The following is a 288,358-nucleotide window of genomic DNA, read 5'->3' as shown; positions in this document are numbered from 1 at the left end:
AGGTGCAGCACCCTGCATTTGTCTACGTTGAACCCCATCCTATTCTCATCTGCCCGCTTTTGTAGTCTGTCTAAATCTAGTTGCAGCCTCTCTCTCCCTTCAAGTGTATCCACCTTGCCCCACATCTTAATGTCATCAGCAAACTTAGACAGCATGCTTTTCACCTCCTCGTCCAAGTCGCTGATGAAGATGTTAATCAGTGCGGGCCCGAGGACTGAGCCCTGGGGTACCCCACTGTTCACATCTCACCAGGTTGAGTACAACCCATCCACCACTACTCTCTGGGTGCGCCCCATCAGCCAATTTTTTACCCATCCAACTGTGCAGGCATCAATGCCACAGTCACTTAATTTATTGATGAGGATGGGGTGAGAGACAGTGTCAAAGGCCTTCTTAAAGTCTAGAAAGACTATGTCCACAGTGACACCATCATCCAAGGATTTAGTTACTTGGTTGTAAAAGGCAATCAAGTTGGTCTGGCAGGACCTGCCTTTGGTGAACCCATGCTGATTGCCCCTGAGCATGATCTCCCCTGCAGGCCCCCCACAGATGTGCTCCTTGATGATTCTCTCCAAGATCTTCCCGAGCACAGAGGTGAGGCTTACAGGCCTATAATTACTTGGGTTCTCCTTCCTCCCCTTCTTAAAAATAGGGACCACATTAGCCAGTTTCCAATCCCCTGGCACCTGGCCAGATGACCACGAATGCTCATACAGCCAGGTCAAGGGCTCCATGATGACCCGTGTGTCACAGAGCACCTAGGTGCCCTGCTCCTAAAGAGGAAAAAACTGCTAGGGAAGGACCCCTAGCAGTGAGGGATGAGCCCAGCTGTTGGTTGCTAGCTGACCAGAAGGGGCAGGGCCTGGCTCCTTTATAAACCCTAGGGGCTGGGGCCAGAGGGAGTTCCTTGCTGACAGCCAAGGAGGAAGGAGCTCTCTGTCAGGGAAGAGAGGAGAAGCCTGATGAAGGAGCAGCGTCTGACATGGCTGCGAGATGAAGAATCCCCAGGTAGGCTTGAATGTTGTTATGGCCAAGCGGCTTCCATTTAAGTTATAGCCAGAGGGCTTGTGTTTGTGTTGCTATTTGTTACACCGGTGGTTTGGGTGAGGCTATTAGGGGTTGGAGGAGGCCTCATAGGGGACTCTCCATGGTGTGGGGACCCCAGCGCCAGTGAGGGTGCAGCATTCAGGGTGCGCAGACCCCAGCCCCAGAGAGGGGCAGTGGAGAAGCCCCAGAGAAGGGGGTGTTGCTGAGAAGCCCCACTGCGGGCGTGGTGAGCCCTGGAGAGAGGGCGGCATTACTGAGAAAGCCCCGAGAGAGGGCGGCATTACTGAGAAGGCCCGGAGAAGGGGGCAGTTGCTGAGAAGCCCCAGTGCGGGCGTGGTGAGCCCCGGAGAAGGGGGCAGCATTGGGGTGAGCCCCAGGAAAGAGGGCAGCGCATGAGAAGGCCCGGAGAGAGGGTGGCATTGTGAAGAAGGCCCAGAGAAAGGGGCAGTTGCTGAGAAGCCCCAGTGCAGGCGGTGAGCCCCAGAGAGGGGGCAGCATTACTGAGAATGCCCAGGGAAGGGACAGCATTACTGAGGAGCCCCAGAGAGGGGGAAGCATTGTTGACAAGGCCCCAGAGAAAAGGGCACATAGTGAGATAGGGCCAAGGAGAGCCGGAGAGGGCACGTATCAAAGGAAGGAAGGCCAGAGAGGACAAAAAGGGCCAGATTGTAATAAGGCTAGGACATAACGTCTATTCCATTGGCGAGCCGTGGGCTGCGGTGTAGGGGAGGTAACGGAGCCGTAGATAGCACCCCCTGGCAGCGGGGCACTACAAGGGCAGCCTCCCGCTAATTAACATCAATTAATCAATTAACAGCAAGGCATGGCAGATGAGAAGGCGGGCGGTTGCCTCAGGAACAGGTGTGCGGGCCTCGTTTAGATCGGCCCAGAGCGGATACCTGTTACACCCTTGAGATCCCTCAACACCCTTGGATGGAGGGTATCTGGACCAGCAGATTTAAAAATGTCTAGCCCTTCCAGAAGATCCCTAACTACATCTGCGCTGACTGAAGGCCTGACAGAGCTATCCCCAAGACTGTCCCTACCTCTGGTAGGTGGGATATCCTAGTCCCTGTTCCGAAAAACAGAGGCAAAGAAACTGTTAAAAATATCAGCTTTCTTGTCTGGCGTGGCCACCAGATTACCGTTTGTGTCTTGCAGGGGCCCTACATTGCCTGGTGCCCTCTTCTTGCTCCTAATGTACTTGAAACAGGACTTTTTGTTGTCCTTAATCCTGGATGCTAGCATGAGTTCCATCTCTGCCTTGGCCTTCCTAATAGTCCTCCTATGCTCCCAGACCGAGGAGGAGTAAACATATCTTTTGATCCTGCCTCAGTGCAGGGGGATGAGCTCAAGAACCCCTGAGATCCCTTCTGGCCATACAGTTGCATGATTTCTATGACTCATAAGTTTTGGGGATATGTTTTATAATGTCAAGTCAGATAAGTTGATGTGAGAGTTTAATGTTGCTTAATATTTCTAGGGCACCTTCTAGAACAGTTGTTTTCACCTTTTTTTTTTTTTTCATTTGCAAACCCGTTTGGAAATTTTGAATGGAAGTGTGGACCGCTTGGAATTGTAAGTGTGGGTATTCATATACTTTGATCATAATAATCTTTTGTGGATGTCTTAGACATAGTCTGTGGGCCCCCAGAGGTCCATGGGCCACAGGTTGAAAACCACTGTTCTAGAACCTTAAGCATATGTTTGAACCTTAAGAATCCTCTTTTCTCTTCATGTGCCGCCAAGCCAAAATCCATTCTGATTGGTATTGCTCACTTTGCACTGGTATCAGTAATGATGACACACGGTACAGGGCAAACTCATAGTAACGAACAGCTTGAGCCTTATATCACTTGAGAGCTGAAGCCAAAGCATGGAGAGTTTAAGAACTAAACATTTGAAGGTAGCCTGTGATGTGGAGTTCTCAACTTTACACTCTGCAGGCTTGGTTCCCTGAGTTGTTAGTGCCTAGGGCAATGGGAATGGAAAGTTTGTGAATGGGAAGTTAGAGTGAAAAACTTTGTTACATTTGGGTTGAATGCAATGATTTCTTTCCTTGGTATACCTACACACAGAGTAAATGTGAAGGGTTTAAGTTAGCAGTTGAACTGGAGGGCTCCAGTGGAAGTGATCAGATGTTTCTTTGGTGTTATAGTGGGGTTCTGTTAAATAGTCTAAACTTAAGCTACAGAATCACTTAAAAGAGCAGCTGGCAAAGTTTTGGAGCTACTGGCAGGAACAACCTGACTTGGGTCAGAGGCAGGCCGCTGTTCTGACCTAGCTGCTGTTGTTACCAGTGCTGCTGCTTCTCTCCATTCCCTGGATGCCTTAGTGAATGCAGCTCCTTACTGCCCCATCCGAGCACAGCCCCCTAGTGCTGGAACCCCCCTGAAACTCCCTGCCACCAGCACGACATTGATGCCCCCTGGCTCTGTGGGCCAGATGCTGCCAAACATTCACAGGACAACAGTAGGCTCCTTCAAAATACGCTACAGTGACGCCTGATCTATACTTAATTTTTCCAATCAATCTGTGCTAGTCAGAGGTGTGATCTGCCTCTCCCCTACTTTCTCTTGACTACCACTGCTACTCTGGGAAAATCCCTACTTGGTTGTAGGAAAAAGTCCTTTTGGCCGCATGACTTATTCTGTTCATGGAACTGGTTTAAAATGTGTGCACAGGCAAAGGTTCTCCTTTGTTGGTAAAAGCTAGTATAGTTATACTGGCATAAGGTTTTAAGCACAGACAAGGTCTTGGACCACAGTTAGTAAACGATATGGAACTTGTTTTCTTATTTAAAGTGTAGGAGTAATGTAGTAGCTGTGATGGTCCAGAAATTCTGGGAGGTGCAAGGATTTCTTAGGGTGGTATCTTTTATTGGACCAACTGTGTAGTTGGGATAGAGTTAGACAAGCTTTCATTCTCCAAAGAATGTATTACATTTGAATTCTTTCTTATTGAAGTCACTACTTCAACTTTGTTCTTTTAACACATCATTAACTATGCACACATGTGTATATAACACTCTCTACCCAAAGGCTGGTGGGACAAACTCAGTCCAGTCCACCATACTTCCATGTGACTGTGTACCAACATGAAATCTGCAGTCACTACAAAGGACAAGTTCCATCTCTGAACAAGGAACAACCTCCACTGTTGCTTAGCCTAGGAGGCTTGTAAAGCAACAAATGCTGGTCTGCTTTTTCCTAGCATAGCAAAGCAAAAGCAAAAATCCATTTACAGCAACAGAAACTCCTGTCTGAATTGGCTCCTGGTGTTTAAATGCCTCCTTTTTGACGATTTTAAGCAGATAAATGAGTGCATTTATTTTAATATTAGGGGAACTGTCACATTTTAGTTAGAAAGTGTTCTTATAAAAATAAAGTGTTTTTTTTTTTTTTCTTCTAACTACGTGGCTCTGCGGTAAATCTATTTTTATCACTTGGGCTGCATTTCTTTCTTATCATGCTGAAGTTTCTCAGGAACTAGATGTTGCTCCCAATTAAATTAAAGATGTTTAAACATGTCAAACCAACTTCTTCCCCATATGTTAATAATCATCCTTGCCATTTCCTCTGCTGTACAACATATACTACACAATGGTACATGCAGTCAAACAATTTAAATAGATATCATTGCAAACATTTCTGTAATGTCAAAAAACACCTTTTCTTCATTCCTTTAGTTGATGTAAGAATAATAGATCATATTAGAGTTGTGGCATCCTTGGCCTTTATGGTATATTTTTTCCCTTTACAGTTTCTGAGCCACCATCTCAGATAGCTAAAAGAAGCAAGTCCAAGTGGCTGTCGAGACTGATTCTTATGAAAGGATGAACATGAAACCTACCTTAATTACTAATTCTTTCTTGTTTACATTTTCATGCATATTTTTGAGGACTCAGTCAAGTGTATAACATAGCACTAATTAGCTACATTTTTTCATGAATTGTTTTTTTGATTTGCGCTAATAAATCAGATTTTTTGCATCTATTGGAATGTTTATTTAACAGCTCTCTGGGCATATTTAAGTTGCATATATTTGCACATGTGCATTGGTATAATAGCCATCTGGAAGAATGGAAGACAGTCACCTAAAACAAGGAACAACAGTCTTTCATCAATACTGGGCTGAATGAACACGGCTGTCTCCTAAAGCAGTGGGCCAGAGACATCATCCACGCACTTTTCCAGTCTGGATCCCTTCTGGACAGAGCAGAGTCAGGTAGAGAAGCATCTACAGCAGCATTTGGAGCAGGGAGCCAGGGTTGGGGGGATTACCTCCAGCCCTCCTTGCACTTCCACCAATGGGTTCGTTTGTACAGTTCTGAGCCAACTGACCACCTGGCCACTGACAGCTGGCTGTTGCCCTTCCTCTTGCTCCTCTCCAGACAGTCATCACATGGCTGTAGACTACCTTCTTGAACCATGTGATTTGGCAAGCCTGCTGTCAACCACCAAGGTGCATGCTCTTTTTTCTCCACCACTTTCCCCCTTCCCCAAATGGATGGGGTTGGTATGTGGTTGGCAGCAGATGTACGACAGTATCAGGGCAGGCTTGGGGGAGTTGCTGCTGCCACTGCCAGTGTTTTTAGTAACTTGTAGGATGGCTGGTGAGAGAACAGGGATAGTGGAAGCTGAAGCAGTGGGACCAGGATTGCAGTCTCCTTCTTCACCTGTGCCACCTCCCTTATTTATTTAGCTCTTGAAGGAAGGAAATTTTTAAACCCAGGCTTCATCACCACTGCCCTGGGACAGCTAAACGTGCCAATATCATTTCTGGTGTGCTTGACAAGCTGGATAATATGGGCCAGATCTACCTGTGGGCCATAAAGTATCCTGACCTGAAGTATCCGAACTTAGTTATTAATTTATCCAACAATGGCTAGCTACCAGCTGTTACTCCTGCAGCAGCAGACAAGCTATCAATTATCTCACAATATAACCATATCTTGCACTCTAATGCGTAGTTAACAGAAGGGATTACTATGGTTGTGAGGACTGTATTTGCACTCAAATTAATTTTTAAACAGCGACTTATTTCTATCCCATCAGGAAGGTTAAACATCTGTCTGCAGAAATTTGCAAGCCAATAAATAATGTATCCACAGACTATTCCAAACTGTGAAAGGACATATTAGGTGCATCAATCTGTTTATCAGATTCAGTTTTCTGTTCAAAGGAAGTAGGATTACTTGGGTTCAAGGGCTTCTAGCAGAAGTGCTGGTTTTACAGATCTGTGAATTAAAATAATAGCTTCAGAAAGCTTAGTGGTGGGATTGGAACTGTTTTTTCCCCATAGAGGTAACACCAGAGAGTCTAATCTGTGGATACAGAAACAAAATAATGGTGATGAAGAGTTTAACACTGTAATGTTCTAAAATTATCAAAGGTTTTATGAACCCGTGACTAAAATGCAAATACATATTTTCATACAATCATAGAAGTAGGGTCAGAAGGGACCTTGTAGATCTTCAAGTCTGACCCCCTGCCTGGGCAGGAAGAAAACTGGGCTCAAATGACCCCAGCCAGGTAGGCATCAAGCCGCTTCTTAAAGACCCCCAGGGTAGGAGCCAGCACCACTTCCCTTGGAAGTTGGTTCCAGATCCTAGCCGCCCTAACTGTGAAGTAGTTCCTACGGATGTCTAATCTGAACCTACTTTCCAACAACTTGTGGCTAAACCTTTCTGGTCCCCCCTAGTGAGTTTATAGATGGTCACCAGGTCCCCCCTCAGCCTTCTCTTGTGAAGGCTGAACAGGTTCAGGTCCCGTAGCCTCTCATTGTAGGGTCTGCCCTGCTGTCCCCAGATCATGCGGGTGGCCCTCCTCTGGACCCTCTCAATGCTGTCCACATCCCTCTTGAAGTGGGGGGTCCAGAATTGGACACAGTACTCCAGCTGTGGCCTGACCAGTGTCACACAGAGGGGGAGGATCACCTCCTTGGCGCTACTTGAGATGCACCTGTGGATGCACGATAAGGTCTGGTTAGCCCTGCCAACCGTGACCTCGCATTGCCGGCCCATGTTCATCTTGGAATCAATGATGACTCCAAGATCCCTTTCTGCCTCCGTCCTCTCAAGAAGAGAGTTTCCCATCTTATAAGTGTGCTGCTGGTTACTACTGCCCAAGTGCAGCACCCTGCACTTGTCCGTATTGAAATGCATCCTGTTTTTGTTAGCCCACCCCTGCAACCTATCCAAGTCTTTCTGCAGTCTTTCCCTCCCTGCTAATGTGCCCACCTCACCCCAAATTTTGGTATCATCAGCAAATTTGAACAGGTTGCTTTTCACCCTGTTGTCCAAATCGCTGATAAAGAAATTGAACAGCGCGGGCCCAAGGACCGAGCCCTGGGGGACTCTGCTGCCCACTTCCCCTCAGGTCGAATATGACCCATCCACCACCACCCTCAGAGTACGACCCTTCAGCCAATTTGCAATCCATCTGACCGTGTAGGCATCGATGACACAGTCACCTAGTTTTTTAATGAGGAAGGGATGGTCGACAGTGTCAAAGGCCTTGCTGAAGCCCAGAAAGACTACATCCATGCTGACACCTGCATCCAATGCTTTTGTGACCTGATCGTAAAAGGCAATCAGGTTGGTCTGACATAACCTGCCCCTAATGAAACCGTGCTGGTTGCCCTTGAGCATCATCCCTGATGCCAGCCCGTCATAGATGTGCTCCTTGATGATCTTCTCAAAGAGTTTCCCCAGAATTGAGGTAAGACTGATGGGCCTATAGTTGCCCGGGTCCTCCCTCCTCCCTTTTTTAAAGATGGGGACCACATTGGCTATCTTCCAATCATCTGGCACCTGGCCCGAGCACCACGAGCGCTCGTAAAGCCGTGCCAAGGGCCCTGCAATAACCCCTGCTAGCTCCCTCAACACCCTGGGGTGGAGAGCATCTGGACCTGCTGATTTGAACACGTCCAGCCCCCCCAGAAGCACTCTAACCTGGTCCTCCTCAACCTTAGGTCTGGAGGCATTCCCCTCGAGTCCGTCTTGAATCCCGCTGGGGGAGTCCCGGACCCTGCACAAGAAAACGGAGATGAAGAATTTGTTAAAGAGGTCTGCCTTCTCCTCTGGCGCAACCACTAGATTGCCCAGTGTATCTTGCAGGCCCCCCACATTTCCCGGCGCCTTCTTCATCCTCCCTATATATTTGAAAAAGGACTTTTTATTATCTTTGATCTTGGACGCTAGTCCTAGCTCTATGTTCGGCTTAGCTTTCCTAACAGCCCCCCTACAGGCCTGAGCAGTGGAGGTATACTCCTCTTTGGAAATCGCCCCCCCCCTTCCACCGGGTGTACGCCGCTTTTTTGGCAACCAGGCATTCCCAGATGTCCTTGGTGAGCCAGGGAGGCTTTTGGGCACTCTTGCCCCCCTTGCTTCTTGTTGGGATCGTCACCCCTTGGGCCCTGAGTATCGTCTCCTTAAGGAACGACCGCTCATCTTGGGCACTGAGTTCCCCTGCCCTTGAGAACCCCAGCGCCTCTCCCACCAATCTGCTCAACTCCTTGAAGTTGGCCCTTCTGAAGTCTAGGGCTACCAAATTGCTGCAAGCCCTTGTCACCCTGTGCTGGATGATGAATTCCAGCAAGCGATGATTGCTATCACCCAGGTGGTTAAGGACCTGGAGCCCCCTTACCAGATCATCGTCTGTGGCCAGGACCAGGTCCAACAGGGTATTCCCTCTGGTGGGACTGTGAACCTCTTGGGCTAAGTGAAGGTCCTGTATCTTGGCCAGGAGATTTTTTGTTTTGATTGGGATAATCACTAAAAAGGTAATACATTGTTCTACAACTGACCTTGGGCAAATGAGGTAGCCCTAGTACAGAAGTAACATCTGAGGCGCTTTTATTTCTGGGCAAAAGTACTTGCACCAGGGCAAGGATAGACCTATTTTTATACTGTAATGAATTAGAAATCCATCTACATTGAAGGAATAAATAGTGTCTGTTTTTCACTCCCAATGGTCCCCATTTCTCTCTTCTCCTCTGCAGCTGTTTTATGATAAACTTATTCATAGATTGTAGAGTTGGAAGGGACAATGGATCATCATGTCCGACCCCCTGCCCCTGGCAGGAAAGAGGACCGAGGTCAGATGACCCCAGCCAGGTGATTATCTAGCCTCTTCCTGAAGACCTCCAAGCTAGGTGATAGCACCACCTCTCTTGGAAGCCCATTCCAGATCCTGGCCACCCTTACTGTGAAAAATTTCTTCCTAATATCTAACCTAAATCCACTCTCAACTAGTTTACACCCATTATTCCTAGTCACTCCCTGGGGCACCCTAGTAAACAGCACATCCCCTATTCCCCGTTGACCTCCCCTAATAAATTTATAGGTGGTCACAAGATCTCCCCTCAGCCGTCTCTTGTGAAGGCTAAAGAGAATGAACTCTCTCAACCTCCTCCCATAGTGCCTCCACCATATGACTGGGAGCACTTCAGTAATATCTGCAGTGGACTTGAACACATTGCTTTCCTTCCTTTTTTTGTTTTTCCAGTTTGTTTCTGCATACTAGAGTCCTGTTGACTGGAGCAGGGAATGCACAAATGGCCATGCCCCCTATCAGTAAAGATAATGCGCAAGTATGCTCTAACGAACACATTCAAAATGCATACGATGCACAGGACAAGTCCAGTGAATAATTTTAATAGTTGTGTACTGGGCTCATCTTTCAGGGGTCAAAAGCACAGACACAGGTATTCCTAGTCTTAAAAGAGAAACCATGACACAGCTGCCTACAAATTACATATGTGCGGTGCTTCACGCTCATAATAGCAAGGCAGACCTGGAGTAACGAAGCCAATATGGGCTCACAGTGCAGTCATAAATTCTAGGAATGCTTTTAAGGCAAGTTAAAACAAATTAGTAAAATCATCACGACTGACAGGTACTTTTCTGCCACCAATGGGGAGCTTGTTGACATGTTCTAAGAATCTCCTCACTGAGGAGCTATTACTCTTCCGGATGATACTGCTATAATTCACCACCAGAATGCAAAATGGTTTCTTCTTCACTTTAATTCCTAGACAATCTTCAGATTTTGCCTCTTTCTTGGAAGGGAAGGAGGACAAAAATGTTGTTTGCTATTTGTATTATGGTAATGTAATGAGTCCAGCCAAAATCGAGGCTCTGCTGCTTTAGATTCTTTACTGAGCTGTTTTTCAGGTAAACCTGCAGTTACCTTTTGCCTCCCAAATTGAAATGACACTGCATTTCTTTTGGTGCTGCCTTTTTTAGGGTCTAAAAGTACCTTGCTACAACTAATGGGGCTAGGCCTCTCAGTTATCTCAAGAGTACTATTTGTTTTACAGGTACAACTACATATAAAGAAGTGCTGACATGCTGATGGACAGGAAGATGCATTTTCATAAAACAGTTGGGAACTGGTCCCCTGGCTAGGAGGTTAGTTGGGCGGCAGAGAGCTGGATATAGAAATGGAACCTCTTCTTGTGAGCAAGGAAATGCACCAAAACAATAGTAGCAGCAGCAGCAACTGAAGCTGGAAAGAATTTCGGGTGAGTGAGGGTGGACCTGCTGCAGATTTCCCCTCTGTGGAGCTCCAGTAGACATGTTTGTTGGCAGCAGGGGGACAAAGGACAGCTGCATTAACCCCTGCACTGCTACTTGCACTGCTACCACTGTCACTCACCTTGCCACCATTCCCAAGTCCAGATCTGATTCTGGAGGCTCCTTTTGTTCCAGATCTGGCATGAGAGAAGTCCTGCAATGCAGATCCAGGCCAGGGGCACTAGTGAGTTTGACACTGTGGTTTACAGGAATGGCACAGGTTTGAGTCAGCTCTATTGCCTACATCAGTGATTCTCAAGCCGAGTGCTGGGGCACCCTGCAGTGCCATGAATTCATTTGAAGGTTGCCACAAAGTGTAAGGTGAAAAGTGTAGCCTCAGGATTGCCCTTGCCTGACAGCTCCTTGACCCCCACTGCAAAAGGGTAAGCACTGTAATAAATTTAGTTTTTTGAAATGGGGTGCTGCTCAATCACAAAAATTATGGAAGGGTCCTGAGTCAATTGAGAGGTGCCTTATGTCTAACAAGTCTGAGAACCACTGTCTTACAGCATAAAGCCCTTAGACTTTATTAAATTTTTAAGGAAAGTGTTAAGTTTTTCAGATGTACCTAAGCAGGGAGAAGGAGTTTCTTTCTTGTCAGGATACTAATACACTCAAGTGTGTTTCCATTGAGTGTTTTGTTTGTTTGTTTTACAGCTTGTTGCACAGCTTCTCCATCCATTCTGATGCTCTAGATTTGCAGGGAAGAACTGTCACCTACCAGACAGCACATTATCCCTTAATAAAAGGCCTTGGGTGAAAGTAAATGATTACATAGATCCTAGGAGACCTTGAATTCCTGCTTCTGATCTCTTTTCAGGACTCTGAATTGAAACTCAACTCCCATCACAAACTTCCTAAACAACTTCTTCTCTATTCATGTCAGATGGTGATTGGTGCCAATGCTTCCTTCCCAGAGTCCCAGAGCAGTCTTGCATCCAGTCAGGGTTTAGTTCAATTCAGATCTTTTATTTTGATAGGTCTAGACTTTGAGGCTCGGAGGAGAGCTTTGTTTTAAGCAGATTGCTACATAAAGTTCACCTTGAAGTAGGCTACCAAAATAGCTGTCTTCATCGTAGCATATCACACTCACGCGGACAGCTTCATACAAGAATGCTGGACGTGAAGACAAAAGTAGCCTCTGGCACATTTGGAGGAAGAGTCACTATCTGGAGGATGTCTCTGATGTATGTTTTAAGCAGCAGCCATCCCCATGCAAAGGAAATAGGCACATTAAAACTGTGTTACAGTTTTGGGGATTGTAACACAGAGAATTCCTTTCCTGTGAGTCGGCATGATCTCACCTAAGAAATGCATTAAAGAGACTTCATTCTTTAGTAGTCAGTTATGCTACTTTTTGTTCCATAAGGATGTCTGGTCATTCCTCTGTGGCGACTTTGTTTATTTGTGATAGTCTTTCATTTTGTACAAAATAAACTCTCTGCTCTGGAGTTTTGAAAGGAAACAAATGAGGACAAAGTTGCTACTGCTCCAAAATGTAGCAAGCAGTGGTTCTTGGGTTGTACTTAGTTGCAATGCTGTAGGAAGAAAACTCCAGCTTGGCAGCAATCCTGATATTCGTTTGTCAAATGGAAATGGTGTGGATGGCAGCATGTATTCTGCACCAGCTCCCAGGAGTTAGCTAAAGAGCTGTATTACAGTCCTTAAAGTCACCATCAGCCTTTTCTGTACCTCAGTATAGCTGCTTATGCATGAAATTAAATGAGAAGGTAGGGCATATTACTAGCTTGCATAAATTGACTAATGATTTAATGTTTGAGGAAGGGAAGAGCCCACAGAAAGTCTGGCATCTCTTATTGTAGCACGACTGGTGGAGTGATTCCTTAGGGTCTTCCTGTACCCCCCTTAATTACAAGGTTGCCAACATAAGAATTTTTTTTTTTACTGACAGTATGTAAAATTTTTGCTGACAAACTTTTTTTTACTGACGTAACATACATGTAACCCTTCTGTCATGCCCTGGGCTGGAGTAACAAGGGTCAGGTTCAAATGTAGAGATTTAGGACTAGCTTATTAAATCTGGCTTGAGCTCCACTCAGGATAAAATCTTACTTGGCTGCAGCAATGGTTTTATACCATAGTGCTCCCACCACACAGGTTTTCAGTTCAAGCCTATATCCTGGTACTCCTGAACACATCTGACACTGGGCTGCTGGACCTGAAATCACCCCCCAAAATTATCCCTGCTGGCCTCACTTCCCCCGTCCTGGCACAGACCTTGCCCACTGCCTCTTTCCTCCTTCTAGCCCCATGGTTCTGTCCTGGCCACACTGCCCCCTCTCTATCTCATCCCAAGCTTCTGACTGACTAGGGATCAGTGGTCCTGCCTGCCCTCCAGGCAAGCAGCCATTACAAGCAGATAATGGCTGTGATGCAGTGGTAGCATGTGGCTGGGGTTGAGAGGGGGAATAGCTACAAAGGGTCCTATGGGCCACAAAGTCCTGGCAGCTCCCTGTAGGGTACTGAGCTGCCTCCTATCCAGACACAAGGTGGTGCAGCTCTGCTCTGGCTGTCTGTTCCTTAGAATTACTTGACCCTAAAATAGTGTCTTGACCCTATATTTAAAAAGAATCTTCTATCAGAAATGTTGGCATAAACATATCCAGTTGAGGGCTGCCTTCTGCTGCTATTAATGTCAATCAGAGCCTCACTTTCAGCAGCAGAGAGGCTGATGGGATAGCAATTTAAAGGAATGAGTGCATTTCAGCCGAGCATATAAGCTTTGTCCCTGCTTTTAGGAGGCAGTCTTTGTGACAGATGGAGAGAAAGAAAAATACATTTCTGTGCAAAAGACCCCCCCCTCCCCCCCAAATGAAATGTAAGATTTTCAATGTTCATCAAGGTCTGCTCTGAGACAGTGGAGGAAGGAGGGAGGTGCAGGAAACTGGTTTTGGGCTCCTTACAGATATTTGTAACATGGTGGGATGGGAAAGGAAAGAAACAGGAGGGGAGGATTCACACAGCTTGTCTTTAGGATTGGGGTGAGGTCTTTGGGATCACATACAGACTGAGAGAGACCAGACGAACCGAGCACAGGCAGGTGCAAGTGACAAGGATTTTGGGGTGACCGTGTCCATGCGTACGGGAGACACCCAGTAGGAGTCAGGACTGCCCAGTGAGAGTCCGGGGGCAGGGCTGGGCAGGCCGGGTGGTTTACATGCGCCTCCTGCTGTAATATATTAGGAAAGACATTACAGGGGATAAATTGGTATTTGACTCCCCCTACTGAAATCTGCGGAGAATGACACACAAGGCTTAACTCGCTCAAAAGTACCACTTGTGCAAACACGAATGCCATGTTGTGCAAACAAAAATGCACTGCACCAAAAAAAATCTGTGTTAAAATTTTCAGGCACTCTACATAAATGCTTGTGTCATCTACATGTGCCCCTTGAGCCCACACCACCTGGCACTGGAATAAGTTACAGCTGCTAACTTACGTCAGTTCTGCCTTACAGCATAAGCATAAGGTCTCTTGGATCAGGAAAGGATTGGTTGTAGCTCTCCTATAGAGGACACTTTCCCTTTATGTAAGGAATAGGGAGGGTGCCTGGTACAAAACCCAACTCCTCTACCAGAGGAGACTCCCCCTGCATAGGGGGGAATTCTCTGGTTTCCAATCCAAGGTAGTTAAATCTACTCTGTGCAATTTAGGTCATAGAACTGAGGCCTGAAAAACTCTGTAGTATTGAAAATAATGCTGATGTTTTTACAAACACATGCAAACACCCCCCCCCACACACACACACCCACACCCACCCACCCACACACACACACACACACACACTCCATTCCCCTTCTAGAGGAAATCATACCAGTGCTGAGAGGTACTGTTAAAAAACTCTAAGGCTAGGGACAGAAATAACTCATAAACCAGTATAAGTGACTGGAAACTGGTTCAAATCTGTAACACAACAGAACTTCAGTGCATATAAACCACCATGAAAATGGCTGAAATCAGTTTAAAATAAACCTGGATGGATGTAGTATTACACTTAACTGATTTAGGTTAAATTGGTTTATTGAACTTCTGGCCTAGATCCCCTCCAGATTCAAGTTAACTCACAGTCCTCCAGCATCCCAGCATCCCAGAATGCTTTGCACCTCCCCCATAAATCTCTCCTTGCAGGATGAGTGGGCTAGCTTTGGCCTAAACTGTCTGCTTCAGCCAAGCAGGGAGGCATGTTCTAGCACCCCCTGGCTTCTGACTAGGGCCACTGAGGGCATGTGGCTGCATTTCTGGAATCAAAAGTGAATCTCTCTTCACTTGCTTATCAGTTCAATGTACACAGCTCAGACTAACCTATGAAGATTGAATCAATTCAGCTTCAGACTTTTTAACTCTCTGTACTTAGCCTATAACTTTTCTGATTTCATTGCACCCCAACTGAAAATCAATGAGATTAGATCTAAATTCAGAAAGAGATATTGAGGGGGTCTTGAGGCTAAAAAAGCAGATAATTGCTAATCACTTAAGGGTGAGGGACAGGACCTCGCCCTGCTCTTTCCACTGTCTGTTCCCTCCCAACCCCTGGTTTGAATCTCAGAGGGCAAGAGCAGCCCCTCTTGCTGAGGCTGCTCTTACAGGGTCTCACATGCCCATGATCACCACTGTGACCCCTACGGCTTTCCAGGGAGCATGGAAGGAGTGGGGGGGATTAGCAGGGCTGAAAAATGCAGCTCTCTGTGTCTTTCCTTACTGGTCTGTGGTGGCTGTTTTCAATTCCCCACTCCAAAAAAAGCAACTTTCTGTGGCCTATTCACGTGATTAGTTTTAATTACAATCTCTGCCCAAATGTGTGTCTTTATAATTGAAATTAATATCTTTAAAAGCTACAGTTTTCACTTAATGATTATTATCCTTGATAATTGCAATCCTGACCTTTCCTACAGCTTCATTTTCAGTTGCACATGTGTATCTATGCTATAAGAAATGCCTCAGCTGTCTACAGCAAACCCAGTTTTTAAAAATGAAGGTAGGGTTCATTCCAAATGACAGCTACAAGCTGAAATACCGTATTTTTTACATACAACATGTACATTAAAAAAAGCTGCTGGAAGTTGGGATGCTCACTATATGTGAGGAAACATGGTAGCAGCCATTTCTGCCACTTACCAGGTGAAAATGAAGTAAAGTCTGCGTGACATCCAAAGGGAAAAGAACAAATAGCAGGCTTGGCTTGCTAGCGGTTGGTATACTTACTACAAGGAAAGAACTTTTTTTCTTCATTCTGCTTTTCAAAAACAAGATGTATATTTTCTTCTAGGGTGAACTGCATGGAAGAAAAGATTTGCAACTAGTCAAGTAGTGGTTTTCTCTTATTTGATTTACAGTCTCAACTTACAAATCTTAATTTATAAGTAATCCTTTTCAGATACGTTATGCTAAATTCTCATAGAATCATAGGATCTTAGAAAAGTAGGACTGGAAGGGGCCTCTGGAGGTCCTTTAGTTCAACCCCCTGCCTGAGGCAGGATCATCCCTATCCACACTGTAGCAGGGCACTAAGGTGCCTGCTACTTGCAGAGCTGGGATAACTCCTCAGGTGCTGGTTGCTGAGGCAACTAGAGGGAACTAATGATCCACACCTGTCTAGCCAGCTGACAAGAAGGGGCAGGGCCGGGCTCCTATATAACTCACAAGCAGGAGGCAGTTCCCTACCAGCAGCCAAGGAGGAAGGAGCTCTTGGTCATGGAAGAGAGGAGAAGCCGGATGCAGAAGTGATGTCTGACACTGCTGTGAGATGAAGAACCCCTGGTAGGCTTGAGCGTGTTTATAGCCAGGTGTCTTCTGTTTGTGTTGTAGCCCAGGGGCTTGCGTTTATGTTGCTTTTTGTGACCGGTGGTTTGGGTGAGGCTATTAGGGGTTGGAGGAGGCCTCATAGGGGACTCACAGCAGTGTGGGGACCCCAGTGCCAGTGAGGGTGCAGCATTTGGAGTGCACAGACCCCAACCCCAGAGAGGGGCAGTTGAGAAGGCCCTGGAGAGAGGGCGGCATTACGGAGAAGGCCCCGGAGAGAGAATGCAGAGAGAGAGAGAGAGAGCCTGAGCGCCAGAGAGGTCGCGGGGAGAGAGTGACCTAACAATGTCAGTCACATCTGCGAGGCTTGGGGTGTGGTACAAGGGTGGTTGGAGCCATGCATAGCCCATAAGGCTGGCGTGTACAGGAACACTCCCTATCATAAAAGAACTAGAAATAACAGGAGAACCGTGGACTAGAAGATGAAGGGCAGCCTCCCTATAAAATATATACGAGATCAAAGTCGTGGTGGGCGAGAATTGGAGGGTGCCAGTAGGCAGCTTGACACGGTAAAGGAGGCGGCAGGGGACAGCACGGTGACCCTGACCACCCTCCTGTTACACACACCATTCCAAACAAATCCTTGTATAAACTATGCCTAAAGCTACCAGGTTACCTACAGGCAACCCTGTCATATAGCCACAAACTATAGCACCCTAACCTACCAAAAGTAAAGCAGGGGAACAACAGTGGCCAATGTCCTATTGCTGCAAGGTTGTTAAAATATCTTTGAGAGATCCAAAGAAGAAGGCCATGTCCCCCACTGCAGAAGAAGGCAAACATCCACTGCCTCACCTAGTCGATACCCATCTGACCATAGGATAAAATCCGTTCCTGACCCCAAATGGGGTGATTGGTTCATTATCAAGTGTTAAACCAGGAGAAGAGGTTAAACAACTTGTATATGCACTGTTTATGCCACATACTCAACATCAAATGGCAAGATAAAGTTACCAACACAGAGGTTCTTCAAAGGGCAAGTTTACCAAATGTGACAGCTCTACTCAGACAGAGATAACTGCACTGGCTAGGCCATCTAAGCAGATTGGAAGGACAAGCTGTACGGGGAACTATCAGAGGGAACAAGAACAACAGGACACCCCAAGCTTCATTATAAAGACACATGCAAGTGAGATATAAAGGCATTTGGAAGTGATCCAGTGGGAAACCCGGGCAAGTGATTGGAACAAATAGTGTCATAGTTTCCACCAGGGCATTAAAGGCCATGACAAGAATGGGCTCCAACAGCTTGAAGAGAAAAGAGTCTCTAGGAAGCAAGCAGCTCCTGAACCACCCAACTGTAACACATACTTGTAACCACTGCCACAGATCATGCAAGTCTCAGATTGGACTCTTCAGACACATGAGACACTATAAACCATCTATGTCATAGGCTGCAATATTCAGTCTCTCGCAGATGCAAGGATGCCAAGGTCTAAACCTGAGTGGAGGGGCAAAACCCTCTAGCTAGGAACCCCTCAGTTTTACTCCCATCAGGAGCACTGGCACATCCCAGTCATAATCCCCAGTCTTGGCTGCAGCCAACTCCCAATCCTGTTGAAGAAGGTGGAAAAAAAAATCAAATTTATATATAAACTATACCAGATTTAGAATTTAAGGGGATTGATGCAACTGTGGTCAATAACTGCTTCATGACCTTCATTGTATCTATTCACACATTGCAGCAATGTAACTTCATTAGATAACCTAGTGTTTGCAGATAATGAGCCTTAAGACCTAAACATGCTTAATTCTTACTCTTCTAATTCTTCTTGCCAGAGTAATAGTTTCACATACATTATCAGATGTAATAATAATCTATTTATTATTAATAAAGTATAATTAAAATACATGACCACTAAAAGCCCTTAGACAGACTTCTGGGAAAGTGGCAGCTCAAATCAGAAATGCGGAGAGGATTTACTTGTGAGGCTATTATTAACAGTGAAGAATTTGATTTTTATGGACTCTTCATTACAAAATTTAATGTCAGAAGAATCTGGTCTAGCATTTTCGGGTATCAGTCACTTGCCAGGTTTGGCTGATACTTTACTTCTCTGACTATTCAGAACTATTCAATCTGATAGATTAAGGTTTATTGAGGAAACCCTACCCCACATGAAATATATAAACAAAAACATTTGAAAAAAGGAGTTTGAACAGCTTGCTTTACTGCTTCTGCAAAGACTTTGTGTTGCTTATGGGGACAAAATCCTGCCTTCAAAGTTGATGGGATTTTATTAGTGCCAAGTTTTCATCCTACAAGTGCTGGGTATCTGTGGCCCCTTTATGGATTCTTTCCCTCCGATGCCACATTAGCAAGGCTCAGTGCAGTGTCCTCAAATAGGTGTTAAACCATTTTCAGTTTATCAGAGGAAGCCATCCTGAAAAGGTCATCAGAACTACAGCTCTTGTTGGCTCACAATTATGAGATGCCACACAGCATGCAGTTCTGATAAAACAGTTAGGGACACAGGAATCTAGGGCATAGAACTAGAAGGGACCTTTTGTCATTCAATCCAGCTTTGTGCTGTTGTAGGAAACAATGTCATATAATGTGATTAATACATTTATCAAGTTCTGAGTTAGTGCTATTTGGTTATTTGCATACCCCAATTGGAAAACTGTTCCATGACCACACTTCTCTGATGACTAGAAACCTTCTCATTTCCAGCCTCAGTGTTTGTAGCCAGTCTATATCCATTTGTACCTGTGCTAACACTATTTAGTTGGAATAGCTCTTCTCCTTCACTGGTGCCTACCCGGCAAAGTATATAAATAGAGAAATCTACAACTCTGTTCTGTTACTTAAGGTCATCCATTTTTTTTTTTTTTTTTTTCCTGTGTGAGATTCTGACCCTCCTCTAGTGGAAATGCCTCCGTGACTCATATTATCAGCATATTCCATTAGCACATCTATTCTTTCTTTCTTTCTTTCTTTCTTTCTTTCAAGATGGCCACTGACAGCTGAAGCCCTTCTAAGCTCCTCCAGCTCAGGTGCTTTCAGCTCGTTGCCTCGCACTCCCTGCCTCCCTTTTCCTGTCCCCCCCCCCCCCAAACAACCCTTGCCTCTCCCCACCCTGTCCCTGGGGACCCCCCGCCTGCCCCTTCCCCCCACTTTCTGAGCCTTTTTCCCCTGGGCTCTGGCAGCCTCGTTTGCCTCTGCCCCTCCCCCACCCCTGCCTGAGTTCTCCCTTTGATTTCTGCTGCCTCCCTCCCCCAGGGCCCCTTCCCTTGGTCCCTGCCATCTGCCCCTGCCTTGGGGCTTGCCCTGAGCCCCTGCGGGGTTGCTCTGCCCCCCCTCAGGCCGATTTGGGGGTGTTTTCAGCCCCCTCCCAGTCCCAGTCCCCGGGTCAGCCTGAGGCTTTTTTTTTTGCTGCGCTTGGCAGTTTAACCCTGTCCTGGCGAGGAATGGCGGCTCCTACGCCTGGCAGCTGGCATGAGGATGTCTCTCAGGACCTCCCACTGTCTCATGGCCTAAGGGTTCATGCCCCTCTCCATGTGGGGCTCGAGGCTTGCGTGGAGGCTCTGGCCGCCCTCCTGGGATGGCGTACCATCCGCTACGCGGGGCGCGTGAACACGGTCCCGATGATCTATTTGAGCAAGCCCGCCTTGGTTGACAGGGTGTGTGCAGAGGGCCTGGACATTGCGGGCATCCACTACCCTGTCACGCCCCTAGAGACTCAGGCAGTGAGGGTGGTGATTTCCAACGTCCCACCGCACGTTTCCAATCGGGAGCTGGCCAGGGGACTCGAGGCCTATGGGGTTCCTGCGAGTCCTTTTCGCCGCCTGCCGATGGGAAACAAGAACCCTCAGGGCAAGCACGTCCTGTCCTTTCGGAGGCAGGTCTTCATGCTCCTCAAGGAGGGCCCCCAGTCGCTGCCTCGCTCCCTGAGCCTCACGCTCGAGGGGCGGCGGTTTATTATCTATCTATCTGTGGGAGAGACCACGTGCTTCAAGTGCGGGGGCTCCTCCCACCTGGCTGCGCAGTGCCCTCAGGGCAAGGCGGCCGGACCATTGCCGCCTGCGGCAGCGCCGAGAGACGGCGCGTCGACCTCTGGGGCACGCGGCAGGCCCAGGGAGGCTGGGAGCTCTTCCTCCCGACCTCCTTCCCCCCCCCATTCCATCTCAGGGGACCAGGGTCTCCAGCGGGAAGCCATTGTCCAGCCGAGGGGCTGGTGCTACTACCATGGCCCCACCGCCCCCTCCCCCGTCTGTGGCGCCCCCTGCCCTCGGTGCGGCAGCCCCACCAGGTGGAGAGGCGGATGCCTCCCCTTGCCCCCTGCCTGCCCCGGCCGAAGTGGCTGGGGTGGCCGGGGACTGCGGTGCTGGAGCCTCATCGCATGATGGGGCTCGGGCATCCTCCCTACCACCCGAAAAAGAGAGGGAGATGAGGGGGGCCTCTCAGGACACCCCATCCCTGACAGACCCCTCCTCGGCCAGTGCCGAGGACCCCCCCACTACAGAGCCGGACCCCGTTCCGGCTGCCACACCACCCGCCCCGTCGGATGTAGCCACCGACGAGGCAGACTTAGCGGGTGGGGGGGAGGGGCCTTCAGGGGTCCCCCTCCCCTCGCCTGTCCCCCAGCCTCCGGAGTCAGGCGGCAGCAGGGATAGTGGCGAATGTCTCTCTTCCGGTGGCCTGGCCCCGGGGGTGGCGGGAGAGCCCGCTGCCCCTTTGGTCACGCCCCAGCCTACCGGAGCAGATGGGGAAGTTAGCGAGATGGAGATCCAGCTCTCGGAGTCTCGCAAGAGACGTTGTGAGCGGGATGGCCCCTCCCCCCCCAAGAAGACAGGGAATGTCCTCGCGGAGCCGGTCCTCGACTCGGACGACGAGAGGCGGCTGATGTGCCTGGACATCGAGGGGGTCGACGCTGCAGTTGCGGGCGAGCTCCCGCCGGGGGTGCGGCCTCGCCGCTCTTCCGTAGGCAACATCCACCCCAAGCTGGCGGAGCCCCCCTGGGTCTCTCCTGACTATGGGGGACTCCTGTCCTTGCTGAAGCTAACCAAGGGGCAGAAAAATGTAGCGGGGCACATCACCCAGTGGTGTGCGGACCCCAAAGTGTTTGTCAAGGCTGCCAGGGCGGCAGTCAAGCTCATGAAGCAAGATCGGGGCACACGTCAGATGGCCTACCGTCTGGACAAGCTTGCCCAGAGGGTGAGAGTGGAGTTGGGGCCTGGGCGGGTCCCTCGACTAGAGTAGGGCACGGTAGGCCTTCCCTGACCTGTCTGTATTGCCTTGCTCTGCTCTTGGGTGCTCGCTCTTCCACCCGCACTCTGCTTTGCTCCTCCTCTCCCACACCCACCCCCATGGCAGCCACAACCATTGGCACCTTCAACGTCAACGGCTGTCGAGACGCGGTGAAGCGCGAGGCCGTCCTGGAGCTCCTGCGGCAGAAGAGGCTGGCCATCGCCTTCCTACAAGAGACCCACTCTGACAGGTTCAACCAGGCGGCCTGGCGGGCTGCCTGGCGAGGACAGGTGTTCCTGAGCCACGGCACCAACCTCCGCGCGGGGGTCGCGACACTCTTATCACCGCAGCTGCAGCTTGACGCGGCGGTGCCGCGGGAGGTCGTCCCCGGCCGCCTGCTGACCGTCCGCGTCACCCTCGCGCAACACCGTCTGCTGCTCGTCAACATCTACGCGCCCTCCGATGGCCAGGAGAGGGTCGCTTTCTTTGAGAGCTTGGCTGCCCTCCTGCGCGACGCTAGCGAGGATGATGACCTGCTCCTCCTCGGGGGCGATTTCAATTGCACCACTGCCCCGCGCCTCGACCGCACAGGGCCTGAGCCCCACCTGCCCTCCGCTCGCAAGCTGCAAGCTGCCCTGGAGGGGGCAGACCTCGTGGACGTCTGGCGAGCCCTGCATCCCGATGCGCGCCAGTACACCTGGGCCAAGACGAGTGCCGGCGGTCTCACCATGGCTCGCCTCGACCGCCTTTATATCACCAGGCACCACCTGCCACTCCTGCGCAGCAGCCGCATCGCTCCCTCGGGTCTATCAGATCATGGCCTGGCCTTCAGCGAACTGAGCCTGCCGGGGAGAGCCTGTGCACGGGCACCGTATTGGTGTTTGAACATTAGTCTGCTCCAGGACTCTTATTTCCGGGACTGCTTTGCCCACTTTTGGCGGAGGTGGGAGGCTGCGAGACCGAGCCACTCCTCCTGGAAGCTGTGGTGGGACGTGGGCAAGGTCCAGACCCGAGCCTTCTGCCAGCAGTACACCCAGCTGGCCGCGAACGAGACGCGCCGCCGTATCCGGGAGTTGGAGGAGGACGTGGCGGAGCTCGAGGCTGCTCTGCTGGCCGCTGGCAGCGATGCGGCACTGAGCGAGAGCCTCCGGCTCCGCAGGAAATGCCTGCGCGACTTGGCGGAGAGCGCGGCCCGCGGCGCGAGGATCCGCGCCCGCTGCCAGGAGCTGGTGGAAACCGACGCCCCGACCCGCTTCTTTTTCGACCTGGAGCGGCGGCGGGCAGCGAGCAAAGTCTTGGACCATCTCAAGACTCCTGAGGGCCGGGTCATTACAGAGCCGGGCGAAGTCCGCGAACGTGCCGTCGCCTTCTATCGCGACCTGTTCGCGGCTGAGCCGTCGTGCCCCGAGGCCACGCGGGAACTCCACGAGGGCCTACCGCGTCTCGATGCCCTGGAGGCCGGCGAGCTGGAGCGGGACTTGTCCCTGGAAGAGCTGGCGGCCGCCACGGCCGGCCTCGCCTCCGGCAAAGCCCCGGGCCTCGACGGGCTGCCTGCCGAGTTCTACAAGACCTTCTGGCCTTTCCTCGGCCCCAGCCTCCTGCGCGTTTTCCAGGAGAGCCTCGCCGACAAGGTCTTGCCGATCAGCTGCCGCCGAGCGGTGCTGACCCTGCTGCCCAAGAAGGGAGACCTGGGCTACATGAAGAACTGGCGGCCGGTCTCCCTGCTGTGCGTGGACTACAAGATTCTGGCCAAAGCGCTGGCCACCCGCCTCCGCGCGGTCATGGCCTCTCTCACCGGGCCCGAGCAGAGCTACTGCGTGCCAGGCAGGACCATACAAGACAACCTGTTCCTGCTGCGGGACCTGCTCACGGCTAGCGAGCTCTTTGGCCTCGACGTCGGCCTCCTCTCTCTCGACCAGGAGAAGGCCTTTGACCGCGTGGGCCACGCCTACCTCTTCCGCACGCTGGAGGCCTTTGGCTTTGGGCCCCTCTTCACCGGGGCCCTCCGGCTCTTGTACCGGGACATTTCCAGCCTGCTCAAGGTGAACGGGGTGCTTTGCGCTCCGTTCCCCGCGCGCAGGGGCATTCGCCAGGGCTGTCCGCTGTCGGGCATGCTCTACGCCCTGGCCATCGAGCCGCTGTTACACGCGCTGCGCCGCCGCCTGAGTGGGGTGGCCCTGCCATCGGCCACGGGCCCGTCCGCTGGCCCTCGTCTCCGGCTGTCGGCCTATGCGGACGACGTCACCGTCTTCCTCGCCACCCGGGAAGACGTGCGGGCTCTGGCAGATTGCCAGCGGGCCTACGAGCGCGCCTCCTCCGCCCGCATCAACTGGGGCAAGAGTGACACTCTGCTGCTTGGCGCATGGACTGGCAGGCCTCCGCCGGACTTGCCGGGGGGCCTCGCCTGGCGCCGCGAGGGCCTCAAGGTCTTGGGCGTGTTCCTGGGGCTGACGACCTTCATGGCGCGCAACTGGGACGGCCTCGAGGAGGGAGTGGAGGCCCGCCTGCAGCGGTGGCGCTGGCGCCTGCCCAGCCTTTCCTACCGGGGGCGCGTCCTCGTCATCAATAACCTGGCAGCGGCCACCCTGTGGCACCGCTGCGCGGTGCTGGACCCTCCGCCGGAGCTACTGGAGAGACTGCAGCGGCTCCTGGTCGATTTCCTGTGGGACGGACGCCACTGGCTCCCACGAGCTGCCCTCTACCTGCCCACCGGCGAGGGGGGCCAGGGCCTGATCGATCTGGCCAGCAGGGTGGCCGCCTATCGGCTGCAGGCCCTCCAGCGGCTCCTGTACACCGAGGGCCACCTCCCGTGGCGACAGCTGGCGTGCCGATTCCTGCGGCGAGTGGGGGGCCTCGGCTTTGACCGGGAGCTGTTTCAACTGGACCTCACCTTCCTGAACGGGGCGGTCCTTCCCCCGTTCTACCGCAGCGTGGTGCGGGCCTGGCGGGCGGCCTTCCATCTCTGTCCCCAGGCCAGGCACCTGCGGTTCCCGCAGCTCCTTCGAGAGCCCTTGGTCCACAACCCGGCCCTGCACCGTGTCGTGCCGAGCCTGGCCTCCGCCAGCCTCACGGCAGCTCTCGTCGAGGCGCGCTCCACCCGCCTGGAGCACCTCCTGGACCCCGCTCGGTCGGACTGGCTGTCACCCGAGGCCCTGGCTGCCCGGCTGGCGATGCGCTCCGTCCGCACCGCGGGGCGGCTTCTGCGGGCCGTTAGGGCCGCCCTCCCGACGGAGGCAGCGACCGCCCTGGAAGCCCATCTCCAGACTCGCCGGCCCCTCCCCACCGCAGACGCCGCAGAAGACGCCTTCCCACCGCTACCCGTCATCCCAGCGGTACCCGGCGAGCTGGCCGAGCGGCCCAACACGCTGCTCAGGCTCCCGGTGCCCCCCAGCAGCAATACGGGCTGCCCTTTTGGCACCCTGCCCCGCAAGGGCCTCTACATGTGGGTGGTGCGCACCCAGCACGCCCAGGTGCTCGCTGGCCGCCCTGACACCGCGTGGCGGCGGCGCCTGGCACGGCCCGGGACCCCGGCGTGGCGCACACTGTATAAGGCGCCCATCGCCAAGAAGACCGGCGACCTGCAGTGGCGACTTGTGCACGGCATCCTGGCCACTGGCACCTTTGTGCGTCACTTGGAGCCAGCGGCCTCGGCGGCCTGCCCCTTCTGCCCGGGGGTGCTGGACGAGGACATTTTCCACGCCTTCCTCGACTGCCCCCGGCTGCAGCCTCTCTTTGCCGCCCTGGGCGCACTGCTTCGGGTACTGGGTCGTGACCTCTCCGAAGACGCTTACGTCCACTCCTTTCCATACCGGGCGGCCGAGCGGGCCACGGTCAGCCTGGCCAACTTCCTGCTGGGCCAGGCCAAGATGGCCACCCTGAAGAGCCGGCGAAACCAGCTCAGCGGCACCGGGATGGTCGACGCCCTGCAGCTCTTCCGCCTGCTGGTGCGGGCCCGCCTCTCGCTCGAGTTTGAGCACGCTGTCCTCCGGCGGACGGTGCCCGCCTTTGAGGAGCGCTGGGCCCTCGAGGGGGTGCTGTGCCGGGTCGAGGCGGGACGCCTGATCCTCGCTCTGTGATGCCACCGGCTGCTCAAGCCGCAGAGACGCGTCAAGCGGGCCGAGGCCCTGGACTTTTGCTCGTGCGGGTCGACCCCGGAGGCCTCCATGGGTGTCCCTGCTGGCAGAACTGTAAATACTGTAAATAGTCCTTATGTTTGTTGTGTTGGTTGGTTTTTTTTTTGTCTAGCGTGTACGGGCAGGCCTTGCAGGCCACGAGCCCAGGCCTTGTCCATGAGGCCCAGAGCTTCAGGCATCCTTGTACATGCTTTTGACTGGCTCCGAGTCATCACCCTCCGGGGAATAAAGGTCTCTTAAAAGTTAAAGTCTTTCTGTCTTTCTTTCTGTCTTTCTTTCTGTCTTTCTTTCTGTCTTTCTTCACTGAGGTTGTTAAATAATGTATTAAATAAGATTGGTATCAAGATAAGTCCTTGAGGAATTCCACAGAGAGTCTCACTCCAGCTTGATACTTCTCTTTTCAGCATAGCTCAGTGTCATTTCCTCTTTTGCCAGTTCCTTATCCACCTTAGAGTTCGTGCATTAATCCTCACTTGCTCTGGCTTAAATAATAACTTTCAACGTGGTACTGTATCAAATGATTTATTGAAGTCCAGATGGATGAGATCTACTGCATTTACCTTATGCAAAGAAGTCAGTCATCTTATCAAAGATAAATGACAAGTTAGCTTGTCAGACCTACCTGTGCTAATCCTTGGCTGTCTTTTTATTTCATTTTCCTGTTACTTCTGTGTTTTAACAGTTTCCTTCATAATTTGTTCTAAAACCATGCATACGATAGAAATCTGAATAATGGTGTGTACTTGCTCAGGCTTTTTTTCTCCTTCCTTAAATATAGATACTGTGTTTGCTATTCTCTGGTCATGCAGGGCCACCCCACCTTTGATAGTTTCATTAAAAATCCTTGCCAGTGGACTTCCAGGGTCAGGTGCCAGTTCTTTTAGTAACCTGGCCTAGAGATGACCCAGAGACAACTATGTGGCCAGGCACCTGGGGCAGATGCCACACACAAGGGCAGTGGCGACTTCTGGTTGCTGCCACTGCTACTAGGGCAATTGTGTGGCTGCAGTAACCTCAAAATCAGTGCCCAAGGTGAATGCCTTGATCATCCTGCTCTAGTTACTCCACTGAGATGGCTTGTCTCTGAGTCCCTACTTGAGTGAATTCAGTTCTCGCCTACTTTGGTTATGGTAATTCTTGTGTCTGTCACAGGCTAGCTGGGCTCTGTCAGTGTATCAATTTTATCACCAGCCAACTGGGCTGTTTGATTCAGTTTTGGATTGAGGAAGCAAAGTTGGGAGTGAAATAAAGGCAAATTTATTATAGGACACCCCCCCCCCCCCCCCCCAGTTAACAGGAAGATAAATACAATAAGCAGATAATGCATTATTAAAGAGCTAATAGTAAATAATAATAACGGATAGATCAATTCTGTTGCAGGCCAGCTGGGCACTGCAAGGGTATTAGCCACTGGGCTGTTCAAAACAACAGATAGACAGACATGGTTTGGCAACTTATCAATAGTCCCTCAATGCCAGGTGCGCGCCAAGTGATTCCAGCGAAGTCGGGTGTCCCCAATTGATGCTGTTAGAGGGATTACCAGGGAAGATCCCTTGATCAGGATCCGATCCTCCTCACATCGGGAGTCCGGGATCCAGGTGTGGAACAGAAATGACCATTCTGTTCCCTCCTTCCTGCTGGTTACCTGATGCACGTGCTTTTTATACCTAGTCTTATGCTAATCTGTTGGCTACAGAGCTATTCATGATGTTGCCCTATAGCTGTTACCCTATGGGATTGAAAGGTGTTAAATATTATCATAAAAGGTTACTACTCAGACTTGGGTTTATCCAATAAGCAAATTATGAGGCAGCACCTTTAGGTTTGAAATTGACATTGCCCCGCCTAAGTTCCAACCCCTTTTTGGCTTCATTTGAATATGCTTTCTTGGGATGTGCCTTCCTGGAATGTGTCAGGTGTGCCAGGCAGTTAGATCCAGTTTTATCATCAAGGCTGAACCCTGAGCAAAAAACCATTAGGTCTCCTACTCTTATAGCTACAGCTTTGCCTATGGGGCCCAGTCAGTTCCACAAACAGTTAATATATCATTTTGGTTAAACTTATGACAGACAAGTTACATTTGCAGTTTCCAAACTTACAAGTTTATATTAACTAATATTACCTGTTTAGGCAAAATACCAAATGCCTCCAAGAAGCACACATTTATTGCTTATTAATCTCTCTGGTTCTGGCTGTCACAGTCTATACTCTCATTCCACTTTTAGCCATTCTGCTTTTTCCCCCAGGTTCAACATGGGTAAAACATTCAATTAGTTTTGGACCATCTCTAATCTCTACCCCATCCTCATGCATAGTGTTCCCACTTCTTTTCTTGTTTCCTTTTTCATGTCTGGCTAATGAATTTCTAATGATGTGTTCTGATTTCCTTTGAAAACTATAACTAACCTTTTCCTGGCAATTCTTTCTTTGTTCCAACAATTCAACTTCCAAGGTGCAGTTTTCTGTGCAGCCTATTTGCTTGCTCATTCAGTTAGGTCTAATACACCTTCCCTAAGAGGTTTCTCCATTCCATGGGATGCAAATTTCAGACAGTTTTGTACCTTTTGACCTAAACAAATACCCAAACTCCTCCCTATTACAATTCCTGAGCTTTTCAATCCAGGCAACTTCATCAACTAGTTCCCCTAATTTCTAACTTTACCTTTTGGAAGAAATTAAAAAAATACCTACTGACTTATTTTTATCTTTTTTTTTTTTTTTTTTTTCCTTTTAATGTAAACAGAATCAACAAGTACTCGCATGATGAAAGGTTATATTCTGTGAACAGCTGTTCTATAATATACATACCAAACAAAGTCTAAAATAGCAGCACCTGCTGTTGGTTCAGAGATTATTTGTCAGTGGTCATGTCAGGCAACGACTAGACTCTGCCAGTATTAGCATTTGTTCTTTGATCTATATTTGAGAACTTTTAAAATCTCCCATAATGACACAATTCCCAATGATAGTTTTTTGTTTGTTTTTTTTTTATCCATATCTAAACCTAATCCCAGGAGTCTGTGGATGACTTTTAAAACTATCCCTGTAGAACCTCTTGTACTATCCTTTCCTTTCCCAGAGTGATATTGACCCAAATGGATTCAGTTTTATTCTTTCTATTACTTCTTACTTGTATACAATTTATTGCATTGTTGATTTCAACAATACCCTGACAGTTCTCACTGTTCTGTGAATAACACATCCTTTTCAATGCCAGTATTCCAGTCACAGGACTGCATTTCTGCTGTATTTCTGTTATTCCTATTGGCTAAGTATGCTTCTAAAGCAAAACCAGGGATGTCATCCTCCTGCTTTACTCAGCCCTGATGAGACCACAGCTGGAGTACTGGGTCCAGTATTGGGCCCCCCACTTCAGGAAGGATATGAAGAAACTTGAGAGAGTCCAGAGGAGAGCCACTCATATGATCCAAGGCCTGGAGGGCAGGCCATATGAGAAGAGGCTGAGGGACTCTTCAGTCTGGAGAAGAGAAGGCTCAAGGGGGATTTGGTGGCAGCCTACAATTACATAAGAAGGGTGCACCAGGACCTGGGAGAACAGCTGTTTACCAAAGCTCCCCAAAGGATAACAAGGTCTAATGGCCATAAACTCCAGGAAGGCTGACTTAGACTAGACATAAGAAAAAAGATTTTATGGTGCAAGTGTCCAGGGTCTGGAACAAACTCTCCCCAGAGGTGGTGCAAACACTTCAAAAAACAGGTGGATATATTTCTTGCTGGGGTCACTTGATCCCAGCTGACTTCCTGCCTATGGTGGGGGGGGGGCTGGCCGCAATGATCTCATGGGGTCCCTTCCAGCCCCTAATATCTATGAAAGTACATATAGCCAAAAAGCCTGAGGCTGAATCAATTCAATCATCGCAGATTAGCCTAAAATGCATAGATTGAACTGATAAGCAAGTAAACAGACTTTGATTTTGGAAATGTAGCCACCTGCCTGCAGTGGCCCAGGTTGGAAACTGTGAGGGGCGCTAAAGCATGCCTTCCTGCTCTGATGGAGCAGATAGCTTGGGCCAAGACTACTCGGGGTGGGGGGGGTAGCAGTTGCTGGGGAGGTGCAAAGCATCCTGGGATGCTGCGGGACTGTGAGCTAACTTGAATCTGGAGGGAATCTAGGACAGAAGTTCAATAAGCCAATTTAACTTAAGTATGATACTACATCCATCCAGGTTTATCTTAAACTGGTTTTGGCCATTTTGAAAACAGTTGCATTAGATTTGAATGAGGTTTTTGATCACTTATACCAGTTTATATGTAATTTTAGTCTCTTTGGTCACAATAGCTAGGGACAAAGTGGGCTGAGTTCTAGCCAGCTGTTCTTGTCGGGGACACTTGGGGGGGGGGGGGGGGGTTAAGGTGAGCATGTCTTTTCTGTAAATAGTTGCTGTAAGTAGGTTCAGAAATAGAACATCTTGATGCCTTTTTCATCCCAGGAGTAGGTAGCAATAGGCCACAGAGGCTGGTCCTTGATTAGCTCTCCATAACATTACACTTCATTTCATTGGGTGAGTGTTAGTTAGTTTCTGGGTTACTATTATAGTTTTGTACCAGTTTTGTTCCAAGTCTGGGTGACTGCCTGAGGAAAAAGTGAGGCTCAGAGAATGAGGGAGAAAAAGGGTAGCTCCAAGAAGACAGAGTGGAGGGAGAAAGGAGTAGTCCCAGGGAGCACAGAGTGGAATCAAGGAAAAGACAGAGGGACCTGCAGTGGCCCAATAAAGACTGGTTGGAGCTGAGTACTCCGCTGTGCTGTTTGGGATGTTGGCACTCTGACCCCCACCTCCCTTTGAAGCAAACACCCCCTTTCTCAGCAGCTGACCAAAAAGAAGGAGCTTTCAGAGGTGGGGGTGCAGGACTGGCCCACAATTTTGGGGGTCCCCTACAAGATATAGTTTTGGGGCCTCCTGATGTGAAGAAGCCATCATTGGTGAGGTGGGGTGGTGGTGAGTGGCCGGATGTGAAGGCAGCGGCGGTGGGGGGTGGTGGCAAGTGGCTGGATGTGAAGCTGGCGGCATTGGTGGTGGGGGGTGGTGAGCGGCTGGATGTGAAGCCAGTGTTGGCGGCATCAGTGGTGGGGGGGGCAGGGGAGTGGATGGCGAGTGGCTGGATGCAGGGGGCCCCTTGGCTGTGGGGCCTCCTGCGGCTGCAGGTTTCGCAGGATAGGACGGGCCCGTCCTGTGGGGGTGCTATGAATCGCTGTGGAAGCCAGGGACAAAGAAGAGGCAGGGTCGCAAGCCAGAGGCTTGCCCATTGTGGAGCCATGCCAGGGCTGGCTTCAGGGGGTTCCTTCAGGAGAGGAAAACCAAATAAGGCTTCTTGCAGAGTCCTGAAGCAGAGTTTCCCCTGAAAGGAGTGTGATCTGTGACACCTATACTATCCAGTTTTACATCTGGGATCTCTATTTTGTGTTCTTCATTTTGATGTCGAGGCACCTCGAAGCAGTGTACAAACATCCCAGTATATCCCTGATCTCACTTAATTTCCTTATTAAAAGATTATGCCTGATTTAGCTAATTGTCACCGTCTATCTGACTACTGCTACAATTGTCCAAGCTCCTACCTTTTGGTGTTCCTTTATTCCTTATATCCTTCTTTACCTGGATTTCCTCCCTCTGTATAATCAGAGTACCTGACTTGAATAAACAAAATTGCTCCATGCCTTCTCTTTCCATTTCCTAATTTAAAGAACATAATGTTATCAGTCATGCTAATTTCTGACTGAAAAAGTTAGTGTCCCAAACACTTATATGGAGTCCAGCTGTCCAGAGGAGTTCTTTCCATGAATACCTCCCAGATTGGAGCCTGCCAAAACATAATTCACCTTTCTCCAGAGTACCAATCCTTGAATCACCTCCGTTATCTTGCCACACACGTGTCCTCTTGTTTGCAACTAGAAATTCTATTGACGATCACCCAAGCCTCCACTCTGAGATCTTCTAAACCAGGCATTTTTCCTGGATCCATTTCAGCAGGTTGTTGGAGTGGATTTTACTTGTTTGTCCAGAGACTCCCCACACCTAAGTCTTTGGTTTCAGCTGGAACTGGTGAAAACCCAGAATTTTTTTTGTCCTGGGAAATTTTGACATTTTGAAAGTTGGTTTTTGTGTTTTTTCCCCCCCCCCCCCCAAAATAGACTAGAAATATATTCAAAAAGTGTAATAAAATGGAATTTCTAAAAACTTTCTTCTGGAACAATTCTGAGCTTGAATTTTTGGAGCTTACTTTATGGGGTTTTCATTTATGTTTGTTGTTTTGTGTGTGTGTGTGTGATATATTGTAATGGTATGTGCATTGCTACTACTGATGCATCATAATATCAAATAAGACAAATAGAGTTCTTAAAGGTTTCTTCATTTTTAATATAATTAAAGATAGCTGCAAATTATTGCCAACTGAAACTTCCTTTATCTTTTTTTTTTTCCAGATCAAAGTGTCTTTTGTTTATCTTGTAATGGAATAGTTTAACATTTTGATACAGCTCACCAGATAAGTCTTGCAACTATCACTGTTACAGCTAAGGCTTACCCTATCTGGCTTCATGCCTGCAGTTTGCCTCTTTCCTTTCTCAGCCATCATTTATGCTTCCAGGATGTGTATCCAGGGGTTCTCAACCTTTTTCTTCCTGAGGCCCCCCCAGCATGCTATAAAAACTCCACAGTCCACTTGTACCACAACAACTTCCTGTCTCCCCAGCCCCTCCTGCATGGCCCTGGGTACAGCAGGCAGCTTGGCATTGGGAAGCCCTGGTGCCCCACTCACCCGAGCAGCAGCACCACAGAACCTCACTCACCTGCCTGCAAGACGGAGGCTGTAAGGCTGGGTGGCGCGGGTTCACCCTTGCCCCTTCCTTGGTTCTCACTTCAGCTCTACAGGGCTGAGGTGGCTCCTCCCCACACCAGACCAGGCTGGGCAGACCCTCTGAAACATTCTTGTGGCCCCCCCAGGGGGCTATGGACCCTCAGTTGAGAACCGCTGGTGTATGCCACTGAGGTGACTGGCCTGCTGCCTAAAGGCATGGACAGATGAATGCATGTCCTGATTTTAATTTGCTTAGTACTGAATACAATGTAAATTATAGAGATGCACCAGTACATTGGTCTGATATTGGATTGGCACCGATCTAACGAAAATTTACTATATTGGAAATCAGCCACATCAGGCCAATAATTTGGCTGATAAATGGCCTGTGTATGTGTGCAGCCACAGCACGGTTCAGGCAGCAAGGAGCACAGCCCCACAGCTTGGATAGCTGCCTCTAGCTGGTAAGTCTGGTGTGGTAGAAGGGGAGGGGGGAGGGAAGGGGCGTGGGCTGACAGATCAAGGCCCCCATGGTGATGGAGGGAAAAGGGCTATGGCAAATTTTATGGCTGCAGCCCCTTCCCAGCCCACCTCCCTCACTGCTGGGAAGAGCTTGGTGTAGCCCTGGCTCAAGCCCGCCCTGCGCAGATCTGGGGGCACCCCCCCCCATGCCCTCCCAGACAAGCAGAGGGAGCAGCAGTGGGAGCCACCGGTTGAGGGCCGGATGAACTGCTGGACCAGCGGCTCCCAGCCAAGTGGTGCACAGTGGCAGGAGCCACCTCCCACGTCCCCTGGACAAACTACAGCTCCATGCCATGCCCACCCCATCCCAGTTGGGCAGTGCTTGCCCCAGCCCCCGCCTCAGCCCCACACCCTCTCTCACCCTGGGGGCCTTGATCTGCCCCACCCATGTCCCTTCCCTCTCCCCTCCCCTTCCACCCCACCAGACTTATCAGCTGGAGGCAACTCTCCAAGCTGCAGGGCTGTGCTCCTTGCCCCCTGTTCTGCACTTAAGCTGCGCGCATGCACAGGCCATTTATCGGCCTTATATGGCCGATTTCCGATATAGTAAATTTTCTTTATTGGTGCTGATCCGATATCATACTGATGTATCGGTACATCTCTAGTTTTTATTATCAAATCAAACTCCTGAAAGGAGCAAGATGTATGCTTAAGACAGCCCGAGCTTCCCCTAAAACTTTTAGATCCATTTGAACCACCAATGGTGACCAGGGCAGCTGGTCTGGATGTCAGCAGTGGCAGCAACCAAGAAGTCCTGTGTGTAGCAGCTGTCCCAGGCACCTAGCCACGTTGTTACACCTCCACCTACTATGAATGCTTTACCAGGTTGTAGATGGGAATCTCTGCAGAACAGGGACTGTCTCTTACTGCATGTTTTTACAGCACTGGCATGAGCTGTGTTCAGTCTCAGTTTCCAGAGGATCCAGGGTGCCCAGACTTGATGCAGTATTAATTCAGAGGGAAGCAAGCAGAGTATAGGGGAACTGGGAAAAAATCAAAGAAGTCACTAGCAATGGGATAGGGTGAGAAGAGGATGCAGGAAGGAGGAGTGATTAGAAGATGGGTGTACTAGAAGAAAGAGCTTGCAAAGGTGGATCTGACCTTTTGGTGTGGACCTAGGGTGAAACAGCCACATTTATTCCTGCTCATAATGCTGATTTGATAGTGGGCCAGGAAACACAATGAAATTGCTTTTGTTTTTTCCAGAAACTGTCCTTTGCTTGCTGTTACTTCCCAGCTGTATAAGACTCTTCTTACATTAGTAATCTAGTATGGATGTTTGAGTTGTTAAAATCACCTTGTGTCCCAGCATGCAGTTTGTGTACAGTTGTAGGCCACACCCACTGCCAGCCACACCCCTAAATTATGGTGGCCAAGAATATGGCAGGATTGTCTCTGAACAGATTGCTGAGATGACATTATAATGAACTAGGATTTTTCTCACTGCCAGTCTTTTAATATGCTATAGAAATCCAGTCCTTGTAGCCATGATCACTGTAATGTTTTACTAGTGTAGGAATTCATTTTTAATGTTGGCTCTTAAGAGAGGACAGAGAACTCCTGCTGACTTGAGGATAAATATATTGTGTATGCAATACATTAAGCCCCAGGGAAGCCATTGGCAAAATACCTATTTGAGCTTTAATGTCAGAGCATAAAGGTCTTTTTGTCTGAATCCTTTACTTTACAGCAAGGCAAGAAACAGAAGCTGATATTATACATGAGAGGCAGGAGATTGTAGTGGATGAGGAAAAGGAAAAGAAGCCAAGAATTTATATCTAGAAGCAATTCTGCTGTTTACTCTGAGCGACCTTTGAGCAAATCACTCAGGTGACAGATCCACGACTTTCCAGTAGTCCATTGATTCTATTTCTATAGAAATACCAGCTCTTCTGCATGAGAAGACATGAAGGCGGCAGGGCAAAGGGTCCTTATTGCAATGTGCATGCCTGCACACACATGTGCAAGCTAACTCCAGTGCTGGCTGGCACAGAGATGTCTGCAGACTGTGCTCCTTAATCATTACCAACTTATTGGTGACAATGTGGAATATGACTATTTCAAATTATGTTCTGCCTAGTACTTTACTAGATGAGTAACATGTGACAGGAAATGCTGCTGGCAATTCTGTGGAAGGTACTTTCCCATAAGATTCTGTATAAGATATACTGCCCACAGTAGCTCTATCAATTGTATAAAATAGGTGTATTTGCAGATTGTTCCAACGTGCTGCGTAATTCTGCTATTTACTTAAACAGCCACTGCCTTCCTTTCCATAGAAAAATGGCCCTCAGGGGTAGACCACATGATTCCTTCATATAATGGACCTGCCTCTGCTCCTGTCAACATCAATGCCAAAGACTCGTCTTAGTTGCCATATATGAAGAGTTGTTCCCCCAGTGTACACAGTGTTTTGGTTTACTTGGAGCAGAGACCAAGAGGATTGTAAATATTTTGAGGGAGGCTTAAAAACACCCTGACACATGTAGCAGATGGGAGGGGCAGGGGCAACCAGCAGAGCCCAGAAGTATGGGAAATACCCATAGTAGAGCATAGGCATAGCTACACCACCCTAGATTATCCCTGACCCCAGTGGCTGTTCAACCTCTTCTTGAACACTTCCGGTGATGGAGGCAATGCTTTGTATCCCTGTCTGGCAAGTCTCTCAAAGTTGCACAAAGTGAAGCACAACGGAAGCAGCTACTTTTGGCACATCTCCCAAGTGTGGAGGAAGAGAATTTTTTCATCGAGCCATTGACATGAGAAGAATTAAAGAGAGAATTCAGGAGTTTTCTGGCAGTCTAAGGGCATTTAGACTCTTACTTTTCTGTCCTGCGATGCGCCAGAAATCTGCTGCTTCCAAGCAGACGTGATGAATCCCCGTGTGCAGTTGTATAAGCGGCAAAATATGCATCAGCACACAGAAAATGGCAGCGGTGCTCTTTTGAACTAAAGCACCTCTAATGTGTTTTAGTTCAAAAGTGTGTCGCTGCCATTTTCTCAGTGCTGACGTGCATTTCCCCACTTATACAACTGCAAGCATTGCAGCATCCAGCGCTGCAGTGCTTGCATGTATAAAAATGCCCTAAGAGCAGCTCTGGAATGGCTCCAGTGTGGAAACGGTGCTTTCCTGTTCGCCCCCTGCCAGCTCATTCTGTGCCAGCTACACACAAAGCCTTTGAGTAAGTCTTGGATTCCTTAAACTCTAGTTATGGCTTCCTAAATGTGTCTGTGTGAGCATCTAGTAAAGACTGTGCATCTTATAACACTTGTGGCAACCCTGCACACCATGGGCAGCTGGTGCCTCCTGAGTCTGCGAGGGCACCTGCAGGCAATGCTGTCAGTGGTGGAGCTGGCAAATTCCCACTGGCAACACCAGTGGTGATGGCAGCCTTATCGGGGGGGGGGCGGGGCGCACATGCCCCCCTGTGCTTGTTATGCATCGCCTATGCTGCACACTGGATGTGCTGATGTTAGCAGTAGACATTCTGTAATACACTCAGTAGTTTGCATGTCTGTTTTTTGTCTGCACACAGTATTCCTAATGAAAGCATTTAGGGAGCTATGCAAGAAATGTTATGACACTTATTTTGGCTAGAACTGTTTGTGCCAGAAGTTGCTCTATGCTACAAACTTTTGATGCTATTGTGTTTACCAACTAACAATAGGATGATGATGTCAGAATAATCCCTTTACCTACTAGATTCTTACACAGTGGAGAAAAGGTTTTCCCTTTTTTCCACTGGTTTAGATCCAATGCAAAACAATGGCAGCTGATCTTTGATCATTCGTCTGTTGCTAATTTGATGGAAAGTTTCATAGATTTTTCATAGGCATTAGGGCTGGAAGGGACCTTGGAAGATCGAGTCCAGCCCCCTGCCCAAAGGGCAAGAAGTCAGCTGGGGTCATAGGATCCCAGCAAGATAAGCATCCAGTTTGCTCTTGAAGGTGTTCAATGTAGGCGCTTGAACCATCCCTGGTGGCAGGCTGTTCCAGACCTTGGGGGCTCGGACAGTAAAGAAATTCTTCCTTATGTCCAGCCTGAAACGGTCTTGTTGTAGTTTATGACCATTCGAACTAGTCATCATCCCTTGGGGTGCTCTGGTGAACAAACATTCCCCCAGATACTGGTGGTCACCCCAGATAAACTTATAGGTGGCCATCGGATCACCCCTGAGCCTGCGCTTTTCCAGGCTAAAGAGCCCCAGGGCTCTCAGCCTGTCATCGTAAACATCAGTTACATCAGTTTGTCAACTATTCTAGAACCATTGTGATTCTAAGCTTAGCTTTAGTAATCTTTGACTGAGTAAAGTATATATACTGTGAAATCTCATGTATTCAGACTAGTGGGAAGGCCTTATTGGTATGTATGCAAATACTGTAGTTACTGTTTAACAAATTCATAAGATGAATTTTATTGTTGCCATCATGGATTTCCTAATGGACTGATCCACAGGCCAACTAGGCATTTGAAATTAAAAGACCCCCCCCAAATATTTTATCATTCACTGGGAGACCTTCAAGAAGCCACTCATTTGAGGACTGAACCCCTGATGGCAGCCAAATTAAAAAAAAAAAAAAAAAAAAAAAGACTATGGGGCGTTGTCTTTGTCAGGATGGCTATGATTCAGCAAGTTCTGCAAGACACTTGCAACAGGTTAGGAGAGTCCAGTCCATGCATATGTTGGATCTTGCAAGCTAAGGTATTAATCTGGATTAAGCCTTGATGAAAGCTCTATAAGGCCCTGCAGATGGAGATCTGGGTGCCTTCTGGGTCTGAACTGAACCAAATTCAAATGTATAAATATAAACCTTAATTTAAGAGGCTTATATTTTACTTAGATTCTGTTCAGCATAAGTCATTTTATAGAATGCAGCAGTTGGGTGGATTTATTCTGCTTTTGTTCATATGAGAAATGCTCATAATATTGTTAATATTGGTGCAACCATGGAAAAATGTGCCAAGAATTCAGCAGACACAACATACTTAATATACGGCTGAATCACCAGTCAGAGGGTTTTCTTTCTGCGTAGCCTTTGGTCCAAATGTTCTTCCTGAAGCACAATGTACACTTTGGGGAAACTGGAAAGTTTGACAGTTCACAAAATTCGGTGTTTATTTTAGGCTCTAAACTTATTACAGCCAGTTAACAATGTACAAATGGGAGTCATATTTTGGACAGCTTACATCTGGAGCCAAGTGTTTGTCTTTGGCTGTATTTTTGGCACGGTGCAGATGGCAGTCACAGATGGAGAGACAGAGGGGGCAGGCCAGTCACAAGACATCCAAAGAGCTGACAAAAGGTTGGTGACTCCTTAAGTATGAAAGCAGCTGCTTACTGCTTACTGATCTCTACTATTACAAAATTCCTTTGTAATAGTAGAATACGTAGAATTCCTTTGTAATAATTAGAGCCTATAAAATGCTTGAGAATGATGTAATTCAAACTTATTACTTACATGCCCTTATTTCTCACCAGTTTTGAAGACTTAGCTGTCTCCCTAGTTACCGCAATTATTTAAACTACAGTAAAAGCTGCGTTAACCGGCACTTCATTAGCTGGAAAACTCTATTAACCGGCATCTTAGTGACACGGCAAAAGCGAAACCGGAAGTACCACTTCCAGGGGACTTCTCGTTTCGCCGCCGCAAGCTGAGTTTTTCTTCACCACTTTTTCGGCCCACAGCCCAGGGCAAAGCAGCCTGTGCAGGGGGGAAAAAGCAGTCTGCGTGGGGCCCCCCTCCCTGTCCCCCAGCACACTGACAGTGCACCAGACAGTGCACATTTGATTAACTGGATTATTTGATTAACTGGCATACCCCATTCCTGGGGGATGCTGGATAACAGAGCTTTTACTGTACAATAGTGCCTAGAGGCTGCAACCATGGGCTTGTCTTCACTACAGTATTTCTTCAAGATGTAACTTGTGTGTTGCCCTAACCTGGCTTCTGCCCATATATAACTTTAGCTAAGTGGTGTTTAGGCATGTGCTGACTGGCCTTTCAGTGAGTCTAGAATGAAGGTTGAGGCCTCCTAACATTCAAGCTATAAAGCTAGTAAAAAGGTAACTGCAGCAGCAGTCTCCAATCCTCACTAGCCCATGGGCAGCAATTCTAATTGAGTAACATACTTGATGTTACACATCACTCGACCTGTCAACCTGAAGGAACATGTATCTGTGAAAAACAAAACTGTCCATGTCTGTGAGCAACATCAGAAAGTCTTGCAGGCATGCTGCTTGTGAGCTATGGGCTAGGGACAAGCTACAGCCTGGGTTAGAATGATTCATCAGCTGTTAATCCAGTCTCTAATGTTATTGAAAACACACTGCATAGAATGGGTGTGATTTGGCAGAACAGCTACTTTCATTCTAGCTAAGCTGGGCTACTTGGGGTGGAATAACTTAAGTGTACTGAATTGAGCCAAGCAGTGCCCTGGAGATAAGCCCCGAGATGAGGACCTCACATAGCTATAAATGCACAGCAAGAGTCAGCTTCTGTCTCAAAAGATTTACAAACCAAAGAGAGAAGTGGCACAGAGACACAGAGGTGAAATAATTTCCACAGTAGGTCAGTGGAAAAGCAAGGAGCAGAACATAGATCTCCCTAATAACAAGCCAGCAGCCTGTCCACCAGGTAACACTGTTTTTGGATGTGGGCTTTTTCCCTACCAAAAAAAAAAAAAAAAGAGTTAAGAAATCAAGTTCGTTTGTTTGTTTTTTACCAGCTGGCAATTGCTGAAATCTCCCTGAAAACTTTGGGTGTATGTAGACAAAACAGGGGCCCTAAATTGAAGTGGTGGGTTTTTAAAAACACCACTTCAATTTAGGGCGAAGTAAACCCTCGTGTCATGTACACCCATGTCTTACCTAACTCTCCTGTGGCGGGGAGGGGAGGGCGAGTTGCCAGCAGGTGGAGTGGTCCTTGGGCTGTGCAGGGGGAGAGGGGCTGGTGCTTCCTTCTGCGGCAGCAGCAGCTCCCCCCAGGTGGCACCTGCCCGTAGGCATCCGGCTCGGCATCGCAGCCACAGAGGGAAGGACTGGGTCCCCGTGTAGCTCATGCAGGCAGGCAGGCAGGCTCCGGGGGGTGGGGAAGAGCTTGCTACCTTTTTTTTTTTTTTTTTTTTCCTTTGGTGGAGCCTGCCTTCCCAGGCTGCTGCCAGGCTGCCTGCGTGGGCTTTCTGCACAGTCCCTGAGCCACATGGAGCCCGGTGCTTTGCTCTGCGGCTGTAGGGCAGCACACTAAAACTCCTTGGAGGTGTTTTAGTTTGCTGAGCCCCAAAGTCATTTAAGGTGCATTACACCACCGAATGTGCTATAGTGGCTGGAATTAATGTGCAATATGCCACTGATGAGTGAAAACACCATTAAAGTGGTGCAAAAGTATTTAACCCGCTTTAAAGTGCCATGCATACATGCCCTTCATTTCGTCTACACACAGCGTAGAAGTCCATGGAGAAACTATGGTCTTTCAGCTGGGCAAATCAGTGAACTAACAGTAGCGCTGGGTTCCTCTGGAAGCTTGACCATGTGAGCTAGCCTTGGACAGCTGGCTTGCTTTCTCCCCACAATGCCCTTTCCTTGCATATTGGTAGGTTCCTTCCAGTGTTAAAAACAACACATAAACAAACTACAAACATGTTGCTCAAAAGCAATCCTCAGTGTTTATAGTCAATCTGTCATGCAAACTCAATGGTAAGATGAATGTATGAATGTGGTTGAATGGGAACCTGTTGATTGACAGCATTTTCTCTTAGCATCAGCTTGCCCTAAATGAAAGTATGTTATGCTTGTGAGTGCATGCCTCATGAAGTATTCTCAGATGCCCTTGTGCAGCAGAGCACAATATGCTGTGTTTTCTGACTGCTACAGGCAGAGGGAGCTGTTTTTAATTGCTTCATCTTAGGGCAAGCTTCATTTTAAGTGAAGAAGCAACAAAATAGACCCATTTGGAAGAGTCCATCTGGCATTTACTAATAGTAAATGAAACTTTGCTCTTTCTGACAAGCATTTAAATGTCCCCTTTTATTTCACTTTGCTAACTATAGTCTCAAATGGATGAATAATCAATTACCTCCTCAGCTTGCAATTCACTTCACACCAGAAACAGAGTAGCAGAGGCTTAACAGTGTAGCTGGGTGCCCGGGGCAACCAACACACATGCAGGGCCCATCTAGATGTGCAGGTAAAGGCATGATGGTATCTGATGCATGATCCACACAGTCACTCTTTCTGCCATTCCACATCTTCATGGGAAGAGGTGGGATTGCACATCAGATCCCATCACACGTTTACTTGCATGCCTAGATGGGCTCCCTCTCCACTGGCAAGTAGAAAATTCCTGCAGCTAGGAGGTCCCTGAGCTGATGAGGCTCCCAGCTGCAGGAGTGCACAGTGTGCCCCCACAAGTGGCAGCCTCATCAGCTGACGGGTCACGCTTGGTCACACATTCAGATAGTGGCATAATAGGAACCAGCCACAAAGTTATCAGACATTTTTTTTGTGCAATAGGTTTGTGGCTTATTTCTTGTTTAATCATGCCATTCATAGATTGAATGTCTGGCTGGGTCAAAACTTAATATGTGATTAGCTGGTTAATCATGTTTTAAGTGTAATGTGTGGCAGGGACTGCAGGGGCAGCAGTGATTTGTGGCTGCCACCGACATGATTCTGTGACTGCAGTGGCAGCCATTTTTTTTTTTTTTTTTTTTTTTTTTTTTTTTTTTTTTGTGTCCTCCAAACTCAGTTAAGGACCAAGTCTCCATGAACAGTCAAACTGGCAGAATTGGAGGTCTCTGAAGAGTGATTCAAAGAACTCAAGTTATATCTAGAAGGTTCCTAGAGCTTGCTAATAGGAAACACTAGTTAGAGGGGTACAGGGGCAGATCTAGAAGAGGTGCAGTGGCATGGCTGCACCCTGCTTTCTGACCATGCGGCAGGAGTAGCACCCATGGACTTTAAGTCCCTGAAGAAGGTAAGAATTTCTCCCCTCCCTTTCATCCCTGATGAGAGGCACTTCTTCTCTTCTCCACTGTCTCCCATCCCCTCCTTCTCCTTCCTTCCTTTTCCCATCTGTTACTGCCCCCCACTGTCCTGGGTGTGAGAGGAGCTTTTGTCCCACTCCAGCCAGCCTGCATGGAGGCTGGGCTTAGTTTGGGACTGAAGGCAGCAGTGGAGGCAGTGGGCAAGTTCTCCCTCCTTGTCTATTCCCCCAAGGTGTTCCCTAGCAGTCTGGGAACAGGCACAGGAAGGGCAAAACTCCCCAACTATAACAGCCACTGTCCTATGCTGAGCCTGGCCGCCACGCAGCCCAGCTGGAGTGAATCTGAATCTCTCCTCATCCCTGGGGCACTGAGGACAGTGGCAGCGACAGGTGGGGATGCTAAGGGACGTGCCTCTGAGCAGGGAGGGGAAGGTGGGAAATTCTTACCTGCTTTGAGGACTTAAAAAATTCCTGGCTGCTGCTTCCCTGACATGGTCCACTGGCACCAGTGGGAGAAGGGGGAGGAGGCTGGGAGCGAGGAGTGCATAAACTCCTGCTGTGTCAATCACTGCTCCTGTACCCGCTTTGTAGAATTCTGGATCTGCTTCTGGAAGGGTACATCTGAACTCCTACCCTTCTCAGGAACTTGGGGTTTGGACTTGGGGCTGCACAGTAGGTGTTTCCATCCACTTCTCATCAAGAGAGCCCTGTCTTCTTCTGAAGGTATGTCCCAAAGTAAAAAGGGATAGCTCTTAAGACTGGTGGTCATGGTGCCCACCTTATATATAGTAGTCTATAGGTTAGACTACTTGCCAAGGAAGTGGCAGGGTTCTAGGCCCTCCTCAGTCTGAAGAGATTCAAACCCACATGTCCTACTTCCCTGGAGAGTGCCCTAATCACCAGGCTATAGGATAGATTAGATAGGTATTTCTTCCAGCCCTTCCTTTGAAGCCGAGTCACTGGGCAGCCCAGAAGAATCATGGGTCCAGGATCATGAGCAAGAAGGGGTGTAGATTTTAGCTTATCACCTGGGGCACTCGGTGGGGTAGGGGAGTCTGGGATTCCAGTTTCTGCTCTCAGGATTATTTCTAGTATTTATCCAATTACTAATTGGGTGTGTCTACACGAGACACTTTACTGTGCATTAGACTAATCTAATGTTCAGTAAAGTGTCACCGCCTACACATACGCTGCAATTACTGTGCGTTAGATTAGGCTAATGTGCCATTTTCTAGCGCCTATAAATACAGGGACTAGAAGCTGGTGCATTAAACGAATACACCGAAGTGCACTTGTAGATGCTGACCAGGAGCGAGTTGCTCCCAGGCAGCCTATGCAGTGGGGGGCCACAAGGGGTGGGGAGAATTGTCCTGGCTTGTTGAGATGTTGTCTGCCAGGTGCAGATTGGGGCCCATCCCGATCTCCATGTGGCTGGGAAAGGTATCCCAACTTCTGGACATCTACCTACCAACTACAGGAAGCTTGGGACCTGTCCCAACTACCCAGGCAGCTGCCTGCCAGCCCATGGAGATTGGAACATCTCTCCCCTACCCCACGGAGATCAGGGCCAGTTCCCGTGCCCTCTCCAAGCCTGGGGCTGGCATCTGGGGGAGCCTGGAGCTCCCCCTGGCTGCTGCAGGAGGGAAAAGCAGGGCAGGAACAGCCCTAGACTGAACTGCTCCCACTGAGAGCAAATTTGCTCTTGATGGGCACACTTTTCAGATGTGTGCGGGGTTGCAGTTTCTGCGCAGAAAATTCAGGCACATTAATTGCACATGTAGATACGCCCTCTGTATAAAATGCACAGCACTAACTTGCTAGCAGGTTAGATCATGAATGGTAGAAATAGAGTCTGGACAGTTTGGACATGTCCCAATGAGCACACATGTGCAGTTTGTGGTGCCTCAAACCCATTTGAGGAGCCATAAACTGCATGCAGTGCACATGCATTTGCCACACTGCTAATTTGCAGTGTGGTGGTTTTTTGTGATACCAGGAGATCCTGGTGTCAAAAAATCTGCCACTGAAAAAAGTGGTTCAGGCATGTGGTAGCAGCTGTGCCACCAGAAAGGGAGCCTGGCTGGCCACATTCTAGCTGCTGGCCAGACTCTGAGCACCCAGTTCAGTGCCACTGCTGCCCCAGGAGGCCAGGCACAGGTGCTGGTCCTGGTCTACCCAGGTCACACTGCTGTGCACTGGACTGCACATGCAGGTGTGTGCCCAGGGACAAATAACATGACTATGTGCTGCTGCTATTTGTCCTGTGAGAAACACGTGCCCCTGCACATGCATGCTCAATGGGATGTGCCCTTTGGGTTTTGTCAAGTGCTGTTGCAATGAATGGTACAATGGAAGGAAAATATACAAATAAGCATCAGATAGTTTTAGAAGAGTCCATTTTACATTATGCAGCAGTGTGTGTGCCACAGTCCTTTATCCAGAAGGTGGCATCATTGTGCCACTGGCAGCCCTCATTCACTGTTTTTCCCAAATATGGGAAGAGAGTGAGTAGGTGCATGAGAGAGAAGAATTGTTATGATAACATCTGTTTGTGGACATATAATGGTGAAAAACTGATCACCTGAGTTTTTACAGATTAACAAGCAAAGAGCAACAGCTCTGTAGAGATTCTAGTATGTTTCTAAAATCTAGGTTTCTTTCCTTATAAATAATGGATGTGAGTTGTCCTTCTTCAGCTCACATAGTTGCTCTGTATAACTTTTCTAAATCTCTGAAGTCCATGTTGACTGAAAGCTCATTTGGCTACACTGAATGTAAAGACCATGTACATTTACCACATCAGCTTTGGAAGACAGAGCTCTCCAGAGAATGCACATCTATTTCCAAGTTGTATGTACACTCTTATGACCAACAGTATATGTGTAAGACTTATTGTGATATTTTTTTCAGAAATAATGGGTTTGATCTCAGGAGGAAAACCTGTGAAGGGCTGCCTGTGCCTGCTGTTGTTACTAGGAGCTTCCCCATAAAAAAACACCCAAAGGCAAGTAGTTTTAATTCCAACAAATGGGGTCATTGCAGCAAACAGCCAGCTCAGTAAAGGTGAAATTAATTTCTGTGTAGAGGGCAGGGGGTCCAGACAAAGGACTGCAGGTTTAAGGGGGATTTTAATGATGCCTGTACCTTGTGCTGACCTTTTGACAGTTGAATTTTATCCTATTGGAAATCTCTATTCTCTCATTTCCACAGAATGGTTGCCAAAGGGCTTTCTGCTCTAAAAGCAACGTAGCCTGTGGAGGATTAGGAATAGAGTTGTAACTTGAAATTTTCTACTGATTTGCCATGTAGCCTCTGGTCAGTCATTTTGGACTTCTGCCTCAGTTTCCCTGTCTTTAAAATGCAGATTGTAATAGCACTTGCTTTACAAGGATGCTGTGGAGAGTAACTGATCCATGACTGCACAGTATTTTGAGTGGATATGGCTACTATCTGAAACTTGCCCATTTTGTATTCTTTGTTGGAGACGATACAGCAGAACAGACCAAGAAATGAAGGCATGTACTAAATGTTGGAAGAGCAGCAAGGGCAGGCCACAAATTCTCTTCCTGTGCTAGGAAAATGAACTATTCCTGATCCAAACAGAAGTCAGGCATGCCCCCAATTTCTGTTCAAGGAGAGAAGCCCTATCAACACCAGAGCCCCCTATGGGCCAGGAGGAGGAGCTGCAACATAAAACACATGATTTAAATATCTGCAGAGCAGAGACTGAAATGAGGGGAATTTTTGTACTCTTGTGTGCTTTAGATGAAGGATTGTGAGAGAGAAAGTGATTGCTTGAAGTGACTGAAGTTAAATATTCTGCTAAAAAATCAGTGAGGAAAGCAATATAACCTTAGGGGAAAAGAAAACAGCATGAATAGCATCATAGTGTGTAGTACCCTGCCTCAACTAATAATAGCACAGACACAGCCAGGCCCTACCAAATGCTGTGAAACTCTCATGACTCTGTTTGATGCTTTATAAATGCCGCAACAGAGACTTGAGGTCTATGCCCTCCTTACAGTTTGGCAACTCTTCAGCAATATGTCATGCTGGTCCCATGTTATGATTGAATTGTTGTGTGATCTACTCCAAAAAGCCTTCTACTTAGAGTTGGTTGAACTTTTGTGACTACATTTTTGTTTTAATTGAAAAATGCGGCTTCACATAAAAGTTTCACGAAAAGATCCAAAACAAACAAAAACAAAAAAAACCCCTGGCCACCAATTAATTCAACGTGTTTCCTGGAATAAAATTGGCTTTTTTAGCACTTTTACCTACAACCTTTCCTACTACTTAAGTGCTTTCTGACTATGAAAGAGCAGAGAAGTATATCCGTTTTGCTCTGAGTATGAGTTCATTTTACTCTTAGCTTTTCCTTTTCTGGGCAGAGTTCACTTTCCCATGATTGCCTTACCTTTTTGACTCCTGGCCTGACCCTGCTGGGTGCTGACCACCTCCTGAGAGGTACTGAGAGGTCTCAATTCCCACTGAATTTAATGGGAATTCAGGACACTGTGCCTCGTAGGAGGTGCTCAGCACATTTCAAGACTGAGTGTGTAGCTTGTTGCGGGTTTAAGAAGACAAGTAAAACAAACGAGGCTTAAATAGTGTGCAGGAGCCGCCCCTTCTGCAGATCTAAAGGGCAAGTGCCACAGAGTGCAAGAATTAACTAGTATGAACTGGTCTTATACATCACAACTGCATTGATGGGGCAGAAGGTGTTTGGCCACAGAAAGAGCTTAGTCAGGGGTGTGACTGCAAGGTCTGTGACAGTCGTGAGCAACTGTTTCTGATGTTAGAAGTCCCAATCCCTGCAGTGTCTGGACAGATGTAATCAAAGTTTATTTTAAATGAATTTTGGATACTTTTATGGAGCAGATGTTTGCCTTCTGTTAGGTTTTGTGGAGGGTGAAGCTGTCTCTTTACTAGGGATGCGTAAAAGCTGTTGAAGAACTGCTTCAGAAACAGGAAGGAGATTTTGCTCAGGGTACAGACAACTCGCCACAGGCTAAAGAAGCTTTTGAAAAAATAAGCTGGTGGCCAATGCCCTGTTTTATTTAGTAGTAGCTTAACGTGCTGAAGCTAAAGGAAATCTAAAGCCTGAAACATTCTTGTCCAGAGTTACAATTTCTTTATATGTTATTCTGGTGCTCAGGTGAGAGAGAGGCTCTTGGGCAGGTCTTGTACCCACCATCATTTTTTCTCAGATTGAGCCACTTAACCTTCTCTGGAATAAATGATGCTTGCATTGAAGCCACTCCCTTATTAGAGGAATTTCTGGTGTTAAAAAATCACACTGAGAACTTCTAAGGGCAACAGAGGCTGCCGCAGAGGCAGCACAAAGCTCTTCATTGCAGGGGATATGATTTTAGGACAAAAGTCTCTTGCAAGCACCCATGCATATGAATAAGTTCTGTTGACTTCAACAGGTCTACTCGTGTGCATAAATCTGCTTGCAAAAGCCTTGACAGGATCAGAACATAAGCTGGGTCCATTGCTTCAAGAAATGGCCGAGGAGGGGAGAGCTCTTGCTTCAAAAACTCCAGTAGGACTGCCACAGAAACTAACATTTGTTTGTGCTTTTCTACATAGATATAATTGTATAGAAAATAGCACCCACATGCTGTAGTACAGTTGTGAGCAAGAGCTTTTGTGTATTGGGAGGATGGAGGCAAAGGGCATCTAAGAACTGTGTCTAGTCTAGGTGAAATCTCTGAGCTTACCCACTTAGGAAATGGGGTTATATATTGTCTGCTATCTTGATACAATGTATATAAATTGATATACTTTATATTTTAATTATAATTTGTTATAACTTATTATTTTTATTATGTCTATACATTTAATAAATAATTATTCTATATAAATATCATATGTTATACATTTCATACATATTTTTCAAATGTGAAAATATTTTTAAAAATATTTTCTATTTGATCACTGGAGTGCTTGAAAATGTTGTAAGAATACTGAGAGGGTAAGCAAAGGAGGCTTAATGATGGCAAACCCACCATAGTGTGTGTGTTCTTTTGGCAAGAAACCTGCACTTAGCTGTTGAAAATACTAGGTCCAGTCATTGTATACTATTAAAGTATTCATAGAATCATAGAAAATAAGAGTTGGAAGGGACCTCAGGAGGTCATCTAGTCCAACTGCTCAAAGCAGTTGCCACGTTTCACTCTAGAGGTGGCTGATTTTCAGCACAGGGTAAAATGTTTTTTTTTAATTTGGGGCCACCTCTCCTCCATTGAAATCCAGGAGAGAAGGAGCAGGACCTAGCCCTTCATTTGCTAAGTATGTTTGATCCATAAAGGTAAAAAGAGATGATATAAAATATTAACAGATTGAAACAGGGTGGAGAGTTCTTGTCACACCTACCAAGGGGGAGAGGAGTTGTGGGGCACTGCATAGTCAAGCTTCACTACATGAAAGGGAGGTGTGCTTGTCTTCACTCCCCCTTACTTTTAAGTCCTGACTATTAGATTTTAGAACAGACCTGCTGCGTAGCAACGCTTATCCTTAAACTGAGCCAGAGCCCTTCTCTCTTGGAAATAGATAAAGCTTGGCTCAAAGCTACTATACTGGATGGGCTTTATTCAGGGTTTGAAATTATTATTATTATTATTATTATTATTATTATTATTATTATTATTATTTTATTTTTTTTTTTCATAGAAGTGGGGTCGGAAGGGACCTTTGTAGATCTTCAAGTCCGACCCCCTGCCTGGGCAGGAGGAAAACTGGGCTCAAATGACCCCAGCCAGGTAGGCATCGAGCCTCTTCTTAAAGACCCCCAGGGTAGGAGCCAGCACTACTTCCCTTGAAAGTTGGTTCCAGCTCCTAGCCACCCTGACAGTGAAGTAGTTCCTACGGATGTCTAATCTGAACCTACTCTCCAACAACTTGTGGCCATTATTCCTTGTTTCCCCTAGCGACCCCTGGGATAACAAGGTCTCCCCCCAAACCCTTCTGGTCCCCCCTCCCCCCCTACTGAGTTTATAGATGGTCACCTGGTCCCCACTCAGCCTTCTCTTGAAAAGGCTGAACAGGTTCAGGTCCCATAGCCTCTCATTGTAGGGTCTGCCCTGCTGTCTCCAGATCATGCGGGTGGGCCCTCCTCTGGACCCTCTCAATGTTGTCCACATCCCTCTTGAAGTGGGGTGCCCAGAACTGGACACAGTACTCCAGCTGTGGCCTGACCAGTGTCGTGTAGAGAGGGAGGAAGACCTCCTTGGCCCTACTTGAGACGCACCTGTGGATGCACGATAAAGTCTGGTTAGCCCTGCCAACCGTGACCTCGCATTGTCGGCTCATGTTCATCTTGGAGTCAGTAATGACTGACAGGCCTATAGTTGCCTGGGTCCTCCCTCCTCCCTTTTTTAAAGATGGGGACCACACTGGCTATCTTCCAATCATCTGGCACCTGGCCCGAGCACCACGAGAGCTCGTAAAGCTGTGCCAAGGGCCCTGCAATAACCCCTGCTAGCTCCCTCTCCACCCTGGGGTGGAGAGCATCTGGACCTGCTGATTTGAACACATCCAGCCCCCCCAGAAGCACTCTAACCTGGTCCTCCTCAACCTTAGGTCTGGAGGCATTCCCCTCAAGTCCATCTTGAATCCCTGTGTGGGAGTCCTGGACCCTGCACAAGAAAGCAGAGGTGAAGGATTTGTTAAAGCAGTCTGCTTTCTCCTCTGGCACAACCACCAGATTGCCCAACATGTCTTGCAGGGGCCCCATGTTTCCTGGTGCCGCCTTCATCCTCCCTATATATTTGAAAAAGGACTTTTTATTATCTTTGATCTTAGACGCTAGTCCTAGCTCTATGTCTGCCTTAGCTTTCCTAACAGCCCCCCTACAGGCCCGAGCAGTGGAGGTATACTCCTCTTTGGAGATAACTCCCGCTTCCACCGGGTGTACACTGCCTTTTTGACAACCAGGCATTCCCGGACGTCCTTCGTGAGCCAGGGGGGTTTTGGGCACTGTTGCCCCCCTTGCTTCTTGTTGGCATCGTCACCCCTTGGGCCCTGAGTACTGTCTCCTTAAGGAACGGCCACTCATCTTGGGTACTGAGTTCCCCTGCCCTCGAGAACCCCAGCACCTCTCCCACTAATCTCAACTTGTTGAAGTTGGCCTTCTTGAGGTCTAGGGCTACCACCTTGCTGCAGGCCCTTGACACCCTGCGCTGGATGGTAAATTCCAGCAAGCGATGATTGCTATCCCCCAGGTGGTCAAGGACCTGGAGCCCCCTTACCAGATCATTGCCTGTGGCCAGGACCAGGTCCAACAGGGCATTTCCTTTTGGTGGGACTGTGCACCTCCTGGGTTAAGTGGAGGTCCTGTATCTCGGCCAGGAACCTCCTGGAATGGTCCGACCTGGCCAACTGCTCCCAGCAGATGTCACGGGTGATGTAAATTACCCAGACAACTACATCCCTTGTGTTTAAGTGCCTCTGCAAGCTGGCCCCAAAATTCCTGGTCTAGCTCCTCCCCTTGGTTGGGGGTTCTGTAGTAGACCCCCACCATTAGAAGGGGGACGTGGGGAGAGGGATTTATCTTTCATAGATTCATAGATGCTAGGGTCGGAAGGGACCTCAATAGATCATCAAGTCCGACCCCCTGCATAGGCAGGAAAGAGTGCTGGGTCTAGATGACCCCAGCTAGATGCCTATCTAACCTCCTCTTGAAGACCCCCAGGGTAGGGGAGAGCACCGCCTCCCTTGGGAGCCCATTCCAGACCTTGGCCACTCGAACTGTGAAGAAGTTCTTCCTAATGTCCAATCTAAATCTGCTCTCTGCTGACCCAGAGCACTTCAGCTTGCCCCTCCCCTGACCCCATTTTGCTGGCAGAGGATGTGAATTGCTCTTTGACATAAAGCGCCACACCCACTCCCTTCCTTCCTTCTCTATCCTGCCTGTAGAGCCTATAGCCCCTAATGCTAACTGCCCAGTCATGGGATGAATCCCACCATGTTTCTGTAAGCCCTACTATGTCTGGGTTTGAACTGGCTATTCTGAGGGCGAATTCCTCCTGTTTGTTCCCCATACTACAAGCATTGGTATACAGGCATTTAAGGCCTTGCATAGCTGCACGTGCCACCCCCCAATTAGGAAGACTATCTGGACCCCTGTTTCTTACCTGGGCACTCCTTGCATGTGTCACCTGTCTTGCTCGGGTGGTGTCTCCACATCTTTCTGCGGCCCCCTCCCCCGGCGAGGCTAGTTTAAAGCTTGCTGTACGAGATCAGCCAACCTGGAAGAGAAGACATGCTTGCCTTTAGGAGGCAATTACACTTTGACTCTTGCAGGGTAGTCTGCAAAAAAAAAATTGGGCTGCCCATCATGATGCTGTAATAAAATCAGCATCGCCCCCCCCCCAGGTTATGATTTCAAATCCTACAGGGGGCTCTCATCTCTTATCAGGGGCTCAGCCCCTCCCCTCCAAGCTGTCCCCCACCCCCCAGGCTGCCCCATAATTTGAACCCTGGCTTTATTTAACACCCAAAATGTACATATACATTGAGGAACTGGAGAGAAACATAGCCATAAATGGTTTCCATAACTCCTCTTTAGCTTTTTTCTGTGGTGTTATTGTGAGGCATAGTCCAGACTGAAGTCATTAAGAAAAGTAAAAAGGATACTTAACAGGAACCAGTGTTATGCAGGGTGGGTGGTGCTAATACTTTTCTATAGGTCATGCTTTATTTTTGGTTGTTCCTAGCCCATTCTTAGAAAATGTAAGTAACGTCTTCCCTGTGCATTTTAATAGCGCATCCTTCCACTTAACCACATGGATATATCATTATTGTGGGCTAAGTAAATAATAACAGCAGCAACAATAATGTACCCCTTTGCATCCATAGATTTCAAGCTCTTTAAAAAGAAGATCAGTACCATTATCCTCCTTGCAGATGAAGACACTGTGGAAGAGAAAGGAAGTATGTTACTCCTAGGCCTCTTCACTAGGCCACGCTAGTCTGTGCTTGTAAAATCTCTCCTTGATGGACGTGGGCCTCGTCATACATTGGAGCATTTAATTTTTTTCCTCCAATTAAGAGATCCCTATTCTATCCCGAGTTTTCTCCCCTCTGTGGAAACATGGTGTAGGTCAAACATGTGTCTAGGCTTTGAAGTCAATGGAATTACAGTAGTACAGAGCAGGTGCTTTGTGCAGGGGTGCTGGACCTCCAGCTGGGTGCCATACTAGTCCCACCCCTCCTCATTGGGGACCTAACCTACCTGCTCCTGTCCTGGCTCATGCCACCCTACACTGGACAGCTGGAACCCTGCCAGGCCTACTTCAACCAGTGCCTGGGCCAGACCCAAGCACTGGTGGAGCGCACCTTTGGCTGCTTCAAGGGATGCTGGCACATATTCACCACCTGCCTGGAGTTCACCAAGGAGAACATCCCCTGGGTCACTGTTGCAGTCCACATAACATCTGTGAGGCCTACTCCCCACTGTAGTCCACCCAGACAGCTGCCCATGGACACTTACTGTGGACAGTTCTCAGAAAAACACTTTATTACCCTCATAACAAACAGACCCCTCACCTTCTCCCTCCTCAACACCACAGCCTGTTCCCCCTCCTTCCCAAACAACAAAACATCTCCACCACCTTCCATCCACCAACAATAAAACAGCCTCTTCCCCCGTGCAAGCTATTTACAATGTGGTGTGTCTGTGTGCCTCCTGGGTGGGTGGCTGTGAGGTGGGGGCACCTAGGGAGCAGAACCCGGGGACAGGTGGCCAGCACCCCAGCCTCTGGCCATTCCCACATGTGTGCACATGTCACAGTGAGTCTGGTGGGTGAGGGGCTCACCCAGGGGCTACAGTGGCTACTGGTCCCCTGGTGCGGGTGGCTCCCCCTCCAGCAGCCAGTGGCCAGGGCCAGCAGCATTGGTGTATGGTCCTGGCCTTGCTGCAGGCAGCTCTAGCTACACACCTGCTTGGAACCAGGGCAAGTGGTAGGGCTGGACCCAGGTAGGGGGGCTGGGTGGTGGGGGACCTGGGCTGGAGGCCAGGGCAGCGGCTTCTGGCTAGTGGAAGAAGTGCTGGATCTCCATCTAGGCCCATGATAAGGCCTGCTACTGGGTGGCGGGCAACTGATAGAAGGCAGGTGGGGCTATGGTCAGAGGAAGGGCAGCGGGCAGCATGAAGGTGACCTTCAGGGCCAGGATGGTGTCCAGCACCCAGCAGTCCTCCTCTGTCACCTGCACTGCCCTGGCCATGACTGCGCTCTGCTTCCATAGGACCTCCATGAGCTTGCATTCCAGTGCCAGGAGCTGTGCCCTGAACTCCTGTTTCACCCAGTCCTGTGCTTCTTGTGCTGATCTTGTGCATTCTCATGGGTCATGTTCTCCACCCACCACCTGTTCTGCCAGGCAACTTCCTCCACCCACTGCATCTGCCTGCCATCCTAAGAGGAGGGTCTTATCCTGGGTCCTCTTCTGGAGGCACTGGTGCATCTCCAGGGCCCTGGCTGTAGGCAGTGGTGACCCTGAGGTCACATCCCAGTTGCCAACAGTAGCCTCTCCCCTGTGTGCAGCTCCAGGGCCTGCAGAGCCATGAGAAAGAAACTGTTTGTGAGAATTTGCAACATTTCTGAGATAAGATGTTCTGTACCAGGTGCCATGTGGCTCCTGGTCTCAGATTGGGGTTGGGCGTGCATGGGTGCCCAGGGACCATGGTAAGTCAGCCAGGCAGGCCTGGGCCCAGGTAGCCACTGGCCAAATCCTCCATTCCTGCTTGCTCCCTTGGGGCTGGCATGCCACTGGGTGCTGGCTGTGGGCAGCCTGCCTCTCTCATCCCCTTCCCAGGCTGGGACAGGCCATGATCCTGGCACCACCTGGTGCCATAGCTCCAGACCCCATTGCCCCCTCTTCTCCTTCTGCAGGCTCACCAGTCTCCTGTGCTGCCACTAAGCCCATGGCATCTGGATTCAGGGGATGCAGGGCTCCCAGACAACTGGGACAAGGGGTTGCCTGTGCCCCCACACTCCCCCCAGAGGACCTCTCTGGGGAGGCACACCAAGGCCAGCCTCCCCCCAACCCATGTTGGCTCTGTGCCCTGAGCTTGCCCCTGCTATGCATCCTGGGCACTGCGTGAGGAACTGTTTGTGCAGACTCAGGGGTTTTTGACCCACTGTGGCCTGCTGCTGCTGATTGCCTGCATGGCATGGGACCCTTCAATGGCATGCAACCTGTGCCACCACCTGGAGGGCTACCTGTGCCTGTGATACACATCTCTGCCCCCTGCAGCTAAGAAGGACATTGCTGCCAGCACTGATGCATTCCACAGTGTGAGAGGCCCATACCCACCTGGCTGTGGGGGCATAGGCTGCTCAAGAAACATTTCCACTGTCTCCTGCTTCCCTGCCTCGTATGTGTGGGGGGGAAACCAGGGACCAGGGGAGCGTGGCTAGCCCTGGTGGGGAAGGGGGCAGAGAGAGGAGGGGTGGATGAAGATTCTACAGCCTCTCTGCATAGCCTATTCCAGTGTGTTACTACCCTAGTGAGAGCCACTCTTATTGCCATGAGCTGCCCAGACTGCATATTATCACCAAAAGACATGGGGTGGCCAAATTGCCAATAAACATCTTGCAACAAAAACTTACCGCTATGTGCGAATAAAAGGTATCTTGCTTAATCAGGTCTTTGGACATCATATACTCCTTTTCATCCTTTTTAAATTCATCCCAACTGACAGGTGTGCTAGAAATGATAAAGCAAGAATTGCATCATTAAAAGGCCCTAATCTTGCAATGCAATTATCTGTACTGAGTGCCACTGAACTCAGTGGGGCTTAATCAAAGGGTAGAGTCATGGTTCTCAACATTTTTAGACTCAAGGCACCTTTCAAAATATGCCAGCTCTTACCTTTCACTTGCTTTTTCACTACAAAAAGTAGTATGGCAATTCTTCTGTTGCAAAGAACTCAGCCTACAGCTGGTCAGAATGTTTTTGACACTATCAATTCCTTTTTGAAATGTCTGGGTTTATCTTGTGAATTATGGGCGTGTTTACACAAGACACTGACTGCACAGTAGCCCAATACTACTGCACAGTAGTGTTATGTGGCAAAAACCATGCCAAGATGCTTCTGGCTAGTAGTACTAAGCTACTGTACAGTAGCATCACTTAAAAGGTGTTCACTGGTGCTGCTGTGCAGTAACTCCAGTTACTATCCATTTATTTAGTTCTTGCTTATACAAGCATTAAACAAATGCTCAGGAACCACTGCACAGTAGCATCTCATGTAGATGTGCCCCATGTGTAGATGTTTGCACACCTAACAGTGCTAATATTGCAGGGCACATTTAAAAGGATCTCATAGCATGGGGATCCAGGATCCAGAGTGCTGGCTAGCTACAGTGATTGCAAATGGTGGTCTTATTTCTCTCCCCCTGTTTTGAATTTTACTGAGGTATTTGTCGCTGTAACCTGAAGCTCAGAGTTTCATGGCTTAACAGGTTATAGCAAGTAGGATATATAAAAAGGATCAGAATCCCATACAGGAAGAACTAGATTACCTTGCCGACTGACACAATAGAAATGGATTGGAAAGAAACAGAGCAAAGTTCAAGGACATGAACTTGGAGATGAATAAAAAGAATTTCTGATATAAGCTTGGATTACATGCATTGGGAAGGCGAGAAGAAAAAGCAGATCCAAATATATTATTTAACTATGAGCCGTCAATGCAATATGACTGTTGAAAAGACAAATACAGTTCTAGGTTGCATCAGGCCAGGTATTTCCAGTTATGATAGGGAAGTATTAATGCCATGGCAGGAGGTGCTGATGACAACTCCTCTGGAATATTGTGCGTCCTTCTCTTTACCCACATTCAAGAAAGTTTAATTCAAACCAGAATAAGTGCAAAGAAGGGCTGCAAGTAGGATCAGAGGCAAAAAGAGTTTGTTTTACAAGAGGGAATGTCTTTGTAGCTCTGCAAAACAAACGCTGAGAGGGGTTATGATTGTCCCCTGTACATACTTCTGCTTGACAAACATCAGGTAGAAGGAAAAGCTATTTAAGTTAGAAGATGAAGTTGGCACAGGAACAAATGGAAGGCATTTTTGTCCACCAATAAATGAAGGCTGGAGATCAGGTTTTTAAAAGGCAGAGAACTGAGGTCTGAAACAGCCTTCCTGTGGGAGAACTGGGGGGCAAGCAACCTAGTTAATTTTAAAATGGAGCTTGATAAGTTTAAGGAAGGGAGGATCCAGTGTGATTTCCTACAGTGGCAGGGGACTGAATTGCCAGGAAGTACCTATCGGTCCTACGTTTGTTTGTTGGTAGCTATCATAGGTGACTGGTGCCTCCTGAGCCAGGGGGCTACATGCCCCCCCAGCGGCCAGTCAGCGACCAGGGGGTTTCCCTCTGCGGCCAATCACGCCGTTCCGCCCCATGGCCGATTGTGCTGCCTGGGAAGGGGGTGGGGCAGGCGGATGGGGGGTCCCCCACAGCCGATCGCGCTGACCCGGAAGTGCCAGTGGCACGCCCTAGCTCTAATGGCAAATCACAGCAGTGCATGGAGGGGGCAGTCAGAGAAGGTTTTTAGCTTTAATGTGTGACTGCTGTAAACTCGAGCTAACACTAACACTGATCAACATTTGAACAGCTCAGAGTGCAACATCTAACAAAGACCTTACTTCCGTAGACCATTTTCTCCCGGTCCTGGCATTACTGTTTTCTCAGTAGTTCCAGGTGAATGTGACAATTCTGTTGACTCTGCCATAGTCACTTGCACTGTTTCTGCCAACCAGCCACACCTAAGTAAGCACACAGCCCGATGGGGCAGCTACTCTGAAATGAAAGATGAAATGTAAACAAAGACATTTGCCTCGGGGAGACTGGCTCAGATTGAATAGAGGATGTTCACAGGTACATTTCAGTCCTGCTTAGCTCTCAAGGCTTAATAACTATACAACCTGAACTGATGCACTCGACACACACTGTTTGCTTAGATGTATTTATTAACTTTGGTTTCTAAGGCAGGAGGTGGTCCTTGTATTGGTCATCATATTACCACATGGAAAATGTCTGGTTTATTATTTAGATGACCACTCGCAATGTTTTGTTATGTCTGCCAGCTACTCTACTCTTAAGGGTGACTGACACTTTCCCCTCGTGAACTGCTTTTTTCCATTGCTTATAACTTATGAAACTTGAGCCTTTCAGGTTGAAATTTTCTATGCTAGTTGCTTGCTCCAGCTGTTATATATTGTTGTTAAAAATGTCAGTGACAGTGGTTCAGCTGTTTCCAAGAATGAAGAGATGTTGTTCCTGAATATTTTCTTTAAAAAGCTCTAGCACCTCTAGGATTTAGGAGAGACTTGTTAATTGGTATATCCATGTGTGTTCAGGTTGCTCACCCCATTTACCATCCTAAGGAAAATCTGCTCACATTTGTTCAAGCTATAAGAATGTGAAAATTTCAGGCAAAATAATATTTCTCCTATCTTAATTTTGGTAAACAGCTGAAATCTTGTGGCTGAAATTAAAAAAACCCACAAAACCAACAACAAAAAGCAAACCGCTTGAGGCTGACATGCACCATAGAAGTTTTCAGCCCAAGGAGCTGAAGTTTTTTGCAAAGCTAAAAGTAAACAAAAATGACATCTTGTAAGTGCTGATCTTTTTTTTTTGTAGTAGGCAATGTTCCACCTTAATATCAGCAAATCATCTACTCACACATTCATAGATGTAATTATTTTTCAAATATGTTAGGACAACCAGTAATTCTGTTAACTAAGAGAGGAATTTTCTACTGAATCAAGCTTGTTTTATATTCATTAATTTTGTACCTTTGAAATTTTAGCTTTTGGAAAGTTGCCTAGATAGAAAAGGAATGAAAGGTGTAAAGATTTGTCTGGAGTATCAGCAGTGACCAGACTTCCTTTCCTGCTTCCCGACTTGCTTGGAGTGGGTAGGGAAGCTCAGAAAAGGAAGAAGTGCAGATCTTATGCTAGAGTCTTTATTATTTACATTCTTCAGGGCAAAGATTGGTAACTTCAGTTACCTGTTTCTTCCCAGCACATATTAGAGGCTTTTGCCCATGGGTACATGCCAATGAACTGTAATGTATTTCCTTTCATTGTTACTGGCAGTCTTCAGGCTGATTCCCCAAGACCTTTATATAGACAGCAGGGAATATTTACAAATAGTCTCTCTCTCGCTCGCTCTCTGTCGTACACTTGTTGTGCATGTTTCATATAGTGTAAGAGGCTTTCAGTTTTATATTTGTGCCTCTTTACATATTTTATTATAACCAAGGGGCAATTTAGATTCCTTCTAAGCACGGTGTATAGTTCTCAAGCCAACAGATGACATCATACTGCAGCAGCATCTCGGGGACCTTCTGTTTTCAAAGACAAAGGGAGCTGTTCACTTTTTTGTCCTCCTCCCTTTCCCTTCAGCTTCTCTCGGATCAGGCAGTTAGTATTTTGCCTCTAGCAATGTCTAGCACCAGATTTGTGGAGGAAGGTGCAAGAAACCACAGAGCATGTAAGTATGGAGTAACTTTTCAATTGCAGGCAATTTCTTCCTACCCCCCATAAGCACTGGCTGGCTTACAGCACAAAGCATAAAGGTTTGTATGTTGTCATGTATCCAGGGTAGGAATTATGGTCTAGTAAATAGGACACTGAACTAGTATTTAACTAACACAACTTAATTTCCCAAATCAACCACTGACTTCTTTTGTGACCTTGGGGGAATCAATTAAGTGATGGGATGCCTCAGTTTCCCATCTGTAAAATGGGCAAGAAACTCCTCCCTCACAGGGACACTGTAAAAATAAAATCCATCAGTGACAATGAGCTATTCATACACTATGGAGGAGGGCCATGGACACACATAATAACTGAAATACTTCCAGATGTCACTAATGGGAACCAGTTCACAATTGTGTGAAGTGCTGTGGCTCTGACATCAGAGATAGGAGTGAGCACCTAGCTGAACATGCCTCATAGTGGGCATAAGGGAGGAGTACTTGCTTTGGGAGTTCAGGGGGTGCGTGACCTGGGGCTGGGGGTGTTTTCATTTTTCTTTTTTCCCTTTTCTCCTAAACATGAATTTAGTAAACTTCAGTAGACTGCCCATGACTGAAGTCTTCAGTGTGCTTATCTGACCTGTAGGGAGTTCCTGGAGGACTGACCAGACCTATGTCACAGAACACTTGGTATCTGTATACAACTCTAAACTGGTTCACAGTGAACTGGTTCAAAATAATACTTGAGTTTCTAAGTACACTTTTGAACAGCTTTAGGCAGATTTAAAGGAGTTTAGCAGGCTTGTATGTCTCTGCTTCCAGTTTAAACTGCATTTAAATAATTCAAAGTGTTAGGTGTGTCCATAGCTCTAGATAGTTATCATGGTGCCAAGGGGAAATGCCACAATGTCGTGTTATCATGTTGTGACTGACTCTGATGGCATCAGAAATTCAGATCTGTCTTAATTGTATTTTAGGAATGTCACATCTTGGAATTATAACTCTATCAGTATTGGCTTGGGTGGCAATTTTAACCATTGCATTGCATCAACATGCTTCACTTGTAACTGGAGAAGGCTTTTCAAGGGTCAAGAGAAAGAAAATGTTTCCTTTTGTCCATTGGATTCTTGGACTCTTGGCCAGTTCTGCCAGTTAGGGTATAGAGAGGTAGTTAGCCATGTTAGTCTGAACTCAGCCAGAACGCAGGGCAAATTTGCACCTTATAGACTAACTGAATCAGTGATGAATAGCATAAGTTTTTGTGGGCCTGAGCTCACTCACCAGATGCATGTGCAGTGAGACTGACTGTACCTCAGGTAATCTTCAGTCGCAGATCCATGAGGAGGTAAAGAATGAGCAGGTGCTGTGAGCAAGGACAGAGTCTAATGGTCCTCAGGTGACAGGAACTTTCATCCTGAAAAGGGATGGAAAGATAAATCTCTGTAATGATGACAGAGGATGATACTGCTGCTTCACCTGATGTGTTCCATGTCTTGGGTGGACAGTTTACTGGATGCAGAATAGGAGTACTGGAAAACCTGATTGGGTGAGGAGGCCAGAAGGAAGTGTGTTTTCATAGTGGACTTGGGACCATGTGAGTCGGAGAGCTTGGGCTCCCAAAAGCTCTGATTTAGTTAGTCTATAAGGTGCAACTCTACCCTGACTTCCACTTAGGATATAGGGCATTGGCAATGTTTTTGGTGTGGCTTCTGCGATATGTGCAACTACCCCCACAAGAAGACCTCAAAGACTCAACTTTACTTCAGACAGGCTGCCAGATGTGATGGTTTTGGTCACTACTGAACTGGTGACCTTGAGTTAACAGAGTATATATTCCATTACCAAGGCCTTGAACTGTCCTCTAGATAATGTTTATTGGGAGTATTTGTCTCACTCAGTCTATAAGTAGCAAATTTGTTTAGTTAACTAACCACCAGATATTCCCTACATTTTCCATGGTCTGATTAAGGCAAAATATGACCTTAGAAGCATCAGTAAATACTGCAGCTTTCATGTAAACACATCAGATATACATCTTCCATCTGTTTGCTCTTCACTGCTCATAAATGAGCTGCAGAAGAAAAGGCATGTGTACACATTCCACAACGTGGTCTCTTCCTGTCTTTCGAGCAAGATTCTCTTCATAAACAGAAGTTGAATTTACTCTTACAAGGCCCTCCAAAGAGAAACATATTTATATTTATATAGAAAGATATGTATTCATAAAGAAGAAATATGGCCCAGTGGATATGGGACTGGACTGAGATTTTGAAAAGCTGGGTTTTATTCTCAATTTAGACAGTGCTCTGCTAGTTGACTGTGGGTGAATAACCTTACCTGTCAACTTCTGATTTCTCTCTCATGTCTGTCCTTTCTTTAGAAGAGACTCTTTCAAACTGTGTGTACAGCACACAGGGTAATGTTTCCTCAATTTCAGTTACTACTTACACTTTTGTTCTAAGGATCATTTGGGAGAAGGTGCTTTTTCCATGGGGTTTTTAATGTCATCTAATAAAATAACCTAAGCAGAGTTGAATCTGAGCAGGACTGACTAAAATGTCCATGCAGAAGCCAGAATAGTTCAGGAAAAGAAGCTAAGGTTTCACTAAGAGGTGCTTTGCGTTCTAGCTGTCTTTATGCTACAAATTTGCAGTGCAAGCAAATATTAAAATTATGAGCCTGGCTCACACAAACCATTTCATTGTTTCTACACACAAACCTAATGGACACTATGGCACATGTACTTATCTCAGAGTGTGCCTTATATAAGTGCAGAGGCTGCTCCAACAGGCTAGAATTCTAGCACATTGTAGCAGACTCAATTAAATAATTGAATCTGCTGGAGCGTGGCAATTACTGTGCTCCAGCAGCCTCCTGCATCTCATGTATCAGTGTCCCCCCACTTAAAAATGTTGGAGCGGGTGCTTGAACTAACGCATGCCTAATGAGCTTTAGCTCAAATGCCCCCACCTCCATTTTTAAGCACAGGGATGCTGATACATGAGACGTGGCACCGCTTTAATTAGAGCAGCTCTCAGAGCTGCTCTAATTAAAGCATCACCCTCCCAACCCCATAGCACATGTAAAAGTGCCCAGAGTTCCCAGGAGATGTCCCTGAAGCAATGATTTCTGGGAATAACAATCCATAACCACAAAATTTCTTGGCCCCATGCCATTCAACATCTGTCTAATGATGTAGATGAGGATGTGGAAAGCACATTAGCTAAGTTTGTGGACTATACTGTTATGCAGAAAAACAGTCACACTAGGGGATAGGATGCGAATCCAAGCAGACCTGAAGAAGCTGGACAAGTGGGCAGAGCAGAACTGAATGCAGTTCAATAAGGATAAATGCAGCATGCTTCATCTGGGGAGAAGTAACCAGTGACATGAATATAGTTTAGGAGATGTCCTGACCAGCACAATGCTTGAAAGGGACCTCATGGTTATGGCTGATCACAGGATGAACATGAGCCACCAGTGCGATACTGTTGTCAACAGAGCTAATATCATACTTGGATGCATTAGCCGATGTGTCACAAGCAGGGCTAAGGAAGTGTATAAGCAGGGCTAAGGAGCTGATACTTCCTTTCTAGTCTGTGCTGGTGAGACCCCAGCTGGAGTACTGTGTCCAGTTCTGGGTGCCACACTTCAAAAAAGACTTGGAGAATCTTGAAAGGGTCCAGAGAAGGGCCACAAGAATGATTAAGGGCCTGGAGGACAAACCTTATAAGGAAAGACTAAGGGATCTGGGATTGTTCAGCATGGGGAAGAGAAGACTGAGGGGGGACTTGGTGGCCATCTATAAGTATGTAAGGGGTGAATATTGGGAGCTGGGAGAAAAACCATTTACTAGGGCACCCCAAGGGAGGACAAGGAGCAATGACCATAAACTGTTAGAGAATGGTTTCAGGTTGGATGTAAGAAAGAACTTCTTTATGGTAAGGGTGACCAGAATCTGGAATAGACTTCCCAAGGAGATGTTGCAGTCCCCAACCTTGGAAGTCTTCAAGAAGAGACTGGAGAGACACCTTACTAGGCTCATTTGATCTCAGCAGTATTCCTTCCCAGAGCAGGGGGGTTGGACTTGATCTTTTGAGGTCCCTTCCAGCCCTTAATTCCTATGACTCTATGATTCTATGGTAAGTGTTCTATGATTTTTGCTTAAGTGTGAACTATGTGTATTAGCCTTCACCTGTATCAAGTAGAACACTTGTGCATATGCACTTGTGCATGAAAAAGCATTTGTGCATAAAACAATGGAAACTGAAGCAGATCAGGAGACTTTGCTCTGTGGGGGTCACTAGGATTTGCAGGTGTCGCTGGCTGGGGGGACTCACACATGGAGCCCCAACGGTACAGGACAGTGTGTGCCTAAACCCAACCCTTGTGTGGCAAATTAGCCTGGGAGAGGATGCTGACAGGGAGATCTTATCTGTAGGTCCCAAAGTGGAGAGGCAAGAGTGGTGCTTGCTGCTGGCACAACTGTTCAAGAGCACGTGCTCCCTGCACATTGGAGGGCATGCAGGGAGTGACGTGGAAAAAACATGCCTGGAGCCAGACTGAGCCTGGGCGCTTGAAGCGGCAGAAAGCTGCTGGGAGTTGGAGCAGGGCAGAGGCTGCTGCAAGAGCCCCTGCAGTCTGGCTCTGACCTGAGCCCCGGCTGCTGAGCTGGGCAGGAGCTGCAGGTGAGGTCTTGAGCCACACAGAGACAACAAATAGAGGCTCCGAAGTTTGGCCAAAAAGGACTTGTCAGAGGAAGTCTCAGAGGAGTCCTAAACCTCGCAGGAGGCATCCAGTGAAAGGAGTCTGGACAACTGGAGATTCACAGATGAGTGGAAGACCATCAAGATGAGGCACGTGAGTTTGAATCTTACAAAACACCAAATACAAGGTGATGTGAGATTATGAGTTCAATTGCCTTTAGTATAATTTTCTGTTTTTTCCTTGAGTGTACTGAAAGGCCCAGCAGCTGGGCAAGGCATGGATATATGCTAACAATTTTGGTTCCATTTATTTGAGTCAGTATGGACCCCAGACTAAGAAGGCAAATGCTTAGTCTTTATTATTTATTATCTGGGCTGACACGCCTACCTTTGCCCTAATACAGAGAGTGCCAGGTCGCATCACTAAATACTGTTCAGATGAATATCATTTGATTTACATCATGGTTGGAGTATGGAAGAGGTGTAGAGGAGGTGAAGCCTCAAGAAATATGCCAAAAGGGAGAACCCCATCTTTAAAGGGACTGAAATTACCCATTATTGGAGCCTCTGTTTGTGTACATTTTTTTTGCGTGTGTCATCAAGTCGTGGCTGGCAAACAGAGAGGGACTTTGTTTCCTCCCTTTTGGTAAGACCCTAGGAGGGTCATAGCAGGGACATTTTGGGATCAGGTTGGAAGTGCAGCTGTAGCACTGAAGAGTAACTGGATGTAGCTGGTTAGCTACAGTGATTAGCTTTGATCCATGCAATATTAATATACAGTGGCTGTGTCTACATGTGCAATTAATGTGAAACAATAAACTCCAGAGCAGTTTGAGCTGGAGTAAACTATTCCTGGGTGCAGCATCTACCCGTGTACCTGGGACAGCAGCAATTTGTGCTGGGGCTGACAAGGAGCATGGGGGTCATCCCCAGGCTCCAGGTGGTGGCATTGAGTGGTGGAGGGGCTGGCTGGGGCATGAGGATGCTGAAAGTGCTGAGCCATGTGGCTAGGCAGGAGTCTGACCCTGGCTAGCTGGGCTGACTGGGTGTAGTTTACACTTGTGGTCAGTATCTACATATGTATTTAATCACAGTAAATTATCCTGGCATAAGAAGATAGTACTGTCCCCAACAGTACTATTTTACACCAGTGTAAATTAGGTCACTGTGGCTTAATACCATTGCATGTGCAGACGGTGATGCTTTACTCTGCAGCTAATTAGTCTACTCCACAATAAAGTGCATGTGTAGATGCAGCCAGTGGTACTAACGACACTTATCTATCACTGCAAGCACTTTAAAGACAGGACAGGTTACAGGCATGGCAAGTATTTGAATGGTCTTGGGTAAATAAGGCTTCAGGGTCATTACTACAGCACTTGAAGTTTGGTGTTAGAGTGTGATGCTGCTAGAGCTGTGTTTGAATCTTCTGTGGCATCATGTGTAAAGAGTTGCAGATAGAAGGAGAAGAGTATAGGTGGCCTGGTCATATTCTAATGTAGGTAGTTACATTTTACCTATGAGACTCCTGCTAAATATTGAATGAAATTATTTTACCTTATCCTCCTAATAACCTGTAACGGCTGTTCTTTTTATGTGTTTAATTTTAGTAGGCCTTCCTTACTGTACTTGAAGACTTCGAATAACAAAATTTCTTTTGTTATTAGTATGTATATTAATTAATACTATATCTCAGAGTAGTAAAAACTTGTATTTTAAGCATTGTATGTAGGAGCAATTGTAAAGTGAACTTTGATTTTAATACCTGAATCTTAAATAATATATTTTTATCAACTATATAAAGGTAATGTAGCACAGCATTAGTTACTTTAAATATTTTTTATTTTAGAACTAACTGTATGGGAGAGTGGGACAGGGCTCTGATACAGGCAGTTTTGGTAGAGTTCAACATGAACACCGCTGGAAATGTCTAAAGAGAACATTCCATCTATCCTAAGGACAGTTACAGTCCTACTTACCCGGAAATCACCCAGTCAACATAATTGAAGTTCTGAAACCTGCATAAGATAATGTCCTTAATTCAGTCATAAAGGTGCTTCAAAATTCAAAAACTTCTGAACTGTGTCTAAATTATGCAATTAAGAATTCCTTAAAGAGAAAGAAATGCTATGAAAACATTTCTTGCGATTTCCCAGTTGGTCTAATAAAAGGTATCATTTTGGAACCAAGAATTCTAGTTTTTTGTATGTCTTATTTACACGGCTGCATATAGGATTTCAATCCTATAATTTCTGAGGACTCTTTGTTCACCTGTTGCTTTAGTAACTTCTGTTTTATTAAAGGCTACAGGTGACCTATATAAAGGAACATTTAACTTCGCCTTGGACTAAAAATTATGTCTGTGTTACTCTTACTACACAACCTTCACATATTATAACATATCTTTGTGCCCCAGATAATATGGCTTTGTTTCTAAAAGGGGTGGCACAGAAATAATGCTACTTTATTTCACTGGTTAAAACTACTTGAGTTAGTTGTCTGGGCCTCAGAACAAATAAGAAATATATACTTCCAACTTGGATCAACATACTTGTATATCTGAACGCTACAATAGAAAATATACTTGATATCAACAGCAGTGAAATAGTTGAGAGAGATCAGCATTTGATGCTGTTTTTTCCCCAGAAGCAATAACACAAGAATGTAGTACCTTAATCTGAATATTAGAGAAACATGCTGATCCCTGAATTGGGGAAAATGTAGCCCAACACCTTAAACTAATAGAAACAGCAAGAGGTGGAAAATTAAACAGCACATCTGAGTCCTGGGGTAATCATTTAATTCTGAATGACACTGAATAAACAGATGTTCTACAGAACAATCCTGTAATTGGTACTGATAGTGGAATATTAGCCAAAGGCTTGTACATTTTTGGAGGGAGCAGGGCTAAAATTCCATGCCAAGACATCCTCAGATCTTTGGAGTTCTGCCTCAAAATAACAATTAGTTTTTCAGCTTCTGATGAGTTGGGAATTCAGCCTCAGTAATTTCATTTGTGATCTGTAATCATACTACTGATGCTAAGGAGCTATCTGCAATAGTCATTTAGGCATGGATTTTCAGATGCCTCTTTCTGCTCACTAAAACAAACAGAAGTTAGGTGTCTTTGAGGATTTGGGTCTTAGTTCACAGTCAAGCAGCCAGTGGGAAAGCACCAGAGAGATATATGGCAAAAATACTAGCAGTGAAATGTGCATCCAATGTGAAACTCAAACAACCTCTTGACCCACAATCTACTCACAATTCAATCCAGTCCACTAAATCAGACAGAAACTGCTTCCAACTATTCAAATAGTCCATCCTACCTGTCTTGTTGACCTCATTAGTCTAGTGAGTAAACAGAAGAACTAAGTCAAACACAGGGCTGAATTTTCCTTCCTGATGCTAGATCTGGCCAGGCTGCTGGGTTGTTACTGGTTTCAGAAGAGACTGGGCAGTGGATGAAAGGTCCAGCACTGCGGGGGAGGTGGGGGGGAGGGTGAATAGGGGGGAAGGACCATGGTGTAGGACAATTACAAACATGCTGAAAATTAGGGCTCTGTTTAAATGAATAATATTAGGATAATATTCAATATATGCCATGTATTCCTTGATTTTGTGTGCATGTTGTGAGCCAAATAGGACACTAGCTTCCACTGCCCACTGGGGGTTTTGGGGGTTTTTTTTTGTTTTGAATAATTTTAGGCACCAGGTGATATTAAAAAAAAATATTAAGAAAACAGAGCATTCTGCTACTTGGACAGACAGGCCCAAGCAAGCAAGGCATATGATCTTTCTATGTTATGGAGCCAGAGGATGAAGTTTTCCAAGTATTTTAACAAGCGTGTTTTAGACATCGTTGTAAATTTTTATGCCTTTTACTTTTGGCATTTCTAGCTACACCAAAATTGGGCCCCACTCCAGTGCCTTTTCAGACATACACACACACACACACACGTGATCTAAGAATTCCTCAGAGCAATGTAAGGGGGCAGGTTTGGCTTATAAAACCCCAAGCAGTATAAAGCCTGGCAGAAGATGTCTCATCCCATATGCAGGGCTGCTACAATCAAGTAAAGCAGAAATGTGTGAGCTGGAGCTGCACTGATATAAGTGAGAAGGGGCTACTTACCAAGTATTGACAACAATGGTCCCAAGCCTTTTCCATTTAAGTACCACAGCTTTGATCTACAACACTATAGCTCTGCTAACTTTCAGGGCATCCTGCAGTCTCCTTTTCTGTGGGCATTTGAGAAGAGGGAATGGTAAGAAGGGAAATTCTTGGAGAGGGACAGAGCTGCTGAGTCAGTATCAGGGGACAATGTAGTGGCATGGTCATACCTCCCTTTTAGACATGAGAGGAAGAACCAGCAGCATACCTACAGGCTGGGGAACTCCCTTCTTGTCAGTGCAGAGGCAGAAAAGGATCTTGGAATCATTATTGATGCCAAAATGAACATGGGCCGACACTGTAGGGACGCAGTCAGGAAGGCTAACCACACCTTGTCATGCATCCACAGATGCATCTTGAGCAGGTCCAAGGAGGTGATCCTCCCCTTTTATGTGGCACTGGTCAGGCCATAGTTGGAGTACTGTGTCCAGTTCTGGGCGCTGAACTTCAGGAAAGATGTGGACAGCATTGAGAGGGTTCAGAGGAGGGTCACCCGCATGATCAGGGGGCAGCAGGGCAGGCCCTATGAGGAGAGGTTGAGGGACCTGAACCTGTTCAGCCTCCACAAGAGAAGGCTGGGGGGGGATCTAGCGGCTGTTTACAAACTAGTCAGAGGGGACCAGCAGGCATTGGGGGAGTCCCTGTTCCCCTGAGCACTATCAGGAGTGACTAGAAATAACGGTCACAAGCTGGCAGAGGGTAGATTCAGGCTAGACATCAGGAGGCGCTACTTCACAGTCAGGGTGGCTAGGATCTGGAACCAACTTCCAAGCAAAGTGGTGCTGGCTCCTATCCTGGGGGTCTTTAAGAGGAGGTTAGATGAACACCTCACTGGGGTCGTTTGACCCCAGTACTTTTTCCTGCCATGGCAGGGGGTCGGACTTTATGATCTGCTCAGTTCCCTTCCGACCCTACCAACTATGAAACTATGACATGCTACAGGTGCAGTACCTGGAGACCTTTTTACATTCCTGAATCAGATAAAAATTCCCCACTTCAATTCCCATCTGTGCTCAGTGGCCACCCCCACCCCCATCTCATTCTCCCATTTCCCCACCTGTTGCTGCCATTGTCCAGCTATCTCTGCCTACTTTGGGGGGAGGAGGAGTTCCAGAGTCTCTTCTGCCCCAATCCACCCAGGCTGTGCAGGGATCCAGGCTCATAGGGCTGCCAACTCTCAGCAAATTTACTGTCCATAAAAAATCAGGCTAAGAATGGCTGTTAGTAAAAAAAAAAAATTTAGCCATCAGTAAAAACACTAAGCAGCCTCAGCTTGTTTGAAGCTCTGATAGACAGAGTGCAGCACTGCCACCTGGTGTCCAGGCAGGGGTGTAGAACCCTGCAGGTACTGTTACCGAAGCTGTACATTGCTGCTGCTGCATCCCAGGCTGCCTCTCATACTGCTGGGTTGCAGATAGGCTTCTTTGGGGGTTTGTGCTTGGACAGGGGAAGTGGGGCTGGCAGGGGTACGGCTGGAGAGTGAGCTGTGGGAGCAGCATGGTACAGTGAGGGGTATCAGGACGTGGGGATGAGTAGGAGGTCCCTGGCTGGGGAGGCACAGGATAGCGTAAAACCATTGCTATAATAGAGCAGTGTTGCCAAAACCAAGAACATTGTTTTAACTGCAATTATTTTTACTGGAAACTAAACACTTTTACTTTTTTTACTGTGGTTGAGGTTAACCCCCTAAATTTGAACCCAGCCTTGCTAACTTAGTCCTGGCAGAAGAATTTTATTTGCCTTGTATAAAATGTATATCAGTAAAGACATGTGTCAGTAAAAAAGGATCTCTCTCAGAAGCTTTCAGATGGTCAGTATTTTTTTTGTATTGGCAACCCTGAGGGCTCAGTCCAGGGCCAGAAGCAGTGAGTGGGTTCCTCCTCCCTGCCTGATCCCCTTGGGTGTTCCCTGACAGCCCAGCAGCAGGCTCAGGGAGGGAAAATGTATTTGCTGCAGCTGCCACCACTGCCCCTGGTTGAGTCTAGCTCCCCATGCAGGAGCTCAGCTCCTAAAATAACTCTTCAGCTGTAGTTTGAAAATGCCCCAAAACACTTACGCTCTGTGCAGGTATTCTGTGCTCTGTCAGGATGGACTGTGAATAGCCCACTAACAATATGGGAGTGGGTTGGGATAAAGCTGCAAGAAAGGACCAGGTAGAATCCTAGCCCTGGGTCTTCTTTAGCAGGAGGATTGTGCCAGATGAGGGTCTTTGCCATAGTCCCTCTTCTTCCTCATGGGGCAGAGGGCTGAACCAAGATGGGAGAGGGCATCCTATAACTCAGGAGTAGTCAACCTGGGCCACAGGTGGCCTGGGCAACCTCTGTGTGTGCCATGGGGCAGACTGGGGAGTGAACAGGGAGACCAGTGGCAGATACTATGCGGAACAGAAAGCAGAGCAGAAGATCAGGCAAGGAGCACATGGCAGGAAGCAGAAACCAGAGTGGCAGATCAGGCGGGGAAAGGGGCTTGCAGTGACACACTGGTAGGCTGTGGGGCTAATTTGAGGAGGAGCCTGTAATAGGATCAGTGTTCCAGGGGCATTGGTGATACCCTCTATTGGCCACTCAGCTCCTGCCCTGCTCTGGCTCTAGGTACCCTCCCTTCACTCCTGGCTGTCAAGCCTTGATGTTCGTAGTACATTTTGGAAAAGGAGGCTGCCCCCAGGGCCCTGGAGCAAGTTCCATGCTGGTCTCCTGCCACAGGATCCCCTCAGATCCTGCTGGACTCACTCCAGTCCTCACATTTAGTTGTCCTTCCAGGCCTGTACATGCCCCAGGGAACCTGTTGCTTTATGGGCTAATCACAGCCTCTGACCACCCCTTATAACTGTGCCCATGCCTTGCAGGTGTCACTGGTTAATCAATTGAGTGAGCCCTCGGTCTCCAATCTCATTCCATGCTTCACTGGGCCTCCATACCCTTGTCAGTCAGTATGAGAAATTTGCTCCCACTCTTCTGTATGTTGTATTAAGTGAATATTTTCCCTAAGATTTCCCCAGTCAGCCCTCTACAAATTATTTTAACAAGCACTTCCAATTAAGACAAGCCAGTCTGGATCTACACAAGTCCTGTGAAGCATCAGCTATTTTGCCGAGTCTAAGTAATTTCAAATCAGGACAAGACTCTTAACAAATCTGATCAATCCCTCAGCTCTGCTTTCAGCCTTATATTAATTAGAGGCTCGTGATGATGCCAGACCCCCTGATTTCCTGCAATTTCTTTTTTCTTCTGGCACTAAGCCCTTGGGTAAAACTGCTAGGTTTCCACAGGATTCTTTGCAGCAGCACAGACATTTTCTCAGGAGTCTACCAGAAACACCTCTCAGCTTAGACATTCAAGCTTTCCAAAGGGTACATGGATAGTTACTTAAATATCTGTGCAGATGGGAAGGAATCTGAGCTCCTTTTTCAGGCAAAATCAGTCAGCTGGAGTTTGTACTGTGAGATGACTGCATACTTTCTAATTTCCGTTTTTTCATAATGGAATACACAGCACAGTGCTAAGAAATCTAGCTTCAGCAAAGTGACCAGTCCTGCCAGGGTGCACACCAACAGGCTTTTGGTGCGTGTTTTAGATGCACTGTGAGGCAGTTTCTCATGCTAGGCTGTAATATAACTGGACTAAGAGCTTGCCTACACTCAAAGTCCTTCTGTTTCAATAACAACAGTGTAGGTAAAGTGGTAAAACACCTCTTCTTTTGGCCACAGTTCTACTGGCATAAAGTTGATTATACTAGTACAATATATTTGTCCACGTGAAAAGTGGATAAGCTATGCTGATATGACACCCTTTCATTTGAATATGGTAATTTAATCAACTCTAGAAGTAGTACCAGTAACAAACGGTTACAGATATTCATACAGGTGTCCTGGTCATGTTCTAATTTAGGTAGCTACATACTGGAACAAAATCTTTGTGTAGACTGGGCACAAGTAATAGTTTTCACAATAATCTAGCTAATAACCCTGCTCTCTTTGAATTGTTATGGGTAGGTGAGTTACTTCTCTAGATTCTTGTTGGCTGTTTCAGATTAACCAAGTAACATTGGAAAAATCTTTATAGGAAAGGTTCTCATTAGTTGCAAGCTGTCTGGGGAGAACACTGGCATTAGCTTTAAGTTATCCTGCAGCTGATGACTAGGTTAATAAGTATCTCTCTAGGTGAATCTTAGACATTAAAGATGTTAATATTAAAATTTCCCTCTGTGTTTAAACGTTTTCAACCACAAGGCCTCATTCTGCCACTAGAGCGTTTCTAGAGACCCTGGGGTTCCTTTGGATTACAGTGATGTAACTGACAGGAGGGCATGGCCCACTCCACTGGCATCTTTCACTTTCTATGCTAGTTGTAGGGTATTTTTGCAGGGTTTAGACATAAAGACAACTTGTTGCCTGGTTAAAGAGTGTTAGGATATGCCTCATGTCAGCTACTACATAGTAGCTCCTATACCTTGGCAAATGAAGCTAAGTTTTTGGACCTGCCACCTCAGGGTAACAGTATGCAGCTGGGAAGCTCAGAGAACTCGCTGTGCATAAGGAGCTCTGGCGGGAATAACACTGATCAGGTGGTGAGCTCAGCATGTGGAGATCCAGCACGAACTGCACTTACTGTGCAGCCAAAGGAGGATACAAGTGTACTACATACACCCTGCCCAGATCTGCCCATGTATAGTCCCTCTGTTCTAGCACCCTGAGCTTCACTCATCTTCTAGGTGTGAATTCTCCCCAGGAGCAGGATTGGTCCCAGGTGCCCCACACCCAACCAGGATTGTTGGTGAAATTCTAGTCCCTCCTCTGAAGAGGCTGAAGGCTCTGCGTCTCAGGTTTCTTTTAATTTCTTGGTCCTTCACTAGGGCCTATTTTATTGATTTGTTTTGTCCTGCTACATTAATCTATTTGAAGACCTTTCTGGTTGCACTTACAAGTCTGATATTGTCTAATACTGGGTATGAAACTCATCTGGCTCTGTGGACCTGATTCAGCACAGGTGGCACTCACCTGGGCTAGTCCAGGATGTTGGCCCTGGCAGACCATGCAGCCTGGGACCCAGCCCTGGCAGGTGGCATAGATAATGCAGCCTGTGACCAGCCATAGTGGGTGGCTCAGCCCAAGACTGGGCCCCAGAGGGCTACCCCATTGGGGTCAGTCCTGGGCTGCACCTCCCATCCTGCTCACTGGGGCCATATCCCAGGCTGCACCAGCCATGACATTAGCACCACCTTCATTGGACCAGACATGGTGTGTGAATGCCCAACTCTCGACTCCCAAAATGAGTGCTCTACTCCCAGCTTAGTAACAGCCTGAGAACTTGTGGTGGCCAGAGGAAATGTGACAAAGATGCATTGAAGCCACACCTCAAGAAAACAGATGCTGACGTCAAGAGCTAAGAGGAGCTGGCTGCCAACCAACTCCAATAGCACTGCAACCTCAATCAAGTGACTGCCCATTTCGAGGTAAAGAGTCTCACCCTTGAAGCAGAGGAGAGAATGGTGATCTTCAAATGAGAGAAATCCTGGCCTATGGCCTACTCTCCCCTGCAGAAAAACCTGCAACTTCTGCAGATGGGTCTGTGGACCAAGAATTGGACTTTTAAATCATTTCAAGACCCATCAATCTCTCTCTCTTTCATATTCAGACATGGTTCTTGGGGTGAATTTGATATCTTTTATTAGACCAACTTAAATAGTTGGAAAACAATTATTAAGCAAGCTTTCGGGTTCAAAAACCCTTCATCAGGCTAAGGAAGTTTCAACAGTTGGTGTGTGCTCTTCCTGGATGGAATGACAAGTAAAGAAGCCAGAGGCTGGGCTGGTCTGCATGCAAGACAGGTAGTCAGTGAAAATGTAGATTGAGGAGTCAATGGGTGAGAGACAGGCTGGGGAGGGGGGGAAGAGAGAAGGGGGATGAAAGTGGAGAGATACCTGGGGAGTCAGATGTCAGGCAGGTTATAATGTGTCATAAATCCAATGTCTGTATTTAGTCCATGATTTTTAGTATCCAGGAGGCTGATGAAATGGAGTTCATAGGCTCGTCTCTGGGAAGTGTTTTGTAAGTTTCCTTTGAGGATCAGGACTGAGAGATTGGAGAGAGAGTGGTTTTCTTGTGAAAAATGTGCCCCCACCGGTAATTGGGTATTCCTGTCTTTGATAGATTTCCGGTGTGCGTTCATTCTGGTGCGCAGTGGTTGTTTGGTCTCTCCTACGTATTTTCCATCAGGGCATTTGGTGCATTGGATAAGATATATTACATTTCTGGAGGTGCAGCTGTAAGATCCTGGGATGCTGATGGCTCTGTTGTGGGGTGTAGTAATAGTGGGGGTGGTGGAGATGCGTTGGCAGGTTTTGCATTTCTGGTCATGGCACAGTCTGGATCCTTTTGGTGTGTTCTGGGCTTGAGGAAGTTTGCTTCTGGTGATGAGGTTGGCGAGGTTCAGTGCTTGTTTGAAGGCTAGGATGGGTGGCTCTGGGAAGATCTTTTTAAGAATAGGGTCTCTTTCTAGTATGGGTTGCAATTGTTTCAGGATTTTCCATTTAGGTTCAAGGGAGGGGTGATATGTCATAACCAGCGGTGTGCGATTTGTGGGGGGTGGGGGTCTGTACTGCAGCAGTTCTTCACGTGGTATCCGGGTGGCTCTTTCAAACATGCAATCTATCTCTCTGGAGGAGTGTCCTTGTTGGGTGGAAGCCTTTTTAAGATTGGTGAGGTGGCAATCCCGGGTGTTCTCTTCAGTGCAAATTCGGTGGTATCTGAGGGCTCGGTGGTATCACAGCTTTTTTGGTGTGTTTAGGGTGATTGCTGGTTCTGTGCAGATATGTATGTTGTTCTGTGGGTTTCTTGTATAATGTGGTCTGTATTTTATCATCCTGGATATTGATCATCATGTCTAAAAAGGAGATGTTGGTGCTGGAGTATTCTAGAGAAAGTTGGATGGAGGGATGGTGATTGCTGAATTTCTGATGGAACTCAATCAGAGGTTGTAGGTTTTCAGTCCAAATGATGAAGATATCATTGATATATCTTAAGTATAGCAAGGGTTTGATGGTGCAGTTCTTGAGGAAGTCTTCTTCCAGGTGGCTCACAAAAAGGTTGGCACATTGTGGGGCCATTTTGGTGCCCATAACTGTTCCCATCATCTGGAGGAAGTGTTGATTATTAAAAGTGAAATTGTTGTGTGTGAGGATGAAGTGTATAAGCTCAGTAATATCTTTGGGTCTGTATTCTGGGTTGTAATCTTGTTCCTGTAGATATGTAAGGCAGGCTTGGATGCCATCCTGGTGTGGGATGTTGGTGTATAGGCTGGTAACATCCAGGGTGGCTAGGAGGGTGTTGCTGGGAAGGTGGTCTATGTTTTTAAGTTTCCGTAGAAAGTCTGTAGTGTCTTGTACAAAACTTGCTCTGTGGGTGACGAGCGGTTTTAGGATTGATTCAATGAAACCTGATATTTCCTCAGTTAGGGTCCCATGGTTGGATATGATAGGTCTGCCAGGGTTCCCTTGTTTGTAGATTTTAGGGAGCATGTAAAAAGTCCCCGGGTTAGGTAGCGGGGGGATCAAGGTCTGTAGTTTTTCTTGTAGTCTTGATGGAAATGATTTGATGGTATTGTTGAGTTTCTTGGTGAAAAGGGGAGTAGGATCTTCTTGTAGTTCTTTATAGTAGGTGGTGTCAGAGAGCTGTCTGTTGGCTTCCTTTACGTAGTCTTCACGGTTTAGGATGACTATGGCTCCTCCTTTATCTGCTGGTTTTATTACTATTTGGTGGTTAGATCTTAGAGATTCTATGGCCTTTTTCTCTTGTAGAGACCCCTGTCTCTTTCATATGACATTTTAGGATTACAACATTGATAGATTAATATCTAAATTTGATAACAATTTGACTGCCTCAGGGACAGCTGCATGGATTGATTTTTAGATCACCATTAAATGAACTAATTGGACAATCATGCACAATGTGTTGCACCATCTGAAAAATTGCACCACAATTGCAACTCAGACTCTCTTTGATTTTCCATTTATGGAGTAGGTGTTCACATTTTCCATGAAGTGTCCAGCTGCAATTCAGGGAGGACAAAATATTTCTTGATAGGTCAAATCCTGTCTGGGAAATTATAGGGTTGCTGATGATATATTTCTGTGGCAGTTTGGTATTTCCATTGTTCTTTGTAACTCTTGTTATCATCATAGAGCTTCTTGGCACATTTCCAGAAGGGTTTCCTAGATTTGAGCCTATCTGCTGGTGGCATGGTGATATCCTTGTTGACTGGGAGGTTTGGGTTACCAGTGGCCTTATTGTATTCCCTCACATGCGGCATTGCGGTGGAGCTATGGGGAAGCAAAGTTTTCTAGGACTGGAAGCAATGTCAATGGTGTGATTTTTAGTATTCCTGATATGATCCACATAGCTGCATTTAACTGCGTATCAACAATCTTTGTGTGCACACTTTTATTCCAGACTGGGGAGCAATATTTTGCTGAAGAAAAAACAAGTGCTAGAGTGGCCATTTGAAGCGTGGTTGCATTTGCTCCTCACGTTGTTCCGGCCAGTTTATGCACAAGGTTAACTCATGCTTTTGTTTTTTTAGCAACATTCTGTAAAAGTTCATGAAAGGTGAGGCTCTGATCGAGAGTTATGCAGAGGTATTTTGGGAACTTCTCATGCTTAACCTCTTCTCCACAGAAGGTGATGGCAAGTTTCTGGTTGGCATGGGCATTGTTTAGAAGAAATAATGTGATGACACTTTTCCTTGGATTTCAGTGAAGTCTCCAATACATATAATATTCTTCAAGTAACTTGAGGTCTTCACAAAGATTTATCTGGACTCCAGCCTGAGTCTTTCTTTGAGTAGCAAGCAAGCACCAGGTTATTGGCATAGCCAAATTTTCAGTTGGTGGTGACAGGAAGATCACTTTGAGAAGTGCTGGTGCAAGTACTGATCCTTGTGGGAGACCATTATTTAGTAGATGGGTTCTGCTGACAGTGTTCCCGAGATGGACACAATATCACCAGTTAGAGAGTGTCCCAGAGGGACAAAGGAAAAGGGGCAGGAAACCCCTTCCACAGTGGGGCTTGAGGTAGAAACAATCTGCCACTACAACAAAAAGAAAAGCCCTGAAGGCAGGGCAAACTTAGCTTTTTCAGAAGCAGTGGGGCTGGATGAGCTATGGCGAGACAAAACACCTGTGTGGTTCGTCAGCCACTCTTATTTGCAGCTGAAACCAGAGCAGGGAGATGATGCCATCCATGAATGCCGCCCGGCAGAGATAAAAGCTGGTGGTGGGAAAGCAGCTGGGGGGACACGGCAGAGAGCAGGGTGTGGAGCTATCCCCTGAACTGGGCAAGGACTGCATGGCCAGGAGTGAGAGAGGCCAAGGGGGGACCCATCAGAAGGGTCCAACAGTAATTAAGGGGACATAACCCCAGACGGCAGGGAAGCCAGATCGGGGAGGTAGGCATTGAGGGATGAGAGAGCCTGCAGACAGGGGGAGTATGAGTGGGGTGGGCTGAGACCCTCCCCCAGAGTTTCAGTTTATTGTTTCTTTTCTTACTCTTTCCCTGAGTCCCAGGCTGGCAGAAGGGGTCGCAGGCACCGCTCGATGGGCAGAGTGGACCGGGGTTGCGTCGGGGATCTTGGCACAGAGAATAGGATCCGGCACACCATCAAGGACAGCCCAGCATCCTGAGGGCACCTGGGCAGAGTAAAGAAGACCGGGAACACTATAGATGGAGAGGTTGCAGGAGGCAACAATGGAGGGTGAGCTGATTGACCATTGTTTGGTTACCCTAAGAGGCTGGCACATGGTTGGGGTGTAGAGGAGGTGAAGCCCCAAGAGCACCCGCTAGGAGTAACACCTGACCCATGGAGAATGATTGGAGGGAGCCCCACAACTGAACAGAAGGTCCAAGTCATGGCAGGAGAGTGTTGGGGCTTCCCTTGAGGAGAATGCAACCCGATATCAAGACCATAGGAACAGTCTCCACAGCAGACCCCAGGCATACACTCCAAGGCAGCCAGGGAGCATCTATATGAGGCCAGGTGGGTGCAGACAGGAGTGTTGATAAGAGGCAGAGGGTCTGCTAGCACCTGATGACCCTTGATACTTTTAGCAGGAGACCATCTCACCATACAGTATCATAGGCTGCTGAAATCAATGAAAGCGGCTCCTATGATCTCTTTGCATTGGTACCTGGCTTCAATATATGTAATGAGTGCCAGCACATGGTTACAAGTGCTGTGTTGAGGGTGAAAGCCAGCCTGTTCAACTGGTATAACCTTCTTGAAGATGGGAGACATGTAAGGCAGTAGCATTTTTTTGGAGAAATGTATATGTCATACAAAGCAGGGATATAGGGCAGAAGATTTTGGGTCTGTGGTTGATTTTCCAGGTTTTGGAATAGCAATGTCCTTTGCTTGTTTCCATATCTAGGGAATTTTGCTTGTGGCCATTATGTCAGAGAAAAGTCTGGCCAACTAATGGTGTCCTTTTTGGCCAAGATGTTTCAAGAACTCAGGATAGCTGTCATCTAATCCTGCAGCTTTCCCTGATCTGGTAGCTCTTAGGGCTTCAATGACTCTTCTTCAATGAAGGGAGATGGCAGGGCTGTTTCCTGTGTACATTTTGTCATTGATTGATGGAGTTGAACTGGTACTCACTGTCTAGTCTGGCAGTCTGTATGGGTCTTTCCATCCAGCAACACTTTTGAGGAGATTGCATTTATAGATATATTGATCGTCGTCTTTGTTTATAGTAGTGGTGTTGCTCCTAGATGTCTCAGGAGGCTTTGAGATTTATGGCTTGAGTGTGTAAAGTCTAATGACTCCATTGCTTTGATCCATCTTTGTCTTCTGGATTCATTTAGTGAGTTCAAGAGAGCTTTACCAAATTTCGGGGTTCCTGAGGCTAAGAATTCCTGGAACAGAAATTCACTTTGTTCACTCCAACATGAAGTGTATTCCACCTGGTAGCCCCTGGAGATGTGTGATCAGGCCACTTTGAGCACAAGCTTGGTGAAGCGCTCAAAAATTTCTGGTTTTGGTGGAATCTGAAAAACAGTGTGTTCAATATCATCAGTAAAAGGTTCCCAATTAGCCTTTCTAAAGTTATATTGTGGCATGGGAAAGGACATTATTGTTAGAATTTCAATCCCTATGTGTATCAGGATGGGCCTATGCTGGCTGTTTTGGAAATCATTTCTCCATCATGTGGAGTGGAAGGTGCTTCGATCTTTAGCATCAAACAGAAGGAACCGGTGTTTCATCATTACCCAGTCAATGACGATTCTCCACAGTTTTTATCAGCTGTGTAGCCCCAAGCTGTGTGATGGCTGTTAAAATTGCTGGTGAAAACCACTGGATGGTTAAGGGTAGGCAGCATGCTTGGAATCCATATGTCATTTGGAGGTGTATATATAGTAAAAGCCCTGTTATCCAGCATTTTACTAACTGGCATTTCTATTAACTGGAATTTCCGGCCAGCCAGCCGTGGGTGGGGGGAGGAAGGGAAGCTTGCATGTGATGGCCACTGCTGCCACCCAGCACCCTGCACTGCTGCCATTCTCTGTGCAGCTCTCTCCCCCCCCCCCCCCCCCCCCAAATGTCCAGCTGGAAACCCGTACCTCAGAAAACCAACCAACATTTTTATATTACCAGCACCCCCCATTCCCCACTCATGCTGGAAAACAGAGCTTTTACTGTATTTATCATGGATACATCCTTAAATTTTAATAGCTATAGGTGTATTGTTTTCTAGATTTATTGTGGTGGCATCTTTAAGACAGGATTTCACATATGTTGCTAGTCCTTGTTTGGGATGATGGTGGTTAGCAGAAATCCTGGAATCCTCATTTTTGAGGCTCTTTCATTGTTAGTTATATGGGTTTCTGAAGCAGTAGCACATCAGTCTTATGGAATTTGGGTCACTGTCCCAAGAAATCACACTTGGGCCCTGATAGGCCCTCCACTTTAAGTGTCACAAACATAGTGATGGTCCCACTTTGCAATACATTTGGCCCTGAAAAGGGTCTTTGGCATTGTAACCCTGATTGGGAAGCACTTTATGGACTTTCGATTGAGTTGGTGACATTGGTTGTGCTTTAGCACATAACAGGGAAGACCATAAGAAAGTTGTCATCTTCCCTAGACCTGTTAATGAGTCATGGTAGAGATCATCCTCGAATCAAGGGACTGATGATGATGATGGAGCCAGGGATCAGCAGCGAGTGGTGTGGGTGGTGCAGCCTGGGATTGCCTCCAGCAAATGCCATGGGCTGTGCACATCCTGGGTACCGCATGGGGAGCAGAGGGGGGCAGTGGGGGTGAGAGAGCAGCCTGGACCAACAAAAGGGGCAGCATGAGGGGCCAAATTATAGGACTCTGCAGGCCAGATCCAGCTCATGTGTCCACCTCTGGCCTAATAGGACTGTCTTCCATTGACTTCCTCAATCTCATATGATCACAGAAAATGAAGGCTGCACAACCTGTAGGAACATGTAACAGTCCTGTCTGGCTCAGTGACCACATGAATAGTCAGTGTTAACAGCATACGTGCCCCTTGGTGAACATGGTCTGGAAGTGGTAAGCCTCTTAGTATTTCCTAGGTTGATGCATACGTTTGTATAGATGCCTCTTAAATGTCTTGCCCACATTCACAATGCAAGATGTACCAGATACATTCAGTAAAAGTGTTCTGTGAAGACCCAGAAGTGGTAAACTGAGGAGTTACTGAGCAAGGACCACTATTTCCCCCATCTATGAAAGTATAATGGGGTTTCACCTTTGCTACTAGGGAGAGACCATGGGACAGAGTTGCAGGGCTAGGTCCCTTTAAGGCAGGAGCAGGCAATTATATCATTGAGTTTTGGCAAGCTGTCAAGGTCCACAAGGGTAGCCCCGCCCCTTGGTCACCATCTTGGGACCAGAAGTACCGCCCCTTAACCCCTGGCCTTTGCCACCAAAAGTCCCTCCCCTTGTCCCTGGACGTACTCCTTTCAGCAAGGGGGTTTGCCATCTCAGAACCAGAAAAATACCAAATTATATTCTAAAAATCAAACACAACATTCATGAATTTGATTTTAAAAAATATTTTTGTCCTGATTTACTTGTGTATGCATAGGGTACATAGAGGTGATTGTATAATAGCTCAAAATGAAGCCTTACTGTTGTATATTATGGGTGGGGTGGGGTGGGGGGTATGGGTGCATAAGTATAGGTTTGTGGGGCACTGTGGGTATGTGGGGTATGGGAGAGGCTGGGTATGGGGGGGTTGTGAGGGGATGGATAGGTGTGGGTGTGTATGGGGTTGTGTGTGTGTGTGTTTGTGTGTGTATGTGGGGTGGGGGAGCATATGGGTGTGGATATGTGGGGTGTGGGTGGGTATGGGGTTTGTGGGGGATGTGAGTGAGTGGCGGGAGTGTGTCTGGGGATGGTTGTGGCTTGTGTGGAGGGGAAGGGTGGCTGGGGTATGTGAGGGGATATGGGGTGTGCATGTATGGCAGTCTCTCTCTTTCTCTCCTGCTGCTCCTGGCCCTGAGGCACTGGTGCAGGCCCCATACTCCTGCTCACCACCACTTTCCCCCCCATGTCTGCCACCACTGACCTTCTCTTGCTGCTTCCCTGCCCCCCCCCACTCGCCACTCCAGCACCATGTCTTAGTTGCAGGGCTGAAACCACAGGATGCAGCAGGAGCCACTGCACGGAGCCAGCTGAGAATCCTGGGGGCTCCTGCTGAGTCCTGTAGTCTGGTGATGCAGCCAGGAATCATGTGGTGCTGGAGTGGCTGTCTGGCCAGCTGGCAGACAGGCAGACAGGCAGCAGGGGGCGGTGCGGAGAAGTGGCAGCAGTGGGAAGAAAATCAGGGAAATGGCAGTGGCAGGCGGTGGGGAAAGTGGCAGTGAGCAGGTGCACGGGAGTGTAGTGACAGCTGAGCAGGAGCATGGGGCCTGTGCCAGTGCCCTGAGGTCAGAGCCAGTGGAGGCCTATGGCTGGGTGGCAGGAGCATGAGGCCCAGGCTAGCAGTGGCTCTCTGGAGCTGAGCTGGCTCCCCCCTCTCCCTGCTGGTGCAACCCATACTGGCTCCAGAGAGCCCCTGCAAGCCCAGGCTACATGCTCCAGCTGCCCCATCCTGAGCCCCTGCTGGCCCTCGCCCCGGGACACTGTTGCGGGCCCTGCGCTCCCACCCACCTGTCACTGCACTTCTGCATGCCCACCCACTCACTGCCACTCACCCCTCTGCCTGTCGCTGCCATTTCCCCAACCCCCTGCCTGCACGCCCACCTAGCCGCCATCCACTCTGGCCCTGTGTGGCTCCTGGCTGCATTGCCAGACCACAGGACTCAGTAGGAGCCAGTGCAACCCAGCCCCAAGGACTGGGATGGTTGCCCGTGGTCCTCCCCTTACACCATCCACTTCCCCTTGCCTCACATTCTTATCTGAATTTTCCTCTAGGGCAGAGGGAGGTAGGAGCAGCCCCAGGGTTCCAGGCCAGAGGGGAGGCTGAGGGTGGAGGTGGTTGGTGCTGGAGGTGGGTGTGGGGTCTGTGGACCTTGCTGCTGTGGCTGTTGGGTCCTGTCACTGGCTCCCCCTGGGTCCTACTACTGCTGGTGCCTGTCATCTTTGACAGGCAGCCAGATGCAGATAAATATTAATCTGGATCCAGCCCATGGGCCATATTTTGCCTGCCCCTGCTTAAGGTGAGGACCTTTAGAGCCAGAAGGGGTAAAGAGATGCAGCTGGGGACAAGCTGCAGACCTGCTTGTCCTGGAGACTGCTTGTCCTGGTGACCTCCTGTGCAGGCCTGACTGGGCAGGGGCAGGTGACCAGAAGAGGGGAAGGGCCCCAAGACATAAAAGCTGGTTCCTAGCTACCAATGGAGAGAAAAGAACCAGGGCCGATTACTCTTGAGGGGGAGAGGGAGACACCCCAGCAGAGGCTAGTGGTGCCCCAGGGTATGTGGGGTGAACCTGAAGATTGTGGATTTTGGTGGCTGTAAACTGCATGGGTTTTTTTATTTGTTATCTTTTTGAGCCCAAGGAAGTGAAGTTTTATGTTTGGGACTTTTAAAGCATCCCAGAGTGGCAGGACAGTTTGTTAAAAATCTTGGTTGATAACAACCGGTGAATTGGGCATTTCTATAAGGGGAGATGTGGAGGCCACATCTGGAAGAGTCCTGACATGGAACTGCAGTAATTGACCCTAGAGGGTTGTGAGTATCTGCTTTGAAACCTAGGATCTACCAGGGCAGTGAAAGTAGGGAGCCCTCAGGTCTGGATCAGGGGACAATCCCTCAGCCAGCAGAGTTGGGGGCCCTGGATTCATAGACCCAGTAGAGACAGAACTGGGACTATTAGCCAAGCAAAGAGAAACTTTGTGAGCAGAAAGGCTGGGCCCCTGAAAGGGGCTGGAGCTGAGCTATTTGATGGCAGGGACATAGACAAGAAAAAAGCAGTGGCATTTGCTTCTAAGCCTATACTACCGCCTTCTCTCTGGGATGAGGCAGAGGTGAGGGTCATCCTAGTCTCTGTTAGCTACCCCTTGGTCAAACTACACACATTTACACTTCTTAGAATAGTTCCTTACATGAAAAATTAATCCATCCAGCTCTGTACACACATGAGTTGGTGTTACCCTAGGTTCCTGTAATCTCTTTTCAACATCTCTGGCATTAAAGGGCCTGGAACTGAACAAAGTATTGAGTTGGTACCTTTTAAGAGAGATCACTCTTTCCTACTACATGATATGGTACCTCTGGATATACAATTCAAGAAGATATTAGTTGTGGTGGCTGCTGTAGTTCAGGCTCACATCTGAACTGCAACCCCCCCCCCCCCCTCCCGAGGTCTCTTTGAGCATAACAGCTTTCTAAGTATGTGCCTTCTATTTAATAGCTAAGACTTAGATTTTGGCTGGATCTAATCTCATTTCCTCTCCTTTTCTTTAACATTCATAAGCTGCTCTGTGTTCTCTTTGTTCTCACTGATGTTTTTAAAAGTCTCCCCAGTGGTTGAATTTCTTGTTTTTCCTTTTTTCAGGTTATTATAAAATATTCTAAATTTTAGACCTAGAACTGATCTCTGAGCCATCCCACAGATATTTTTGACCAAAGCTTGCGGTAAACTGAAGAGTCCTATAATACTAACTCATTTTCTTACCAAATGCAGTTTAGGAACCAGTCTTCTCAGTAATAGATCGTAAGCTGCTTTTCTCTACAACTTTTACCCAAGAATAGTTAATTCAGGCCAGAACACTACAGGCGGTCCTTAGACTTACGACAAAATTGGTTCCTGAAAAACGTGTCTTAAGTCAAAACATTGTAACTCGGAAGCGATTTTCCCATAGGAAACAATGTTAGAAATGGGGGATTGATTCCTGAACCAAGGCCTGATACCCAATTTTCACCAAAAATAATCCAGAATGTTGTACTCAATTAATTATAGGTGAGTAATATAGCTACATTAATGTATTTATATAATAAATAGCAATCATATTGATTTGGAAGGACTTCTTTGAGGTGACTTTTCTGGACTTTTTGAAGGGTTCTTGGCTGGAGTCTTCTCAGGAGTCTTGGCTGCAAGTTTTTCTGGAGTCTTGTCTGCTTTCTTAAAGAAAGTGTCCCAGAAAGTTTGGACAGATGTTCTCCCGGGAAATGGGCGACGCAGTGAACTTCTTCACTGATGTGGCGTTGCATTGGATCAAGCATTGTAAAGTCGAAACTGATGTCAGAAAGTTGACACAGGGTGTCAGTTTATAAACATTGTAAATGTGAAACATTGTAATGCGAACTGTTGCAAGTCAAGAACTGCCTGTATTTGCAAAGGTGTCTTGATTGTTCCAGAAGATTTCTTGACAATAAAAGAAAGTAACCTACACCGATTCCAGCTTAATTTATACCAAATCCATTATTGTCCCTTTGGTTATTATTTTACTGCACAAAGCACATGTAGCAGAGCTAATGCCTATCTTGTTCTTTAGCTCAGTTTTCTTTCCTGTCTTTATGACAGCATTTGCTTTGGTTCCTATTTGAATTAATATTTAAAGTAGAATATTGTGAGGGTAAGTTGGTAGGATTTCTGATCAGAAACAAAACACAAAAGTCAAATCTATTTAGTAGGAGAGAACCTATAAATACAAACTACAGTAAGGTCACATGAGCAGAAGGAGTCATAAACCAAAATTTCCCAGCCAGGAATGAACCCTTCCCTCAGAGCCTAGGTAGAAAACTCTGCCTTTCCGGGGCATGTTCTCTTTCTCTCTCCTCATCAGACCTTCTCATAGCCCTTCCCTTTGTGTGGCATATAGCAAAAGAAGCTAGCATTCACTCCTTATGTTCCATGCCCTGAACTTTGTCCCATCAAGGCACATGTTTAAGAAGCAGAAATCAAGATTGTGTGTGTTGCTTTTATTTTCCTTTAACATTTTGTAATTAAGTTCTCTACTTACCTGTTTTTAAATAAAATCACCCTTAACACAGTGCCAAATGTCTCCCACCAAACGGAAGCACAAAAATCTTGCTCTGTCAGTCCCTAATGGGAAACAAACTGAAAGTGGTTGGGTTTCTTTCTTTTCATTAAAAAAAGTGATTTGTTGATGCTGTTTAATTGCTCTGTCATAGCCTTACAAAGATCTGCTGGCTGAACACTCACCATCCTGTTGTTTTTGAATCCCAGCATACTAGGTCTATATGCCCTTGGTCTACCTTTACCTCTCTCTTTTCCTAACTTCAATGGCACACTATCTGGACACTGGCTCCATTTCTGTTACTCTACAAAAGTGGGACCACACAGCCCAGATGTCCTATGGCCCCAAAACTAATGTGGATCTCCTCAGGCTTCCCAATACCTCCTTAAGCACGTTTTCTTAAAGCTCCAACTTTGTAGGCACATTGGATTTAGAGTCAGGTCTTCAGTGGGTGCATCTACACATGCACTTTAATGTGCAGTAGACTATTCTATTGCGCATTAAATTGTTATGTAAAAACTGTGACATTATGGTAATACACAGTAAAATTATCTACTGTGCATTAAGCATCACTTAAAAAGCATGCAAATGCACTACTGTGCATTAGCACAGCCTAATGCACATTTATTTAGTACCTCACATTGGAGGTACTACATTTAATGTTCATTAGAAAAAGCACATTAATGCACATGTAGACACACCCAGTGACATATCTGTGGAAGCAAACAGATCTATGGGCTATGTAAAGCTTCTAAAACCATCGGTCTATTTTAGGTAGGATATGAAAACCTATACAGATCTAGACAAAATAATAAAATTCTTATACGCCTTTCCCCTCCTCAGTTTTCTCACCACCTGCAATCATTCTTTGGGTTTAGGTAAGGACTCCATATTCCCACTTCTGCACATGGCCTCTCCTCTGCATCAGTCTCTCTCTCCTCTGCAGAGAATTTTCTTTCTCCTTATTTGGTCCCACAGTTAGAAAGGACTTATCTGCTAAGAAATTTTGCCTCTCTCTTCCTTTCTCTTGCCCACCTACATATGGCTTGGTTTTCTAAAATAGCTGGTGTGGGTGGGGGGAGGATGTGTATGTGAGAGAAAGAGAGAGAAAGAGAGAGACTTTAATAATTTTTAGACCTTTGTGTCAGATGGCCCTCTACTCAACCTCCCCAGGTGGCTAAATCTCCCATAAGGTGATGTAACACTGAGTTATTACTTTTGCTGGGGCTCAGACTTAAAACACTGATTTGGCCTGGCCACTAACCATCTTTTTGTCCATTTGTGCTCCGTTTGAACATCTGATCAAAGTTCAACACTTAGCATAAAGTTAAACAGCAGGGTAAGGCAAAATTTTACCTGACTCCCTGTGGGTTTTTAACTGAAAACAGGCAAAAGACCAGAGGAAAAGCAGGCAAAATGGAGTCTATGATTTGACACAGGTGCATATAGAAAGTCCCCAATATCAATGAGGGTTCATGAACTCCCCAAGAGATTTCCCAAATAATCACATCCTTGTAGTTATATTTTTTCTCTTGACTTCCAGTTTTATTTCTCATTATTTGCTGCATTTGCTGCAAGGATTAAAATTATAAGAACAATCTTGGGAATTATTTTCTCATAATGTCTCTTTTTGAATTTTGCTCACATCACCTTTATGTCCTGTCCACTATGATTTCCTTTATTTTCCACGTTCCAAACATAGTTTCCAATCCAGTCCTTTCAACATACATTTATTTCACAAGTTGCATGTTTCCAATATACTATTTGCTACTTTTCTATCCTGCAGATAATAACCTTGGTGAATTTTAGTAAGCTAGTAAAGTTAGCTGGTTTATGTTATGCTTTTCTAAGTTTTTCCTCAATATGATCCTTTAGAGTCTTATGACTCTCCAGCACTGGATTTCAAATTGACTAGACCATAGCATTAATATGCCCTTAGGCTGCTTTTCTCCAGCATTAGCATTCTGCTACACTTTCCAGTCCTTAGGGATTTCTTTGAACATATGAAAAGGTTTGCTAAAGCGTCTCTAATTTCTTTTCTAGTTTCCTTCAGCATGTTTGGATATGGGCTTTTTGTTTGAACAATTTGAAGTATCTCAAGCTTTTTATTAACTATTTCTGATCTTATCATCTGATTTTCTAATTTCTCATCATCCATTCCCAGTAAGGAGATTTCTGATTAGGAAAATATCTGTTTACTTGTACACATAGATGTAAGGTATCTGTTTAATATTTTCTTTCCCCTTATCGTATCCCTTCAATTACCTTTTAACATTCTTACCAAAGAAGCTTTTTCTACTCTTCACCTTTTACACACTGCTAATTGTTGGTGTTCATTTAAATGATCCAGGTTGACCTAAACATAGCTGTTCCTCAAACTGTATTTTGTACTTACTGTTTACACTTTGAAAGGACATTTACTGAGCCTGGCTGCATTGTTAAATTATTTTAATTTATTTTTTTTGGATGCTACCTTACCCACTGACTGAATTATAGTCTACATCTGTTGTCTTTCCATTTGTTATTGTGAAAACAGAAGCTCATGACCCCACTATGCATGAGTCCTATACCTCCTACTGAAATCAGTGGTTAGTTCATGCATAGAGAGCACGAAGAATTGTCTTTTCTCTTTTGGCAAATAGTAAATTTTGCTGCAACGTAAAAGCTGATTTTTATGGTCAGCATTGGATATGGCTGGTGTTCTCTTTTGTACATCAATATTTGTCAGTTTAGTTCACTTCACAGCTGATCAGAATGAATGGGAAAAGCACTGCTGCATACTAGTACATAAACAAAGTAGTTTGATTCGGGGTTTGGCAACTGGTTTTCTCTGTTTCATTCCTTATTCTCCTGCACTGATTTGTGTGTGTTCTTTAAATTGTCACTTTATGCATACTTCAGATTGAATGCATTGATGCTTATTTGATTTTATGCAGTAATCATTAATATGACAAATTACCAGAAGTAAATCCAAAACATTTTAGCCAGGAATTTGACGTACTGTTCCCTGAAAGGATGCTGTTTTTGTTCAGGGACATTTATCATTTTTATTCTAGATGGTATCAGAATCCTTTAACTCTCACATAACAAGTATGCTAGGAATTTTATGGGACTTCTTAATTTTGCACGTCCTGATGTTCCTAGCTCTTGAGTGCTAAGGAGCTCACATTAGATTGGGGTGGGCAATTATTTTGGGTGGAGAGCCGCTTACTGAGTTTTGGCAAGCCATCAAGGGCTGCATGACAGGCAGCCAGGGGCAGATAAGTATTAATTTTCTAAATTTTTTAGGGGCCCCGCAGGCCAGATAGAATGGCCTGGCAGGTCGCATCCAGCCCGCAGGCCGCGTTTTGCCCACCCCTGCTTTAGATAATGATCTAGCCATCCAGTCCTCTTGTTTTCATTTTGGTCTATGCTGTTCTCTGCTGTGGTAATTCATAGGTTTATTTTATTTTCTCAGAAATATAGCCCTGGCAAAAACGTAATGTCACTACTGTAGTGATAAGGGTTAGACTTTGGAGATAGTCCCTTACAAGGGAATGTCTTATCAAGTGAGGAATTTGAGCATGATCCCTGGGGAGCAAGGGGAAATCAAAATAGAGGCATCCACATGGTCTGTGCTGGAGGAAGCCTCTGCTGTGCTGTCATTAAAGGTCTGTTCTTTTCCTCATTCACAGTTGTTATTCACTGCGGGACCTAAATCATTACAACTACCACATACTGGCTGTGTCTACATGAGACACTGACTGCTCAGTCATTACTGTGCAGTCATTTAGTACTTGTCTGCACAAGTACTAAATGACTATGCAGTAACCAGAGTCATCCAACGGCTTTTAAGTGACATTGACTGTGCAGTAACTCGTTATTGCTGCGCGGTAGCATCATGTCACATTTCATGCCATGCAATGCTACTGCGCAATGCTCAGTTGTAGTGTGCTACTGTGCAGTCAGAGTCTTGTCTCCCTCTTCAACCTGGTCTGCCTGTTAAGAGAAGAGGTGACAAGAGTAATAGAAGTTTGCTGATAAGTTCAAGTTGCAGCCTTTCCCTGCTGACCATATTTAATTGAAAACGTGTTTTTATGCTAATAACTTTTCTTGGCTTCTTCCCTTCAAAGTTAGTTTACAGAGCACTTGCCATTATTACACTCTCTGCAAAGCTCTGCGGCTTCCACCATCCTCTATCTGTCCTCCCGTCCCTATGTAGAGTTGTACCCAGACTGTCCATACATGTACACCTGATACCACTTCACTTCTAAATTAAAAGGGCCATCTGCACATGTCACTATCCCCCCTTATCTAAGAGGAATTGAAATGTGAGATCTCTCATTACAGTTGCTTTCCTCCCCAAAACATGTGATACCAAATTGTTTTATTTATTTTTAATAATAAAATGATATGTTTCCTTAATTTAAGGGACTTTGGAAAATGGAAAGACTTGGGACAATGGTTCTCAATCTTGTTGGACTCAAGGCACCCCATGGAAAGTGCCAGCTCTTAGCTTTCACTTGTCTTTTGACAACAGAAAAGTAATAGAGCAGGTCTCCTATTGCAAAAAAACTCAGAACAACCACAACAGGTCAGCATGTTTTGATGCTAGGGATTCCTGTTTGAAACCTCTGAGTTCATCTTGTGAATCATATATAGGTATTTGAACACCTAATGGTGCTAATATTGTGCAACGCCCCATAGCAACCTTAAAAGGATTTCATGGCACTCCAGGTTCCCATGATACCCTAAGAATGATTGACTGAAAGCTTGGACCCACAAAACAAGTTACTGTAGGGCAAAAGGGATTAGGGTCTTACCGTTTGTCAGCTGTCTATGGCCACTGTGTGCCCTCTTAGGCCTCTTTCATTGAAGAATAAATTTACACAGATTAGCTTCCATTTATCATGGATCATGTATATGGGCACAGAGGTGGATCCATGGCAGGGGGTGGGGGGTGTACTGGTGCACTTATACTCCCCTTTGATTCCTGCTCTACCCAAAATTTAAAATCAACTGCCTGGAACTGGCAGTAGCATGTCTAGTCAGGCAGTGCTAAGGAAATCCATTGATTTCATTTCTCATGATAATCTACTACCTGATACTTTCTAAACTCCTCATTCTGCAGGTGTTAATGACCCTCTCTCCTTTTTACTTGTCTTGCTCTTCCACTCCTTAAGCTGTCTTTTCTTCTTCCACTCTGCTGTCTCCTGGCTGTATGTGAGATGAATAGGCCAGCAAAAAACTGAGACTTTTATTTTTTTTCTTCTAGATACCAGAGATGATAGCCTTTCCACAGCAAGTCTCAACTCTGCTTCAAAGCATGGCAGCATGACCAGAAAAACTTCTCAAATAAAAAGTTGTCAGAATTTTGAAAAAAGACAAAACTGAAGCAGACATTCAGCATATAAAAATTCAGCCCAAACAGTTAAAGACCGGCGAACTCATAAACAACTGAAATTTGCATGTTATAATTAGAATTTTCAGGCAGAAGGCAGGGTGGGTTTTCACCTTTATAGACTAGCTAAATCAAAGACCTACATATAGCATCAGCTTTTGTGAGCCCAAGCTCACTTCATCAGATGCTCTGAAAGGACATGCACAGAGCAGTGTGTCAAGCAAAGAGAGTGACTTGAATACAAAAGGCAGGAAGGCAGGGAGAGAAAAGAGAAGGAAGGTGGGGAACAGTGCTGGGAGACGCAAATGGGCAAGCAATAAAGCCAAAGAAACAAAGGAGTCAAATAATCCAGGTAATGGGATAAGAAGCTGTAGTCTCTGTTTAAACCATACTTAACAGTCTAGCGTGTGGCTGATTTCTTGTATCACAAGTTCCTGTTCACATCGATTTTTATAGTTTTGCTGCATAAGAAGAGCTACTCTCAGGTCAGCAATGGACTGTCCAGGGAGGTTAAAATGTTTTGCTGTTGGCCTTTGTGCCTTTCAGGAGCTGATGTCAGTTTGGTGTTAATTCATTCTGACACAGGGATTGTTCTGTCTGTCCAATATAGACAGCAGAGGGCCACTGTAAGCAGGTAATGGCATATATGACATTGGTATAGTTGTAGATGAACGAACCTTGAAAGTTAGAACCAGCTGTGCTGCTAGCTCTGTCCTTATTCCTTGGCATTATGTCCTTGGCATTGTCAAACTTGATAGGTAGCTCTCTGGCCTCTCCTTCTTTACTGCTTTCAGGGAGGAGATACATGTGAAAAATCAATTGCATGATATGGCCTTGAGTTTTCCTTACACTCAACATCTCTCAGCATAAGGAAGTGGCCTTTAGTGCATCGAGACAAGCGGTCAGGAGCACCATGCTGCAACAGGCAAAACCTCAGCATGCATAATGAGGGGTGAAGAAAATTTGACAAATAGAGCAGCTTGTAAGTTACAATGCCTAAGGAGGTTAAGCAATTATTTTGAGCATTAAGCAATCAAATATATGTATTTACTGTGGGAGCTTCAGACCATGATATAGGACTATTGAGAAGTTTCCTCGTATATACCAGCTCATAATGTGAATTCTGTACTGCTTGCTGTGTTTACTGTAGAGACGGAAGGGCAGCTGACTCGTGTCATCAGCTTTCAGCCAGAAAATATTTCTATCAGGAGATTCTGATACAAACTGTGATGTTACACAACCCTCCTGAATCTGTGCTTATGCCCAGGTCTTAGCATAGGTAGTTCCAGCATAAGAGGAGCTTCACTTTGACTTAGATATGCAGACATTACAATTAGACCAGTTTAAGTGAACGTAGATCAATCTAAACCCACAACCATACAGAAGTTCAGTGCATATAGACTGGTCGAAAAACAGTGCAAGTGGTCTAAGATAGATCCAGTGTGAGGTACACTCAATTCAAAGGTCCAGGGCCAAGAGGCAGAGCATCTCTTTCTGTGAGGGGCTGCCCCACTTCCTTGCCATAGACAGGGCTATCGCTACCCTGTACACATAAGGCACTACTGGGGGAAGGGAGGCTGGGATTCACTGGCAGGGATCCCACTACAGGAGGAGATGCAGGAAAGCCCAGGGATGATTGGACAATTGGGTGCCCAGGAGCAGGTCCCCAGGGGCCACAGGCCATAAGCTATACTGATGATGTGGTCCCCAAGGACTCTAGCCTGATGGTACTTGTTTCCAGATCATCACAGGACCTGGGATCATAGTTGCAGCTGCAGCTGAACCTGAGCTCCCTTGCTATCTCCTTGGGTGTTGTGGAGAGCAGGGAGCATGGTGTGCAGGAGCAAGGGGAAAACTCTGATGCCATGGAAATTGAGACCCAGGACCTGGAGCCTGAGGCTATGCTCCCCCTCCCCCCCGTCCCAGTCCTCAACCTTGTGGGCTGCAGCCAAACATATGGCCCCTAGGACATAATTTCTGATACAGCTGCTGTGAGTGCTCTGCTCCCACTCCAACACCTCCTTGTTGCCCCCTTTCCAGATGTGCAGAGCACCCTCCAAGCGCCCTCCTCCCCCCTCCCCCCCCCACCAGCACAGGAGCCACTGCTGCAGCACAACCCATAGCATCTATGGACAGTCCTCCCTCTCACTTCTGGTGAAGACTACAGCACCAACTGAGGATGCCATTCTGCCCAGGATGGTATGGCTCTATCCCACTTCATGCAGCTGTGGTGGGGACCCAGGCACCAGGGGAAATGCAAAGACTCTGGTGTGAAAGGAGGTGGGGGAAGGGGATTGGGCAGGCCATGCCCACAGCCAGTGGGGTGGGCACATAGTGGTGCAATTGTTAGCACCACTCTTCCAGATAGTGCTACGGGATCGTCAAAACACAATTAACCCTTAAATGGAATGTGAAATACAAATGCAGACAACTCTGTGTCCTAAAATCAAAGTCTCACTTAAATGCAGACTACTATGTGTCTTAAAATCAAAGTCTTGGACAATTCAGTATCCTAAAATCAAAGTCTAACTTTATAAGTACAACAAATATTATCTTAGCATTTTTATATTCATAGAGAGAAAAACTTTCAGTACAATAATATCACCCAAGTCCAGATGTTACTTTGCTCAACAGAAAAGACAGCCACTTGGTTCCTGGAAACAAGGGTATGTCATGGTCTGGGACAGGCCAGGCTGGATTCATGATGATGACTATGAGTAACTTTCTTGCCCCCCCACTTTTATGCTTTTCTTCAACTTTACTCCTTTGATGACTCTTTGCTTTTAGATTGGTTGCTCTGCAGTCAGCATATTGTCCATCTTTTATCCCATCAGCATATTCCTTTATCTAGCAACTCATCACAAGCACAACTCTTAATTTGGCTTTTTTACGGTGTCGTACTTTGGGCATTGTCCAATGGTCTCCCTTATCACCTTTCATTAATATATCCAATCCTTTCATCCCTCTGATTCAGCTGGTTAGTGTCAAGTTCAGTTAACTGGAGCTAGTAACAAGGCCATTGCTATGTAATGTTAAAATAACTTCTCACAGTAATAAAAAAGAAAAGATATAACAAGCACCTATGTGCTCTACAAAAATAACTCAAAGCCAACTAATAAAGAAAAAAAGTTAATAAGGGCACAACTTAAGCAATAATAAAATAAGGCAATCACTGGAGTCAACCTGCTGGCCTTTCCCTCCCCCCTCTCTTCAGCCTCTGGGGTACCAGTGGCTGCTACAGACCATCCCCATGCTCACAGCCCTTTCCCTGGCCAAGATGGAAAGGGGGTCCTATTGCATGGACGGAGGGTCGTGGGGCAATGGTGAATCACTCTGTCCTGACTGCTCAAAGCACAAGCTGCTCATTGATCCAGAGATTTCTGTCTTTCAGCATGGGCAGACGGGTCTCTCCCTCCTCTTCCCTCCTGACTCCAGCTGAGGTACTAGCCTCCTCCTCCCCCAGCCTTGGGCAGTTAGTAGCCCATCTCCTATTCTGTGGCAACATAATCTGCCTCATTCACACCTCCCTGCCCTATCTCTCAGGGCCTTGCTCAATTACTGGGAAAAACTGAGCCTCCTCTCAGCTGCCTGGAGCACTGGTGCTGAAACAGCCCCTATCTTTCATTTGCACTCATGGAAAGGCCCTAAAAACAGTTTATTGAGCTCTGTAGGAAAGTGTACAAAACTGGTACAAATGTTGGCAACCTGCACCCCATCCCAGTTGGCAGTGACATGGGGCCATGTGTCAAAGAGGACACTGAGGTCAGGGACAGGAGATAACACTCAGCTATCTATGAAAACCACTGACGTAGCTGTACAGCAGGAACAAGAAAAAATCCCCCTTGCCAAACAACTCCTCTCCCTTCTTCTCCGCCAGCCCAAGAACGGCACAAATGTGATGGCCGGAGTTCCACCTGGGAACCGCTATCTCAGCTGATCCGGTCCCACTGCTTGGGTGACTCCCAGGTCATGCATCTGAAAGGCGTGCAGGTGGCACTCCAGCACCTTTGCCCCCAAACCCCATCTGATCTGACCCCTGGGGAAGTCTGTAGGTGCCAGGTGACTCTGAGTCTCACAGTGCAGGCAGCCACTGTACCAACCCCTCAAGTAACCCATAATGCCTTCCCACAATTGTAGCCCCATCTTGGTCCTGTTCAGTGCCCTTACTCCTTCCTGAGGTATTCAAGGCAGAAGAACAATGCTGGAAAGCCAAGGGCAGTGCATGGCAGGACTCTTAGGCAGGTGGGGTATGGGAAACCTATCTGGGTCAGGTCACGGGTTCAGCATCGTGTCAATAGTTGTGGCAATTGTGAACTCATCCATAGGCATCACCTTATCATAGTGGAACCACAGGCAGCATGTAAGCTGCACTCTCACACTGAATGGCAATCTGGCTTCCCCTGTGTGCCTTTAAAGCAGACAACCCCCACCCCCCCACCCTTCCAGCTGTTGAACACCTCCCAGGGGACCATGTCCTGCAGCAGGAGCAGGGTGCATTGGCTGGCATTCCCCCATGAATAATGGTAAAGCTCTTCCCTCCTGGTCTAGCCAACTCTCACTAGGAAAATGTCAGGAGCAAAGTATAGTTCCTGAATGGGCAATGCTGAAATGTCTCTCCTATCAGAGAGCAGAAGGGGGCAGTGTAAGAGCTCCACCAGCATTCCCCAGTGGTCAGTCCCTGCCTGCTTGGGGATTGTCTGGCTCCCATGGGACCTCACATTCCTGGACTGTCTGAGGGAGCAGAGCAGGTGCCTGCCACAATTTCTGCAGAAGGACACAGCCCCTCCCTCCCTGGTAACTCATCCCAGCACTGCTTCAGGGCCTGCTGCCCACCCTCAGCACAGCTGGGACCCCTGTCTCTTCTGTGCTTGGTGGAGAGCAGCAGTATGGCTCTCAGCCCTGAGGGGTGGGGAGGAAAGGGCCAAGACCAAGGACTTAACATAGCTATCTTGCTGTCTCTGCATGAGTGCCCAGGTGAGTGCTGGGAGCATCCAAGTTGCCTGCCCTTATACTTTTTATCAGCAAAAATTGCAACTTCACACAAAGGCTCAGTGTTTCCCCTGTCAAACTCCAGAAACACCACCTGTGTGAGGGAGGACAGTGCAAGGCCAGGGGGCCATGCGGTTGCAGATCACAGGAAGGATGTCCAGAAGAGGTGTCAAAGAAGCAAGGAGGAGATACTGCAGTACTTGGTCAATACTTCTGAGTGCCAGGCACACACAGTTGACTCCTGGAGCTGCAGAAGTGGGATTAGAAGAGACTTCAGATGTGGAGTGGGGCACCCTCAGACTGAGGGATGCCTACATCCAGAATGCTGAGGTGCAGGAATGGTGGCTCGAGATGGCCACCCACTGTTTTGAGGCAACCTGGCTGAGTCCCCATGTCAGGAGAGGGAGTTAATGGACAGGGTCCTGGATTGCTTTGTGGCCATTTATGACACCCCTGACTGGTGCAAGTGCTGCCTCCTGAAGACAGCCCATAGCATGCTGAGCGATGGGTGGAGCAAGAGGCTTTTGCCCATCCCCCGATAACATGCAATGTCCTGCTCCAGGAAGTCTTCCTAGGGGTGACAGGAATAGGGGTCCCACAGGAGGGACCCTGGATCTGAGGTTGGGGGGAGTAGTCTCCACTGTGCCGTGACTGAGAGCTACAGGAGTGGGAGGTAGACATGGGACAGGAGGAGTGGCACGAGGGAGCCAGCAACCCATGATCCAAGAAAGCAGAAGGGCCCCGGCAGGGCCCACTCTAGCAGGCAGTGGTGGGAGTGGATCAGGGTGCCTGGGCCCCAAGCCCAGGGACCTCTGTGACACTGCCCTCCTCTCTGAGATGATTTGCACTCCCCCAGCCCTGGATGTCTCCCTGTGTACAGAGCCTCCCCCCGAGTGGTTCCAGGCGATTCCTGGTGGGGCACAAAAGCACTTGGAACTGGGGGGAAAGCAGAGCCCACCAGCCTGTTAGGCCAGGCTGTCTCTGGGACAGTGGTTGGCACTGTCGCAGCTTGTCCACCTGCCAGGCAGGGGAGCTTTTCCACTCCCCATGGCCCCTCTTCTGGCCTGGGTTCAGGGGAGAGCCGCAGCCATGGCAGGGAGGGGAAGTCTTACTGCATGAAATGGGCCTCAGGTATGGCCAAGGGTTCTGGGGCCAGGTCCTTGCAGGGAAAATTGGGCCCCAGAAGTTGGGGTGAGAGTCCCATGAGGGAGTGCCAGGAGTCCACAGCCCCTGCTGCTTTGATGCCTCCCACTGTGCAGCTGCCTCCCCACCACTCCCATAGCTGCCTCCTGCCCTGGCCCTGCAGCCACCTCCTGCCCTCACCCCACAGCTCTCTCAAGTGGACTGTGGGTCTGTGACCTGTCTAGCTCCTACATGAAGAAGTCCCTGGTCTTCACTCCCAAGTGTGGGAATTTGTGTGCCAGGTCAAAAGTCCTCTTCTCCATGCCTCCCCTCCGAATTTCTGTGTTGAGTTCTGCCCCTGAAGCATTCCCTCTGACCTCAGCCCCCTCCCTGTTCCCTTTCCTAACCATCCCTCTGGTTATTTTGCTCCTTTCACAAACCTCCCCTGCCCCCACCTCCCTCCAAAGGTTTGCTGGTTGGCATCAATGGGAAGAGGGACCAAGTTGTGACACAAGCAACTTTCAACAGGTTTTCTTTATTAAAAACAAGAAAAGTTTGACAATTGCAATATTGTAAACTGAGGCCCATGTCTTATAGTGCATTTCTCCACATCCTGGTGTGTGGCCCGCAGGGGAATGTGGGAGTGGAGGGAACAGTATTAAAACAGCAAAGGTTGTATGTGGCACTGGCTGGGATGTAGGGCCAGAGGAGAGTGAGGCAAGAGATCCATCACCCAGTGCCAGAGCACAGGCACTACGGGACTCAAAGCCCTCTGGTCCTACTCATTTGGGAAGCATTCCTGGTCCCCAAGAGCCAGGATATAGTTGGCTAGGGTTTTAGGGTCATAAACTCCCTGCTGCTGTGCAGCACCAGTACCTCCAACATCAGCGGGGGGGACTTGCTTTCTCCATTCTCCGTGTCATGGGCTACTGGTGCCACCTTGGGGGGGGGCATGTGCCCCCCCAGCAGCCAGTCAGTGACTGGAGAGGGTCCCCTGTGGCTGATCCCACCAATTGGGGGGGGTCTGGCGGGGCCAATTACAAGATGCAAGAAGTGGCTGTGGCCACTTCTGGGAGTGCCATGGCACTCCACTCCCCAGCCAGCGCTTGCAGGGAAGGCACTGGCACTCCCACCTGCCCCCCCCCCCCCCCCGCCCATCACCTAAGTGGCAAGTGCAGCTGGTCAGGGGGTGCACTGGCTTTCTCAGGGGGTGAACATGCACCCCTGTGCATCATCACTGCTCCCTGTGCTGCACATGCATGGCACACTGTATCTGGTCTACACACTGTGACTCCTCTGCCCAGGCTTTGTGGAGGACTTCCCTGCTAGTCTTGCAGATGTTGTGGAGGATGCATACAGCCATGATGGAGCATGGCAAGTTCTCATTCTCCTCCACCTCGAGGTGCATGCCTTGAGGCAGCTGAAGGCACACTCTAGTCATGTGGTACCTGCTCAGGCAGTAGTTGAAGTGCTCCTTGCAACAGTCTAGCTGCCCCATGTAGGGCTTCGTATGTCAGGGCTTAAGGGGTTAAACTGAGTCCCTGATGATAAGAGGAGGGATGATGATGGCAACAATGATGAAACTGGAGACTTCTGGAGTGTAGCGCCTGCTCTCCTTCATCTAAGGAAGTAGGGAGTTGCAGAAGATGCAGGCATCATGGGCACTGCTCAGACAGTGAAGAGTTGGGTGAAGCAGCCGTGGTGGTCAACAACACCCTACAGGATGATGGAGAAGTAGCCTTTGCAATTGATGAATGCCTAGGTCCCTTGAAGTAGTCAGAAAATGGATGTGGGTGCTGTCCACAGCCCTTACATAGTTAGGGAAGCCCCTGCAGACTAACAAGATGGACAAAGTGGTTGGCCAAGACATTCTGGATGACCAGGTGTGCCTCCCAGATGGCTTCTTGGGACTTGGACTTGCCCATGCTGAACTGGTTGGTGATATAGCAGGGGCTACCAGGTGGGGTCAGCTTCATGATGGTGATAGCTACCTGCTTCTCCAGAATGAGGGGTGCCTGTATGCTGACATCCTGGTGCACAATGTGGAGGCCACCTGGGCAACAATGTCCATGAAGGTATGAAGGTGACCTGGTGCATGCGGAAGGTCTGAACCCACTGTTCAGCATCCCAGGTGTCTAGAATGATCTGTTCCCACCAATTACTGCTGGTGGGGAGCAGTGGTGGTGGCAGCATCCCAGTGCCAGCCTGTCTGCCCACCCATCTCTTCCCCAAACTGGATCATTCTGTCCCACCACTTGGAAAGGTTTCTGACTGCTGGTTAAGACTATTAGCTTAGGGTATTCAGGACAGCCTACTCCCAAACTGTAACACAATTTTAAAGGGGATTTTCAGGTTTAGGTTGGATTTTGCTTAAAGGTATGAGAATGGTGGTACTGAAATGTTACTGAATAATGAATAATAAAACGGATGCAGGACATACTGGAGGAATTTTATACTGATCTGAAATGAGCAGAAAAAGTGAGAGGTAAGGATTTTTTTGTGATGTATTTTATTGGATGAACTGCATGTTTGGGATAAAGTTAGACAAGTTTTTTAATGCAGTGCATTCTTCCTCAGATCACATTGGTAGAAGATCACCTGAGGAAGAATGTCTTGCATTCAAAAGCTTGTTTAACCCTATCCCAACTGTGCAGTTGGTTCAATAAAAACCATCACCCAAAAAATTCCTGTCTTACATAATTTCTGGACCATCATAGCTACAACATCACTCTAACACTGCCAGAGAAAGTGAGGAAGCTGTTAAGGCTTGTCCTAAACATACAAAATACAGGCCAAGTCAAGCTAAAGACCTGATATTTGTGGCACAGGAAAATGCATCTCCTGAAGCAATTTAAGTTTAGATTTGTTTATACTTGAGGGGAAAAAGTCTATGTATTCAACTATTAATTTCACTCCCATAAGACTATCTAATTAGAAAGTAATTGAGCTAAATATGTGATTATGCAAATCAGATTCATTTTCCCTACATGTGATACACTTGATGTAGTAATGGTGACAATGAGCTACATTTTAGTGGACATACTTTAAGCAGTTATCCCCACAGTGGGTTTTATCTCTGGTGAATAAGGAGATATTGTAGAGGGACTTATCCCTTAATGGAGATAATTGGTATAAAACAGTGTGAAATAATACAGTACTGACTGAAAAGGATGCAGACTCTGATCTGTATGTGTCACTGTTAAATTACAGAATGGCAGCAGTGAAGTATGGGTTATCACGTGCTGACACTTTGTTCAATGGAAAACTGAAAACAAAAATGCCTGAGTACTTATGTCAGTCAGTAGTGACTGGCAGATTTGCATAAGAAACCAGATAAGGCAGAACAAAATAGTGTGATTTAGAGTCCCAGTAGCTACTATTGCTTCATAAAAATGATGATGCCTCTCCAATGGGAAATAATAGCTACAACTACCCATAGCACTGATGTCACAAAGGGTAGCCCATGATCACATTATGCTATTACTCTGGATAAACAAATGTTGAAAAGAAACCAATGACAACTCTTCAAAATCCCAGAAAGAGTGGGGATTGGGGACACTCAGTCGGTTGTTTTGCTCAAAACAGTCTCAGACATAAAGTGAGCACTACAGGATAAAACAACTGAGTCTTAAGATATGGTGCAACCAGGGCTAATGTACAGGCAACCCCTGCTTAGTGCTCTTAATTGGCTCCTGAAAAACCGAGCGTTAAGCGAAACAAGTGTTAAGCAAAACCTAAAGTATTTGACAACCCAAGACAGTGACCACAATTGTTTTTAATGACCCAAGATAGCAACCACAAGCGTTATTAGAAAACCCGCTGAGCACTAAGTAAAATCAGACATCAATTTCAAATGAGCACTATAGCAAAATGATGCTAAGTGATACAGCCTTAAGCAGGGGTTGACTGTATTTAGCTTTTCCTGACATTGGTGTAGTTGAAATCTCAAGGGACACCACAGATCTGTGTGGCAGCACAAGATGCCTTAGACACCCGGCGTCCGGAAGCATGGCCACCTCCCCTTGTGAGGTCTGCTCCCCTTTGGGGTCTCTAGCATGCCAGTTGGAGGAGCTCCAGTCTGCAGTCCAGAGACTGCATACCATCAGGGATGGTAAGCGGGAGATAGACTCCTACTGCCAGGCCCTTCACCCCCTGGAAGCGGAGGGTAGACTAAGGTCACCTCCCAGGACAAGGGAGGACTCGGGGACCTCCCATTCTGTCCAGCCAAAGGGTTGGACCAAGGTGATCAAGGGCCCCAAGGCTCACCACACCAAGGTACCCACCCCGCTGCAGCTTTGCAACAGGTATGAACCTCTTGCAGCCTCAGCAGAGCCTGCTAAGCTGCCAGCTCCTGCAGGCAACACAGGCTCAACTGTAGCTACCACCCCCGCTCTCCCCAGGACAAAATGCAAAGTATTTGTCTTGGGAGACTCCATCCTGAGGGGGACTGAGGTGGCAATCTGCCGCCCCGGCCCCTTATCCCGGGAAGTCTGCTGCTTCCCGAGAGCCCGTATCTGAGACATTGTGGAGAAGATCCCTGAGCTCCTCTAGCCCACTGACCACTACCCTATGCTCCTTATCCATGTGAGCATGAATGACATGGCTTGGAGCAATCCCAGCCGGGTCATGAAGTGCTACAGGGATTTGGGAATGGGGCTTAAGGGGTTGGGGGTGCAGATGGAGTTCTCGTTGATTCTCTCAGTCTTGGGCTATGGGCTGAGGAGGAGAGAAGGATCGAGGTAGAGAACCAAAGACTGCAGTGCTGGTGTCATTGGAAAGGCTTCAGCTTACATGACCACAGTCCGCTCTTTGGAACTACAGGCCTATCAGCCTGACCTCTATCCTGGGGAAGATCCTAGAAAAGATTGTAGCAAAACCCCCAGTTCTTTGTTTGTTTGTTTTTTCTTTTAAAATGTATTCCCTCCCCTTCCCCAGCCATTTTTGACTCCCCCCCCCCCCCATTCCCTATAGATAAGTATAAGTGAGCTAAGACATAGGATAAGCTTCAGCATTTTATTTTGGTAGCAAGTTGTATTTGTTTTGTTTTTTCTTCTTCTTTATATTGTATAATTATTATGTTTATATTGATTTTTACTGTTCTATATTACTGGTTTACTGATATTATATGATTTAGGCTTACATATGTAAGTTAGCATAAATCATGTCAAGTTTCCATTTTGTTTGTCCAGTCTACATCTTGTTTCCCATGCCCCATTGTGTAACCCATGACTCACACCTACCCCTCCTATAACTTGGTTTCTGAATGAATGGGGATGATGAATGAGGGTGTTTGGGAGATGTGACAGGTATCTGCTCTGGGCTGACCTTAATGTGGCCCACACACCTGTTCCTGGGGCAACCTCCCGCCTACTCACCTGCCATGCCTTGTTGATAATTGATTAATCAGTGTTAATTAGCAGGAGGCTGCCCTTGTACTGCCCCGCTGCTAGGGGGCGCTATCTGCGGCTCTGTTTCCTTCCCTACACCGCAGTCCACACCTCGCCAATGGAATAGTCGTTGACTCAGGTCTATCACTGTTTGGCCCCTTCCTGTTCTCTCTGGGCCTTCCTTCCTTAGATGCACACTCCCTCCAGTGCTAGGGCTCTCCCTGGCCCTATCTCACTCTGTGATGCTATGCCCCCTCTCTGGGGCTCTCCGTGCCCACACTGGGGCTTCTCCGTAAGGCTGCCCCCCTCTCTGGGGCTCTCCGGAAACTGCCCCTTCTCTGGGGCTGGGGTCTATGCACCCCGAATGCTGCACCCTCACTGGCGATGGGGTCCTCCCACTCTGCTGTGAGTCCTCTATGAGGCCTCCTCCAACCCCTAATAGCCTCTCCCAAACCACCGGTTTTGTAACAACAACAAAACACAAGCCCCTGGGCTGTAACATAAATTGAAGCCGCCTGGCTAAAACATCAGTCCGGACTACTGGGGAACACTCCTTCCCTCAGCAGTGTCAAAACGCTGCTCCTGTAGTCAGGCCTCACCCTTCTTCCCTGAGAGATTTCCTTCCCCTGGGCCACTGGCAGGGAACTGACTCTGGCCCCAGCCTCTAGGGTTTATAAGGGAGCCAGGCTCTGCCCCCTCTGGTCAGCTGACCTTCTTTGGTTGCCCTGGCAACCCACAGCTGGGCTCCTTAGTCACTGCTAGGGCTCCCTCCCTAGCAGTTTCCCCTCTTCAGGAGCAGGGCACCTCAGTGCTCTGTGACAGGAGACAATGGCAGTAGGTCTAAAAATAGCTCCCTCTGAATGACCAAACCATCAACACCAATACCTGGACCAACGACCCAGCCCTTGGAACCACCCTCAGCATTCAAGAAAGAAAAGATGAGGCAACCCACCATTGTGCCAAGGCTGCACATGCTCAGTAAGAACACCTGGAGCCCTCTAGGACAGGACTGACATTGCCTGGACAGGACCTCCCCATAGGAGATCAGAGGTAGTCTGCCCCATAAAAAGGGGTAGTGAAGACTGACTCCTTGGGACGCCCTCTTCATCTGGACCAGCACCATGCCGCACCACCTATCCACCCAGAGGCCCTGCCGGCAACCCCCCTCTGGACAACACCTACTGGACAAGGACTCCTTTCCAGCCTGGATAGGTAGCTATCACCCCCACTCCCTCTTCAACCAAGGACTTGGACTCTGCTTTTCTTCCCTACCTGGACTCCAACCCTTCCACTGAGTCTCTTTCTCCTGCTGCCAGTGTGTGTGTGTGTGTGTGTGTATGTGTGTGTGTGAACCAATAACTTCATGGGGCTGTGTAGTGTGTCTGTTTAATAAAACTGTTATTTGGACCCCAGGGTTGGTTTTGCTTTACTATGGTTCCGGCCCTGCTCCAATCTCTGCTCCTCTAACTTCTGTCTCATTTCTCCCTCTCCTGCTTTTGGCTCACCACCACCTCCAACACCTGTCCTGAGCTCCTCTCTGTCTGCAAACCCCCTGTTTCTTTCCCACTGTCTTATCCCTACTGCCTTTTCCCTGGATCTCTGCCACTGTTATTGCCTTGTCCCCACTGCCTTTTCCCCTGAGCTCCCAGGTTTCTGCTTCTCTCTCTTTCCTGGCTGTCTCCTCCTTGCCACTGGGCTTTTTCCCTTGTGCCAGTGACCTCAAGTAACCCTGGAGCCACTTGATCTTAAGTAAACCCAAGCCTCAGTTCCTCAGCCAGCTTCTCACTAGTCTATCAATTCTAATCCTGGTTCTGGCAACTTTCACTCCCTACATATTAACTCTCTGTCTCCCCTTAACCTTCCCCCAGGTACCCCAAGCACACACACATACCATACCATCCAAATTAGGAACTTACTGTTGTGAGTGTGTGCATATGTCATTGTGTGAATGATATATGAATTAGTAATCTGTGTATGTGTACTGAGTGTATGGGTATTGACAACTGATTGTTGTCTAATTTTTGGTATGTATGTGCTTGAATTGGTGATAGGTATGCATGTGCCTAGGCTGGTTTGGATGTGTATGTGCCTGAGTTGGTAGTGTGTGTGTGTGTATGCACTTAATTGATTTGTGTGTTTTTATATGTGCAATTGTGTCACACCCTCCTGTCTAACAACGCAATGTTGAGATCTTAAGAATTGGCCTGACCCCACAGGGCAACAAGATTATCAAAGAGACCATTCTTTACAGACTGGCTGACGGCAAAATCCTGAGGGATAGCCAGCACAAGTTTCTCATGGGTAGGTCTTGCTTGACTGATCTTATTTCCTTTTACAACCAGGTGACCTATCACCTGGACAAGGGGGAAGAGATTGATGTTATATATCTTGACTTTAAAAAAGCCTTCAATCTGGTATCCCATGATCACCTCTTAGCAAAACTGGCCAACTGTAGCTTTGGCTTCACCACAATCTGCTGGCTGGGGAATTAGCTCCATGGTTGGACCCAGAGGGTAGTGGTTGAAGGAAGTCAATTGTCATAGTGCACTGTGACCAGCAGGGTCCCTCAAGGCTCTGTCCTTGGTCCTATACTATTCAACATCTTCATTAATGATGTGGACATCGGCGTGAGAAGCAGACTGGCCAAGTTCACCAACAACACCAAATTTGGGGGTAAAGCGTCCACACTTGTGGACAGGAAGGCGATCCAGGCTGACCTTGATAGGTTCAGGAAATGGGTGGATGAGACCCTGATGGTGTTTAACACTGAAAAATGCAAGATTTTCCACCTTGGGAAGAAAAACATGAAGCATGCTTATAGGCTTATAGGCTTGGCAGCGCTACTTTGGCTAGCACTATGGTTGAAAGGGACTTGGGGGTCATGATTGACCACAAGGTGAACATGAGCCTTCAATGTTATGCTGCAGCTAGTAAAGTGAGCAAAACACTGGCTTGCATCCATAGATGCTTCTCAAGCAAATCCCAGGACGTCATTCTCACATTGTACTCGGCCTTGGTGAGGCCACAGCTGGAGTACTGTATCCAGTTTTGGGCTCCACAATTCAAAAAGGATGTGAAGAAGCTTGAGAGAGGAGAGCCACACGCATGCTCACAGGTCAGGAAAACAGACCATATGATGAGAAGCTGAGAGCTATGGGACTCTTCAGCCTGGAAAAGTGCAGGCTCAGGGGTGATCTGGTGGCCACCTATAAGTTTATCGGGGTGCTCACCAGGATCTGGGGGACCATCTGTTTACCAGAGCATCCCAAGGGATGACAAAATCAAATAGTCACAAACTCCTCCATGACCATTTCAGGCTGGACATAAGGAAGAACTTCTTTACTGTCCGAGCCCCCAAGGTCTGGAATAGACTGCTACCGGAGGTGGTTCAAGCACCTACTTTGAACGCCTTCAAGAGACATTTGGACATTTATCTTGCTGGGATCCTATGACCCTTGCTGACTTCCTGCCCCTGGGGCAGAGGGCTGAACTCAAAGATCTTCCAAGTTCCCTTCCAGCCCCAATGTCTATGAAATCTATTCAATCTATAAATGAACTTTGATAGCAGGTTTGTTATCCATATCTGAAATTTTACATAGTGTTAATATTGATTATTAACTGTTGTTATGTTTGGTGTGGGAAGAAAAATGTTGGGAACTGTACCATTAAAAGGCTTGGGAGTGAGTTTTTGGGACTGGTTGCAGAAGCTCATGTTAAACAATGTTGATTAATTAGAATTGAGCTAAGGCAGATCTCATTCTCAAAAATGCCTTCCTTTTTCATTCAATTATTCAATAGTTAGAAAGTTTACCCATAACATTGGCATTCCTGCTTTACTTGAAGGGTTTTAAACCAGCATCTTTTGTCTTGCACATGACTGCTCTAACCATTTGGCTATCAAAGAGAAAGGAAGGAGAAATCATCCATGCAGCCCTCCTAATTCCCAAGTAAGTACTTGAAGCATCAGGCTAAAGAGACTTGCTGTCTGTGTCTCAGTATCTAAGAATAATGAAGTATTTTATGGGATATGTGACAGAAATTGGAATAGATATTCTTGTAGATCCTTTTGGACAAATGGTGGCCTGCAGACATAAAGGACTGGATTCAGTGGTTTGGGAAACCTTTTTTCTAGTGTTGCTTCCTCTGGCTATCTTTTGCCTGGAAAAGCCTATCTTAGATGGCTAACACAAAAAGATATCAGAAGGTAGGGCAGAGCGGCACCTTAGACTAACTCTATCAGAGAGGCTTGAGCTTTTGTAACTATAGCCTACTCTATTGGGTGCTATGAATCAACTTCCAGAGAACAGGGGAACTAAATAGAAAGATAAAATGTCATTTAAACACAAAGGATAGAGAAAGGGGAAGGAAGGAGGCGGCACTGCTGAGAGATGTGAAGGTGGGTTGAAGAGGTTTCTTCCTCCAGACCACTCTGGATCTTTGCAGAAGCCTACTGAACTTTGGGCGTCTCTCTCAAAATCGAGACGACTAAAGTCCTCTACCATCCTGCCTAAGGTCATAAATTTGACTCCCCCCCCCCCCCCCCCCTTCCCCGCCAAATTACCAGTAGGAAAAGACCATGAATGTAGTCGAACACTTCCCTTATTTTGGTAGCCACCTCTCTCAGAGAGTGAACATTGATGAGGAGATCCAGCACAGGATCTAGTGCACAAGTGCCTGCTTCAGTGTTTTTTTTATTGTTTGCTATCTTCAGAAAGATACCAAGATCCAGGTCTGCCATGCAGTCATCTTCCCTACTGTCTATGGATGTGAAACATAGGTGACCTATTATCATCATCCCAAGAGCCTGGAGAGGTATCACCAATGATGCCTCCAGAAAATCATTCACATCAAATGCAAAGATTGCCACACAAATGCATTATTCTTGCTGAAGCCAGTGTACCCACATTGAGTCAGTGATCCTCAAGCACAAACTTTGCTGGATCAGACATTGCGTGTGAATGCCTGACTCAAATCCCCAAACAAGTGCTCTACTCTCAGGTTAGCAGTAGCCTAAAGATCTCATGGTGGCCAGAGGAAGCGCTACAAGGACAAATTGAAAATGGACACTGATATCAAGAGCTGGGAGGAGCTGACTGCTAACCATCTCCAGTGGCATCACAACTTCAACCAAGCAGCAGCCTGCAACAAGGTAAAGTATCTTGCCCTTGAAGCTGAGAGGAAAGAGTAGAGGAAGGAAAAGGAGAGAAATCCCAGCCTCCAGCTTAGTCTTCCCTGCAGAAGGACCTGCAACTTCTGCAGACTGATCTGTGGCACAGGAATTGGACTCTTAAGTCACCTCAAGACTTATCAATGAGCTGTGTTAGAGATTATCCTCAAATTGAAGGATTGTTAATGATGATGGATTGAAGAGATAAACAGGGATACATAAAGCAGTTAACTCATTAACATAGGGGTTATGAAAAGCTAGTCCAGGTGATAGGATAAGAATCTAGAGTCTCTGCTGAGGACCATACTTAACACAATCCATTCTGTGCAGGATTTTTTGTTTGGCAAGTTCACATTCATGTTGATTTTTAAATTTTTGTTGTTTAAGAGCAGCTGCTCTGATGTCAGTAATGGAATGTCTGGGGAGATTAAAGATGGCTTAGGTTTCTGAATTTTGAGATATGGCAACCACCTAAGTTCCTGAGAGGAGCAAGGTAGAGGACCCCTCCCCAGTGTTACCTACTAGCTGCTTGGGTGGCACCCTATTCAGGGTGCTGGCTTGTGGAAAACTCCCTGTGCATTGCATATGCAACATAAATACCTAAATCAAGGTTGTGTTAACTTGCAAAGCACAGAAGTGTTGTATGGTGAGCAGTAGATGATATTTGTGGATATAGCCTCTAGCTCGATGTGAAAGATGCCAGTGGAAAGTTTGTTGAAAATAAAATAAAATACTGGGAGCTGTGTGAAAGGTTTTAGAGGGTTTTTAAATAGTATTCTTAGAGGAATTTTTTATGATGTATGTAGCTGCAAGGTAGATAAAGATACAGCTGTAGATCATGTCTGATCATTTCTGATTATGGCTCAATCACAGCTGAAGTTTGTTGGAACATTTTCTTCCAATGGCTCTTACATTTCTTGGATAATATGAGTTGGAACAGAACAGTACCTACATTCTGCTCTCTTGCTAGCTCAGCCTTGTGAGACTGTTGCTGTATATAAAATACATGAGAAGTCCACTATATGTTTTCTAAATTGAGACTGTTTCTAACTTAAAGATTTGTCACCTTTTCACCTTGGGCTATTGATTCCTTAGAGGGCTGTGCTGATAAAACCTGCTGCTAGAAGACCTAGCTACTCCTCCTCTCCTTTCTAGTAGGAATAAACATGTTCCACCTATTATTCTAATGCTCATGTTCCCCTAGAAATAATTTAAAACTTCAGTTTTATTTCAAATCTATTCCCAATGACTGTTTAAATACTAAATATAAATTATAACAGTTCATTGCATATTATTTATTTACGTGGAAGTATGAGACTTGAATGTATAGGATCCAGTCCTGATTGCAGTGACAGTAAGCCTGGGCTCACAGTTTAGCATTACATTGTAATGAACTGATTAGTCCTGCCTTCCACAGGATGGGATCAGCACCCTTGAATTCAATTACAAACTCCAGCAGAGTTTCCAAGGAGCCTGTGCTTTTGTGCAGGAGGATTTGAGTTTCTATACCTGCTGTTGTAACAAAGTTCCCTGCAGCTGCTGTGAGCAGCCTAATAAGTATTTTTAAGCCTCAGGTGGCTACAGATTTGTTGTGCTAATTATAAAGGTGTACATATTTTGGGTCAGTCAAGCTTCATCATTTTGTACCAGCTGTGTATCTGGCCTAACAGTTCTAATGAGCAGTTTTAGGAAAAGTATTTATTCCCTGGATTCCAGGTATCACAAAACTAGCGTTTGATGCCTATATTTTTCATAAGGTTAGAGGGTGTGAAGCTGGTGATAGATTTTTATACTTCTACATTCTTCTTATATACTTGAAAATAAAACTAGAAACTGACACTAAATGTAAAAAAATCATAAAAATACAATTAATTATATTGATATGTATATAAAACTATATCCCAATCTGCTGACTACATGATTGGAAATAAGAGAAAGGAGAGTTAAAGATATTTGTTAAAGAAAGGTCTAATTTAAACCTAACCCATTAGAAAATATTCTACATTTAATCAAGCATTTGTTAACCTCTAGAAAATGAAGGAAAAGTTAGTACTGACAAATAGGAAAGTATTCACAATGCAAAAAACCCCAAACCAATCTACACAAAAACAGCATTAGAAAAAACAAACTGCTCTTTACATCCTGTAGGCTGAGGAAACATCTGATTCATATCTTATTAGCTATATAAATATGCTGGTATTAGATGCCTCTCTGTTTTGTGTCAGACAATAGTTTTGCCTTGGGGGGGAAAGGGCTGAATTTTCACTTAAACACCCTTACTGCTTCATTCAGCGTTTTTTTTCAGACAGGAGCCCAAGGTTTAAGAGGATTTTTTTAGTAGACATTTTAAATGTGGGTTAGTAAGTTCTACAACTCATTGTTTCTATCACTCAATTTACCAAATAAGATTCTGAAGATGGGAGTGTGAATGCATGATGGGAGAGAGATAACAAGAAAGGTATTTCAGTGTTGACATCCTATCTGAGCATGTAAACTCCAGTTGATTTTAAATTGATAGTAACTGATGAGATTTTAGGCATTTAATTACCTTTGTGGATCTGGCCCCTAGTTACCAGCTTCATACTTACTTAAATACATGGCAATTTTGATAATATTGGAAAGACTCTTTTATGGTCTTTGTGCTATTAGCTTTGCCTAGTTCCTAGTAGATTGGTGTCAATGTAACAAGAATTACAATTGCAAATGGCAATCTCAGCAGAGTTACTGAGGCTTAAAATGAAGACCATAGAAATAGTCCATATAGAACAAGGCTGTGGGGTGGTATAGAAAGACTTACACTATTCTTTTGTCTGAGGAGAAGACTACTCTTCTGTGTGATCAAAATTCTGTGAAAGGTACTAGATGTATTGAAAATTATATTCTGAAGAAACTGCTTTACAGAAATACAAATAGATATTCTAAGAGGATATTAATATAAATCAAAGACTAGATGCTTGTCCGTGAAAATTGCCCTCTACACATCCTGTATGCTGCTGTGCTTTTTGTATTGATTGCTGTGCTATTTGAACTTCTGGAGGGAGATTGATTGGTCTTTTTGTTAAACTTCTGCCTTGACTTGTTTTAGTCATTGTGGGATACATGCTTTAGCATGTTACACGATTCCTCAGGCTACCTAGGAAGTTTAAATTTGTACTTTTGAAATAACTATGAGACAGCTAGTTAGTAAACACTTCATGTGATTTCTGAAGGGATGCCCATATTCCATATCATAAGTACTGTGATAATTTTGTTAAAACCCTTGATAAGTTTGACAAAAGACCTGAATGATCTTACTATTATATTACTTTGTTTTTATCTGTATTAAAATCCTGAAGATATCAAACCTCCTTCCTGAAGAGGTCCTGTCAAATTCATATATAAATATTTACAAAGATTCCACCTTTTCCTGCCAAAGCCTTCATTTGGGGCAGCCTATCTTACTGGGCAAAGAGAGCTGGTAGATGTGTCTTCTGGCCGTGTTAATGGAGGAGATAGGATATTTTGTGTTCTGCCAAGAAATCTATCCAAATTATTTTCCTATGTTCATTTCCTTTTGCTGTTGCTCTTTGGCACCACCGAGGTCTGTTTTTCTATGAGATAGCTCTGTGAGGTAGATCATACATGTATCACAGTGTTTTTAAGCCTTCCTCAGAGGCATAGAGTGTTGGCCACAGCCAAGCTGGGGGATTTTGACTGTAGTGTGCCAATGCTTTTGCTGGGACTTAAAGCCAGTGGTTTCTGGCTAGAAGGTCTTACCCCTCCACTCAGGTTTCAGACCGATCGCCATATTTGGGGTAAGGAAGGAATTTAAACCCCTGATCAGATTGGTATGGAGTGTGGTGGTTTTTCACCTTCCTTTGTAGTAGGGGGCATGGCCCTCTACCAGGGATCTATTGAGCATAAATTAGCAATCTCTTATAGAAGCGGGATGTTGGCTGTCATGGTTTCCCTGCTTTATTTGTGGCAGGTTAAGGTGGTAGGTCTTGTGTTGTGTCAGGGTTAATGGTACTTTTGCAAAAAATTAGAATATGGATTTGTAGAGGATGGTTTAGCTAGGGATTATCCTGCCTTACGCAGGGGGTTGTACTAGACCATTGGAGGTCGCTTTCAGACCTACTTGTCTATGATTCTATGATAGGGGCCAAACACAGCTCCCCAGAGGCAGGGACAATACCACCATTAAACATTTTATTATTAGTTTAATGTATCTAACTGATTTTTTTTTAAATAATTTCCCATGAATTATTCAAATGAATTATTTTGGCTTTTAATATGATAGTCCAGGTGAGAATAATGATTTACTTCAATATCTTTAGAAAAAGGGCATTAGATATTTCTTTTATAAAGAAATATAAGTATATGTTTTTGAGAAATTCTTTGAAAATTTCTGAGATATGGGACCCTCCATTTGAGGATCTCAAAGAGGCATCAGTGAATTAAGCCATCCAATATGCCTGCTTAGGCAGTAAATTGGTATAATCATCTTGATTTTATAGAGCAAGAACCTGGGGTACAAGGAAGAAAATGACTCTATCAGTGCCATTTTTTCTGGGAATAAACTTTTTTCCTGAAGGGAAAGAAAGGAGCCTCTGTCCTGAGGTTTCTTTATAATGTTTATTAGTATTGTATTTGAGCATCTGTCTTGCATGGACCAGATCCAAAATCAATCAGAAGCATTTTTGCTGCATTGAATAAGCTATAGATGAGACAAAAAGGGCCTCACCCAGCACTCATTGTAAGATTCCCATTGAATTCAGAGGGCATTGAATCAGTAGTAGCCCAATGCCTATTTGAGAAGTAGCACAGGTGATGGCTCCAAAGGTTCTAGGATGGAGAAATCCTATTTCAGAGGTGAGGAGAAGACACCAGTTATGACCAGAATTGTAGATGCACTTGGGCGGGGTGATTTGGTGTTTCATTTTTGCATGCTAAATATATGGTATGAGCTTGTGATGATTCATGTGACTTGATTCTGAATCTTCATTTTAAGGATTTGGATTTTAAGGGTAGATTTCTGCATCCATACAAAATGAACTCAGATATACTGAAACATCATTTACTGTATGGGTATGTGAAATGGGCCATATTCAATTTGGATTTGGCCCGAATTGGGGACAGTGATTTAGTTCGTTGATTTGGATCACTGTCCCCGATTTAATTTGGCCGAATCCGAATCTGAAGATTCGATGCCAATTCAGAGAATCAGTGTCTTGGCTATAGATACAGCTTTAAATGTTTTTTCTACATACCTCAAGGTACCAGGCATGGCTCGTGAATGCTGCGATGCTGGGGCAGATAGAGCATCCCACAGGAGCATGGGGGACCTCCCACGCGCTCGGCAGTGAACCCAGAAGTGGACTGGAAGTGCTTCTGGTCCACTTCTGGGTCTGCTGCTGAGTGCACTGGGGAGCACCCGCACTTCTGTGGGATGTTCCATCTGCCCCAGCATAACAACATGAATGAGCCTCCTGGTACTTTGAGGTATGTAGAAAAAACATTTAAAGCTGTGTCTATGCCCGAATCGCCGAATCTTTCCAAATCTCTCTGAATCGATTAGGAGAGTTCTGATTTGATTCAGAGAAATTAAAGGGTCTCCTGATATGATTTGGATTTGGAGATTCAGCCTCTGAATTGGGCCAAATCTCTGCCAAATCGAATCGGGGACCGAAGCTTTGCACAGTCCTAATTTACAGTAAAGTACAATGGAGTTCCCAAATAGACAATTGTTTCCAGCAAATTATTTTACAGAACACTGTGATGGAGCTCTGGTTGGTGCCTGTGTATGAGGAAGAGTAATTCTTGGAGGACTTTCTTTTTACCATTGGCGACGCATAGGGGGTGCACGCAGGTGCATGTGCACCCTCTGAGATGGGTCCCTGCCAACACTGCTGGCGGTATCTGTGGGCAGTTGCCGCTCGCCCCCCGCCCAGGAGATTGGTGCCAGCAGTCACCAATCACCACTTGGTGCTCACCACCTGCTCCTCCCCCCACTGCCAACACCACTGCAGCCGCCTGCGGGTGGTCCCCGCTCACCACTGCTCTCCCGCCACCACTGCTGCCTGTGGGCAGTCACTGTGCGCCCCCAGCCTCAGGACACATGAAGCATTTGTTCTTTTTACATTGGTCAAAGCTATGCTGCTGACCTATGTAAACAGCAGGACAAGATGAGAATTACTGCTGCCAGTCAGCAGATATTTGTCTTTGAGACTGACAAATGGAGGGAGAGCAATAATATGTCCTGTAAAGGAAAGCTTGGGACAAGCCATCTTAAGATGATGCTCAGACCAAATGTACATTGAGGAGGTTTTGAAGCATGTTTTTGCCCTGGGGCTCTGTTTGAATAAACTCAAAGTAAAAATTGTAAAACAATGACCGTGGAATAGGGATGGAGTTGAATAAGAACCTTCCATGATATGCTGCTTGTTTAGATGCATGGACTCCTGCCTGATCATTGTTCTACTAGATTCCCAAAAGCTTGGGCTTGACGAATTCAAAATGTGTCATTAGCTTCAACAGGGTCCTACTTACCTACATTTCTTACCCTACATATTGCTTAAGAAGTTATCCAATTTCAGCAATTCTTCTGTGCATGAATCTAGATTAAAAGTTCAGTACTTTTCCATCAGAAGCAAAGAAATCTATCCAGATATGAAGGCTGAGTTCTACTCTCCAAAGAAAGCTTCTTATTGCTGACAGAGTCGCAGTCTAACAATACTCCATTTGCCATGTTCCAACCAGTCTTGGTTTGAGCCAAGAAGTATTGTGTGCCAGTACCTAATAATCACTCATGGCAACATACCATTTTGCTTCTTAAGTATAGACAATGTCACTGGTCTTTAAATTCTCTCTCAAAGGCTTTCTTCTTTGTTTTGCCAGCTTGCTGCTAATAGACAATTAGGCCTGTGTGTGAGACATCTCATTTTTAGGATTAAAAATACTTAACAGCTGCAGAAATTTCAGTAGATTTTTGTGGTATCACACACAAAAGTACCAAAGAAAAATATTATTAAGATTGCAAAATCAAATACTCAAAATTGGGGAAATACCAGGCAGTCGTCTGTGCAACTTTATTTCATGAAAGCTATCACTGTGTCACTGAAGCTATTGCAAGAAACTATATAATCTGATCCCATTTATACACTGAATAAACTCCATTTTAAAACCAGCTAGATTTCTTGCCTCTGTACTCTTTCCTGGAAAGCTGTTTCAGATTCTCACTGTTCTGATGGTTAGAAACCTCCCCATAATTTCCTTTCTAAATTTATTCATGGTCTGTTTATACTCATTTGTTCTTGGGCCAAAATGATCATTTGGCATAAACTGTACTTTCTGTACTTTTCTTTCCCTTTTGCATACACCCTGATATATTTATAGGAAGTAATTTGATCCTCTCAGTATTCATTTTATCAGGCTAAACTAACTGCTCCTTTAGCCTGTTGTCTAACATAGGCACCCTGTTCCCCTGATCATCCTCACAGCTTTAAGGACTGAGGGCTTGTGATGAGTCTAATGCCTGCCAATAGCTGCCTGATTGCTATCTTGGTCTGACAGTATCTAACTGCCTACATAAGCCAAGCTCCCAAGATACAAACCCACTGTTCTCAGTTGCATTTTGGCCATGCATGGCTTCACAAGCCTGTATCTGTGCCTGGTTTTGGTCTTATTCTCCTGTTTCTCCCCTGGTTCCTGGTCTTGACTAGCACTCGGCCTCTATCCCATGGTTCTTAATGATGTATTCTAACCCCAGCCTGGTCTTCTGGTTTCTCTTTTTGGCTCTGTACCTGTCATATCTCAGCAGTTGGTTGCTGCCTCTGGCTTGCTTCCCTTGCCCTCAACTTCTTGGCTTCTGATTCTAGCACTTTATTGATTACAGACTTGATTATGATCTGGCCCCAGATTTCTGGCTCAGTGCCTCCAGCTGCCTCTTAGCTCTTCTTCCAGGGCTATCATCTGGCCCAAACCCAAGCCCCAATTATTAACAACAACCCTTCTCTGCACCTGTTCCTGTTTCAATTTGCTTTGTTAAAATGGGTGATCAGAACCCAGTACTGTACTTCAGATGAGGCCTCAGTAGCACCTTGTACACTGGCATTGGTCCTTCCTTCTCTTTTTTTGGAAATACCTTGCCTGATACATCATAAGATTGTTTTTGTTGTTTTCATTGCTGTGCATGATCCAGGATTGCAGTGAGGAGGGTGCAATTGCATACCCCCCTTTGGCAGTGTGGCAAGTGCCATGCATGAGCTCAAGGGGTGAGTGCCTCCACTGTTTACTCTTCCTTTCTCCCTACCCCAACACTGAAATCAGCAGCAGGGGAAAAGAAGGGATGAGCAGTGGTGGTGGCACTCAGCACCTGCTTTCGGGCAACTCCAGCACTTAGCGCTGGGTGTTGCTACCTACCACTTGTCTGCTCTTTTCCCCTGCTGCTGAATTCAGTGTGTGTGTGTGTGTGTGTGTGTGTGTGTGTGTGTGTGTGTGTGTCCGGGGGGGGGGGGAGGGGCAGTAGGGGGGGGAAGCAGGAAGAAGGGAGGGTGAACAATGGCAACATTCACCATTTGGGCTCCAGAGCTGTATGCTCAGCTGATGAGCTGGTGCCAACCAGATCAGCTGGTGAGTTCAGTGCTTGCGGCATGTGCAGAGCTCTGGTTGGAGCTGTGCTGATATGTCGGTGAGCTCAGAGCACCAACTGCACATACAGGGATACAGGGAGATAGAACATGAAATCAAAGGAAGAGCATCCACTGCGCATGCACTGCATTGCCAAATGGCAGGGTGTGGTTATGCTGCTGCACCCCTCTCCACCAGAATCCACCCTTGTTGCTGTGTCATGTTGGTGGCTCTCTGTTATCCCATGATTGATGACTACACCCAGGTCTTTTTCCTGTCATTTTCAAATGATGAGGTCCTAGTTCATAACAGAAATTCTTATGATCAGTCTCCAAGCATATGACCATACACTTACAATTCTTACACTTAACCTCATTTCTGTTACTCCTCAGTCAGCCATTTCTTCCTTCAGTATTTCAGTTCTTCTTGTATTGATGATGCCTCCTATCTTTGAGTCATTAGTAGACTTTGCTAGCACACTCCTGCTCTTTGTACCAGGGTCATTAATGCACATATTTAACAAGCCTTAGACTTAAGAACTCCACGAGTAACCTCCCTCCAGCCTGATAGTTTCTGCTAAACTCATTCTTATCTCATCATTAGCCACTTCCTTACCGAACTTGCCTTTCTTTCTTAATTTTGGGATGGAAATTATCTGGTCCCCCAGACATGAGCACATTTAGCAATTGGTGTGTTTTGTCCACCTTAGATGTAACACTTCTCAGTTGTGTAACCTCATTTCCATTAGGAAGCCTGCCTTTTGACTTTGTGTTCTACGTCAGCCTTATTGAAAACTGACACAAAATATACATACAGATTTGGTGCCAACTTCAATTCTTTATATTCTCTACCTACGCACTGCGCAGCAGCCCCATTCTTCTTTCTTTGTTCTCTTTTTATTTATAACTGAAGAACATTTTGTAAGGTCTAACTCAGTTTGACTATTGGCAATTCCCTCTTCACTCCTGCAGTTCTTGAATTCTAACACATAACATTCTCTGAATAAGTTAGTCTCTATGGTGTCACCCTGCTCCACCTTCTACATGACTTTCTATGTTGATTAGTCCTATTGTCTGTTCCTTTTGGGCGCAGACAGAAGTGACAATTTTTGAGTGATCTGGCCCCTGAAAACACTCTATAGCCATGACTTAACATATGTGCTTGGCTGCAGAGCGGTTTCAAAATGGCTTGATCATACGAAAAATTAACCCTGGTTACATTGGGTATTGCATTAAGGTGCTCAAAAATAGACCACCTTGGGGAACCTGTGTTCCCTCCAGGGTTAATTTTTCACATGCTGGGCTGGTGCTTGGGCTGTCACAGGGAAGGAGAGGGAGCTGTTGATTGCTGATTGGCCAGAGCTTGGGGGGGAGGAGAGGGAAATAGAAACCCCTTGCCTCAGGCCCCCCTCAGATACCCCAGCTGGGGTATGGGGGGGAGCTGGGTTGGGCCTCTGGGCTGAGGGGGCTCCATTTTCCCCCCTCTCCCCTAATCTCAGGACATTCAGCAACTGGTAGCTCCATGCTGGCTGCTTCCAGCTGCTGAATGGCTAGAGCTGAGGTGGTGAATGGAGCCCCCTCACCTTGGGGGCCTAACTCAGCTCCCCCAATACCCCAGTCAGGGTGGCTGGGATGGGGCTGTGAGGTGAGGGAACCCCATTCCCTGCCCCCTGCCCCCAGCTCTGGCCATTCTGCAGCTGGAAGCTCTGACAGCCCCAAGGCTGGGGGAGTGGGGATCGGGCTCGGGGGGGCATTTGGCAGACTCCTGAGAGGCTGCTGGAGCACCCCCGCCTACTGGCCTGGGCTGGTACAGGCTCCCTCCAGGCCCCCCTCTCCCCAACCCAACAGGTGAACCTCTGTTGGCCTTGGGGGGCAGGGGGACTCTCTAACTCATGGCACTTTATGTAAAGAGCCATGAGCTAGAGCAGGGCCCTAACATCTGTCTGCACCCTTTAGCTCTCTCTTTCTTCTCAGTATCTTTGTTGAGCTAGTTCCTCATTTGTTTAAAACTAGAACTCTTAACTATATTTTTGCCCCTTTTTTTGGAGTACCTTTCATTTAATTTCTGTACTTTTAATATGAAGGCATCCCAAGCTCCTCCATATTCAAGTCCTTGAGATTTCAGTGCAACTGATTTCTTATCTGGTTTTCCTAGGTTCTTCTTATCTGGTTGTCCTAGGAAATCGAGAATTTTAGTTGCAGGTCTTTATCATTCCATAAAAACTTGAACTGAATCTGTGTTGTTCACTGGATCAAAATATATTTCCCAAGACCAGCTCTTTCATAATGTCTTAACTATTTAGCAAAGCTCAGTCTCAAATAGTATCACCTGCTTTTGGTTGAAGAAAGTGGTTAGCTACCACTTCTAGGAGTAGTTGGGGTCTACTGTCATTAGTACTAGAGCTGGCCTTAGAGGTGGGCAACATGGGTGATTGCCCAGAATGCCATAATTAAGGGGTCGCCAAATGCATACGCACGCGCGCGCGTGCACACACGCACGTTAGCAGCCTGCACTCGTAGCAATGCTCTCCTTCTACTCTGTCTCACCCTGCCCTACCCCACCCCAGGCAGGAGAAGCAGTGCCTTGCCTTGCCTAGCCAGCTCCCTGCCTCCAGCTGCTTTTCAGGAGGAGCCAGGAAGAGCATGTGCAGATAGGGAAGCACCTGCTCCAATCCGCCCACCTTGCTCTCAACTTCAGAAGTGCCACTGACTTGGGGGTGGGGGGAACCAAAATACAAATTTGCCCAAGGTGTCTTTTCCCTAAGGCCAGCTCTGATTAGTAGCATTGGTTCTCCAATTTATATCTGGAAAGTTAAAGTCTCCTGATAGAATTTAGACCTCTGATGACACTGCAGATATTTCTATATTGCTACTCTAAGCTCACTCTTGGGAACAACTGAACAGTTCTGGTTGATATTTTTCTGAAATAATTCGGCCTGATGCACACACTCGCCATGGAAATCTTTGGCCTGTTTATGAACAACTGGTATCCAGGTCTTATAATGGAAGTGTCATGCAACATAAAAAATGTGATATCAGCTCTGCATATAATACATGGCATGATTTGTATTAAATGAACCATCAAAACATGGTTTATTCCTTCTCACCTGGTAAAGAAAGGCTTACATATATGCAAGGGTGGTGTTCAGAATGGTTAGTTATGTCCAGGGATCCTGGTTTTCTCTGGTTTAAAAAAAAATATCCCCAATTTTCAGATTGAAAGAGTAATCCAAAATCCACAGTTTTCTGTGCATTTATAAAGCAACTTTATAAAGTGGCATTTCATTGCAATCACATAAAACTGTGGATTTTAGGTTACTTTTTAAATCTGAAAACTGGGGATTTTTTTCATCAGAGAAAACCAGGATCCCTGGTTATGTCTTTGTGCTTGGAAGATGAAGAGCATTGCAGTTGTTCGGTATTGCTACATTCAGGCATTACATTCAGCTAATATCCACAAGGATGTAAAATAAAGAAAACTCTTAAAGGTAGCAGCTGACCCTGCAGATTCAGTTATGATTCATAGTACCTTCATGTATTTAGTGACTTGATACTATGGAGACAAGAACCCTATAAACACTTAATAAAGACAGAACAAAGAATGGTCACATGTATATTACTTCTCCTTTTCTTGATTCTGACACCTGTGAATAGTTTGTGGTCGTGAATTCCTCTGCTCTCGCCCTTCTCAAACATTGCTTTCCCTGGAGCCCACTTCACTGAGGCTCTATTTAGTGAATTCTTCATAAGCAGTTTCCAGTAAATAAAAAGAAAAGGAGACCTTAAAATGTTATTCTCTAGACTCCTTGTATAACACCAAATTGCTTCCTGAAGCTCTTCTTCAGAATCCTGCTAACAGGTATAGTCCCACCATCAAATGTTTAAGGAGATGTTGGTTGCAAGTTTCTATCACTTGTAAAAATGGTGGACAGTCTAATAAGCGTGAAGTCCTTCCAACCAGTGAACAGGCTTACTAAGAATGACAAGTCTCCATGACATGCATCAGGTCTGTGGAATTAATGTTGCCTTCTTCCCCTTGTATCTGTTCATTCATCTCTTCCTGGGCACGTATCTCTAAAACTGATTATGTTAAGCTGAATCCTGAAGGGTTAGGTATATTGGCTGTTTTTTCAGTATTTCAAATTCTTCTGAATCCTCTCACTGAATGTTTACAAAATTTTTAGGTCAGGTATATTTAAGACAATTATATGGTATAAGATAGCAGCAATATTGTGAACCATATTGTACCCAGAGATGCGGATTTTTTTTTCCAAATTGTAACAGCCAGTTTCGGACAGCAGTGGGACTTATTGGCACAGGGATGGGGTTTTTAATTAATGTTATTGCACCATATAATTTAATTATTACACCATATAATAATGCAATAATGGCACATTAAGTTTAGTACCTATACTGTCCTGTTAATGTACCATAATCAGTGCTACTGCACATTAGTGTAAACGAATGGTCTTTTTGTGATGTTAATGCACAGTAGAGTAAATCTACTGTGCAATAGCACATTAGTGCATGAGCATGGATTTTGCCCACCACATTAATGTGCAGTAGAAAGTGTCTACTGCGCTTGAAGCGTCTCATGTAGATGTGCCCTCTGTGTTCCCAGTGAAATAATTAGCATTTTTCATTTGTCTATTTCAGGGCTTTACAAAGAGCTCACTTCACAGACAGAAATGACACAGAAAGGTAAAGAGCCTGGTCCAGGATAACACAATGATTGTTCAATTATCAGGTATGAGAGAGAAAAAATCTAAATGTATGAGTTTATTCATTAAATGAAAAAGCATTACCTGAAAACTGATTGAAACTTCCTATTTGTAAAACTGTATGGTAGAATGCAGTGTGGTGTAGAGAGCTGTAGAAGCATCAAACATTTTCAGAATACCTTCAAAATGTCCAAGAGTCTGTATAATTTATACAAAACCAATTTTTTCAGCCTCTCTTACTCTGGGGATTTAACTACATGGGTAGTTTGATGTAAAACTCTGCCTAGATTATCATTAAGACTTGGAGCTGGGTGACTTTTTTCTTTCAAGGTCATATTTCTCTTTCAGAATATGTTGATTATTCTTGCCACTGGTGAACAAAGTCTAAAGAAAACTCTTCAGCCCGGTTCTTCTAGCAGTCTGCTCAGCCTTACCTGCAACCCGTAATTGCTGCTAGGAGATAAACTGAGGAAACCACAGAGCAAGGCTTTGCTCAGGCAGCCTCTACATTGCAACCCCTTCACTTTTGCCCTTTCTAACACACTTGGCATTTTACTTGTACCTAGTTTACCACTTCTTGCTGTTTCTGAACAACAATCAAACAGTCCCATCTCCAGTTGAATGGAAAAGAGAAGAGAAGACCTGGCGTTCGGCAGGCTTTTCCTTTGTCTTTTCTGCCACTATATTAGTTGCTTCTTGACTTTGCAAATCACTAACATCTTCCAGGCAGGGCTAAACCCAGCCCTTTTGTGCCCTGCAGTCATGACTGTGTCTTTAAGAGAAAACTGACTCTCTGGAATGCTGTGCGTGCACATACCTATCCCAGTTCTACAGCCCACACCTGCTGAACAGGTAAACCAAATCCTTTGAGCTGGGCCTCAGCAGCTACATTCCAGCTAGGCAAGCTATTACTCTCTAATTGTTACCTGTCAAACAGGTAAACTAAGCTCTTGGGCCAAGTCCAAACAAGCATATATTCCCACGAAATCCTAAACCTGCAAACCTTTGACCTTTTTGCCGTCCTACAGATGATTTTAACCAGGACTGATTTAAAACATGATTAGATCTTTGACTGACAGCAAAAAGGTAGCATTTTCAGCCATTTTTGGACTGACATAGAGCTTTCCTATACATGTTAATACCTGCAGTAATGCACGGGGTTACCCAAACATGACAGAGGCACAGTCAACCTTATAAATGCAACAGTAATGAATGTCTCTGAAACTGCATCTCATTATCTGTGGGGTAGCTTCCCAGTGATCTCAGCAATCAGATGTTGATCCCACGGGCAGTTTGATGATTTGGTAGTATTAACGTGTAGAAAATTTCCTGAGGCTGAAGAAACTTGTGTAAAAGGCAGCTCAGAGCCATTTTGAAGAGCTGGGATGGGCACTTCCTCTTCATTTCTTCCCGTTCAGACTTGCTCTGCAGAACATAACAGGCTCAACTTACTTACAACAAGAGGCTCTCCATACACAGGTTTGTGCAGCCTTCAGTCAAAGTTGTCCAGCTAGTCTGTAGCAGTTATCACCATTGTTCCCCTCTGCATTTTTATTTAAAAAAAAAAGCTAGGAAATGTCACCTAGGGAAAATGGCTAGGGCTCAATTTCACCACAAAATAAACTAACATATTTTTCTGGCTAATTTCACAAGGCAGCCATTTTCATCAGCTCTTCTGTAAGCAACCATACAAAGAAAGTCTGCTGTAGCTATAATATCCTTAAGGGCTCTCATCAAAATAGGCTACACTAAGAAAAATAAATTAGATGTCACTTTTATAACAGAGAGACTTTATTAGTTGCACAAAATAGTTAAAACACCACAACAATGACAGGTACCAACAAAAGCACAAAAGACTACTTTGCTTGTTTTTAAGTTTATTTCCACGGGTCAGACAGAAAACTGTTCATATATATGCCTTGGGCACATCTATACATGCTATCAGAAGCAATAAACTCCGATGCAGTTTGTGTTCGAGTTTATTGCTCCCAGGCACAGTGTTTGCACATGTGCCCAGGACTGGAGTATGTTGAGCCAGGGTGGCACAGCCCCAGCTGGCAGGGGACCCAGGGGCTCAGCTTGCCAGTCCAGGGCTGCTCTGCCCTGGCTCAACGTGCTGCAGAGGGGCTGGCTAGGGCCCAAGAATGCTACAGTGCAGGGCTAGCTAGCAGGCAGACACGCACTGTAGCACCCTTATGCCCCAGCCAGTCTCAGTCACCATCTACACGTGTGTTGCAGCACACTAAATAATGCCGCTGTAGGATAGTACTTGTGTGAGGCAGTACTATCCTATGGCAGCATTTATTAGTTTACTCTATTTTAATAGCACTGCATGTGTAGATGGTGATGCCTTACTGTGGAGCTGATTAGTTGGCTCCATGGTAAAGTGTCTTGTGTAGATGTGCCCTTTGATACTTTGTTCCATGCTACCCAATGTGCACAGAATCCTCTTCTAGAAGTTACCCATCAGGTTGCTACCCTGTTATCCTTGATGCCCCTTCCCCTCACCTACTTCTTTAGGGAATCAGCCATGCTGTTCCTACTGAAGGGCAGTAGGGGAAAGTCAATGTTGTTAATACAGCTAAAATAAATAATCCTAAAACTAGCGATTGTGTATACATATAGTCTGTGCATATTTGATTCCTACCTGGCAAGCCTTAACATGTTCCTTGGCTTCTGAGATTGTAACCTCTTTGGGGCAACAACTATAACTACCTACAATGGCTCAATTGTGCCTAACACAATGTGAAGCCAATTTTGACTAAATAACAATACTTGTAGATACAGCTTCATCTTGTGTTCCATTTAGAAACACCCAGCTGTCAGATCACCCAAAAAAGGGGAGGGGAAGGTGAAGTAATGTAAAACAGATTACTGATGATTATTATGAGATACTTGAACTTGATGGTAATTTCTTTCTACAAAAGCTGTAACTCACTTCCGATTCATAATCTTGATTTGACCCTCAGTGATTAAGCCATTGCCCTGTGGATTATCCATTCAAATTTTATTTTGAAAGTGAACTCATTTGGACAAGCCATTTGTTATAGATGATGGTTTCAAATGTGAATGCTTTTTTACTTTACTTCAAGTACTATATTTTCTTAAATAAAGTTCTTATTTGGATATTATTTGTTGTCTTTGGCAAAGACTTGGGTCTTAGTTGGTTCTTAGGCAGTTTTTTTCTCTTTTTCTTTAAATTTTTTTAAGTGGATGATTTGATTTTATTGTTTATATCAGGGGTTTTCAACCTTTTTGGATCAGTGTACCCCCGGTGGCTGGATGCAGAGCAGCATACCCCTGGTGGCCACATGCGGAGCGGGGGGTGGAGGGGGTGGGGCATGGCTGAATGTGGAGCAGCAGCAGCTGCTGTGTGAGCTTCCCCTGCCCCCCACGTCCAGCTGGGTGGGCAGCACCTACGCAGCAGCGTGGGATGGTGTGTGGCGGCACTTTGTCTCTGTCCGCCCACGTGTACCCCCTAGGGCCTTCTCAAGTACGTGTTTCATAGTTTCATAGTTGGTAGGGTCGGAAGGGACCTGAGCAGATCATCAAGTCCGACCCCCTGCCATGGCAAGAAAGAGTACTGGGGTCAAATGACCCCAGGAAGGTGTTTATCCAGCCTCCTTTTAAAGACCCCCAGGGTAGGAGCCAGCACCACTTCTCTTGGAAGTTGGTTCCAGATCCTAACTGCCCTGACAGTGAAGTAGCACCTCCTGATATCTAGCCTAAATCTACCCTCTGCCAGCTTGTGACCATTATTTCTTGTCACTCCTGGTAGTGCTCAGGGGAACAGAGACTCCCGCAATGCCTGCTGGTCCCCCCTGACCGGTTTGTAAACCAGTGTTGACAACCCCTGGTTTATATCATTAGATGCAACTTGGCTGTGCCCCTCCATGTCTGTATCATGCTGTGGCTGAATGGTTGGGGGAACTATATGACTCTTTTTGAGCTCCCAGCATTTATGCATGGTGGCAGCATTGAGGGAAGGTGCCCTTAACTGGTTGCTCCCTGGACCATAATTGATTTAGGGGTGTCACTGCCTCTATTATCTACTCACCCACCATGACTTGATGTTGAATTGTAATTTACAGCAGAGGTTCCCAACCCCCAGGCCACAGCCTCATACTGGGCCATGAAGAGTTGGCTGCTGGTCTGCAGAAGAGTTGGCTGCCAGACCAGAAGCCTGGAAATGACCAGCATACTGTGGACTGGCAGCCAACCCTTTTTTTATACTGAGTATAAAAAAAGGGTTGGCTGCCAGTCTGCAGTATGCCGGTCACTTCCAGTCTGCAGTTTACCTGTCCACGGTTTGCCAGTTCACGGTGATTTGCAGTCCACGGTATAAAACGATTGGGACCACTGACCTACAGAACAGGGGAAGTTCACCATGAATTATATGTAATCCCTTTTATAGGCAGGATTTACACTTGTAGTTCTAGTCCAAAACACAGTTCAAAATTAGGGCCTGTCCATTTAAGGGATGGCAAGACTTTCCAGTTTGGGTGCCCTGTGAGTCTGAGCAGGGCCTCGATGGCTGGGAGCTCCACCACCCCTACACTACCTCCACAAATCACCAGTATTACAACAGAAGTAAACACAACATAAGAACAGGAACCTTGGTGCTCCTCGACCTCTGTCTACGAGTATTGCAGCCTGACAGCTTCACTTTTTCTTTCTCTCTTCCTGCTTCCAGTCTCCACAGCTGCTGCTTATCTCCCTAATGGCCAATCTGCTGGCTTTTTTGCTGCACCTTAAGTAAGAGTATGTCCCAGGGCTTTTCTTAGTCTCTTAGCCAGGTTTTCTCTCTCCCCTAGCAATCGGCCATCTATCTGTTCCCTGCTGCACTGCAGGGAAGGGGAGTATGGGGGGGGGGGGTGTGCGTGGAGACTTCTTCTCCCTCACTCTACAACAATGAGATTTAGTAGAACTTTGGACCATGACAATAGACCCTTGCAGGATGTATAGCCATTCTGCAGTGGCTTATGTTACTAATATTTAAAAAATGTGAACACAACACTGGTGTAGAATGGATGGTCTACAAAGTATGAAAGAGTCAACAAACTCTGTAAAGGGAGAAAAAAGTCATGCTACAGCCAAAAGCTGTTGGCAAGTTAACAGTCATAGAGCGATGAGAAGACATTTGGGTCTTATGAAGGGGAAATGTGAAAGAAGGAGTGGGAAATGTGAGTGGGCCCCTTGCAACCACAAGATGTGGCAAAGGGCAAAGGATTTGGAGCTGTGGTAGTACATGATTTAATGATTCTGTTGCCTCTCCTAAAAGGGAGCTCTTCCTGTGGTAAGGTTGGCTGGTGGGAGTTCAGGACAGGTTCAATCATGGCTGTTCTGTGGAGTCGACTCACAAATACATTTCTGCCTTTGAAACCAGCAGTGGTCACCAGAGCTATTTTTCTCATGCCTTTTAGAAAACTATCAAATTTCCAGATAAAAACTTTAAGATGGATTTAAGGCTGAAAATGTGTCAACTAAGCACTGTCTGCAAAGCATTATCTATACTGATGGCTAATACCATAGTATCTGAGGCCAATAATAATATTCAAGATTAATATATTTTAACATAAAATGCATGTCTTTCCTCCCAAAAGGTTTTTTAATGTATAAAAGGCAAACAATGTCCATTTAAAGTGACCATTATATGGAAACTGAGACATGCATTGCCAATACATGCTATGGCTGCTCAAATTTCCAACATTCAATTACGTCATAAAATACCAATTCAGCAAATGAACTGTGTCGTGGAAACATATTTTTCCTGTTGAACTTTTCATGGACTTGCAGGCAGCATGCCAGGGCTTTCTGTGGCACCCTCATCAAACTGACTATACCAGGGCTGGAGAGCCCCAAGCATCCGGGCTTCTGGGCCAGCTAGCTTCCTCAAACCTCCTGATTCTCAGACAACCTAGTGCCCCAAGAGCAGATACCTTGCATGGTCCCAGGGAGCCTTGGCCAGCTGGAGTGAAACTAATACAGTTCACACTGATTTAACTACTACCCACCACTGAGTAACCATTTCACCACTGCAATGCTAAGCAACAATAAAATGTGCAAGATTCATATTTACTTCAAGATTAGTGGGAGGGAAAAAAAAATCTTTATCCAGTAAATCCAGCCAATAATAAATTCTATATTTATAAAAAAATAAACTTTTTTTGGGGGGGTCTTGTTTTTTAAACCTCCCAGGGTATGCCAAATTTAAATTGCTATTTTCATTTCTAAAGTAAGAAATATAATCTTAAAAATAAACTTTTCAGTTTTCATTGCTATTGAATAAATAATAAACAGATAGGCATGGCTACATTTCTGTCCTGGAAGGTATAACTCATACTTTATAGAAGTAATGTGTTTCAACTGGAATGTCAAAATATGACCTCAGTCAACTAACCGATGCCCCAAGGAGGGCAAGAGTGCTAAGAAGCCCACATGGCTTGGCAAAGGCATCTAGGGATGCCTGAGGGTTAGAAAAGGGCCAATGTGGTCCCCATTTACAAAAAGGGGAGGAAGGAGGACGCCCGAGGCCAGTCAGTTTTACCTTGGTCCTTGGGAAGACCTTTGAGAAAATTATCAAGGAGCACATCTGCAAGGGCCCAGCAGGGGAGGTAATGCTCAGGGGCAACCAACATGGGTTCATGGAGGGCAGATTCTGCCTGACTAACCTGATTGCTTTTTATGATCAGGTCACAAAGTCCCTGGATGAAGGTGTCGGGGTGGATGTCGTCTTCCTGGACTTTAAGAAGGCCTTTGACATGGTTTCCCACCACATTCTCTTAAAAAAAATAGGTGACTGTGGCATTGGTGCCTACACAGTCAGATGGGTGACAAATTGACTATATGGTCGCAACCAGAGAGTAGTGGTGGATGGGTAGTTTTTAACCTGGAGGGATGTGAGCAGTGGAATCCCCCAGGACTCAGTCTTGGGGCCTGTACTGTTAAGCATTTTTATCAGCGATCTGGATGTGGGTATGGAATGCATGCTGTCCAAATTCACTGACAACACCAAGTTGTGGGGCAAGGTGGGCATGCTTGAGGGTAGGGACAGAATCCAGCTAGATCTGGACAGGTTGCAGAGGTGGGTGGATGAGAACAGGATGGAGTTCAATGTAGACAAGTGCAAGGTATTGCATCTAGGGAGAAGGAACCAGCAGCATACCTATAGGCTGGGAAACACCCTTCTTGTCAACACGGTGGCAGAGAGGGATCTTGGAGTCATTGCGAGGAAGTGGTCAGTAAGGCTAACTGCACCTTGTCGTGAATCTACAGATGCATCACAAGCAGGTCCAGGGAGGTGATCCTTCCTCTATATGTAGCATTGGTCAGGCTCCAGTTGGAGTATTGCATCCAGTTCTGGGCGCTGCACTTCAAGAGGGATGTGGCTAGCATTGAGAGGGTCCAGAGGAGGGCCACTTGTATGGTCAAGGGGCAGTGGGGCAGGCCCTACGAGGAGAGGCTAAAGGGCCTGGACCTGTCCAGTCTCCACAAGAGAAGGCTGAGAGGGGATCTGGTGGCTGTTTACAAACTCGCCGGGGGGAACCAGTGAGAATTGGAGGAGGCTCTGTTTCCTCGGGCACCACCCAGGGTTACTAGGAATAACGGTCACAAATTGTAAGAGAGAAGGTTCAAGCTGGACATCAGAAGACATTAGTTTACAGTCAGAGCTGCCAGGCTCTGGAATGGGCTCCCAAGTGAGGTGGTACTCTCTCCTACCTTGGGAGTCTTCAAGAGGAGGCTGAACAGATATTTGGCTGGCGTGATATGATTTGGCTGGGGTGATATGACTGCGGTACCCATTCCTGCCCGGGGCAGGGGGCCGGACCTGATCTGTTTAGGTCCCTTCTGACACTAAGCACTATGAAACTATGACTTGGACAACTGAAATTTCTTTTGTCTGTGTTCAGAACATTACTAAATAATGGGTTGTAATTAGATGTGCACCAATACATCGATCCAATATAGGATTGGCACCGATATAGGGAAAGTATTGGAAATCAGCTTTCTTTGTCCGATGCGGTGGATAATGTAGCTGATAAATGCCCCGTGCACGTACACAGCCACAGCACGCATGGGGCCAGCAGTGCAGCCCGGCAGCTTGGAGACCAGCATCTGGCTGGTAAGTCTAGTGCAGGGGAATGGGTGGGGAGTGGGAAGGGGTGTGTGTGGGGGCCGATGGAGGCTCCCTCAAGGAGGAAGGGAGGGGGGATGGGGCAGGTGCTGCCCAGCTGGGGTGGGGTGGGCGTGGAATAGAGCCCTCAGATTTGTGCGGGGTGGGGCAGGATGCTGCTGCGCGCTGGGACTGGGGGCTGCACTGGGCTTTTCTGGTGGGGGCTGGACCGGGGTGTGCTGCACTCAGGGCAGGCAGTAGCAGTGCTAGGAGGGGGGCTACATCAAATTTGGGGTAGCTGTAGCCCCCCCCCCCATAGCCCTGCTCCCAATGCCACCATCACCCGCCCTGAGCACAGCACAGCACAGCACAACCTGGCCTGGCCCAGGCCCCTCTGGGAAGAGCCCAGCACAGCCCCACCCCACACAGATCCGGGAGCACATGTCCTCCATGCCCTCATGGGGTGCATGCAGTAGCAGGAGCTGCCACCTCCTCCCCGTGCCCCCTGCATGAGTCATGTCTCCTCCCTGCATCTTGCCCCACCCCAGCAGAGCAGTGCCTACCTGAGCCCCACTCCCTCCCTCACCATGGGGACCTTGATTTGCCCCCCCGTCCCTCTTCCCCACTCCTTCTCCGACACCAGACTTACCAGCCCAATGCTGGTCTCCAAGCTGCCTGGTTGCATATCAGAATTGGATCAGTATCCATTGTTATGGCTCCTTAAAAATCAGCTAATGGTATCGGCCCAAAAAATCTCTATCAGTGCACTTCTAGTTGTAATAAGAGTGAAATCACAGAAGTCACAAAGGCAGATATGGGCTTAAAAGAGGGTTTAGTAGGTATTCTAATACCATTGAAGGTTTTGAACCAGATTCACTTCCTCTAAATAGGCATAATTCCTGACTTCACCGAAGTTGGGACAAGAATGAATTTGACCTTATATATTCTGTACATGCACAAAAGTAACTATAAATGTATTGATGTACATATCTTTCCATCTACTACAAAAAGGCTCTTACTTGAATGCTGCTGCCACCATATTTTTCCTCATTTGTATGTTGTCCTCTAGTTAAACTAAAACAGTCTCCCTCTTGGATTTATCAGTTTGAAAACCAGTTTGGAGCTCCTTTGTCAGTACAGAGTCCACATGTGATATGGAAAATAAAGCTAGAAAACTTCTGAGTACTAGCTATGGACTCTTCAAACTGGAATATCATAAAGGCTTGTTTCAATTACCTGTGTCATGAGATAAGTGGATTTGACCATTGGAAAGGCTGACTCCTAACTTGTATACTTTCAGTCCTGTCTTCATAATGATGAAATTTGCAAAATGGTTGGGGCTTCTCATGCCTTTTCAAGAAAGGCTGTAGCTCTGGCCAAAATCATATGAAAAAATCATGAGCAATGTTGAAAAACTGGTATGAACTTTGCATGGAAAAGAATGGAAAAAGAGAAAACAAGACTTGGGCATGTGCATAAAAACAGGCAATGACAGGAATAAGGGGCTAAATGCCTCAATGAATCAAACTGGCTACCCCACCTCTTGCTGAAGCAGATGACTGTGTGGGAAGCCACTGTAACCTTGAGGAGTCAATTCTCTTCCATTGTTGACAGGATTTGTCTGAGGCTACAGGCTGAGCCATATACAGGGTGTCTACCTTTCTGGTGCCTGATTTACAGCTCATGGAAGTCAATGGGAAATGTCCCAATGCATTACATGGGTTTTAGATCAGGCCATAATGCAAGCGGTTTAAAGAAAAGGAAGTGTGAGCCCTTGAGAGTGCAGGAATCTCCAGCAGAGTTGAGAACCGTCTGTAAATGTATAGATAGTGCCTTAAAAATAAAGGCTAAAACACTTGTCTAAAAGTCCGTCATAAAAACTGAGCCATGCATAAAAAACTAAGAAACCATGGGCTCGATTGAAAATTCATCACTGGAGCGAGGCTGGGTGTAAGTATTAATGAACCAACAAGGCAGAGCAGTGCCATCTTGTATCTGAGTGGGAGCACCACTTGGTGCCTTGCAAGGAGCTCTCCATCAGGGCTTTGTGGCCTAGGGGAGCCTCTATAGCCCCCTCCCCTCTAGGCATGTGCTGCTGCTGCATCCTGTTGCCCACCTGTAAGGCAGCTTGCTTCAAAGTTAGGCAGCATTGCATGATCCCAGGAAGACTGAGGCACCAGGTAGGATGCTGCGACCATGACCAAGAGGAGCAAGGAATGGGCAGAGGCAGTGGGTGGAGGTCTGTGCTGAGATAGGGGGAATGGGATGGGATGTAGGCTATGTGGTGTTTTGTGCAGTCATGGTCACCAGAGTGTGGGAATAAGTAGGGAACCCCTAAAGTGGAGGCAGCAGGGTGTAAAATCATTGCTGCAGTCGAGCAAGACAGTAACAATTTTCATTTCACTTAATGTTTAATAGTTAAGGTTCTCCTAAGGTTGTGTGTTTATTCCCATTTCTCCTGTAATAAAGTTTACCTTAGTTTAACACTGCTTGTAAGTGGGGAAGTTTGTTTATATTTATGTATTTTTTTCCCAGGTTTCTGGATGGAGGCTGAAGCCTGATTTAGAAAGTTGGTGTTAAAACCTTAAATTTGAACCCAGCCCTTGCTACTGCCATCCAAGGTCTGAGAGACAGGACATTTAAATTATGTAAAACATGTCAGTAGAAAAATTTGAATGTCAGTAAAAAAAAAATATTGGTTGGCAAACTTGATCTTTACATGTCCCCCAGCACAGTGGAGGGCTGGGACCTTCAGATACTACCGAAGTCTAAAGCATAAGTAAAAAGAACAATTCGTTTTTATCACCAGCTACAGGTTAACTATAACATAGAAGTATCAAGGTGCTTAACCTTTATACATTCCCATGGGATAATTTCCTACTCCAGACACATATTTTGTGCAGTATCTTAAAGTTAATTAATTCTAAAAAATTTTCTTTTTAGGACGTTGTCACTGGCACTGCAGTGCACAATATCCCCAAAGAACAGCCAACTTACATGAATGGTTTGCTCTCTGTGGATGAAAAACTGCCCAGGGTAACATGCTACCCCAGATGTGAATTTGTTTTTCCATATGGCGTAAAACTTTACACCAAGCCCATGTTAACGCATTTGGGTAACTTGTTACCTCAATGCAGTTTCTATATAAATGACAGGCCTAGACCTGTTTGACCACTTTGGGTGGATGCATCTGAAAGGTTAGCATTAATTCACACCTCATTCATATCCACTTCAGGTATCCATGGTAACTAATGGATGGCCATCCTCGACTCTGCTTTTGCTTTTGATGGGGAACTCACCCTAGTTTCTTATATTCCAAAGAAGTCCAAAGTTGTGCTGTTGCTGTCAAGCATGAACCATGACCTGTCAGTGGGTGGAGAGCAAAGAAAGCTGGGCATCATCCATGACTACAATAAAAATGGGGGGCGGGGGGTGGATAACCTTGACCACTTAGTCCATATGACCACGTGCAGATGGAAAATCAACAGGTGGCCAACGACACTATTTTTCAGTATGCTGGATGTGGCTGCCATTGCCAGCCTCATCATTTGGCTAGGCCACAACGCAAACGTGAAGCAAAGATCACATTTAAGAAGATGGTGCTTTCTTTTGCAGAAGCTTGGAGAACAGTTGATAGATAGACAAATAAAACTAAGAATGATGGATACACGTAATCCGTTTAAATCCGTCAAGTCTGGTATGATTGCCCTACATTACAAATTGCCACAATGTATCCCAGTAGAACTTTCTACTAGCATGAGTGGATATTATGCTTTTTATCCAAGGACAGATGACCGTGAAACTCAGAAACAATGCAAAGATTGTAAACGATTTGCCTGTGTGCACCACAGTTCATCACTTCTGCTTCGTGAGGAATGCAATATTTAGTTTAAATAGTTAGGAAATGGTTTTGGAAGTAATTGTTAGTTTGAAAATAGTGTGAACTGCAGACCTAGCAAATTGCTCATTCATGTTTTGAAACTCTAAAAAAAGTTTAAATTTTGTTCATAGTTCTAGTTAAACAATATTTTGTGTTCAAATCATCATAAATACTCTTTCAAACAATCTGTATGTTTAATAAATAGTTTTTGGTACATTTATACTGTTGTCACTGTTCCATTTTGTTCATACGGGTGGGGTAACAAGTTACCCCATGAGACCAACAACGCTAATGGTTTCATGAGAACGGATGAGGGTTAACTCATTGCCCAGGTGCAAGAAATAATATTTCTACTGTTCACCTTTCCCTGGCATCAGCGTTAGCTATGCAGCCAGAGTGACACCGGTTTATTGTATCAGTGATCATGCCTATAAAAATTAATTTCCAGTCTATACAGGTCAGCAAGAACTGGTCATCTATGTTGCCAACAAACTATATTTATCAGGGGCCAGCAGCTGCTGACTTCTGAGCTTTGTGGCATGCTGTTAACTGCTGCTAAAAAGCTATTTGGACCAAAGGCTGATCAGGAACCTCAAAGCATTGTCTTAAAGTTCAAACAGTTACTTCCATTATCATCATTTGCTTGTTTACAAGATAATTTCATGTCAACCTCTTGAGTTTACCTTGTTTACACTGAAATTCTTGTTCAGAAATTCTCTTTCATCTGGTACCCATGGCTGCAATGGCAGAAGTTCTGGAACCAGAGAGAATAGCACAGAACAGGTGCTACCATTTGTCCTATTGTATGAACCAGACTAGGTGAAATAGTTGAAAGCATCCACACACCTTCACCATTGCTAGATCTCTAGGTCCCAGCACAATAAAAATAAGAGATGACTGCAAGATAATAGCTAAAATAATCAGAAAAGTTGCAGCCCTGAGTATTAGGGCTGTGTGAAATTTTGCTGGCCATTTTATTTTGACACTATTTTGACCAATGTTGAGGTCAAAACAGCAAAACCAAAACAAAACAAAGGCCCTTGAAATCCCCTTGAAACAAAATGAGGCTGGTTGAAACATTTCGAAAGTTGCAATGTTATGACCATAGGCTGGGGATGGGAAGTCAGTCCAGCTGGGCTGACTTCCCATCCCCAGAGCAAGATTTGGTAGGGGGCGGAAGGCAGCCCAGCTGGGCTACTTCCTGGTCTGCCGCGCTAGATCACACGGGGGGCAGCCCACCTGGGCTGCTTTCCTGTCCCCTGCTAGATCACGCAGGGGGTGGGAGGCAGCCCCACTGGGCTGCTTTCCTGTCCCCCATGCTAGATTGTGCTGGGGGCAACGAGGCAGCCCAACTGGGCTGCTTTCCCATCCCCCACATTAGATTGCACCAGGGGCAGCCCAGGGCTGCCTCACTGACCCCGGCATAATCTAGCGCTGGGGATGGGAAGTCAGCCCACCTGCTCTGACTCCCCATCCCCAGCAAAACTCAAAACAGCGTTGAAACAGCCTTTCTGTTTTGATGGAACAGAGCAGAACAGCTGTTTCGACATGAAATGAAATTCAAGATGAAACACTGTTCCTTCGAACCATTAAAACTTAAGATGAAATGGAATGGTGCCGTTTCGCACAGCTCTACTGAGTATGACCTAACAAGTTCCTTGATTATACCACATGTAAGTGAAGCAAGGTTAATGAGGTAAGGTAATAGTTTATTGGACCCAGTTACCTAGTTAGGAGACATAAGAGACAAGCTTTCAAGAGCTCTTCATTTGGTATGAGAAAGAAGTAGTCATGGTTAAAGCTAAGTGCGAGTTAGAACAATAGCTCTCACTTTATGCTAATTACATTAAATTATTGAACCACTTGAAAGAGGAGAAGTGGTCAGTTTCACCTGAGGAGTGAGGAGGAATTAACAGTGGGAGAGTTGAGAGGTAAGCTGTAATTGGGCTATAAAAATCAATGTTGCTGTGAAGTCCAATGATTCTGTTGTCTGATTATGACTATCTGTTCATAACTTCTGAATGTTTACTGAGGACAAGGAGATAAAGTGATTGTTTTGTGATGGAGCTTTTCTATCCTTTGTCATCTTTCTGTGGAAATTTTATTTTGGAATGTGGTGGATGTTTAGTTTCACCCACATAATTTCCGTGATGGTATTTGGCATTTCGAATGAGGTCTATCAGATGTTGGGATAGGCATGTGTAGGATGTAGAGCAGAGGCGGGCAACTATTTTGGGCAGAGGGCTGCTTACTGAGTTTTGGCAAGCCATTGAGGGCTGCATGACAGGCAGCCAGGCGCAGATAAATATTAATTTTCTAAATTTTTTTAGGGACCCCATGGGTCAGATAAAATGGCCTGGTGGGCCACATCCAACCCTCAGGCTACATTTTGCCCACCCCTGATGTAGAGCATCCTGATTGAGATACTAATGGTAGTGTGTTGATATGTTTTACATTTGTTCTAGTGAAGTCTGGTTCTATTTGGCATTAGTTAGCTAAGACTTTGCTTATGATGATGACTTTTGGTGAGGTGAGAGGGTGTTTGAAAGCCTTCCAATGGATAGGGGCTTGGAGAAAATTTCTGTCAAAGTATAATCTTTGAGTATAGGTTGAGATTGTTTTATCTTTCATATGGGTTATAATTTGTCCGGGACATGAAGTTAAACTGCATCCTCCACTGCCTTATGAACACTTCTTGTTTGGAGAAAGACTAAGGGACCTCATCCTGACAGAAAAGGTGCTCACATTGCAGTGGCAGGCAGTTAGCAGCTCTATTCAGGTTGGTGTCTGGTAAAAGCTACAACTTCTGTGTCACTGAACATCTAGACCTTTCCTGGCCTTTGGATTTTGGATCAGTGGTCTAAAGTGGGGACGACAAGTCCATGGCAGCCTCTGATCCTCCGTAACTCTGCCTATGTGTATACACTGAAGTCTTAGCAAGATGACTGCAGGGATCTGAGAAAGGCATAAGGGCCCTGAAACAGATTCTAATGTGGCAACCAGGGCTGCACAGTTCTTTTTGTATTACAGTAGGTTTGTGTAAGGTATTTAGATGATCTCTTTAAAAGATGTGGGCTACTTCCCTGGTGGAATGCCCTTGCTGATTAATGTTAGGGTTGTACTGATAGAAGTTATAATTCAGAGTCACCCCCTTACTTGGAAGACTATAAAAGTTGGGAATTGGGAGATGGTCCCTCTGGCTAGTTAGAGAGCAAGAAACCAAGGGTCTGCAGAGGTTTCCTACTGCTCCAAAAATAAAAGTTATTGTTAGTTCTTCTCATTCATTATATGTCTGTTTCCTGAATCCAGTGATCACTACAGGAGTGAGGTGATTTTGTAGTTGTGATGGTCCAGGAAAAATGCAAGAGGCAAGGATTTTTGTGGGTGATATATTTCACAGGACCAACTATACAGCTGAGTAATCAGCTTTTAGATTGGCAAGATGAGTGTTTAGAGTATACTTGGAGCAGATGTGGTGGTGTCTGAGGGCTTGACTATTAATCATGGCTTATTCACTGTGTTTTGGACTGTATGATGATACAAAACATCTAGGCATTGTACTTTCTGTATGTTTATTCAATACAGATAAGCAAGAAAGGACAGTCATGTATCATCACCTACTGGTTATTAGGTGTGCAATCTTGTCTTGGATATATGTCCAAGGATCCCACTGATTTCAACAGTCCTGCATGCGCTACAGGAGGGGTTTCCAAACTGTGGTACATGTACCCCTGGGGGTATGCAAAACATCTCTGAGGGATACGTGGGAGAAATTGTGTAATGACAGATTTAATTTTCATTATAATAATAATTAGCATTTAAGGGGTTAAAATATAAAATGTATGCTGGTAGGAGTACGTGGGCAGCTGGTAAATCTGGAAGGGGGTAAGCAATAAGAAAAAGTGGCGCGCTTTTTGCCTTGGGGTCAGTTACTGAACTATCTTCCAGAAGCTCAGGAGTGTTAGACAATGAAGGCTACTACTACCATTGATTTGATTTCCTACTTCCTAACCTAGCAAGTGGGATTCCACAATACCTTTTACTTTCTTTCCAGACCCTTTTACTTTATTATTATTTTCATTGATTTATTCTTTTCAATTTCATAATTATATTGCATATTGTACTATAGAATTTATATAGGAAGGCACATATACATTTATATATTTTTATTTTTATACATTTATATATTGGATAGTATAGTATAGAATTCACATAGGAAGGCACATATACATATATATTTTTTATAAAGACAAGACACTATGAAACACACCATGAAGCGTGCTGGAAAGGCAACTGGGAAGCCTTCAGGGAGGGGCAGAAGAGGGGGTAGAGGGAGAGGTGTAAGTCTCCCCCTCACCCCCTAAAGTGAGATGCAGACTCTTTGCTACAACAAGCAGGCATGAGGCTTTTACTAGTATAGGCAGCAAGGAGAAGGGAGCAGTGCCACTGCCAGTGCCTGAGTCTGCATCCCCTCCAAGAGCACCAGCCATAACCCCACCCACCACCACAACAACAGGCAGCAACACCAGCACCAGCATGACAGTCTCCTCCACCCCCATTTCACTTCCCATGCTGAGCCTTCCAGAGCTGGATCTAGATCTGAGTGCCCTAGCAAGGGAAATTCTGGGGAAGGAGGGGGAAATCATCTGAGTTTGTGCTCCACAACCCTCAAGTTTCCCCTAGAGTCAGGTCTCCTTCCTCAGAAGGCACTTCAGAAGAGGCTGAGGTAGAGGGTGAGGAGGCAAGTGGCTCAGCTGTGTCCACTCCTGTTGCTGTGCCTGTGTCTGCTGAGGCAGGGGAAACTTCAGCATCCACATATGCACCTGCACCCCAAAAATAAATGCGTAGCGTGTTCTGAGTTCACTTTGAGCTGGCAGATGATCCCACATACGCTATCTGCCTGCACTGCTGAGCCAAAACCAGCCAGGGCAAGGGAACAAAACACGAACACCACGGGGATGCTGATGCATCTCTACAGGCACTGTCCCCCCTCCCCCCCCCCCCCCCACCTTGCCCTTGCTCCTCCTCAGCCTGGCACCAGCAGGAGCATGTCCAAAAGGAAGTCTCCCTCTCACTCCAAAGCCCCTGTCCCCCCAAAGCAGAGGCAGGCCACCCTGGAACAGTGGGGGAAAGGTGGATAGAAAGCAGGGCGCGTTGCAAGGGTGAGCGAGATCACCCAGACCATTGGGGAGATGCTTGCTGTGGATGGCCAGCATTTCTCCTTAGTTGAGCGGCCAGGGTTCAGGTGGCTCATGGTGCTTGTGGCCCCATCATACCAAGTGCCTGCATGCACCACCTTCAGCAGGACAGTGGTGCTCTCCCTGTATGAGGCAAGCAGGGAGTACTTGAGGGAGGAGCTGCGCAAAGCAGGTCTGCAGGTGGCCTTACACATCACCTCGGACATCTGGAGCAGCCAGGGTGGAGATCACGCCTACCTCTCCCTCGCAGGGCACTGGTGTAACCAGTCAGGCCATCAAGGGGCTCTCCTTCAAGTCGAGGTGATGGATGAGTCCCACATGGCAACAGGGATCATAGGGGCCACGAACCGCTTGGTGCAGGGATGGCTTGTTGAGCAGGGTGAGCTCACCTGTGGGTTCATGGTTACTGACAATGGGGCCAATATGGTCAAGGCGGTCCGTGATGCCAACTTTGTTGGCATCCGCTGTGTGGTACACAAGTTCCACCTTATAGACAGGGATGCCTTGGAGGGGGACAGGGCTCCACCAGCAAGCTCATTTAAAAATGCAGGAAGGTGTCAGGCTACTTTCACCAAAGCATCAAGCGGGGCAAGATGCTGCAGGATAAAGAAGCAGAGCTGAACATCCTGCAGCACAAAATCATGCAGGATGTGGAGACTCAGTGGAACTCCACATACTTGATGCTCAAGAGTCTGGTGAAGCAACAGAAGGCCATCCATGAGATGGCCTTGCTTGGGGAAATTGGGATCAGCGGCCCTCTTAACAAAACAGAGTGGGATACCATCTCCCAGATTTTGGTGGTCCTCAAACCCTTCCTCAAGGCCACCGAGATGCTCAGTGCTGGCAATGCCCTCCTTAGCCAGGTGATCTCTGTAGTGAAGGAACTTTAGAGCCAAGTGGAGTGCTTCCAGGGAATCAATGTTTCTGGCTGGGGCAAGCCACTGTCACCAGACATGTAGGCACTGGTGAGGCAGCTGAAGGAGGGCATCAGGAAATGGCTTGACCCCTTGCGATCCAATACGGTCTACGTGCTGGCTCCCATGTGAGACCTGAGGGTGAAGGGCAGCATATGCAGCAACCAAAGCCTGAATAAGTGGACAGAGGTGCTGGTGCAGAGAGGCAGAATGGTGGAGGCAGGGGGATATGGAAGAGGGAGAATCCACTGTCCCATGCTAGCATGCCATCCACCAGCCAGTCTCCTCCTCCATCACAGGTGCTGCCAATGTGGGCCAATGGCATGGCTTCCATGGTGGGGTCCAGAGGCACCAGACCCCACCATCAGGCAGGTAGCACTCAGGCCGTGGTAGCTGCCTATCTTGCCAAGGACATGGAGCCACTGCTGTGCGACCCCTTGGCCTATTGGGCAAGCTGCAGCCAGATGTGGCCAGATCTGGCCACAGTTGCCTGCAAACACCTGTCCTGTCCACTGACCAGTGTTCCAAGAGAGAGGGTGTTTAGCATTGCTGGGGATATAGCGATATCCCCTGCACCTGCTTGGATCCTGGTTTGGTGGAGCAGCTGGTGTTCCTCAAGGTGATACCTCCCACTGCTAGGGTTTTCCAAGCTCCAGGTGCAGGCAGAATGATTGCCATCCTCCTCACTCCATCCACACCTATTTCCTTTTTTCATTTTTTAAAAACCATTTAATGCCCTGTTTTCAGAGTTGGAGAAGGGCACTCACTGCATCACCAGCCAGCAGGGGAAGAACATGTCCCTGCTGAGCTTCCGTGTCAGGATGAACTTGGAGGTATGGGCTGGGGCTATGGGGAAGGAGAAGGCCCCAAAGTCCTGGGCACGATCACTAAAACTGCACTCTGCCATTTCCATTTTCACTGACTGGCTTTCTTGCCTGCATTGCATGTCAGCCTCTGGCTTCTTCACTATTCCTTCCACCTAGGAACAGCACACACACCAACTGCAGGTGCTTCCTCAGCCTGATGAGGGGTTTTTCAATCCAAAACCTTGTTAAGATATATTTCTGTAACTAACTATTCAGTTGGTCTGCTAAAAGATACCAGATTAGATTGACCTAAAGGACCTTGTCTGCAAGTGTCATGTCCTTAGACCAACACTGCTAGCACCTGACCAGAAGGATGCAGGGTCCTGGGTACATCTAAGCCCGAGGGCTGGCAGGAAGAGTTTTCTGGCAGCTGCTGGAGAAGAAGCTCCTGTGGGAGAAGAAAGAAAGGCTGTCACAGTTTGGCTGCCTGAGATGCTGCTGGTCCTACTGTGCTACTGCTCACTAAATTATTTTACCTGTTGTTATTTGAAGTGAACCAGACTGAGGCTGTAGGGAAGGAGGAGACCTCTTTGGGGTACACTAGTACTGTGTTGTGTAGAGGCCCTAGCGCCAGCGAGGGTGTGCCTTAACACACACAAAATCACACTTCATGAGTTTTGCTTGTCAGCAGCTTGAGGTGCAGTTTCCCAGAAACCCCTGGACCTATCTCCTTGAAGGCTGGCAGGCTTCATGGCCTTAGCAGGGACTATCATACCTGCAGTTTTCACCCTGATGTGCCTTAATACAAAAATGTGACGTGAGTTTTGTTTGTCAGCAGCTTGAGGTGCCGTTTCTCAGAAATCCCTGCACCTATCTCCTGAAGCTTAAGAGGCTTCATGCCCTCAGAATGGCCTAATACCCCTGCTGTTTTCATCCAAATCTGCCAAAAAATGACAAGGTTATAGGCAGTTATGTGCTTCCCCAATATAGCCTATGGGTGAAATGTCAAAATAGCGAAACAGTTTTGATTAAACAAAATGGAACAGTGCTTTTGAAATGAAATGAAACTCAAAATGAAGCGCTGTCCCGTTGAAATGGCGAAACGGAAGTCAAAACGAAACGGTGCTGTTTTGCACAGCCCTAATAAGCAGACGCTTCCAACAGTGACAGCAATGTCCAATGTATTTAGCATAGACTAGATTCCTTTGTGCTGTACATGCCTCCAAGTGAAGAACTGGCCCTACAAATATTCTGTTTAATCTGCTTTGATTACAACTTTTTTTTCTGAATAGCAGTAGCACTGTGGAATTAGTTTTGATGGTGCAGCTGTCTTAATTCAGAATGTAGTTCATCACTGTCAAAGTTAGAACCAGAGTAGGGTAATTCAGCCTATATTATACAGACACTGCTGAACAAAATGGCTTAAGGAAAGTATAAATGGCAAATATGAAGCTATTGTATTTTGGTTTCCACTTAAAATGTTGAGCTTCAGCATCAGTCTGTATTTTTTTTCTTTCTTGTGCAAGTAAGAGAGTGTTTATGTTGCAAGAATTCTTTGTTCTTCCATAGACAATTCTACCCATGATGATAACATTCATTAATAGTCTAAGCAACAAGGACAAGGATGGATTGAGACCAGCTGTAGATACAGGAGATCAGATCTGGCACCAGAGCAGGATTGAGAAATATTGTCTAGATATTGTGAAGATTTAATGACCATGCAGCAAATGTATGCAAGATGAGCTTAAGTTCAAACACTTAAAGGTATTTAGATGCCTACGTCTCTCTCTTGAGGTACCATTAATATTCCTTTAAATGCCACTCAGTTGCCATCTTAATCTTATCAATGTCTAGGTGGCATGGACAGAGCTAGCTAAGCCCTGACACCATCCTACAGCTATTGAGATGCTCTATGTTTTGTCTCAAGCTAAAACATTTTTAAACTCCTCACCAACCCACCACTCTTCCCTGCAATGTCCAGTCCTCCTGTGGTGGGCTTTTATTTCCCTTTGTGCACTCAAATTATAATTCTAGCCCCACAAGTGGTGTTCCTGGCACAAATTGCAATTCTATTACCCCAGCATCTATTACTGTGGATGCACTAGCCACAGACCTGCTCAACTTCATATGCACACCCACTAGTAATGCACATGTGCTTTTAAGTCAGAGAAATGCAGCTGTGCAAACACCCATGCTTTAACCCCAATATCTGAGTGGTATTTGAATCTGCATTTTTCTGACTTCTTAGTACAGTGCTTGAACCATCATACCATATATAAGGTATTATTCAGACTCTTCTCCAGTCCTCATTTTGAAGCTAGTCCCCTGGACAGTGATCAGGGGAGAGAGATGAGGCCAAGAGGAAGAGACTAAAAGTGGAAGGTCTGTAGTTCAGTTAGGTGACTGCTCTATGGGAAAGTGGTAGTTTCTGGGCATATCTACATGAGATGTTTACTGAGTAGCTGCCTAATTGGCTCTGCAGTAAAATGTCACGGTCTACTCATGTGGTGCTATTAGGACAGAGTAAACTAATTAACTCCCCTGCAGAATAGTACTTGTAAATACAAGTGCTTGTAAATACAGGTACTGTCCTGTGGCATAGTTCCTTACTCCACAGCAATGTACGTGTAGATGCTGACAAGGCTGGCTGGAGTACAAGGGTGCTTCAGTGGGGGGGGAGTGGGGCTGCCTGCTGGCTAGCCCTACACTGGAGCGCCCTCGTGCTCCAGCCAGCCCCTCCTCAGCACGTTAAGCTGGGTTGGAGCAGCCCTAGGCTGGGAGGCTGACCCCCTGGGCCCCTTGCCAGCCAGGGCTGCTCCAGCCCATCTCAATGTGCTGTGGTCTTGGGCACAAGTATAAATGCAGTGCCCAGGAGCAATAAATTTCAGCGTGATATGCTCTGGACTTTATCGCTTTGTCTTAATAGCATGTGTAGTTGTGTCACCTGGGTCCTAGTCTGGACCCTTACTCTTAATGAGGCAGGGACTTCCCCACTGTACTGCTTTCCATTCATTTTCTCCAATGACTAGTATATGCAAGGGACAGTAGCTCAGTTTCAAAAGCAATGCTGGAGACTAGACCAGATAACAGCTGACTTGTGACATGCTGACTTGAGCCCTGTGCTGAGAAATCGGGTAGATGTAGGTTCAAAATCCTTCTGGGTGAGGGGGAAACCTAAAACCAAGATGCCCTACTTCCCAGACAAGTGCCCTAACCCCTTAGCTATTAGGGAGGGCATTTCCATGATTTAGTACTATCTCATACCTCATACTCAATTGTCATGGTTTTTTCTGGCTATTTTTTCAAGAGTTACATGAACTATGAAAGACCCAGGTTGAAGGGGCAATACAAAAGTGGGTGGGTATTTTGTCTCCATCTTGATTGTTGAGACACTCATCCAACCAGGCCAATTTGAACCCTATTCACTTCTACTGTGAGTATATAGTCTAGCTGCTAGTGGAGTCTCTCTCCAGTTTTTTCACAAATGGACTAGGAAAACCTGGCCTGGGTATCTCACTCCAGGAAAGATAAACATCCTGAGCAGAGGATGGTTAGGCACCAGGAGGCAGATCCTAAAAAGAACTTAAGTGCCACTTAGGCAGAATTTAGGTAACTAATGCCTAGAGAATGATCCACAAACCCTTCCTGCCTGCTGTATAAGTCACCTGAGAGGTGACAAGTGCCCAAATTTTCTCCAGAAAACAAATGTAGATGCCCAGGACTGGTACCTTCGTGGGCACTAAGATGTTCCTTTTTGCCATGTCACACTCAAAGCCATTTGGGGATTTACAAACTATACATCCCTGCACATAGGTCCCCTGAGGCGCCTGATTGGGTAGGTGTGCTTAGAACATGGCTAGCATACCTTGAGAGCAAAAAAGTTTGGCACAAAGCACAGCAGGAACTGGCACTTCCTTTCAAACACATAGGAGGAGGAGATGGTAGTGGTAGTGAAATCTACCTTTTACTCAATGGCTTAGTGCAGGGGTTAGCAACATTTTTGGCTAGAGTGCCAAAATACACACCAGCCTTGACCCATGCGTTGACTTGCTGTGCCGGGGCAGACCACAGGGGAGCTGCAAGGGGTTCGATCCTCATTGCTGGTGGTGGCTGCATGAGTGCCTCCAGGCTGACGGTGGGGAAGGGGCTGGGTTGTGCTGTCTCAGCTCCTTCCCTGCCCTGTGCACTGAGGCATGCATGCAGTTGCCACTGGCACAGAGCCAGCACTGGGGCTTTGGAGCCCAGTGAAGCTGTTTGCAGCCTGCCCGCCACCTGCCACAGTTGCCTAGAGCCCAGACTGGTTATGGCAGGCAGCTGGGAGGCTGCAAACAGTTGCACTGGGCTCCAGAGCCCCAGCGGGGCTCCATGGCAGTGTCAGCTGCACACATGCCTCCAGGCAGATGGTGGAGGAGGGGCCTGGGGCAGCACAACCCCATCCTCTCCCTTGCCATCCACCCAGAAGTGCATCTGTAGCTGTTACTGCCACGGAAACTGGCTGGAGCTCCAGAGCCTGCTGCAGCTGTTTGAAGCCTCCTGACTACCTGCTAGAGCTGGCCCAGGCTCTGGGCAGCTGGCAGGCTGCAGCTTTGCCCATGTCCGGAGCTCCAGCACCAGCTCCCTGGTGACATGCCTCCCTCCAGGTGGATGGTGGGGGAGGGGCTGAGGTTGCACTACTCAGGCCTCTCTCCTGCCATTAGCCCAGAGGCATGTGTGCAGCCTCCACTGTCACCATGGAGCCTGGCAGGGGCTCTAAGGCTCTGTGTAGCTGTTTGCAGCCCCCAAGCTGCAGCTCACCTGGCTCTGGGCTGCTTGTAGCAGATCTTGCAGCCTCCCAGCCACCTGCCATGAGCAGCCCCGGCTCCACAGCCAGTGGCAGCTGCACAGGGGTGGCCACTGGTACATCCCCAGAATACAAGATATCCCCTTGGTGAGGGGTGGGTTCCCTTGGCCAATCAGTGGTGAGGGGTGAGGCCACGGGGCCCCTTGGCCAATTGGCAGCAAGGGGCAGAGTCACCACAAAAAGGCCGCTTCCCTCCCTCCCTCCCTCTTTCCCTGACTGGGAACTCTGATGTTCCTGGCTGTGCACTGCCCTACCTCTAGGCACAGTCAACAGAATCGTGAGGACAAATGATTGACATGCATTTCTACCAATGAACTGAAAAACAGGACTTTTTCCAGTGTGTTCCTCATTCAGAAATGGACAGGGACAAAGGGTTTTAAAACAGGACGGTCTGGGATAAAACAGGATCAATGGCCACCCTACAGTTGCCCAAAGCCCAGACTGGCTTGGCGTGTCAAACAAAATGGCCTTGCATGTTATACTCTGGCACGCGTGGTGGTGATTGCTGACCTCTGGCTTAGTGGTTAGAGTATCTATCCTGCTCCTTTCAGCCAGAAAGGATTCAACCCTACGTCTCCCACCTCCCAGGAGAGTGCAGTAACCGTGAAGCTATAAAACAGCCTAGGATGAAGGCAGTTTCCAGCCCTTCAGTTGAGGCTGGATCATTATGCAGCCAAGAATGCAAGCTTGGTAGGGCCAGAAAGAGTGAGCAAGATGCACCATACTGCGTAGCTCAGGGGTGAGGGACCTCTGATGGGAGAGAAGAGGCCTGGGTTCTTTCCCCTGTTTCTGCATTTCCTTCTATGACTTCTAATTGCAAAAAACAGAACCAATTTCTGCAGCAGGCCCTGGACCCTCACTATCAGAGCTGTGGTCAGGCATGTTGGTACCTGGGGCAGGTCATGTGCAAAGTGAACGCCTAGGTGCTACTATGTAACAATATTTCCATTTGATTTGACATCCCCCATGTGAAGGCATCATTTTTTTCCAGCCACGTCTCAAAAAAAAAAAGGATGATGAAAAGAAAGGAAAGAGCAGCCATCTATACCATGGCAACATCCAAGTCCAGAAGATGTTTTGGGGCTGCAAATCCTCCTGCTGCAGGTAGGAGCCTAAGTCTGGGGAAGAGGGAGGATTTCAGACCCACCCTTCTCTTCAGCATTTCTCATGGGCTCACTTGGATGTCCTTCCACTCAGCATGCAGCTATTGTGAATCCCTTTCTTGGGTGCCAAAGCCTCTTCATTTACTGGGTGAAGAATTAAGGCCTTCAATTCCAGCTTGTAAATTAATGAAATCAGGTGCTTAAAAGTGGGCTTTCATCATGGTTTTCTGCACTGGCAGGCCCATGCCCCTTTGTTGGCTCCTTTTTCTGCCTTTTACTCCTGGTCTCTCCCTATTCAGTTATGGATCCTTTCCTTATGCTGTCCCTATGCAGTATCCCAGGATCTTGGGGCTTACAATTTGACTAAGTAGCAAGGTGGCTAGTGGTCAGGCCTAACAATGTTGAATGAATTACAATGGAAGTACACTTGATGGTTTGACTTTATTTCTGACAGGTGCTGAAGGAACACTTCAGCCTTAGGCTTCCAAAGAACATGCCTAAACTGAGCAGGTGAAATTTAAACACAATCTTAATTTTAAGCAATGGGAAGGTTCATTAATTTCAGTGGAGCTGCTTAAGTACCAGTGCTCAGCACTCTGCAGGATCTAGTCCTCAAAAGAGGAAGGTCTGTGGTTTTGGCACTGGTTTCATTTGTAACTGGAGATCAGCTCCTTGTTCTGTCGCAGATTTCCTAGCTGACCTCTGGCAAGTCTCTTTATGCCCGAGGTCGAGATGATGAGAGAGTCTTTCTTTCACCCTCTGCCTCGTGCATTTTGTTTGCAAGCTTTTCAGGGCAAGAGCAGTCTCTTCCTGTGCATAAGCTTAGGATCCCTGGGACCCTGAGTGATCCTACTGTAATACAAAATAATATTTAGCATTATGGCTAGAAACCATGAGGCTGTGAAGGTGGCCTTCTTCACCAAAAGATTTTACTAACTATTTTTATGCCTCCAGGTACAACTGGTTCACAGTGACCAGCACCGTCAAAGCACTATTTTTACTGTCCCTCCCAAACTGCTCTGAACTAAGGAATTCATTCCACAGGGCAGTAATTTAGCCCCTGGGTGGCAGGTTTTGAATTCCCCTTGGAAGCCTTAGTGCTTGGAGTTGAAGTTTGTAGTAAATGGTGAGCAATATTCCTCTCCCTTCCCAGCCTTGAGGCTATTTCTGGTGTGTGGGAGCTAGAGAAAGAAGGGCAGAGAGATTGTAATGTAAATTTTGCTGCTTTATCCCTCTCACACCCTGTGCATTAGATAAACAAACAGCCATCTCCATGTACTTTGTTTTTGCAGCCAAACAAAGGCATTTTGGTAAATCCTTATATGGCTGGAGCCACATGAAACTTCTGTGGTACTTTCACCAACCTTGGGAAGAGCAAATGTTTTCCTGTATCTAGAAAAAAGAAAAACAAATTTAGAAGACAGAATGAAGTGGAAAGAGAACATCCAGGCATAGAGAATAAACCAGTTTATTGAGGTTTACTTTTCCCAATGCAGTAAAGGAAGCAAATTCTACAATAGCCCTCTTTTATTTACAAAGTTCTCAAGGCATTGCACAGGGAAAAGTTTGCCAAACTCAAATGGCCTGAAAGCTTGAGAAAACATAGATACCTTGTCTGATCCTTTTCTTAAACACTGGAACGAAGGAAACAGGTAGCATCATTAAGTGGCATATTCCAATAGCCACCCACCTCCTGCAGTAGTATCCTACTTGCACACAGCAGGCCTGATTTGGGGTCCAGATCTGCTGTACTGAGTGCAGGGCACAATGGTAAGAGGAAAGAGGCAAGGAGGGGTTGTCAGGTAACTCGTTGGGCATTTTGGCATCTCTTCACTGATAGCTTAGGAATAACTAAAACTACGTCCATTGGGGGTCTAAATAAGAAATTAAATGGACTTGTGCATGTATGTACAATATCTGGAGCCAGTGGGGACAGACTTCCTGCTGAGTCTGTGGCTGCAGGGAATCCTGAACTAGGGCCTTCTCCACCCAGTGTGACCAAATGTCCTCAAAAGTATTGATCTTTAAAAACAAAAGCAAGGCAACTAGTAATCTGTGAAAAAGCCTGTGAAGAGGGTTATTTCAGCAGGCGCTCATGCTACATTGTCCAGAAGCCAGACTGAATGTGGTTCTATGCTTTTTTTTTAACTTAGTGGGGAGGTGAAGATAATTTGCTAAGTGTTCTTCTTAGATACTCCCAGCTTATATAAGTAGAACAAGATAAACTATGTGGGAGAAAGTGTTAGCATTCTCCTGTGCAAAATGCAATAACAAAACTTACATGGAAGCTCCAAGAGGTGCAGGCTAGTGTCCTTACTACAGGACTAAGAACAAGGGACAGGAGAATTCTGTGTTCTCACCAATTCCCTTTGTGATACTGGCTAACCTTGATGCATCCATTTCCCCACAAGTAAAATAGCCTGCTTCAGAGGGCAGCTGTGTAAAGATCTATGATTATAAAGGCAAGGTGGGCAGTATTATCCTGCCATTGCTAAAAAGTTACTGATACTTTTTTACATGCCTCTAGGACTGCTTCTGGGCCCTGACCAGGTATTTTATTACAAAATGGCCATTTTCAAGGGTCACTTTCCTTTTTTTTTTTCCTTTTCATAGTATTGACTTTATAAAGTTAAGTGGGACAATAATAGCCAGTGCAACTAAAGCTTTATTTGCTGATTTAAACTGTGCTGAATGAAAAGCTTTTTCCTGAGACTCTTTGGACTGTTTACTATGTTTTCTGAAGCGCAGAGAAAGTAAACATGCTTTTATTTAGATTCTGTCCTTCATGTTCCCCTGAATGAAAGACTGTAGACTGCCAGAAAGAGTCATGGACAGAATTTATCTGTTTTAGGACACGATATTAGGGCAAAAAGAGGTCCTGGGAAAATTCATTTGATTGTCATAGGATCATAGGAAAGTACGGCTGGATGATAGTGAAAACAACTAAAATGCCAAAAGAAAAAAAAAACCTAGCAAGTGATACAGAAGTTCCTCTTCATAGCAGTGGGTCCAGCTCCCTACTCAAGGCAAAATCATACCTGACTAAACCATCCCAGTCAAACTATTTCAAATGGATATTTTTATATCTTTGTTTTTTTAATAAAGTCATGGCAATGTTTTTCATGCAGGTTGGAAATTCATTATTAGACCTTGATCTTCTACTGAGCTTTTGAATGTGCTCTGTGCAGATGTAGGGTTCAGTCTATACAGCTTATTACAGCAGTGGAGTCATCAGGTGCATTGTGATCTGGATTACGAGAATATTAATCACAGGTCCAGGAGACAAATGTTGGAGGCATGTACACAACTGAAGGGACTCTGTGGCAGCTTTGAAACAGCTTTGCCTTCAAAAGTTTTTTTGGGAAAATAAGCTCATTAAATATTTCTGCCATTTAAAAAGGTAGAGATCTTAAAGTCTCTTTTTCCTGAGGTTCTTTCTGTCACAGTTTAGATAAACTAACAGCACTACTTAGGATCATGTGTGAAGTTGGTCCATGATTCTGAAGATTTTCTACTTGATGACTAAAATAAAGATTCTCATTGCCTGTGTATGAAATCTGAATCAAACCTGGACAGGTGCAGGGAGAGCATTTTTTTTACTGGTAGACCACTTAAACAACCTCAACTCTACCCTGTTGCCACAGAACACAATACTCATTATAATTAAAGATGCTAGTGTTTATGGTTGTCAGATTAGATTAAACTGATTTTAAAGACATGTTTTTCTTCCCTGCTGCATCACAGCATCATTAAAGGGCAGTGTTAAAGATGTATGGGTACCCTAACTACACACTTCCATGCCTTGAAATATAATTATACAGAAAGTTTGTTTTTGTAAAGAAATTTTTCATGTTCCAACTCAAATCAGCCAAATCAAGTCCCTATCTGTGAGTCATTCCAGAACCATAAGTGGCCCTACAACCAGCAAACATCCTCCATCCCCACTAGGGGCTTCAGATATTTCCAAAGCTTTTGGCAGGCATCCTACGTGCTGGTCCAAGCCCGAAGGCTTGGGGTTCAGATGCTGCCAAGTTTCACCTGCCCTCAGCCATATGGCCACAGGAGCAAGCTAGGGAGGAGCCTCCCATTTCCATAAAGTGGGCTGTAAGCCCTAACACCTCGGAGGGTACTAAACCACGTCAGAAGAACAGTTATCCCTGGAAACGCTTAAGAAGAACTGCCTTCTTGGACCCAGATACATGGTGTTTCCCTGGCCTCCTTTCCTGCACCTTGGTGCTTAGGCTGGCCTCCCTGCCTCTCCTCCTGCTACAGAAACAGTTATTGGATGGATCAAAATAGCTACAGAAAAGCTATCTAAGATGTTCCACGAATGTGAGCAAATGGCGCGTAATGTACTGGTCATCTACTGCTTACGGCTACTGTCTATCAGCGACTACCTCCAATGGTGTATCTGAGAGTGGTGCCATGAGGCACATTCCACCTACTTGTTCCTGCTCCACATTTGCCAAATCCCTAGAATGAATGCCATGCAACTACTTCAAGGCAGCTCTGAGTGCATACCAATAAATACATTTGAGATGGTGCATGACAGCAGTGCTGCATACATGCTCAGGACTGGTTTGAAGAGGTCATGCTGCTTCCTTTCCAAGCTTTGGCACATGGAGGGCAGGAACAGGTAGGCATGTCACCCTTCAGAGAGGCTCTCCAGATGTGGTTCAGAGGTGGCAGAAATGTTACAATCCATCTTCTGACTGAGCATTCCCACTGGCCAGCTTAATAGACAGGCAGGAGATGTGGCTGCTTTGGAGACTGAACAACTTTCAACTCCAAAAATGGCTTCTCAAGCTCTAAACAGAAACACCAGAGACCTCAGCACTGCTTCTGCCTCTGCTGTTTTGAGTTGTGGATAAATAGGGCATTAGTTACCAGTGTTATATATCTGGCATCTCTCAGGAACACTAATTCCATACCCGTTTATTCAAAAAACAGCCCATAACCAACTCTTTTATTTTGTTTACTGTATTATGCAAATGACTTCCAAAGTTACCTTAAAAGAGATGCAAATAAATCATCATTTTACAGAGAAAATAGCAAAGGTTCATATCTTGTCCTATAGCTAGGAAATATTTGATGATCTGTGGTCCTCTATTGCATCGCATTTCTGCACTTACATCTGATATGTAAACATTAAAGGGCATGAAGTTGCTAAACAGATTGTAAGCAGATCATTCTGTTGAATTCAAACTGCAGAGTTTCTGTGTGGTTTAACAGATCCATGGATACTGCATCTTAGGAAAACATACATCTTGAAGAGCTTGTTTGAAAACATCAAAATAATGAAGTTATATTTTTAACTTAGGTTTTTAATTTTTTTTATTATAGTTATTATAGTAAATAAAAAATTAGTTCACTATTCTGTCTGGCAAAAAAAACCCCAAACAGTCACAGAGACTAGGCTAAAATTATCTGTATACTTAATGAGTTAGACCTTGATCCTCAGATGACTGATGAAAATCTATATATGTGGCTTAAAGAAACATGGACAAAATAATCATAAATAAAATGTCAGTAAGAAGTTCAATACAGAAGATGACTACAAAGGGAAATCTATAGGAAGGATTAATGTTATATTGTGCAAGTCACAAAATTAGTAGGCAGGCAACTGCCTTTGAACTTGCATGCAGTTTGTATCAGCAGCTGACAATGATATTGCAATGTGCAAGCAAAAATACAGTAATCCTTTCATACTAAGAGAAGGAGTTGTCCAATATCTGTTCTCTCACTGAACTTTATAATGTTGTTTGGATATAAATATGTATCTTTAACATCCATCTACCTGGTAGTCTTTTTGTAGTTCCCTCAAAACCAATTTAGGTACTGACTTCAATTAGTAACCCAAGTTAAACCTTATTTGCATGTCCTGTGTATTCCAGCCAGTACCTGCAAGTCCAAACAACACAAATATTATCTGTAAATGAAATAAGTAATGCAAACATAAGGTAAGAAAGTCATAGACAGTTGAATTCTGTGCTGGCTCTTTACGGCAGTAATACCGTAGCAAAACTAGCGGCTGATATGCAAACCAGCAAACCAACACAAAGTATGAAAAACAGTGGTTGACTGGAACAGTAAATAAAACTGTCATTCTAATTGTTCTGTAGGCTCCACAGACAAGCCATAGATTTTAAAGTATAGACCACTTAGCCATTGCCTTTATGCAAGGTATGGCTTGTTTTTATAGTATAAGAGAACAAGATTTGGTCTGGATGGAAAATACTGTTAACTGGTTTTCCAGCCACTTCAGTGACAAAGACAAATATAACTTATAAAGACCTTGCAGATTGTGGAGAATGAGCAGAAGACTGTACTAGACAGAACTTGTTTGACTGCTCAGTTAGCTTGAAAGCAACACACACAAAATTTGATTTCAGTCTTCTGCTTTGAGCAGAAAACCTCCTGCAACCAAAGAAACCTGGTATTTTTCAGGGTACATTTTCTTTTACCCAACAACTCCAAACTGAATAGAGAAGATAACTATAATTATTTTGAATGTCCATAAAATGGGAGGGAACACTAACCTATTATTTTTCACCTTTACCATGAGCTTTGACCTTGGACCACTTTGTTTGTGAGGGTGGAAACATATTCAGTCTCCAGGTTAGGTCACTCTAAAGAAATCTCCTGAGAACAGACTGCCAAAGACAGCTTCGTATTGCGCCCCAACACAAGGACAACAAACTTCAGTTTAAATTACAATCTGGGCCTGATCCAGAATTGCAGATGTGATCAGATAAATGTTTTTCCTGTAAAGTCTAATGTCAGCATTTCCATCTGAGGTTGGATGTCCAAAAGTGCTGGTCATTGGCCTTACTCTGCTTCTACAGACTTCGTTGGGGATAATGAAAATCACGTCGGAAAAGTTAGTGTAATACAAAAATAAAAAAGGAAAGGAAGGCCACCCTTATCATGGGCTTATTTTATGTTCAAGAATGCTTTGCATTCAAAAGCTTGTCTAACTTTATCCCAACTATGTAGTTGGTCCAAGAAAAGAAATGGGCCAGAAAAATCCTTGCCTTCCTTGTAATCATGTAAAAATATTCTGGGCCCAATAGGTGAAATCCTGGCCACACTGCAATCAGTAACAGTGTTCATGGACTAAAATCAGGCTAGTGTTCATAATTTATTGTTTTTTTGAAGACCCACACCCTGGGAGGCTCAAGCAGTTTTATTATGGTGGCACCAGAATTTCTTATTAGAAAGGAGTCAGCTGTAATGAATAATCCATGTTCTCTTTTGCTTGTCCGGACTTTGGGTTTTCTCTAATTTGTTATCCTACTTATAGAAGCAGTTTTATGAATACATTTTGGGCAGGAGAATGCACAATTTATTGCCAGCATTTGTTATTCAGAATTCAATCTGCATTGATAATTTGGATTGGAAATACACATTACAAAGTATTGTTTCTGTTTCCTGTGTGGGTGAATAACTCTTATGCCCTGTCTGTATTTCAGGTTTCAGTAGTTTTTATCTAAAAATCAGTTGTCTAAATCAAGTTTATGAAACTAATGAAAATTGTTCTGTGGACTTAATTGACTTAAATCTGGCCTATGCTGATTTAACTGAATTTGGCTAGTAATTTTTGGATATAGACAAGGCCTTAGTCTCAGGTTTGTCCCCAGCTGGTTTCCTGGAAGCCTTTTTGCTATTGTAATTGCAGAGAATGAACAGAGCTGAATCTACTATAATACTTGCTGGAAACATTCACTATTTCTATGAACACCCTCTTCAATAAACGCCTTCATAAAACTAAAAAACAGTGTATGAACAAGGTTGATGCTGAATTCAGGCTGTAAAATGCTTTAGGAAGAACTTAATCTCATGCACTTCACTTTCTAAAGAGGAGCTGGAGCCTTTCACTAAAGGATACCAGGATTCAAAAAGCCATTTACACTTTTCACCTAATGAATCCTCCTGTGAAATAAGACCAAGCTCCCCCTTTCCTGGTGTCTCAGTCTCTGGTGAAACTGGACTTTCAAGTCTGTGCAGGTGAAGGTTTCTTCCCTGTGGAAGAGGATGTTATATAAGGGCCTAGCTTTATAGCATGTTTTGGCTCTCACAAGTTTATGTTTATAAAGCAGGACAACAAGCTTTGCTTTCTAGTGTTCTTACTTTCCCCCTAGGACCACTGAATTTGCCTAGGAGATGGTGCCAAATCTCCCACACCAGCTGCTATTAGTCATTCTTAAAATCCGGCTGTATTTGTTTGTTCCTGCCCTGGTGGATCTTTTTTCCTGGTGATATGTCTTCTTTGCTGTGAAAGCCACGGGCTTATAACTGGGTTGTTCCAAACCATGTGCAGTTCTGTTCGAGGCTGGCAGAATTTTTCTTGTTTCCTGCCTCTGCAAGAATGACAGCACCCTGGTCAATCTGCTCCCTTTGGGAATGTCACGTGGCATGGGAACCAGCAGCAGCAGGTGCTGCTGGGGCGCTGACTGGGGGCAGCTGCCTTTGCAAGCAATGTGTGGGGCTGAGGTGACTAGAGCACTGGATGCTTCTAAAAGTCTTTGGCTGGGAGAAGCTCCAAGGCAAGCTGCTCACCTCTCCCAGGGTGCAAACAAGCTTGCACAGTGATGTTTAACCAAGCAGAACTTCTCCCGTGCCCTTTTCTGGCCTGATCAGGGCTGCAGATCTTGTGGTCAAAGGCTGAAGGAGGGGAGATGCCATTAGGGAACAGACCTCTATGTCCATCGGGTAGCATTAGTGACACTGCTGCCAACCAGCCCTCTTTAGAGGACAATAAACACTGGTAGTCAGCCGGGAACCTTCCTCTCCCTGCAAGCAGCGGCGTCAGCCTTCCTCGCCACGCGGTGTGCAGGTTGGGGAGGTGATTGTTGCACCGGGGAGCAGGATTAGCGTGGTGTAGACACGCTCAGAGCGGCCGAGGCCTAGGCGAGACCCGCACGGACCTCGGATCTCACCCAGACCGAACCAGACCAGACCGGACCGGACCAGACCAGCTCTCCTCTCCTCTTCTCCCAGCGCAGCTCTCTTCGCAGGTCTCCCGGGCCAGCCCCGCCGAGCACTGACTTACCTGGAGCTCGGCAGGGGCCTTACCTGAGCGCGCCTCTGCCAATGGCAGCTCACCTGAGAGTGCCTCCGTCCAATCAGCTCGCGGCTCGGCCCTGCCTCGAGTGCAAGAATCCGGCTCCTCCTGAGAAAGTTACCTGTGGGGTGCGGGGCCGCGGCTTCCCGCTCCGGCCTTCTCCGCAGCTAGGGGGAGGGGGCTCTACCTGTCCGACCTCCTCGGCGGCGGGAGAGGTAGCGGGGGGAAGGAAAGCGGAATTACCAGTAGCTCTGGTTCTGCCGTCCCGGGCGTTCACACACCTTCACCTGCACAGACTTGAAAGTCCAGTTTCCCCAGAGAGACTGAGGCACCGGGAAAGGGGAGAGAGTTCATTGGATCAAACATGTCACAAGAGACGGACAAGTAAGTGATCACAGACCTGCTGCTGCTCCGGGCCCATCGGCCCGACTGGTTTGTTGTGTTTGGTGGTGGCTGCGGACCTGCTGGGATTAGGTTTCCTCCTTGGGAACAGGCGGCGGGCGGCGGGCGCCTGCCTGCCCGCTCCGCCCGGGGCTGCAGCCTGCGCTGCCTCCTCTCGCCCCGCACTTTTTGTCCCCTTTTACCTGAGTTTCCCCCTTCCTTTTTTTTTTGTTGGTGTTGTTGGGGGACCCCCCGTTCACCCCAGCCTACGGGAGCTCCCTGCATTTGCTGAAGGCCCTGGACGGAAAGTGCTGCGTGCGCTGGGCTTTTGTGTTGGTGCAACAAAGAGCTTTTATACTGGATCACAACGGCCATCTTCTTCCCTCCGCCGTACACCGGGCGGGGGGCGCCGTGTCCCTCCGGGCACGCCCGGGGCCCTGGCTGCGTGCGGAGCTCGCGCTGCCCCGCGCCCTCGGTGGGACCTGCCGGAGGGAAGGGGCCCGGCTCCACAGCAGCCGCGGCCGGGCGGAGCGGGGCCGTGCTCAAAGCCGAGCTGCGATGCCCCCGGGCTGGCTTCAACCCGGCGCTGCCGCCCGCGGGGCGTCCGTCGGGCACACTGCACAGCCCCCAGCCCCGCGCGTCCCCGCTCCCGGCCGGCGCGGCGCTGCGCCACGCCGCTTGGCCCGTCCCCGAACTCCTCACTCCCGGAACCGGCAACAAGGAGCCCGCTGCAGCCCCGTCCTGGGACGTCCCTGCCCACCGCCCGGTGTGTGCGGCCGGGCCCGCACACGTGCGCCGCGCGGGCGAGCGGGGCCAGGGCCGGGGCGGAGGGGCCGCCGGGCGCGGGAGGGATGTGGCGGTGGGGACGATGCCCCCAGCCTGCGGGGAGGCGCGGTCCGTCTTGGCGGCTCCGCTGGGGACAGCAAACAGGTGGGGAGGAGCTGGCAGCAGAGCCGGATTCAGGAGCCACCTGACCCCGGGCGGGGACTGCAGAGCGGGCAGAGGAGAGCGCGTGTGGAGGCGCCGGGCTGGGCCGGGGGAGGAGCCGCCGAAGAAGCCACCCAGGGCTTAGCAAGGGCCCAGGGGCACGCGTGTCCCCGGGGCTCAGCGGGAGGGGGCCGTGCACGAAGCGGCGCGTGGGTTGAGGAGGCGCCAGGCCTGGAGAAAGGAACAACTTCCAGCGGGGGCAGCCTCGCCGGGGAGGGGCAGGACTCGAGTCGCAGGGGACCCCGACCCGAAGGGATTTGGACTAGGATATTCAGGGGCAGGGAGGGGAGGCAGGATGTGTGGAGGCCTCAGGAAGCACAGTGGTGGAGCCGGGAGCCCCCTTGCTTTATCCCACCAGCCACGCTGGGGAGCACCAGGAGGACTCAGACATTTTGGGGGCTGTTACCTCAGACAATACCGGCTCTCCTCAGTAACTATGTCTGCTCACAATTTGTCTTTGAAACCTGTGGAAAGATCCTAAGGTACAGGGAAAGAAACCAAAAGCGGAGGAGAGTTGCTGGCTGCTGACAAGGAGGTAGTGCTGTTTCTTAATGGCAAGACTGAGTGAAGAGTTGTTGTTATTTTTATTGTTTCTGCTAACAGGTTTCTTCTTTTTATCATTGCTTTTTTCAAATCAGTTTCCAGTTCTACAACTGCCTCTAGTGTAAAACCAATCTTGGAAAATAATACATTATTCTCTTCCATACGGTATCTCCTTTTTATTTGTTTAAAAAAAAAAATCTTTCCACAGGTATGACAAGGTAGAAAGTTCATTATTTCTATCAGCTAGTTCTTGTCAGTGTAACAGGATGTGTGTGTTTTTTGCATTAAGGCAATCCTAATTTCTAGGCATAAGCGGCATGGAAGATGCTTTATTCTGTGTGCTAGCCCACCTGAAGTCATGCACCCTCTGCGCAGCACAGCTTCACAGGTGTTCCCTTTAAACCAGAATTCAGCTGTGGCAGGGAAGTAGGGCCAGTGAGCTAACACCTGGATCCAGTGGCTTTCTCTCATGCCAACTGTTTTGTGATAACACTGAAGGATTTGATTCTAGTGCCAAACCAGGCACAGTAAGGAAAAAATAAACCCCATTCTTTCTCTCTCACCCACCCTTCAGCCTAGATCCTGTCCTGCCTGGCTTCTTTTACAGATTTAAAAGAACAGAATGTGGCTTCTATCAGTCAGAGGAGCTAAGTCAGCCTTGAGGACGCAGTAATGGTGGTTGTGTGGCCTGGGTAGAATTTTTCTTTCCCCAGATGCTCTGAAGCATAGTCTCTCAGCTGTAGAATGCACAAGTTCCAGGATTTCCTCTCTATTCAAGAACTTGTTACTGTTAATCTATTCTACAGCAAGTGTGTCACTTGTAGATCATCAGATCAGTGTTCATACGTGCATTTATAATACAGAAGAATTAGAGCTTCAATTTCTAATGAATTTAACAGGTTCATAGGGGGGCAGATTTATCATGGTCCTATAAAGGAAATATAGGGCAGCCATTAAGATCTCTATGGCAAATACCATTAAAGCAGGATGTTTCAGCAGTTGGAAGAGCTGAAAGCAAAGCTTGTTCTCCAGTATATGCTGGTAATTGTCCACAGCTACAAAGCCCACAGGAACTTGGTCTGGACATCAGTTACTCATGAGACTCCCTAACATGAACCACAGGGTTATTCAGCCTTTGAACAGAGGAGACAAGATACCTCCCCTCTGTTTCTTTGCCAGTCCTACTGCATTCTAGTCCATCATGGTGTCTGTGGTTGAATTCCTTCATGGATGTGGTAAAAAACTTTTAATCTGTTTTCTCAGGTGTATGTTTCTCCATTACCTTTAAATTAGGACGTTTAATAGGGTAATTACCTGAGCTTTTTTTCTGATTTGCAGATTCCCTTATGTTGGCAGCTCTTAATCCTTTCCACCCAAGGCCTAAATCCTTCCCTCTTAAATTGGTGTCAAGTTACAATTAGGTAAAGTATTATTCTCTTAGTTGTAAAATATTAGGCCAAACTCTTTTTTTTCAGCAGCAGCTATTGGTTTTGACTACCTAAACTGTGAGTGCTTAGCATGAGAAATCGGAGGGTCTGATCTGCAGATGTGCTGAGCATCCTACCACTCCAGGGGCAGCCCTAGGTACTCAGAACTTGCAGTCTGCTAAATGTGGAAACTTTGGTGTCCTTCAGAAAGTATCTTAAGTATTTACCAAGTGGCTAAGCAGTCATTTTCTGAGCACTGTGTAGTACCTCACAGAATTTGGAACTTGGGTTTAGTTGCAAGGAATCAAGGTCTCTAGTGGGTATGATTTGCTGTTATACTTGTACCATTTCCTAGGGCTGGAGATTGTGGCCACACTTAAAAACAAAGCTGAGTTGAAAGAAGCATTTTTGAAGGGCACTTACTACTAGAGAAGAAGCACTGATGAGAACACTTGCTCTTCTCTGCTTTGAAGAAAGACTGTGGAGGTGGGCCAGCAGGTTGTACTTTGGCTGCTTTGAGAAATTCATCCTCATTGCTACCAATGGGATAGGATGTTGCCTGCTACCTCTAGCTGTTTTTTGAGAAATATCAGTCCAGTTCAGCAGTGCTATAACTAGGGACAAGTGACCAGGGCAGCTCCCTGAGTGCTGATTTGGGATTCTGGGATTCATTACTGAATGAATCTGTAGTTTGTTAATAACTCTCCATACATGTTACTGTTTGAGTCACCAGTTATAAAGCTATAACAAGTAATAAGAGACAACAGCTAACTAGCTCTGTCCCTGCGGAGTAGATATGCTATTTTACTTATCTCTAGTGCAATGAAATACATAAGGAGGAATAGAAATGGTTCTGAAAGACGTAACTAATTAAACCACAAGTGTGTGTGAGCCGTGGGGAAATCAAATATTGCAACATACGTGTAACTCATGAATATGTACCTAACTTCTCCCTCACAGGAAATGTATCCGCCGACTTCTTAGGTTTTGTAATAGAACACAGTACTTTCTTCAGTACTACAGAATTTATATATATATATTTTTTTTCCAGTAAACTAATTTTTGGGGGAAACACTATTTTTATATTGGGAAAGTCCTATCTCCCAAAAGCCTGAACTGTTATATCTGTGCCTTCCACAGGATTGTAACATCTTCAGAGTAAAAGCCTTCTTGGTGATCTGCATTGTCAATACAGTTATTATTACAGTCCCATTAACTTCAGAATGCTGAGTAAACAAGAATGTTGGGGTCATGCTTTAAAATGCAAAATATCCACGAAGCTTTTTCATTGCTGTTTAGTGATTTTTAACAACAAGTTAGTGGCCAAAACAAGGTGTATATTCAATAATTTAATGTTTCTGTTTAAAAGAAGCAGAGTGCAGAGACTGAAATGGGACCTGATCCAAAGTTCTTTGAAGTAAATGGAAATATTCCTATTGACTCCATTAGGCTTTGAATTAAGCTAATGGTCCAGAGTCAAAAAATAGCCTCTAATTCTTTGAAGACAGGCCACACAATACTGTTCTACCATGACAGGGAACAGTTATTTCTGTAATTACTCGGGGATCAGTAAAAATTGATTGCTAACTAGAAGTGGTCTTTAACTAAAGGTTAAACCAAACTTTTATTTGAAACCATACAGGTACTTTAAAAGTTTAATTTGGGACAGACGATTGACAATGGGGGGTGGTCCTCAGTTCAGACTTTTCTCTTTAGTATTTTTCTTTTTGTGTCAAATGCATTTTTCTGTAGCTCATTATAATTAAAATACTTTTTCAGGATTAATGTATACCTTATTTATTTTGATATTTTATCAGTGGTACAAATTTAAGAATATTTCAGTTTTGTGAGGAAAGTTTAAAAAAATCCTTTACTTAGATGACACTGAATTTCTAAAAGGCTGTTTTACAATTGAGTATCTGTTCAAAATATATTTTACATTTCTCCCCCTTCCCCTGACAACCCCAAGAAGTTAATACAGGCAATATAATTACTTTTAATCTTTTGACATGTTATATCTTGTTCAGATTTGTCATTATAGTGGAAAAGGAAAATTGCTGCAGAATTGCATGCAAATCTAAAACTAACAGTTTTTACCAGCAAACTAAGAGACTCTAATGGGAGTTTTGCCTCAGTAAAGGGCTACAGATTGAGCAAGTGGTCTGGTATTGTTTTGCCTCTAATTTTCAAATAGTCTAAATACTCTGATTTTTTGCTTTTCTCTGAAGTTATTCATGTACCTACATGTCTGCAGGATTGAGAGTAAGCTTGTTATGTAGACATTGCATCTTCCTCCCAAGCATTAGCTTTGACAAGGCATCAGACTACATGGATTGTTTAGCTGGGGACATTGTTATATTTCTTTGTAGCTTTTAAAGGTAGCTCTATACAGGTAAGGTCCACATTTTATTGTCATTTCTAAAGTTTCCAATTGATGGCATATTTATGTTGTTGTTGTTTTTTTTTATCTGCCACTCACAAATATGTATTGAGTAGAGCTGGACTGAACAAGGAAAGTCAGGACTATAGTGAGGACATTGTCTTATGTTATTTTCTTAATTTGTGTCCATTTTAGAGGCCCAGTTTCACATACTTTCAAGCTTGGAGAAAATTTAGAAACTTGGCTGTAGGCTTTGGACCTATTTCAAAGGAGCATTACTTGATGGTTGCTGTCATTGATCTGTTACATACTGTACTCAAATTTGTTTCATTAGTGTCCTCTGTTCAGTTACCTATCACTCAAGCGGGACTTTCCTTCCAGATTAGCAAAGGTCTCATCCACATACAAAGTTGTACCAATTTAATTAGAGATTGCTTCCAGATTCACAGGAGTATAGGGCTGGAAGGGACCTCATGAGATCATCGGATCTAGCCCCCCGGCTCTGGGCAAGAAAGACTGCTGGGGTCAAATAACCCCAGCAAGGTATGTATCCAGTCTCCTTTTGAAGATCTCCAGGGTAGGTGCATGCAGCACCCCCGCTGGGAGTCGATTCCAAAGTCTGGTCACACGAACCGTGAAGTTTTTCCTTATATCCAGTCTGAAACCTTTTTCTAGGAGTTTGACTGTTGCTATTGGTTTTCCCCTGGGGCGCTTTGGTGAGTAGTTGTTTGCCTAGCCCCTGATGCTTTCCCCTGATATATTTGTAAGCTGCCACTAAGTCCCCCTAAAATTTTCTCTTTTCTAGGCTGAACAGTTCCATATCTGTCAGCCTTTCCTTGTATGGCTTGCTCTTCAGGCCTCTAAATCATATGAGTGGCTCTTCTCTGGACTCTCTCAAGCTTCTCCACATCCTTCTTGAGGTGCGGCACCCAGAACTGTATGCAGTACTCCAGCTGTGGCTTCACCAATGGCGAGTAGAGCGGAGAATAACTTCCTTAGTTTTGCTTGAGATGCATCAGTTGATTCATGCATATTTGTTTATTTCTTAACACAGCACAGTTTTATATGGATTACCGTATGCAGGTTTAAAACTGGTTATAGCATTTTAACTTGTATTTATATATTTACAAATGCCACTTAAGCTGATGTAAAATGAACAGTGTGGACATGTGGTTTTAGTTTGATGGTTAATATGATGCCCACCTTCTGCCTGTAAATTTACAGATGAAAGTATGCTACTTTAGCTAGCATTAAATTTATATAAGCCAATCCACTCGCAAATTGTGGTGGCTTAACTAAATCAACTTGATTTAAATTGGTTTAGACAGGTTGGAGTGTGTCTCTAGTTAAACTATGCTGTATCCTCCAAACTGTACACGTTTGAGGTACAGTTATAAATATGGTAGATCCACACCTATGTTATATAATCACATCTGTCTAGAGAATCGCAACACACCTGAACAGCAAGGATCAACAGGTCTGAGAAACTCCCAACTAAGTAAAGGTCTTATGTGCATTATGCACAAAGATCAAGCATGTTGCTGTTGAAACCTCTAGCCAGGAAACAGAAGCAACTCTGAGAGGCCTAATCTCGCTACTGAAATAAAATAATTAAATCAAGTGCACTCATATAATGACTCAGTGGGGATAGGAAAGTAAAACAAGACAAACAGTGTAAATATAAATAACACGACTGGCCTTCCCCTCCTCTGTAAGATGGAAGAAGGCAGCAAAATGCTCTGCTGTTAATTGTGATACGGCTCCTGTATGCTAGGGATGGACACTTGCTATTTGTCAAGAGAAGCTGAATCTCCTACAACCAGCTCTACTCAGAGGTGTTGGCCTTTAACCACTGAGGTAGCTACACTGGTCACAACCCTATTGCAGAGGAAGCATATTCCTGCAAATGGTGACGTGCACCAGTGGAGCTGAAGCAGAGCGGGCAACAGAGAACCAGGGTAAGATGGTGAACTAGTGCAAGTCATGGTTTATATCAGTTAGAGCAGAATTAGAAAATAGGAGAGAGCGGTGATATATGCTATATTGATGTATTTCTATATCATGAGCTAAAAACTGGATATACAAAGCCACAGAAAGAGAGGGGAATAGAACTCTGTTTAGGTACAGTGCCAAGAGTGGCAACAAGGAGAGCACAACCCAATGCAACCCATTCTTGGCCATTTCCATCAGTGATTTAGGAACACCTGCTGACAGCCCTTGCTGCTGGGTCAGTGCATGGAATAACCTGAGGAAAAAAATTCCCATTCACAACCATGTCTTCACCAAAATTCTCACCAATCTGGGCCACCAATCTGGGCCAGCATTCTGTTCCCTACCTAAAGATGATCACAGTAGCATGTTTCCATCTCTACCCATTGGAATGAAAGTAGGCAACTGAAGAGTTAGAAATGGTTATTTCAATAACCTAATTCTATCCCTTCTCCTCCCCGTGCTTTACTTTGCTGAGCCTCTTCTCCTTTTCATCGTATTCACTTTGAGAAGAACCTTGCAGGGAGCAGGAAGTGCTGGGTGGCTTTCCCATTCTGGAGTCTTGCATGAGGACTATGGTGGGTTTAACAAGAGCCAAGTGATGGCAGGAACTGAAAAAAAAATCCTGGAAATCCAGGTCCAGTGGCAGGGGCAGGAAGAGGGATGAGATTTGTTTATAGGACTCTGCCTGTTAGGGAGGACACGAGCTATGTGTTCTTTCTCTCTGTTAATGAGTCGCACTGCAATAATGGGGGAACTTTCTTTGTGTGCGTTGCATGGAGACACAGAGGGTGACCCGAGTCTGACAACCTGATCCTGGGACAGGGTAGACTCCATGTCTGTTTCCCGTTTGCTTTTGGCTGCTCATCTTAAAGGGTAGTGGCGTGGGCATGTGGCTATGAAGACTTATGCTGGGGACTGTGTAATTGCAATTATTTATTTTATTAAATATATGTCCTGTCCTTTCCAAAAGGTGTAGAGAGGTTTGTAATAAACAAACCCCTCTACACGACAGGATTCCTAAAACAACACCCCAAAAATTGGGAACTCCAATTCCCCTTCTTCCTCCCTAGCCACTGCCTCTGTCCAAATCCCCACGCAAGCAAGCCTTTCCACAAATCCCAGTCATGCTTCCCAACTGACACTCCCATCTAGCTACAAGAAACCTCTTTCTACTCACCCCTACTGCTCCGTCTCATCCCCAGTGGACATCTCCTCACTGTCCCCTTGTCCCACTGTCCCTTTCAGGCCCTTACCCCTCTCCTACAGAAGGGCTGAACTGTTCTTCCTCCCTCCCCTACGCAACTTCTTTCCCTCTTCCCAACAAATACAACCCTAAATTCGAAAGAACCCTCATAGAAAAGCAAGAAAGACCCTCCAGCAATGCCAAAGGGCACCCTTAAGCAACACCACGTTCTTAGGCAGACCTGGTGTTTTTGTCATAAAGCTTCCTCAGTCGTTCTAAACCTCATGGTATTTGCATACTCTTCATTGACTGAATAGAAGTGGCCATGTACAGGAAATTGGGGAACAGGAGGAAGGCTGACAAGAAAAGTGGAAAAGTCTGAGATCCATATTGTTGGTACAGTAATTACTAATATCTGCTACTATCCCAAAAGCATGGGTGGTAGCATGGGTGTCTGGTGCCTCTTGAGTTGGAGGGGACACGTGCCTCCCCCGACACTAGTCAGCAACTGGGGGGGGTGGGGGGGGACTCCCTGCATCCGATCTTACTGGCCGGAGGTGGGGGGTCCCCTGCGGCCGATCCCCTGGTCGGGAGGGGGCCAACCTTGCTCACCGTGAAAGTTGCTGTGCCACTTCCGGAAGCGGTGTGGCCACTTTTGCTGGTGGCCGCACTCCCTGGTGGGCACTCGCAGGGTGGGGCACTGGTGCTCTTGCCTGCCCCCCGCCCCCTGGCTACACAGGGAACATGGCCTGACAAGGGGTGCACTGGTGCTCTCCGGGGGTATATGTGTATGCCCATGCACCCCGTATGCGTCGCCCCTGAGTGGTGATTGTTTTTAAGGTGAATGTATAGTGGTACTTAAATGAGATGCTTGAATTTTTATTTTGCTGAGCCAGCAATTTCTTCTAGGATCATTAAGATCTTTTTTTTTTTTTTTTTAAGTCACCAAGTTGCCACTTTGCTCTCCTTTGTGGCCAAAACGTATTTCTTATGTATTTTTTTCTGTATTAGGTTTTCCCTCCTTGCTCTCATTGGCAAATGCAGCAGAGCAGCTAAGATCTGCACAGTTCCTACAGCTGCTGAAAAAATCCCCAGTCCATAGATCAAGGTTAAGGCATGTTGTTAATATGGCTTGTGAAGGCAAATTCTATGTACATAATAAGAGGACTCCATTCATGAGAGTTGTCTGTCTTATTCTCTTTGCCATTTAAAAAAATGGTATGTGGCTTTATTAAGGTGGTGTTCGAGTGAGGTAGCCACGACTGTCCAGGAGTTGTGAGATGCAAGGATTCCTGTGGGTGATTATTGTTTATTGGACCAACTGCATATCTGGGATAGAGGTAGAAAAGCTTTTATGAATGTAAGACCTTGTTCATCAGGTGAGCTACATTTGAAAGTTTGTCTCGCGCTAAGAAATCTTTGCCCCTCAATGTGTATTGCTATAAATGCCCATTATTACAAAGTGGGCACATCTACATGTGTGCTTTACTGTGGAGTTGACTAATTAGCTCCTCAGTAAAGCATCACCATCTACACATGTCCTGGAATTCGGGTGTGGTAAACTAATTTACTCCACTGTAGGATAGTGCTATTGGGGACAAGTGCCAGCCTGTCACTGCTCTGTCCCACCTCAAACTGTTGCAGTCCTACGCTGGCAGCAGGTTTGGCGGAGGGAGAGGAGGTCAGCCCTGAGCTCTGGATGGCAGTGGAGGGGCTGGCTGGGGCACGAGTGCCAAAACTGTGGAGCCATGTGGCTGACCCCTGAGTTTGCTGCCAGCCTGGGGCTGCAGCAGTTGGAGCTGGGGCAGTGCAGCCCCAGGCTGGCAGCAGGCTCAGGGATCAGCCACATGGCTTCACAGTTTTGGCACTCTCATGCCCCAGCCAGCCCCTCTGCCACCTGGAGTCTGGGGCTGACTCCCTGTACCTGTTGCTAGCCTGGGGCTGCTGCGTCCTGGCTCTTAACTGCTGCAGTTACAGGCAGATGTATAAATGCTGCACCAGAGAGCTGTTTTCTCCGGTGACAAACTGTGCTGGAGTTTATTGCTTTAACTTAATTGCTTATGTAGATGTACCCAGTAGTACCTAAAAGATTTGCATAAAGTATTGGATTCAAATTGAGGGGTTTAGCATTAACCACAGTTAGAAAATTTTGGTTGTCAGTAAAAGGTTTGAAGTAAACAAGTTATTGGTTTGGTAATCCTGCTTGATTGCAGCAATGGTTTCACACTGTGCATCCTGTTGCCCCAAAGGGGCCCTATACTCACTCCTGCACTCTGATGCCTCCAACTGTACCCTGCACCATGTTGCCCTGCCAGCCTACCCACCGGCTTTACCCTAACCAGCCTTGCTTCTCCTGTCCTAGCATTGGCCACTAAGGAAGGCTACCTGTGACCCAGCAGTATGACAGGCACCCTGGGACACAGCAGCAGCATATGGCTGAGAGAACATTCCCTGCAGGGTGTTACACTCCCACTCAAACATCGGGTAGCATTGCTCTGCTCTGCCTGTCAGAGCTTCAGTTAATCTGTGGCTGCTTAGTGTTTTAACTGACAGCTAAAGTTGTTTGTTTGTTTGTTTGTTTGTTTTGTTTTTTTTACAGACTTTACTGACAGCCAATTTTAGCCTGATTTATTTATTTTTACTGATAGTTGGTAACCCTGGAGCCAGGAGATGTAGCTACACTGTAGCTCTACTATGGCTAGAATGGCTAGGGTTCTGCAGACCTCCCTAACTTTATTAGTATATGCATGCACATGTAAGTAAAGCTATGGTTGTAGGATGTAGATGCATACCTCCAGTAGCTTTGTTGCGTTAACAATAGCAGTCAAGATGCAGCAGTTTGAGTTTTTCCTACCTTAGCAATGCAAGATACCTGGGACTGTATTCTGATCATTAGATCAGGCAGAAGCTGCCTTTCTTGTTATTACTTGCTTTTCTGACTACCTTATAGCTAAGCAAATATGTCCAACTTCACCACCCTCATCCCTCATCCCACCCCCATATAAAAATATCTTTAATACTGGAGTTTTCGTGTGGCTCTCTGATTCTGATGCAATAGAAGGAGGTAGTTAGCTGTGTTAGTCTGAAGTTGGGAAGAAGGCAGGAAATAGTGGCATTTTATAGACACTGCCCTTTTAGATACTTTATAGAGAATTCTGAATTCATTATATAAGGCTCTCTGCTTTTTGCCTGATACAATAGTTAGTGGTTGAAATGCTTAGCAATGCTAAGTGATGATGACTAAGCCTGACCATTTACCTCCATGCTGAGCTGATTGCAGCAGTGGAGTAAGTAAGTTTTTATTTCTGTTAGTGCTTTTGTTTCAGTCTGTTAGGCTAAATAAAACAAGAGTGCCTTTGTCTGTAAGCAGACAAGGTTCCTTGGGTGAATCTGGTATCTTTTATTAGACCAACCCAAATAGTTGGAAAATAATTATTAAGCAAGCTTTCGGCTTCAAAAACCCTTCATCAGGCTAAGGAAGTTTCAGCAGTTGGTGTGTGCTCTTCCTGGATGGAATGTCTATAATGCATTCTGCAGGCCAGTTCCAGGACCAGAGGAAAATGCACTGCATTTTTTTTCAATAAGAGATATTATGTTCTGGAGAAAATGTGTTCTGTTGAACACAGACTTTAGAACAGGACACAGATTCAACAGAACACAGGCTTAAGATAAGTTTTCTCTGTTTTAGAGAAGACTCTGAAGATTATGGATCTTTGCAGCTGGCAGTTTCTACTATCCCTGGCTGCTTTCTTACCAGTATTAAAAGCTATTTCCAAAGCATTTATCCTGTCAATATTTGAGCACCCTCCAACATGATAGCTAGAATACTTCTGAGAGAGAACTTTCATTTCTGCTGCCTTTTACAGTAGAGTTCTTAACTAACTTCAAATGCAAGAGGCTGATTCTTCTTCCATTGAGTTTCTGGCATTTCTTCAGATGAGTGTTACAAATTTAAACAGGCACAACTTGCAATAAACCTGTAGCGCTCATACCATAAAATCAAGGCTGCCAAATGTGAGAATTTTAAGTGACAGATGATAGAACCCTTGTAACTCTGAGCACAAGCTAAAATGACCACAGAAAAGAACGTGTGGTATTTGTGTGTTTCATGATGAACATTTGCCTATGCTGTGAAACTGTCATGTTTGGCTGAAGGAGAGTTTTGTTCAAGAAAGAAGGATCCTGGCATGGAATAATTTCCTCTCAGTTAAAGAGAAGTGTCTCTTCCAGGGTTGGAACAAGGCTTTATTCACATCTTAAGCACAAAGGAGGAGGCTACTGCAAATCCAGGTTGAGGGTCACTAACAATACAGTGTCGAAAAGGAGAGCAGACCTTGTATTCTTGGCATCTTTCACTTTTGTTGTAAACAAATTTGTTGTTTTCCACTGGTACAGTTATAAGAAACTAATTGCACAAATGAAAATGTGGGAAAAAATTGTTCTTAATAGTCTAAAAAGTCAGGGGATCATGGAAAGGCACTGCAAAAATGAAAGCCGTTTCTTACAATCAAGATATTTGAAATGGAAGCAAAATATTATATGAGTTCTAATTGTTCTGGCTGTTGTGAAATGAAGCTATGAAATGTTCCCTCCTACAGCTCATAAAACTTTACTTCATGTACCAGATAGATTATTTTGTTTTTCATTAAACAAAGTTGCACGTAAACAGTGCTGTGTACCGTAGAGATGATAATCTCTAACCCCCCCCCCCCCCAAAAAAAAAAAAAAAAAAAAGAAAAAGCAACAAAAAAACCTTAGTTGTATATCAGGAAAATGCACTTTGCAAAGCCCTTTCAGACAGTAGTCAAGTTCAATGTGCAGTTTGTTTTCATGAGCAGTTGAACTGCTGTAACTTGAAAATTGTGTGGCAGGATACATTCTAGGTGAATTTGAGGACGGGAAATCTTTGTTTGGATTGTGAATTCAATTTTTACTTTTTCCAAACTAATTTACAGAAGTGTCACTTTAACTTAAGTTGAAGTTTTTCATACGTCAGGACTGTAGGCTGACTCTAATTAGGAGAGAAAAATTAATAAGGATAAAAATAAGCATATTTTACAGAAATGTGTAAGCCTGGGATTTTTTTTCCCTTCAAACACAAGAAGTAAGGCTAGTGGAGTAAATAGCTTAGAAAAATTGAGAGCACACATCTGGCTGGCTTTAAGTCAGCTTACCTCATTTGATTCTTTTTCAGAAGACTGATAAATATTTAATGGGACATGTATTGAAAACAAACTTGGATGCTTTTTTTCAATGGTAAAATGGACTGAGTGCCTGCAGTGCCCAGTTGGAACACCCCTCTTTTTATCTACTTTAAACACTTCTTTACAAGTTCTGTTTCAGACATGAAAATTACTGTCATTATTATACAAATCATGTATGTAGTTCTTTGGCCATATGATCACAAAGCATTTCACAAAGGCAGGCATTGTTATCCTTATTTACATTAACCAAGGCCTTTTCTGAAGATTCTAGCAGTCAGCAGGCACAATGACTAAGTACAGACAGTCGGAAAGCCCGAGGCTGAATTGATTCAGTCTTCACCAGTTAGTGTAAGCTGCATAAATTGAATTGATAAACAAGTGAACAGACATTCACTTTTGATTCTGGAAATGCAGCTACATGCCTGCAGTGGCCCCGACTAGAAGCTGGGGGCTGCTAGAGCATGCCTCCTTGCTGGGCTGGAGGAGACAGCTTGGGCCAACACTAGCCCACCTCCTGTGTAAGAGGCATTTTGTGGGGGAGGTGCAAAGCATCTTGGGATGCTGGGGGACTGTGAGTTAACTTGAGTCTGGAGGAGATCTGGGACAGAAGTTCAATAAACCTGTTTAAAATCAGTCAGTTAAATCTGATACTACATCTATCCAGATTTATCTTAAACTGCTTTCAAGATGTCCGAAACTAGTTTATGTGCACTGAACTTCTGTTGTGTTACAGATTTGAATCAGTTTCCGGTTGGTTATACTGGTTTATGTTTAATTTCTGTCCCTAGCCAATCGATATAGCTGTATCAGTGCAAACCCTTTGGCATGCACAGGTGAACCCAGGAGTTTGGTTTTTCAGATTCAGTTTACACCAGCTTAAAAAAAAAAAAAATGGCAAGTGGCATTAGAGCAAATCACAATTTATGGTGGTTTTGCTTCTGACTGTGTGACCATACCTGTGACCATAATTCTCAGCCTAGACAAAAGATCACATTAATTCCATTTTGATTTTGGGACTTGGATGTAAGTTAATAAAATGTTAATGCAAAATTGTCTGGAAATATTATTTTCAAAATCTATTTGAAAATTGTTTCCACAAAGAGCTATATATTAAGTACATTACAGGGTGAAAGTATACGCATCCTTGGTGTACAGATACATGCAAGTTTGATTTTTCTGGAAATGTGGATGTGTATTATTATGGTCTGAGGATATCTGTTTAGATAGATAGATGATGTAACAAAGTATAGTAAGAGAATCTGCTTGGCATTGTTAGATTAATTTCACTTTATTTAATTGAAAGTCAGGCAACAGAAAATATTAAGATGGCTTATGGATTTCAAAAGGAAGGATCCTGGGTGAATGACCATTGCATGCTTCATGTTTTTTACAGTAACAAACGACTTGTGGCCTTAGTGCCAAATGACACTCCATTCAATACTCGACGAGCCTACACAAGCGAAGATGAAGCTTGGAAATCATACTTGGAGAATCCTTTGACAGCAGCCACCAAGGCTATGATGAGCATAAATGGAGATGAGGACAGTGCTGCTGCTCTCGGCTTGTTGTATGATTATTATAAAGTAGGTTCCTTGGTTATTATTACTTCCCACTGTACTAACTATCAGGACCTGTTATTGAAAGCATGAAGGAAGGGAGTTGTATCAGTTAACAAGTTTCAAAATTAAGAATCTGTGTTGTCTTTCCAGTGGACATGGTCCTTACGCTCCTCTAACATATTAAGTAGGCAGTTTTATGGCATTTTGATTTGGTTCTCTTGAGACCTAAAAATAAAATTATAATCCATAAATGTGCTCTCAGCCATCATTTTCCTTAGGCCAGTATTTTTACTTTTCTTCATGTCAAAAACAGCTTCTGTAGAAATCTATATAAGCTTTCTGTATATTGATATGAAAGGAGTGTCCTTTAGAAATTAGGAGGCCAATGCTCATTTGGAGGGGGTTTTTTTGTTTGTTTTATTTTTGGTTTTTTTCGGTGCTCTCATGGATCATTTTGACTAAAAGGCACGGACAGATTAAATATTTAGGCTGGCATAAAAAAAGTAGCAGTGTGGTAATGCAAGCCCCTAGATTCATGTGATATGGTAGAGAATAATTCCTAAAATAATTGGGAATAAATCTCTACTATTGTAAATGATACTTGTTTGTTTAATTTGTTTGCATCTACCCAGGAATACTGCCTGCTCAGTATAAACAGCCTATCACACTCTACTACTACATACTGACAAGGGAACACCAGCTACCCACTGAGTCAGCTATCTTGGGATAGCTGCGCATCTGTTTGTTCCTGAGCCTAGTGTAATTTACGTTCATATACAAAACCGATGTAATTTATCCTGAGATGTATGTCTGTCTGTGCATATCCAAACCAAAATTTTTCTTTGTCTACTCTTTGACGACATGATCTCCCTGATGGCTCTTATTTGTATTTCAGCTGGATCTAGAATCCTAAAGTAGGATCCAGGGCCCTTTTTTCCAAGAGCTTTACAAACACATAATAAGAGAGAGTCCCTGTTCTAAGGAGCTTGCAAGCTAAATGGACAACAAGCTAGATGCAAGGTAGAAGAGAATTAAACAGAAGTGATCATACTTTATATGAAGCTGGAACACAGTGAGACTTAAGAGATTTAATCAGTGGCAGACAAGAGTCAATGTGTGACAGCTATGATTGACATAAATCTGAGTCTCAGTCTAGCATCTTAATCAAAGAGCTTATTTCTTTCTGTTTCTCTCTCTCATGTCTGAGCATGGTTATGGCTAACACCTTAACCCTGCTTATTGCCCTCGATTGAAGTCAAAGCAAAAACCACATACTGCTGCTAGCAATTTTTCAGTGTTGCACCTAGGGGAAAATTCTGTTCTAAGTCTTGAGCTTCAAGGCATGAGACTTGATTTCAATACCCATTTGTCTAAACTGAATTCTTAAATCATTTTGATGACAATAAAGCTACCTCCAGAGCTGACTTCAGTGAGGCTTGTACAGTAATCCCTGTTATCCAGCATGAGTGGGGAATGGGGGGTGCTGGGTATCTAAAAATGCTCGTTACCTGAGGTTGACTGTTTTTGGCTGGACACGGAGCTGGGGGGGCCGAGGGGGGGGGGGGTGGCAGTGGCCACATGCAGAGCAGGGGTGGGAGGGGTGGTGGTGACCACATGCAGAGCACCTACAGCACAGGGTGGTGGGTGGCGGCAGCGGCTGCCGCATGCAAACTTTTCCCCTTCCCCCCCCTGCCTGTGTCTGGCTGGCTGGTTGGAAATTCCAGTTGTTAGTGTTCCAGTTACTCAAATGCTAGATAATGGGGATTTTACTGTACCTGTTTTTACAGCAGTGCTGAGTTTCATAGATTTCATAGACATTAGGGCTGGAAGGGACCTCGGAAGATCGAGTCAAGCCCCCTGCCCAAAGGGCAGGAAGTCAGCTGGGTTCATAGGATCCCAGCAAGATGAGCATCCAGTTTGCTCTTGAAGGTGTTCAAGAGTTTGACAGTCTGTCTTTTGCAGTAAAATGTTAGCAGAACAGTAACTTAGCACCCCAAGTGTGGAGGCAGAGCTGGAAATCAGCAAATTAATTCCATTTATTTTAAATATCAACACCCCCAAGAAAATATTTTTACTTTTTAAACCTGGTAAAACAATCAGACAGATGTTTTGGAGACAGCCTTTTTGTTTGGGAGGGGTGGGGGGGTAAACAAGAAAACTGAGAGCAGTGTGATTTATTTCAGTCATATACCTACAACTTAATTTAGGTCTTCCATTGACTGTATTCTAAGAGATAAAGCTTTCATGCATTTTGGTCAGTATAAGGGTGTCTTTCCCAAAGAGAAGAAATAAAGACCCAGATTCTCATCTGTAAAGTAGGGTAGCTCCACTGTAGTCAATGGGACTACACGTGTTTGTGGGATTGTGGTCTACATTAGTAATCTGAGCCTTTATCTCAGTATTTAGCAATCTCTTCTTCTCCAATGTTTAGAAAAATGAAAGCAATCTTTCAGTATTACTTTCTGAAGGACATTCTGTTCCTCTGTATAGCCTTATGACAGCTAGTCCAAAAAATTCCGGGGCTCTGAGTGAAATAGGTTGTATAAAGCATACTCCAGTAATTGATAACAGTTGCTCCTATCTTGCAGCGGAAGATCAGAAAGGACTCTGTTCATGTTAATTTTAGGTGGCTCAGGAAACTATTAACTGTGGGTTTGTCCACACAGTGTGTGAAATTAGGTTTAAACACCCTTAGGCTTCTTAAAGTTATACCACTCCAGGCTAGGTTTATCTGTGATCTGTGTTACCCAGCTCACGTTACGTTAATATGGCTACTCCAGGCTACATGTTAATGTAGCACCCTGGCTTCCCCCCGCCCCAAACCACTGAATTGGGCAGCCCCCCTCCTCAGCAGCCTGGCTTGGGCTTGCCGTCCCCTACTGCTTTCCTTCACCAGCTTGTATTAGGGAGGGGCAAGGAGGAAGTCCTAGGGGCAGAGGTGGGACAAGGGGAGCCCTAAGAGGCAGCGTTGGGGAGCCCAGAATGGAAGGGGCAAGGGATGGAATGGGTGGTGCATTCTTACCTTTCAGTCCTCAAGGCCCCTATTAGCCTGAACGTGTGGCTGCTCTAAATTCGAGCTAACAGTAACGCTAACTACCGCTTTGAGAAGCCTAAGTATAATGTGCAACAAGGGCCAGACATTGCACTGAGAGCTGGACCCAACGTGGAAGCTAAAACCCAACCCAAGTTTTTTTTAAGAGTTTGAGATAATAACAAATTGAAAATTGCTTGAGAGCAGATGGGGGCCCAGGACCTCTCAGATGTCAAATGGCAAGGCTGAGAGAGTCTCCAGACTCACACTGAAGGTGAACTGCAAAGGGAAAAGCACGTTTGTTTGTTTGTTTGTTTGTTTGTTTGTTTGTTTGTTTGTTTGTTTGTTTGTTTGTTTGTTTGTTTGTTTTTAATGTGTGGCCAGGGAGCAAGAAAATGTAAATGGCTGTAGATGACATGTTGCTGTGATTTTTATATTAGACAGTCAGGTCTTGTCTACCCTGTGTCTAAGCAGACAGTATAGAAAACAAGTTGATTTATGAGACTGTAAAATTATGCAAGTGAAACTTCACTAAGTAAAATAGGGAGTGATATTTATCATCATCGTTGTTTTTATTGTTTTTATTCAGGCTATTTAAAATTAGAGCCTGATTCCTGTGCTGGGGACAGGGAACGGGGCACAGATGGACTTAAGTCACCTCTGAGTATAATGTATTCCAGATTTAAGGAGGGCCCTGCTCTGACTTAAGTTCTTCTGGTGTACCTAGGAAACTGGAATGTAGCTGTAGTTCATTGCTTTTTGGTGACATGCCAATGTGCTGCCAATACACCCCCTATGACAAATGTGGAAACTGTTGCCACTGCTGCCAGGAGTATTCTTTGAATGGAGGATATTCTTGGGGAACTGTTTCTGTATACTAGAAGCCCCTTTTGAGCTGTCTGACTGGTCTAAGTAAAGCCTTGATGTATGCTTTTTGATTCTATTTATTTCTGTTTAGGACAGTGGTGCTCAACCTCTGACCCCTGGGCCTGATCTGGCCTGTCGTGCCGTGTCATCTGGCCCATGGGGCTCTCCACTGGGTCCAGAAATTCAGAACCTAGATAAATTGACAAGAATTGCTTTTCTTTTAGACTCTGAGGACCTGAATGCAGATTTACCAAAATAATCAAATAGTTTGAATTCATATCTCTGGTGTAAATTTACATATATAGAAAACTTGAGGTTTGATTCTCCTGATAGTCGAAAGAAAAAAAAGCAAGCCAAATAACACCTTTTTTGGGGCAAAGAAAATAAAACATGTTTTTTGCATTCTTTATACATCCAAGAAAACAGAATTAAATGCAGTGAATATTTCCCTGTTTCAAGATCATCTTTTGGTTTCTGGATATATTTTAGAGAAAAGCATCCCCTGACATCTGTGTGTTTGGTATCCCTGACCTAAATGAACCTTCCCTTTTGTTAAACTACTAGATTAATCTGAAGTTGCAAATACAAACTGTTACATTTGTCTGACCCATGCCTGATGCTGTTCTCAGGTTCCCAGAGATAAAAGGCAGTTGTCTGTTAACAAAGTGAGTGACAGTCAAGAAGACCAAGATAAAAGGTAGAGTATCATTTAAAATAATACACCAATACGCTACCACTAACAAAAACTTTATCAGATGTGAATCGAAAGAACTGTCAAGGCATAATGGCTTATGGATTTCTTCCAGAAGATAAAATAACAAAGCCTGCTGTGGGAAACTTTCATTATGTACTTTTGTTTATTGAAAAGAAAAGGATTATTTTTGAAATTGCAATGTGCAAAGCAATGAAGAGGTGCAATGAACTTCTGTTGTCTGAAAAAAGTAAAATGTAAGAACATATTGATATTAGATATACAATTGATTTTACTTTGTTTTTTAATTACTTAATTCTCTTAATTTTTCCTATAACAACATTTTGGCTATTTTAAAGTGATTAATATAGTTTTATTAGCTTCATTTCATCTCTGAGAGGAAGCAAGTAAAAAATAAGGTCATTAAAATTACATTTTCTCAAACATGCTTCTTCCTTCATACCTCTCCGATTTTGAGGGTTTTTTTTGTTTTTTTTTTTTTTTCTTGTGTTTTGGAGAAGAAGGTGCTAATAGGGCTAGAGGTAGCTTACAGAGGTGCTTGGCCATGTTAATCTGAAGTCAGGAAGAAGCTGGGGCAGGCTGACACTTTGAAGGGTCTCCAAGCCAGTTAGTCTCTAAGGTCCCACCCTGCTTTGCCTTCTGAGAGATGGGTTAGAATAATAAGTGATTTTATTAAGACTTTTGAGCAGTAAAGTGGGAATGTATCTTTACAAGAGGGGGGAAAAGTGTGGTTGTTTACACTGAGAAAGCAATCTTGATGTAAAGTCCTCTTGGCATGAAGGTGCTGTTAGTTATTACCTCAGTGGAGCTAGCTGAAGGAACTTCTAATGTAGCTACACTGAGGTAAAAACTAAACTAGGTAAGTGTCTCAACGTTAAAAACACATTTTGCTGTAATAGAAACATAGTCTGAAACTTCTTCTACCTGAATCTAAGAAGAAATTGACTCCAGAAAAATTCCATAGGAGGGTACTGATTGACCAAATATTCCTTAGATTAAAAGCCAAGATGGAAGCATTACAACATTAGAACAACTTTCACTGGGTGAAAAAAATAACTAAATGTTTAGCAATTGTTGGACACTGGAAGTTTTATGAAGAAACTTTCTTATGTATGTTGTCCGTGAGTAGAGAGAGGTAGCTAGCCAAGTTAGTCCAAAGTCAGGCAGAAGGCAGACTGGAACCTTGAAGACTAACTTATTCAGAGAGGCAGAAGCTTTCATAAGCAACATCTTACTTTGTGAGATGCTACGAATTGTCAGATAGCATCTGACAAAGTAGGCTGTTGACTACAAAAGCTTTTGCCTTTCTGAACAAGTTAGTCTCTGAGGTGCCATCCTGTCCTATCTTGTGTGATGGCTGCTATGCATGACTGGGGCCTGTTCAAAGGCATCTTGACTAGGGACAGAAGTTGCACATAAACTGGTTTAAGTGATCAGAAACTGGTTTAAACTTGTAACAGCAGAAGTTCAGTGAACACAAACCAGTTTAAGCTGGTTGAGTGTAGTATCACACTTAGCTGATTTGGGTCAAACCAATTTATGCAACTTCTGTGCCAGACCCCTTCCTAGTTTAAGTTAAACCAGAGTCCCCCAGCATCCCAGAATGCTTTTCAGCTCTGGGCTGGGCTGCCTGTTGTAGACAGAAGAGCAGGCTCTGCTCCTCTGTTCTCTAGCTGGAGCAGGGGCAGGGTATGGCCAGACACTGGTTGGCATGGCCCCTGAGGCAAAGGCAGCAGGGAGGGAGTTTATTTTCCCCCTCCCTCCCCTCTCTCACTGGGGGACTGCAGCCAGGGTCAGCCTGGTTGGGGTGTAGCAACCCCTGTCAGCTCCCCCCTCTCTTCCTTCCCCCCCCCTCCCCTCCCCCCCCCCCAATCTGCAGCCTGAAGCAAAGGAGGAGTGGGAGGGAGATTTAATCTCCCCCTCTGTCCCCTGTCCTACCAGCAGCCTGGGTCTACCTGGCCAGGGCGGAGCAGTGGCACAGCCCCTGTCAGCTATTCCCCCACTCTCCACTCCAGTGGCAGGGAAAGGAGCGAGGCCAGATCTGGCCAGCATAGCCCCACCATCCACCTGCCTTGCCAGTGGCTGGGGCTGGGGGACTGAGCCTGGATGGAATGCAGGTACTGATGAGTGGACGCAGAGGGGCCAGCCTGAGCTGGGCTGCAGGGGCCAGGCCCTTTCCAGGAGGCTGCAGCTTGGGAACTGCGTGGCCAGTTTCATGGACCGCAGCTGCCACGCCACCTGCCCTGTGCTGCACCCAGTGGCTGCAGCCACATCACAAGTTGCAGGCTGTCCAGGTTCTGCCCCCCTTGCCTCCACTTGCCGCTGCTGTGGCTGCTGCCGCCCCTGCCCCTGCTGCGCACCACTGTGCCACTATGCTTGGGTGGATGGAAAGCTTCAGCTTTGTGGCTTCTTCCCGGGGAATGGAGCTCCGACTCTAGCTTTAGCTGCTTTCTACCTGCTGTGCCCACCCACAGGGGTTGTGCATTGTGCTGGGCAGGCAGAGGGGATGGAAGGCAGCCAGAGCTGGAGTCAGCTCTCCATGCTCTGGTCAGAAGTCATGGGGCTGAAGCTCTCCCTGCCCTGAATGGCACTATGTTGGGCAGCAGGAGCTGCAGCTGGAGTGAGGGGAGCAGAACAACCCTGCTGGGCCAAGCCAGCTTCCCCTCCCCTCCTGCCCCTGCTGCACCACTCCAGGTGGCGGGGTGGGGAGGGAGGGGGTGGGCTTCAGCCCAGGGCATGGAGCTCTGGCTGCCTTCTGCCTGCTCTGCCCTCCCACAGGGGCTGCTCATGGTGCTAAGTGGGTAGATGGCAGCTGAGAGCTGGAATCACTGGAGGTGAGGGGAAACTGGTTTGGCCTGGTGGGGCTGTTCTGTTCCCCTCACCTCCAGCTGTGGCTGCTGCTGCCCTGCAAAGCTCTGGGTTGGGGGGAGCTTCAGCCCCAGCACTTGGAGCTCTGGATCTAGCTCCAGCTGCCTTCCATCCCCTCCACCCACCTGGCGTGATGAGCAGCCCCTGCCATGTGGGCACAGCAGATGGAAGGCAGCTGGAGCTGGAGCTCCATGACTTGGGCAGAAGCCGCTGGGCTGAAGCTTCCCACCTGCCCACCCAGAGCAGTGGAGTGCAGCATAGCAGGGGCAGGTGAGGCAGCTGCCATGGTGGTGGCTGCTGGAGGTCAGGGGTGCAGAACAGCCCTCCTGGCCCCGGCAAGCCCACAACTTGTGATGCAGCTGCAGTTGCAGTTGCCAGGTGCTGTATAGTGCAGGGGGCACAGTTGTGGCTGCAGTGGGTGGCTGCTGGGTTGGGGCTTCCTAGTGCCTCCAAGCTGTCTGGGCAGCCTGCTACCTGGCCAGCCCCCACCCATGCTGCCAGGCTGGGCTGTCAGAGCCACAGCCGCTGGGAAGGGGCCTGTCCAGCCAGCTGCGGCTCCGTGACAGCCCCCAGCCCAAGCTGTAGCCTGCTGGGAAAGGCCCAGCCCTGATGGCTCAGTCCTGTCAGCACCCGCAGACTGGCTCAGCTCAGTCCCGTAGCCACAGCCCTGGGTGGATAGCAGGGCCATGCTGGCCAGGCCCTCCTGTCACCCAAGCAGGAGCAGAGGGGAAAGTGGCTGCTGCCAAAGGGAAGGGAGGGCTGTTTTAGTGCTCCCCTGGCTTCTAGCCTGAGCCACTATAGGCATGTGCCTGCATTTCCAAAATTAAAAGTGAATGTTCACTTGCAAAGCAGTTCAATTTTTGCAGGTTAGTCTAACCTGCAAAGTTTGAAATAATTTAGGCTCCAGCTTTTTGAATGTCTGTCCCTGACCCTTAAGTTAGAGCTAATGTGGTGATATTGCTAAAAACTAGAAGCACTCACAGCACTTAACTGACCCAGTTCTGATGGGATAGCTTCAGAAGTGCTTTGACAGGACCTACCCCAGAAAACCTAGTAATGACCATCCTGGCTGCTAAAAAGGGTATATAGCTAAATATGAATCTTGTTATTGACAGATCCTCTGTCTACTCCATATGATAATCATGTTATTTTCAGTGCTATCTATTTCATATTGCTGTTGATGTTTATTTTAGTGAATCAGCCCATGTTGTATATTGACTTTATATCCAAATAACAGTCCAAGAGGAATGAAAAACGGTTTATGTACAATTTGTAGCGGATCAGCCTCCTGAGATGTCATGTCCTATATTTTAATTGCAAAGGGCAGCCAGTAGTTGTTTCCTGGTAACCGTTTCCAGTTCCACAGTACATATAACAAATTTTGTAGTGGGTAATATATTTCTCTGTAGACATCTTTGGCAATCAGCTTCCTATCTAAAGGAGATTTGGTGCTTATATTTGTGAGGGCAATTCATAGCTTTTCATTTGTTTCACAGGAGTTGTCTTGGTGCTAATGAGACTCAGAGTAATTTGAGTGGAGGAGAGAACCGAGTGCAAGTCCTGAAGACAGTGCCAGTTAACCTTTCCTTAAACCAGGATCACCTGGAGTCTTCCAAAAGGGAGTACAGCACAAACGTATCTGGGAGCCCAACGCAGGTTTCTGCAACTGGAATTACTGTGGTAAAGGTAGAAGAGTTCACCCCAGTCTTTATGGCCCCGCAAGTTCATTATACAAGAGGAGAAAATGAGGAACACCGTGGGGTTATCTTTGAACAGACTCAGTATGAAATGCCCAACATTGCCCCCCATACAAACTATCTCAAAGATGACCAACGTAGTACTCCTGATAGTACTTACAGTGACACTTTCAAAGACGGAGGAACAGAAGTAAGATTTTTTTCATTTGTGCATTAGTATCTATTGAAAAGATTTAAATAAAATAAATGGCATTTGGTATGTTTTAGCTGGGAAGGCAAGATGAGTATCATTGGCTGTCTAGCAAATTCTCCAACTCTCACAGCATTTTTCCTGGTCTGTCTCTCCTGATACCATCTTTCTTAAGGACAGCTTGGCTTTATTAAAATGACTACTACTGATGGGGGGGGGAATACAGAGAGCATTACATAGCTTCAGTCCTACTGAACATCATTGGGGATTTTGGCAATTTTGAAAGAGGGCAAGTTAACTGTTGACAGGCTGTGGCTTCACTGCTATTCAAGACAATGATATGGCAGCCATTTTGAAGGTGAGCAATATTTTCTGAGGATATTTTCAGTTGTCAAAAAGTTTGGCAAAAAAATTACCCTGCATCCTTAAATAGGTCACTACAAAAAACACCTATTGCACCAGACCCTACTTGTCAAAGAGGGAAGAGGCAAACTAGGATTACAGGGGTAAGTGCAGGTGAATGTAGAGATTGAAGGGTAGAGGGAAACAGGTAGGTGAGGATGTGTCTCTCAAGGAAATAATGAGATTAGGAGACAGCAGTTGGAGGGTACGTTTATACATTCATTAATGCACCATAATTATAGCACATTATGTTTATTACCTGAAATAACAGGTACAAACTTAATGTGCCGTAATGTACGCTACTGTGCATTAGTGCAGATGAATGGGGTTTTTTTATATTAACATTCATTAGACTAAGTCTACTGCATATTAGTGCAATAGAATGGTTTTTGCCAGCCGTGTTAATGCGCGGTAGTATTAGTTTGCTCATTAAGTGTCTTGTGTAGACATGCCTGGAGTGTACGTCTCAGTGCCTTCTTTGTATTGTCCTGATGATGCAAAGCAGCTGTGAGTCCAATTAACTGGTGGCTGTTTTGTGCTGCTCCAGTGACATAAGTTAGCCTGATGGTAGTGGTGAATCTGACCCCAGAGATTAAAATTTAAAAAAATAATTGAAGGTTGAAATGATCTGTCACATCATTAGAAATATAATGTGGTAAAATTCTTTTTGGGTGTTCTGTTCATTATATGAAACTATTAGTAATTTAACCAAAAATCAGGTACAAGTTGCATTAAGTTACAGTTAAGGTTAAGTATTTGAATAGTTTAGGGGGAAGAAAAGAATACAGATATGTTGTAACCATCCTCCAAAGAAACCTTAAAAATCCAGGAAATTCAGAGTGCAGATTAAACAGTAAAAGATGTCCAAATGCATTAAGATATGGAAATGCTCATTCAGGTCACCAGTGAAGTCTTAGTTCTGCTCTATGTTGACAGAATGAGGTACAATTTATGAGCAGGGATCCGGGTTTTCCATTTCCTACAGAAAAATGGAGAAAAATGTTGTTTTCCCCTTTTTACCCAAGGAAAACACGGCTTTTTTATTTTAATGGAGAAACCCATGGATTTTGCACTTTTGCAAAGAGCTCTCAGGCTAGCAACTCAGAGAGCAACTCTTCAGGCTGGCAGAGTTCCATCCTGCAAGGGGCTGGGGCGGGGGGGGGGGGGGGAGTGGGAGGAGGGTGGTCAGGCAGGGGACACCATGAGCATGTGTAAGTACATGGCTGCCAGGCAACCTGGAGAGCATCTCCCACAGGTAAGTCTGGTGGGAGTGGGGATTGAGGCCCCCAAAGGGAGGGAGGGAGTTGAGCAGGGCTGGGGCTGCTGCCTAGCTGGGGGGTGCATGGAGTTTGGAGCCCAGAGCCAGAATGCATGGCCCCTATGGGGGTGGGGGCGGGGTAGTGTGGGCTGGCTCCCTGCTGCAGTGCACACTTCCAGGGAGAAGGAGGGATCAGTGCCCCCCAGATCTGTGTGCGGGGTGGAGGCGGGCATGGGCTGCCTGCTGCGGGCTTGGGCTCCCTGACCTATTGTCCTCCCCTGGGGCCTTCATGGCCCATTGGGTGCAACCCGGTGCTGCAGGGCAGAGTGGGGCCACAGTGGAAAGCTTTTTGCCATTGCAGACTCTGTGGTGCCCTGGCGATGCATCTGCTGTGTGCCCCACAGCAGGGGGGACAACCACACGCTGCTGCTGCTGCTGCATGGGCAGGGGACATGTTGCCAGGGCAGCGTGGAGCTTGCAGAGGTAAGAAGCTTCCTTGCATGGCCCCGTTCTGTCCAGTGCCAGGTCGCACCGTCTGGGCTGTGGAGGTCCTGAGGGAGGGCAGCAAGGTGGGGAGCCTGAGCCTGTACCAGGCAGCCTACTGGCACTCCCACCGTGTGCACACACATCTGAGGGGTATTGGTCCCCCCAGGAGTGCATGCAATGGCGGGGAGCCAGCCTCACCCCACCACTGCAAGCCTGCAGTGGGCAGGCAGCAGGGAGGGTAGCTGGGATCCACACTGTGCTCCCTGCAGCAGCCCCTGCCTCCTGTGGGCGGCAGCTGAGGCTCAAGTGCTGCTGTGGGAAGGGGCAGGGGGTGGGTGCTGCAGACCCAGGTTCCTGGCCCTATAGCCCTGGCATGTGGGGCCTCTTCTGGCAGGGCTGAGTGGGCAGGGGACTGTGGGTGGGCATGAGCGGGGGGGGGGGAGTGAGGGGCACCAGCAGGGATAGGGAGTTGTATGAGTTGGGGGGGCACCAGCAGGGGTGGGAGACTGGGGAGGGGGGAGGGGAGTGAGAGAGGCCTGGACATGCATTCTGTGAGCGAAGGGGGCAGGGGGAACTCTGATTTTTCATGATAAAAACACCAAAATCAAATAACAAAAGATATAGGTATTTAGAATTTATTTCACTATAATGATTGAGGCACTGGTAGGCTTCCAAATTGGTTTAAAATTGTAAATATATCAAGAAAATATTGTGTTCAACTGATATCTATATTTATATCATGGCCTTTCATTTTAATCATGGATTTGGGGTTTTTAATCTTTTAAATTAGTTTTATTTTTTTAAATCGGAGAATTTGTAATTTATCAGGGAAAACCAGGATCCATGTTTATGAAGAAATCTAACACACCTTTAAAAAATTCAGTTTAATCTAATCTGAAACCACAAACCACATTATGTATTCAGGCACAGCCTTGTTATCATACGGCTTCAGCTGCTATGCTGTGCTACTGGTAAATGCTCTCTTGTAGGCAAGGCTGTCCTTAGGTGGGGGCAAATTGGGGTGACTGCTCCGGGCCTTGCACTTTGTGGGGCCCTGTGGAACTGGGCAGTACAGCCGTGGTGACTCTGCACCGCTGCATGCTTCATGTCCACCCGCTCACTCCCTCCCTGCTGCCACTGCCAATGGTGGCGGCAGCTTCTTTGGGTCCAGGGTGTGTGGGATCGGAGCCGGGGCAGGGCCCAACATGGGCTGATTTGCCCCAGGCCCTGCACCCTGCTTGGGTTGGCTCTGCTTGTAGGATCCAGGAAATAATGAGAATATTTACACATGCTCTGGGAGCTGCCGCGGCGGCGGAGGGAGAGAGGGGGAAGGCAGCATTTTAATTAGCAAGCCATGCTAATTAGAAGCACCTGAGCTTCATGTGTATCAGCATCCTCCATGCTGAAACTAAAGGTGCTTTAAACTAAAACTCATCGAATGAGCTTTAGTATAAAATGCCCTGTCGCCATTTTTAATGCAGGGACGCTGATACACGTGATGCTAAATTCTGTTGGAGTGTGTTTATTTCCATGCTCCAGCAAACTATTAATCGAGTCTGTTCTGACACGCTGGATTTCCAGCGTGTCAGAGATGGCTCCCTGCACGTCTGTAGGAGCCCAGTGTGTATGTGGGATTCCCCCAGGTTAATGCACGACAGTGCTACTACTTGTTACAGTGCTACTATATGTTACTGATGCTGTGAATGCATATTGACCGAATGCTTAATCCATCCTGTACACACAGTGCTGTAGAATGTACAGAATTTAAAAAATAATCTTGTTTAAAAAAAATCATACATATGTCCTAGGGTATCCCAGGTGAAGTATTACGACATCTGTGATGTTTTATCATACGCTTTTTTAAAAAAAAAGCATACTGTCACATGCTACGCATTTAAAACAAAGCATTACACAATTTCTGCTGTAACTTATATGCGTGGCCTAGTTCTAGAACATTTATGCACGCAAGCAACTTTGCACATGTAATTGTTCCCACTGAGAGCAATGGAACAACTCAAATGCAATGACTTTCCTGAATACACTTAAACAAAGACCCATTCTTAGATGATTCTATGGAATTGTATAGATCAATGTGAAGACTCATATTGGTAACAACTGTGTGAAATGAAAAGGTCAGGATCCTAACGTCCCAAGTGGGAAAAGCAAGTATGCTTTTTGAAAAACCCAAACTTTTCTCACCAATAACATTTCTTGCTCATATTTCATTGATCTGTTGTTTGGGTATAAATACAAATATTTTGCATGTGTGTGGAAATGACTTTCTTACCGTTCAGAAAAGGTTTGATTTTAGATTTATTTTGCTGAGCTAAAACCAGAATCAGTTGAATTATATTTAACATGCCTTTATAAATAATAGTGCCATGAGAGTAGTAAAATAATATTGTTATAATATGATAACAATAAGCATTTATTTTACTTGAATGTTGCCCTATTTTTATTAAGGGTTTATTTAAAAGTGCCCAGATATATTACTTAAAATCTATCTTAGATTCAACACAGTTTCTTTTGAAGGTTAATAGTATACTAATTTTAATATAGAAATATTGTGTTAATTTAAAATGATCTCTATTTAAGGATGTTAATTTCTATGTATATTGTGGGCATCAGTATTCCAAGCCATACAGCAAGAAACTAGAGCAAATGATGATATTAAAAAAACAAAACAAGACTAGTCAAATGCAAATCTAAAACCACTATTGTACTATGAGGAAAAGGTTGTGCAATGAAAAGACTGTAAACTGAAATTTTCTATGAGGTGCTGTTATCATCTGACAACCTGTAGGTCTGTGAAGTCAGTCCCAGTCCAATTCCTCATGGTAGATTCTGAATGCCACCATATACCACCCAGTTACTTAATTTTCACTCTTGACTGATTGGGAATAGGGGCTTAAAACACTTTAATGCGTGGACTGAGGCTCTCAGTTCAGGACCAAATGTAATAATTAAGAACATTCTCAGTAGCAGTGATTGTACTTAGAAAGAGACCATTTTGTACTCCTAGATGTCCTGATTTTGAGGACCTGTATGGCTCTGAGTATGGAGAAAGTGAAGAGAGTATGGGGGAACAGCAGTTCTTGTGGGCATTTCTTACCATCTCTGATCTTTAGATTTTCCCTTCCGTGCAAATCCATGGTCATTCACTTGTGCTCACTTACCAGCCCCAGATTTCTGCCATCTGAGGAGATGATTGGGTTTTCCATGAAGCCAGATTCAGAGCTGTCTGGCCCCATATACTACCTGACAAAAATTTCTCTGTATGAGTGAATGGTCTAGCTCAGTGGTGTTCAACCTCTGGCCTATGGGCAAAATCTGGCCCACAAAGCTGTCATGTGACCCATGATTTCCCCATAGATCTGGGAATCTAGTGGCGGGGGGGATAGGCCATGGTGGCAGCGTTGTCACTCCCCTGCTGCCAGATTTCTAGACCTGTTGGGAGTCCTGTGGGCCAGGTAATGGGGCTCAGTGTGCTAGATTACACTGATCACACTGGCCATGGGGCCAGTGGGTGGGATCACTTTGTGGCTGGATCCAGCTAGTAGGGCTGGGATGGCACATGGCCAGATCTAGCACCTGGGATTGTGCTAGCATGCCAGATCATGTGTGAGCTGATCCTTTACATGGGGTCCAGCCTGCAGAATGGCCCCTTGTCATTCATTCAGCCCACAGGACTAGAGGTTTGAGCATTACTGGTCTAGCTTTTGTGAAGATAGCTTCCAAAGCAGGGTGGATTTGATTTAAACCAAATCAATTTAAATCACAGTTTTAATCACTGGTTAGGAGGCCCTTATTTAATTATTGTTTTCTACAAAAAGTGCATTCTTGTTGTTTGATATAACCTTAAGACACATTATTCACAACTCAGAGATAGATGTAAGGTTTCATTTTTAGAAGGTACACACTATACATTTTAAAGCAGCGATTTATTTTGATACTTTTTCAGAATAATTTTGCAGCTACATTAGAAAACTGAATTATGATTTGTTTATTTTATTTACCAAAGCTAATTGAAGCAGATACTTGTGAAGTTATTGGGAGGTGAACTATCTCCAATTCACTAGATTAATCATGGATATTTGGGGGATATTTTTGCCACACTATTAGAAGAACATCAAATGAGCACTGCAGCCATATTTTATTAGCTTGGGGCTTTCTTTACTTCCTTCTAGATTTCTTCTCATCTTTTGAGTTCTTCTCTCTTATGGCCTGACAAGGCTGCTGCCATGATTAGTTTTCCTTTCTACCTTACCATTCCCTTACTAGATCTCAAATCAATGGAGAAGCTATACTCAGAAACATCCCTCCAGACTTCCGGAATATTCTGCACAAAATATTTTGCTTTTGTTTCTATTTCCCCTCCCTCCTTGCATTTATCTCCAGATTCATCTTCCTTGCCCAGACCTATTCCATCACCAGCAATTCTTTATTCATTTCACTTCTTGAAACTTTTAGAGAGAGGTGAGGGCTTGACTCCGTGTACATAAATATGCAGAGAGACAAGAGGGCTGATGGGTAGGTAATCAGGTCTGTTATCTCTAATCTCCATATACTGCTGTTAACAAGGATGTATTATCTCTGGAGACACAAAACCAGTCTGAGAACTGAAACTAAGCATCACAGGGATGCTTAATGGGATCTTCTGACTGAGCACCGAGTCCCACTGGGCAGAGTGGCTTTCTTTAATCTTTACTAATCTATAGAGGAGCCACTAGGAACCCCATAATATTGGACCCCTAATATAGTCTGTGGCCTGTTGTGACCTATTCATGAAACTTTTCTAAAAAGGTTACAAGAATATATTGTCTTAAATAGTATATAATTAGAAGTTATAATCCCTTTTCCATCATATCTTTTGAGCATTAACATCTATTTTTACATATACATTGGTTTATTTTTTTGAAAAAGCATCTAAAAATACAATTAAATAAAAAAATCTGATTCAAATTAAAAAATCCAATTTTTTTTATTTCTTTAAAAAAAAAAATTGATTTTTATCCACCCTGCTCCAGAGGTGACTCGCTGCAGGGCCATCTTATCAAGTTTGTAGAGGCTCAGCTTGAAACAAACAAGCCTGAGAAAAAGATTTGCTGTTCGCCTTTGTCTCCAAAAGTTGTTAGCTCTGAAATATGATGATAATATATGGTCCCATGGTTAATTCTTGCAGCTCTGATAATTTTAAAAAAGAGTCTCTAATTCTGGTGCTGATCCAGTGTGATAGAGTGTAATGACAGGATTTGGGGGTTGGATGCACTGAGCCAGCAGGTTCCTGTTGCAGGCTTCAGGAACAAGAAACTGCCCAGAAACCATGACAGGAGCTGCTGCCCCCATCATGTTTGCTCCACCTTCACTGCTCCAGGGGTGGGGGCATGGCCAGAACCTGGCTGGCAGGGCCCTTTAAGCAGGGGGCAGGGAGGGGGGTTATCTCTCCCTCCCTCCAGTCTCTGGGGCTTATCCTGCTGCTTGGTCCCTGTGAGCAGCAGCGGCTGGGGCAAGCAAACCCCACTGCAGTGCTCTGGAGGCAGAGGGGGGAATAACCCCACTCCTTGCTCCCTGGCTGGTGTCTGGCCCCACCCCAGCCTGGCTGCTAGAACAGTGAGGGTGGAGTGACTGTGACAGGGGCAACAGGCCATAGATTCATAGATGTTAGGGTCGGAAGGGACCTCAATAGATCATCGAGTCCGACCCCCTGCATAAGCAGGAAAGAGTGCTGGGTCTAGATAACCCCAGCTAGATACTCATCTAACCTCCTCTTGAAGACCCCCAGGGTAGGGGAGAGCACCACCTCCCTTGGGAGCCCGTTCCAGACCTTGGCCACTCCAACTGTGAAGAAGTTCTTCCTAATGTCCAATCTAAATCTGCTGTCTGCTAGCTTGTGGCCATTGTTTCTTGTAACCCCCGGGGGTGCCTTGGTGAATAAATACTCACCAATTCCTTTCTGTGCCTCCGTGATGAACTTATAGGCAGCCACAAGGTCGCCTCTCAACCTTCTCTTGTGGAGGCTGAAAAGGTCCAGTTTCTCTAGTCTCTCCTCGTAGGGCTTGGTCTGCAGGCCCTTGACCGTACGAGTTGCCCTTCTCTGGACACTCTCCAGGTTATCCGCATCCTTCTTGAAGTGTGGCAGTCAGTGTCCAAGAGTGCAAGCTCCTTCCCGGTGGTGGGGCGGGGGGTACTGTGGGTGGGGGGTGGAGAAAGCTGCTGCAGACTAGTGGCGATGGTGGTGCTAGGGAGGCTTGAGGGGCGATGGCCCCCTTCAAGCCCCAGTGCTACCGCCCAGCCCATGTACTTCATGTCAGCTCTGACCCCTGCTCATGGCTCCCCCCACTGGGGAGAGGCTCTCACTGCTCAGACATCAGGGCAGGGGTTGCAGCCCTGTCAGGCCCTGCCCCCTTGCCATTCCACAAGCAGAGCCAGGGCATAGCCAGAGCCCGGACAGCAGTGTCCCTTTGGTGAGGGAACAGGGAGGGGGTTATTGCCCCCCCTCCCACTGGTGTCTAGCAGAGGGGGCAGGAGAGGCCTTACCCAATCTCTTATCCTATGCATAGAATGAGTGGCAGCAACGGTGGTTGGGGTGGGAGACTGCACTGTGGTCCTTCGGGGATGGAGGGGGAATAACTGCCCCCCCCCCCCCCCCCCCCCCCCCGACTCAGGGGCCAGCCCTGCCCCAGCCCTGCTGGTGCAGCAGCAAAGGGGAAGCACCTGGCAGACCCTGGTCCAGGTCTGTGCAGGTGGGACAGGGAGGTGGGAATTAAACCCCTCCCCCCTCCCGGCCAGTTTACTTGGAGCTGCTGCTGGGGCAGTCACTTCAGCACCTGACAGAGACGTGCGGGTTCCCACTGGTGGGGTGGGGGAATAAACCTCTTCCTTGCCCCCTTCCCAGGCCCAGTATCTGGCCAGACCCTTGCTCCTGCCTCTCTCTCCTCTGGCTGAGGAGCAGAGGAGTAGTGCCAGCCCTGCTCCAGTGGAGCAGAGAGCCTCACCCAGAGGGCATGCCTGGGTGCTGGGGGATTCTGGTTTAAGTTAAACCACCAAGGGGTCTGGGATAGACGTTGCATAAACTGGTTTGAGCTTAATCAGTTAAGTCTGATACTACATTCAACTAGGTTTATCTCAAACTTATTTTGGTCATTTTGAAACTGGTTTATGTACACTGAACTTATGTTCTGTTACAGGTTTAAACCAGTTTCTGATTACTTAAACCGGTTTAGGTGTAATATCTGTCCATAGCCTAAGAGGTCCAGCCCAGCCTGAGGTAGCCTGAAGGATCAGATGGCACACAGCTGTACCAAGTCACCTGTCTGCAGCCCTTCAAGCTGACTCTCTACACACTTGATAAGACAGCCCTGGAGCAGGTCACCTTTGTAAGCCCCTCCTCTATAGCCCTTCTGCTGTGTTTATCTTGCTGCAGAAGGGCCAGGTGTCTGCAGTGAGAGTAAATGCAGATGGCTTGAGCTCTTTGGGGAGGCATCAGAGAATTGTAGCCCACACTAAAGGGCTGGGTACACAGGAGCGAAAGGTTACTTAGCTCTGGGAATAGGCTTAAAAAAACAAACTGAAGTTCACTAAACAGTGAAGGGAAGAGGTGCTGAGGACTGAAAGTTGCAATAGGTGGCAGACTGAGCTAGACAGCATCCAAGCCAGTTGATAGGAAATGCTGGAGAGAAGGATATGTCTGAAATCCTGTCTCTCCCAGATGTAGGCACCTACTTGAAGCTAATGGTGCCAGTATAAGACTGGGTTTCCTGCTCTTAAGTTCTTTGGGTACAGATGACTGGCTTACTCACCACCCAGCTTTATTTAATAGCCTAGGATGTGGAACTCCTGGATTATAGTTTCTTCTCAGCCTGAGGACTTTAAAACCTACATCTCCCACATCCCAGGACATTGCCCAAACCCAAAGCTGTAGGGAAGACTGGGTTAAGGCCATTTTCCACCTTTCCTGGTAAAGCTGGGCCACTGTGCAATCAAGAATGCAAGATTCATGGGGCTGAACAGAGAACAAATAAGGGGCATCATGACTTGATAGCCCAGTGATAAGAACACTTCCTTGGGAGAAAAGACTGGAACTCCAGACTGTTCCTGCATTTTATCCAATGACTGCAAAATGCATTGAATGTTTAACACCAGCTCACAAAACTTTTGAACTTTACTAATAACCAACGCTTTCTTTTTCTGCACACTTGTATTTAAACAAAGTTTAAACCAGTTCTAAAACTTGTATAACTTGTTGATTCTCAAGACAAAGGAGGCCGTCATAAAACAGAGTTAAAAATAAAAATTCAAGAGATTTAATGAGCCCTCAGTGAATCAGAAAGACTTTTTCTTCTTCGATTTTCTACAGCAAGGGTCTCGTATCTCATGGTACAACATGAATTGTTCTGTTCAGTAAGGCAATGCATGGATCTTTGCTTAATCCTCAGTCTCATAATTTAGTCTCTTGAAAGAGTAACTTTTCTTATTTTTGCATCTGATTCATTTTGTAAAGCAATTATGTTACTATCCTAACATAATCTTGTATTACAGGCAGAATGCTTCCTTAGCCTATGTCCCTCCAAATCAGATGGTTCAGTTATATGATTTTTTTTTATGAATATTAGAGTGTTGCTTGTAGAGGAGAATTAAAATTTAGATGCATGCAAACATTTTTAAACACAAAACTCTGTAGAACTTTTAATTGTATTTGTGATTTAGGACACGCAGTTGAGAGCAATGCCTGTTTTCACAGGTTTCTTTTTAAACATATGTTAACAGAACAGAAAAAACATCTGCTACCTTACTGATATGCTTCTGTGATGAAATAGCCAGACTGTGACAGAATCCAAATGCTCAGTGTGAATAATTTCTGTCAGCTGTGAAAACTAGGGAACTCCTCTGTCTAACAGGGATCGTGAATTTTAAATACCTGAGTTTCCTATAGGAGTTCCCCATCTATAAAAGTTTTAATCTTGTCAGTAACATTTGCTTATTTTTTATCAAATAATTCTTATCTTTTATTTATTTCTATAACTTTCAGAAGTATCGTAGTGCATCAGTGGGGGCTGAAGAATATATTTATGAACAAACAGCAAGGTAGGTTATGGGAAACATTCATTGCTGATTGGCCTCTTACTAAAATATAACATTGAAAACCAGACTTGACTACCATTAAGTGTGTACTGTGCTTTCCCCAGTAACTATCCATTTTCTTTTCATCATGTGCCTGTTGGCTTTTAAAATCAGATTTTCATTGAGTTTTGGGGTCTGATTCCCTTCCACTTTGCCTCTATGTAAATTGATGGTAACTTCACTGGTGTTAGTGGAGTAACACAAATGTAAAACAGTATGAGAAGAGAATCAGCTCCTTGGCAGGTCAAACATAGAGTGTAGATTACCAACAAGTTCATGGCGAATCTCTGCTGCCTTCCAGGATGGAAGGACTTGGTTCAGATATCTAAGACAGCTTAGTCTAGTCCACCAAGCTTAATTTAACAATGTGTGTTTAACCAAGTCATATCTTTTAAAATCATAAGATGATGAGGAAGCATGTATTTGGTTTTATTTTTCTATTACTATGGTTTTCTTAGAGAGCTTTGTCTTGGATGCTGTGGTGCTTGTTTGTTCATTTTGGGCCCTTATACATGAGTGCAGAGGCTGCACTGGAATTTCAGTATGTTGGAGCAAACTTGATTAATCAAATCTGCTGGAGCTCTTGAAGCTGCTCTAATTAAAGTACTGCCCCTCCACTTCTGGAGCACATGTAAAAGTGCCATTTGTGTTCCATTTATAGGATGTCTATCACAAACCAGCTATGTGCTGTTCATTAAAACTTAACGTTTTAGAGAAATACCAGAGCAAGAAACTAGGGCTGTGTGAAGCTTCGGGCAGTGATTCGATTTGGCTTGATTTGGTGGCTGAATCTACGAATCGAATCAGGGGACCAATTAAAAGGTCTGAATCAATTTGAAGCTCTCTGAATCTTTGGAAAAGATTTGGAGTGCTTCTATGGTTCAGATAGTCTCGGGTGGTTGCAGCAGGGAGCTGCAGGCGGACTTGAGCCAGTAAGTAGGGGGTGGGGGAGGGGACCATGGGGGGGAACCCTGCCTGCTCCCCTAGCCCCCCTGGTCCCCACCTCCCCATGCTTTAAAAAAAAGCCCCAACTCACCAGGTAATGCCTGATGGGGGGGGGGGGGGGAAGGGGGTGATTTTCCCTGCTTTCCCCCACTGCCCCACACTGGATGGGGGGCTCCATATGAGCCCCCATGACCCCCCCCTTGCTCCCCCAGCCCCGCCATGGCTACCCTGCCTGTCTGAGCTCCAGCCCTTTTAAGAAAAAAACCCTGGGACTCACCACTCCTGCAGTAGCCTTGGGGCTTCGGGGGGCTCATGGAAGAGCCCGCAATGTGGTGGGGGGCAGTAGGTATTGCCCCCCACCAGGCAGGAGTGGTGAAACTAGGGATTTTCTTGTTTTTTTTTCTTCCTAAACGGCTGGAGCTGGGGCAGGCGGGGCAGCCATGGGAAGGGCTGGGACAGTGGGAGGGTGGGTTGGGAGGCTTGTGCAGAGCCCTCCATGCAGCAGGGGGCACTGGGGATTGCCCCCCTGCCCGGCAGCACGCGGTGAGTTGGGGCTTTTTGTTTCAAAGTGCCGGGAGCTGGGGCTGGTGGGGCAGTTGTTGCCAGGGCTGGGAGAGTGGGCGGGGGATGGGCCTGGGTGATTTGGAAATTTGGTAGCAATCAAATCGATTTGGGACATTGATTCAAATCATTGAATAAAATCACTGTCCCCTGAATTGGCCGAATCCGAATCTGAAGCACATACTAGCTGCTTTGCACAGGCCTACAAAACACTACCTGTAATGGACCAGAGCTAGTTTAGTCATTGACTCATAAAGGCAATGATCCAACAGTATACCCAAGCACATGCTTAGCTAAGCATGGGAGCAGTTCAGTTTGATATAATACTCAGATGCTTAAAATTAGGCAGAGGCATAAGTGTTGTCCTGGATCTGGTCCCTTATACTTTATTTCCATGGTCTGGCTTTTTTTTAAGGGCCCAGTCCTTGTCTTGAAGGCGAATTCAGAACAGCCATTCATTTCCCTGGGATTGGGACTCAGTCATTAGACAGAGGGTATTTTTGAAGCAGATCTGCAGAAAAGATTGACTTATCCTGCATTAGCTATTTATGAACTGAAGAGTGTTTGCATTCTCTGGAGGTGAAAACCTTTATCGTAAGAACAAAGAAGGACAGCTTCTGGTGATATCCTGTTTAGAAAGGACATGCCACTCTACTGTGAATTGCACAGACTTCTGCCATGTTCCATAATGCTGTGTGCATAAATTAATGCCTCAGATTCAAAAAGCTAATAAAAATGAAAGTAATTTTAGGGTCTGATGCAAGGCCCATCAAAGTCAGTGACAAGGTATTCACTGAATTCAAAAGGCTCTAGATCAGAGCCATGGTGAAATTCAAAACGGGATTAGAAAAGTTTATGACTAATAATTGCAATTGCATTTACTTGGGTAAAAATGCTTAATGATAGCAGTCCTCATGCTTCAGGGCATGAACTGATTGCCAGATGGTATCAGGAAGACATTCCCCTTGTGTTTTAGTCCAGGTATTGCACAATTGGCCAGGTGCAGTTTGTCTGGGATTTTTTTTAATTTTATGTCGTCCAAAACATTCAGAATAGGAAACAGTCAAAACAGGATACCAACCTGTTGCAAATGGACTGTTTGTCAGGTCAGTTGACACTTCACAGTAACATCAAAGTAGTGTAAACAAAAGGGCTCTTAATATAAATGTGAAGTATCCTTATAATATAAAGATAATATATTAGATATCAATGAAGCAAGATTTATTAAAGTTTTGTTTGTTAGACATTTAGCTAATTTTTTTTTAAGGCAAACATAATCAGAACACCTTAATTAAACCTTAATTTTACAGTTCAAATTTATTTCTAAATTAAGTTGACATTACACAAATTTTGGAAGTTCTTGTGCTGGAGGAAGAAAGAAGGATCCAATGAAGAATTTTTTTCACCTATTTAAGTAGGATTTGAAAAGATGTTTTGTTGTACTAACATTTTAATTTTTTTTTTTCCTTTTTTAATGTGGTTGGTAAAAATTACAAAAAAAAAAGTTTTGCTGTATGTCCTTTTCTATCTTACCTAACCTCTTGGCATGTTTGTCTGAGACTAGTGTCCTTGAAATGCTAACCTTTTGGATTAGCACATGCTTTGCCTTTGGCTCCAATTCAGTAGTGTTTTAATGCTTTGCTGAATGAAAGCCTTTGTAAATATACGATTTTCTTCAGCGTGCAGTGTCATCCTGCAAGTGTCTTTTTGTCTTAAGTGGTGTGTGGTGGCTATAGATGTATTTTGAAAGGAGCATTTATTCAGCAAGTTAATATCACTGTTTACTTTCAGAAAGATGTTAGTGCTGTTGGAATGATTTTACTAGATTGCCGTAACAGTATTGGTGGATTTTGATGGATATTTTTCTGGGGTGATTGAGTTCAGAGAAGGACAGGATTCTCAGACTTTTCATAGTGAACACCACTTATCAAAGCACAACCACTTTTTTGGAATAGCTCCTTCTGAAATTCCAATTTTGATTTGGTAACATCACTAATATGTGTTAGCTAGGGGTTTATTTATCCATATTATTATTATTATTATTATTATTAATCAGCTATGCAACTCAGTTAAACTTGGGTAATGTATAGTGTCTGGTTACTTTGTAAAGATGGCTGTAGAACTCGATTCAAATGTACTGTTAAATAATTAGGCCCACTCTTCCCTTTTCCCATTGGCTTCTGCATATGCTGTGCTGTAGGTATTCTGTTCTGCCTGCATACCTATTTGCAGCATCTTCTGTTTTATTCTTATGTGGACTTGTCTTTCTGTGACAACTGCAGGTTCAGATGTCCACAGAGGTAACCAAGTTTCTGCTCTTACAGAAAAAAAAATCACCACTTTCATGTATATAAGCCCACATTTTCTCGTGGCTCTTTAAGAAAAGCTAGCAATGGGGAACCACATTTAAGTTATCTCAGTAGATGTTTAAGTGGGACTTCGATGGGAATAGATACCTAAAGAGTGATTCATTTTGACTTGGTGCCAGCACCCTAAAATCTCATTATGTTCGTAAATCCAGAACATTCTTCAGTTTGGGACTACAGAGTTGGTAAGTGATTGCATTTAAGTGCATTTGTCCATAAGGGGTCCAGGACCAGGAACCTGCACTGCTGGAGTGGCACCCCCTGACCATGCTGCTTGAGCAACAGGCAGGGATTTTTTTAAAGTTCCTGAATCAGGTAAAAATTCCCCTCCCCCACTCACAACATCCTGTCCCTTCCCTTCTGTTTGTGGTACCTCCCTGTCCCCTTCCATTCTCATCCTTGCCCTCCCTACCTACCAGTGCCTTTGGGTGCAGGAAGGGGAGACCTACCTGCCACTGTCACCACTGTCCTAGCTGCTTCTGCCCTACTTCAGCCAGGGCTGTGGGAAGTGGCTGTGTGTGGAGCTGGGTTTGGCTTGGGACAGAGGTAGTGACAGGTGGGTTCCTGATCCCTACATCTGCTCCTGGGCTGATAGGAAGCACCCAGGGGGACCAGGCAAGGAGTGGGACCCTGGGCACCACCACTGATGCTCCACTGAGCATGGTGGAGAAGGATGGGGGTGAGGATTCTTATCTGATTCTGGGACTTAAAATATTCCTGGCTGCTGCTCCCACAGTATGGTCCATAGGGAGGGGGTGCAGTCATGACAATGCACCTCCTCTGGATCTGCTTCTGCGTGTCTGTGTGGAAATAACCCAGAGCACTTATTTTTTATGATGATAACTCCTTCCTAGGCTCTAGTGCAGTTCAAATTAGCCCTGGAAGGCAACCAAGCTTTGCTTAAGACCCTGGGAAGGACCATGGTGGTAAGCAATAAAAATGCAACCAGTTCATATCAATATCACTAAATTCAGCTTAAAACTGATGTTAGTGTCATCCTCGTCCTCCTCCCTGTCAACCTAGTGTTAAGTCCTGTACCCAAAAAGTAGGAGACCTAGGTTCTAGGCTTTCCTCACCTGGTGGGGGCTGAAATCTACATTTCCCACTTCCCATGTAAATGGGTTAACAGCAGGAGATAGAATAGGCTAATTGACTGGACTCCACCACTCTTGTTGGATCTGGGCCATTGAAAAATGCACGAGTCATTGGCTAGGGACAGACGTTACACACAAACCAGTTTACGTGATCAGAGACTGGTTTAAACCTGTAACAGAACAGACGTTCAGTGAATATAAACCAATTCGAAAATGGCTGAAACTGGTTTGAGATAAACCTTGTTAAATATAGTATCAGACTTAACTGATTTGGGTCAAACCAGTTTATGCAACGTCTGTTCCAGACCCCTTCCTGGATTAACTTAAACCAGAGTACCCCAGCATCCCAGGTGCTTTGCAGCCCTGGGCTGGGGCTCTCTGTTCCACAGCAGAGCTGGCCCTCCCTTCTGCTCCCTGGCTGGAGCTCTGGCAGAGACTGCAGACACAGCAGCGTCTGCCTGGCTTCCTCCTGCCTTTCCCCTCCCCGCCCCGCAGTCCCCACTCAAGCAGGGATTCCCCCCCCTCCCCTCTCCCACAACAAGGACTGTAGCTATCATGTTGTATGCTACTAATGCTGAGAGGTGTCTGCGTAAGGCAGACAGGTCAAAGGCGGACAGGACAGTATCCGCTTACAGTTTTTTGGAGCTAAAAGAAGAGCTTAAACTAATGAGGCTTTTGCTTTCTTGATGGGCTGATAAACACTGTTACTCCCTGTGTAAGTAAATACTGTGCAACTCCCCGCTGGCTCCATTGCTGGTCAGAAGCAGCGGGGGGGATGGACCCCTCCCTAACCAGAGTATCCTGCTGGGGCCTGGCCATGCCTCCCTCAGGTCAGCACTGCAGGCGGCAAGGGAGGTCTGCTCTAGTGCCCCAACTGGCTTCTAGCCTGAGCCTTTGCAGGCATGTACCTGAATTTCTTCAGTCCAGTGGGGATTCTGTACAGTTACAAACCGGTTCAGCCTAGCTGGTTAGACTAACTTGCAAAGATTGAATCGATCCGGGCTTTTTAAATGTCTGTCCCTAGCCATAGGGTCAAAAAGACAGAGAGCTGACTGTGGGCCAGGGCTTAGGACACTTCTGGGAGGAGAATCCTGAGTTCTAGCTTCTGCTGCCAGGCTTACTTCTGGTTTTTGTACAATAACTGTGTAATGTAAAAAGCATTAACAGTGCTTGGAGTATGGTCCAGTACCTAGCACTAGCCCTTCCCAGTGGAGTACTTCAGCCACTAGCCTGCAAGGAGAGGCTTTCTTCTGCTTAATCTGATGCCCCATGACTTAGTAGTTGCTATTGGCTACTTCTGAATTGACCTTTGGGGATGCTTAACACTCCCCAGTCTTTGTATACAATACCTAAAAGTCTAAACCTGAATTATTTGTAGGTATCTCTTTCCCCCTTGGCTGTATTAAAATTCTAGGTGGCTATCTGGGTTTTTTGGGAAGGCATCCAACTCAAAAGTTAGGCAGGATAACATTGAAGTCAAAACACCTACAGAGACAATTTGCATCTGGCCCACAGTCCCTATTCCAAGAGGCTTACAATCTAGTTAGACTTATTTTAATATAAGATCAATGCCATAGATTTAAAGAAAGAAAAATTAATTGAGTTGAGTCAATTAACTTTTTAAAATTCATTATTTACTATTTCCTCAGATCATTGCCATTTGTTTTGTATCAGTTATTTACCCACACTTTCTGTACTTGTATGAAATATGTACTTAAGCAAAAAAGGAAAATGTCATTTATATTTTGTTTGTGACTCTCTCTCTCTCCTTCCCTCCCTCTCTCTCTTTGCAGCAGCACTTTTCAGTATACTCTAGAAGCTACCAAGTCATTGCGTCAAAAGCAGGGAGAGGGACCCATGACCTACTTAAACAAAGGACAGTTCTACGCCATTACTCTGAGTGAGACGGGTGACAACAAGTGTTTCAGACATCCCATCAGCAAAGTCAGGGTATGGCTGACTTTTTGTAGAGAAAATAGATTTCTTTAGATACATTTAGGGTGGGATGTGTTATTTTACGTGTGCGAAGTGCAGAAAGATTTTGCTGGAATGGTTAGCATGAGCATGGGAAAAGTTATCTGTGACTTGGACTTGTGTTTTGGTTGTTCTAAGTGTTGTCTCACAGCCTAAGAAAGGTCTATATTGCAACTAGTTGGCTTGTATTTCAGCAAAACACTTTACCACATAACTTCTCCCTCTGACTTCAATGGAACTACTAATAGTTCAGTAAAGTACTGAATCTCATGATTCATTTTAAACGTGTGCTTAAGTCCAACCCTGTTCAATAACGCATTTCAGCGGGCACTTAAGTGCCACTGAAGTTTAGTGAACTTCAGATATACAAACTCAATCAGGTGTATCTCACAAAAGTTCTTGTGGAGCTGAAGGTATTTTCTAGTTTGTAGGACTGGGCCACTAATTGTAGCATCAAATTCAGAACAAATATGTTACATAACTGCAATCTGTTATTTTATATTTGGTTAAGAAAAATATAACATTTAGGGCAATTTCCACCTTCTCAACTTCTGAAAATAGAACTGCTACCAGCTAATTACTGACAGCTTAATTCTGGTGAACAGACCAGCTGGCAATGTTTTCAAATAAACTGGTTTTATCCTTTATAAGTTTGGAGTGGAAACTGAGCCACAAAGTTGCTGCCTAGAGAACTGCACTTTCTCCTGAAGCTTAAAGCACTGCAAGCCTTTGAAGTAGCAAAGATCTCCCCATATGACTTAAGTCTCACTCTTGTAGTACTTTGTTAATGACCATGGTGGCATAATCTTATTTTAAACAAGACTTCTAGTCTGTGTAGAGGGGAGAGAGTGGGGAACTAAAGCGGAATTAAATAGATCCATTTATTCAGGCTCTCCGATCTTTTGTTGGAGCTGCTAGTGTTTGTGATATGCCCCTCCTTTGCCAGTTTGTGGCCAACACTGTAACCATGGAAGAAGGAAGAAAATGTAAATAATCATATAACAAACTTCAAAACCAAAGTTGATGCAGCTTCTACATTAATATCACGAGCCACTGGATCAGGCCTCAAGGGAACGGCATAGACCTTTATCTGATGTGTAATTTGAGGAGAATCTTTCCATATTAATGTGGTGGCTATGATGAACCTTTTTTTATTTTATAATATTAGACTCCTGGTCATAAGAAGGATGTTTAGGGCTAAGTGTTTTTTTTAAACTATATGCCATATTTACTTGGTTCTAAGACAAGGGTTTTTTTCTTCATTTAACATGCAGGGGGAGGAAGCCCTTCATTGCAGAATCAAGTACAAGGATTGGGGGGGAGAAGCAGCTGCTATGGCTTGGGCTTCAGCCCCTACTTAGTGTTGGGACTGGGACCATGATCACAGCTGCTGCTCATCTCATCCCCTGCTGCTTCTGCACCTCCCCATCTCTCCCTGCTGCTTCTTTTCCCCATCACTCCATCCACTCAGCCTCCACTCCTCTGTCTGCCTGTCTCCTTCCCCACCTTATCTTTGCTCTACGCTGGCAGGCTCTGTCCATACTGCAGCCTGGGACACTGAACATAGCCCCTGTGCAGCCCCACAGCAATGCTGTATATCTTGCATGGCTGTTATGGGGCCATGTTTGACCAGTGTCCTAGGCTGCAGCATGCATGAAGCCTGCTAGCATGGAGCAGAGCCTGCGGTAGATTCGGGGGGGGGGGAAGAGAGCAGCAGAGACTACAGGGAGGGTGGGGGGCAGGCCTTCCCACAACCACCTACCTCTGCACTGCCTGGCTCCCTGCAGTAGCAGGAGGGATGAATTAAAGATGAGCCTTCAATAATTAGATTCGATACTTGGAAAATTTAAACAAATTTATGAATTTTCCATGTCTAGCATCTAATTACTGGGAGATCATCTCAAGTTCAGAGTCACCTTAGATTCAAGTAAATACAGTGTGTGTGATCATTCATCACATGAAAGCACTGTTTTTAAATTATGTCAAACATTTGTGTGTTACAGGATTTAATCTGTGCAAGTTGTTGATCTAGCACTAAAATGCTACATTTTTGTCTGTGTATATTTTCAGCTGTGCTACTTATTTACTTTATTTTTAAACTACATAGCAAGAAGTAAGGACGTTCACAATTATATTTCAATCTGGATCTCTAATTTCTCTATAGGGAGGTCATGTACTGTCTCCCACCCTCACTCCATTGACTGCAATATGAAACTGGCTGCTGCTTTGTATGTTTTACCTAGATGAGCTCTCATTATATGATATATATCCCTTCCTAGATTTATGTAGTCTTCTACAGGCACAAGGCATTCTAATGACACAGCCTCATTAAATATCTTAGTCAGAATCATAATCTGGGATCCTTTGGCTTTAGAGGCCACCATTTTTTCTCTAACAAGCCCAGATTTCATTAAATTTAAAGTATTTGATGACACTTTATTCAGACTGGAAAGAGAATTGGCATAGAAAGGTATCACATGCATCTCACTTGTAGAGCTAAACAACAAAACAGTGAACATGGTTCTCTTCCAGGGCAGGCGCTACTGGGCTCTGTAGAGGCTCATGATTTTTCTAGTACATGGATATCTTAGAATTAATTAAACTTTTGAGGTATAGCCAGTACTGTATTCTCTACTTTCCCTTTTCTGTAGAGTGTGGTCATGGTTGTATTCAGTGAAGATAAAAACAGAGACGAACAGCTGAAGTACTGGAAATACTGGCATTCACGGCAGCACACAGCTAAACAGAGAGTCCTTGACATAGGTAAGTACTTAAATTCTAGAGCCAGTAAAGGACTTGAGCCACCTCAGGATCTGGCTTTTGTAGAAGCCCAATTGGGATTTGGAAATGGATTGTTTTTCTGCCTAAATTTTCCTAAGGAGCCTGAACTGGTAGGCTTGCTCTTAAGACACTTACCACATGCTGACAGGATTGGGCCCCCTACAGATGGAGTTGGGACCACTTTGTTTTTAAAAAAAGGTGGAAGATGGGAAGATGATGGTGATGACACTGCCCCCCCTTTTCTGTAATGTTCTGGTCACAGTGCTTGTTCAGGAAGTAGGATTGCTGGGCTTATAGATTTCATGAGGCTGGAAGGGACCTTGGAAGATCATTGAGTCCTGCCCCAGGGGCAGGAAGTTGGCTAGAGTGAAAGGATGCCAACAAGATAAGCATCTAGATGTTTCTTAAAAGCGCCCAGAGTTGATGCTTGCCCACCTCTGGAGGGAGTCTATTCCAGGCCTTGGGGGCTCAGACAGTAAAGAAGTTTTTCCCTGTGTCCAACCTAAAATGGTCTTGGAGTTTGACTGTTGGACCTTGCTATCCCTTGGGGCACTCTGGTGAACAGGTGTTCCCCCAGATCCTGATGCATATGCCTTATATACTTATAGGCTGCCACCAGGTCACCCCTGAGCCTGTGCTTTTCCAGGCTGAAGAGTCCCATGCCTCTCTTCATAAGGCCTGTTCTCTTGCCCTCTGATCATGTAGGTGGCTCTACTCTGGACTCTCTCACAATTCTCCATATCCTTCTTGAATTGTGGAGCCCAGAATTGGATGCAGTACTCCAGCTGCGGCCTCACCAAGGCTGAGTACAGCGGGAGGATGACATCCTTTGATTTACTTGAGAAACATCTATAGATGCAAACCAGAGTTTTGTTTGCTTTACCAGCTGCAATATTGCATTGGTGGCTCATGTTTATCTTGTGGTCAGTCATGACCCCTAAGTCCCTTTTGCCTGTGGTGCTAGCATGTGTAGCACTGCCAAGCCTATAAGCGTGATGCGGAGTTTTTTACTTGAGGTGGAGGACCTTGCATTTTTCTGTATTGAATGTAATCAAGTTTTTGTCCGCCAACTTTCTAAGTCTATCAAAGTCAGCCTGAATCACCAGCCTATCCTTGGGTGTGGACACTCTACCCCAAAATTTGGTGTCATTGGCAAACTTGGCCAGTCTGCTTCTGACATCAGTGTCCACATCGTTAATAAAGAGGTTAGAGTGCAGGTCCAAGGATGGAGCCTTGAGGGACACCACTGTTCATGGAGTGCCATGATGATTCGCTTCCATTGACCACCACTCTTTGGGTCTGGACTCGGGGCCAATTCCCCAGCTGTCTGACTGTGATGTAGCAGAGGCTGCAGTTGGCCAATTTTTGCGTGAGAAGATCGTGGGACAAGATCAAAGGCTTTTTTAAAATCCCAGATATATGATGTCAATCTCTTCTTCCTGGTCCAGGTGATATGTCACCAGGTCATAGAAGGAAATGAGATTGGTCAGGCAGGACCTACTTGCAACAAACCTGTGCTGGCTATCCCTCAGTATGTTACCATTTCTTGACAAGCTTGCTGATGGCCTCTTTGATAATTTTTTCCAAAATCTTTCCAGGGATTTGAGATCAAGCTGATTGGCCTGTAGTTCCCCAGATCTACTTTCCTCCCTTTCCTGAAGATAGGCATCACACTGGCCTTCTTCCAATCTTTGGGTACTTCACCTGAGCATCATGAGTTCTCCAATATCCTTGCCAGTGACTGGGCTATGATGCCTACCAGCTCCTTAAGTACTTTGGGGTGCAGTCTGTCAGGACCAGCTGACTTGAAGGTGTCCAGTCTCTCAAGGTGTTCCTTTACAAGGTCTACACAGATGCTGGGTATAAATTTACCCTCACCCTGGCCATCCCGCATCATGTTAGGCAGGGCAGTCCCGTTGGGCTTGTGAAAAACTGACACAAAGTACCCATTAAGCAGGCTCACTTTTTCCTGGGTGTCGGTTGTCAGTTGTCCTATTTGGTTTAGCAGGGGTTCAATGTTATCCTTGCTTTTCTTCTGACTCTCCACATATCTGAAAAAGGGCTTTTTATTATCTTTGCTATGTGTAGCCAGTTGGAGTTCGGTTGCAGCCTTGGCTTTCCTGGTTCACTCTCTACAGGTACGGACCAGTGCAGAATACTCCTCTTTAGTGGTGATTCCTGTCTTCCATCCTTTATAAGCCTCTCTTTTTAGATGTAGAAGGTCCATGAGTTCCCTGCTGAGCCAAGGGGGTTGATGTGCCTTTTTGCTACCTTTCCTCCAAGATAGGATAGACATCCCTTGTGCTTTCAGGATCGCTCCCTTAAAGAGCAACCACTCATCTTGGACTCCCCTCCCTGTCCAGTCATGGCCCCTTAGGGCCTTGACAACAAGCCTCCTGAGCTTTTCAAAGTCAGCTTTTCTAAAGTGGAGAATGTCTACATTGCTGACTGACTTGCCAGCTTTGCAATGGATAGTGAAAGTGATCAGCTTATGGTCAGTGTCTCCCAGCTTTCCTTAAATTCTTTGGCCAGTACCAGGTCCTGTAGCGCTTTACCTGTTGTCAGTCCATGGACTTCTTGAGTCAGGTAGAGCTCGTCCATGCATGTGGAGGAGCTTTGTGACTGTTCGGATTTGGCTGAGTGCTCTTCCCATGAGAAGTCCGGGTAGTTGAAGTCTTCCGTGCACCGAGAGCGATGCACCATGCGGTTGTTCTATTCTTTTCCTAGCCTGATGGGGTTCAAATTCACATTTTTCATCTCCCAAAAGAGTGCCCCAAACAGCAGGCTATATGTTAAGGTAGGAGGAATGTACTCTCAAGCCCTCGTGTAGAAGCTGTGTCAATGGGCAGAAGAGGCTTCAAGATGTATTGAGCCAAAGAGAGAGACAGCAAGATGAAGCATGATTCTATAGTCTAGAGATTAGGGTACTCACTGGGGAGGAGTCATCCTTGGTTGCTGTTCCTATGCAAAACTGTTACAGAATGTTTCACAACTGATCAAAGTCTATGTAGAGTCCTGCTGTATTATGGAGATGTGTGGTGGAACTTTTAAAGACATGGGACTAAGTGATTACAGCTAAAGGCTTTTACCCCATCTGTTAAGTTTGCTGTCCCCTCAGGATCAGGCTGAGGGGAATAGTCAACAAAGCAAGGGTGCTGTGAAACAACTGTTTGTTGTGAAGGAGGAGTGGACCCGCACAATACTCCTTTTGGGTGGGGGTGGGGAGCAGGGTTTGCCATCTTAGAACTAGAAAAAAGACAAATATACTAAAAGTCAAACACCTACTATAAACATATATTTTAATTTTATTACAAAAAAAAAAAATTGTCATGATTTGTGTTTGCGTAGTGTGTATATTGAGGTGATTGCATAACTGAAAATAGTCTTACTTTTGTATATTGTGGAGGGTGATTGGGGGGTATGTATGGTGGGGGGTATATGGTGGGGGTACATGTGTGGGGGGTTGTGAGGGTGTGGCTGTGTGGAATGTCATGTTGGGGGGTGTGCATATGTTGGGGGTTGTGGAAGAAGGGCATGGGTGTGTGAGGTTTGTGGGGGGGAGTGTAGACCCCCCCCCCCCCACACACACACACACACACTTCCTGACATGGCACGCAGCCCCCGCTGCTGGTAGCAGCAGCAGGCGGCATGGGTGGGGGGTCAGGGGCCTTGGGCCCGGCACAGGTGCTGGTGCTGAGCGGGGCGTGGTTCCAGGTAGCACTGTGGTGCGGGGGTGAGGAAAGCAGCCTGCCCGGCCCACCTCTATCACAGGGGCTCCACGTGGTGTGCCTGCAGCTCCTGCACTTGCACCAAGTGAAGCCCCATTCTAGACTCGACAGGGAAGCAGGAGGCAGGGCTCCTTCCACTCCCGACAGAGCCCAGGGACCTGCACGGCAGGGGGAGGGGAACACAGCTGGCTCCAGCATGGGGCTTCCCTGAGTACGAGTGTGGGAGCTGCAGGTGCGCGGCTTGAAGCCACCGCAGTAGAGCTGGGCCGGGCAGGCTGCGCTCCTCGCCTCCGCATGCAGCACTAGCCAGAGCCACGCCCCACTGGATGCCAGTGCCTGCGCCAGGCACTAGCACCCTGAGTGCCCACTGCCTGCTCTTGCTGCCAGCAGCGGGGGCTGTGCGACATGTGGAGGTGTGTGTGTGTGTGTGTGTGTGTGTGTGTGTGTGGTCCCCACACCTTCCACCCTCTCTCACACCCACACCCTGCCCAGCCAAGCTCTGTGTTCTCACCACTCCCCTCGGCGTAGGCTCTGCACTGCTCTCCGTGCTTCTCAGCTGCAGCTCCACTGCCCCACACTGGCCCCCACCCCTGCTGCTTCCCTACCTGCTGCCTGGAGCAAGCTGGATGTCTGGGAAGCCAAGCAGGTTCCCATGGGGGTGGCTACAGCAGGGGCAGCAGCCACTCTGCCCAGAAGCTGCATGCTGGTGGGACTGGGCCCTTCTGCCCACAGGGGTGGGAACAAGGCATAATAGAGTATGTTTGGGGGTGCACGTATGCATGGGCGCCTTGCTCCCTCCCTTGTGGGCAGAAGGGCTGGGAGGGGCACAGTTCCTTCATGGGTGCTGCAGGCTGGATGAAAGTGCCTGGTGGGCTGGATCCAGCCCGTGGGCCATATTTTGCCTGGCCCTGATCTATCAACATCCTCTTTGTAGCAATCTTTTATACATTTGACTGTTATCAAATCCATAGTGTTCGCTTTTCCAAACTAAATAATCCAAGTTCTTCCATTTTTTTTTCCTGTTCAATCATGTTTTCTAGATCTCTTTTAATTTGTATTGCTGTCTGCAGGGCTCTTTCCAGTTTATCCATATCTTTCTTTCTTCCAAACTAAGTGAAGCCTCACTACTACTCCAGGTGAACCTCACCAGTATTGAATATCCCAAACTTTCTTTTATTTGAATCTTTCACTCTGTTGTAAGATTATTTTATATCAATATACATTTCCCATGGAGATAACATCTAAACTATAGTAATGTACAAATTTAAACTACTATTGTTATGCCAATAAAACACTTTATGGTATGGACCCTCTTATTCTGGTAAAAGAGTGATTTTTTTTTCCCATCCCCCGGGATATCTTATCTCATTGAAAGCAGCCTAAAGTCAGCTAAAAAGATACTTTTCCATAATAAGTGTTGACACGGGGAGCTATACCAATGTAACTATACAGGTATAACTAGTGAAAATTTCCTATGTAGACAAGCCCTAAAAAAAGTCATAAAGGTCAGTGCAGCCTGATTTATATATTCATGGACACTTGCTAGGAAAAGCACTTATCTATGTGCTGATTATGCTTTGCTGAAAACCAATGCAACTACTCACATTTTTAAAGTTAAGCATGTACTAAGTCTCTCATAAGTCAGTGGAGCTTAAGTACTTTACTGAATCAGGGTATCTGCATATGCCTAGATTCATTAACCTTTAACTAAGGCATTACAGAAGGCTCTTGTAATTGGTTCATAAGGATTTCTGCATTAGTGCTGCTCCTGTTTATTTCTTGTTTTTTGCAGTTAAGCTTCTTCATCTTTTTTTTTTTTAAGTCTACACTGCTGTCAATAGCTAAGTTTTCGAGTTGTTAAATATGACTAATTGGTAGCTTCTTTTTAGTTGGAAGAGTTATCAAAATTGTTGATAGCATTCTAATAATGTTAGAGATCATGAAAACATATATGATATAGTGGAATACTATCTTTTAGAAATTCACAGTACAGTTTCAGTGATTTTTAGTGGAATGAATCTATATTTGTTTATTTGCTGCCTTTGCTTTCTTGAATGCTATATTTACAATATTGCCCCAAATTGTGCTTTTTTTTCCCTGTGTTTCTCAGATGTTTTTGTTCCACAACAAGTTAAGGAAAGCTTTTGCAATGTGGTCAATGCAAAAGAATTCCGTATTTTAAAAATAAGTTTCTGTTTTTTAACATATATTTAAGATATATGGTTGAATGAACATGCTCGTCAATGTGTTTACAGAGTTCTGTCCAAGGCCCTGAGCCTTTGACAGTGCTCAGAGTATTGCTGTATCCACTAAGATCTCCATCAAAATGAATGAGTAGGGCTCGGGTATAGGATCAGGCTCAAGATTCTGTCATGCCATCTCCATTCATCACTTGTTGAATAGCGTAGAAATCTGATGTGTATGAAAACTCCATTTCTAAATTTTCGTTGATCCTACTATGAAGGCATTCCTCCTATTAGAAAGCAGGGTTGCAAAACAGAATACCTATGCAAATAGCCATCCTTAATCTCTCTCAGGCTCGGAGTCAAGGTAGTGTGATTGACTGCTGACGAGCACATGAGGCTTCTGCCTCCCTTTTGTTTTTAACATGTAACTCTTTGTCTTAGGAAGCACTGGGAATGAAGCTGCTTGATTTTCCCTTAATGATTAATTCCAATAGACTCGTCTAGTATTCATTTTGCCAAAGGCATTTACAAGCTCCTCTTGGAACCTGCAACTGCTCTCTCCAGGTGCTTGGGAACATTTCAGTGCTGGGGAACCTCAAGTCTCCATCTGCAGTAATCTGCACCAGATAGCATTATAAAGAATCTGATGGACCAAAGGAGGCAGATTTTATTTTCATCCTAATTTGCCGATTTAATGTCTGCAGTCCCATTAGTAAACACTTCAGGGCTGGGATATTTTCCAGCCATTTCTCCTGTGAGTCCCCTACTATGTTTTTAGGAATGATCAGTTAATGCATAATGGGCATGTTTTAGAATAAGAATACATTATAAAGGGTTAATAAGTGATTAATAGATGCAAAAATGGTTACTCATTTATCATGAATTTTTTTCATGATATAATTATAATAATTTAGGCCACGTTCTCTTCATGCCTATAACCTGCAATATCTATTAAATATGTATGAATCTTTTATAAGCTATTTATAAATGTATATTTAATATGAAATGTGACCTAGAAATAACATGTACAATAGTACATTGAAATAATGATGCAGAGAGTGAAAAGAGGAATTGCTTTACCATCGGTATCATGGAATGGTCCTTATGGTTCCAGGTGGGATATAGTGATGGGATGCCTAACAGCAGGGCTTTTCATGCATCTGTCAGCAGTGTCCTGTTGGCATCTTCTTTGCACCATTTGGGTTCTCTGAATTAAAGATGGGTTCAAGCTACAAACTGCGAATCTGAGAACAAATTCTACTTAAACTCTAGGGCTTAAACCCTGGGGATTTGGTTTGAATTCATCTCTACTTTGAACTTTTCATAAAAGTCATAGTCTACTGATCATGTGAATAAAGTGAAGTTTCACAGCAAGCTGATGTCTCAGTATCTGCATTCAGGCTGGCCTCAGCTTACCACATTTCTGGTATTATGCTGTCAGTGCTATCATGGGATGTCTGTACCATGTCAAACTATGCTAGAGATGATGCTGTGACCACTCTGCACTCTCATCTGTTCCATGTGTATGGAGTGCTTTAAATGTCAGGTAGCTGCTGTTAAACGAACGATGGGTGTCCTTGTCATGTTCAGGAGTGGCACTGGCCCTTATTCTGTGTGTACTGTATGTAAATACAAGCAGTGCAACTGCTTTTTGGTGTGCAGCAACTGGGCAGAGCATGTTCATGGTAGTGCTGTCTAGCAGACTTAGATATCAAGGACATACCCCAGAATGCTGCTATTCACAGTTGAGTATTGTGGCTGCTTGCAGACATTAAAAAAGCTAAAAATGATGCTTTACTTTAAACCCAATGCATTACTGCACCAAGTCCTGCGCATGCCCTGAAGAGGCAGCACCTTAGTTGGCCTAGCTTGCCTGATGTCTGTATAGATTATGTGCTTTAGTGGGGCTTTTCTGGCACTTTTATGTAATAGCTGATTGAATCAGCTTTTGCTAAAAGTGACAAAAATCCCCACTGAAGCGCCTGATCTTTACAGATGTTGCAGAGCTGGGTCAGAGTAATGCTATGCTTCTGTCAATAAAGCACTTTTTTTTTTTTTGTTCATTTGTTGTTTTTTTTTTTTTTTTTTTAACATGTACAAGGAGCCTGTGTGACTTCCTTTGTTATAGTTTTTCAACAAAAGGAGACTTTTGAAACTAATTCTTCCCTACTTCTCAAGGCCATGGAGGCAGAAATGGTCAGAAGGAGCCTGAAGAAAACACTGTGAACATCTTTCCAGCTTGGAGACCAACTGTTTTCCCTGCTGGTGGGAAGATCAGCCTTTTGAAGTCTGGCTGCAAGCATTGCTTCCCATTCAGCCCTATGGTGAATGATCCTTGCTGTTTTCCTGTGGGTCTGCCTGCTAAACTACTCACAGTGAGAGGGATTCTTAGCCAATAATTGGGATAGCAATGAAATAGTGAATCAGCTTCTGTTTGGATGATGATTATATTTAGGTCTCTGAATATTTGGATGATGGGCTCTTTTCTCTTTCCCCTCCCCCTCTGTTTTAGGATCATCTCTCAAAGACCTCTTTTCCCTCTGATTTGAATTTGCCTGCTGGAGGCAAGGGCTCAGTGGCCTTGCTCCCTCATTTCCCTTCAATTTAGTGCAACAGCTGAGAACCCTCTTAAGGTGGGAGGGCTGGTCTAGAGGTTAAGGTTTGAGCGTCTCTGCAACGCTTTCTATGTGACCTTGGGCAAATCATTTGACCTCCCTATGATGTCTCAAATCCCCTTCTGGAAAATGGGATAAAATATGTCCTTGCTTCTTGGGCCATTGTGAGGATAATTACAGTGGAGTCCAAGGTGCTTAGATCTTGCAGTAATGGGGGCCAATATAAAAGCCTATGAAATTGATCTCCCATTAAAAAGTCCCTAAAGGTAGGCTTAACTTTAAATACATACTTAAATCCCACTGACATTAATGGAGCAAGCAGGTGCTGAACTGCTATTTTGAATAGGAAAGGACTTAAAAGCTTAAGGAAGCAGAAAGATACTTCAGAACTGAGACAAACTGCAAGTAGGGTTTCTGTGAAGGAGGCTCATCCATCCTCTTCCTTCAGCAGTATGACTGAGAAATAATGACTCCCATTCAGAGGCATCCCACAGTGCACAAAGTCACAAGTTTCTCTTTTTTAAAACAAGATAGGACAAAACCCACAGCAGTAGATTACAGCACAGATATGTCCTATTCATGTGTTCAGTATTGGCGCCATAATTTGATCAACAGTGGCCACGTCTACACGAGTCGTGGAATGTGCAGTTGTTACTGTGTAGTAGTAATGATTGCGCAGTAACTGGTAAGGCTGTGTTTAATGGCTATGTTTTGTTTTGGTTTCAGATTTGGACATTTTGGAGGACAGTGATTCATTTCGGTGCTTCGGATCACTGTTCTGTTTCGATTAGGCCGAATCTGTTTCGGAGTTGCAATGCTGTTTCAGTGATTTCAGCCATAAGCTATAATGAGGAATCGCTGAAATGCCTGTAACGTAGTCATTTCTAGCTTGATTCAGATGAAAAGAACAGGAATGGTTGCTCCTTCTGAGGCCATGAAGCCTGCCAAGTTTCAAGGAGATAGGTGCAGGAGTTTCTGTGAAACTGCCCCTCAAACTGTTCAAAGCAAAACTTGTGCAGGTGGGGGGTGGGTGTGTTAAGGTAAAGTGGGATGAAACCAGCAGGGATGGTAGCCTGTAACCGGGGGCCTTCCCGGTGCCGGTCAGTTTTCTGCCCGCCCACCTGTTTCTGGGCCAACTGCCTGCTCCTCTTTTGTTTGCCATGCCTTGATGGAAAACTGATTCAGATGTTTCTCAGGCAGGAGGCTGCCCGTTTTAAGTGTCTTGAGGTAACATCTGTTCCGCAGCCCTGTACCTCCCCTAACACTGTACCCCATGCCTTGCACACTGCATCTTTCACCCCTTCCAGCTGTGGTCCCCTCTCTGGGACCTTTGGCTCTCCCTTAGGCCCTGGCCCCACCTTCAGGCCAGTTGGCATACTGAGCCTCTTGCTCTGGGCATTCCTTGTGGTGGGCACCTGGCTCCTTGACCCCCCCCCCCCCCCCCCTTTGGGTCCTGGCCCCAGCACAGACCAGTCATGGGTACCTCTGATATATTTTATTAGGCCAACTGAATAGTTAGAGAAATATATTTTTAGCAAGCTTTCAGGTTTAAAAACCCTTCATCAGGCTGAGGAACCATCTAGTTGGTGTGTGTGCACTCTTCCTGGATAGAATGAATAGTGAAGAAGCCACAGGCTAGCATACAATGCAGGCAAGAAAGCCAGCCAATGAAAATGTAAATTGAAGTATCAGGGGGTGAGGGACAAGCGGGGGGGGGGGGGGGGGAAGGGGGATATAGCAGGTAAAAGTGGAGAGGTACCTGGGGAGTCAGATGTCAGGCAGGTTATACTGTGTCATAAATCCAATGTCTATATTGAGTCCATGAGTTTTTGTATCCAGGAGGTTGATGAAGTGGAGTTGATAGGGTCATCTGTGAAAAGTGGTTTGACATCTGTTCTGAAGCTCCATATCTCCCCTAACACTGTGGCCCATGCCTTGCAGATGGCATCCCAGGCAGCTGAGCTCACCTGGAGCCTCGACTCCACTACAACCAGCAAGCCTCAGGGCTCTCAAAGATCTTACTGGTCTGCGTTTTCCCTAGCCAGGACTGTGTGCGTGTGTGGTGGCTGGAGGTTATAAGGTGTTTCTTACCCACCTTTCACCAGAGAGGTTTCCGGCCCTAGCATTTTTGGGGGGCTGCTGTGCCACCAGCAGTCCCACCAGGCCTGACCCTGGCAGGGTGCAGTTTTAGGTCATGCCCAGGACCTGGGGTCTCCTCCTTCCCCATAGCCCCAGTTTGTACCTCCAAGTTCGTCCTGGCATGGGAGCTCAGCAGGGAGATGTTCTTCCCCTACTGGCTGGTGATACAGTGAGTACCACCTCCAGCTCTGAGATTGGAGCATTAAACAATGAGCTTAGGAGACTAGTGGGGGAGGCACTAAAGGCCTAGAAGGTAGAGGAGATGGGAGTCCACGAGGGATGGTTGTACCTTAAGGGGGCGATCCTCCAGGCCCAAAGGATAACAGTCCCTGAGAGAAGCAAGGGGGGTAAGAGTGCTCAGAAACCCCCCTGGCTCAGCAAGGGCATTCAGCGATGCCTGAGGAATAAAAGGGGGCGTACAACCAGTGGAAGGGAGGAGCTATCACCAAGGAGGAGTACTCCTCCTCGGCCTGGGAGTGTAGGAGGGCTATTAGGAAGGCCAAGGCAGAGATGGAACTCAGGCTAGCATCCAGGATTAAGGACAACAAAAAGTCCTGTTTCAAGTACATTGGGAGCAAGAAGAGGGCACCAGGCAATGTAGGGCCCCTGCAGGACACAAACAGTAATCTGGTGGCCACACCAGACAAGAAAGCTGATATTTTTAACAGTTTTTTTGCCTCTGTTTTCCTGAACAGGGACCAGGATATCCCACCTACCAGAAGTAGGGACAGTCTTGGGGATAGCTCTATCAAGCCTTCAGTCAGAGCAGATGTAGTTAGGGATTTCCTGGAAAGGCTAGACGTTTTTAAATCTGCAGGTCCAGATGCCCTCTACCCAAGGGTGTTGAGGGAATTGGCAGGGGTCATCGCAGAGCCCTTGGCCTAGCTGTATGAGCATTCGTGGTCATCTGGCCAGGTACTGGGGGATTGGAAACTGGCTAATGTGGTCCCAATTTTCAAAAAGGGGAGGAAGAAGGACCCAAGTAACTATAGGCCTGTAAGCCTCACCTCGGTGCTTGGGAAGATCTTGGAGCAAATGATCAAGGAGCACATCTGTGGGGGGCCTGCAGGGGAGATCATACTCAAGGGCAATCAGCATGGGTTCATCAAAGGCAGGTCCTGCCAGACCAACCTGATTGCCTTTTATGACCAGGTGACTAAATCCTTGGATGATGGTGTCGCTGTGGACGTAGTCTTTCTAGACTTTAAGAAGGCCTTTGACACGGTCTCTCACCCCATCCTCATCAATAAATTAAGTGACTGTGGCATTGATGCTGCACAGTTGGATGGGTAAAAAATTGGCTGATGGGGCTCACCTAGAGAGTAGTGGTGGACAGGTTGTACTCAACCTGGCGAGATGTGAGTAGTGGGGTACCCCAGGGCTCGGTCCTTGGGCCCTCACTGTTTAACATCTTCATCAGCGACTTGGACAAGGGGGTGGAAAGCATGCTGTCCAAGTTTGCTGATGACGCTAAGATGTGGGGCGAGGTGGACACACTTAAAGGGAGAGAGAGGCTGCAACTAGATTTAGACAGACTACAAAAGTGGGCAGATGAGAATAGGATGGGGTTCAACATAGACAAATGCACGGTGCTGCACCTAGGGAGAAGGAATCCACAGCATACATACAGGCTGGGGAGTTCCCCTCTTGAAAGCACAGAGGCGGAAAGGGATCTTGGAGTCATTATTAACTCCAAGATGAACATGAGCCGCCAATGCCAGACCGCAGCCAGCAAGGCCAGCCATACCTTGTCATGCATCCAAAGGTGCAACTCAGGCCTGTCCAGAGAGGTGATACTCCCCCTCTATGTGACTTTGGTCAGGCCACAGTTGGAGTACTACGTCCGGTACTGGGCACCACACTTAAAAAGGGATGTGGCCAGACTGGAGAGGGTTCAGAGGAGGGCCACCTGCTTGGTGAGAGGACAGCAGGACAGGCCCTACGAGGAGAGACTGAGGGACCTGAACCTGTTCAGCCTAAGCAAGAGGAGGCTGAGAGGGGGCCTGGTGGCTGCCTACAAACTCATTGGGGGGGATCAACAGCAAATGGGTAGAGCCCTTTTCTCCCCAGCACCACCTGGGGTGACAAGGAACAATGGTCATAAGCTGATGGAGAATAGGTTTAGGTTGGAGATTAGAAGGCAATATTTTACGGTTAGGGTGGCCAAAATCTGGAACCAACTTCCCAGGGAAGTGGTCCTTGCCCCTACCTTGGGCAAATTCAAGAGGAGTTTGGATGATCACCTGTCTGGGGTCTTGTGAACCCAGCATTCATTCCTGCCTGTGGGAGGGGGTCAGGCTTGATGATCTGTTCAGGTCCCTCCTGACCCTAGCTACTATGAAACAGTTTAAAAAAAAAAAAAGAAAAAGGAAATGGGTGTGGATGGAGTGAGGAGGGTGTGGCATTCACTCTGTTTGCATGTGGAGCTTGGAGAACCCCAGCAGCAGGAAGTTCATGTTGAGGAACACCAGCTGTTCCACCAAACTAGGTGGGGTGTCACAACATCCCCAGCAATGCTGAGCACCCTCTTGCTCAGAACACTGGCTGGTGGCCAGGACAGGTGTTCCTGGGCAACTGTGGCAAGATCCTGCCACATCTGGCTGCGGCTTGTCCAGTAGGCTAACGGGTCACAGAGCAGTGGCTCTATGTCCTCGACAAGATAGTTAGCCACCAAGGCCTTGGTGCTACCTGCAGGATGCTGGGATCTGGTGCCTCTGGACTCCAACATGGAAGCCATGCCCTTGGCCCACGTTGGCAGTGCCTGTGGTGGAAGACTGGCTGGTTGGACAGAGTGCTGGCACAGGACAATGGATCCCCCTCTTCCACATTCCCCTGCCTCTGCCCTTCTGCCTCCCTGACCGTTCATCAGCACCTCTGTCCAGTGATCCAGGGTTTTGCTAGCGCACACGCTCCCCTTCGTCCTCGGTTCGCACATAGCTGCCAGCATGCGGATCGTATTGGACTGCAACGGATCCAGCTACTTGATGCCCTCCGTCAGCTGCTGCACCAGTGCCTGCACCTCTGGCGACAGCGTCTTCTCCTAGCCAGGAACATTGATCCCCTGGAACTCCTCCATTTGGTTCTGAAGCTCCCTCACTATGGGTATCACCTGGCTATAGAGAGCATCTCTAGCACTGAGGCTCTCGGTGGCTTTGAGAACTAACAAGATCTGTGGGATGGTATCCCACTCTGTTTTAAGTGGACTGCTGATCTCAATGTCCCTGTGCGTGGCCATCTCATGGATGGCCTTCTGTTGCTCCACCAGCCTCTCGAGCATCAGGTATGTGTGGAGTTTCACCGAATCTCCACATCCTGCTCTCTCTGTTGCCACCGCTATCCCACAGGGAGGCAGTGATGCGGAGGAGGGTCAGGACAGCCGTGCATGGGCTGTGAGTGGTTGCAGCAGGAAGCGCTGGCTGTGGTGGGTGGGGTGCTTTTCCCCCATACTGAGCACCAGCTTGTAACCCGTAGGTGAGCATGGGGTTGGGGCTGCATGCTGCTCTCTGCCTGTACTGCAGGGCTGGGATGGGGGCACTGGAAATGAGTGGGAGCTAGCAGCAGTGCGGGGTCTGTGGTGGTGTCCCAGGGCTAGTGCCGGCAGGGCCTAGAGCAGGGTAGGAAGAGTGCAGGGTCCCCAGCCGACAGGGGCTGTATGGAGCCTGGCCAGCTCCCCTCTCTCTCCCTGCTGGTGCAGCCCAGTCTGGCTCCACAGACCCCTACCACTCTACTCTGGGCCCCGCCAGCGCTGGTCCTGGGGCATTGGTGTAGGCCTTATGCTCCTGCTCACTTCCACTCTCCTCTCTGCCCCTGTCACTTTCCCCACTTTCCTGCCTGGCCAGTCTGCACTACATGGCTCCCATACCCACATCCATATCTCCCCCACACACACACATCCACACATTCCCACAAACCCCCATATGCGATCATTTCTGCATATATACCAGAAACGCCCACAAATCAGGACAATTTTTTTAAAATTAAATTAAAATATAGTATTATGGGTGTTTGATTTTTAGTTTGTAATTTGTTGGTTTTTTTCCCCCTAAGATGGCAAACACTTTTCCCCAAAGGAGTACTTCCAGGAGCAAGGGGAGGGACTTCCTGTGGTAGAGGTTAGGGGCAGGACTTCTGGTTCCAAGATGGTGACCAGGGGGCGGGGCATGTGTTAAGGGGTGGGGCTACCCATGCAGCCCTCAATAGCCTGCCAAAACTTTCAGGCAGAGGGTTGCTTACCAATAATTGCCCCTGTTCTATCTGTTTATTATATCTTCTATGTCTTTATTATATTTTCTTTTATCTGTATACTATATCTTCTGTCTGTAATATATTGGAAGGATGTATGTCCAATCCTTTTCAAAAAGAGAGACTAGCAAGAGACTGACTAGGAAGCCAGTCACTGCAGCCAGCCACAGTAGCTTTCATATGCTGTTGCTTCCAGACAGACAGCTCACAAAAAGGACAGAAAGACTTCATACAGAGCCTTATATGTTATTTCTCAGTCCCTCCCCCAGAGCACTGGGACTGGAAAGGACCTCAGGGACAGATTGTAGACACTAGCCAGCTACAGATGTCAATATCGGACCAGTCCTTGCTTCCCTTTCTTCTCCCTTCCTCTTCTGAGTTTCCGTTTCCCCGCAAGCTCGCCTCTGAAACATCCGAAACATTTTGGATGGTTTCATTTCATTTCGGAGCCTTCCATTTCATTTCAGATTTGGTGTTTCAGGCACCAAAATGGGCCGAAACACCTCTGAAATGAAATGGCTGCCGAAATTTTGCACAGCCCTAGTAAATGGCATTACTGCGCAGTACTGTCCCTGCAGGGTTTTTTTCAGAAGCTACTGTGCAGTAGCATCTCTTGTATCAGTGGGTGTGTCTACAGTTTTACCCATATTTTATCTAGCATTGGTAGCGGTATTTATCTGCTTAATACAAAATTGTTATCATCACACATAGTCCATACAATTTTTACCTTTTTTATTGTGTTATGTAGCAAATTTCAACATCGAGTACAGTATAACCTCATAAATCTGGATATGGAAAAATACAAATTTTCAAAAATCTGGCACTCCCCCCCCGCCCCCCTCCCCACTGCTCTGGGACCAGCTGCTGCTCCCCCTCCCCCCTGGCTTCCCCCCATATGCAGAGGGGGAAGCTTGCATGTGCCCTCCCTCCCCCACACCCCTCCCACTCCGCAACCAGCTGCCATGCTGGTTTTAGAAAAATCCAGCATTTCAAATTTCTGGCAGGTGCTCGGTCCCGAGCGCACCGGATTTATGAGGTTATACTGTATATGATTTATCCAAAAAATGGAAATAATTTCAGTCTCTCTCTCTAAAAGGTATAAAGGGAAGCCTAATTTTCTTCTGGTAAAGCAAGAGCAGCTTGAGAATATAATTAGGTTGGCAATTTTCCAATATCCATGGAAATGATTGCTCATTTTATCTGCTTTGGATTCTTTAGCTGGTGATAGTTTGGAGGGGACAGCGTACAGCTCATTTAAATGGCACATCATACAGCTTTCTTGTCTTGTGTATAGGAGTTACAGAAATGGAGGCATCTGTGAGAAGAAGGGAAAGGGTGGGGGGATGCTAGGTTCTGCCAGTCTTTTAGAAGAACAGAATGTTTCTTTACAAGTAGGGGTGCACTGATGAAGATTTTTTTGGCTGATGCCAATGGCCAATTATTAACCAGCAACATTGGCTAATATCGATCCGATTGCTGATATGCAGCCTGGCAGCTTGGAGAGCATTGTCCAGCTGGTAAGTCAATTGGGAAGGGGCAAAGGGGGAGGGAAGGGGTTTGGGGGTGGCAGATCATGGCCCCTGCAGTGAGGGAGGGAGTGAGGCTGGAGGAGGGGCAGGGTATGGGATGGAGCTGGTGCCTCATCTGGGGGTGCAGGTAATGGCTCTTGCCACTGTGCATACTCGCAGGAGTAGCATGGGGGACATGTGCCTCCTGGATCTGTTTGTGGGGTGAGGACAGAGTGCCATTGTGCACTTGTACTTGGAGGATGCACCGGGTTCTTCCTGTCAAGTGTGCTCGGGTTGGGTCAGGGGGACTATGGGGGGGGTGCTAGAGCCACTACCATAGCCTCCCTGTAACCTTCCTCCCAGTGCCACCACCACCCCATCCTGCCCGGCTGGAGTTCAGCTGCTGGGAAGAGACCAACACAGCCCCTGAGAGGAAGCATGGCGGTAAAGGGTGGGGGCAGCAGCCCACTCTTACCTCACACACACATCTGGAGGGGCACACCTCCCTATGCTTCCCTTGGGGATGTGCACAGTGGTGGGAGCTGCCCCCCAGATGAGCCGCCAGCTCTGCCCTGCCCCAGCCCTGCTCCCTCCCTCACCATGAGGGCCTCAATCTGCTTGCCCCCACACCCCTTCCCCCCAACAGACTTACCTGCTGAACACTACTCTCCAAGCTGCCAGGCTGCATTTCTGGCTGCATGCATGTTGAGGCTGCACCAATGCATGTGACATTTATTGGTGACATTAGCCAAAAAAAGCTGATTTGCTGATAATTTTAATCTTCCTCTTATTGGTACCAATACAATATGGACCAATGTATCGGTGCCCCTATATTTACAAGACCTTTTGTTCACCTCTTTCCAAGATGTGTTATCATTTGCACAAGGTATTTTTGCTCAGTCATCGACTAAAAGTGTGTCCTTGTGCACATTTGAGATGTATGTGTGTCTCAATTTTTCTTGCTTGCATTCTTAAACAAAAATGAGATTGTGATGCCAATGTCTTCATTTAGAAAAATGACCTAAATTCACAGTGGAGATAGAAAGCAGTAACTTCCTCTCTAAACACACTTATATTGTGACCAGTTGTTTTACCTTATGGAAGAAGGTGTCTGCCCTATGCCATGTTTGGGGCATATGAACATTATGAATTCTTCCTAGTATGCAAATTGTTTCAGGCATTCCAGATGCATTGTTTCACTAGTCCAGACAGCACCCCTGCCTTTCAGAGCAGAGGATGTCTATTAATTATTCTTCTCTCTCTCACATTAAGTTATTACCCTCACAACACTGGTGTTTTTGCTAGACAAATTTACATTAATCAACTGTTGCTAGTTGTTATTTTTAAAACCCACATACTGTTTATTATTTTCTTAAAGAGAAAACAAGACTGAGAACAGGAATACTAGGAATGCATAAGACCATCATTTACAGATGCAGAATATTATTCCCTTTATACAACTAACTACAAAGTTAGAAATCAACATATTTTTGAAGTGCAGATACAGACAAAAGTTAGAAGATAAGGATGGTTGCATTAAATAATTACAGCTGTCTTGTACAAAGTGCAATTACAGCCCTTAAGAGATTGACTTATTCCATGGAGAGATGACATGCTTTCTTGAAGAAACTGAAGTCTCTTTTAATCTGGAGTTAGAAATATTAAAGGTGACCAGGAAAAGAGAAAACATAGGTTATTGTTTCTTTCTTCTGCTTTACCAAAACAACAGCAAAAAACACAAAACAAAGATTCTTCATACAGGTTTTTCCTATTTTCCTTTACCTTAGAAATTCAGGCCTTGTATACATGGTTGTTCTCCTTGTCAATATTTTTTAGGTGATGACAGTACCAATAAAGTTAGAATATCATGGGCCCCAAGGATGTGAAACCCAATTAACTAAGGGGATGCAGTTTCCTTTGGATGTTTTAAAAACCACTTGGGCTCATTTTTCCTGTTTCCAATTCAATTTGAGGGCAAAAACCCACATTTTTTGAAGATCTACCACCCCATGCCTTAAATTATAGGAAAGATGACATTTCCAAGTTCTGCTTTTTCATGTTTGATGGATATGTTCCTGATGTATCTAACTTTAAAACAAGCACAAATTTTTTATTTTATTTTTTTTTGTGGATAAATTCCAAAGTAAGCAAGATAAAGTGAGCTGCTCAGTCACGAAGAAGTAAAAAAAACCAAAAACAAAACACAAATGTATTTTTCTTTGCTGGTTATAAACATTTGTTCATTTGTTAAATGATCATGTTTTTAAACATACGTTTACTCTGAAATGTCTGTGAAAAGGGTTTCTCATATTTCTGTCGGTAACAAATGGTACAAATGAAACTATCTGGGCCAAGGCATTCTACCAATTTGGTTGCAGTGTAAAATACCTATAGCCTGTAGGCCTGAACTTGGAATCTATCCTTTTGATTCCACAGATGGGTAAAAGGTGACTTTACTGCACAATTCAGACATCCAGGACTTCATTTGCTTCCAGTGAATCTGTTAGGGCATTTCTTTTAAAATGTGTAAAGCTACTTTTTTTTTTTTTTTTTAATCTTGTGTCCCAGCCAGCCCCTCTGCTACCCAATGCCACTACTTGGAGCCCAGGGCTGACCCCACCTGAGGCTGCTGCCAGCCTGGGGCTGTTCTGCCTCAGCTGAAAATGCTGCTGTCCCAGGGACACGTATAGACACTGCACCCAGGAGCAGTGTACTCTGGCACAAACTGCTCCAGAGTTTATCATGTCACATTAATTGCATGTGTAGATGCACCCATAGTGAACACTGCGCCAAAACTCCCATTTCCTTGAAAGAATGGAAGACCATATCCTGGTTATTGTTGCATCTCTAAAACAAAAATGAGCCATAAATTGTTCTTAAGATGAGTAATGGCAGAAGTCTTTTGTTCTCTTAGCTCTCTCTTAAAAAATTTAATCAGCTTTCTAGCCATCAGGGTTCAAAACCAGTGAGCCTTGCTCTTTGAGGGTTTCTAGTCTATATCAATCATAAGTTCACAGAGTTGAAGGCCAGCAGGGTCTATTAGATCATCTAACCTGACCTCCTACCTAGAACAAACCATTTGATTTTGCCTAGTTATCCCTGTATCAAGCTCAACCATTTTGTGTTTGACTAAATCATATCTTTCAAAATTGTAAGATAATGAGGAAGCATGTTTGAAGGAATAATTCCTTTCTCCTCCAGGCTGATTTTGCTAATGACAGGAGTAATACTTAGATGTCACAAGCCATCTTCAAGGTTCATTGACCTCCTTGGCTCTTTTTTTCAGTCATCTTTAAAATCCTCCTTTAAAGTGTTTCCTTTGCCTTCCCATTTTAGCCATTCCTTCTTGCTACCAAGTTAATGAGCACACTCATTTGTTCCTGTTGCAGAACTACTGATTTCTTGTTAAGAACAAAATCTCAAGTAAAAATAGAGGTCACACAGGGCACATCTACACGTACAGTTAATGTGCATGAATAAACTCCAGCACAGTTCACTCTGGAGTTTATTGTTCCCAGGTACAGTGTTTACACATGCGTCCAGGACTGCAGCACATTAAGCCAGGGTGGTACAGCCCTGGCTGGCAGACGGCTTCAGGGGTCAGCCTGCCAGCTTGAAGCTGCTCTGCCCTGGCTCGAGGGGCTGGTTGGGGCATAAGGGTGCTACTGTGTGGGGCTGGCTGGCAGGCAGCTCCCACATTGTAGCACCCTTGTGCCCCAGCCAGCTCCAGTCGCCCTCTACACATGCATTGCGGTGCAGTAAATAACTCCACTGTAGGATAGTACCTGCAGCAGGCAGTACTAACCTATGGCAGAATTAATTAGTTTACTCCAGGCTAATAGCTCTGCATGTGTAAATGGTGTTGCTTTACTGTGGAGCTAATTAGGCAAATCTTTAGTAAGCATCTCTTGTAGATGCCCCCACAGTGTACTAAAGAGTATATCTTAGCAGAAATATCACAGTGTGCTAAATTAGATTTATTAACAATTAAACATCAGAAAGGGGCTTAAGTCAAGAAGAAGGTAGAGCAGGAAGTTTCTAAAGTGCCAACCTGCCTTTCCATCTGCAGTGAAACATAAGTAACACTGTAGGTTTTCCTGACACCTGAACCCCACCTGAATGAAAAGGCAAAGGGCAGACTTGAAGACTCATCCATGAACTTTAAGAATAAACGTATATATAATTTTTCACAACATTTTTTAAAATTTGTTGTGTCCACAGCTGATTACAAGGAGAGTTTTAACACCATTGGGAACATTGAAGAAATTGCATACAACGCTGTGTCCTTTACTTGGGATGTCAATGAAGAAGCAAAGGTAGGTTATACACAGAGTGAATTGTATTCTTAATGGCATTTATTTATAAATATTATCTCTCCCATCCACCCCATTCTCCTCCTTAATTAACACAAGACAGTTGTGCAGAAGTGAACAAATTCTACTTTCTCATAGGTAGCCCAGGTGACTTGAGGTATGCGTATGGAATCTCTTTACGGCAAGATGGTATATGACAGGGGCAGGCAAAATACAGGTTGTTCTATGGGGACCGTGGGACCCATAAAAATTTTAGGAAATTAGTATTTATCTGCTCCCTCCCAAAGATGACAGGATCCAGGGGCAGCAGGACCCAGGGGAAGCTGGCAGCAGGACCCTGCAGCAAGGCCCACCTAGCCCTGCCCCCCCAGGCCCCTCCAAGCAGGACCCCCTGCCTAGCAGAAACTTCTGGCCTAGGAATGTCAGGCTGTTCCTGCATCACTGCACTGGAGAGGGCTATTCAGATAAGAACATGGGGGGGGGGGGAGGGGAGGGAGACAGGAGGATCGTGGAATATCACCCCAGTCCTTGGGTACAGGCTGCCTCGTGCTAAGTCCAGTGGTCACAGCTATGCTGGAGTGCTGCAGTGACAGGCAGGAAAGTGTGGGATGGGGGGAGTGGCAATGAGGGGGTGCATGGGAACGCAGTGACAGCTGGGTGGGAGTGTGGGGCTGCAGCTGTCTCCTGGGGCCAGTGCCACTGGCGCCCAGAGTGGGGCGACAGGAGCATGGGGTGCAGGCTAGAAGGGCTCTGTGGAGCAAGGCTGGGCTGTGCCAGCAGGGAGAGAGCCTGGTTCCTTAGAGCCCCTGCTGACTGGGACCCCACACACCTGCCGCCCACTCTGGGCCCTGCCAGCGCTGGCCCTGGGACACTGGTATGGGCCCTGAGCTCCCGCCCAGCTGTCACTGCGCTCTTGCATGCCTGCTCGCTCCCACTCCCCCTCACCTGCCACCACTTTCAGTGCATCCCTGCCCACCAGCCAGCTGCTCCTGCATCACATGACTCCTGGCTGCATGGCCAGATTGTGGAAGCACAGGGCCTGCACCTGTACCCTGGGGCCAGGAGCAGGAGCGGGTGTGTGTGCGCACATGCACATGCATCTGTGCAATGAAGGCAGGAGTGGGGGGGAGAGGGAGAGCAATAAGGGAGGGACAGTGTGTGCGTGCGCGCATGTGCATGGGCAGTGAGTGAGTGAGTTCATAGGGCAAGTCCCACACGCACACCCCACCATATACATGCACCCACACCCCTCTCGCACTGCTATACACGCAGATCTCAGCCGCCCTGCCCCCAATGCAGTTCCCCCCACACAAACCCCATATCCACACACACATCCACATGCCCCCTCACCCCACACCTACCCCCCCAGAAAACCCTCTCACACACCTCCACACCTTCCCCCACATACCCACACATGCACAGCCTCCCACAAACCTATACCCCCCCCATGCCTCCACCCCTCCACAATAGATAAGAGTAAGACTTCATTGCTATTATGCAATCATCTCTATGTGCACGACACAAACAAATGTAAATCAGGACAAAAATATATTTTGAAATCAAATTAATAAATGTTGTAGATATTTGAGTTTTAGAATTATAGTTTGGTATTTTTCTGGTTCTGAGATAGCAAAAACCCTTGTTGAAAGGAGTCCTTCCAGGGGCAAGGGGAGGGACTTCTGGTGGCAAAGATCAGGGGTTAGGAGGTGGGACTTCCAGTCGCAAGATGGCAACTAGGGGGCGGGGCAACTGTCAAGGGGTGGAGCTACCCATGAGGCCCTCGACAGTTTGCCAAGACTTGGTAAGCAGCCCTGTGCCCAAAATAATTGCCCACCCCTGGTGTATGAAAACAGGGCCCCCCCTGAGATAAAGCTTTTGGAGAAGTATTTCAAACTGAGCCAGGTTCCTGCCTAATAAAGGGAGATTAATCACTGGAAATACATTGCAAAATAGCATAGTGGGGTTCCATATTTATTGTCTTGCAATGGTTTCTACTTGAATAGGTCAATTTTATAAAGGTGTGTGTGTGTGTGTGTGTGTGTGTGTGTGTGTTAAGAGTCAAACCTATAAGGTGACAAATGTGATCCAAGCTGAACTCTTCTTCTTCATCATCATCATCATCAATAATAAATATTATGTGAGCCAAATTATGCTGTCAGTGACTTGTGTCATTGTTTTCAATGGGGTTGTATATATTGATGTGGCTGGAGCTAGGTATCAAACTAGAGCTGCTAAATTTTATTTTTCATTGCCTAGGTTATTTTACGTATTTTCCCATTCAATTAAAAATGCAGTTCCCTTGCAGCTATTCTAAATAAGAATGGTCTAGATTCCAGGAACAATTTTAACTCTCATAATTTAGTTATAGAGATGCAATTCATCACACAGAACTGAGGAGATAGCTTTGTAGAGACTAGTTGGCTGTCCATAGCAATCTGTAACTCCCACCTATTAATGGCTTAGCTAGATTTAAATTGATAATTTTCAAGTTTTTCCTATTTTTGTATCAGCATCCAAGTCATTGCATTAAGTTGGTACAGATGCAGTGAAATAGTTGGTTAAAACAAGTTTGTGTTCTCTGACCTTATACTAACAAGGAAAAACTACATTGTGTTGCTGCCGTGCACTGTAGCGAGGGGTCCGGGGCCTTAGGGGCCCGGCAGGCGGGTACTTGTGACGCTTGGAGTGGAATTAGGCATGGACGCTTATCGGTTGCAAAACAAGATTGTTTACGCCGTCAAGGTGGTGAATGACGGAGGTCAGAGATACTTAGTTAGTTACAGCTTAGAGTTCATGAGGTCGGTCTGCAGATATATACAGGCCGGCGGTTAGCAGGTTATGGTTTATCGAGCATGCAGGTTAAGGATACGCCTAGGAGGTCGCGGCGGGGATGATATTGATGAATGATTAGCTCATCAGTTTACTCTGTGATGTGTTTTCAGAGGTCTCCGACTTTGCGAAAATGCAAGCGGGTTTTATTTGTGTAATAGCCAATTATATTTCGCAATGTCATAAATTTAATTAGAATTGCCAATTATATAGCGGTCTCCTCTAGGGTCTTGTTGCAGGGCTACTCCCAGTTTTACTCTGACCAATTATAATGATTTATATAAAGCACAGAAGGCAAAAGTTTTTTCTCTTGTTAGTGTCGCAGCTATAAATCTCTTTTTGGCGTGCTCAGCAAAAAAGGCTGTTACTATCATTTTGTTAACCCTTAGTTAACCTAGTGCAGAATGAAAATGCTTTGAATAGTATCTCTTGCTTGCGGCATGGGCACTGCTTAATTGGGTTGTGACACATTGTAAAATCGGTATTGGTATTGCAGGCTTTTCAGAAATAATAACTAGTGAATGATCTCAAGGCTCACTGGATAACAGGAACCAGCTTCATGTTAAATATCACCAGCATTCAAGTACACCATAGGGCCAACATCCAGAAGATGAATTACACTCATAACAAAGCTCACCAATATATCCCTATACACTGAGATTATACTTGCAGGAGGTGACATTCAGTGATGACAGACTTGACTGTCGCTATCCTGCCTCCTTTTAAATTGAATCAGAATCCTGACATTTATTAGTGAATGTTGTATTTAATTCAAATTATAGAGAAACAAAATGCAATAAGCATATCTTTAAACATGCATGGCAGGAAGCATGATCATAGGATCGCAAATCATCTCATCACACCTTATTGCTGGTGCAGGGCAAGCCCAATCTCAGGCTGCCCCCTCAAATGGCAAGAAGCAAGCTCCTGCATCTGGGAGCCCCCTCAGCTGATGGAGCTCCAAGCTGCAGGGGCACTCCATTCAGCCCCACAGCTGGGATACCTCAGCTGCTGTGAACTCCCAGCTGTGGGACTGCACCATGCACCCTCATGGCTGAAAGACCAAGTGCTGTGATTTCCCAGCCTTGGGTGGGTGCACGCCCCCATGCGGCTGGGATCCCTGTCAGTTGGAAGCTCCCAGGCTTGGGGGTGCAGATGGCCCTCCCACAGGTAGGAACTTCAATCAGTTGATGGGGCTCCCAGCCTAGGGGCCCCTAGCCACACATTCAATTAATTGTGCTATAGGAAGCAGCTACAAAGTTATTATGCATATTTTTTGGAGTAACTTTGTAGGTTATTCCTTTTTTTTCATACCATTACTTGATTGAACATGTGGCCTAGTGACCACTTAGGGTGATTAAGTGGTTAATCACACCTGAAGTGTAAGGTGTCAGTGGGGTCCTAGATACTGCTCCTCCATCTGGAAATGAATGCTTCTGACACCTAGCATCCTCTCCACCCCAAAATTATTTCTGATTTCCTCTCCCCCTCCCCCCCCAAAAATCAATTAAACAACTTGCAGCTCCTCCCAACTCCCCCTACAAATGAATTTTGCCCACCTTAGCTCTTCTCCTGCAGCTCCTCCTACTGCTTCCATGGATCTCTTGAAAAGGAGTTTGTAGGCCCCCTCTTCCATTCTGCTCCTTACTTTACCTTTCAACAGGAAGCAGGACACCTTTTGGCTCCCCAGGTCACATGTTTCCTTGTTCTTTACCTTTACCTTTCTCACTTGGTTACAGGCTCTTTACTCACCAACTTAGAAGTCTCATCATATCTTATCTTCCCTTAACCAAGATATCAGGCGTTCCTGCTCCTTTCCTTCTGGCTAATTGGCCCCTACTTGCTGCATCCTTGAAGTCACAGGCTGGCTATCTCCTCATTCTCTGCAACTTCAGCTCTTCCTTTCTTCTGTTCCCAGTGCTGTCCTTGAGGTAGGTACAGGGCCCTACACTAAGGCTGTTTTGACTCTGTGGGGTTTTCTGTCCCAAAGCAGACTTAGAAAAGTAGCCTGCATATGTTTGCAGCTCTCAGCCTTGTGTTACTAGAGGGAGGAACTTTCTTATGGGCTAGACTTCCATTCACCTAATTGGTCTCTTCCTCCTTTGGCTGCATTGAAAGGCTGCCCCATGGCTGTTGTCTCCATCATGCTGCTAGAAAATAGGGAGGAACAAAGTCAGTTCCCACAATACCAATTTATTTATTAAGTGAAAGAGGGGGTTAAAAACCCATTAGCCCCACATAACCAGTGTCACTGACTCTCACAATTTTATCCTGATTCTTGTAATATTTGGTGTGGTTCTTGCACCTCTAGCTTCTGGAAGCACGTGAATACTTGAACATCTCAGCTTTCACTTTTTTTTTTAAGGCAGGTTTCTTATTTGTGTGTGTATAAGATTTCAAAAGGAACTGGTCATTTGCTAATGCCCAGAAATAGGAATTCTTACAAGATTCCACTGAGTTATTTGAAAGCCATAGACTTGAAGTCTTGTAATTAAAAGCTGTTTTTCCCCCTCAGTACTTACCTCATTCAAGGGAGCTGGAGAACTTCAAGCCCTAATTACAGACTCTCCTTTCTTAAACTTTTTGAAGAATAGTCTTTAAACTGGATCCATTGTTTCTCCCCAGTGTTGTTTTCCCCCTTTCACCACAATTTCAAGATTAAAACTAGCCTCGCAAACACAAAGGCCTCTTTCATTTGAGTCAAACAGAATGCTCCAAAGAGGAGTTGTTTCCCGGGCTTCAGAGCTGTTACTTGAAGCCTTCTACTGAGGAGGAGGAAAAAAATAATTCTTTGTGCTCCTTCAGCAATTCCAGTTTTCTTTTTCTTTTCTTGTTTTAAAATCATATCTGATACTTTTCCCAGCATCAAGACAGCACTACCTCCAAAATCAGATCGCTCCTTTCTCCATCACCATATAATCCAGATGATGGGCTGTTGTTTTAGAGCCAGATTCTGACTCCAAAACTCAAGCTGAATAGTACCTTGCTGTTGGAAGTGCTTGAGGAGAAAGGTAATATTTAGCCTGAGCAAGGGAACCAGAATTTAGCATATTATAAGGCAAGACTTCTTATGTCTTCCTGAGGCAGCATCTCAGTTTGGTTTATGTAAAGCTGTATTATGTATTAAGAAGCGTTATTATGTATGTAAAGAATTCAGGCAGAGACCTCTTCTGCTTCCTTGGTTACTTAAAATAGTTACAGCTTTGGTAAAGCTACCTCCTTTTGTTGTAGTCATTGATCCTCCACCTTCCTCAGTGTAGGTTGGAAGGGAAAGAAAAATTAACCCAATGCATAGTACATTGAACTAAGTGGGAGACTGTCCATTGTCTTCAGTGGGCTATGGATCCAGCTATGTGACAGAAGACGAGTCATACTGAAGCTTATTGAGTACAATGGGATATTTTAGTTAAATATGGGATATAGGAGAATCAGAGGAAGGGATTTCCAACCATATTAAACTAATTTTTGGGATCCTCAGAGGAATGACACTATGTATTAAGAGTACCCTGCTAGACAGTATACAAAAGTTTTACCTTCCTTTCAGCCCCTCATTTACTTTTATGTATAGATAATGTATATTTAAGACAAGGATGATTAGCTGGCTTCTCACTTAATATTTGTAAAGGTAGTTGAGAAAGAAATAAGCATAGAATAGCTGTCTAACTGTAAAAAGTATCTCATACAAAAGTCTGTGACTGTGCTAAAGGCATGTGCTAAGATCAACAAACCTCCTTCTTGTCTCTCAGTAGAATTTGATCCTGCTTGTCTAGCAAGATGGCAAAGATCTACTGAAACTTTATAGATAGCATATTTTTCTTTTTCTCTCTTTTATTTTGATAAACATATGTATTTTCAATCTGACTTCTGATAAAAGTTGAGCTTGCTTGAAAAACAGACCACCAAAGATTGAATGGAAGCTTTTTTCTTAACCCACACAAACTCTTCTGATGTAGTTGAAAATAAATAGTGGCCTTGTGCATGATTGATAGAAAACTAATTTTAAATGAGTTGGGACTGCTATTTCTTCAAGATAATTTTTTTTCAGCAATGTTAATATTTTTATATGAAATTTAAGGCATAGTTTATGAGGAAAATGCAGATGATGTGTCACATTACTAGTTGGATTTTGGTGAATGTAAACTTCTACAAGGCAATATCATTTTGGCACTGGATAAACAGAAATTTTGTGGTGTCATATTCATGCATGGGTACATTTAGGCTTTGAACCCCCAAATGCATGCTATTTCATGTTGTTTACCACTCTGAATAGTCCTTTTACACTGTAGTCAACTGAAGTCTATACTAGATTTAATTCACAATTGAATTCCATGCCTTGAACTCAATGGGAGGCTTTCCACCTATTTGTAGGACACACCTTGTGGCAATGATCAATACTCTCAGTAAATGACTGATCAGACAGGTAGTTAGCAATGTTAGTCTGAAGTTATGTAGAAGGAAAGGTACTGGTGTGTTTTATAGATTAACAGAATCAGAGATGCATAAGCTTTCTGATGTTATGAACTGTGGCTTATGAAAGCTTATGCATCTCTGATTCAGCTAGTCTATAAGGTACATCTCTACCCTCCCTTCTGTCTGAATAAGTAATTGCAGAATTGAGCTCTTTGACCTTCTAATTCAACTATGGTACAATTGGGCATAGCTGTAAAATCAAGATGATAACAGAAACAACTCTGACCCCAGAGATGTATGGGTCAGAATTAAGTTTGTTTGCATTGTGATGACGCATGTTTGTTATAATCAATTTGAATAATATGTTTTGTTTTATTATGTGAGCAGGCTAAGATTTATGATGTCCTCAACTATTCCTTTCCTTGCTAAACTACATCAGATTATAGTTCATTAAGGAGAAAAATGTTATTTATATACTTTTAAAAAATAGAGCTAGGAGGAATAGACAGTTTTATATCCAAGTACTGGTACCAGAACTTATGTGGTATTAGGCTCAGAGCCAGGTTTAATAAATCATCCCATGTGTGTAAAGGGAGAGTTAAAATAACTTGTGGTGTAGCAAGTGATGTTGAAATTTCAGGGTATACAAATGGTTCAGTAAGTATGCAGCTGGGATTCAAAGCAAATGGTATTTTTATGTAGCTGTTTGGGTGTGGTGTGGATAAAGGAAGCTTCAAATGAGAAGTGCAAACATTTGCTGGAGACATTGGCATTGAACTAAAACAAAGGTCTTACCTTTGTATGGGATTTATAAGATAATGGATGGCAGGCGAAACTGTAAAGCTGCTATAAATATATATAAAAATAAATAAAAGGAATGATGGGATTGGTTTTACTTTCCCCAAGAAAGATGCAAATAGCTTAACTCTCTGTGGTCACCAAGAATGATGCGATTCAGCAGAAGAAGGCCATTCATTTCTCTAAAGAACAGTTAAGGGGTATAGATCTCACATATTGTTAGCAATCTAGAGAGAAATGGTTGAACAGTGTCTAACTTTGCATCATAAAAACTTCTAGCGGCTCTTTTTAAGGTGGTGAGAGCAAGAAATGTAAACAGTAATAAAAGGCTTATATTTATAGGTTTCATAACTGCAGACCTTTAAAGTGTATAAGCCAGGAGATTGAGGTAGGAGTCATGTAGGCCGGATTAAATGCTAAAGAAGAAATGAATTGTTGAGCTGTGCCTGTCTCTCAAGGCAGGTAACTGTGTTTTTCATTTGTACAGCACTAATTATGCTTCAGTGTTTAACAAACATATGAAATCCTCATAATAATGGCTGCATAAAACAGGACTCCTCCCCAAAAGGAGTTAAAGATTTCCCTGAAAGAGACAGACAGTTATTTTTATCTTATGTCAGTTTTGTAACTTTGCCAGTCATTAAATGTTTCTCATTTGTCATTATCAAAGTGCCCTGGATTCCCTGCTGGTTCAAGTGAGCAGAAAAGCAGATTAATGAAAGGCCATAATTCTCTTATTGCTTTAAAATGTTTCTAATCCTGACAAGTCTTTTCTGCACTAAAGGTAAAACTCAGGGTCTTTCTGCTTGTAAAACACAGTTGAGATCCAATCACGTCACGCATTCAGTCAATTTATGGTACCATAAAATGGCAAACCAACCACAAAAATGTTCCACATATAATCTAGAACATTTTGGGGGCTGGTTTATATGAATGCGTCCCAGTCCCAGGGCTGCCATGGTCTTGATGCTGACAGTCAGCTGAAATGGGACTGAAGGCTGTGCCTTGCCCTGTCCCAGTGCTCAGCTAAGCATCAGGATTGGGCATGTAGTAACCCCAGGACCTGGGACATAACCACCCTCTGCCTAATCTCTGGGATTGGGTTGGGGGCAGCCCTGGTCTCCAACTGGGACCAGAAGCTGCCCCATGTTCCACATCAGAATTTGGGGGGGGGGGGGGGGGGAAATGGACACAAGTTGAAAAACTCTGCATGCATCCTAGCTGGGTTGCATGTGTAGTGCTGAAAAACCCAGGGCAGAGGAACCTGGGGAGAGACTCTCTGTTCTTGTGCTCCCAGCATCCTGCAACTTTTAAATACAGCACATGCTGCATATGGGTTGTTTAAAAGCCTAGAGTGCAGGGACACAAGATCAGGGAAAGGCTCTTCAGATTCAGGCTCCCAGTACTCTAGGCTTTTAAACCACCCAGCTACAAGCACCCACTGCCCAATCTCAATACTCAGTTGAGCATGGGACAGCCCCAGGGCCCAAGTGTTAGCATCCTGTTGCTCAATCTATAGAATTGGGTTGGGGGGGTAGCCCCAGGTCACAGTTCAGCCCCAACAGTCATGCAGTTTGGGATCTGGGGAATTTTATGTCCCATCCCAAACACTGCATGTCTTGCTATGCATGCATGGCAAGGCAGGATGCACCATGTTTGGAATGGGACATAACATTCCTCAGATCTCTATCACACTGTTATTTTAATGTCTGCCAGTGGCCTGAGAGGTGAGGGTTATACAGGAAAAAATAAGCCCTACATGAAAGGGCAAGTGAAAATTGTTGATCATCAGAGCAGGCCACATTCCTCCCTCATTGCCTCGGGGTGGTTAATGTTGTGATTCTTGATTAAGGGGGTGAGAGAGAATCTCCACTAGGTTACATGGGTTTCTTTCAATTCAGAGATATGCCACATAAAGTACATTATGGCCAGTGTTAAATTTTTATATAGAGCAAAAAACAGATAGGAAAGCAAAAATTTAAGAAGCACTAAGGGAGAAGGAAAATATTAAGGTCAACAGTCCAGGTGAGCAGCAGATGCTCAGTAGATTTCTTTTTCTTCATTTTGTTAATTTTTCTCCTCAGACTGACACTCAAGCTTGTCTGCCTATAATGCGAGTAGCAGTTTGTGTGGGAGGTTGCAAGGTGCAATTTAAGAACATGGGGTCAAAGCTAGAAATGGAATTAATTGTTAATAACAGCACAAATGGGAGCCTGTAGTATAGTTTTAACTAGTGATTTTTCATTAAAAAAATATGTAACAGAAAAGACATCTGTTAGCAATGCATTTCAAAAGAACACTTCTGCTGGGGGGGCAAAGGAGGTGGGCAGGTCCTCACTCACCCTGCTATCTCACTGGCATCCAATCTAGAGGAGCTTGCCAGAGTCAAAACTTAATGAAAATCAGCACTATGCTGTGTAATAATACAAGGGCTCCTGAGAACTCAATTGTCTGATCAGAGAAGTCTTTCAGAGATGCATGCCAGTGCCTTCAGTGATTCAAAATAAGAAATTAAAATCAACTTCAAGAAAATATATGTTCCTTCAGGACCCCATACTCTGTACTCTGTTTACTAGGGTTTTTTTATCTTTATAAAACATACCTTTGCTTTAAAGGGAAGCTAATAGAAAAGTATGGAGGTAAAAACTCTTGTGAAAATCAATGATCTGTGTTTATTCCAATCCATCTGTCTCTCCACATGGTACAAGTGATATGGTGTTAAGGATAATAGAAGCATCCTAATTTTCATGCATATGGCATGAAGGTACAATTATTTCTGTTTTGAAAGATCACAGTACATTACAGGGTCCAGGGCTGGATATTGAATTTTATAATGTCCCTCTATTATTCATGTTGAATAATTTTTTATCACTCTATTTCACTTTTCTGTAACATTAAAAAGTCTTAATAATTTTGCAGTTGATCGAGCCAGTTTTCTCTGATATCTCATGTTATGCTCTATATTTCTGGGGATTGGAAAAGGCAATGCATAGTAATATATGCAATTGTATAAGATATGACAGTGCTTTTTTTTTTTTTACCTCTCATCTGAGCAAAAATTATAGACCATATTCTCATGTATGCTAAGATGCCTTTGCACTGCACTATATTTCTGGTCACTTTGAGACACTGCCAGAGCAGCCTAAAGGAGAGTGAAGGTAAATGAGAGTAAGCCCCCCACATTTCCAAGAACTTACACTGTGTCCACAGTCAGCCCCTGGAGCTGGGTAGGCTGAGCTGCAATGTGAAACAGAATAACACTATCAGCTTCAAAATCAGTTTCAGCCTGGGCCCTTCCCTGACTCCCTCCCCTCACTTCAGTTAAAGTTCAACTATTTCATTTGTAAATGCAGCGGTCTGATACAATCAGGTGCAGAAAAGCTGCTATGCCATTAGCTCAATCAGGCAAACAGGCTGTGCCAACTCCATCATAAAATACCTGACCATAATGTTAACTTCAGAGTGACACACCCCTCCCCCATCACTCCAGCAGCACTCCTTTATTGTGGGTGTAACTTACCATTGGAGTGGTAGGTAGCAATGGGACTTTAGGAAAACACTTCCTATTTAAAATAAAAATAATAAAAAAAATCTTGCATTTGTGGAGAAGTGGGAACCTCTTCAATTCTCTGACTTTTTTTTCTTAATTTCTGGGGATTTCTTCCACCACTAAGTCTCTCCTTTTTACCCTGAGACTTGTTCCTCACAATTTGTACTGCCAGTTTTCTTTGCTTGTGTGTTCCATAGGGCATGTATTTTCTTCAGTAGGACTTACCCCTGTGCGCTAAGGGGAAAAGGATCATTATATAATGTATACATATGTCAGTGAGAAAAGTGAAGTTTAGTATTACATTTCCATCACCAAAATCCCATGTGCTGAATCCTGGATTGGAAGAAATCACCATTTCATAGCAACAATAATAATTTGTTTTTTTGTATTGTGGTACTCTGGAGGAGGTATAATCATCGTCTGGGACAGCACTGTATCAGGTGCTGAGCAAACATACAACAGAAAGACTGCCTAGCCCCTAAAAGCTTACATAATACATATAAGGCAAGAGATAACAGGTAGGTACAGGCAATCTGATACAGAGCACCAAGAAGCAATGAGACCTACTAGAGAGCACAATGGGCAGTGGTCACAGGACACCAATAGCCCCAGTGTTGTCAAAGTTCGGTACACTTCTTAGTAAATAAATGTTTTAAGGAATTTGAACGTGAAGAAGTAGCTTTGCAGGTGTGAGATCGGATGAGGAAAAAAATGCAAAGGTGCTTGTTTGAACATTTAACAAATGGACAACATTGTGTGGCAATAGGTTATGGAAGGCTGTGAAAGGAATAGCAAGTCATTTATGTAAGCCATTTATGTATGGAGCAGTAGAGAAAGGCAACCAGGGAAGTGATACCAAAAGAGGAGCAAAAGTGATGAGCTAGGAAAATGATCTTTACAGCACCATTCATGACATGGTGTAACGGAGAACCGTCGGGGTGCTTGCCACTTAGTGAGGAGCCTGCATGGTAGGGATGTATGAAATGGGCTATATTTGATTTGGATTTGGCCCAAACGGGGGACAGTGATTTGATTAGTTGATTCACACCACTGTCTCTGATTCGATTTGGCCAAATCCATATCTGAAGATTCGATGCCGATTCAGAGAATCAGCAATTCAGACATGTACTGCTTTAAATGTTTTTTCTACATACCTCAAGGTACCAGGCACAGCTCGTGAATGCTGCAGTGCTGGGGAGGATGGAGCATCCTACAGGAGTGCAGGGGGACCCCCCGTGTGCTCAGCAACAAACCTGGAAGTGGACCGGAGGTACTTCCGGTCCGCTTCTGGATCTGCTGGGGAGCATACCCCCCCTCCCCCCGCTTACTCCCTGGCTTGGCGATCAGCTGCAGGGGGACCCTGGGTGCCCCTCAGACCCAGAAGGCATCAGTTGCCAAGCTGGGGAGGGGGCAGGGGGTCCCCCTGTGCATTCCCTGGTGGACCCAGAAGTGGACCAGAAGTGCTTCTGGTCCATTTCCAGGTCTGCTGGGGAGCCCCCTATGCTCCTGTGGGACACTTCATCTGCCCCAGCAGTGCAGCATTGATGAGCCGCCTGGTACCTTGAGGTATGTAGAAAAAACATTTAAAGCTATGTCCATGTCCGAATTGCCAAATCTTTCTGAATCTCTCCAAATTGATTCGGAGTATTCAGATTCGATTTGGAGAGATTAAGGGGTCTCCTGATTAGTTCGGATTTGGAGATGCGGCCCTTAATTGGGCAGAATCTTCGCCAAATGGAATCGGGGACCGAAGCTTCGTATAGCTCCACTACATGGTAAGCAGCAAGGAGAGACCCCCAATGGCAACCATTTTAAGGGGAAAGGTGTGTGGCAGAGCACCTTTAGGTGCCTGCCACTTTAAGGACAAGTTCAGACAGTAAGGCAACTGGCAGGTGTGAGCTAGCCTTGATGAGCAAGTCACATGGCCACAGGCCGGGCCATGTGATTGGAGGAGAGGGCTGAGCAACCTCCATTTTAGCTCAGGCCTGAGCCAGCAACAGTAGTAGTTGTAAGGCCCCAGAGAAAGGGCAGTGAGAGGCAGGCCCTAGGGTGAGGGCATGAGTGTAAACCCCAGACGGGGGCAGCGAGACCAAGATTGATCTTTGGATTCCTGAGGCTGTAGTTGGGCCCGAGGCTGAGTGATTCAGCTCAGTGTGAGTTGTGGATGGAAGGGGCGAGTAGTTGCCCTAATGAGGGGGTGAGAACAACGAGTTATCTGGAGAGGGGCTTGGGTCAGAGCTCTGCCCAGGGTAAGGCAAATTGGCTGGTCACTGTTCAAGTGAAGTTTGGGAGCGGGCCCAAGAGGCTGCATGCCGGCAACCCAAGGAGTGCGCGTAGGCAACCCTGATGGCCTACGCAGTCGCTTAAGGGAGCAGGGCAGGTTGGGTGTGGCTCAGTGAGGGGCAGCAAGTAAGAGGCCTGGTGAGAAGGGAGAGTGGAAGAGGCCCCAGTGAGATGGGGCGGTATGAATGAGGCCCAATAGGGCAGAGTGAAAGGACGAATGCATGAGACCTAGCAAGGGGCTGAGTTTGACCCAGCTACAAGCTGGAGTAAAGAACAACTCAGGGATGCCATCTGTGAGGCATGGGACATGATGAGGGAAGGTCGGAGTAGTGTGCATACCCCTAGGCATTGGGGTCTTAAATGGGCAGCCACCCACGTTGTTACAACCAGTATTTTAACAACAAGGCGTGGCAGGAGAGACTGGGCAGACTGCCCTAGACAGGTGGGTGGGCCGGTACTATGACCCGGCCCTGGAAGCATTGTCCCCTGTTACACATGGCAAAATCTGATTTGTCAAAAGCAGAAAAAAGGATGTTGTCAAATGGAAGATGAGAGCCTGAGCCAGTATTAGCAGTGTGAATGAGTAGGAGAGGTCAGATCTTAGAGATTTTATGCAGAAAGATTTGGCAAGCTGAAGATACAACTAGCATATGAAGACCTAGAGAAGTCAAAGATGTAACTCAGGGTAGTGAAAAGCAAGGAGGACAGTGGTTTTAAGACAGTGGAAAAGAAAAAGAGCTATGGGAAAGTTTAGTTCTGGTTTGTCTATCAAACTTAAATTGATAGCTGAACACTTATGAGATGTCAGACAGGCCAAAATTGAATTTGGACAGAAATAGTTGCATCTGGAATGAAGATGCAGTTCTGTGAGTTTTCAAAATTTGAGATGGTAGTTGAATGCAAAAACAAAATTTTTATAACTATATATTTCTTTTTTTCTGTTTTTAATGAAGATAGCTCTTGCTTTAAATTTTGCCACACATTATCATACAGTCTCAGAAGTCTCCAGTGAAGAATAATCACTTGTACAGCCTTTTAAAGGTAATCTCTGATCTCTGTCTCTCTGCTTCAGATTTTCATCACAGTGAATTGCCTGAGCACAGATTTTTCTTCACAAAAAGGTGTAAAGGGGCTTCCTTTGATGATTCAAATTGACACTTATAGCTACAATAATCGCAGCAATAAACCCATCCACCGAGCCTACTGCCAGATCAAGGTCTTTTGTGACAAGGTGAGTGAAGATAAGGTTGTGGAAAGTGGGGAGGATATCTCATTGGACAATTTGTGTTGCTATTGCTGTATATTAGTGCTAGGTAGAAAAAGACTTTTTATTCCAAGAAAAATGGTATTGATGGAGAAGTTTTTTGACAAGTTTTGACATCTAATGAATCAGCTGCAGCGGATTTTAGTTCCTATGCAGCATCTTCGCACGTGATTCTTCCACTCATTAGTGTTTTTGAAATTTCTATCCAGCATTTATTTTTCCCATTTTGCAGATTAGGACAGATGGGTTAAAAGACATGCTCCAGGTCATGGAGAGACTTTGCTTTTAAAGTGAGGGTAAGATCTCAGTGAGTCCTGCCTTCCAGGCGTGTCTTCAGATCCCTGTCCAATTCCCTCTCTCAAATTTCCCCCATCTTTCTAATTCCCTCATGGCAATAACATTTTCAAAGGTTAATCAGGTGGGTTTTAAAAGTAGAGAAAAATGTTGCAAATAATGAATGTAAATGTATGCTCTGAAGTCTTCTTACAGCCTTAGTTCTATACTTTTTAATTGTAACTTTGAATGTCAAATATTTACACAGATTTGAACCTACAGCTGGCTGTTAATAGCTCAGTAAATATCAAAGGAACAAGTCTTTCATTTACCTGTTTTAGAAAAGTAATTAGAAAATCAGAATTATTTAAAAAAAAGTCTAGAGCATAGCCTCTTCAACAGTGACCTGTAGAAACTGTGGGGTTGAGATTTTGAATGATCAATGTGAATTGCTTTGTCTGTCCGCATAATTGATACTTCATGTTTCCAGGCTAGGAAACAGGAAATGAATGTTGATGCATTTAATCATGACCATTTTCTAGTAGGAGAAGAGATCACAAGAGTAGTTAAAGTGTTACACAGATCAAAACTATGTTAAAGGTGGGGGCTGGAGGGCTCCAGGGGATTGGTAATGGACTAGTGAGCCTTCTAGCTTTAGGTTGGCCTGGGGCTGGCAGACTGAGAATCATCCCTCTATGAAACATGTTTAGTGGATTATGTGAAACGTTGTGGTGGGATCAGTGTCATTTTTTAACATATGAGGGCCCATCTCATAGACACTGGACCCTGATTTTGTTCTCACTTACACTGATGTCAATCAGGAGCATCTCCACTGAAATCAGTTGGTGCTATCATGGTGTAAAATGAGCCAGGCAGGAGCAAATCAGGCCTGAAATTTAGGTCAGGTCTGGAGACTGAGCTACCCTTTGTACTCACTCTTGTATGCATATGGTATGGTTGTTCTAGGCTTCTTACAACTGGACAGCAAGACCTTCTCATTGACTTTAATCTGTGGTTTCAGTGAGACTGCAGAGCGAAAAGCACACAGTAGGGATTTCAGCACAAGTTGCAAGTGTTCTGTTGTGCCCTGCTGAAGCAATAAGAGAAATTCAGTTGACACAAAGGAGGAGCATAAACTGAACATGAGCAAAACAGGATAGGGTCTCCCTGTCTAAGGTAGTGGAATGAAGAGAGGCACTGTTTTGTTTTTCTTTAAAAATACAAGAACTAGTATAGGTAGAATGTCAGGGGACTGCTTGCTCTTGCAGTTCTATTATATACCACCTAGTAACACAGAAAAAAATTGTTCTGTTTATTAAACTAAAGAAAAAAGGAAGAAAATGTGGTATTGCTCCTCCTCCTCTTGATTTAATAAAATATCTTATGAAAACTGTTTCATAAAAGGAAAACATAACATCTTTTGCTATGTTTGCCAAAAACAGATTGTAATATTGTGTGAAAATCTGATGGCTAGAAAGTAGCTGGTTTATTATCATTGAGACAATTAAAGGAGTTGCAAAGTGACTCTCTCCAGCATCAATAAATAGTGACATGAAGATAAATCTGAATAGGTTTTTTTTTTTTCATTTTTATTTTGGTTTTTAATTATGTAAGAAGTTCTCTTTAATATGGAAAAGAAAACTAAATATTTTTATCCTGACAGTATTGTTAACATACGAGAAGCAAGGGGTTTTGTAGTATCTCTTACTGGACCAACTGTAGAGTTGGGAGAGATATTAGATAAACTTTCAGAAAAGGGGCATTGTGCTTGAAAGATTGACCAGCATTTCTCCCACCTATGTGGCTGCTCTAGTAAAAGATACAGGCAGTCCTCAAACTTATGATGCAATTGGTTCCTGAAAACCATGTTTTAAGTCGAAACATTGTAACTCGGAACCAATTTTCCCATAGGAACAACGTTATAAATGGGGAATTGGTTCCTTTACCATGCTCGACACAGCTGCCTCTAGCTGGTAAGTCTGTTGGGGAATGGGGGAGCAGATCAATGCCCCCGCAGTGAGGGAGGGGATTCGGGCTGGGGCTAGGATGGGCTGGGACAAGGGTGGCCCAGCCAGGGTAGGGGGATGTGGGGACAGGGTGGGTGGCTCCCGCTGCTGCGGGCTACCAGTCTAGCAGCTGCTTGCCTGGTAGCTTGTATGGATGGTGGCTCTTGTCTCAGCTCCTACCACTGGTCCAGGAGGGGATGGGTGGGGACCATGTGCCTCTGAATCTGCAGGACCGGGGCTGCATTAGGCTGTGCTTAAGGTGGGTGGCAGAAGGCACTGGGAGTGGGGGTTATACCCTCTTGCCGCTTGCCCAGCTGGAGCAGGGCAGAGCCATTGTGTTGCCTACGGACAAGCAGCACACAGCAGCTGGAGGTTCCCCGGCCTCCCTGCACATCCTGGACAAGCCGCAGCTTTGCCCCACACCGCCCCAGCTAGGTGAATGGCAGTGGCAACAGTTGTAGGGCATGGGGGGTGGGGAGTGTGCCTCTGGATCGGAGTGGGGTGGGCAGCAGAGCGGAGGCTATGGTGGGGGGGAGGGCTGCAGCCACCCTAAGATTTGCTGTAGCCTATGCTGCCTGCCCAGAGTGCAGCCTACAGATTTGGGAGCACACTTCCCCTCCATGCCCTGCCACTGCTTGCCCAGCCGGGGTGGGGCAAGCCTGGGAGGCCGGGGCGGCTCTGGCCGCTGCGTGCCGCTTGTCCAGAGGCAATGCAGCAGCTTTGCCCCACCCCACCCCAGCTGGGCAAGCATCAGGAGGGCATAGTCTCCACTCTCTCAGCATCTTCTGCTGCCAGCCCAGAGTACAGCCTGTCACAGCCCCGGCCCTGCCTGCCCCATGTAGACCCGGGGGCACGTGCCCTGCCATGCTCCCTCAGACCAGCAGTGTGCAGCAGCGGGAGCTGCCCCACCCCCTCCCCACATGCCCCCACCTGCTGGGCAGCTCCTGTCCCAGCCCTCACTGCAGGGGCATTGATCTGCACCTCCAGCCCCCCCACCCTACGCCTCACCACAGCAGACTTACTAGCTAGAGGCAGCTGTGTCCAGCGTCATAAAGTTGAAACCCTATCAGAACCTCAACACTGTCGTAATTTACAGAGGTTGTAAGTGCCATTTGTCATAACTTGAACAGTTGTAAGTAGAGGATTGCCTGTACCATGAAAAGCCCCTCCCCTCTTGGGCATTTCCTGAACCATCACAGCTACAACTACACTCCACCCCTACTATGCTAGTGTTGTAAATAGTCATTTTGCAATCGTCACGCCTTTTAAAGCAGTGATTCTCAACCAGGGTGCTGCAGCACCATGGGGTTCAGTGGGATCCTTTTAAGGGTGATACAGGGTGCCATGCAATATTAGCACTGTTAGGTGTACAAACACTACACATAATTCACATGATGATAAACCAGAGTTTTCAAATTGGAATCCATACTGTCAAAACCATTCTGACCTGCTGTGGCCTTTCTGGCTAGGGACAAAAGTTACACAGACCAGTTTAAGTGATCAGAAACTGGTTTAAACCTGTATCGGAACAGAAATTTAGTGCATATAAACCAGTTTCAAAATGGGCAAAAGTGGTTTAAGATAAACCTGGTTGAATGTAGTATCAGACTTAACTGATTAGTGTCAAATCAGTTTATGGAACTTCTGTCCCAGACCCCTTCCTGGCTCAAGTTAAATCGAAGCCTCCCAGCATCCCAGTATGCTTTTCACCCCTGGGCTGGGCTGTCTTGTCTGCTTCAGAGAGAAGGGCTGGTCCCTTTCCTCTGCTCTCTAGCTGAAGCAAGGGCAGGGATGTGGTCAGACCCTGGCTGGCATGGCCTCCTACAACAAAGGGGCAGGGCAGGGGTTTATTTCCTCTCCCTCCCCTCTCTCCCCAGGGGACTGCAGCCGAGATCTCCCTGGCTAGGGTGGAGTAGCCCCTGTCAGGTTTCCCCGACCCCTCGCTGCTCCAGTGGCAGGGGTGTGGACATGGCCAGATGCTGCCTGGCATGGGCCCACCATCCATCCACCTCACCTGGTGCTGGGGCTGTGGTGCTGAGTTGGGCCACAGGGGCAGGGCCCTTCCCAGCTGGCTGCAGCTTGGACTGGGGCCACAGGAGCTGTGTACCTGGACTGCTCCCAGTTCCCTTTGCCCAGGCTGGGCTGGGCTGTAATGGAACCATGGCCTACTGGGAAGGGCCCTGCCCCCACAACCTGGCCAAGCCTGGCCCAGACCCTCCGTGCCTACCTTCAGTAGTGCCTGCAACTGGCCCTGCTCAACCCTGGGTGAGGCAGGAGGATAGTGGGGCCAAGCCATGGGGGCATGGCCCTTCCCAACCTGCTGTGGCTCCGCGACAGCCAGTCTGGCGTGCACGGGCAGCAGCTGGCTGGGCAGCAGTACAGAGGTGATGCCGCTACAGTTGCAGCCGGGCACCTTCAGAGCTGGATTGGCCATGCAGGACAAGTACTTCATGCCTGTGGCTGCCCAGGCCAGCTCGGAGGCACTGGTGGGTCCAGAGCCTGGCAGCCGCCCACCACAAGGGCTTATGTGCTTGCAGTTGCTGCCACATCCCCTGCACAGTGCCTGCTCATCTCCGTCTCGTGGTAGCTGCAGATGGATGAGCAAGCACTGTGCAGGGGGCACAGCAGCTGTTTCAGGCACAGGGGATCCCACAACAGGCAGCTGCTGGGCTCTGGGCCCACTGGCACCTCTGAGCTGGCCTGGGCATGTATGCACAAAGGACTCATCCCACATGAGCAGCCAGTGGGGTGGAAATCCAGGCAAACCCCGGCTGGGGTTCCCATGCCCATGGGAAAGAGGGGAGATGGGAGTTTAATCCCCGTCCCTGCCCCCCCTTTGCCTAAGGTGCTGCCCTGGCCGGTGTCTGGCCACATCCCCCCACTTGGGAACAAACCTGACTGGGGTACCTGTAGGCCAGGGTGGGAGTTTAAACCCATTTCCAATCCTACTCAATGGCTTGCTAGGGCCTGACCATGAACCCACCCACACTTCCCTCTCCACTCCCCCTCCCTTCCTCCTCCCCCCCCCCTTCCCTTCAACCTTGCGACTACTGCTGAAAGGAAGGGAGGGCTCACTTTAGCGCCCCACAGCTTCTAGCTTGAGCCACTGCAGACATGCGGCTGCATTTTCAGAATCAAAAGTGAATATTCACTTGCACATTGGTTCAACCTACACAGGTTAGACTAACCTGAGAAGTTGAACCAGTTCAGGCTTGGGCTTTTTGACTATCTGTACCTAGCCTCTGAATTCTTTGCAGTAGAAGAATTACTGTTATTTTTTCATAGATTCATAGATGTTAGGGTCGGAAGGGACCTCAATAGAACATCAAGTCCGACCCCCTGCATAAGCAGGAAAGAGTGCTGGGTCTAGATGACCCCAGCTAGATACTCGTCTAACCTCCTCTTGAAGACCCCCAGGGTAGGGGAGAGCACCACCTCCCTTGGGAGCCCGTTCCAGACCTTGGCCACTCGAACTGTGAAGAAGTTCTTCCTAATGTCCAATCTAAATCTGCTCTCTGCTAGCTTGTGGCCATTGTTTCTTGTAACCCCCAGGGGTGCCTTGGTGAATAAATCCTCACCAATTCCCTTCTGTGCCCCCGTGATGAACTTATAGGCAGCCACAAGGTCGCCTCTCAACCTTCTCTTGCGGAGGCTGAAAAGGTCCAGTTTCTCTAGTCTGTCCTCGTAGGGCTTGGTCTGCAGGCCCTTGACCATACCCTTCGCTGTACCCTCTCCAGTTGCCCTTCGCTGTACCCTCTCCAGGTTATCCGCATCCTTCTTGAAGTGTGGCGCCCAGAATTGCACGCAGTACTCCAACTGCGGTCTGACCAATGCCCTATAGAGGGGAAGTATCACCTCCCTGGACCTATTTGTCATGCATCTGCTGATGCACGATAAAGTGCCATTAGCTTTTTTGATGGCTTCGTCACACTGCCGGCTCATGTTCATCTTGGAGTCCACTAGGACTCCAAGATCCCTTCCCACCTCTGTGCCACCCAGCAGGTCATTCCCTAGGCTGTAGGTGTGCTGGACATTTTTCCTCCCTAGGTGCAGGTTATTTTTCAGTTGTCAAAAAATGAGTAAAAGCTGGCATTTTCTGAGCAGGTGCCTTGAGTCCTAAAAGACTGAGACTGACTGACTGCTCTACAAAAGTAATATATGTGATATATTAACTTAGACAATTCCGAGGTAAATGTGCCTAGTTTTTAAGAAAAATGTCTCATTGTATGAATACATTTTAGCTGAAACTCAGCATGCTAGCTCTAATCCCGCCACCTGCTCCCTACGCATTCCCTCAGGCTTTATTAATTTGGTTTCCAGCAAGCAACCTTAAGGGTCTCCTCATTTTCCTGCATATTAATACTTTTTCCCTGGCTTACGCATTGATGTCTTACGAGAAGATGATATAATTTTTACACCTTAAATGAAATTAAGTAGGTTGTCAGGGAAACGCCAAGTCTAATTATATTCATGGACTCAAATGTGCTTTTACCTCATACTGTGATAGAACAGGAGCTCTAAAGAGGTTCTGATATTTTGTGTAGTTATGGTTTGTTTAAAAAATGCTGAAGAAGCATTTGACTTGGGGAATTTTACTAACATTACCATACATTCTTCTAAGATTAAGGGAACTAATCCTATATTCTTTACTCAGGCTCAGCTGCCTCACATTTCTCTTAGGCTAGGTATAGACATTTGGGATGATTAGGGGAAGATTAGAATGCATTACAAATAGCCAACCAATCTAGCTTACTTCTCCCAGGTGTGGACCTTACACTTGGATCCCTAGTTAGGTCAATCTAAGTGTGAACAGTACAGAAGTTCAGGGAAGTCAGATCAGTCTAAAAATACCTGACATGATATAAGTTAACTGTACTTTGGAGATGGTCTAACTTAAACCAGGTCTGGTAAGACTGATCAGACTCAAATTCTGTACAGTTCCCAGTGTAGCCCCAGGGCTGGGAAAGTCCAGCTACTGACCCCAGCCCCAAGCCTGTGCTTTTTCTATCCCTCCCACCCCCCATGGCATCACACTATTGTTAGACCCCTGTCCCACCCCTCCCTACCCCCTGCATGGACCAACCAGTCCTTCTGTAAACCTGCCAACCCCCTAATCCTGCAAGCCACTCCTGGTGCCAGGAGCCAGTGGAAGTAAATTGGAGTTGGGGGAAGGGTAGATGGGATCGGGGGGAGGGGGGGGGGGGATTGGTCTACCAGGGAGGGGTTGTTTATGTGAGGTTGGGGGGAGGTCAGGGTTAAAAAAGAAAACCTAGTCGTGGGGGGTGGAGAGCCCCCCCCTTCCCCCTCAAAGAGTTGCCAGCCCTCTTAATTGTGCCACCCTCCCGATTTGCCTACCCCTCCCTTCACCCCGACTTACTTCAGTCAGGTTCCCAGGGCTGGTGAAACCTGGCAAAACCAGCCCTGTGAGCAGGACCAGTTTGCAGCATCAGGAGCAGCTTGATGGCATTGGGAGGGTTGGGTAGGGGGGAAGGGAGGAATCTAGGCAGGTTTGGCAAGATCAGAGAGCCTCTCTGATCCCTCCAACCCCCGCCCCCCATGGACCCTGCTAGTTCCCCCGATCTCATCAAGTTCTCCCAGTAGCTCCCCCATCCTGACTTATCTTAGATTGGAGGGTGATTTTTAACTTGATCTAAACTCCTCCTAACCTCCCCAAATATCTTTGCGTACTCTTTCTTGGTGTTTTTGTTCCTCCTTCTCATACCTTGATATAATTGCTATGGGTGGGGCAGAATTTCATTTTGTGCATGGTTATAGTATGCAGGTCATCCCCAAATATCTAAATATGTCAATGGAGATTGGCTTTCAGTTTTAGCAGCTTGTTTGAAAATTTGGTTTCAATGGGCATTGTCCTGAAGGGTGCTAAACCCTCTGCTACAAAGTCAGTAAAATGCATAAGCACATGCTTAACTTGGAGCCTGGGAACATTGAGTTCCTATACAAGTGCTCTGGGGTGGGGGTATTTTAATTAGAGCAGGTTCTTGGGAGCTGCTGTAACTTAAAGCACTGCAGCATCTCATGTATTCAATGCCCTGTGCTTCAAAATGGCTCCGGGGGTGTTTTAACTAAAGCTCATTTGTTAATTAGAACGCTCCAGCAGAGCGGATTCAGCTCTGGCACAGTCTAATCAGAACGTGTTGGAGCATGCGTATAGGCACCCCTAGTACAGTAGGTTCCTGGATCTCCTGTGTAAGTACTTTTCTAGATCAGAGGCATAGTGCTCAGCACCCACAGGATAGAACTGTATATGAATTGTCCCCTACTTGGAGGAAAAAAACACATTTCACAGAAGCTGAAATTCGTACAGTGAGGTTTTATTGTTTTGTTATTAAATAATAACAGAAGAAGTTTTAAGGAGGTTATTTCATATGAAACCCAAGTGTCAACTTCTAGTACTGAAAGAGCAAGCCTGGAGTAGGAGGCACATCCAACTGGTGATTCGTTTGGATGCAGCCTGGTTTAGCAGCCCAGCATTCCCACACTAGGACTGTCTCTAACACACAAATTATTCAGACTGTTAAAACCTCAATTTTTAATTATGAAAGTTCTAAAAGGTTTAATCACTGAAAGGTACCAACAGACGCTCTCTGCCATGTTGAAGCTCCAGCATGGCCCATTGTCTTAGCATCTAAATAGACTTGAGTTTTGATTGTGTTGCACTTAGGGTCATCACTATACAGTGCTACCAACCTAGGATGTTTTTCAACTATTATTTATTTATTTATTTTCAACTTTTTTCTTTCTAAATGTGGAAATAACAATGTAATATGGAAAGTGGAAAACTAGCCCAAATATTAATCTGTTAAATACCATGTTTTCTCACATATGACAAACACATTTCCTCTCCAGAATCAGCTCCCCAAAATCAGTTTGTGTTTTAAGCAGGAAAGCTGTTGTCTCCATTGGAAAAGCGGCATGCCTGTAGAAACTGTGCATGCTGTGCAGCTGCCAAGATGACTGCTGCAATAAGTTGAAGGGAAGGAGTCCTGTGTTAACCCTCTCACATCATAGATATTGGCTGAGCACAATAACTTTTGCCTAAAGCAAGACGTGAGCTCCCGGTAACCCCCAAGATGAGGGAAATCTTGATGATACTTGTGTGGAAACAACACTTTATAGGAACTTGTATAACCAACTACTTGCTATAAAGACCTAAGTCTCACTATTGCAATAGTTTGGGATCTAACTTTGTGTGACATGGAGTCAGAGCTGTCCTGGGGTGGGGAGAGTGAATTGGGGCAACTGCTCTGGGCCCTGTGCTTGGAGGGGCCCTGCAGAACCAGGTGGAGCAGCCGTGGCCCCTCCTGCAGGGCCTGCCTAGCGCTGGTGACTCCATGCTGTCGCCGCCGCCTTCGCATCTGCCTACTTGCCACCCCTCTCCACCCCCCCTCGGCTTCTTCATGTCTGATCTCTGCACAGGCCAATTGCCCTGTCCCGCACCCTGCTAGGGTTGTCTCTGCATGGAGTTAGTCCTCCTGGAGATGTAGTGTGTCCAGGAAATGGGGCATCACAGGAGATCTGCCATACCCAGAAGTTCCTGCTGGCCTCACTCAGACTGGCTCCTAGGATGCCACATTTCCTGGACACTGTGTTCCCAGGAGGTCTTATTTTATGTCACGCAGTGGGCCACGATTCTAGAAAAATTTTTGTTTCAACATTCTGGCTTCTAAAAACAAGGTGCATATTTTACTTTCAAGCATATTGAATGCTTGAAAATACAGTATATTGTTCCTTTCAGTGCTGATAAAAGTGAAACTTTTGGGCCCAATCCTGCAAAATGCTGAGCATCTTGGGTCTTATCTGTACCCACTGATGTTGTTGGGACCATTTCCAGTCTTTGTTTCTACAGGCTTTGGCTTAAACCTCTATTGCACAATGCTGAGTGCCTTCAATTCCTCTGCTAAAGTCAGTGTTGTCAAGTTTCTAAGGAAATTTTGGCACCATCTAGATAAGGGGTGGGCAAAGTCCAGCTACCAGTGGACTCCATTTCCCAGCAGCTCCTGCCCCTGTGGCTGGGGCCAGTTTCCATGGAGACCCCAGCAGCAGTTGTGCTATGATAGTGTGGGGCCAGCGTTTCTGTAGCGACCAGTCCGAGCCACCTTGGCAGAGTGCGCAGCAGGGTGGGGAGCTGCCTCGGAGCCAGGCTGGGATCTTGCAGTAGTGACAGAGTGGTGCAGAGCTGTGATATGCAGCCTGCATGCTCCAGGCAGAGGAGTGCAGGCAGCAGATAGCAGCTCTGCCCCAGCTGTTGTCACCGCTACAAGGAGCCAGGGTAGAGCTGCAGTCCTCTGCCTGCACACCCCTGCCTGGAGTGTAGAGGCTACAAATTGTGGCTCTGCCCTGGCTCTGGACCATGTTGTGACCGCTGCAAGATCCCAGCCAGCCTTAGGGCAGCTATCTACACTGCCGTGCACCTTGCCAGTACTGCTGGGGCTGGCCTCCACAGAAACCCTGGATCTGCACTATCACAGCAGGGCAGTTACTGGGGTCTCCATGGAAACTGGCCCCAGCTATGTGGGCAGGGGTTGCTAGGAAATGGAGTCTGGCTCCTGGCTAGATCCTCCATTTTGCCTACCCCTGATTTAGATAAATGGCAACAAGTAAATGCAAGATATGAGGAATGGAGTCTCTGTCTGAGATTTGTTTCTGTCCTTTTGGGTTTTGGCTGTCTTACCTTGGGTTGAAATCAATAACATTTGGCTTTAGTGAAGGAAGATAAAACAGAAGACTAGGATCAGTTTCTCCCCCCCATTAAATACTGAAAGAAAGCAATAAAATGCATGTACATCGTAATATGAGAAATATTCAGCAGGGTAATGAGGGAAAACTCTCTCTCTCTCTTTCAAACAGAATTAACACCAATTGCAATGTTCTCTGGTGAAAATGCATGCACCTGAATTAAAATGACTTGGCCTGTACTTAAGCCAGCTGATATGAAGGCAGTACAGGCTTTTTAATATGCGTGGTGAGATTCCATTGAAATCAATGGAATTACTCTGGATTTACACCTGTTTTAACTGAAGTCAGAATTTTTCCTTGATGCTGTCAGTCAAACAGTAATGCTGCAGCAGAACTTAGAAAGCAGAAGTCACTGAATGCTAACGAGTATTGCATTTACAGTGAGCACAAAGTGAAGATCTATTTTAAATCCTAGCTAACTGAAAAGCCTGGGAGGACATTTTGACTCTGTATGAGGAAGTTACACTCTCCTACTATTCCTTTCAATATGTTTACAGATTGTGCAACTAATTTTAAAGGAGAGAGTACTGTATAATACTATCAGCAAGATTTTTCTCTGCTCTTAATTGCACCTGTGTAAACCTAGAGTAACTCTTACTGGTTCCATTGAAATTACTTTGAATTTACATTATGTAAGTACGAACAGTGCAAGTTCCAGAGGAAAGGGTGTATAGAACTGACTTGATAACAGTAACACTGTTTTCACAGGATGACACTCTTGACAGAAAAATGTCCTTTTCTCTTTTAACAAGACTGCAGGGATGAAAAAAGTAAACAGCCTGTTTTGTTAGAGAGTCGTCTTAATCTAATATAATTTATATGCATAGTTATAAAGAGGGTGGGACAGTCCTACTGTGGTTGAGGTCAGTAGGTATAGGATCAGAACCTAGCTCAGGGTCAGATTTTACTGTTCTAAGTGTTGATTTTTCAAGGATAAATAAGTTCATCCCTCCAAGTGGATATTACTCCCATTGCACTTAGGAGCATCATCATTTATGTGTTGGGTTGTTAGTCTAAAAATTGTTTTCAGCCTCCTTTTCATTCTTTTCTCTCGATTCCTTTCATTTTGGATAAGCACGTGTGAATTTTATTGGCTTCAAGTGAATATTTTTGGCTTTAGAAAAATAAAAGAAACTTATTTTTAGGTTGAAAAACTTGGGGCATTTAATACTGAACACTGACTGCCTTGGGATAATACGCCTATATTATTTGTACAATATATTAGAACAGCTTCAAAGGAGGTTTTGCTACTTAGCATCAAATTACACGTTTTATTTTATAAACTCCTTGGAGCGTATTTGCACAGCAGAGCCCAGTGACTGCTAAGGAGCACTTGGGGCCTCTTGGGTCAACATTAGCCATTTAAAAAATCTCTTAAGTACTTCCCTGTATTTTAAATGTCTATAACTTTGTTTATATGCTTGAAAGCTATGACTTTGTACACTCCTAGGAGGGCTGGGCTATGTTAGTGCTCTCACCATTTCTAGTAGTTAATTCTCCCAAAGTCCTTGTCTTCAGTCAACCTCAGAATGTTTTTCAGAGCTATCGGAAACGGAGCTTACCTTGGCTAGCAAAGGTATAGGAGATGTTAAAAAGAAATTCAGTGAAAGAAAGGTTTAATAGACTGTCATGTCTTTCAGACTTCTCAGTATAACAGTGGAGTTTCTACAAACAAGAAAATGATACAGTTGACTCTGGTAGTGAGGTTGATTTGCAGAAAACTCTCTCTCTCCCTCTGCATGCATTTCTAATGCACCCATTGCTCTGGTGTGTAGACACCATATACTGTACAGGAATGCAACAGTTCAGTTAGTTGCAACTCAGGATAATTTTGGATTTTCTGTTCTTTTTTTTTCTTTCTTTTCTTTTGTATCAGGGAGCAGAGAGGAAAATTCGTGATGAAGAGAGGAAGCAAAACCGGAAGAAAGGGAAAGGCCAAACAGCACAAGGCCCATGCAATAACTGTGAGTATGACAAGGTCCTTCCAGATTAGACCACCTCGTGTTTATTAAGCTACCCATCATAACACCATTGCCTTGTGATCCCATTAGCAGCTGAAGGGAAATTGACTGCTATCCCTCTGCAAAAAAAGAGTGACATCACCTACTTCAAAACAATGACTGACCTGGATTCCCAGCCAGTTCTTTTCATACCAGATGTTCACTTTGGAAACCTACAAAGGACTGGACAGGTAGGTGTCAACAATGAAAGTACAGGTGTCTGACAGCAATCCAGCTGCATAAGCTGTATGGAATCAAAGCAGAATTTCTGATGGCTGTTTTTAAATTTTTTTAACCATCTTGTTTTGTTTTTTTTAACTCTAAACATTGCTCTTAGCTAGCCCAGTAGGAAGGTGAACAAGTTGGACTTCAGAAGAGAAGCTTTCCTAGTTCTGCATGGGAGGAAAGTAGTTAATTCAGTAAATATGAGGGGATTAAATAATTAGGACCTTGAAAGTAGGAGTTGATCTGTGACTAAGAGAAACAATCCTTTTCTTGTCTGTGTTCATTAGGTTTCTGGGGTCAAGTGCCACCTTGTGGTAGAAGGAACAACCACCCATGTGATGATTTAAAACAAAGGACTCTAAGATAGTGGCAAATGTAATCAAGCTTTTAACTTTCTGAACTGTTTCCATGAGGAAAAAACTCCCCATTTTCTATTAGATGAGTGGGATGGTTTACTCAGGGATGATCCTGCCTTGAAAAGGGGGCTGGACTAGATGACCTTATAATGTCCCTTCCAGCCCTACTTTCCTATTGTCCTATGATTATATAGCTCAAGTGTCAGTCACCTAGGTATCTATATTTCCTTGAAGAAGTTTGCATTCTAAAATGCAGATAGTAATTCTGAAGATAAGTATCATTGCTTCTAGTATTCATGATCATACTTCCTTATTTCTAAGATCTGTGAACGGAATATGGCAGAGTCTTTGCTGGCTTCATGACTTTGTAACTTCTCAGAAAAGCTGCAAATCTTGATTATAAATCCATCAGTAGCTTTTTCCTAAGCATGAATATGTTAACTGTGCACCCTTGTAGGGAATGGAGCACTTGCTTGGGTTTGTGTGTGCACATCGGGACAAAGATGTGAAGTCACCAAATTTATCTGTAGAAACATGCTCTTTTCACTACAGGTATAAAAGTAACAGATTAAATTGGCATTGAGGATGAGTTTATTGTTAAGTTTTAGAGCAGTTAGAAAAGCAAAAGCACATAGACCTTAGACATTGTAATCACAGTTGTCACTAAAATTAGTCTCCAGCACTGGAAAGTCTCCCAGTTACATATCAGCAGTAGGTGCCTTCTCTCAAGTGTAAATGTGTATTTACATTAAAGCAAAAGGTAGAATCCTTCCATTGTACATGGGAAATTTTGTCAGTAGTGTTCTCAACTAAATAGAATATATCTTTGTTCTGTTTGCAAGCTCATAGGCAATATGTAAACCTACCTGCTGTACTGTTGTATACGTTGGTATCTTGGTACCATGAGTAGCCTTCTTCTCCTGTTGTTTTGTATTGCTCAAAAGTAGGTATTGCTTACTTTCAAAACATGTTATGATGATATTTTGTAGTTGTGCAACACCTTCCATCTGAAGAGCTTGTACTGCTTTGCCACATTTTAATTTAGTTCTTTGAGGCCTGATGAGTGATATTATTCTCTTTGAACAAGCACAGTCTTACAAGGTGCTCAGTGCCATTTGTATCCAGTGAAGCTCCTTGCTCTAGACCTTCAGACACTTGTTCAGGAAGTCCATGAAATTAGAACATAGGGTTTTAGTTCTGGGCTGCAACTCCCAAGTGTTCTATACCACTGGTTCTTGAACTTTTTTGTACAAGGACCCATTTCATAAATATCAATGGTCAGTCCTGTCCCAGTGCCCTTCACTCCTGAGCCACTGCACTCTGCCCCCAGACCTGAGCCCCCAAGTGTATGGGGTGGGGAGGGTGTGTGGGGGGTCTGAGGGGCCCCAAGCAGCCCCTTGTAGTCTGAAAAAAGAGAAAAGCTACAGTTTCTCTCATTTTTCTCCTTTTAAAGAAGAATCCATTTTTAAAATTTGTTCACAACCCTTTCATATATTCTTGCAACCCACTTTTGGGTCGGGACCCATGTGTTGAGATACGCTGTTCTACACGAATCCAGCAGCAGGGCATTCATACTGGTCAGTAAATAAGTCTATTTTTTCACAAGAGTGTTGGGAGGACTGTGACAGTCCAAGTAGTTTGTAAAGCATTTTGCAGGTGGGGGCATTATGTGAGTACTGAGTATGACTCTATATTTCTGTTGCAGAATGTGGGCTAGATCCTTTGCTCGTTGAAAAAAAAAAAATTGCTCCAGTGAATTCAAACTATGCAGATTTACATGTAATTGGGATCTGGCCTTGTGTCTGTTTCCAGTATACGCTATATACAAATGTGTATCATGTATACTGATACCAACTACATTTCCAGTAGAACTTTAGTTGTGTATTAGTCTTTATTATAATTAGATTGCTCAACTTTTAAATATACAAAAAAGCTTGTAACTCTTGTGGCTTAAATCCATATTAGGTTAATTGAAGCAAGCAGTAATCCAATTGACAGGGTTGTTACAGCTTTCTAATGATTGAAAGAGTGATTATAAACCAGATTGGGTTATGAGTTTTGTCAAAGTGCTTTAATACACTTCCGTTAGGAAATATGCATCACTAGTTGTTCTAAGCTACATTTTGTTCAGATCACAATGAGGCGCCTACATGTTTGTTTTCTAAAATGAAAAATATTTAACAGCTGCAAAATTGCAGATTGGGTGTTGTCATTTCTTTCTGTTTGAACTCTACTACAGAGCAGCTATGTGCTGAACCAATACATTTGTTCTCTTTCCACCCCTACAGGTTTACTATAACGCAGATGATGAAAGAGAAGGGTAAGACATTTACTACTTCATGGTTTTTGCAATCTAGAAGTCCAGACCTTTAGAAATCAGGCACAGAAACAGAGTCAAATGAAACTGAACCTGTTTTCCCTTTGGTCTGTGTTTACAACTTTTGGAATTAGGAGAGGAAAGTTTCTTTTATATTGATAACTGTTCTCTTCCACATGGGTTGGCTTCCATTTATACGTTTGTTTTTACAGTCCATAATAAAAGAGTTCATTAAGCAGCTTGGGTCAACATTGGACCAATAACACATATTTGATCATAAGATAAAATAGCATTTTTCCTTTTTTTTTTTAAGTGCTTTTGATATCAAGAATCCCAAACTACTATAAAAATAATGGCCCAGATCCTATTCCACCTGTTCTGAAAATACATTTAGCTTCAGGAGAGCAATCCTCTTCTGCCCTGCAGAGGTGCATAGCTCTGCCATTTAGGCAATGAACACATTTATTTGACTCAAGAGCATGTATGCACTGAACAACAGAGTCAACTACTGGGGGCCAGTAGAAAATGCCAGATAGGGGGAGAGTGTGATCATAATCTCAGGTTTCCTCTACGCTGGAAAGTTGAAAAATTAGTGCCTGCAGGTCCAGCCAGGACCAATAATCAGCTGATTATCAGCTCTGTCCTGAGACCACACCAAGGACTTGAATCAGCTCTGGTGCTATCTGGGCTGGTGCTGACAATCAGCTGATTGTCATGCAAATCCCCAGTGTAGTGAGCTAGCAATCAGTTGATTGTTGTCCCTGACAGGGGCTATCCAGTCCCAGCCAACAGTCAGCTGATTGTCAGAACCCTGCACCCAACAGCTCTGGCCAGGTTGCTCAGTGTAGGGGTTCGGAGCCTCTGGATAGAAGTCTGCCAGGGGCTTCTGATCCCCCACTCCTGGCCAGAGCTTCTGGGCTTGGTGTTTAAAGTCCCTTGTGGTAAAGCCTGGGAAAGCTGTCTCAATGCACTTCTTAAAACTCTCTGGGAGCCAGAGCCAAGAGGCCTCTTCCCACTGGGTCTGAGCACCATGGAAATTATAAAAAAGCATGGCTGCAGCCAAGCTGCACAAGAAGATGGGGGTGCTGGAAGCTCCTGGTTCCCTAGCTGTCTGTGCCCCACACCATGGAGAGGTCTCTACATCTGTGGAGCAGAACTTCCAGCTCTCCAGCTGCTGCTTCCAGGAGCACCCCAGAAATTTAAAAGAGTAGGTCTGCAGCTGGAGCTTCAAGCTGCATAGCCACATTTTAAAAGTCAGGAGCACAGTGGTCTTGAGACTGGGGAAATGCTCCCTGATGTCAGGCTCATGGAGCTCCTCTTCACCCCTCATCTGCCTCCAGGGATCGGACAGGGACTCTGGGTCCAGGACCTGGTGCTGCCTCCAGCCCAGTCCTACTGATCAGATAGGGGATGGCTGTGCTTTCACCCATGGGTATGTCCCATGACAGACCTTTGCACTCAGCTGAGTGTTGGTATATGTCATGGGTAGGCCCTGACATGCTACATGTTTAGTTTAAGGCATGATCCAGGTAAACTACAAAGATGTTACATGTTATATATGCAGACAGAGTTCTTTGGGTAGGTGTGATATCTTTTTATTAGATCAACTTAATAGTTGGAAAAATTGTTCTGTGCAAGCTTTTGGTCACAAACATCCTTCTTCCAGCATAAGGAGAGTCTTTATGCCTGAAGAAGGGTGTTTGTGCCCAAAAGCTTGCCAAAAACAATTTTTTCAACTATTTACTTGATCTAATAAAAAGATATCACACCTACCCAAAGAACCCTGTCTGCCTATATCCTTAGACCAACACAGCTGCAAGCAGCAACCCTAAAACATATTATATATAGAATATCTTCATGGGTCTTTTGCAATATTATCGTGCCATTATTGGTTTTAATGTGTGACCAGGTAACTATTTATGGTGTGATTAACACCTTAATCAGGTTCTAAACATGATGTATAATGAGGCCTTTAGTTTTGGAATTGGGATTGAGATCTGGTCCTGTTGTGTCCAGGAATTGCTTAACTCAACCCTGAAATGCAGGCAGCCTCTACATGGAATACAAAATCTGGAGATAGGAGGGGAAGAATAGGGGTATTGGGAAATCCTTGAAATTGGGATGAAGGAGAGGGTGGTGCCCTCCTACAGTGAGCTTAGGGTAGAGGTTCCCAACCACTGGGCCATGAAGAGTTGGCTGCAAAAGCCTGTCTGTCCACCCGGGCAAGTGGCTTCTGCTGTTGGCAGTCACATGCAGGGTTAAAGCTGGGCAGTGGGGCAGCCCCAGCAGGGAGGCAGCCAGCTCTGTGCACCCCATCCCACACCCATGATGGTCTGCAGTATAAAAAAGGTTGGGAACCACTGGCTTAAGGGATGAATGGAAGAATGAGAGAGCTCCAGAAGAATGAGAGAGAGCTCCAGGTGATTGTAGTGTGCTTGGCCAATAAATAAAATATAAAATATATGACACTTTAGTTTTCTGAGAAGCTTGAGCACAGAAGCCAGCATTGTCAAACCTGGAGAACCGAGGGCCTGGTGGGGATAGATCGTGGGTGGGTACAGTGGTGCAGTTGCATCCTCCTTTGATTCCTAAGCACTGCTACTCAACTCCGGGGATTACCATGGTGGGCAGGTGTAAAATGCATACATAGCTTTGCGGTCAATGTATCCCAGACAGTTCTAGCCATGCACCTTCCCTGGGCACAATAGCCCACCTAGCAGCACCAACCACCAAACTCCTGTGGCCATATTTTCGACTTCATGGGCTTGGAGACCTGAGATTCACCCCAGGGAGCTGGGCCTGATCTGCTGTTGAATATCCCTTCCAAACCTGCACCTTAGTAATAGGCGAGCTTGCCAGCATTTCCTTGTGTTGTCTCTGACTCCAGCTGAAGGAGTATCAGCAACTAGGGGCGGTTTATCTCCTCACTTGGCTCTTTTTTTTTTTTTTCTTCCTTTCCCATATGTTTATATGCTTTAAGGCTTTACCAGTTGTGTTCATCATTGCAACCATATTTTCCTGTCACCTGCCATTCTAAGCTTGGGTCACTTAGATAAGCATCAAGAGTTAAATCTGCAGCTTTTGCTTTGGTGTTAGAAAGCTGGTAGGAATCTTGTCAGAGTACAGAGTTGTATCTCACTGTTGCGTTCTCTTTTACTGTGGGAATAACTAGTGTAAAATGTCTGTATGGTTGTTTTCTAGAAGCAGCATCCTGGTTAAAAGGATGTTCCGGCCAGTGGAGGAGGAATTTGGCCCATCACCTTTGAAACAAATGAAAGAAGAAGGACTGAAAAGAGGTAACAATTAATTCTCAAGAAAATAAATGCACTGGGTGCCATTCTCTAGGGTGAATTGGGACTTGCTTAGATTTGGGTGGGCAAAATGGTGACCAGATTCCATTTCCGAGCAATCCCTGCCCATGCCACTCCAGCTGGTTTCCATGGAGACCCCAGGAGCAGTGGGGCTGTGACAGCCCTGCACTCCAAAAGGTCTCAATGGAGTTCAGCCTAAGGAACCCTTGGAAGGATGCACAGCTGGACACAGAGCCACTCTGGGACCGGGATCTTGCAGCGGTGATAGCACAGGCTGGAGTCAGGACAGAGCTGTGATCTGCTGCTTGCATGCCCTTGCACTTGTCATGGGTGCATGCGGGCAGTGGATTGCAGCTCTGGCCCATGCTGTCACCACTGCAAGATCCCAGAGCAGCTCTCCACCCAGCCATGTACCCTGCCAGTGCCACTTGGACTGGTCTCCATGGAGACCCTTTGGAGCAGGGGGCCCCTGCTGCTCCTGGAGTCTCCATGGAGACCAGCCGGAGCAGTGTTGCCAGGGGCTGCTGGGAAATAGAGTCCGCCACAGGCCAGACTTTGTCCACCCCTGGCTTAAATGAAGTCAGTGGAGTTAGAGTGATGTTAAAATAGAGTAATTCAGAAAAAGGCTCAGGCCTATTGTTGTTATGCCTACAGTTTACACATGGGTATCTATGTGAAAGCATGAATAGCAACCACTAAACATGCAGACAAAATGTGAGTTTTAGAGTATCTTGAGATAGGAAAGAAAAACGTATCTGTAAAAATCATAAACTGGCCAGAAAGTTTTCCTAAGCCTTGAACCACATATGGAGGTCCAGAACAATGGTGGTGAGAACCCTTACCACATAGTCTTGATTTTTCACTCATCTTGGAAATTATTATTTTGGCCAGGTCTAGAAGCAAAAACGAGAACATATATTGGGTCAAATGCAGAGGTCTTTTCTCAGGTGGATTCCTACTGATTTCAGCCTGAGTAAAAGCTTAGCATGGAATGCTGACCTGACAATTTAGCCCTATGACAGAACTAAACTTGGGAGACTTAACCTTATTATTCTTAGCTGGATTACATTTACATTTTTTGGACCTTCACAGAAATAACCTTTCATGTACTTACATTGGTGATCTGTCTTTACTGGCCACAGTTGTCATATGCAGTGGACCCTGTGAAGCCTACAAGATGTTCAGGATGGAGGCTGGTGTTTGGTTAGGCTTAGTGAGAAATATTTTTAAAAAATCATCTACATGAAAATGTGATGTGAGCTCCTATAAAATACCAATGTCTGACCAGCCAGAAGCCTGTTCATATTTGCAGAATTTTCTCTGTGTTGTAAGCTGAAAGGCCATCTACAAAGACTAGTCCCTTTTTCCTATTTGCTATGTCTAGCATTGAGTACCCAGCTAGTATTATGGCAATCTGCCATGTGAGAAATGTTTGCTTTGATTCCTTCAGTAATTTGATTAATTTATAATGTGTTTCAAGAAAATCGCACACACACACACATGGAAGCCACTATTGGAAAGGTCAGAGATCTCCCTTCTTCAGCACTCTTGTGATACGTTGTTTTAATTCTGCCTGGATTCACAAACTATTTCAGGGTGGAAAATTCAAAACAAAAGATGTTTCAAAGGTGACAAAAATAAGTGGAATAATTAAATCCAGCACAGGCAATGAACCATGGAAACTACAGGAAGCACCATTCACATCTTTTTCCTGGCAGCTCTGCTTGTAATTTGGACTTTTCTGGCTACAAGCCAGGCCTCTTCCAGCTTGACTTCCTGCTTTGGTGAACTTTCTTTCACTAATGACCTAGCATTTGGGGTTGTGCTTGTGGAAGTTGTCGTAGTCATTGTAGTTGAAGGTAATCTTGCCCAAGGGAAGATGGAGGCGTTCACCTCAGTAAGTTGTTCGATAACACAACATGCTGCCATACTTTAGGAAATATAGTTGTCTTGGAACTTTTTCCACCTATATTATTTGTTCTATGCACAGAACTGATCAAGTCCTGAACATAAGGGCAGATGGGGGTAGTTATAGTGTGTGTTCCAAATAGTATAATCCAAGATTTGGTCACTGGCAAGGCAAATATTATGTACTACTGTCTAAAATAAAACCAATGTGGAGTGCCATCATCATTAAAGCTCCTATTTAAAAGTCCCTACTCCTCAGAGTAATGTTTAATAGGACTTAAGTAGTGCCCAGAGTTTGTGATGCCTACTGCAATGGGATCCATTTTGTTGACTGTCCATTTAGGGTGCTGTGTGAGATGATTTCCATTAGAACTAATTCGAGGACTGTCTAGTGTGATCAGAAATTCTAACAGGTACATTAAAAAATATCAAATGAAAAGGTATTCCCAAGGCAAGAATAAACAGATACTCATTTCATTCACAGTTAGCTGCATCTTTATGAATTTCCTAGTGTCATCCCATTGAGTTTTGAGGGAGCTGCAACTGCCCTATGCAGAAATGTAAAGTATGTTAATCTATAGCAGCTGCTGAGAGCAGTCTGTTTGGCCAGGCATGTGTGTCTTTCCTGTTTAGATTTCTCATTCACAATTGCCAAGTCATTTTCCCATTCAGTTTTAGATGGAAGTCTCCTATCTATTAGAGCTAGCTACTGTCTTACAGACCAGCCTTAGATTCTTCTTCTGAGACTATTTTGTCTTTCTAACTTTTGTCTCTTGGGGGGGAAAATCACACCAAATGAGTATTAAATAATTTTTAATTTGTAAGTTACAAATGCATGTGACTTGTTCACATGGAAACCAAAATCCAACCTAAAGCTTTAACAACAGTGAGATTTGCTACAGTCCTAGGCACTGTGGTACATATGCAGGTGTGACCCCCAAGTATGGAAAAGGAAGGTGGAGAAAGGCCCACAGCTTGTGTGTGTAACCTACCTGCATGGTGTGTCCTTGTCTCCTACAATGCCTGATCTGCAAGAAAGATAGTGATTGCTCTGTCAGCTCTAATGACTGACATCTGTGCTGAAGATCTAACTCCAGCCCAAACCCTGCTGACAACCCATGCAGGAGTTTGTATTATTGCATATTTGTTTTTTACTTCCCTTTTTATTGAAAAAAGCAGTTAACCAGCTCAGTCAGAAATAATCTTTAAATAGTCTTCATTTTGAAGACAATGCTAATCTGTTTATTAGGGCATAACCTGCAACACAGCCCAGGTTCAGTAGTTTGTCATAAATTGGTTGTTTGTATTGTATGGTGGCAAATTTGAAGGTTGAAAGGTATGACGCTAAAACATTCAAAATGGATGCTTTAAGTTAAGCTCCTAAATCCATATTTAGACACCTAAATTAGTTTCCTGACTTTCAAAAGTGCCAAGCACCCAGGAGCCTCACTTGACTTCAGCTGAAGCTAGTGGAACATTGAACATTTAGCACAGAGGACACAATTCAGAGGTCAGAATTTCTTTGACTTGCCCTTACAACTTGCTTATTGTTTACCCCAGTATGTTTTCTTTCCCTAAAGCTGTGATTTTTTTTTTTGCTTTGGAAAGGAGGTAGGCTGGATGATTTGAAAGTGAGGACAGGGTGATGGACACTTAATCAGATGAGAGGAGTTGGTTGAATCGTATAACTCAGTGAATCCATTACAGAATTCCAGTCACACACTAGGAAAACAACATACGTTTACAAAACCTTGGTCAGTGTGTGTGCATAGCATGATTCAGGTTCCCCATTATCTTCCTAATGGATATTTCATTCAGCATAATGTTTCCTGGCATTCCGAGTACAACAAAGAGATTTAAACCTCAGCATTCAAATTGCGTAGTGGCTAGAGATAGAAGTTATACATAAACCGGTTTAAGTGATCAGAAACTGGTTTAAAACCTCTAACAGAACTTAAGTTCAGTGCACATAAACCAGTTTCAAAATGGCCGAAACTGGTTTAGGATAAAGCCAGTTGAATGTAGTATCAGACTTAACTGATTTGGGTCAAATCAGTTTATGGAACTTCTGTCTCAGACCCCTTCCTCAGACCAGAGTCCTCCAGCATCCCAGCATGCTCTGCAGCCCTGGGCTGTGCTGTGTGCTCCAGAGAGCAGGGCTGGCCCTGCCCCCCTGATTTCTAGCCCAAGCAGGGGCAGGGACATGGCTAGACATGTCCCTAGCATGGCCCAGTTAAGGCAAAGTGGGCAGGGAAGGGGTTAATTCTTCCCTTTTTTTTCCCCTTCCCCCACCACAACTGGAGTCTCCCTGTCTATGGGTAAGCAGCTGAGGTGGAGGCGGCAGCTGGGGCTAGCAGACCCCAGCTGCGGTACCGGTGGCAGAAGGGCTGGTTGGAGGGAGGAATTAAGTCCCTCCCTGCCCCCTTAGCCTTAACAGAGCCATGCCGGGACAGCATCTGGCCATGCCTCAGCCCCCACTGCTGGAGCAGTGAGGAGAAAGGGAGAGGCAGCAGCCTTTGTCAGGGTGCCCCAGGGAGCACAAGCACGGAGGGGGTTTATTCCCCCCTCCATTCTCTGTCCCACCATCAGGGACCGCAGCCATCCTGGCATGGCCCCATTAAGGCTGAGTGGGCAGGGAGGGGGTTAATTCCCCTCCTCTTCAATCACAGAAACTCACTGTGGACACACAAGCCCCAGGGATGCTGCCAAGCCAGCCTGGGTACCCCGCTGCCCAGTCAGTCACTGCCCGTGTGCTGGGCTAGGCTGCTGTCACTGACAGCTCAGCTTTTTTGTCACTGAGATGCAGCTGCTGGGAAGGGCCCTGCCCCTACAGCCCAGCCCTGCGCCTACAGCCCAGCCCTGCCATGTGGCTGCCTCAGTTAGGGCTGAGCGGGGCTGGCCTGGGCCACAGGGGCAAGGCCCTCCCCAGTGGCTGTGGCTCAGTGACAGCCGATCCCCACACCCAGGCTGGGCCAGGCTGGGCAGCACCGCACAGAGGCTGCCTTCCCACCCTGCGGTGGTGTAGGGAGGGAGCCAAGAGGGGGAAGAGTCCCCCTCCAGCACCGCACAGAGCCCCCTTTCCCACCCTGTGGCAGTGGAGGGGAGGAGGAGGACAGGGAAGAGTCCCCCTCTGCAATCGGGCAGTGCTACACGGAGCCTCTTCCCCACCCTATGGCGGCAAGGGAGAGGGAGGAGGAAGCAGAAGAATCCCTCTCCAGGGCCAGCTGTGTGCTTGTATTGCTCCTAGCTGTCAGGGAGCTGCTCCACCAGGCAGGGCTCTCCCCCACCATGAGGGTCTACCCATGCTCCCTCTTCCCCCACCCTCCAAACCCTGCAGGCCAAGGTGGGGGTTTAAACCTCTCCTCAGTCATACTCAGGCCTGCCGGGGCCTGGCCACACTCCCGCCTCTGCTCAGCTTCCCGTTCGAAGGGAATGGAGGGCTGCTCTAGCACCCCTGGCTTCTGTTCTGAGCCACTGCCAGCATGTGCCTGCATTTCCAGAATGAAAAGTTGACTGTCTATCCACTTGCAAATCAGTTCCATCTAACCTGCAAAGATTGAATAAATTCAGGCTTGGGTTTTTTGAATGTCTGTCCCTAGCCAGTGTGCTCATTACTGCACTAACTTTAACCTTGGATAGGGTGATTTCCTCCCCTCCCTGCCTTTTCCAGATGTAAGTATATTTTATTAAGACTAGCAGCAGAATTCTGCAGTCACACACATAAAAAAAGCCATTCTGTGTCACTACAAGCAAAGTAAAAAGTCACTTTGAGCTTATGCACATTTGCTTGTTAACGTGAAAAAGTGCCTCGAAAACATAACAGTTAACACCTTCTGTATCCAGTTGCCTTTTTAAATACAGGAAACCATTTTGGTTTTGATCCAGAATTTATCTGTTTCTATCCTTGTCTTGAAAAGGATAGATGAAATTCCCAGTCTGTTATTGTTACATGAATTTATCAACACATCCATCCCTGTGTTACCTGCACTTTACATGGTTCTCTAGCTGGGTTGTTAACATTTCCAAATAGAAAACCAAAATATCTTTATCCCTAGGAGCCTTGGCAAAGGAGTAACCACTTTTTTTTTCCCCTCAAGGTCCAGGTTCATACTAAACCAGACATCTACCAGGAATGAATTCCAGCAGCACTGGCTCACTATGGAAATAACCTCCTATCTATTGCTAAAGCAGCATGTATTTCAGCGTATATTAATATAATCAGATGGGGAAAAAAGTATCTCCAAGGCAATTCTGTAATTAAAAATAAATTAATTTAATGAAAATTTAAAAGATTCCCCTTTTTCCATTTTCAATCTAAAGACCCAAATAATTGCAGATGCAGTTTGTCACCTGGGTGTCTAAATACATAGTAAAATATACGTCTTGTGGAGCCGAGAGGGAATTTTTCCCCTTTCCTTGCTGCTGTCAGGGGAGGGGGTTTTGGGGAGAATTTTTTTTAAGTCTTCCTCAAAGGCATTGTTTGTTGGCTGCAGCCAAGGCTGAGGATTTTGGCTGGAGTGTGCCTGTGCTCTTGCTGGGATTTAAACCTGGAGGTTTCTGACTGGGGAGCTTTATCCCTCCACTCAGGGTCAGACTGATGGCTATATTTGGGGTCAGGAAAGAATTTTACCCCATGGCCAGATTGGCATGGACTGTGGGGGGTTTTGCCTTCCTCTGTACCAGGAGGCATGACGCTCTTGGATCTCTCAAGTATATATTTACTACCTTTGCTGCAGCAGGACATTGGCTGCTGTGGTCCCCCTGTTTTACCCGTAGTGGGTTAGGGTTGTATGTCAGGGATGACAGTGTAGTTTTGCTAAGAGGATGGACAGTGGATTTGTTTAGGATGGTTTTGATAGGAATGATCCTGCCTCAGGCAGGGGTTTGGACAATCTCTCAAGGTCCCTTCCAGCCCTACTTCTCTATAGCGCTATGATTTTAATATACATCTAACATATAGGAAATTATTTAGTAGCTATTGATGAACACAGTTTCTTTTAAAGAAAAAAGTTCAATTTAGAACTCTGCACTTCTAAAATACTTAATGCAACAAGTAACAATTAAGATTAATGTTAGTGTTAGAGACCAAATGCAGAAAGGGGCTTTTTCTAATTGTCCAGTTTATTTACTATGTCTATTTGTCAGCACTTTGTAGAGACTTACTTTCACTGTTTCCCCAGCAAATTATGTTCCCTTTTATTGATGTAACTCTTTAACGCAACAGCATGGGAGAGAAGACTCTCTAGAACAAATAGGAAAATGTGTTTGTAAGCCCCACAAGAACTGGAAGGGGAGGGCCGAGGTGTAGATGTAGGAGGAAATTTTCAGAGCCAAATAGCAGTTTGGTGCCAAAGTAGATAGACAATCACTGGGTGGTGAGTGTCAAATGGACATAGATTCATAGATTCTAGGGTCGGAAGGGACCTCAATAGATCATCGAGTCCGACCCCCTGCATAGGCAGGAAAGAGTGCTGGGTCTAGATGACCCCAGCTAGATGCTCATCTAACCTCCTCTTGAAGACCCCCAGGGTAGGGGAGAGCACCACCTCCCTTGGGAGCCCATTCCAGACCTTGGCCACTCGAACTGTGAAGAAGTTCTTCCTAATGTCCAGCCCAAATCTGCTCTCTGCTAGCTTGTGGCCATTATTTCTTGTGACCCCTGGGGGCGCCTTGGTGAATCAAACCTCACCAATTCCCTTCTGTGTCCCCGTGATGAACTTATAGGCAGCCACAAGGTTGCCTCTCAACCTTCTCTTGCAGAGGCTGAAGAGGTCCAGGTGCCCCAGTCTCTCCTCATAGGGCTTGGCTTGCAAGCCCCTAACCATACGAGTGGCCCTTCTCTGGACCCTCTCCAGGTTATCCACATCTCTCTTAAAGTGCGGTGCCCAAAATTAAACGCAGTGCTCCAACTGCGGTCTGACCAGCGCCTGATAGAGGGGAAGTATCACCTCCTTGGATCTGTTCATCATGCATCTGCTGATGCACGATAAAGTGCCATTGGCTTTTCTGATGGCTTCGTCACACTGCCGACCCATGTTCATCGTGGAGTCCACTAGGACTCCCAAGATCCCTTTCCGCTTCCGTTCTACCAATAGACATTTTTACTATTAAATAACTTCTCTATAATACCTGAGCTTAGTTTTTACTCATTTTGTGAAACTGACTGTATTTCAAATGAGGGGGCCATTTATGGGTGTGAAAGCGGAAATATTAAGGGAATATTCCTCTATTTGGAAAAAATAATTGCTTTTCTCTCAGGAATTGGCAAAGGGAAATTCAGTTGTTGAACTGCATTTATTTTTTCTGAGTTGCTGTTCCCAACCATTTGGCTAAAGATTAGAGAAGTTATAGGATACAGGATATATCAAGAGTTACAGGAATGCAGAGAGAACTGCCTAGTACTTCTATTTGACCTATAATTCAGTCCAGTGATTTTATTTAAAAAATTCAAAGTTCAAGTGTTCTTCAACTGGTATTTTGCATATTTTGATAAATTTACCAAATTTCTAACCAAACATAATTACTTGCAAAATATAGTTTCCTCAAAATAATATTTAATTTAATTTAGTTTTAATTTTCCTGGTAGGTTTCCCAAACCAGCTGGTATGCCCTGTGCATATTTGCATTGCTGATTATATAAAATGGTTTTAGTTTAAGAGTGTCAAGCTTTCATCACTTGGGTGGACTTGTTCTACACTCAGCATGAGTTCCTGAGCTTCTAGTCAATGAGGATTATTTTATCTGTTCAATTTTCCATGCCTGCCTCACGTTTGATCCTTATGGTTCCAGTGCTTCTGTATGTGAGAAAGGAGACTGATGAAGTGTTTGATGCTTTGATGCTGAAGTCGCCTACAGTAAAGGGGCTAATGGAAGCAGTAAGTATCTAACATCCTTACGATATTTATCTTACCCTCTAAGAAAGCTATGAGATTGTCAGTGGGTTATTTAGATAGTGTGGTGTGCAGACAAAGACATTCTCATACATATTTAAAGTTCTTCATAAAGTCTTCCTGGAACATGTTTCCTTTTCCAAAATACCAATTAATTCTGAATTCAGTATTGTTAGCAGATCATTGAGATAAGATAAACTTATATAGCTGATTTATTGGAGGCTTGAGGAATTGGAAGTAATTAACAAATGTCAGGAGAAGAAAACAGGGTCAGACTCTGTGTTCTGACATACCACTGTGCAAAAGAGATTCAGTGCACTTCAGTCCTTTATCTGTAATACCTATATGTACATCCATAGCTATCACTTCTTAATCTTAGGATCTTGGCTGTCTTCCAGATGAATATCCATTTTCTTTGATCTTTTGTAGGACAGCTCTGCTGGGGATGAAGGCATTTTTAGTGGATAGATACCTTGCACATGCCATCTTGTGCTCTCCTTAATACCCGCTTCCAGCCACCCACTTTTGTTTTCCAGCTTTCACTCCTAGAATGACTTGCCTCCCCTATATAAACTGCCCAAACATGCTCTGTTTCTTCTCTGCTGCTGATCAGCATTTAGTAATCCCTGATTTTCAGTGGAGACTTCCATATTTAATCCTATTATGATCTGGTACCAGTAGGTGGCATGTGAGTCACATTGTGAGGCTTGGCAAAGGGCAGGGCACAGCTAACCAAGTGTTATTGAGTGAGAGAGTGGGTGGAGTTCTAGCCTTTGGCTTTATAAGAGTGAGAAGATGGGAAGGATCTCATTCAGCTGAGGCAGGGATGGGATAGGGATGCCTATTGGGGGGCTTATTTCTAGGTCCTCAGTTATGAGCACTTGTATCACTAGTACTGTAAGGGCAAAGTTGTGTTTGTTGTATATGACCTGACAGCAATGATTTAGGAACAAAACCTAATGAATTCCAGTTTCATACATCAAGCCATTAGCAGGGGAGAACAGGTTATAGATTAACAAAATGCTCTCAAGAGGTCATCTACACAAACAGTACCTTCTGAGGACACTGGGAACATGGACTGCCCTGACTATGCTTTTTTTTATTATTATATAGATTAGGGTAATGCTTCCCTGCTGAGACTAGTGTTATTCAGTGTACACATGTAAAGGACAGTCTCCAGAGCCTCTGCCTTGAAGAGCTCATTACACCCTGGGGAATTACACAATTATGTGCCTGTGCAATTTTGCACGTAAAATGCATGCCCTGTATAACTGCATAAATTTGCATAATTAAACCCAAGCCGGATCTGTGCCTCCACCTCCATGAGGCTCCCAGGACTCCAGCTAGGAGCCCCAAGAGGAGGCATCAAGCATGGTTGTGCACAACTGAACAGCTAGTGAGTGGGGAAAGGGAGCTCCTGCCTGCAGAAATAGGGTGGGTGGGTGTGGGCCTCCTGCCACACATCCATCCCCCTCATGGTGCAAAGTCCCTGCCACAGGGGATGGCAGCAGCAGGTGGTGGGCCCTGAGTCCTCATGACCACAGCAGACAGAGCTCCCAGCTGAGTGCCAGGGGCTGTACAAGGCAGCATGGATCCTACCCACCCACCCAGGCCAGCCCACTGGCACACACCTTCAAACCAGACCAGGGTGGCTCCGTGCCAGCATGTGGGGCTTGTGGCATTGCAGGCAGTAGCCACGAGCCATTGGGCCAAGTTGGGCCAGCTCCATGCTTCCATGTGGGTCTTCTGGCATTCCAGCAGGAAGCTGCACGTAGAGGCATGGAGTCTGCCTGGCTTGCTGCAAGCCCCACGTGCTGGCACAGAGCTAGCCCAGTTTGGTTTGAAGGCATCAGTCAGTGGGTTGGGCTGGATCTGTGCCACCACATGCAGCCCCTGGGACTCGGCCAGAGCTGTGTACTGCTGGGGGGTTCTGCCTGCTGTGGCCATGAGCGTCCCAAGGGTCTGCTGCTGCTGCTGGCAGCGGGGGCTGTGCACCATGGAGGAACAGACATGTGGCAGGAAGGGCCCACACCCATCCAGGAAACCAACACCCATCCTCATAGGGTTTTTGGCACAGATATTAGGGATATAAGATGAAAATGTGAGGAAAAAAAAAAGTAACTAATTTGTCATAATTTTGAATTTTTCTGCACATACTTCCCTGGGGTGTGGCATGTAGTCTAATTAATAATAGTTATAATGTTCTTGTCTTTGTAGATGGTTTCCAAGGGCATATACAAACATTAATTATGCTTGGACCAGTCTGAGTGATCATAGATTGATCTAAACCCATAATTGTATAGATGTTTGGCACACACAGACCAGTCTAATAATGGCACAAGTGATCTAAGATAGACCTGGTGCAAGATGCACTCAATTAAAATCAATTCAGACTAGACAGATGCATCAAACTTCTGTACTGTACTTAAATATACTATAAGCAGGGATCTGAGGTTTCTGCTTGCCATGGGAAAATGCAGTAAAATGTGGATTTTCCTATTTTAAGGATTAAAACCTGGATTTTTCTCTTTTTAAAGAGAAAAACATGGGAAACAGTGGCTTTCCCCTTGTAGGCTGGCAGAGTTCCAGCTGGAGGGAGTGGGAGAAGGGCAATCAGGCCAGAGGTGCCATGTGCATGTGCACATGCACATGGCAGCCAGGCAGCATGAGCAGCTCCTGCAGCTCTCCCCAGGTAAGTCTGTGGGAGAGAAGGGAGGGAGAAACTTGAGGCCCCCATAGTGAGGGGAGGGGGTTGGGCAGGTCTAGGGCTGGGTCTGGAGCTGTTGCCCATTTGGGGTGGTGTGTGCGGCTCCGGGCCTGAGGCAAAAACACATGGCTGCAGGGCCTGGGCTAGTAGTGGAACTGAGCCATGGGTGGTTCATCTGGGAGGTGGTGAGGGGGTGGGCTCCCTGCTGCTGTATGCACTCCTGGAGGGGATATGGGGGTATGTGACCCTCAGATTTGTGAGCTGGGTGCAGGTGATGTGGGCTGGCAACTGCAGGCTCAGGGCTCCCTGCCCCCTGTTGCCTGCCCCCCCCCCAATGGGCCCAGCAGGTGGGACTTGGTGCAGCAGGGCAGAGAGAGCCAGGGAGGCTTGATGCTGCTGCCAGAAGCCCCACACTGTCTTGGCAAGGCACCCCCTGTTCAGCTTGCAGCAGCAGGGAACATGGACTGCCCTGTGGACAACCCTGTGCTGCCAGCCCTGCTGCTGTCTGGTGGGCAGGGGGTGCCACGCCACAGCAGTGTGGGGCTCCCAGCAGCACACTGAGCTGCCCGATCCCACTCTGCCCTGCTGCACCAGGTCCCACCCTCTGAGCCACATAGGTCCCAGGAGGAGGGCAGCAGGGCAGGGGAGCACTGAACCCGCATCTGGCCTTCCCCCCGCATGGGCTCTACTTCAGCTGTGCCACCTGCGGGGGAGGGGGAGACAGGCTCTAGGCTCCACTCTGGCCACAGCAGGTGCTGCCTCCCAGGGGTGGCAGCCAGGGCTCAGCTGCTGCTGGGGGCTCCCTCTAGCAGGACCAGGAGGGGCAGGGGCTGTAAGTGTGGAGTGAGGGGTACCAGCAGGGCCAGGGGGCTATGGCTTGGGAGTTGGGGGCAATGGCATGGTCAGGGCACCAGCATATCAAGGCTGCTGAGTGCCACAAAACAGGGTGGGGTGGGGAGGGGGGGACAGTCGCAGCTGGACCTGTGCCCTGGTGAGCAAAAGGGATAGGGGGGTACCTCTGATTTTCCACGATAAAATCCAAAATCAAACACCAACATGTATAGTCATTTAGAATTTTTATTATTGTAATTGAGGCACTGGTAGGCTTCCAAATTGCTTTAAAATTGTAAATATATCAGTAAAACAGTGTGTTCAACCGATACCTTTATGTATAGTGGTATTTCATTTTAATTGTGGAATAAACATGGATTTGGGGTTTTTTTAACTAGAGAATCTGCAATTTTTAAAAAATCAGACAATTCATAGGTTTTAAACAGAGGAAATCAGGATCCCTGGATAAGTGTGCTGGCCCTTCAAGCTGCCACAGTGAATATTGCTTTAAGTGTTCTCTTCATCTCACTGCCTGTTCTTTGGACATTTTGCAGTGGGGATAGCCAGTATAACAGGTCTAGAGACAGAAAAGATTCTTGTTTTACTTCTAGGAACTCAACTGTTGACTTATTAGTATGACTAGCACTGATTAAATTCATTCTGTTAAAGAAATGTTCATTTTAGTGCTTTGGAATACAGTCAGAGTGATAATATGATGCACAAATCAGTACTAATGGCCATTTGGTTGCGTGCACTTGTTATTATCCTGACACTTTTCCCGGCAGATCATTATATGGGAAGATAGTTTGTAATTATGCAGATTCTAAATTCAGTAAAAAGACTTTAAAGAATAAGGCTTAAAACTCTTACCAAACCCTAAATACTAGAGGGAACAGATGATCTTAAGTCAGACTCTGCTGCTGTGTTTACAAATGATACATTTTCCTTGTATATCACACCCCCTGGTCTTTGCTGTTCTCCAAATTTTCCATGACACATCATAGTATTTTCTCAGACTTTGGGTTTGTTTTATTCTTTTTCTTCCTAGAATCACTTTTCAAAAGAACAGTCAGTTTCCTACACAGATTGTGTGTTCCTGGGAAATATCCATTCATCTTGGGTTTCATAGCTAGGGTGGATCTGAAGATATGATATAAATGTCAACTTTCCTACACTTGCTTTTACTCTAGGCAGTTGCAGTCAGGAGAAAGCCATTGTGTGGTTCCACAGGGTTTAGAAGCAATTAACAATCACCAAACAATGCCTCCTGTTTCCTGACGGACAGAGACCTGCTCCCGCTCCCTTTTGAGTAAATTTAAATGTGTCATTATGTTCATTTCAGTAGAGTTATTTTGAATTTACACTAGGCAGGAGGACCAAATTTAGGCCTCTCTCACAGTGACTCTCTTTGCTATGGTGATTTGTTAAGAAATGACCCAATGTTTAGCAGAGTCTGTTTAAACCAAAACCTGGAATGTAATAAGCCAGACCTGCCTATGTGCATAGCTTGCCCCTGGAGCCACCTCCTCATCTGAGCATGGGCAGTAGCTCTAAATCCCACCTGGAGTTCTGTAGGGATCAGCATACTGCCTGGCCAGCCTGTCCTTCTGAATTAGCGCTCATGCTTTCTCAGCTGCATTAGCCACTTCCAAGTGCCCAGTGGCATAAGAATTGTGGGTAGGTTGCACCACTGTGCCTTTGGCTACACCCTGTTATGGTTCACAAGGGAGTCATACTTAGTGGGTGGATCCAGGAATGAGGACTAGAAGGGCTGCAGGTTTGAACCGCAGGTTGGGAGTGACCAAAGGCAACCCAAGTTCCAAACTGAGGGGCAGGGACCAAAGCCCAGAGTCCAAAACCAAAGCAGAGGTCTAACCAGGGTTCAGAAGTCAGGAGAGAAGCAGAAGTCAAACTGAAATCCACAGACTCAGCTGGACGGTTAGCCAGGCGTTAGGGATTTCATAGATTTCACAGACATTAGGGCTGGAAGGGAGCTCGGAAGATCGAGTCCAGCCCCTCGCTCAAAGGGCAGGAAGTTACCTGGGGTCATAGGATCCCAGCAAGATAAGCATCCAATTTACTCTTGAAGGTGTTCAATGTACGTGCTTGAACCACCTCCGATGGCAGGCTATTTCAGACCTTGGGGGCTTGGACAGTAAAGAAATTCTTCCTTATGTCCAGCTTGAAACGGTCTTGCAGTAGTTTATAACCATTTGACCTCCTCATCCCTTGGGGCGCTCTGGTGAACAAATGTTTCCCCAGATACTGATGGTCACCCCGATAAACTTATAGGTGGCCATCAGATCACCCCTAAGCCTGTGCTTTTCCAGGCTAAACAGCCTCATAGATCTCAGCCTGTCGTCATAAGGTCTGTTTTCCTGACCTCTGATCATGTGCATGGCTCTTCTCTGGACTCTCTCAAGCTTCTCCACATCCTTTTTAAATTGTGGAGCGCAGAACTGGATGCAGTGCTCCAGATGTGGCCTCACCAAGGCCAAGTACATGGGGAGAATGATGTCCCGGGATTTGCTTGAGAAGCATCAATGGATGCAAGCCAGCGTTTTGGTCGCTTTACTAGCCGCAGCATCGCATTGAAGGCTCATGTTCATCTTGTGGTCAATGATGACCCCCAAGTCTTTTTTCTGTAGTACTAGCCAGCATAGCACTGCCGAGCCTATAAGGATGCTGTAGGTTTTTCTTCCCAAGGTGGAGAACCTTGCATTTTCCAGTGTTAAACACCATCAGGTTCTTGTCCGCCCATTTGCTGAGCCTGTTCAGGTCAGCTTGGATCTCCCTCCTGCCTTCAGGTGTGAATGCTTTGCCCCAAAGTTTGGTGTCATCAGCGAACTTGGCCAGTCCGCTTCTGACTCCAGTGTTCACATCGTTAATGAAAATGTAGAACAATATGGGTCCAAGGACAGAGCCTTGGGGGATCCCACTGGTCACAGGGCACCATGACGATTGACTTCCATCAATTACAACCCTCTGGGTCTGACCACGGAACCAATTTCCCAGCCAGTGGATTGTGGTGGACCCAAGGCCACAACTGGCCAGTTTCGCCAAGAGGTGATCATGGGATACTAGATCGAAGCCTTTTTTGAAGTCAAGATATATGACATCAATCTCTTCTCCCTTGTCCAGGTGCTAGGTCACCTGGTCATAAAAGGAAATGAGATGGTCAAGCAAGACCTACAGACCCGTGCTGGCTATCCCTCAGGATGTTGGCGTCAGCCAGTCCATTAAGGATGGCCTCTTTAATAAACTTTTCTAAGATCTTTCCTGGGATAGAAGTTAGGCTGATGGGCCTATAGTTTGCTGGATCCACTTTCCTCCCTTTCTTGAAGATAGGCACCACCTTGGCCTTCTTCCAGTCTTCGGTCACTACACCAGAGCACCAGGAGTTCTCAAGGATCCATGCCAGAGGCTGGGCTATGATGCTCGCCAGCTCCTTGAGTACCCTGGGGTATAGATTGTCAGGGCCAGCTGACTCGAAAATATCCCGCCTCTCAAGGTGTTCCTTTACAAGGTCCACATTGATGGAGGGTAAGGGATCTCCCTCATCCAGACCTCCCTCTCCTGTAGTGAGCATGGGCATCCCATGGGACTGATGAAAAATTGATGCAAAGTACCCATTTAATAGGTTGACTCTTCCCTGGGCATCAGTCCCATCTGGTTCAGCGGGGGTCCAATGTTGCCCTTGCTTTTCCTCCGGCTCCCCACATATATCTGAAAAAGGACTTTTTATTGTCCTTGATGCTTGAAGCTAGTTGGAGTTCATTTGCAGCCTTGGCTTTCCTGGTTTGCTCCCTGAAGGACCGGACCAATGCAGAATATTCCTCCTTGGAGGTGAATCCTGTCCTCCAGCCTTTGTAGGCCTTTCTTAGCCTCAGGAGGTCTGCTAGATCCCTGGAGAGCCAGTGGGGCTGCTGTGCCCTCTTGTTGCCTTTTCGTCCGAGATGGAATAGAATTTGCTTGTGCATTGCGGATCGCTCCCTTGAGGAGCAACCACTCTTCCTGGACTCCCTTCCGCCTGGGGTTGTGGTCCCTTAGGGCCTCACTGACAAGCCTCCTGAGCTTGTCACAGTCAGCAACACTGAAGTCCTTGACTTCAGGAAAGCAGACTGACTTCACCTTCACCATCCGCCGTAAAGCTGGGATCAGCTCATGGTCGCTGTCACCCAGCTTCTCATCGATCACTAGGTTGCTGATTAGGTCATCCCCAGTAGCCAGTACCAGGTCTAGCAGCACTTTACCTCTCGTTGGCCCGTAGACTTCTTGAGTCAGGTAGAGGTCATCCACTCACAATAGGAAGCTAGGCCCAGCATGATAGGGAGCCAGAGGAGTTGCTGAGAAAGGAGTGGAGATTAGTAAATTATGGAGCAAGGCTCAGGTGCTGGAGGGGTTCCTTAAGAGCAGACTTGGAACCAGTTGGAGGGAAGGGGCTAGGGCTTAGCTGGCACTGATTAGTTTATTAGGCTCAGTTACTGCAGCTGCAGGGCAGACACTTTACTTAGTCTTGCCCCTGCAGGCTAGGGCTCAACTGGTGTGGTTAGTTCATTGGGTCTAGCTGGCCCAGTTAATCAGGCTGCAGGGCATGAACTTCACTAATCCTAGTCCTAACACACACTGCTGCATGCTGATTTACAACTCCTGGTATTTGCAGTCCCAGGCATGGATAAGGCCCAGTGATATTACTATAGTGCCATAAGGCTGAAATTCAGACTAAACCCCAAACTCTTGCAGACAACCAAAAAGGTTTTGGGGGATGCCTGGGGAGAGAATCTACCCCAAAAGCAATGGGCAGTCTGCAGGGTGGCAGGAAAAGGAAGATTTAAGAAAAACAACCCAAATATATATGCTGTCAGCATTCCCAGGGCCTCCTCTGTGTTCTAAACTGTCAGTCATTTTGTATACAGGCTGCAGACGTGTCAAAACAAGGCTCCTGTCCACAGCACACTATTTGCACTTCTCAGTACATTGGTAAGAGAAACAAAGAAATGTTTAAAAGTAGCTTTTCCAAGTAAGATTGGCCATGTAATACCAGTAGATCTTTTTATTTAAAAGATCAAAAGCAGAAAGTGCCTGTGATATCAGAGTACCATGTCTACGCTCTGTTACTGCCAGTGAAATATCTAGACTGGCCATTTGCAGTGCCACAGAATAATGTACAGTAAGTTCTTCCACCTGTCAAGTTCCCTTTTGGAGAGGACCTAAGGATGGGGAGGGGGAGGGGGGAGAGGTGGCAGGGGAGAATGGAAAACAGGACATTTGCTAGCTGCTCCCTGCTCCCTGCACCCTGCCCACCCCTGCCTGTTGCTGCCTCTGTCGGCTTCTCTGCTGCCTGCCTCCCCCACCTATTGCACCTTGTGCCTGTACCTGACCCACACCTCATGCCTCCCCACCTCTTCCACGTTTGCACCTTCTGAGCAATAGCTCTGGCTCTGGGGCAACCAGCAGTGGCTCTGGCCCTGGCCCCAGCCCAGTTAGGGAGAAGTGGCAGCAGCTGTGGGCCAGAGCCAGAGATGAGCAGCAGGGGTAGGGTGCTGGGGAGCCAGAGAAGGGGCGACAGGCTGCATGGTCTCCCCTATACTTTGCTCAAGCTGCACACTATGGGTCTCCCCCATGCACCCACCAACGTTCAGTCTTCCCTGTGCTCCCCCTACTGTGTGCCTCTTCCCCCACCACATAAGCTGGTCAGCTCTAGCTTCAGCCCTGGGCCTGGAGCTGAGCTTCTGCTTGTCTTGAGCTGGTACTCAAATCTGAGACAAGGTGTCATCCCCTGCATGTTGATCCTTACCTTGGATTTGAATAAATATGGTATTTTTTGCTGTTTAGAGTCTCATTCACTGCTATCTGTGCACTGTGTTAAAATTTTAATAGAGACTGCATTTGGTGTTTGTCAGGATGGCCCCCTCAGACAAAAGCCTCTATTAAGGATGGTCCAGAAATGCCTGGAAATATTAGTACTTTCTAAAAATGTTTATGGGACTTTCAAATAATGAAGCCATGTTAGTTATTTAAGGCAAGTATTTTAAGGCTGACCATTCTACCTAGGAACAATGATGTGAAACTGAGAAAGAAAAAATGAAGGGGAGAGATTAGAAAAATGTTCCAATCTCTCTTATACTGTGTTTTTGTCTTTTTGGGACAAGAGGGGACTCTTTATTGTTTGACTTGCATGTAATGTGACTAGCAGTAGCTCCCACGTTTACAGACCACAATCCTACCTTGGAAGAGGGTGTTAAATGAGATGGTCTAGCAGATGCTTCATGGCCTCTATAGTCTCTAATTCTGTAACCAGATTTAGCATGTTTGTAGTTGAGGTTGTTTTCGGAGCCTTCTATATAAGAGACTCTACCATAACACCACTTGGAGCCTTGCCTCTACACTTTACAGTTCTGAGTAATTGTTTGAATCCTCAGGGGTTCCTGGGAAATATGCTTATTCAGTCATCTTCAAGTATTTCTCAAAGCCCACTAATCCTGACATGTTATATAAATCCTACACCTGCCAAAGACAGTTCAACAGACAGTGCATTCTTAGACCTATATCCTAATAATATACTTAGGAAGGGGTGTCCCAAAGCCCCAAACCATTTCCAGAAACATGTGAGGTCTTTGTGCTAGCTATTCCCATATGTCCCATGAAAGCTTTACCTTGGAATGTGCAGTATGCCATGCATTAGACACTGTCATACAGCCTTGGTGCAGGGAGACTTTCTCCTATGTACTTACTTGAAGTTTTCTATAGTCTTTGCAGGTGAGATGCAAATCCAGCATCTATTTCGCACAACCATGTTAAAGTCTTTTCAAGTACTTGCATTTAAGTCATTGTTAGGTTTCAGAGTCAGAACCCTAATGAGATAGATGTGGCAATTTGTAATTCTCAGAAATCTGTTTATACCAGACTGTCTACAGATACAGATCTAAATTTATTTCTGAATCATACTTTGAAGGATTTCTTCAGAAACCAATGGGCTTTATTTTTTTTTTAAAAAAAGGAAATCTTAGATTTCAGAGCACATGAGAGTAGTGGACACCAGAAAAATGTACCATCTTGCTGACCTGATATTGTGAGTTCCAGTGTTAGCCCTGGTCACCAGTAAACAAGGACCTTGGAAAAAGATGAAAATGAAAGGAAGTGGGGGTATCTCTGAGAACTTGGGCCCTGATCCTCATGCATACTTGAGTTCACCCCTAGCATCCTGGCATACTCTCTGGGCTGGGCAGGGCTCTCTGTTCCACAGCAGAGGTGGCCCCTCCTCTTTGCTCCCTGGCCAGAGCTCCAGCATAGACTTGCAGGCACAGAGCACCTGCCTGGCTTCTCCTTGCTAAGCAGGGATTATTCCCTCCTCCTGTTTTACACAGATACCTCAGCATTAGCTAGCAGACCACATGCTCGCTATGGTCCGTGCTGTGGGAGATGATAGAGGTTTTTTGGAGCTAATCGGCAGGTAGCTTAATGTCCTTCCTTGGAAGGGCTGTTTAAGAGGAGCTCCATTAGTTAATGGAGAGAGGCTTTGTTTTCTTAATAGGTTGATAAACACTGAGTTAGGGGTGATAAACATTCCCTGCTGGGCTGCTTAGGAGAGGGGGAATAATCAAAGTGTCCTGCCAGGGCCTGGCCTGGCCATGCCCCCCTGACCTCAGCCTGCAGAAGTGAAGGGAGGGCTGCTGTAGCACCACCCAGCTTCTAGCCTGAGCCACTGCAGGCATGTGCCTGCATTTCTGGGATGTCTGTCTGGTTAAACTGATTTAGCCTAGCCAGGTTAGACTGCCCTGCAAAGATTGAATCAATTCAGGCTCAGGCTTTTTGAATGTCTGTCCCTAGCCATGAGGATCTAGCCCAGTAATTCTCAATCAGGGTGTTGTGAAAACCTGGGGTACTTTGAAGGTTGTCACAGGTTGCCATGCAGTGTTAGCACTGCTAGGTGTGGAAACATGATGCACAAGATAAACCCAGAGATTTCAAATAGAAAACTGTAGTGTCAAAAACATTCTGACTTGTCTTTCTGAGTTCTTTTTAACAGAAGAATTGCTCCAGTATTTTTCTGTAGTCCAAAAACTAGAGAGACGTAAGAGCAGGTATTTTCTGAGCAATGACTTGAGTCTAATGAGGGGTGCTTTGAGTCTAAAACAGTGTGAGAATGACTGGCCTAGTATAATGGTGCATTGGGACTGGGGTCTCTAGGCACACTTGTAATACAAATAATATGAAACCAGGCCTAGCATTTGTTTACCCAATTCTATTTCCAGAGGGACAATGGACTGTGTCAGAGATGTGCCTGAGGGGGCCACCCTGACAGACACCAGGCATAGTGTCTAATTAAACTGCAATGCAGTGTGCAGATTACAAAGATTGCTTGCAAATCATGCAGCCACAATTTGAACTGCATAGCATTTCTCACTAGGTACAAGAGTAGATGGGACTCAAATATTTTATCCAGCAGAGGGGCTGAGTAAGTGGGGGCCCAAGAGCCCTGGCCCCCCCTCGGGAAGAGGGCTGTCACTTGAAATGCATAAAACTTGCCACATGTCCATCATCTAAGCCTCCCCCACTGGCAAAAATAATAGCTGGCCCCTATGCTACCCAGTATTTATCATCTTATCTATCTCTGCCTGTCATTAGGAATGAATGTACAGAGCCATCAGAAAGCACCATTTCAAATGCAGTGTAAAACTGAGGGATAATGCTAAAAACTAGCCAACTGCCCATCAAGAATGACGGGGGGAGGGAACGGGTGGGGACAGAGCCCCATGTCCAGCCCCACCCAATCTGGACCTGCTCCCTCGCCCTTCTCTCATGCCGCTTGGGGTCCAGGCCCGCTCCCCCCTTCCCTGTGATGGGGAGGGAGGTTGTGGGGGAGAAGCGGGGCAAAGGTGGGGAGAAGCTGACCTGCCACGCAGCGGCGGCAGGGGGACAGGAGGAGTGGGCTTAGGGCCGATGCAGGGAAAGGGGGGTGGGGGAGGAGTGAGACTGGGCCCCAGGGGGGAGGAAGCCTGTTCCTCCCTTCCTCCACATGGCTGCCATGTCAGGCTGGGCCTCCTGCTCCTCCCACCACCATGGTGGGCTGGCTTCTCCAGCCCCCCTTGGGCCTGGTCCTCCCCTACAACCCTGCATTGCACCTGGGCCCACTTCTCCCCTCCCCACACTGCTGCTGCAGTCGTCCTGCTCCTCCCCCCACCCCCCTGTGCTGGGCCCAGGCCTGCTCCCCCCCCTTCCCACCTGCTGCTTGGGCCCCAGGGCTGCTCCCCTTTTCCCCTCTGTGGCAGCAGGGGGAGGGTAGGAGTGTGTGCAGGCCCACTTCTTCCTTCCCTGCTGCTGCAGCTGGCCCAGGTCCCCCCCTGCCTACACTGGGCCTGGGGCCAATTCCCCTTGCCACTTGAGGTCCAGGCCCACTCCACTCTGTGTCACTGCTGACTCCAAGGGGCTGGCGGCAGGTGGAGGGGAGGGAGGGGGCAAAGCCAGGATAGCTGGCCACGGGGCTCCTTCCCCCTTGCATTCTATTCCCAATCCCTCCCTGCTGGTCCCATTCTTAGGGGGGGAAGAGGGTTTAGGGTTAGACTTCTCATCTGGCGCCGTTCCCCCTGCTCCCCCTTACCCTCCCTGCTACGCTGGGTCTGGGCCTGTTTTTCCTCCCTTGGCCCCCTTCCGCCTTAGGTGGGTGGAGGGAGGGGAAGGCCAGTGTGACTGGCCTTGCCCCTCCTCTCGCACTGTTCCCTCCATCACTACCACCTCAGGGCTGCTTTGGGGCCAGGCCACCATCATAAGGTGGGCACATGTGGGGGCTGACCCCACTTCTCTTCTGGTCGGGAGGGAGGTGGTGTGGAAATGGGCCCGCTCTCCCCACTTGCTGGTTCGGGGCCAGCCCAATTTCTCCACCCTTCTGTCACCTGGCACAGCTGGCCTCGGGGCCCCCCCCCCCCCCAAATCCCATGTCTCTGCTGTCATGGCAACACTCCACCATTCCATCTCCTGTCCCAATGCTCTTGGAGCACTCTGATTGGCTGTTTCAGTCAGCCAATGAGAGTGCAAATAAAGCGTTATGGACAGACAGACAGGCAGACTGACTAACTAAGGCTTTTATAGTATTAGAATAATAACTTATCCAAATTCCGTTCTACATTTCTTTTGTGACATTCATTGCTACAGTGCCCAAGTGCTTCCTAAGTGAAGTCAGTTGGATTAAATGTTTGTAAAGACTTTCTAGTCATGGTCCTTCCTTGTCGTTAGGAAACCATACTAAATTTTTATAGTAGCATTTTTTACAGTTGGTGCCTTTCTTTGTTGCTTGTGTAGCATACATTCTTCTTCTTTTTCTTTTTTTTTTCCCTTTCTCCATTTCCTGTAAATTACTCTCATTTATCTTTCTAAGACGGTCCATTTTCTCAAGTGCTGAGCGTGCACACACACGCAGAGGATTATGTGGTGGCCGATGTCTGACCATCTTTAAATGGATTTTTAATTTTACTTTTCACTTTTCTACCACAGCAGACACAATGAGCTATTTAATGGTAACATAATTTAATTCCACCTGGGAAAGGGCAAGCCGCTTGCTTTGATGCTTTGCGGTATCCTGTTGCCTAGAACAGTCTGTGACAAAGAACTCCCTTTGACATAATTATTTTCCTTTTTGAAACAATCTGATATAATCTTCTTTTAAAGTAAAGAAAAAGCATAAGAACAAAGTCATAATTCTGAAATGAATTTGGGACCAGATTGATGAATGCTGAAGGACACTATCTCCATGAACACTAAAATGGGCTTGTTGTAGTGTGGTTTATACTTCTATAATGAACATCAAAAACTAGTGATCTACCACCTATTGCTAAGGGCTGCCAAAAATATTACAATGGGGTGTTTTTGCCCTCAGAAATTCCAGTCAACTAATAAGTCTGTCTTCAGAAGTTCAATTATATTTTCTGGTTCACCCTTTGAACAGGTATCGAGTGATTTTGAAAGGCCTTTAGTTTGTAAACAGCCTTCTCTGAAGCAGCTCATCTCATTACCACTCTGCAGAGATAGTGCTTTGGGGCCCAAACTGGTCTTATTACACCGTCCAGACTAGACTGTGTCTTGGGAGATGCACAGAGGCTCTGCAAGGCAGCAAAACTATTCTGCAGCTGTTGCTATTTTCTCACAGCTCCAGCAGCCTTCTCAGCTGTGGGGTATCATGTATCTCCCCAGCAAGATGGGGTGTTTGAAGCCAGAGGACAGGTGGCCAAAATGTTTCAACCAAAAAAGTGAAATTCCAATGAAAAATGGAATTGTCCATGATTGTTTTCATTGTTCAACTGGCTCTAGTCCACAGTGATGATGACCAGGATGAGCCATCCTCACTATCAGCTCCTGCATAGAAAGCCTCTCTGTTCTGTAGGAGGAGAAACTGCATTTGATCATGTGGAAAATAGCATTCATTATCTTACTAAATATGCACAGCTATTGGGAAATGTTAACTGCTGGAGCAGAGCAGGAGGATGAACTGTCATGCTGGTTTGGTGTGTTATACCAAAAGGTAGCTATGCATTGATTGGTGCTGGAGCAAAGTTTTTATTAAATAAAGCAAACCAAAAACTTATTTATTTAGAATGATCCATCTTTAGATTGCAGCTCTCTAATTAGATCACATATTAGTTGGCAGTGTCCTCAGTAAATAATGTATACATTTTTACTAAAATGATCTACTTTAGGATGTGATGTTAAAGCACTAATTAAAGGTGTAGAATGATACCTCCATTCCTTATTTAACGTTTAATTCCTTTTTATTGTGTGGTTTCAGATATCTGAGAAATATGGACTTCCAGTAGAAAAGATTGCAAAACTTTACAAGAAGAGCAAAAAGGGGTAAGAAAAAGGCAGACACTAATTAGTTGTTTTTATTTGGTGTCCCTAGAGACATCACCCAAGGTCAGTCACTATTGTTCTAGATTGTCTAAAACACCTTGTAACAGCCATCCATAACCCCAAAGCTTACAATCTCTATAAGCAAGGCAAAGATGGGAGTATATGGGGGAAAAAGTGATCTCTAGTTTGTGCCTGGAGTCTCTTATTTCAGGCCAATGTACTGGGGTGATGAGTTCAAGTGAAGTTTTGTGTAGACTGTATCTGTTAGGTCTTCTCTACATATTACATTTATGCTGCAGTTAACATGTCAATTGCAGTATAAATGGCAAGAGTGCTACATGTGCACCCATTTAAGGCACCATAAAATGGCAAACAAGCCATGAAAATGTTCCACATATAATATAGAGCATTTTTTGGCTGGTTTGTGTATGGTCCCTTAAATTTAACTTGTGACTGGGGCTGACAATCAGCTGATTGTTGGTCCTGGTCTCAGGTTGTGGGCAGAAGGGGGAGGGGGAGAAGTGGAAGGGCTTCCTTTGTGGGGAGGGCAGCCAGGGATCAAAGGCTCCTGGCAGACTTTAAGGTCCCCAATGACTTTTGAACCGGGAACCTCTGATCCCTCCTGCCTGGCAGCCTGCCCAGAGATACTGGGTGTGGAGTTTTGACAATCAGCTGACTGTTAGATCCAGCCTGGACAGCCCCAGCTCTTGAACTGGACATAGGGCTCTCTGGGCTGTGGCTGATTGTCAGTCCCAGTCCCAGACTACACTGAGGTCAGTTTGAGTCCCTGGTGCAGTCCTGGGACTGGAGCTGCTAATCAGCTGATTGTTGGCCCTGGGCTGGTTTGAAACCAGGTGTGGTCCTGCAGCAGGAGCTGACAATCAGCTGATTGTCAGACCTGTGGATACTCTTCTTTCAATTTGTTGGTGCAGGGGGAGCCTAGGGTTATGGTCCTAGGCCTCCCCCTGCACTGGCAAGTAGTAATGGCATGATTAGGATCTGATCCCTGATCCCAAATTGTTGGGATCTGGGATCAGATCCCATTGCATAATAAAATGAATGTGCACCAGAGCCTTAGGTATTAATTTTGATATATTGGCCCATGTGGTGTCCAGCCTTTGACTTGTGGGTACACTCAGTTTACTTGGCAGCATATGGAATTGCAGAAGGAATGCGTGAATAGTTGGAAGTTTGATAGAGTGGTGGTAGTTGAAGGATGAGGCAGAGTTGCATTCCTTAGTTGAACTTTAACTGAGTAAATTTAGACATTTTATGAGATCCAAAAGTTTTAGAACAAATAGCCTATCACTTTTGCCACTTCACCCTCAAGCCACAGTTTCCTTATTTTCTCACATTTACTTTTAAATGACTACCACATTTTAGGAATGTCCTTTTAACTTGGTTCTCATCTATTGACAGCCCTAAACTCCAGCTTAAAACAGTGTTTTGTCTCAGATTTTCTTTAGTTTTTAAAAGGGAAGCTGAATATTCTAACCTCCTCCTTGTTCCTAACACTGCTTTTAAGTGGTGTGTTCTTGGGAGAAGCTATTTGTAGAAAAAAAGAATGAAACAAGCTCTTGTTTTCTATTAGTCTCATATACATGCTGACTTTTATGCATATTAGCTGGACTTAAGTAAAAGCCTAAACTACCCCAATACATCATTTGCAAACTATCAGCAATTTGCACATAAAGCCACACTTGCCTTCGTGTGTTTTTATGCAGTAATAGTAATAAACCAGGGTTGAGGAACAGCATGAAGACTCATGCAGGCAGATATCAGCTACCTGGGCTAGGAAGTATGTGATAGCTTCAGGAGTGCTCTGCAGTGCAGAAATTCTGACTGCACTTTATAAACTGCACATAAGTTCTCACTCTGGCAGGTCTCTCTTTCTTGCCTAGTATATGAATAGTACAGGTGTTCTTGCTCTGGCAGCTTCCATTGGTACAGAGGCCATAAGCAATGATATAGAGGCTAGCCGAATAAATCTGTTCCCCATTCCAACTGATGTAGTCGCTGGCTGGTGGGCATTCTGCTTTGTTGTAGGATGTAGAAAATGACATCCAGATTTCACCCACTGATCTCTGAAAGAGATCTCTGTGTGCCCTTCAAAGACCCCCAGCAAGTGTCAATTTGAGGTAAATCAGAATTAGTGAAGTACACATAGCCAGACAGCATTGCTTTGGGCAGTTGTGCAGAACCTTCCCTTTCACCAGCTTTCTTTGTAAGCATGCTGATTTCTCCCTTTGTCACCAGTATCTTGGTAAACATGGATGATAACATCATTGAGCACTACTCCAATGAGGACACTTTCATCCTGAACATGGAGAGCACGGTGGAAGGCTTCAAGATCACACTGACCGAGATATAGTTCAGCTCGGAGCCAGAGCTTTTTTCCTGAGGAACCACAGCATTTCATCCTTGCTTAACAGAAGAAACTTCCCCAGGAACCTTACAGACTTGTCAACCTTGACCAGAGAAGCTGTTACAAGACTACTTTGAAAATATCATCCTTTCTGCTCTTTGACACTGAAAATGTGCCCATCAAACACTGATTTAAGTTTGTCAAGGACAAGACCATATGCATTAACTTAGTCCTTTATTTATTGCTTCCCCAACTCCAACGTACAAACATTTTTTAGTCCCCAGATTGATTACCAGGTGACTCACTGGTAAATGACTTTTTAATCCCTACATTAATGTGGATTAAAATCCTCCCAGATTAGGTAAAAGAATCTTACTGGTCCATCTTGGGAAATCCAGTTGAAACTGCTTTAACAATAGCTTGGTCTGCAATAGCTAAGAAAAATGGATACTCCTAAATAGTATAGGGCTAACGATGGGGAAAGTGGCCAAGAGTTCCCCTGTTCAGACTGATCCACATTGCCCTATAGTGTATAGTCTTGCCAAATACCTCTGGTAGTTCTCAGCATGTAGCAACAAGGACTTGTAAGTAAGACATTCAGCTACAATGTAATTTGTAAGTAAACTGGACATAAACCATTTTAACCTTGTATATAATGTTTATAATATGCAATAATATATTTTACCTACTCTGTGAGCATGTTTACTGCCACTGTTTTTTTCTTTCTTTTTTGTGTGCATTGGGATTAGGGATTAACACATTCTCTCTTCTCTTAGAGGTTTAGATTTCTGCAATCTGCTGAGTAGAAAGGCCGTGTTGATAATCACAGGTGTATTTATGGGTTAAATCCCATATTTGTATCAGAGTATTTACAACTGTTGGTCAAATTAATCTACTGGAAAAATTTAGCCAATTGCCTTTAAAAATGGCATATACCACAATTGTGTGTCCATTCTGTTTGGGCTAGATCCACAGAAGGATTTAGGCACCTGCTTGCCTCTCTAAGTATCTGAGTACAACATTTAGATCCTTAAAAACCCTGCCTAGTTGCAGCCTGACGCAAGAGGCACTTCAAATGTCTGCTTTTGGGTATGCCTAAGTCTGACAGCAGTGCCTAGCTCACATCTAAGCACTGTTGGGACTCTGAAATTAGGCACAATCTATAGCACCTGATCTAATAGACATTTGCAAAATGGACAGGGGAAGAGGAGCAATTTGTCCTGTAGCCTAGCGGTTAGAGCATTCACTTGGATCTTCGGAGGGTGGAGGGGCTCTGGAGTCGTACCTTTTCTCGTCTGAAAAGGACTTGATCTTATCTAACCCAGTGGTTCTTAACCTTTTTATAGACTCGAGGCACCCCTTGCTTGAGTCACCCCTTAACTTTTGTGAATTGAGCAGCACCCCATTTCAAAAACTAATTTATTAATTAATTAACTTATTTATTACAGTACTTACCTCCTTGCAGAGAGGTTGGACAGTGGGGACAGGGCAGCAGCCAGGCAGCGAAGAGCCTGAGCCTGCACTTACCTTCTCACACATGCTTGTCTACTTGTATCTAGGGGCACCCTTCAAAAGAGCTCCCAGAACCCCACTCTAGTTGAGAATCACTGCCCCACCTGTTAGGCCTGAGGGCCACTCTTCCACTTTGCATAGAATAATTTAAATCTTGATTTGGTCAGAGAGAGAGAAACTAATTGCTAGGGCAGGGGAGGGGCAGAGAAGGAGACCCAAGTTCCATTCCCTGTCCCATCAAGCCAAGGAGGGATTTGAACCCTAGTCTCTCTCAATCATCGACAAGTGCTCTAAATGGTAAGGTTATTAGGTAAAATGTGTGAAAGGGGCAATGCCTTTTAGGTTTTGTGCAAAGGGACTGAGCTAGGCAGATGACTGCTGGAGAGGGTTTATGGTTGTGGATTCTGTGTGGAGGGAAATGCCCTTGAGTTAAATGCCCAGCTCTCTTTGAGGAGTGGAGCTAAGCCCTGCTAAATTTGTGGGGCTAAATTACAAATCTTTTCCTAGAAACAAACCTAAGTGGCTTTCTTTATGGTGTATTGACTGCTGTGGTTCCCATTCTTAGCCATCTAATTAGGACCATAGGACTGGAGAGGGCCTCCCAAGCTATCAAGTCTAATTCCCTGTGTTCACAGGCAACCCAAGGATTTCCCAAAGTGATCATTTCAAATCCCAGTGACCACTTCAAATGATCACATATACAACAATAAGGAACACCCTACAGAATGCCAGGAACACCCTACGTTATGCCATCAGTAAAAGCAGGCGAGACAAGGATGCAGTTTGTACACTGCCACAGGAAAGTGATTGGTTAATAGATAGTCAGCTGATCCTATGAAGATGACCATGCCCCATGATACAGAGGAAGGAAGCCCCTCACTTCCTCTTTCTCCCACCTCCAAGTCCAAGCCAACTTGACCTAGGAGGAAAATTTCTTTCTGATCTTACATTTGGCAGTTGGAGGGACCACGAGAATAGGAAGACCCTCTGAGTTTTTGAAGTAGTGACAGGAGAATTGGTACACTTGAATCCGAAACCCCAGCATCATTTGTGGCCGAAACCCCAATGCTTCAAAGGAAGGCAAATTCCCACCCCAGAAGCCAATATCATTGATAAGGGACAAAGGATACCCTCAAAGTCCCTACAGGTAACCAGCAAAAGTGCTGAAGCATGGGATTATCAGACCAACCACACTACCCAAGCATGAATTGTATCTACTGTGGTGACACCTAACCTAGGCCTGTGGCTCCTGTGAGGCAGAAAGGTACACAAGTCCCTTTGTGAATCTAGTCCTTTTAGTTTTCCTTATTTTTTCTCTGCCATCTTTCTTTCCATTATGGCACAATATTTGTTGTTTTCACTCATGTCATTGGAACAAGCACCTCAAGATGTCTTGCCAAAATTAATGGAGCCTGATGCTCCACTGTTTTGAACTTCGCTTGGTCATTTCCATCTGTGCATAGTGATCAGTGTAAAATGCTGCCATTCTGACGGGAGGATTTCGCACTTGCTTTGCATGGATGAACGTGACTTGAGAAACAAGCCAACAAATGCCTTCAGACAGGTTGAGTTTGAGTAGCGCCAATGAAACCAGCACTCTGTGGTAGGGAAGTTAAGCACTCACATAAGCAGTAAAGCCTAATTGTTTAGTCCAGGAGACTCAGATGTACTGTTTTCAGAGTTGACTTGTCTGCTTTTCTGGCTGCAGTCCTGGTCTTCTGTTTTTAATTTCTTTCTTGCCCGTGCCATCACTGCCTCTTTGTAACTCTGTCTCTGTGAAACTGTGTTGCAGTCATGTTTTTGTCTTTTTCCTAATACACACAGTCTGTCAAGGCTCAGCCTATGTTGAATACAGTCAAGAGTGGACATAGTAAAAGGATCAGAATCTCCTGGTGTTTGAACTGAAATTAGTTGTTAGGTTTGTGTTTGAAACAAGGGCCTATGCTTAGTTAGGCATGGCCTTCATTTCCATGACAGTTGAAAAAGAAAAAAAGAAGAAAATTCTGGCCTGTGGTATGTGGATTTGGACATAGTACAGAGGCCTGAGCAGTGTGGTTGGTCCTAGTAGTTTTTTTTTTTTCTTTTGTGAATGAAAGAAGTAAGAGGCGTTTGTATGGAATTCTAAAGCCTTTCATTGGAGTCTTTCAATCAGGTCCCATGACCAAATGGGAAATGTGCGTGTTTCAAATTAAGCACCTGGGTATATGTAAACAAGCGCACAATCCCTGATCCCATCCCTTGTTTGCATCATTCAGGCTCTGCTGTCACTCTTGACCATCTGTGCCTTTTGATGCTGAATTGTTTTGCATTGCACTGAACTAGAAGATGCTGATATGGATTCTAGATTCACCACATGGTTGTCATAAATAATGGCAGGCCCTGACAAGCCAGCACATGCAGCCCCAAGGATCAGGTTCATATTAGACTTGGTATTCTCTTCATTTGTCTCTTTCTTCTCTCCTGCTTTAGCTGTCCTGAAATTAATGTCTTGTGGGAGATCCTTTGTACGTAAGCACCCTGGCATGCTGGTGAGGAGTGAATGACTGCAGTGTTTCAGGAAATATCAGGAGGTGTGAGGCATCCCGTCATTCTAATCCTCCTTTTAGGACTTTAGTTAAAGAAACTGCATAAGATCCCATGTCAGTGACTGAAGAGCCAAACTCTGCTGGCTTTAGTCTCACTCAGTCTCAGTGAAGCTAGAGAGGCTGCTGGGGTGAGTAGAGCAAGCAGGATTTAGCCTGACATAAAGAGAGATTTTTTAATCCAACCAATATTGAGGCATTTTTGACTTATCTGTCAGGACTTGAAGGTCAGCGGGCTCTATTTTCCCTCTTAGAGAGTGCGACATCGCAAGCACTTAAAGCAATGCCAATTGCACAGTTTGGGCATGTGTAGATGAAATGGGGGCCCTAAATTGGAGTGGTGGGTTTTTAAAAGCACCGCTTCAATTTAGGGCGAAGTAAACCCCCATATCATGTATCCCTGTCTTGCCTGTCGGTGGAGCAGTCCCTGTGCTGTGGGGAGGGAGGTGGTGCTTCCCTGCAGCAGTGGCACCCCAGTCTAGGCGGCACCCGCCTGCAGACATCCGGCTCGGGCAGTCACCAGAGGCACCGCTTCTGTGGAGGGGAGGACTGGGTCTCTGTGCAGCTCATGCAGGGAGGAAGGCTCAGGGGGTGGGGGGGAGGGAATCAGGCTCACTGCTTTGCTTTTTTTTTCTTTTGTGGAGCCTGCCTTCCCAGTCTGTTGCCAGGCTGCCTGCACGGTCCCGAAGCCACATGGAGCCTGATGCTTCACTCCACTGGTATAGGGCAGCAAGCTAAAACTCCTTGGAGGTGTTTTAGTTTGCTTTGCCCCCAAGTCATTTAAAGTGCATTACGCCGCTGAATGTGCTACAGCAGCTGGAATTAATGCACAATATGCTGCTGACACATACAAACATCAACACCATTAAAGTGGTGCAAAAGCATTTAACCTACTTCAAAGTGTTGTGCACACATGCCCTTCGTTTCGCCTACATTTGCCCTTTGCTGCATTGCTTTATACTTTTAGGTATAGCATCTGTTGTTGGATGGGAAATACAAGGAAGGCAAAGCTTTGGCGGGATGATCTAGTCCTTTGGCGGGGCTGGTCCTGCTTTGAGCCCCGGGGGGTTGGACTAGATGACCTCCTGAGGTCCCTTCCAGCCCTAATTTTTTATGATTCTATGATAGAATGATCAGCCATGTACCTAACAAAAATTCTAATCTAAATTGGAGTGAATTTTGGCAGCGGTACAGTGGGGGGACCAAAAATATCTGTTACGTTGCCTGTATTTTTTTTGATAATTTTGTGATAGATTCTTTAAAAGAACAAACATTCTCCTTTACTTTTTTTCATTCAGGACCAAGTCCTGAATATTAATAAGAGCAGCTCTTTGCACTTAGGAAGACTCCCAGCAGCTTAGTGTTGTGAGCTGTTGCATTATTTTTTAAGCACTCCAGCAGGACTGTGCATGGGTGCTGTTCCACGACAGCAAAGGGGTAAAACAAAATAAAAAAATTATAGTTTTTGCATTGATAATGATTTGTGGCATGGATCTGTCTATATGTCCATCCATATAAAACCTAATTAAGAACATCACATTATGAATGCTCAAGGTAAATCCTTCTCCAACATATTTTAGAAGCCTTTACCTCAAAGAAAATCCATAGAATTGTACCACTGCTTTAAAGTATGTGGTGGATGGTTGGGAACAGAAATCCTCATCAAGAATAGCAATAATTATAAAGTGGGGTTTAGAGAATTTTGCCACTACGTATCAAACACGAAGTAAAAAAATGGATTTTTTTCTTCCTCCCTCTCTCTCTCTCCTCCCACATCCTCTCTTTTTTTCTTGCACATAGACTGGCTTTATCAATGAAACCTGTTTTCCATGCTTCTATACTGTTGACTTCCCTTTTGAAATCTGGATTGTTTAAACACTGTAAATTCATTCAACCCAATGGATTCAGTTGTAGCAACAAGAACAGAGCTGCATGGCTGCCATGGATGCAGCATGTACACTGATGTGGAGCTGGAATTGAACAGTCCAATGATTTTTAAAATGCAAAGCCTATAATGTGTTTCTTCCCTTCCCTATCTCATTGAAATTGTAACAAGATACAAACGAGTGTTTGTGCCAAATTTCATGACGGCCACTCTCTCTGGCAATCAAGGAAGCTTTATGTATAAATAGCATGCTTTTATATTAAGCAAATAGCTCATGTGACTTAATAGTGTTGTACTGGGAGAGGGGATTGATAAACTGTAAATACAGTTATTTTATTTTTTTTTGTACATTTTTAAGAAGGGGAAAAATAAATATTCATATGTAAAAGAGACCAATGTGTAATGGCTTCATTGGTTTGGTGTGCATTGCTGCATGTAAGGGAGACCAGTCTGAAATGGTTTTATTGGTATGGTGTGCATTGCTGCATGCTAGTTTTTTCAGTCCTTGTTCCTGAGTC

General features: G+C 45.7%; 1 protein-coding gene and 1 long non-coding RNA gene across 8 annotated transcripts; both read left to right on the top strand.

Annotated features, from left to right (window-relative positions):
- Nucleotides 1-16,317: 16,317 nt before the first annotated feature.
- On the top strand, nucleotides 16,318-52,754 carry LOC132249066 (uncharacterized). The gene is made up of 3 exons (XR_009460454.1): nucleotides 16,318-16,406; nucleotides 48,768-48,856; nucleotides 51,954-52,754. It is a non-coding gene; the product is annotated as an uncharacterized LOC132249066 (long non-coding RNA).
- A 101,570-nt stretch (nucleotides 52,755-154,324) lies between these two features.
- Nucleotides 154,325-285,349, top strand: GRHL2 (grainyhead like transcription factor 2). Of its 7 annotated transcripts, none has more exons than XM_059723836.1 (16): nucleotides 154,326-154,582; nucleotides 169,689-169,878; nucleotides 174,382-174,449; nucleotides 178,829-179,219; nucleotides 190,394-190,449; nucleotides 197,248-197,401; nucleotides 200,077-200,188; nucleotides 220,846-220,940; nucleotides 235,880-236,038; nucleotides 248,984-249,071; nucleotides 249,159-249,298; nucleotides 251,977-252,008; nucleotides 255,207-255,301; nucleotides 264,014-264,099; nucleotides 279,432-279,496; nucleotides 281,753-285,349. In XM_059723836.1, the coding sequence occupies exons 1-16, from the start codon at nucleotides 154,563-154,565 to the stop codon at nucleotides 281,865-281,867; spliced, it is 1,866 nt and encodes a 621-aa protein (XP_059579819.1). In that variant the 5' UTR covers nucleotides 154,326-154,562; the 3' UTR covers nucleotides 281,868-285,349. The 7 variants fall into 7 exon arrangements, with proteins under 7 accessions (XP_059579820.1, XP_059579822.1, XP_059579821.1 ...); XM_019495793.2 differs by having other exon boundaries at nucleotides 197,245-197,401; nucleotides 249,162-249,298; XM_006267650.4 differs by having other exon boundaries at nucleotides 154,327-154,582; nucleotides 197,245-197,401.
- Nucleotides 285,350-288,358: the final 3,009 nt, after the last annotated feature.

The sequence above is a fragment of the Alligator mississippiensis genome, chromosome 3 (assembly GCF_030867095.1).
Source record: "Alligator mississippiensis isolate rAllMis1 chromosome 3, rAllMis1, whole genome shotgun sequence".
In the NCBI taxonomy this organism is placed as follows: domain Eukaryota; kingdom Metazoa; phylum Chordata; order Crocodylia; family Alligatoridae; genus Alligator; species Alligator mississippiensis.
Note: the sequence above shows the minus strand (reverse complement) of the source record. Positions and strands in the feature narration are given on the sequence as shown.

Coding starts and splice junctions, on each gene's coding strand:
- GRHL2 (XM_006267650.4), top strand. CDS start 154,563: ATGTCACAAGAGACGGACAA. Junction 174,450..178,828: donor CAAGAAGACCAAGATAAAAG/GTAGAGTATCAT, acceptor TTTGTTTCACAG/GAGTTGTCTTGGTGCTAATG. Junction 249,299..251,976: donor ACCTACAAAGGACTGGACAG/GTAGGTGTCAAC, acceptor CCACCCCTACAG/GTTTACTATAACGCAGATGA.